Below are 268,767 nucleotides of genomic sequence, written 5' to 3' on the forward strand. Positions count from 1 at the left end.
TCCTAATGAGAAAGTGATGTCATTTCGCTTTTTACAAGCAGGAAAAAGCATAACAGAATTTTACATTTCAAAATAATTGATGCGCACCAATGATGTGTGTAGGCTATGTGCAGCATCAGCATCTGTAGCCCATTAAAGAAGAAGAAGACGGCCTGTTCAATTACTACATTACATCACATGAAATACTGTAGTTAAGGCTGAGCAATCCATGACACCACTTGTTGTCTGCAGCCAGATAGCCTCGTTCCAAAAAGTGAGATTTTTCCTAAATTATGCACCCATGGTAAATATCTTCAGTAGCTTTGATTGGACTGATCATTTAAACGTCATACTTTCAAAATCTTCGCTAGCAGTCATCATCATGAATCAAGTCAACATTCTACTGGCAAATCCTTTTTCATTCCTTGTCATATGAAGAGAAATAATGAAGAGAAATTATACATCAAACGTATCGGTGCTCATCGGCCATTGAACATAAACATTACACAACAAGTTGGAAATCACAAATTCAACAATGAGTAGTTTGGAAGGAATCAGTGGCTAACTGCAAGCATTGCAAAGAAATCACAAGCCTGCTATTCAGTGGAGTAGGTGTGTGGTCCCAAGTATGGGTTTAAGAGCTTAAAAGGATAAACATTAAACATTGGCCATGCTGTCAATCCAGCATGACTTCTGCCTCGCTCAAAACAACTGTAAACTCAGAACTGGGAAATCTGATTTTAGTGACTTCAAAACAACTGGGAACTTGAAAAAAATGAGCTCCAACTGGGAAAATAGGTTTTGAAGGTCATCCAACTGGAATTGCAAGTAGGGAACTCGGGCCTCTTTCTAGAGCTCCGACCTGATGATCACTGACGTCATCATGATTCGACCTTGTTTTTTCAGAGTTCCCAGTAGTCTTGAAAGCACCATAAATCCAGAGAATGCCAGACTTTGATGACATAGTTTAGTGACGAAATTTGCCCCCGAAGGACTGCTGCGTCACCTTCCTGCTCAAGTGAGCATAGCACAACAAGATGAGTCCAAAAATGTATTGTATGCTGTTGCATAAATGATGTAATATGCCAGGGAGACTGTAGCTAAGAAAGTAATACTAAGTGTATATTGTGTAGTAAGCTGTTAGTAGCCAATGTGCCTCACCCTAATCATTTGGACCCTTTTCCGCTAATAACAGATACTGCGTTTTGGAAGTGTCAATGCGGGAATGATATTTGGTTTTCATTTGGTACTAATCGGTCAGCAGGTGTCGCTATTTTAAAAGGCAACTTTAAGGGTCATATATAGAGTCATGAAGCAGATAATACAGGGAGATGGATTACACTATTGGTAGATTCAATTCATTGTTGTAAATACTTATGCTACCAATAACAAGTCAAGTAACTGTATTTTATTTAGAGACATTGAGAGGAAAATAATTATGTCTAAATTTCCATTGGCCAAAGTAATATGGGGTGGAGATTTTAATACAGTATTACATGATAATGTAGATAGATGGCCTCCTAAGGATAGCAATTATGTTTGTGAGATAAGGAATATATGTCTAAGGTTAGGTGTTCTAGATATTTGGAGACATAAGAACCCAGATAAGATTATGTTTACATGGAGTACCAAAGATTTATGTATACAATCCCGTATTGATTTCTGGCTGAAGATATGGCTGACAAGGTTGATACAGTCTCAATTGAACCATCGATTTTAACAGACCACAAAGGGTACTCAATAAAGATAAATATGCATGGTTTGTCAACAAAAAAAGTTAGTAAAGGTTACTGGAAAATGAATAAGACTTTACTAGAGAATTAAGTATTTAAGAAGGAAGTAGCAGGAATTATTGATAAATACTGGAATTGTGCCTGTGTTATGAATACGTTTGGAAGTTACTGGGAGCTAATGAAATTTGATATAAGGCTTTTGGCTATTTCAATGGGGAAAGAAATTGCTTGTGCCAAGAGAGAGAAAGAATATGACATCATAAAGAGAATAATGGATTATACTAAAAAAACTGAACTAACTAATCAGGAATTACTGGAGCTATCATCATTGCAAATGCAGTTAGACTGTATCTACGAGGAAAAGGCCCGGGGAGCGTTTGTAAGATCAAGACGAAAATGGATGGAAGAGGGAGAGAAAAATACAAAATATTTCTTTAATTTAGAAAAAAGGGCAGGCGAAAAGACTTCCATATGTAAATTAATGATCAGTAATACTCCCAATGAAAATCCAAAAGAAATCTCTCAGCCTGTTGCCCAGTTTTATCAGAATCTGTATACATCACCCCAGTCAACTTCCAATATGGATCTTTTCTTAGACAATGTAGCAAACATTGCTAAGAAGATAGATAATGATTTCAGGGATTTTTGTGATGATGAGTTTTCTGAAATTGAGATAAAAGACTGTATTAAAAGCCTTAAGGACAATAGGTCCCCTGGAAATGATGGTTTAATAAGCGAGTTTTATAAAGCATTCAATGATAAATTGATTCCTTTCATTCTTGCTAGGTTCCAAGAATCAATAGAAAAAGGGGAGTTACCGGCTTCCTTAAAGCAAGGTGTAACTACTTTGATTCCCAAACCTAATAAGGATAGTTTTTATATTGACAACTGGAGACCCATTAGCCTGTTGAATAATTATGGGAAATTATTTGCCCTTGTATTTGCTAAGAGGTTGAAACAAGGCTTGCATCATATAATTGATGAAGAACAATCTGGTTTTATGCATGGTCGACACATTAGTAATAACATCAGGTTGATCTTACATATGATTGACTATAATGACCTCATCCTTGATGATAGTTTTCTTATGTTTGTTGATTTTTATAAAGCTTTTGGCACTGTAGAACATGGGTTTATGTTCAAAGCAATACGTTTTTTGATATAAAGCCTTTTTTTTAATAAAGCAGTCCAAACTTTATATAGTGGTTGTACTAGCTCTGTAAAATGACCTCAAGGGACATCCCAAAAATGTGATATTGGGCGTGGAATTAGGCAGGGCTTCCCAATTAGTCAATTTTATTTTTTATTGGTTACTCAAATTATGTCTCTTCATATCAAGAAAGGAAATTTTCAAGGTGTTTGCACTTGGCAATGAATTTAAACTATGTCAAGTGGCTGATGATACCACCATATTTTTGAGAGACAGGAATGAGGTTTCTAAAGCAGTTTCCTGTATTGAAGACTTCCTTAGTTTCAGGTTTGAACATTAATATCAATAAGTCAGTCTTATTTCCACTGAAGGATTGTGTTTTACAGGAAGTATATGGTATCCCAGTTAAAGATACGGTTACTTATCTTGGAATTGTTATTTGCAAGGACGAAAAACAAAGGAGTGAATTAAACTTTAACCCCATTATTGAGAAAACAAAGAAGAAATTTAACCTCTGGTTGCTGAGAGATATCTCGTTATATGGTTGGGTTTTATTGTCCAAAGCTGAAGGGTTATCCAGATCGGTTTATGTCTTGTTATCACTTGAATTATCCCTAAAATTGTAAAGGACTTAGATAAGATTCTTTATAATTTTATTTGGAGGTACAAGCCTCACTATCTATGGAAAGATATTCTCACTAATACCCATGAACAAGGAGGTCTTGAGGTTTTAGATTTCAATACTCTAAATAATACTTGGAATGTCTTCCCTAAGTATTTATTTGACTCTGTTGGTGGTTTAGAATTTTTGCTTCTGTCACGTTCCTGACCTGTTTTCCCTTGTGAGTTGGGGTGGGCATTCTATGTTGTGTGTCTAGTTTGTCTGTTTCTGTGTTCAGCCTAATATGGTTCTCAATCAGAGGCAGCTGTCAATCGTTGTCCCTGATTGAGAATCATATATAGGTGGCTTGTTTTGTGTTGGGGATTGTGGGTGGTTGTTTCCTGTCTCTGTGTTTGTGGTCTGCACCAGATAGGACTGTTTTCGGTTTTCACATTTATTGTTTTTGTTGTTTGTAGTGTTCACACATTCTTTATTAAATATGTTGAACACTAGCTGCGCTGCATTTTGGTCCTCTCCTTCACCAATGGAAGAAAACCGTTACAGCTTCTATGTAATTTTGATGTTGATAAAATCCCAGTAAAATTGGCCAAATTCCATAAGCAGGCAATTTTAGCTTGGATGTTAGCGTATAAACACACTTTTCCCCCCTCACAGATACTTTCTATGGAACAACAAAATTATACGATTTAAAAATAAGTCTCATTTTTTTCGTAACTGGCTTGAAAATAAAATTATTTTGGTTGGTCAGTTACTGAATGAGGATGGATATCTACTCTCATATGGGGAATTTCTAGATAAGTTAAGAATTCCAATAACCGGTCAAATATCTATGGTGATATACAATGAGGGAAAGCATGGAAAATTGCTAACAAATATTGTATCAGTAACAAGGTAAAGGAAGTTTAATTTTAAATGTTACATAGAATTTATCCTGTGAAACATGTTTTGGAAAGATTCAAGCAATATGGACTACAATTGTGATTTCTGTGGAATGGAGAAGGAGACCATTTAGCATATTTTTTTGGCCTGTATTTATAGTAGAATTTTTGGGATTGACATAGAGAATTTTGTTACAAAAAAAAATAGGACCGGTTGTACAATTTAATTGTTTTGATATAATGATTTATTTCAGAAATTCTGACATTGAAGATGTACCTAGTGTACCTAATAATACATTTCATATTCACAAATGCAAATGGTCTAATTCAAAACCTAACTTTTTTCACTTTATTAATTAATTTAGAACAATATGGCACTACTTTAACTAAAATGAAAAACAAAAAGGCAATTAAAACTTGTTGTATTATTAAATGAATATGATTTGTTTGTTTAGGATTCCTGGCAATGTAAATAGTTTGTATGTATGCTTGTTTGCATGTGACTATTCCTCTTTTGTTTATTGATATTTGTTAATTAAAAAAAAGATTTAAAAAAAGAGAGTAAGAACAGCCCTTAGCCTTGGTATATTGGCCATATACCACACCTCCTCGGGCCTTATTGCTTAAATATACCACGGCTTTCAGCCGATCTGCGTTCAGGGCTCAAACCACACAGTTTGTAAAGGGAAATAATGCACGCTCTAAAATGTGAGTGGAACAACTGACCTTCCACAGAGTTATTTTCCAGAGAACGCATAGAGCCACGAGTTGATTATCCGTTATATACCATGGCTATAATTTAACAAATTTTCTTCTAGTAATGTGTTCATTTGCTGCTAAAAATATGTTCAACATCCACTGAAGTAGCTAGCAGAAGTTGTGACAGAAGTTGCCTTGGTAACCAAACAAACAGACTTTCTAGTTTAGCTAACCAAATGATCAGTCCTAACTTGCTATTATGAAAATCGAATTCAACAATGGCAACAACAAAAAATCGTCGTTTCCTTTCAAAGGTAGCTCAAACATATAATGAACTATAGCCATTGAATTGTACCATGCAAATAATACTATGCGTTATAGGGAAATAATGCACGGTCTAGAATGCCTAATGCCTAAGAAAAGTTTGCTTTCTGATCAGGACACTCCACACTGTTCATTACGAGGAGATCGCATTGAATATCAAACACCAAGCTAGCTAAATAGGCTGTTGCTAGCAAACCTGCCAATATTACAACCGAATTAAAAAATACCAGTTGCTGAAAACAGCTGGTCAACCTAGAAACATGTGGGAGGATTTGACAACATAGCGACACTTGCGTCATAACTGCAACATGGGGACCAGAGAAATTCATATTCGTCACTTACCACATTAGGTCATCAGATGCTCCCAAAAAATAAGTATCCGTTGGACCTGCATTTAAAATGAATCCAATTTAGGTTGGTGTGGTTGGTTTAGCTTTCTCTAACTTTGTAGTAAGTATGGTCTGCATGTGTAGGCACATATTGCAAGGTGCCCAGATATCTTTACTAACTGTCCCATTATCTGGTTTTAATGTCCATTCTAGAATGCACTTCTAACCAATGAGAAATGAATATTCAACAACGCTGTGGTATAATGTGTGATAACTTCTGACTAAGGGCTGTTGTTAACTGTTGACCCAGTTGTTAATTCTAATAATATTCATTCGATGTTGCTATGCTAAACAAATTTGCATGTAGCTAGCTAGCAGAGATTCGACGATGATGATGCGAGACAATCATTTCAATATATAATGATTGAATAAATATCCAATAAGCCTACAGTACATAGGCAACAACTATGGTTGGCGAGTCCGAGCTTACCAACTAGCTTGGTTATGTTAATGGTGACGTTTTCGTTGATGGCACACAAGTGGAAGAACTATCCGTGCATGGTCCAGACGCTGGTTGGTGACAGACAGTCAGTGCTTGTCTCTTCTTTGGCGGAAAATGAGACGTCCCACTCATGACGTCCCACTCATATCGTTGCCAGCTAAAATGGCACTCCAGCGCTTTCTGTTCAGCCAATAACTAACTATTGAGTGAGCTCTCACACGGATGGCCACTCACAGCCGTAATTTCCCTTACCTCAATAGGCCCGCATCGAATAATTGTTGCATTCTGAAGTTGTTACCGTTAGTTATTTTCTCATGTTTTGACCCAGTCGTTCATTCGAATCATTATTTTCATTCAACAATGCAATGCTAAACAAATCATCAGCATGCTGCTAGTTAGCAGAAATTCAATGATGATGAGAGACCAGAACGTCAATAAGTCATGATTTTAAAATATTCTAGTCGATATTGGATATAACGTCACAGCCTCGCCTGACTGTGGAAAAACAACCTGTGGTTACCTAGGTTACCCATTGGCTCAAACGCAATTTTCTTGTCTGTTTTAGTCAATTACACAAATGCATTCAAGAAAAGTACATGTTAAAAGATTACATTTCAAAATGTCCTGCTCTTTTCTCACTACTTAGAAAAACAATATTGTAAGGCTTCCCTCATGCCCCCTTTCATGATGGTGCTAGCAGCAATGTAAGTGCTAGCTACCAACATAACATTAAGCAAGCCAAGACTGTTTGATTTGTTATTCTGTTTCGAGCTATGGGGACTGCTGAAGAACCCTTTTGGAACACTTTTTTCTAAAAGTGTATAGATTAGGGGGAAGTGATCAACTCAATCCATAAATAGTTAGTAGAAAGTTTAAGGGCTCTTTAAGGGCCACAGAATTAGCAGTGATGCTCCTCTTTGTGTAAACGGTGGATTTGGAAACCAGAAGTGCTACTGAGTAGAATGGATCCCCCTAGTACTGCAAAATTGTGTATGGTGCAATATGTATGTCCAGTATGAAAAAAATATTGTATTTAAACTGATTGGCCACTCTTTAAGGGCCGCAAAATAAGAAGCTACACTCCTCTGTGTGTAAACCTTGTGGATTGGAAACTAAAAGTGCAAAATGCAAATAAAATAAAATAAATCACATATCTCATATTAATACTTTTAATTATTCTTTGTATGAGAAATATTATAAAATATATAGATAATTGTGCACATTTTTCATAATTCTCACCCTAATTATTCATTTACAAAGTATACAGGACAGGACTCTTATTCTGAAGGATTCCAAAAATCCGTGATCAGGAAGTACTTAGTTATTCCTGCCTGCTTGACAGCAGTCAAGCAAAGCGCCTTACAATTATGAACATGATCAGTAGGTTTTCAATGTACTGTCTGTGTTTGTTGGCTGCTGGATCAGTGCCTGTAATTTACAATGTTCTAGACCAGCTAGCTACAATATTTTTTTATTTAATTAGGCAAGTCAGTTAAGAACAAGTTCTTATTTACGATGACGGCCTAACCCGGTTGTGATACAGCCTGGATTCAAACCAGGGTCTGTAGTGACCAGTGGCGTGCCGTGGGCCTGGGGCCTGGGCCTTCAGTGAGGTACTACACAGTCCCACCCGAATTAATCCACCTCATTATGATGCCATGGCTCTAGAAACTATACATTTAGACAGAAACGCAGTATAACCAGGCGTTGCGTCACCTTGAAATTGACAAATTGACATTTTTGGGTAAACAGTGTTTACCCAAAAACATGACACAATCAATGAGTCTTTTCAATATTTCCCTTCACCTTTTCATTGTGCAGCTCCGTTGCCCTGCGCGTTTGTTCTTTGAGCTGTCGATCCACTCCGGTGTCCCCAAAAGTTTTCAAAAGCACCATTGCTTGTTAGTGCCCAGCCGTACTTTGGTGTCTCGTTGCTGCCTTGGTTAGACAACTCAAGTTTGCAAAGCCAGTGTGGCTCCAAACACCAAATCGATCACTTGCAAATAATAGGCATTCCCAGCAGTACAGTTTGCAGTGCTTCTCGGAGCCAAGGAGCCTGTGAGCCATTGACAGCGCTCGTAGTTGAAACTTTGAAAGTGGCGAGCGAACGAAGCACTTTCCCGCCTGTGACAGGCTTTGTGGCGTCGGGCGACCTCTCCTTACAATGTCTAACTTTTCTTGAAAAGTTCGTCTTGAGAATGGCGTTATAATTATATCCTCGACCAAATCGATATCTTCTCCTCCTTCCGCCATTGTGGGTTGAAAAAACAGCTTAGTAGTACGCGAATTAATTCGTTTATCAAATTCAGTTTCCTAGATCTCCATAGGACCTGCCTCTCAATATTGGTAATCCAATCAAAAGATGTGCACGCACTACGCCTGCTAGCTGGCTCCTGTGTAACACTGGAGCCAGCCAGAAGGCGTACAATAGCCAACTCTAAAGCTGATTGGTTGACACTAAATTTTCATTTCCATTCACTATAAGCTACAAGCGCCCGCACTGTTGATTCTGAAGGCCTGAGGGCAGATTTTAGACCCCTGACAACACATGATGGCTGAATATGATTGGATAAAAGATCTAACATAAAAACCAGCCCTCAAAATCTCAACCTGGGGCTGGAAGCAGTGCAACCAAGAGGAAAGCTATGAAATGAAGAGTATAACTCTTACTCTGGGGAATAATTTAATACATATTTGTGGGAAAATATATTTAAAAAAAAATTATATTCTGATGATGTTTAGGCCAGCAGAGAAGGCCTTGCAGGCCCTGACGGCCCACCACTGGTAGTGACACCTTTAGCACTGAGATGCAGTGCCTTAGACCGCTGCGCCACTCGGTCAAATGGCAGGACAGGACAGGACTTGATATGCTGTAACTTAGGTGAGAGGCAAGGAGAATGTAATTGGCTTAGTTAAAATATAATTTTCTGGTGTGCTATGATATCACAACCCTGTACGTAAACATAATAATAAGTAGCCATATAACGTATTGTGTGATATCCTATTATGTCTACAGACAGTCAATTCCTTTTGCCTAACATGTTCCTTTATCTGTAGGGGGATGATACGGCGTCCCAAGCCCACTGACTCTGAGGCTGACCTACGAGAGCAGGAGAAGTTTCTTGCCTCTGGGACCCAGTCCACAGTCAATGTGGTCTGACGGCCAGACAAAAGAACAGGAGACTCAGGGGGCTCAAGGAGAACAGAGAGATGTGGTCACAATCTAAGGTTCATAGTAACTAAGTTCATTATCATACACCTCTCTGCAAGACAGTTGATTGTGTGTAGCTTCAAGCCTAAAGAAAATCTTTGGTATTTTGATTGTTAATAATATGATGCTGTACATCTTTCTTTATATCAGTCAGATGAGCTCTCCACTCTGACTCCTGCACCTCCCAAAAAGTCTTGCTTCAAAGCCGAGCGTGTTGGCTTCGAGGATGAGGACTCAGAGTAGAGGCTGGACAGACATGACATGCACACCAGTGCTGTTCTCACCAAGAACATTGTGAGTGATACTCTCACCATCTGTCTCCTGCTCAGTAGAGCCACACAGTTCTGTTTGTCTCAACAACTACCTCTATTTTTACACTCTTCTCTTCCCCTAGGAGAGGGACACTAGCACTACACCAGTGTCCTTACCAACATTAATTCTCCTAAAGTATTACATCGGCCGGAGAAGGAGAGCCCGGTAGGAGCTCAATTTAGTAATGCGGATCAATGAGTTGGTAAAATACAAAAATTACATGCTGTAGTTAACTGCTCAAAAAAATTGAAGTTTATACCAGATGTAATGTAATTCATCCAAAAGGGTGCTTCACAAGTTCTGGATGCAAACTTAAACTATGCCATTAAACTATGGAAAGAGGAGCATTTGCCCGACAGATTGCAGCATAGAGAATAAGAGGAGAAGACCACTTTGTGCTGTGTACCAGAATCCAAGGAGCTGAACCTCTTTCCAGAATCCTCCATGGATAAGGATCAACCTCATTCTAGACTTGACAGTAAGTACCATAATTCAAATTCTTAATTTCATTAAGTTGATAAGAATATATTGCTGGCAGGCAATAATAATGTACTTGGATGTCTATTCTGTAGGCCTAAATTGGCTTGCACTGAATGTGATGTCCTGTTTGTTTTTGTACTGTCTCACTTGCAAGACAAGCCTGGCAATGCTAAATTGTTCAGTTGTTCACCTGCTCATGTCTCTCTTTCTCTTCCAGGATTCAGTGCGATGGTGGTCCAGGTGCTGGGTGGGTCAGACAGTACAGTAGAAACTGAAGATCCACCAGGAGAACCAGGCCAAATTACATGCCATGTCTAAGGGCGAGATCCTGGAGGAGCAGAAAAGGCTGCTGGGTCAGCTAGGTAGGCCCAAGTTACTGTTTGGGGACTCTTGTGCTGTGTTTAAAAAAGGATATGATGTGAGCCTTTTAAATGTTTCATATTGTGTACCTCTACCTCTCAGATCCCAGACTGGTTGACTTTGGAAGGGACTCGTAAGGCACTGTCTCAGTCAGGTGATCCAGCAGTGGAGCCCTCAACACTCTGGCCCACATTCTCACCAAGGTAGTCAGGTAGCCTAGTGGTTAAGAGTGTTAGGCCAGTAACCAAAAGGTCATTGGTTCGAACCTGAACCGATTAGGTGAAAAGTCTGTCTGTGCCCTTGACCCAGGCACTTAACCCTTACTGCTCCACTGTCGCGCTGAAGAGAGTCTGATAAATTACTTAAATGTAAATGTACTGCCTGTCAATCAGTTTGATCATGTAGAGCCCTTCAGCTGATATATGTATGCAGATGTTGTAGTTATCAAAAAGTACTTGAATCCACTTTAACATTGCAGATCTTTGTGTTTCTGTAGGCAGAGGGCTGGCAAGTTTACAGCTGCTCTCAGGGGTAGGGTGGTGTCAACTCTTCTGGCCTTCTCTTCATGCTGCACTTCTCACTGGACGATAATGTGGAGGGAGTGATGTCTGCCGCTGTGCAGGGGCTCGGTGTCCTCAGACGATGAAGTAAGGTAACTTACAGTATGTGATTGCATCATCATCAGCAATATACCATGGCTTGCTATGTGTGTATAAACTCATGGTTAAAACCCAATCATTGTGTCCCTGTCTTGTGTCTGGACAGCACACTCTCATGATTCCATGGGCTGGCCTCCTTTCCTCTGTTCAGGAAGAGGTGGAAGACGAAGGGCTCTGAGGTCATGAGAGAGACTGCTTCAGAGAAAGAAGAAAAAAAGACTGATGACTTTTCCAGGGATGATGTCATTAAGGTTGACTAGAGACCAGACTGGTTAATCAAACCAACACTCCACAATCGCTCTCTCTGTAATTATGCAGTGCATTGTCTTGGCACCCTGTGGAGAAGTACTAGTGATACAGTTGAAGTCAGAAGTTTACATACACCTTAGCCAAATACATTTAAACTCAGTTTTTCACAATTCTTGACATTTAATCTGAGTAAATATTCCCTGTTTTAGGTCAGTTAGGATCACCACTTTATTTTAAGAATGTGAAATGTCAGAATAATAGTAGAGAGAATGATTTATTTCAGTTTTTATTTCTTTCATCACATTCCCAGTGGGTCAGAAGTTTTCATACACTCAATTAGTATTTGGTAGCATTGCCTTTAAATTGTTGAACTTGGGTCAAATGTTTCAGATAATCTTCCACAAGCTTCCCACAATAAGTTGGATGAATGTTGGCCCATTCCTCCTGACAGATCTGGTGTAACTCAGTCAGGTTTGTAGGCCTCCTTGCTCGCACACGCTTTTTCAGTTCTGCCAACACATTTTCTATAGGATTGAGGTCAGGGCTTTGTGATGGCCATTCCAATACCTTGACTTTGTTGTCTTTAAGCCATTTTGACATAACTTTGGAAGTATTCTTGGGGTCATTGTCCATTTGGAAGACCCATTTGCGACCAAGCTTTAACTTCCTGACTGATGTCTTGAGATGTTGCTTTAATATATCCACATAATTTTCCTTCCACATGTTACCATCTATTTTGAGAAGTGCACCAGTCCCTCCTGCAGCAAAGCACCCCCACAACATGATGCTGCCACCCCCGTTCTTCACGGTTGGGATGGTGTTCTTCGGCTTGCAAGCCTCCCCCTTTTTCCTCCAAACATAACGATGGTCATTATGGCCAAACAGTTCTATTTTTGTTTCATCAGACATAGCTCCAAAAAGTATGATCTTTGTCCCCATGTGCAGTTGCAAACAGTAGTCTGGCTTTTTTATGACGGTTTTGGAGCAGTGGCTTCTTCCTTGCTGAGCGGCCTTTCAGGTTATGTCGATATAGGACTCGTTTTACTGTGGATATAGAAACCTTTGTACCTGTTTCCTCCAGCATCTTCACAAGGTCCTTTGCTGGGATTGATTTGCACTTTTCGCACCAAAGTACGTTCATCTCTAGGAGACAGAACGCGTCTCCTTCCTGAGCGGTATGACGGCTGCGTGGTCCCATGGTGTTTATACTTGCGTATTATTGTTTGTACAGATGAACGTGGTACCTTCAGGCGTTTGAAAATTGCTCCCAAGGATGAACCAGACTTGTGGAGGTCTACAATTTTTTTTCTGAGGTCTTGGCTGATTTCTTTTGATTTTCCCATGATGTCAAGCAAAGAGGTACTGGGTTTGAAGGTAGGCCTTGAAATACATCCACAGGTACATCTCCAATTGACTCAAATTATGTAAATTAGCCCATCAGAAGCTTCTAAAGCCATGACATAATTTTCTGGAATTTTAAAGGCACAGTCAATTTAGTTTATGTAAACTTCTGACCCACTTGAATTGTGCTACACTGAATTATAAGTGAAATAATCTGTCTGTAAACAATTGTTGGAAAAATGACTTGTGTCATGCACAAAGTAGATGTCCTAACCGACTTTCCAAAACTATAGTTTGTTAACAAGAAATTTGTGGAGTGGTTGAAAAACGAGACTCCAACCTAAGTGTATGTAAACTTCCGACTTCAACTGTAAATGCATTGTGTAAAGCTGTTGGCTGTGTTGGTTTTCTGTCTCAGGGTTTACTGAGGATGAAGCTGCTTCCTAGGCTCCCCTACATCCTAGAGGGGATCCGCCCGTCACCCAGGGTGGTCCAGGATGTGATGGAAGTCCTGATCCGCATCTTCAAACACTCCTCCTCAGCAGCCACTCAGGTAACATCAACTACACCTCCCACAATGCCCTCTGGCATATCTCTGCCTCTCTCTTGTTTTATTAGCTGTAAGCACCTTCACATGAGTTACCATTTGTAGTATGAATAGTATCTGTACTGTCACTATAGGTCTTGGACTGCCTTCGTTTGAAGGAGACTGTGATGTCAGAGTTCCTGCCCTGCTCCTGGGCAGTGCCCACCTCACCGACCCCCAGTCTGTATGCGTGGCCAACGCCATGAAGCTCCTACATGTCCTGTACACCACTGACAGACACGCCTGTGCCAGGCTGGTAAGTGTGGAGAGAGGAATTTTCAAACCCAACTACCAGCTTACCTGATGTATTAATACCACACTTAACCTTCCTCTGTTGGCTCTTGTATGTATCCATAGTAACTTCAATGTATAAGGGAGTGACCAATAAGTGTTTTATGATCTGGGTCGGATGTATGATCTGATAGACTAGTACATCCATAATAAAGTCACCCTGACTGTGTGTTCCCCAGGTGAACTCTCTGGGTGTGCGGGAGCGTCTGTCTCGTCTGCTGGCCCCGGAGCCCAGTGATCTGCAGCTGGAGCCAGGGGAGGCCCTGAGGGTCAGCTCTGAGTCCTACCGGCTGTGGGCTGTGGCAGCCAGCTACGAGAGTAACTGGTCGTAACTGGGTTGGCTGACAACGTCACGAAAATGATGCAGATCATAAAACACTTATTAGTCACTCCTGGACTAGGGTCCTATTAGAATGTGTTTTTAGTTAGTAATACATGTCTGGACTAGGGTCCTATTAGAATGTGTTTTTAGTTAGTAATACTTCTGGACTAGGATCCTATTAGAATGTGTTTTTAGTTAGTAATACTTCTGGACTAGGATCCTATTAGGATGTGTTTTTAGTAGTAATACTTCTGGACTAGGATCCTATTAGAATGTGTTTTTAGTTAGTAATACTTCTGGACTAGGATCCTATTAGAATGTGTTTTTAGTTAGTAATACTTCTGGACTAGGATCCTATTAGGATGTGTTTTTAGTAGTAATACTTCTGGACTAGGATCCTATTAGAATGTGTTTTTAGTTAGTAATACTTCTGGACTAGGATCCTATTAGAATGTGTTTTTAGTTAGTAATATGTGTCCATGCCTGCCCTTTCAGAGCTTGTTCAATCCAGTGGAGTGTGCAGGAGCTGGGGATGCTGACCTCAGAGGTTCTTCTCCCTCTGCTGTCCCATGACGCTGTTCACAGCCTGATTTAACAACCTCAAGTGAGTCCCATCTACTTGGCAGCATAGAGCAATATCTATGGTGATTTACTCACACTCTGCAGAGCTTAATGGAAGGAATGTTGGTCTCTGTGTGGTTGTAACAGATAGAAATATTTATTTTTCTGTCTCTGTGTGGTTGTAACCCCCAGTTCTACTGCCCCGGCCCTGAGTTCATCCCCAGTCTGCCTGGCTTGTGCTTCTCCGGGTGGACGTCTGGTGGGGGTCTGGCTGGACTCAGCTCCCCCTTCCCCCTCATCACCTCCCTGTGCTTCCTCCTGGACAACCTCCTCAGCATCCACAGAAGCCTGGTCTGCAAAGTAGGTCCTTATGGAGCTGTAGTTACTCTCTGATTTTGTTAGGCGTAAACCACAAACAGTGCAACAAACAATTCACATGCATTTGTTTGACTCGTTACCTTGCAGCTGGCTAGTGGGAGTAGGACTAATCTCTCTCCTATGGTTTCTATCTCTCCCTCTCTGTCCAGTTCAGCTCCCTCCTCCTCTTTGAGGCTGTGCTAGGATACCTGCTAAGACTGGCCCACAGACTGGTAGTGTTTTGAGCCCAACATCCCTCCCATCACTCAGTCTTAGGCTAGTCTCTGTATCAGTCTGTTTAGCTATCACGCCACTCCTGTCATGCTGAACGCCACCTTTCACATATAACATGGAGTACAAGGAGTGGAATGTTAGCAAAACAGACTGGTACCTAGGGCTGTTGCGGTGACCACATTATTGCCACACCGATAGTCATAAGTCAAATTCCACGTGACCATTGAGTCACGGTAATCTCCTTTTATGCACTCTGGACATGCGTTGGTAGTACCCAACTCACTAATGACCATCAAGTCCTAATGGCCTGGTACTCAGGGCTCTATTGTCCCTCTAACCCACTCTGACATCAATGCAGATGCAAATCAAACAGACATCAAACACTTATCATCAAAACAGTATCATGCTTTTAAAACTCACCTCACTGTGATCTATCAATTTGAAGAAAGAAGTTTAACAGGTTGAAACTGAGCGGAAAACATGGTCATTGTGGATGTTGTTTCAAAGCCAAACCCAACAAAGAACTGTTACTCAGTTAAGCCCAAAAGATAATTCTGTCTTATGGTTAACAACTCCTCGATTAAAACCTGTTGTAGGTTAGTTGAACAAGAAGCCATGTCTGTATATACGAGAAAAACAAACCAGATTCAGAAGAACCTCACCAGGACAGAAGAACAGGCACTTAATTAACTACTGAAAGACTAATCTTTGGTTATCAAACCTGCAGGCAAGGGGGGTGCTGATGGAGTTTTAGACTATGACAAATACAAAAGAGAGGTTCAGAAACAACTCAGTAATGAAGGCTTCTATAGAAAACTGAGTGTTGATCCCACACAGGTGTTCTAAAGGGATATTAGCTCACATCTTGAGCAAGCCCTATTTAACAACCTTCTCAAAACCTGAATATGAATACCTTTTCTGCAAATGTGCCATATGTCCATGCCTGTACATTTTGCCTAAGTTACATGAACCTAAAACACAAGGGAATTGTCCAGGCAGACCAGTGGTTGCAGACTATTTCATTAAAACTCATGTGCAAGCATTGCCATCATATGAGAAAGAATCTATAGACTTTATAAATAAGATTTCAGAAATAACGGGATTAACATAAGACTGTAGTTTGGTCACATTAGATGTCGAGTCTACATACCAGCATTCCCCACAAGGGGGGCGGGCAGCCCTAGCTCACTACTTGAGAGACCGAGATACTAACAAATACCCACCAACAAACTTTATTCTATTCTATGTTTTGAAGTATAACTACTTCAAGTTTGATGATGAATACTACATCCAAACGAATGGAACATCGATCCAAGCTATTCTAACCTTTATGTGGGTCAATTTGAAGAACGTTTTGTTAACAATGAAAATTAATTATTGAATAAAACCCTGAAGTGGTATCGATATATTGAATTTTTTTGTATATGGGGAGGAACGGAAGAAGAGCTGTCAGATTTTATGATATTACTCAATGACATTGACCCTAATCTCAAATTCACTATTGAATGTGACAACGTGTTCTTTACCTCGATATGTGGATTGAGAAAACAAATGTAACCCTGTTTACAACTGTGTACAACTGTGTACAGAAAAAGTATATTACAGGGAGACAGCTTCCACCCTGAGCCATTTAAAAAGACGATTTCCAAGAAGCCAGTTTTTCCAACAGCGCGGTATATGCCACTCCACAAAGGACTATCTAGAAAAAGAAGCGAAGATCCGCAATAGGTTCCTAAGAGGCTACTCTCCACAATGTGTGGATGAAGCTCTTAAATTGGCATATGTGAAAACAAGAGATGAACTACTACAAAAATGAACCACTAGAGCTAAAGAACACTCCCTAATGTTCATCACCACATATACTTTTAACTCGCGCAAAGTGGGAGATGCTGTCAAGAAACACTGGCGTGTTTTATCATCGGACCCAGCTATTCCAGATGAATATAAGAACCTACCACACTTGTTGTATACAGGAGCGGTCCCAATTTCGCAACAAATTGGTCCATGCCAACTGCCAGGCACAAAAGAAAATGAGCCAGGCCCTTTTACGCCCTCTTCCGAATAAAGCCATTGGATGCGCACAGTGCAACAATATGATGAAGTGTGAATATTTCTGCCACCCACATACAGGAAAACGGTTCCAAATAAATTAAATGATTACGTGCTCCTCCACCCATGTTATCTACATGATTACATGTTCATGTGGGCTGTGTTATGTAGGCAAAACCTATCGTTCTCTCAAACAGAGAATTAATGAACATACAAGTTAAGGGGAGGTGATATAAATAATACTGTGAGCAAAACATTATGTTATTGGTTTTTCACCCTCCAGACATTATTCCCAAAAGGTCTAATGCCCGTGCATGTTATGTTGTAAATGTGAACATAAACTAATGCCACCACTTCAGCCTAATTTGACGTTTTTTCTTGCACTGTACCCAATGATTTATGAAAACTTACTTGATAGGTCGATGTCCTCATTGTGGTTTTACAGACGTATTTAATACGTTTTTTGTACACACTTTATTAGAATACTTATGAAATGCACATTGTTATATTTGGTAACATGTTTATTTTCCCTCGACTCCAACCACATTCGATGCATTGAACGGATGTGGATGGAGCAATGTCGACATAGAAACACAAAAGCTCTGACGATGGTACGTAAGCTTAACAAAGAGCAGTGATACTGGCAAGAGCAGTGTACGGGTTTCTTCTTTTATTCTCATGTTAGTCAATTGTTACCATTAACCAGGCTGTATCACATCCGGCCGTGATTGGGAGTCCCATAGGGCGGCGCACAATTGGCCCAGCGTCGTCTGGGCTTGGCCGTCATTGTAAATAAGAATTTGTTCTTAACTGACTTGCCTAGTTAAATAAAATAAATAAATACAAAAAACCTGCAACAAAGTTAGCTCGGATGTGCGAGTCCCTTTTGAATTTTCAGGCCAAACACAACGAAATGGACAGCACTTTCTAAGGTGATGATTAGTTCAAAACACCTATACACATATTAGAGCTGATGCTTACGCATAGGCCTATATATGAGCCCAAGTTCGAAACAATTACCTGAGTTAAAATGATTGCGCCATTATACAATACATAGCCTAATAGCCCACCGCATATTACGCACGGCAGAAAACATGAACAGATTTAAGATGTCTGGGGTACATAATTGGTCTATCTAGCTAGCCTATACTCCAAAACTTATATTAATAACCTTTACGTCTGGATTGTATTATTATACATACTGGATGTACTGGTTACCTTATGCTACGCTCCAAACATTCTATCCATGAGTCTGGGAGAGAACATATAGGCAGGCCTAGGCGATGCTGTTGGTTCATTGATTTTGCGGGGCGGCTTACCGAGTGAGCCTACAGTTATAGTGCATTTGATTTTGAGTAGCCTAGTAATAGGGCATGCGTTATATTTTCATAATAGGTTGACATTACCTTTAGCTATAGAATATCTCACCACCTTGCGTTTCCATCGTCTCCTCTCAATTACATTTCAATTCAAATTAAAGGGCTTTATTGGCATGGGGAAAATATGTTTACATTGAAAAAGCAAGTGAAGTAGAAAATAAACAAAAGTGAAATAAACAATACAAATTAACAGTACACATTCACAAAAGTTTTCAAATGTCAAATGTGCAAATAGTACAAAAGGGAAAATAAATAAGCATAAAAATAGGTTCTATTTACAATGGTGTTTGTTCTTCACTGGTTGCCCTTTTCTTGTGGCAACAGGTCACATCTTGCTGCTGTGATGGCACACTGTGGTATTTCACCCAGTAGAAATGGGAGTTTATCAAAATTGGATTTGTTTATGAATTCTTCCTGGATCTGTGTAATCCGAGGGAAATATGTGATATGGTCATACATCTGGCAGGAGGTTAGGAAGTGCAGCTCAGTTTCCACCTCATTTTGTGGGCAGTGTGCACATAGCCTGTCTTGTCTTGAGAGCCATGTCTGCCTACGGCGGCCTTTCTCAATAGCAAGGCTATGCTCACTGAGTCTGTACATAGTCAAAGCTTTCCTTAAGTTTGGGTCAGTCAAGGTGGTCAGTTATTCTCTCTGTTTAGGGCCAAATAGCATTCTAGTTTGCAAACAGTTTCTGTTACTTCTTTCTAATGTGTCAAGTAATTATATTTTTGTTTTCTCTTGATTTGGATGGGCCTAGTTGTGTTGCTGTCCTGGGGCTCTGTGGAGTGGGTTTGTGTTTGTGAACAGAGCCCCAGGACCAGCTTGCTTAGGGGACTCTTGTTCAAGTTCATCTCTCTGTAGGTGTTGGCTTTGTTATGGTTGGTTTGGGAATTGCTTCCTTTTAGGTGGTTGTAGAATTGAACGGCTCTTTTCTGGATTGTGATAATTAGTGAGTGTCGGCCTAATTCTGCTCTGCATGCATTATTTTGTGTTTTACGTTGTACACAGAGGATATTTTTGCAGAATTCTGCATGTAGTCTCTCAATTTGGTGTTCGTCCCATTTTGTGAATTCTTGGTTGGTGAGCAGACCCCAGACCTCACAACCATTAAGGGCAATGGGTTCTATAACTGAGCCAAGTATTTTTAGCCAGATCCTAATTTGTTTGTCGAATTTATGTTCCTTTTGATTGCATAGAAGGCCCTTCTTGCCTTGTCTCTTGTCTCTCGGTGCTGATGTTTAGGCCGAGGTACAGTTGGAAGTTTACATACACTTAGGTTGGAGTCATTAAAACTCGTTTTTCAACCTCTCCACAAATTTCTTGTTAACAAACTATAGTTTTGGCAAGTCGGTTCGGACATCTACTTTGTGCACGACACAAGTAATATTTCCAACAATTATTTACAGACAGATTATTTCACTTATAATTCACTGTATCACAATTCCAGTGGGTCAGAAGTTTACATACACTAAGTTGACTGTGCCTTTTAAACAGTTTGGAAAATTCCAGATAATGATGTCACGTAGATTAGGCCAGAAGGCTAAACTGAAAAACCTAACCTCTATCAAATAAAAAGATGGCGGAGTACTTCTGTGCAAGGGTGTTTATTTACATTGTGAATCCAAAAGAAAAACAACAGTACTGCCATCCAAAGTATCTATTATGGGACAGCTAAAAACAATGCTGCCCCATCAACCGCTCAATCCAAAATGGTCCACCCTTGAACTGAAAGAGAGGCTCCTTTTGTAGGGGAAGCCCCACCCATCAGAACATACCCAGCACTAATTAATTAAGCAATTACCTTCATCAAAGCCTACATTTTCCACTCAGCTAAACATACTGAATTGTATACATTGCAACACGTTTCTCATGATACAATATACCAATATAACACATTTACAAAATCCCATCCCTACTGACATGGAGTCTTCCAATATGCCCATTCACATGAACGCGCCATCCGGGACAGGCACTACAAAGCCAGCCCGATTACAGTAGCTCGGGTCCTTATCCCAGCCCGATTACAGTAGCTCTGTTCCTTATCCCAGCCTGATTACAGTAGCTCGGGTCCTTATCCCAGCCCGATTACAGTAGCTCTGGTCCTTATCCCAGCCCGATTACAATAGCTCTGGTCCTTATCCCAGCCCGATTACAGTAGCTCTGGTCCATATCCCAGCCCGATTGCAGTAGCTCTGGTCCTTATCCCAGCCCGATTACAGTAGCTCTGGTTTTTATCCCAGCCCGATTACAGTAGCTCTGGTTTTTATCCCAGCCCGATTACAGTAGCTCGGGTCCTTATCCCAGCTCGATTGCAATAGCTCTGGTCCTTATCCCAGCCCGATTACAGTAGCTCTGGTCCATATCCCAGCCCGATTGCAATAGCTCTGGTCCTTATCCCAGCCCGATTACAGTAGCTCGGGTCCTTATCCCAGCCCACATTAGCTCTGGTTTTTATCCCAGCCCGATTACAGTAGCTCGGGTCCTTATCCCAGCCCGATTACAGTAGCTCGGGTCCTTATCCCAGCCCGATTATAGTAGCTCGGGTCCTTATCCCAGCACACCCGGAAGCTACAGAGATGGAGAGAGGAACAGAACCAAACAAACAACGCGCTCATCCATAACATTGATAAGTACAATAAACGTTGCTTAAATTCAACATGAACACTTGTCTGTATAATCTTTATACCATAAACTGTTACTGACGGGAGGTAAGAATAAAGTGTGAAATGTATGTACTAAGATAGAGAAGTTAACTTGTGTGTCGACCCACATTGTTAACGTAGCTGATAACGGAGTAGGGAGGCGCGATGAATGTTTGTGTATTAGTGTACCAAACGCTGCCCGCGGCCAGTGACGGACTTCTCCGTCACATTACCTTCCTCCTCTCCTGAAGCAACCAGGTTCGGGAGCCGGGATAGGTAGTCTGCTGTGACGTTTTCTTTTCCTGCCTTGTGACGGACACAGAACCTGAAGGGCTGGAGCTCCAGATACCACCTGGTCACATGAGAATTCCGGTCCTTCATGGTCTAGATCCAGGTCAGGGCTCTGGTCTGTGTGCAGGTCAAATTCCCACCCAAGAAGGTAGTAACGGAGGCTATCTAGTGCCCACTTTATAGCCTGGTACTCCTTCTCGATTGTCGAATACCTGGTTTCCCTGGGCAACATCTTCCGACTCAGGTACAGCACAGGTAGCTCTTCTCCTGGCTCCCCTTGGGCCAGTACAGCTCCAATTCCCACAGCCGAAGCATCCACCTGTACGAGAAACCGCTTATGCAAATCAGGGGTCTGGAGAACAGGGAATGAGCACAGGTGTTTTTTCAGCATCATGAAAGCTTCCTCACACTCCTCAGTCCACTTCACAGGGTTGCTGGCCACCTTTGAAGTGAGGTTGGTCAGAGGGACAGCGATGGTCGAAAACTGCGGAATGAATCTCCGGTACCACCCTGCCAGACCTAGGAAGGACTTCACCTGTGTCTTGGTTCTGGGTTGAGGGCTGTTCCTGATGGACTCCACTTTGTCCACACGAGGCCGAACTTCAGCCTTACCCAGCTGGTAACCCAGGTACTTTGTCTCCTGTTTTGCCCACTCACACTTCAGGAGGTTAAGCGTGAGGCCTGCATCATGGATCTTCCCCAGGACTCTGCTAAGATGCGGTATGTGCTCCTCCCAGGAGTGGCTGTAGATCACCACATCGTCCAAGTAAGCAGCACAGCAATCGTCACAGTCCTGGAGGACCTTGTCTATCAGCCTCTGGAAAGTCGCAGGGGCCCCATGAAGGCCAAACGGCATAACCTTGAACTGGAACAGGCCCATCGGCATCTGGAAGGCAGTGTAGGCCTTGGATTGTTCGTCCAGGGGAACCTGCCAGTACCCTTTGCAGAGATACAATGTGGTGATGTATGAGCTCTACCTATTCTCTCCAGTAAGTTGTCAATTCAGGGCATGGGGTAGGCATAAAACTGGGAGATGGTATTCACCTTACGGAAGTCCATACAGACCTGCAGAGAGCCAGCCTTCTTTGGGACAATGACAATGGGGCTGCTCCATTCACTTGAAGATGGCTCGACAACATCCATCTCTATCATGGTGTGGAGCTCTTCCTTGAGGGCTACCACCAGCCTCTCAGGCACACGGTAAGGATGCTGGCGGACAGGGTTCTGGTCAGGCTTCAAACGGATGATGTGTTCCAGGACTTTGGTTCTCCCTGGCCTCTGACTGAAGAGGGCCGGATACTTGCCAAACAGCTGCTTCAGCCCATCTTGCTTGTCTTCTTCCAGGTGAGCCAGTATTACCTCTGCTCATCTTTTCCATGCCTCTGTGACCCCCCTCCAACTCATCCTCTTCTTCTACTCTGCGGACCAGAAAGGACTTCCCCTTGGAGAGTTCTTCTCTCTCCTCCCAGGCCTTGAGGAGGTTAACATGATAGGCTTGCATCTCCTTACCCTTGTCCAGGTGCAGCACCTCATAGGTCACCGGGCCCATCTTCCTCCCGATTAGGTACGGCCCTTGCCACTGCCAAGGAGCTTGCTGGTAGACGAGGGAAGGAGGAGCAGGACTTTCTATCCTGGCTCAAACTCTCTGTGGCGAGCGTGCTGGTCATACCCTCTCTTCTGGGCTTGCTGAAGGTTTGGCCTAGCTTCCTCTCGGTACCACTCCAGCCTGTCTCGCATCTGGAGGACGTACTGGACAATCCCCTGTCCCGAGGTAGCTACTGGGGGACCTTCGCATCACTTCTTCAGCAGGTCCAGTGGTCCCTGCACTGGCCACACATAGAGGAGTTCAAATGGTGAAAAACCTGTCAATGCCCGAGGCACCTCCCTGTAAGCAAAAAGCAGAAAGGGTAACCACTTATCCCAGTCTTTACCAGTGTCGGCCACAAACTTCCTCAGCATGTTCTTGAGCGTTTAATTGAACCTCTCTACTAGCCCATCCATTTGGCGATGGTAGGGAGTGGTACTCAAGCCTTTAATGCCCAGCTGTTGGTGGAGTTGAACCATCAGTCGCAAGGTGAAGTTTGTCCCTTGGTCCATCAGGATTCCATCTGGGATTCCTACATGAGAGAAGAGCTGAACAAGAGCACTGATTATTTTTGGAGTGGATATGGAACGGAGTGGGAAGGCTTCTGGGAACCGGGTGGCATAGTCACAGATCACCAGTATATACTCGTAACCTGCGCTACTCTTCTCCAAGGGTCCAACAATGTCCATTGCAATTCTCATGAATGGGGTAGAGATCACTGGCAGTGAACAGAGAGGAGCCCAGTCAGACCTACGGACAGCACTGGTTTTCTGGCATGTGGTGCATGTTTTTCAGTATGTTTGTACATCAGTATACATGGAGGGCCAAAAGAAACAGGAGCCTAGCCTAAGATAGGTCATATGTTGCCCTAGATGGCCTGCCCATGGAACTGTATGTGCAAGGTTGAGAACAAGTGGTCTACATGTAGATGACACCACTAACTTCCTGCTATCTGCTTCTGACCCAAGGTAGAGTATGTGGTTGTCTACTGTGTAAATCCCCCCACATGAAGATTGGCTGTCCCCAGATAAGTCCTTGTCAAACAAACCTGTCAAGGTTGAGCCAGACTTCTACAGTGTAGCAACATTTTGTGGAACATCCCATTGCACCTCTAACCCAGACACATCAGCAACAGGTACAGGGGTCCCCACATACTTCTCAAGACGCCGTTGGCGGTGTGACTTTCTGTGCCCTTTGTTTCCCCCCTCGCACAGACTATCAGTCAGGCAGAGGTTGTAAACCAGCTTTGGCCTGGGCACGAGTGACAACTGAGTATGACACATGAACATCAGACTGGTAAACTGACTGGTCATATAGCTGACCCCCACACTTCCCAACAGATCAGAGAGTACACGCACATGCCTCCCCAAAATCATCTCAGAAAGGTAGCTTCTCCATTACCCCAACTTTGAGGAGGTATTTCAAACCCTGAACTTCAACTGTGAGCTCAGCTGTGGGCTGCTGCGACTGATCACCGTGGACGCATTGGATCAGTGTCTGGTGAACGTAATCAATGTCATTAACAGGTACATTAATTGTCTGATCAACGACAGGGGACTGCCGGTGTCAATCATTGAAGTAAGACTTTTACCATTCACTTTTACAGGTACCAAGACTGACCCTTCCCCACTCTGTCTATTCTGAACACCATCCCCCTCTCTGGTCACATAACAGTAACCTGAGAGCTTGGATTTACGTAGTGGACACATTGAAGCTTTGTGCTCCTGCTGCCGGCAGTAAAAACAGGTCAGACCCTTCCCATCAGAGCGAACTGCGTGATCCCTTATCTCCCTCCTCCCAGACGCATATCCCAGAGAGTTACCTCCACCATCTCTGTCTTCACTGATGTCCCTTGTGTCTCTGAAACTCCTTGGAGCGGGTGCTGCAGGTCGTGGTGGGCCCCCTTTACGTGCATTAAGTTACTGGAGTGAAAGCTTGGCCGCCATAAGCCCATCTTTGGGCTCGTGCTCTTAGACCCAGGTTCGAATGTCGTGTGGTAGAACTTGTAGAAGTTGCTCAAGGATGATAACCTCACCGATCTCGTCCTGTGTCTTCTCCTCCGGTCGAACCCATTGTCGGTAGAAGCCCTTGAGACGGTGGTACGTCTCTATTGGCAACTCACCCGATGGCATTGATGCAGCTCTGAAGCATTGACGGTAGGTCTCCGGGGAGATGTCGAACTTCACCAGCAACGCTTCCTTCAAGCCCTTGTAGACGTTGGACAACCCCTCATCCATTGCTGTGTACGCCTCTAAGACCTTGCCCGTGAGCAATGGGACAAGCCTGCAGGCCCACTCTACCTCTGGCCATCTTGGCCATTCACTCAAACCTAAGCAGGTAGTTTTCAATGTCCCCCCCCCCCCTGCTGGTATAAGGGCATCTTTGGCTCCTCCCTCAGGAATGCTGGACTGATCTCCTGATGCTGGGGCTGGCCTCATCACTGCTTGGGGATCCTGCTGTGGAGTTGAAGTCCCTGCTGCGTCGAGCATTTGTCGTCCTGGTGTTGGCAGACCCAATCTTGGGCTCTCACTTACGAGTTTCGCTTGATGAGGAGTTGTAAGGATAGATTGGCGTAGGACACGGAACTCCTGCTTGAGGTCTTCGTCCCTCCTCTCAAGGCAGGTGAAAATTCTGGTCCCCCAACTGCTCCTTCAGTCAGTTGGTCTTTTATGGCTGTATCTGCTGGTTCAACCGGTAGCTCAAGCGGTTCTGGTTGTGTTTGGCCCCTTGGTCGGGCTCCTAGTTTCTCATAATTGACCTCTTCTTCACCTGACGATTCCATGGTATTCCTTCCCGTTTCAATTTTAGGCACCTTTTCTGACAGTTGATGTTGCTGCTGAGAACACAATCAAAACACAAGTATAAACACCATGGGACCACACAGCCGTCATACCGCTCAGGAAGGAGACGCGTTCTGTCTCCTGGAGATTAATGTACTTTGGTGCTAAAAGTGCAAATCAATCCCAGAACAACAGCAAAGGACCTTGTGAAGTTGCTGGAGGAAACAGGTACAAAAGTATCTATATTGTTACGTTCCCCAGTTTCTGTGTTGTGGGTTTGTTTGTATGCGTATGTTTCAGGATGGCTTCCTGAAGTCCAAAGCAGCTGATTGGTCGGCCCCATTGATGATTAGAGCTCTGACCCTGCCCTCTCATCAGGAGAACAGCTGTTTTCAATTACCGACTCCTTCTGCAGCTTTAAAATCCAGAGTTCCTTTGTTATGAAGAGAGTGCTTCTTGGTATGTCCTGGGTTTCGTTGTTGGTTGGTCTGTATGAATTTTTGTAAAGTATTTTGTAGCCGGTCCTGCTGACGTTTGTGTATGCCATAGGACTGTGTTTTTGATTAGTGAAATTGTTCACTTTAAGTTTGTATTATTCTGTTTCATTTGTTTCCAGGGGGGAAGGCACCTTGGGAGTGCTTAGGCAAGAGGCCTGCGGGCAGACATATACCCGTAGTATGTACTATGTCTATGCACACTAGGTAAGACCTGGCCGGACCATCCCCTGTATTTTGGTTAGTGTGCCAGGTAGGTAAGTTGTGGGTAGGTAAGGTAGGAGCGGGGGCTCTTTAAATTTTACTTAATTTGCTTTGGTTCCGTCCAGCCCTTTTTCCCCAAATTACCGTGTGAAGGAAATAAATTCCCTGTAAACGGTAATATATTCTGCCTCTGTCATCCTTACCCGCACCTGCAGTCACATACCTCTTTCACTCCACGGGTAGTTGAGTGTAGCAGGGTGTTGCGTTCCCTCCTCCAAGAGGCGTGCGTAACGATACCCACAGTAAAACAAGTCCTATATCGACGTAACCTGAAAGGCTGCTCAGCAAGGAAGAAGCCACTGCTCCAAAACCGCCATTAAAAAAGCTAGACTATGGTTTGCAAATGGGGACAAAAATTGTACTTTTTGGAGAAATGTCCTCTGGTCTGATTAAACAAAAATAGAACTGTTTGGCCATAATGACCATCGTTATGTTTGGAGGAAAAAGGGGGAGACTTGCAAGCCGAAGAACACCATCCCAACTGTGAAGCACAGGGGTGGCAGCATCATGTTATGGGGGTGCTTTGCTGCAGAAGGGAATGGTGCACTTCACAAAATAGATGGCATTATGAGGCAGGAAAATTATGTGGATATATTGAGGCAACATCTCAAGACATCAGTCAGGAAGTGAAAGCTTGGTCGCAAATGGGTCTTCCAAATGGACAATGACCCCAAGCATACTTCCAAAGTTGTGGCAAAATGGCTTAAGGACAACAAAGTCAAGGTATTGGAGTGGCCATCACAAAGCCTTGACCTCAATCCCATAGAAAATTTGTGGGCAGCACTGAAAAAGCATGTGCAAGCAAGGTTGTGAAGACTGGCCTCAGACCAGTAAGTGTGAGCTGAGCATCTGGTACATGCCATTGACTTGGGCTAGTGTACTGTAAGAGTGGGGATTGGGCCTGTTTACCTCCTCACGGCCTAGGCGTATGTGTGACTTTCATGTTGAGGCCTTCTTTGCAGGAGTGGGGCATTTGTCTGATCTGAGGGGGCCTAAATGGAGTGTGGGCATGGTTGATTTTGGGAGGGGGGGTTGATTGGTTGCGGTGGGGGTGTGGTCTGGATGTAGGTCCTCTCGGTGTAAGTTCTGTAGGTCTGGGGGGGTCCCGCAGGTCTGGGAGAGTGTCTTGCTGGTCTGGGTGGGGTGTCTATTGATCTGTTGCTCCTGTGTGAAGTGTTGCATCAGCGGTTGAGGGCGGTGTCCTTTCGGGTCCGAGCAAAGGTGGGGCACTGCTACATTGTATAGGTGGACCTGGTCGTAAAGACTGTTCAAGTCCAGGGTGGAGTGGTGGGCCAGGTAAACATTTGGTTTTGAGGCACAGTCACGGGAAATACTTGCGTTTACCCACTGTATGGTAGCAGGCTGGAGATAACCACTTGTGTGTTGGGGAAAATAGAAGAAGCTTTTTCAATCACTCCCTTGAGTGCTGTGGTCACCCTTTCCTGCTGTGTTGTCAGGTTGTTTGTGACTGTGTATTATTATGTGGCTGGGTGACCCTAGTTGGTTCTAGGACAGAAGGTCTAAGGTGAGCTGAGTGTTTGGACACCAGAGTTTAGACATGTGTTTGGGAAAATGTTTATTTTCTTGTATATATTTCCTGTTTGAGTCCATAAGGAGTACAATCTGTGGATTGTATGTTCTCAGTGGGTGTGGGGGGGTTGTAGGAGGACTATCAGAGTGGCTGACAGGGGGGGGGTGCTCAGGGGGGGGGGGATCCCCTGGGCTTGGGGTTCTTCATTTGGCTGTCCTGCTGTGATGTTGAGGATAAGGTCAGGGTCTGGGGTGGACTGTTCTGCTGGCTTTTCTGAGGGGGTGACCAGCTCTCTAATGGGTTGTTCTCTGTCACACGCCACCCCCCTCACCCTCTCCTCCAGCACTCTGATCCTCTCCTCTAGTGCTGTTTTCTGCTCCTGCTCTTTCTCCTGATGTTGTCTCACCACAGTCCAGAGTGCAGATATGTCTCTCCAGCTCTCCAGGTCTGGTTGAGGGGCTGTTTTGTGCTATTTTTTGTGCTGACTGGAGTGTGTTCACCTGCTGTTCCAGCTCCACCTGCCGTACCTCCAGCTGGGGGAATGTGTCCTTCATTTCAATGAGGAAGTAGTATTTTGTGCTGGGATGTTGACTTTCCGCTTGGGGTTGTTCGTCTGTGGGGTTGTATAATGAAGAGGTCTGGTCTGACACACTCGGGGTGGGGGTATCTTTCTCAAGAGAGAGCTTATCCTGCTGAGGTATCTCTTTGATTATGTGAAAGTTGGGGGGTAGTGTGTTAATATAGTGCTGCACCTTGCCAGGGGATGGTCTGTGTGGAAGATTCATTTGCTAATGTTCCCACTTTTATAATAGTCAGCAAAGTTTCTCTTGATTTTCCATAAGGAGCTTCTTTTTGTACTCTTTTCGTGCCTTATCATTTTTTACATGCAGAGGGTACTGTATTGTAATTAATTGTAATTGTAATTCAAAGGCCTCTGCATTTTTGTGGGGTAGGCTTTGAGACTACCCTGCCATTGATGGGCTCAAGGGCTTTGACACCTCTCACTTCACATGTCAGTGCTAATTGAAGATGCTGTCAGATCTGTTCTGTTCTGTCCTTGCAAGCTTGGTAGCTTTAACTTAGCATTCAGTCCTTATCAAGTAAAATAATAGAATTGTAATATTTTTTCTTGGCTTTTAAAATAGCTTCAGACTAAACATGACTCACTCAGTTCGAGGTTGGAGGGTGTTTTCAGGTTTCTGTTTGTTTGCTAGAGCATTTGCTGTATAGCTTAGGTAGTAGGACTCCTTCCAGGTAATCTTGTCCAAAGTCAGGTTGGAGGTTTGGAGTTTAGATTTGGAGTGAAGATTTTGTTGTGTAAGGTAGTATCCTGTATATGTCCTTGCCAAAAAATCCAAGTTATCTAACTCAAAATCTATATTTTAAAAACATGCTGAAAAATGCAGGAGCTCATCTGCTCATGACCCCTCTCTCCTCCATTCCTTTCTCAAGCTCGCAGAGAAAGGGGCTGTCAACAGTTTAATTAAATCTGTTTCGTTGGGAAAATATGTTTCTATCTATGTTCTCAAACAGATTTCACTGGGTAGCTGCAGGAACAGGGTTGGAGAGCCCATGGCATACAGAGCTTGGAAGAAGTATCACCTGTTGCGCAGCGAGAGCATGCTCCTCAAACACTGGTTGACGCCTGGAGTGAAGATGTTCTTATAAACCCAGACATTTCTACTTGCAATCCCGTTTGAAAGCAGAGTTTTGATGCTTGTCACTAAGAAGAGGACCCCAGCTGCTACTATATTTATTCCTCAGCTGCTAGTATTAAGCACATGCTCCGCTATGAAAACCGGAGTAGCCTACCTGGCATGTTTAAAAAAACAAACCCAGTGAAAGCAGCCTCCATTCGTTATTCGAGTGCATACAGATTATGTATTTTCCCCCCTGCCCCTGTTCCTGCCCATTTGATAACGGGCCATTCTAAATCGATGCAAATTTGACATATTAGTACAGACAAGATTACTTTGAGAATTAACTTATGTGTGAAAAATATGATCACTTTGAGAGAACAGTGTGAGCAGCCTGAGTCAAGGAACAGAGCGCAAGCTTTTTTGTGACTTTCTCAAATCATTATTAGCATATATAGTTGCATTATGCTGCCCATATTTGTTTTCATTTCTAAGACATTCTAAGATTTGTATCATTAACTATAGTTGCCAATTAACTCTAAATCTAGCGTAAAGGACCTGTTTCAAATATCCACTTTTACGCTCAACATCGCCACTTCATGCCAATATCGCTCCGGAATGGAAAACATATCCTTTCTATTTTATTCAGCAAAGCTCAATTATATTCTTCTTACTATAAAATCATGTAATGGCACAGTACTTATAAGCATATCTTGTGTGCAAAATAATACGCCTACTACAGCCTACGGTGTGGCACATACAATAGGCCATTCATTCTGTTCTTCTGTGTAAGTGTACGTCAGGAAGCAGGTGCAAAAGGTGAGTTTAATAATGAACAGATACAGATGAAGAATACTGAGAAGAATACTGAACGTGAGATAAAATAATACTACCTAATGACTGATGTCAACTGAGGGCTAAATAAAGGTGGAGTAATCAAGGAGAAAATGATTATCAGGTGTGCTAATGATGGGGAACAAGTGTGCCTAATATAGTTGCCAGGGCCGGTGTTAGCAGACCAGTGATATCGAGCGCCAGAGGGAGCAGTAGTAGGCGTGACATTCTGAAATACATTTTCTTCACATAATGTTTCTTTTAGACCTGCATAAAATAAATCATGGATTTATTGTGATGGTGTAAATTAAATGGATTTCTTGGAGATGCTAAAGGTCTTTATGTTAATTAATGGACCGGCAGTCAGTTGCATGATAATAACCAGCTGACAGCCCTAGTCTTAGGCTATATAGCATCATCATATAGAGTTATTCAGGGCCAGGCTGTCTCATCTCCCTATACAGTAGGCTCATCTAGTCCTTCAGTCACTTTGTTCCTCAGACAGGTGGCTTTGTTAAGTAGTGAATCTGTACATGTATGTGCATCTGTGAAGTCTTCACTTGTTGGGATACTTGGCAATTTCCCTGTTAAATATATCAGATACAGATAGTGTACCATAATAATCTTCACAATATTTGACTGAGCTGTTTGTACTCAATGCTTCCAGGTTCTCACTGTTGAAAGAGAATTCTCTCACGGGCCTTGTCTATGTGATTTGGAATGCTCCTGGCTAAATGTACATGGTGTTCTTTCCCAAACCAACATGGCCAACCTAAAAGGAGTTCTCCTCCATTGAACTTTCATAAAACAGAATTTAAAACTCTGGAATTCCTGTGCTATGAAATATTGGATGTGTTGAGGTACAGGCCCAGAAGAGGAATTGTTGAGAGCCAGGGTGGTTTGAGATGCATTACCCCAAGCCAAAATGTGTAATGTTGGCACAACTCAGAATATATCATCTTGTTGGTTCATTGTTAATCTATGTAGTTTATTGCAGCAGTGTGCTGCCGTGGACATTGTGCACCACCAGATGCAAGCATGGTTTACATTTTATACAGCATCTGGTCTGTTAAGCACCACAATTGCTCTTCTCACATTCAGTTTTATTTGGTTTTTGCATTGCCGTTGTCTACATCTAGGCTTCATTAGAAATACATGTGAAGCAGGTTTTCAAAAGCTCATGGGCAAGGGCTGGGGGCTTTCATCTCAAGTCACACAAAGTTAATAGGTTTTTCTCAGGATGGGAAATGGGTGTGCCTATGCCCACCCATGCTGTGCCCCTGCCCAGTCATGTGAAATCTATAGATTAGGGCCTAATTTATTTCAATCAACGGATTTCCTTTTTTGAACTGTAACTCAGTAAAAGCTTTGAAATTGTTGCATGTTGTGTTTTATATTTTTGTTCAGTATAGTTTCTAACCTGATATTAAACATGTCATGCTAAGCCATTGTATATTATATCCAGGTTACACCGAATAGTATCCTCTGGATCTAACTCCTGTCCTTTTCACTTTCAGTTAGATCACTGCTCTATAGCTGGAATTCCTCTGATGCCACAGCCAACCAGCCTTAGTCTTCTTATAAAGGCTCTATTTTATGTGAACTCAGTGCTGTATAGCTCCTCCCCTCCCCCCAGACCCTGGGTCCTTTGCTAAGGGAAGCCTGTGTCCAGAAGCCCTCTGTCCGGGGCTGCTACCTCTCACCTGGCTCACATGAGCCTTCTGTCCTCTCCTCCAGGGACCACCACCTGGGCCGAACTCCCTGGCTCAATACCCAGCTCCTCCCAGAACTCTCCGCCCCCCCCCATCCTGTCCGATTGGTTCTTCCTGCCACTCGTCAGCCTGTACGAGCGGGCAGAGACACTGGACGGAGGGGTCCTGCAGGTGGAGTTGCTCCCCGCGGTGGAAGTGCAGTCGGTCACACACTGCCTACAGTGGCTACTGCTGCTGGAGGTCTGGAGGGAGGAGGTACTCAGGGTGGTGCTGCCTGTAGCCAAGCTGGCCTGTCTGGCTTGTATCTTCCTGTGCTCCATTAATTTCTTCCTGGAGAGGCCTGTCTAGAGGCTGACCTGGGCTCTGGACCTCAACTCCCCTCCTCCAGGCCTGGACTCCTTCAATGACCTCTATTCTGCCCTGGTTGGACAGTTTGAGTCGGGGTCAGTCGGGGTCCCCCTGTTTGACTACTTCAGCAGAGGCGCTTCAATGCCACCATGAAGTTGGCTGTGTTTAGGGAGCATGTGGGCCTGCTGCGCTCCCTGGGGGTAACACTGGAACAGGTGAGAGGGAGGCTGGTTAACATGCTGGATTGAAAGTTGTAATTGAGAGTACAGGGTACATTTCTGTGTAAACGGCCAGTAGATAGAGCACTGGGGTTCTTGTCACTTTCTGCAAAATTGTGCGATTTGACAGTATCTAAATCATGTGACATAAAGATAGGCTAAATGAACCCCTCTCTGTGTTCCTCCTAGCTGGCCATTCCTATGGAGAGGTTCACGTCGCCCCCGGTGGATTCTCTCCCACTGATACTCTACTTCCGTGCGCTGATGACGGCGACCTCAGACCCACGATGACAATTGACTGGACTGTGTTGCATTGCAGTTCCTAGAAATGTCATACTGCTCAACAGGGCTAGGCAATTTGAGGGTAATTGAGAATCGCTCTGTACTTTGGATATGAACTCTTTTGTACGCCCCTCTGAAAGGCTTTCTCCCCCCTTCTCCAGTGGGTTGAAACAGCACGTCGCCGCTTCCTGAGGAAGACTCACTACTACCTGACTGATGAGGTACACACTCGTACTCACTCTCCTTCCCCTGGGCCTTCCAGCTCTTCACTCCTCTCACCTTCCCCTGGGCCTTCTTATCCTCCTGCCACTCCTCCCCTCTCCGCTGAGGGTCTTTCCTAACATCTGTCCTGTCCAGATTAGGTGTTGAGGAGCCACCTGCTGCTGTTCAGTCTGCCCCAGAAAGTCTTTGAGCTGGGCTTCGTCACTGACGATCATCTGCCTCCCATCTGGCAATGCAGACTGGAGAGTGTTCTAGGGACCCAGGAGGTTAGTGAAAGCAAGGGGGAATGAGGACAGTGATTAGGGGGGCAAATCATGGTTTTCATTTGAGCTCTGTGGTCATGCCAAGGGTACAAGCTCCAGGAGGGTTTACTGAAAACACTGAGCGAGGATAAAGACATGCTGTAAAAGGGCCTGGATGTGTCTGTCAAAATAATCAGTTAAGCTCCTTTAGTATGTTTATGTAACTTCAGCACTGTTGGAGTATTACATTTGTCTTTAATCTTCGGTGTCATTCAGCATTTGATGAACACTTAAAATAAAAATGGATCTACTTACAGATGAATACGCAGTAATGGTTTTGGTCCGCTGCCACAGCAGAGCATGTCATGTTCAATGTGGCTTTTTGCAAATCAAAACTAGGTTCAAATGATGTAATTATGTCACTGAAAATGGGATGATAATTAAGCTGGCTCCTGTTCTACTTAAATGTCATATCAGCCCAAAAAACAATGAAACACTTACACTCCAATTTAAATAATGCTTAATGTAAAATCCCACAAACTTTTACCAGTGTGGCCCCTGTTACTTTTCCATTGAAGCTACTTAACTAGTGCCTGTCTAAAATCTAATTTGTAAAGTGCCCATAAGGAATGTCAGACAAAGTGATGTTAGTCTCTTCCCCGCTGTGCTAGTATAGATAAAAGTTTGGTTTCAAAGACCACTTGCCTGTTCCATAAGATATGAAAAGGTTTCCTTCTGTCCTTTTCTCTTATTTGTCTATCTTTTATTTAACCTTTATTGAACTAGGCATGCTGGGCCAATTGTGCGCTGCCCTATGGGACTCCCAATCACGTCCGGTTGTGATACAGCCTGGAATCTAACCAGGGTCTGTAGTGACGCCTCTAGCACTGAGATGCAGTGCCATAGACCGTGCGCCACTCGGGAGTCTACACGTGTCCGTGTGCCACTCTCACCCCTCACCTTGTGATTGGGAACATTGTTCTGTGTAGGGTGATGTCTTTCAGATGGGACGTTAAACGGGTGTCCTGACTCTGTGGTCACTAAAGATCTCATGCCACTTATCGTAAGAGTGGGGTTGTTAACCACGGTGGCCTGGCTAAATTCCCAATCTAAATTCTCATACCATCATGGCCACCTAATTATCCCCAGTTTCTAATTGGCTCATTCATCCCCCCTCTTCTCCCCTATAACTGTTCCCCAGGTCGTTGTTGTAAATGAGAATGTGTTTTCAGTCAACTTACCTGGTAAAATAAGGGTTCAATAAAAATAATAAATAAATAATAAATTCCTTCTTACCAAATGTTCCCAAAAGAGTAAAATGTTTCTGTGTTTTGTACACCACACAATGAACAGTCTATGAGATCTGTGTTTCTTTTCCAGTCTATTTTCTTTCAATTATGCATACAGTTTGATGTGGCCATGATTGTTTACAGTGCAGGTTTTCACACCCAACATGTACATGTAGAATGACAGGCTGGCGCCTTGGTGAATCGCATCCAATTCACTCTCTCTTTCGCTCTTTTTCACTCTCTGTTTGTAACTAACTCTTCCCTAAAGAACAGTTGTTGGTTGGTTGCTTTTCTTGTTAGCTTCCTCAGGAATGCTGTCTTTGTGGTTTGCCAGTATGGGATGACAATGGACCCTCCTGCGGGCTTGTCTAATACTGATCATATGGTTCCCTCCACATCTGGTATGCATTGTTACTCAAGCAGGGTTCCCTGAGGTTTCACACCAGTTCCCATATGAAAGCAGGCCATGTACAGTACATAAATATTAAATGGCGCCAGGTTCATCATGGCTATTTTATTGATGGCCGTTTAACGCTGTGGTACGAACATGTGGATGACATAGCTTCCAAAACCTAACTTTCCAAGATAAAATTTCACACCTGATTTGTTTCCCTGGTCAAATGCCTGGTATACTGTATGTGTTCTCCATGACCGTCACATCTATTTACCACGCACAATGGAGAGCTGATTATTATTACTTTTTTTTGTCTCTGGGGAAATCAATGTTGGGGCGGCAGGTAGCCTAGTGGTTAGAGCGTTGGACTAGTAACCGAAAGGTTGCAAGATTGAATCCCTGAGCTGACAAGGTAAAAATATGTCTTTCTGCCCCTGAACAAGGCAGTTAACCCACTGTTCCTAGGCCGTCATTGAAAATAAGAATTTGTTAACTGACTTGCCTAGTTAAATAAAGGTGTAATGTATTAGCAACAGTTATTAAAACACCTAAATAAGTCCAGAAGGTTGAATATCACAAGTCTCTCTCTCAAAGGATGTTATGATAATTAGGTTAAAGTAACATAACAGATGTTTTCTCTCTTAAACACTATTCCTTCTCTCCTTCCTGCTGCTATAACTTTGTTCAAGAGAGTTTGACAGAGTTTCCTGGGACAGATTACAGACAGGTCTCTGTAGACACAGAGCTTGAGCACACTGCTGTTGTAACATTCCTCCATAAAGGAGTCTCACCTGATTGATCTCCTCTGTTTCCTCCTGGAGCTTGAATATGATCCATTAAACTATCTGCAGCACTTGGTAAAATCTCACTCCAGATGGCCACTCATAAACTACTTTTATAGGAAGCTTAGTCTGTCAAGAATTTATACTGAAATCAGAAGTTGACAGATATGGGGTGGGAAGGTGTTAGGCCTATTTCTACAGGCAGATTTTTGTTCCCACTCTCCACACACCTTGCAATCTCAGTTCAGTTAGAATGCTCTTAAATGCTCAGCAACTTGTATGATTTTGTGCGCAGTTGCTATAGAGCAGAAACCAATTCTTAAGAGTTGCTGTAGCTTCTGTAGGAAAATAGGGCATACTTCATTGAATGAAGAGGGCTCCATGCAAATTGAAAACATGAATTCGTCCACTATAGTTGTAGACAGTATAATGATTATTTACGCGGAGTTGTCGTGCATCCGCCATTACTCAGCTGCAAACGTCAATGTAAAAACGTCTCATATCCTGTGAGTCATTTTGTGTGTTTCTGTCAAACAACCTCATATTCAACTCAGTTAACCTTTTTCAAAGAGTGTTGTGTTATGACTTACTGCGCCATAGTAGAATTATCTCTCAGAAGTTTAGGTCTCAGCCATCTTGATAAGCAAAATGTCTTAGGGAATAATCACACACTTCCTGGAGTGAAGTGTGGAAAGAAGACGGAATTAACCACGATGGGTTCTAAAGTCAAAACAACCGTACAGTAAAAATGCATCTCTTTGTGTCTGTCTCATTGTGATTAAGGCGATCATTCAGTTGTACTGCCTTGTTTTTCAATGTCCGAGATGAAGAGAACGCCCACCGGATAGGTTTACCTCAGAGTACAGACGTGATACCTGGGACTACTGAAACAAAAGCCTGATATATGTAACATATGTGATGGCTGGGTCATATTTCTCTCCTGTCATGGCTGGGTGCCATCTGGAATAGCTGCTGGGCATGTCGGCTGTTTCAAACAGCTAACTCTGTCAGTGGGATAATGCAGCCTTTGGCAAATGTGCAGCAGGCTGTGTTCCAACAGACATAATCTCTGGTCTAAGAGTGTATTTCGAACAGGAGGGGGTAAAATACGGTCTGTCTGTCTCTAGATAGTGCAACTGTAACAGCTTATGGCCGTTATGTATGGATCTTTGACCTCTGGATGATTGATATTCATGACGAACACAACATTGGTCTCATCCATCTCTCTGGTTTCCCCCCATTTTTTTTTTATAGATCCATCAGCCTAAACTGGGTCAATGGAGTGAAGATGCTTAAACCTGATTGTTATAGTGAATTATCTTCAAAGGGCGGCTGAATAGCATTTGAACCTCATGGCACGTTGTTGTAAAGTTCATGTTGTCCAGTAGGAGGTGCTGTTTGGTCATCTGAGAACTCCCTAAGGTGGCAGGCACACTGGGCCGATTGACCCGGTCCTACGAGAGAACTAGTAAGCCCCAGAATAAGTGGACTAAATTGCTATCACCAGGTCCTAATGTCATTATCCACAGTAGTAATTCAGTGGGACTGATTATATTAGTTTGAGGACATGATGCTCTGGCGATGGCGTGGTTTCTCAACACTGCCCACATTGAGTCCAAGTTGTTCTCGTTACAGACAAAAACAAAGACATTGTAAAATGCATACTTCCCTTTACTATGCTTTTGGCCAAATACAGGCAGGCTTCTGTCTGACTGGTATTCCTAAATAAACGGCATCTTACTACAGCAGGTATTGTCATACACCAACATGGTCTATAGAGCATTCCTGTCCACATATGGGAAGTTGAAGGGTGGATGTGTGTACATGCATGTTTAGTGCTGGGTTGAGGTCGACGTTGGCTGATGTTGTTCTTTCTTTTACTTTCAGGATGACGTGGTAGGAGAACTCAATAACTCGCCGTCTCCTTGTTGTTGAGGTAGATTACTCATTTACAGTGAATTAAATTGAAACAAGCACTGTGATTCAGTTAGTGGCCAGCAATAACTTGCCTTGTCATGCAACTGAGAGAGAGGCGGTGAGAGACAGTATACCACGCTTCTCTACCTCTGGCGTATGAGGAATATAGCACCTCTATAAAATTATTCTTAGAGAGCAACATCTATTACAGGTTGCGAACACCTGCTCTACCTTTAAGTCTCGTAAAATGCCTTTCCTTCACGTTATCATTATCACAGTCATTATCATTTTGCGGTCATTATCATTATTGTGGTCATTATCACAGTCATTATCATTATCGCGGTCAAGTCGTATCAAGTCATCATTATTATCTGCTAGCTGAGAAAAGAAGCAAGGCCTCCCTTTCCAGGGCTATTTAGTCCTTTGTCCCAGGCTGATAGAAATAGTCAAGGTCAGCAATGGAGGACTTCCAATTACCAGCTGAGCCACTAACCACACATAGACTTTAGAGGGTATTAGATATGTGAAATATTGATTGCCCAAGGAAAGGGCACTAAAACCACTTTAAACATTGCCACCAAGTGTCTCAAACATACAGAGAATATTTTTCATACACTAAACTCTATATAGTACACTACACAAGACTGTCTCTTTGACCACGGTGCGCTTTGTAACGCAGTCTGTATGATTTGATTGTGTCTCCCAAAATGCAGCAGCAAGGAATAGCTAAATTCATGTATTTCTCAGTAACATGTTGGATTAAATAATTATTGTCATGCTGTTCATAGGATTGGACTCTAGGAAACCGATTATTTAGAAACCACAGCTAAATGGAAAGTGCATTTACCTGTAAAGGATGTTAGATTCAGAAAATGCCCCATGCATTTGGTGGGCTTATTGAGTTTTTGAACTGTTTCACATTTACCATATTGCAGGCCTATTGATTCCTGCAATAAAAGGAAAAGGTGTTTAATAGTTCCTGTAATATTAGATTTTATCTATTGATTTTATACACAATCAGTGGTGGATATACTGAGGCAGAAACGCAAGAAAACAGAATTACTAGGGACATTGTTTTTTATTAGTTTAATGAGTTATAACTGTTCATTAAGGATGTATATACATGCTTTATTGTCTTATGCTTTAGAGATGTGGCGTTGTGCAAGTGATATTTGACCAACTGGTATTTCAAAAGAGTATGCTATGGTCAAATAACCGTCAATTTCGCAACTACGTCATCTGCACAACACGGGGTCATGTTTAAACGATTAATGACGCAAGTTTCCTGCCAGCATAGGTTGGGCTGGTGTGTGGATGAAAGCTTAGCTGACGTCTTTAAAGCCTCTGAACTAGCAAGACCCGGGACCCAAAGCAGGCAGACAGACAGAGACAGACAGACAGACAGAGCTAGCAGAATCCTAATGTCAGTCCGCAGAGTTCTCTCTCTGTAGTTTGGGGCTTGTTAATTATTTATCAGCCAGCTAACGAGGCACTATACTTTCCAAGTAGGGCTGAGCGAGAGGGAGTGGAGGGGCCCGAATGAAAGGCATGAAAGGGTTTTTAGTGTCAGATTACAACTTCAAACAACTGGGGGAGAATCTTGTCAATAATCAGAGATGGAATTTTAGTCTTTACCACCTCACTCCTCTATCAGATGAATGGTGGGAGCTACCTGCAGCACATACAGAGAGGCTAATCTTACCCTGCTGTTCTGTGTCTGTCGGCATTTAGTGATTCAGCCTATGGGTTCCCATTCTCCAACACTGGGGCCCTGTTGATGCCATCTCAAATTCTCTGAATTCTAGCATTGCCATTTCACTTGTATAAAGCTACTGCACAAAATAATGCCAAAACAAGGCATACTCTAGGTTACCTCGAGATACAATAGAGCTGTCCTCGTATACCCCTCAGGTATGCAGTGTCTGTTCTGAAGGAAGCCCAGTCATTCATCGGCACCAAGCCCTTTTGTTTCAATCCATAAATATCCTAATGTTTGGAAATGACAAGTTCTTCGGTGGCTTCCCACCCACAAAATTATTTAAAACCCTGACATTTCATGGTGGCGTTTTGATCGGGCTCTCACTGTGGAAATGAGTGTATCCCTTAATAAGCTTTTTAAGAAGACTTTGAGCTTTTTAAGAAGACCTCAGCCGTCTACAGATTATTTAACTTTGACAGTTGGGAGTTTTTACACTAAGATCTTTGAAATAGTTTAGTGTTCATGCATGTATTTCCTAGTTCTCTGCCTGTTCATAACACACATGGCTTGAAGTTACCGAGGAGAGACATGGAGCGTAATTTTTGTATTTAATTTATTTAGGCAAGCCAGTTCAGAAGAAATTCTTACATACAATGACGGCCTACCCCGGCCAAACCCGGACAATGGGCCGATTGTGCGCCGCCCTATGGGACTCCCAATCATGTCCGGATGTGATACAGCCTGGAGTCGAACCAGGGACTGTAGTGACGCCTCTTGCACTGAGATGCAGTGCCTTAGACCGCTGCGCCACTCAGGAGCCCATTATAAATAGGCCATAGCATTGATTTTATAAAAACACATCACACCACTAACCCTAGGCTAATGACTAATTAAAGCATTAATGCACATTAACAACCAGATACTAGATAACCTAGACTGACAACATTAGTATCTCACTTCCCCATCACAAGTGACAGAGGATGTATCAGGAAACTCCGATTAATTAATGAATCAGTGCCTGCATCGTTTTGCTCTGCGCAAGTATCAATATATCAAGCCATTAAGCCAGTCAATACCCAAGTGGTCATTTGGGACAAAAGATTGTTAATTGGATAATTGTTTAACCCCCCCAGGCAGGCAGATCATTTATGTTAATGAATGGGAAAAGTGCAGTGAGAGATGTAAAGAACAGCGTTTGTGCCAGCTGAAGGCTCCCTGGGCAACATACATTGATCCTCTGTGTGCTTTGTTTATCAGGGCTGCTGTGGGGAGATCATGCTTTTGGAATTAAAGGACTGAGGGCTCCAATTAGGTCTGCCGCCTGGCCTGACACACACAGACCCAAGTGTCTGTGGTAATCACTGACTGACCTGCCTCCTGTGTGTCTGTGGTAATCACCACTGACCTGGTCTGGAACAGAGCTGACTATGGAAATGTCCAGAAAGACAAATCATGTACTGTATATGACATACTACCCTAGGAAAAGTAAATACTATAATATGTGTATTCTGATAAACAGATGGGCCTTCAACTGATGTTCCTGAAAATCTTCCTTTTGCTACTGGTCATTGACTTGTTGGCTACCTTAGTTTGTTAATGCAGTCCCATCGCCTTCCTCTAGCGCTCTGTCAGATGTCCCATTTGCTCCAATGCCCTTTGCTCAAGATCTGAACTAACAGGACGACCCTTCGCTGGGTCATTACACCCAAGCTGAGCTGGGAGAGAGCAGTGCACACTGACATGACAGAATGGAGCACTGTGTGCTCCCTGGCGAACCACGCTGGAAGATGAGCAGCAACCTCTCCCTAGGTGCCAGCTCAAGCCACATTGTTTCTGGTTATTTATGTCTGCACCGTTTGAAATTCCACCTGTGCACCATCCCATGGGAACTGGGATTCTTTATATTCACAACGCATGATTGATTTCACTCTGATGTCCACCAGGAAATGAGATGGGCCAGTATAAATACCATTGTTTAATTGTACAGTAGGGGATTTTAGGGACAGAGATCAAAGGTGTTGGCATGATTTATTGTTTTATAGAGTTTGAGGTGCCAGTGCATTGTTAATTGGGAAGGCTGAGCAGCACATGCAATACTATGTGGTATTTTGTGTGAACTCTCGGTTTCTATGCTGTCCTCTGCGTACTCTTTTCAAATGTCCAATAGGATAGCTTAGATTGGGCTGAAGTTAGTGGATTGGACAATTTGAATGCTATGATACTATTCACAAACTAGCTAGTTTGATTCCACACAGTGAGCCAAGGACAAGAGGATAAGATGTACATATGGTCTTCTTGGCCAGAGATTCAATTAATGTCAAAGTTAAGCATTTGTTCTACATAGCATTCATTGTTTCAACTCCTGAGATGTCCATTACTGTCACGAACTGGCTTGTAGCCCGTAACAAAGAGGGAGATAACGTGGATATAACAAAAATATATTTATTAATTAAAGTAAAGTATATCCAAGTAACAATGGAGTGTGTAGTCAGTAGTGTAAGTGAGTGGATGCGTGCATAGATGGTGATAATGGGGAGTGTTGATTAGGACACATCATAAACCTCGAGGGTTATGGTCAGTGTAGACCACAATAGGTACTACACCCGACGTACACCTCGAAGTGTTGTAGCGCCCATATGAGTGCTAGCACTTCTTTTTCCACCATGGAGTAGTTCAACTTATAATGGTTAAACTTCTTGTAAAATAAACGAACATGCCTCTCAACACCGGACACATCTGCTTGCAGCAGGACTGCACCTGCCCCCACATGACTTACATCCACCTGCAAGGTGAATGACAAATCCATTGGTGGAGCAACCAGCACCGGAGTTGAGGTAAGCAACCTCTTTGCATCCTCAAAAGCCTGTTGACAGAGAGGAGACCAGATGTAAACCACCTTAGCTTTCAGCAAATCTGTCAGGGAGTGACTACGGTAGAGAAGTTCCTGCAGAAACTACAGTAATAACCAATCATTCCCAAGAAACGCATCAGTTCCTTTTTAGTAGTTGGTGGTGGAAAAACATCAATAGCTACCACTTTAGCCCAAACAGGATGCACTTCACCCTGCCCAACTATCTTACCAAGGTACTTATCAGTCGCCTGAGCAAACTCGCATTCAGCCATATTGATAGTGAGGAGACCCGCAGCTAGGAGGTCCTAACAAGGCTTGAATACAGGACAAATGCTCCTCCCAAGTATCTGCATAAACCCCTACATCGTCCAGATAAACAGCGCACCTGACCAGACTGGAGCCAACCCTATTCATAAGGTGCTGAAAAGTGCCAGGTGCATTACGCAGACTGAAACTCATAACCAAATACCAGTATAGACCGGCAGAGATTTCACCTGCCAATAGCCCTTTAACAGGTAAAAATTGCTCACAAACTTTGCTGCTCCGACCTGCTCAATGCAGTCCTCCATCCGAGTAAGAGGAGATGAATCTGGTTTAGTGACACTGTTTACCTTACGGTAGTCTGTACAAAATCTGTTTGTCCCATCCGGTTTATTGACCAAGATGCAGGGAGAAGCCCAGCTGGAGAAAGAAGGCTCTGCAATATCACTCCAGCATGTACCTGACCTCAGCATCCAGACAATGGATTTTCTCAGACGAAACTCTATAGAACCACTGACGGATGGGGTCAGCATCCCCAACATCAATATCGTGTTCTATTAAGTTTATACCTGTAGGTGTATTAGAAAACAAAACTGGAAAACGAATTAGACCAACAAACTTGTCTCGCCTATCAGCAGGTAGATGAGCGAGAAGGCAATCCAAAACATCGAGTGACTGAATTTTTCAATCTACCCTGCAGTACGCAATCGTCGGGACCAGGGACATCCTCACCATGCATGGACCTAGCATGACAAAAATAACCCAGTGATGTAGCAGTACCGGCCAAAAGAACAGGTTTACTGTCCTCTGCGGACTCCCACTATTCGGCCCCAGAGGAACGTGCATAATAGGGTTTTAGCAGATTTACATGGCACAGTTTGTGTGCTTTCTTCCGTTCCGGACTGGCAACTAGAAAGTTTTGTTTTTACCGTATATGGACCTTGAAACTTGGTTTGAAAAGGAGAACCAACAATTGGCAGCAAAGCAAGAACCTGGTCACCTGGACTAAAGTGACGAGGCTCAGCTCACCGATCAAATATTCTCACCAGTGGCGTATAGGCGTCGCCGGAAATCACACATAAGATAACAGGGACCGAGGTGGCTCGGGAGACTTCCATTTATCCTGGAGCACCGCTAGAAGCCCACGTACACTATGTCTGAACACTAGGTAATTTGGACTGAAACCTGTGCCCTCCTGTTAAAACTTCCCTGGCGGCGAACAGTAACCAAGGCAACCCCTCCTCCCAATCCTTATCCATCTCTGTACAATAAGCTCTCAGCAAAGACTTGTGTTTGATTGAAACGTTCCAGCGCTCCTTGACTGCGCGTGATTGGCGCTTGCCAAATTGTGTTTAATATGGAGCTGTTTGAGAACCTGACCAAACAGATTAGACGGGAAATTAGAACCTTGGTCACTCTGAATAACCTTAGGGATTCCAAACAGTGAGAAACTGAGTCAAAGCTTTTAGCACAGACTTAGTCGTGATAGACCGGAGAGGATAGGCAGCAGGAAACCTAGTGGTCCAACACATTACAGTGAACAGGTAACTACTACCATTCTTGGAGTGAGGCAGAGGGCCAACACAGTCAATAATCAAATAATCAAAAGGCTGGCTGAGTACGAGAATAGGAAACAGCGGTACCGGCTTATTTGCTAGATTTGGTTTACCTGTTAATTGACAGGTGTGACAGGTTTTGATGAACGCGGAGGAAACATCCCACTTTAACCTAGGCCAAAATAAATGTTTCGGTATGCGATTGTAGGTTTTCCTCATGCCCAGATGTCCAGCAACATTGTTGTGGGAAGTTTAACACCAACTCACAACTTAACTGGCACAACATCCTGACTAATAGACTCCCAACAAAACGACTATGAGGCACTAGGGCATCATAAGACCTACCTCAGGCTCCCGTTTCTTTTGACCCTCCATGTATACTCATGTGCAAACATACTCCGAAATATGCCAGAAAACCAGAGATGTCCATAGGTCTGACTGGGCTCCTCTCTGTTCACTGCTAGTGATCTCTACCCCATTCAAGAGAATTGCAATGGACATTGTTGGATCCTTGGAGAAGAGTAGTGCAGGTTACGAGTACACCCGGTTCCCGGAAGCCTTCCCACTCCATTCCTTAACCACTCCAAAAATAATCAGTGCTCCTGTTAAGCTCTTCTCTCGTGTAGGAATTCCAGATGAAATCCTGATGTACCAAGGGTCAAACTTCACCTCACGACATGGGGTTCAACTCCACCAACAGCTGGACATTAAATGCTTGAGAACCACTCCCTACTATTCCCAAACGGATGGGCTCGTAGAGAGATTCAATCAAACGCTCAAGAACAAGTTTGTGGCCGACACGGGCAAAGACTCAGATAAGTGGTTACCATTTCTGCTTTTTGCTTACAGGGAAGTGCCTCAGGCGTCGACAGGTTTCTCGCCATTCAAACTCCTCTGAGTGGCCAGTGCAGGGACCACTGGACCTGCTGAAGAAGTGGTGGGAGGGTCCCCCAGCATCTACCTCGGGACAGGGGATTGTCCAGTACATCCTCCAGATGCGGAACAGGCTGGAGAGGTACCGAAAGGAAGCTAGGGCAAACCTTCAGAAGGCCCAGAAGAGAGGGTATGACCAGCACGCTTGCCACAGAGAGTTTGAGCAAGGACAAGTCCTGCTCCTCCTTCCCTCGTCTACCTGCAAGCTCCTTGCACAGTGGCAAGGACCATACCTAATCGTGAGGAAGATGGGCCCGGTGACCTACGAGGTGCTGCACCCGGACAAGGGTAAGGAGAAGCAAACCTACCATGTGAACCTCCTGAAGGCCTGGGAGGAGAGAGAGGAACTCTCCAAGGGGACGTCCTTCCTAGTCCGCAGAGTAGAAGAAGAGGATGAGTTGGAGGGGGTCACAGAGGCATGGAAAGGACGAGCTGAGGTCATACTGGCTCACCTGGAAGAAGGCAAGCAAGATGTGTTGAATCAGCTGTTTGGCAAGTATCCAGCCCTCTTCAGTCAGAAGCCAGGAAGAACCAAGGTCCTGGAACACATCATCCGTTTGAATCCTGACCAGAAACCTGTGCGCCACTATCCTTACCGTGTGCCTGAGAGGCTGGTGGTAGCCCTCAAGGGAGAGGTCCACACCATGATAGAAATGTACACTGCTCAAAAAAATAAAGGGAACACTTAAACAACACAATGTAACTCCAAGTCAATCACACTTCTGTGAAATCAAACTGTCTACTTAGGAAGCAACACTGATTGACAATAAATTTCACATGCTGTTGTGCAAATGGAATAGACAAAAGGTGGAAATTATAGGCAATTAGCAAGCCACCCCCAATAAAGGAGTGATTCTGCAGGTGGTGACCACAGACCACTTCTCAGTTTCTATGCTTCCTGGCTGATGTTTTGGTCACTTTTGAATGCTGGCGGTGCTCTCACTCTAGTGGTAGCATGAGACGGAGTCTACAACCCACACAAGTGGCTCAGGTAGTGCAGCTCATCCAGGATGGCGCATCAATGCGAGCTGTGGCAAGAAGGTTTGCTGTGTCTGTCAGCGTAGTGTCCAGAGCATGGAGGCGCCTCCAGGAGACAGGCCAGTACATCAGGAGATGTGGAGGAGGCCGTAGGAGAGCAACAACCCAGCAGCAGGACCGCTACCTCCGCCTTTGAGCAGGAGGAGCACTGCCAGAGCCCTGCAAAATGACCTCCAGCAGGCCACAAATGTGCATGTGTCTGCTCAAACGGTCAGAAACAGACTCCATGAGGGTGGTATGAGGGCCCGACGTCCACAGGTGGGGGTTGTGCTTACAGCCCAACACCGTGCAGGACGTTTGGCATTTGCCAGAGAACACCAAGATTGGCAAATTCGCCACTGGCGCCCTGTGCTCTTCACAGATGAAAGCAGGTTCACACTGAGCACATGAGCACATGTGACAGAGTCTGGAGACGCCGTGGAGAACGTTCTGCTGCCTGCAACATCCTCCAGCATGACCGGTTTGGCGGTGGGTCAGTCATGGTGTGGGGTGGCATTTCTTTGTGGGGCCGCACAGCCCTCCATGTGCTCGCCAGAGGTAGCCTGACTGCCATTAGGTACCGAGATGAGATCCTCAGAGCCCTTGTGAGACCATATGCTGACACATGCACATTTGTGGCCTGCTGGAGGTCATTTTGCAGGGCTCTGGCAGTGCTCCTCCTGCTCAAAGGCAGAGGTAGCGGTCCTGCTGCTGGGTTGTTGCCCTCCTACGGCCTCCTCCACATCTCCTGATGTACTGGCCTGTCTCCTGGTAGCGCCTCCATGCTCTGGACACTACGCTGACAGACACAGCAAACCTTCTTGCCACAGCTCGCATTGATGCGCCATCCTGGATGAGCTGCACTACCTGAGCCACTTGTGTGGGTTGTAGACTCCGTCTCATGCTACCACTAGAGTGAGAGCACCGCCAGCATTCAAAAGTGACCAAAACATCAGCCAGGAACCATAGGAACTGAGAAGTGGTCTGTGGTCACCACCTGCAGAATCACTCCTTTATTGGGGGTGTCTTGCTAATTGCCTATAATTTCCACCTTTTGTCTATTCCATTTGCACAACAGCATGTGAAATTTATTGTCAATCAGTGTTGCTTCCTAAGTGGACAGTTTGATTTCACAGAAGTGTGATTGACTTGGAGTTACATTGTGTTGTTTAAGTGTTCCCTTTATTTTTTTGAGCAGTGTATGTTGTCGAGGCATTATCAAGTAAATGGAGCAGCCCCATTTTCCTTGTCACAAAGAAGGATGGGTCTTTGTGTGTCTACATGGACTTCCGTAAGTTTAATGCCATCTCCCAGTTTGATGCCTACCCCATGCCCCGCATTGACGACTTACTGGAGAGAATAGGCAGAGCTCATTACATCACCACATTGGATCTCTGCATCTTTGCTGCCAATTTAGACAATGTAGTGATCTACAGCCACTCCTGGTAGGAGTACATACAGCATCTTAGCTAAGTCCTTGGGAAGATCCATGATGCAGGCCTCACGCTTAACCTCCTGAAGTGTGAGTGTGCAAAACAGGAGACAAAGTACCTGGGTTACGAGCTGGGTAAGGGTGAAGTTTGGCCTCAGGTGGACAAAGTGGAGTTCATCAGGAACAGCCCTCAACCCAGGACCAAGACACAAGTGAAGTCCTTCCTAGGTCTGGCAGGGTGGTACCGGAGATTCATTCCCCATTTCTCAACTATCGCGGTTCCTCTGACAACCCTCACTTCAAAGGTGGCCAGCAACCCTGTGAAGTGGACTGAATGTGATGAAGCATTCATAATGCTGAAAAATTGCCTGTGATCATCCCGTTCTTCAGACCCCTGATTTTCAGAAGAGGTTCCTGTACAGGTGGACACTTCGGCTGTGGGAATTGGAGCTGTACTGGCCCAAGGGGAGCCAGGAGAAGAGCTCCCCGTGCTGTAACTGAGTCAGAAGCTCTTGTCCAGGCAAACCAAGTATTCGACCATTGAGAAGGAGTGGCTTGCTATAAATTGGGCACTAGATAGCCTCCGGTACTACCTTTTTGGGAGAGTATTTGACCTGCACACGGACCACAGAGCCCTGACCTGGATCCAGACCATGAAGGACTGGAATTCTCTCGTTACCAGGTGGTATCTGGAGCTTCAGCCCTTCCAGTTCTGTGTCCGTCACAAGGCAGGAAATAAAATGTCACAGCAGACTACCTATCCCGACTCCTGAACCTGGTCGCTTCAGGAGAGGAGGAAGGGAATGTGATGGAGAAGTCCATCACTGGCCGCGGGCAGCATTTGGTAAGCCAACACACTGTGTTGGCTTACCAAATGCAATGTGGGTCGACACACAAGTTAACTTATAAATCTCAGTTCATACATTACGCACATTATTCTTACCTCCTGTCAGTAACAGTTTGGTATGGTATAAAGAATACACAGACAAGCTTTCATGTTCAATTTATTGTACTTATCAATGTTATGGATGAGCGCTGTTTGTCTGTTTCTGTACCTCTCTCTCCGTCTCTGTAGCTTCCAGGGGGTGGCTTTGTAGGGCCTGTCCCGAATGGCACGTTAATGTGAATGGGTGTATTGGAAGACACCATGTTAGTAGTGATGGAATTTTGTAAATGTGCTATATTGTATTATGATAAACCGATTACAAAGGTTCAATGAATATAATTCATAATGTGTTTAGCTGAGTGGAAAATGTAGGCTTTGATGTTTGTAATGGCTTAATTCATGAGTTTGGTATGTTCTGATGGGAGGGGCTTTCCCTAAAAAACGAGCCTCTCTCTCAGTTCAAGGGGGGGGGACCATTTTCATTGAGCTATTGATGGCGCATCATTGTTTTAGCTGTTCAATAATGTATACTTTTGGGGGCAGTACTGTTTTTCTTCAGGAATCACTATGTAAATAAACACCCTTGCACATAAGTACTTTTGTGGCTCCGCCATCGTTTTATTTGATAGAGGTAGGTTTTTCAGTTTAGCCTTCTGGCCTACTTTACGCTACAGTCACATTACTTATACATTCTTACATTGGATTGTCAAAGGTGTTCAATGAAGTGGGGTTATTACATTATTCCAGAGAAAGTAATGTTCTTTATGCATTTATTTTCAACCTTCCCTTGACTTTGAGAAATACATTAGAGACATGTATGACCATAAATTTACACAGACTGTAACATTGGCATCTATCACGTTCTGCGGGAAGCCAAGGTTATGTATTTTTTCACTCAATTAAATCACTGCAAACACTTGCTTTTCTCCAGGAGGGCTACCACAGGAGTGCACTAACATGCCTGGGAGTTCAGTTTAAAACATTCCACCCTGCAACAGCACATATGGGGAGGTTTGGAATGTACCTCCACCATTATTAACTCATGAATTCCCATCACTGATATATTGCTTGTCAAATTTCACTAGTTTCCACTCTAAATGTTTAACTTTTAAAGTAGTCATTAAAACTACATTTACTGGCTCAGAGCTGAAACTTGATCCAGAAGACAAGTAATGGAGAAATATACATGTGATGGTTCTGTGTAAGTCCCAATTCTTATCAGATACTCCCTCTTCCTCCCTAGCTACCTCATTTATTGGAGCAGTATTAGAGGAAAATGACAAAGATGTCCTAGTATATTCTTCACCACATTTGTGTGGAAAAAGTAGATTCATCCCTCTCATTGGCATGTTTGAGAAAAAGGGAAGGCTCTGCCGACAAACATATTCCTGATGTTACAGAGGTTAACAGGGAAAACCACCTTCTGAATATTTGATGGTGTCACGCCCTGACCTTAGTTCCTTTTTTATGTCTATTTTGTTTTGGTCAGGGCGTGAGTTGGGGTGGGCATTCTATGTTTTGTTCTATGTTTTGTATTTCTAGGTGTTTGGCATGGTGTGGTTCTCAATCAGAGGATGCTGTCTATCGTTGTCTCTGATTGAGAACCATACTTAGGTAGCCTCATCCCACCTGTGTTGTTGTTTCCTGTTGTGTGTCTGCACCAGCCAGAACTGTTTCGGTCGTTATTCTTTGTTATTTCAGTGTTCATTTAATAAATATGGACACGTACCACGCTGCACCTTGGTCCTCTTCTCCTTCTCCCGACGACAATTGTTACAGATGGATGATATATAAAGCAGTGACGTAAGATCTCACACTTTCTGAAGCTTTGAAATGTACAGTTGAAGTCAGAAGTTTACATACACTTAGGTCCACTGTTTTAGGCCAGTTAGGATCACCACTTTCTTTTAAGAATGTGAAATGTCAGAATATTAGGAGAGAATTATTTATTTCAGCTTTTATTTATTTCATCACATTCCCAGTGGATCAGAAGTGTACATACACTCAATTAGTATTTGGTAGCATTGCCTTTAAATTGTTTAACTTGGGTCAAACGTTTCGGGTAGCCTTCCACAAGCTTCCCACAATAAGTTGGGTGAATTTTAGCCCATTCCTCCTGACAGATCTGGTGTAACTCAGTCAGGTTTGTAGGCCTCCTTGCTCGCACACGCTTTTTCAGTTCTGCCAACACATTTTTCTATAGGATTAAGGTCAGGGATTTGTGATGGCCACTCCAATACCTTGACTTTGTTGTCCTTAAGCCATTTTGCCACAAATTTGGAAGTATGCTTGGGGTCGTTGTCCATTTGGAAGACCCGTTTGTGACCAAGCTTTAACTTCCTGACTGATGTCTTGTGATGTTGCTTCAATATATCCACATAATTTTCCTCCTCATGATGGCATCTATTTTGTGAAGTGCACCAGTCCCTCCTGCAGCAAAGCACCCACACAACATGATGCTGCCAACCCCGTGTTTCACAGTTAGGGTGGTGTTCTTCGGCTTGCAAGCCTCTCCCTTTTTCCTCCAAACATAACAATGGTCATTATGGCCAAACAGTTCTATTTTGGTTTCATCAGACCAGAGGACATTGCTCCAAAATGTATGATCTTTGTCCCCATGTGCAGTTGCAAACCGTAGTCTGGCTTTTTTATTGCGGTATTGGAGCAGTGGCTTCGTCCTTGCTGAGCGGCCTTTCAGGTTATGTCGTTATAGGACTCGTTTGACTGTGGCTATAGATACTTTTGTACCTGTTTCCTCCAGCATCTTCACAAGGTCCTTTGCTGTTGTTCTGGGATTGATTTGCACTTTTTGCACCAAAGTACGTTAATCTCTAGGAGACAGAACGCGTCTCCTTACTGAGCGGTCTGACGGCTGCGTGTCCCATGGTGTTTATACTTGCGTACTATTGTTTGTACAGATGAATGTGGTACCTTCAGGCGTTTGGAAATTGCTCCCAAGGATGAACCAAACTTGTGGAAGTCTACAATTCTTTTTCTGAGGTCTTGGCTGATTTCTTTTGATTTTCACATGATGTCAAGCAAAGAGGCACTGAGTTTGAAGGTAGGCCTTGAAATACATCCACAGGTACACCTCCAATTGACTCAAATTATGTCAATTCGCCTATCAGAAGCTTCTAAAGCCATGTCATCATTTTCTGGAATTTTCCAAGCTGTTTAAAGGCACAGTCAACTTAGTGTATGTAAACTTCTGACCCACTGGAATTGTGATACATTGAATTATAAGTGAAATAATCTGTCTGTAAACAATTGTTGGAAAAATTACTTGTGTCATGCACAAAGTAGATGTCCTAACTGTCTTGCCAAAACTATAGTTTGTCAACAAGAAATTTGTGGAGTGGTTGAAAAACGAGTTTTAATGACTCCTTACTAGGATTAAATGTCAGGAATTGTGAAAAACTGAGTTTAAATGTATTTGGCTAAGGTGTATGTAAACTTCTGACTTCAACTGTAAATATTGTTGAAAAGGGCTTTAGCTAAGAAATTATTATTAAGAATATGATAAACTGGAAAAATCAATTACCATGCTAAACAAACAAACTGTCAATATAAATTCTAATCTAAGTTAAATCTTTACATCTAAAATCCTTATTTTGTGATGTCAAGCTTCTTCATTTTGGAAAGCATAGTATCCTACTTTTTTGGGGTTTATTTTATTTCATGTGAAGGCTACACCTTGTATGGATCCAACATCCTTGGGATTTGTCCAGTTGTCAATGGTGTGATTGTTCTATTTGTTCATAAATATCCAGCAACCTTGCACAGCCTTGTCTAGACGCTGTTCTTGTTTTGTTTATATGTCCGTTTATCCATTAAATCTTCACTCCATGTACTTGGTTCTCGTCTCCCAGCGTCTGTCCTAACAGAATGCTGGCACCAATATTGGAAGCATCAGGGAGCATTTTTGTTTTTTGTTGGGGTTGGTGATGTCAGGTGCCGCTGCCGAAGTAACCGGGGGATGCCTCAGCTGGCTCGTCGGGCTTCCATGCCTTAGCTGGCTCGAGGTTTTCTTGCCTCGGTTGGCTCGGCAGGTTCCCATCCCACGTCATGCCTCAGATGGCTTGTCGGGCTCCCACGCCTCAGCCGACTCATCAGGCTCCCACGCCTGATGGACTGTCATTTCTCTTTGCTTATTTGAGCTGTTCTTGCTGTGATATGGACTTGGTCTTTTAGCCCTATTTGGTATCTTCTGTATACCACCCCTACCTTTTCACAACACAACTGATTGGCTCAAACGCAAGGCACACCTGTTAATTGAAATGCATTCCAGGTGACTACCTCATGAAGCTGGTTGAGAGAATGCCAAGAGTGTGCAAAATTGTCATCAAGGCAAAGGGTGGCTACTTTTAAGAGTGTCAAATATAAAATATTTTGATTTGTCGGACACTTTTTTGGTTACTACATCATTCTATATGTGTTATTTCATAGTTTTAATGTATTCACTATTATTTTACAATGTAGAAAATACTAAAATAAAGAAAAACCTTGAATGAGTAGGTGTGTCCAAACTTTTGACTGGTACTGTAGGTCCTGGATGTCAGGAAGCTTGGGCCCATTGATGTACTGGGCCATATGCACTACCATCTGTAGCGCCTTCCGGTCAGATGCTGAGCAGTTTCCATACCAGGCGGTAATGCAACCGGTCAGGATGCTGTCGATGGAGCAGCTGTAGAACTGTTTGAGGATCTGGGGACCCTTGCAAAATCTTTTCAGTCTCCTGAGGGGGAAAATGTGATGTCATGCTCTCTTCACAACTGTCTTGGTGTGTTTGGACCATGATAGTCTGTTGGTGATGTGGACACCAAGGAACTTGAAACTCTCGACCTGCTCCACTACAGTCCTGTCGATGTTAATGCGGGCCTGTTCATCCCTCCTTTTCCTATAGTCCACAATCAGCTCCTTTGTCTTGCTCACATTGAGAGAGAGGTTGTTGTCCTGGCACCACACTGCCAGTTCTCTAACCTCCTCCCTATAGGCTGTCTCATTGTTGTCGGTGATCATCAGCAAACTTAATGATGGTGTTGGAGTTGTGCTTGGACACGCAGTTGTGGGTGAACAGAAAGTACAGGAGGGGACTAAGCACGCACCCCTGAGGGGCCCCAGTGTTGAGGATCAGGGTGGCAGATGTGTTGTCGCCTACCCTTACCACCTGGGGGCGGCCCGTCAGGAAGTCCAGGATCCAGTTGCAAAGGGAGGTGTTTAGTCCCAGGATCCTTAGCTTAGTGGTGAGCTTTGTGGGCACTATGGTGTTGGATGCAGAGATGTAGTCAATGAACAGCATTCTCACATAGGTCTTCCTTTTGTCCAGGTGGGAAAGGGCAGTGTGGAGTGCGATTGGGAATGCGTCATCTGTGGATCTAGGGTTTCTGGCATGATGGTGTTGATGACATGACCAGCCTTTCAAAGCACTTCATGGCTACCAACGTGAGTGCTACGGGGCGGTAATCATTCAGGCAGGTTACCTTCACTATCTTGGGCACAGGGACTATGGTGGTAGGTATTACAGACTTCGCCAGGGAGAGGTTGAAAATCTCAGTGAAGACAATTGCCAGTTGGTCTGCGCATGCTTTGAGTACACGTCCTGGAAATCCGTCTGGCCCCTCGGCTTTGTGAATGTTGACCTGCTTAAAGGTCTTGCTCATATCGGCTACGGAGAGCGTGATCACACAGTCATCCGGAACAGCTGGTGCTCTCATGCATGATTCAGTGTTTCTTGCCTCAAAGTGAGCATAAAAGGCATTTAGCTTGTCTGGTAGGCTCGCGTCACTGGGCAACTCACGTCTGGGTTTCCCTTTGTAGTCCGTAATAGTTTTCAAGCCCTACCACATCCAACGAGCATCAGAGCCAGTGTAGTAGGATTCAATCTTAGTCCTGTATTGATGCTTTGCCTGTTTGATGGTTCGTCTGAGTGCATAGCGGGATTTCTTCTAAGCTTCTGGATTAGTGTCATGCTCCTTGAAAGCAGAAGCTCTAGCCTTTAGCTCGGTGCGGATGTTGCCTGTAATCCATGGCTTCTGGTTGGGAAATGTACGTACTGTCACTGTGGGGACGATGTCGTCGATGCACTTATTGATGAAGCTGGTGACTGAGGTGGTATACTCCTCGATGCCATTGGATGTTTTGCTAGTCTGTGCTAGCAAAACAGTCCTGTAGCGTAGCATCCGTGTCATCTGACCACTTCTGTATTGAGCAAGTCACTGATATTTTCTGCTTTAGTTTTAGCTTGTAAGCAGGAATCAGGAGGATAACATTATGGTCAGATTTGCCAAATGGAGGGTCGAGGGAGAGCTTTGTATGCGTCTCTGTGTGTGGAGTAAAGGTGGTCCAGAGTAATGTTTTCCTCTGGTTGCACATGTGACATGCTGGTAGAAATTAGGTAAAAAGGATTTAAGTTTGCCTTCATTAACCTTTCTGAACCACCCATCCCGGTATCGGGATAATTGTCATCAGCAACGCTGAATAGCATAGCGCACCAGTCAAATAATATTACTAAAAAATATTCATATTTGGTAGAAATTAGGTAAAAAGGATTTAAGTTTGCCTTCATTAAAGTCCCCGGCCACTAGGATCGCCGCTTCTGGAAGATAATTTTCTTGTTTGCTTATGGCCTTGTACAGCTGGTTGAGTGCGGTCTTAGTGCCAGTGTCGGTTTGTGGTGGTAAATAGACAGCTACTAATAATATAGATGTGAACTCTCTTGGTAGATAGTGTGGTCTACAGCTTATCATGAGGTGTTCTACCTCAAGTGAGCAATACCTCGAGACTTCTTTAATATTAGACATTGCACACCAGCAGTTATTGACAAATAGACACACACCCCCGGCCCTCGTCTTACCAGGCGTAGCTGCTCTGTCTTGCCGAAGCGGAGAAGCCAGACAGCTCTATACAATCCATGTTGTCGTTCACCCAAGTCTCTGAAACATAGAATATTACAGTTTTGAATGTCCCCTTGGTAGGATATTCTTAATTGTAGATCGTCCCGTTTGTTTTCCAATGATTGCACGTTGGCCAATAATACCGATGGTAGTGGTGGTTTACTCACTCGCCGATTCTCACAAGGCATCCAGACCTCTGCCTCCTGTATTCCCATATTTTCTTCACGAGAATGACAGGGATGAGGGCCTCGTCTCCGGGAAGCAGTATATTCTTCGTCAGACTCATTAAAGAAAAGATCTTCGTCCAGCTCGACGTGAGTAATCGCTGTTCTGATGTCCAGAAGCTGTTTTCGGTCATAAGAGATGGTAGCAGCAACATTATGTACAAAATGAGTCACAATTTTATTTTTTTAAACAAACCCCTCCGGTGCCCCTCTGTCCTCCAAGACGTAAGACAAGTTACATCATCCAATTTGTATGCTATTGTACGTCCGGGTAAGACATATGAAACTATACGTCCTCTAATTCATATGATATTGTACATACTACTGATATTCCATTCATAATGTAACCTAACATATCATAGCAAATGAAGTGTCACAGATTTACATACCGAATAATACGAATTGCCCTGAGACCACATTGGTTACCGCCACAATGTGACAAAAACTCCCCTCTCTAATTGTATCAGTCAGAAATGTGGGCATTTGGTAGTAATTGTCCAAAACATGTCTCTTTGTAATGCCCATGCATCTGCGCCCACTTCTGGCCCATTTCCCAAGCCTTTGGATAGGATTCAGACTGCTCTAGCAGGGCTGGGGGACCCGTCATGTTTTATGGATGATGGTCCACCAAGTCTATGGCTGAGTGGGAGCAGCAAGTCTATGGCTGAGTGGGAACACCAAGTCTATGGCTGAGTGGGAACACCAAGTCTATGGCTGAGTGGGAACACCAAGTCTATGGCTGAGTGGGAACACCAAGTCTATGGCTGAGTGGGAACACCAAGTCTATGGCTGAGTGGGAACACCAAGTCTATGGCTGAGTGGGAACAGCAAGTCTATGGCTGAGTGGGAACAGCAAGTCTATGGCTGAGTGGGAACAGCAAGTCTATGGCTGAGTGGGAACAGCAAGTCTATGGCTGAGTGGGAACAGCAAGTCTATGGCTGAGTGGGAACAGCAAGTCTATGGCTGAGTGGGAACAGCAAGTCCATGGTGGAGTGGGAACATTACTTTAATGGGGAAGGGAAAAGAGACATGAGCAAATCTTTTTCCCTTTTTAGACAGTAGAACATTTTGTTCCAGTGATGTCTTTCAGGACTGTTGTTATTGATATCATTGGTACCGTATGGCTGTTGTGGTTATATTTATGTTATCTATTATATAGTGTTTTTAGATTTCTTACTGAGGAAGCTATGGTTAATGTATATGTACAGTAACCTTCAATGTTCATAATTATCTACATAATGATCTATGACTGCTCATGGAGTGTTTCTTAATATATTTATATAGTCTCTCTCGTGCACTATGTCCATATCTTATAATAGAGTAAGACCCAGAACACTTCAATTGTCTTTACAGTTTCTTTTACATTGACTACCTATTTTCTTTGTTCTTAAGTATGGACTTATCTAATGACTTTACTTGTTGACTTGAATTACAGTTGATAGATTTCGACAGTTGATAGAAGCACTCAAAGGTCAGAATGTCTCTACTGCAGGTAAATTGGCTTGGTGTTTGTATAGGAAATCTGCTTTTCTTCAATAGGATCTTTTCAATATTTCAAAAGTGACACAAAGAGCCTGTTTTCCAGTGTGATGTACCTTAAATGCTGAAACGCTTTCCAAGAATAATATCACTGGAAAGCAACATCTCGATGAGTGTTCCCTCATGCAGTAGAAATTATTGTCTGTCTGTCTGTCTGTCTGTCTGTCTGTCTGTCTGTCTGTCTGTCTGTCTGTCTGTCTGTCTGTCTGTCTGTCTGTCTGTCTGTCTGTCTGTCTGTCTGTCTGTCTGTCTGTCTGTCTGTCTGTGTGTCTGTGTGTCTGTGTGTCTGTGTGTCTGTGTGTCTGTGTGTCTGTGTGTCTGTGTGTGTGTATACCAACCTGTGTGTGGGCCCAGGGATATTTGACCTGAATAGGCTTTCTACTGTCATGATGACATTTCATCCTTCTCATGCTGATACGCTCTCCTCTCAGCCTTCTGGCTCGCTGCCCAGAGCAGGTAATATGCAGGCCTTTCACCCAACACTCTCCTGTTTCTCATTGATGGAGTATTTACCGTCTTTGTGAATGGCTTTGCCAAGCTGCCACTCAGTGTTCTATGGAAATGGAGACAAAGTGACATCAACCTTTGGCAGCTCTTTTAGTACTGCATAGCTTTGCTGTACTAGAAGCTAGTACAAGTGCATCACTCTTGATATAGAATTATTTAGGATGCAAAGCATAAATATAATCCTTTTATAACACAATTTGAAAGGTTTGTTAAACTTCTTATGGCTGCAAGCCCGACGTCGGTACACTTATGACAACAGCCAGCTCAAGTGCAGGGCGCGAAATTCAAAAGATATATTTTTTTAAATATTTAACTTTCACACATTAACAAGTCCAATACAGCAAATGAAAGGTACACATCTTGTGAATCCAGCCAACATGTCCGATTTTTTAAATGTTTTACAGCAAAAACAGCACGTATATTTATGTTAGCTCACCACCAAATATAAAAAAGGACAGACATTTTTCACAGCACAGGTAGCATGCACAAAGCCAACCTAACTAACCAAGAACCAACCAAACTAACCAACAAACAACTTCATCAGATGACAGTCTTATAACATGTTATTCAATAAATCTATGTTTTGTTCGAAAAATGTGCATATTTCAGGTATAAATCATAGTTTACATTGCAGCTACAATCAGAAATTGCACCGAAAGCAGCCATAATAATTACAGACACCAACGTCAAATACCTAATTACTCATCATAAAACATTTCTGAAAAATACATAGTGTACAGCATATGAAAGACAGGCATCTTGTGATTCCAGCCAATATTTCCGATTTATCAAGTGTTTTACAGCGAAAACACAATATAGCGTTATATTAGCTTACCACAATAGCCAAAAACACAAGCAATTTCCCAGTAGCAAAAGTAAGCGATCGTAACAAACAAGCAAAAGATATATAATTTTTGACTAACCTTGATTTTCTTCCTCAGATGACAGTCCTATAACATCAGGTTATACATACACTTATGTTTTGTTCGAAAATGTGCATATTTAGAGCTGAAATCAATGGTTATACATTCTGCTAACTTAGCTACTTTTTCCCACAACGCCCGGATTTTTTTCGGACACTTTTTCTGACACACATATTCTGACCAAATAGCTATTCATAAACATAACTAAAACATACATGTTGTATAGGAAATGATAGATCCATTAGTTCTTAATGAAATCGCAGTGTTAGAATTCTAAAAATAACTTCATTACGATATGCAGCTTCGGTATAGCTAGAGTACCCAAACGTTGGGCGTCGGCGACTAGTTCACATGTACGACAGATATATGAAATAGCATCATAAAATGTTTCTTACTTTTGCTGATCTTCCATCAGAATGTTGGACAAGGTGTCCTTTGTCCAGAACAATCGTTGTTTGGATTTAGAACGGCAACTTTCCCTCTTCAATTAGCAAGCACACTAGCCAAGTGGCACGACGCTCTCCATGTCAACAAACGGAAGAGAACGGAACACGGCAAAACTCCCGAAAAATGTTCAATAATCTGATGAAACTATATTGAAAAAACATACTTTACGATGATATGGTCACATGTATCAAATAAAATCAAAGCCAGAGATATTAGTCGACTATAACGGCAGCTAAACAGAAGGCAAATCCATGTCCCCCTGCGCGCTCTCCAGAAAACCGGAAATGAGGGACACGTCATACAAAGAGCTTGTATTCCACTTCAGACCAAGATAAACACGAAATTTCTTCTCTCACCGCCTCTTGACATCCAGGGGAAGGTGTATGAAGTGCACGTATACTCTTACATGCCCATGTATAGGCAGGAAGTAGAACAGAGCATCGATTTCAGACTTTCCACTTCCTGGTCAGGAAGTGTGTGCCAAATGAGTTCTGTTTGACTCACAGATATAATTCAAACGGTTTTAGAAACTAGAGAGTGTTTTCTATCCAATAGTAATAATAATATGCATATTGTACGAGCAAGAATTGCGTACGAGGACGTTTGAAATGGGCACCTTTAATCAGAGCTACTCAATACTGCCCCTGCAGCCATAAAAAGTTAAAGACACTTCAAATGATCACTGTGGCTAATTAATATAATAAGAGTAAATATTAAGGGATGGCTAAGACCCAGATGCAGACACAGGAGGCGGATAGTACAAGTCTCTGAGTTCATTATAGTAGACGGGGCAGGCAAAAGGTAAGTCAAGGTATGTATGTGGAGGGTGCAGGGCAACAGAAGACGAACAGCAGACGGGCTAAAGATTTTAGAGATGGGGAAAGGGCAGATGAAAGTTTACAGGACTCCACCCGGACGGGCAGGTCCCGAGTGGAAAGCCATACACTCTGTCTGAGCTGATAGCAGGGGTCCGGTGGCGATCTGCCTGTCGCCGACACCTGGATGTGGTATTCAGAAGAGCGGCTGGGGCTCTCTTCCAGGTACGGCAACAGTGGCGGACACATCTTGGCAGAGGGGGTGCTGACTTCTTCCTCAGGGAAGAGCAGGGGCTGATATCCCAAGGAACACTGGAAGGGTGAGAGACCAGTGGCCGAGCAGGGAAGTGGGTTACGGGCGTATTCCACCCACACAAGTTGCTGGCTTCAGGTGGTGGGGTTGGTGGAGACGAGGCAATGAATAGCCGTCTCTAGGTTCTGATTGGCTCGCTTCGACTGGCCGTTCGATTGGGGGCCAGTTTGTATTATCAAGGCTCAGGCTAAGACCCAGATGCAGACACAGGAGGCGCATAGTACGGATAGTACAGAAAACGCAGGTATAAATCCACGGGATAATGAGGGGAGATGGGAGACAGTTGGTGGGGGGTGGAGACAAGCACAAAGACAGGTGGAACAGGTCAGGGTGTGACAGTAGACAAATTCTAGGGATCAATATTCTTTCAAAGATCACAATGTGTTTTCGTCCAGAGGGATGGCATTTTGCATTAGCTATATGTACTGCGCTGTGGTTTGACATTTCTTTGCTCTCCATTGGCTTTTCTGCAGTAATATAGCTGGAGTTATATTTATATATATTCAATTACAGTGTCAAGATCTTATCTGCACCTCACAGCAAGCAGTTATATTGCCCTCTGGCTGGAAGCTGTGGCCAGAAGGAATATTCAGAATGATCGGTTGGCTCTGGTGGACTGTGTGGCCACAAAGGCTGTTTTTGCACACAAACACACCCACCCTTTATCTTACTGTCTGTCTCTCTAGTCTACCAGACTTAAATAACAAAGATAATTTGAGACGGGGTTTGGGGGGGCTGCTGTATGGACTTGCCTTAGGCACTGTGCACCCCTCCAAGCCCAAATAAGTGACACAGTACTTTCAATCACTGTCAAGAGACTCTCTGTCCTCCAAAACAACTTTCCCTCTAACTGCCCCAAGGCCTAGGCACCCTTACTCTCTCTTGTATGATCACACTACTTTTTGTTTGGAGGCGTGGTTTTTGGAAAAAGATATCCTACATTGGTGTTTTGTTCAAGGGTTCCGGATAAGAAGGGAAAATGAATCTTTACATCTAATAAGATTGGATTTAGCAGTACATTTTACTGAATTTACTTCAGGTTAGACGTTAGCGTGTAACCAAACAAGTTATGTGTGTAGCCAGAATGAAATTAAATCATTTGCCATATATTTCTAAATAATTGCCCCATCAAGAACACTATCACTATAAAAGTTGAAAAACTTTTCCTTCTTTTGGATTTAGATCATAATTGAGGGGTAATAGCTTGTCCTGATAAACCAAATCTTAACTTAATTTATTGCTGTTTGAAATAAGGCATATGAAGACCTCAACAATTTTTATTTTCATATATCTCTGCGTGTCTATATTATCAAACAATTTACAAACAAATCAAACAAAAAATTAAGAGCACCAGCAGCAATTGTAGAAGCAAAATCATCATCCCAACAACCCATTGAAATGTGCAGCTTTTCCATTTCTCTGAATCAATCCAACTTCTGAATTCGTAAACAGCATTTTAATGTGGCTTCTATCCAAGCCTGCTACAGATGTAGGATCTTAATTTGAGCCAGTTTGCTACAACAGGAAAATAATCCAGCAGCAACAGGAAATGTGAATTATGTGGATTATAATTAATGGACATTTTTGTGGCGATTGATACATTTTTCATAAGGGAAAATCAAGTCTGAAATTCCAAAGTGGAAAGTTCTCTTAAGCAACTAAATTGGACATGTCCTTTGAACTCCTCTGTTGTATAATCAGCTGGGAAATATGATAGGTCTAACTCTAACGTAGTCTAAGCACAGTCAGTTCAGATGCACCTTGTGAAGATGGGGAACCTGATCTCTTTGGCATTCACTGACCCATGAACAGATTCAACAATACAATCTGTTCACACTCCATCCCACAGCGAGAGAGAATTGACCAGCCAGCAAATAAACCATCTGTCCTTTGCATTCCATATGCATCTACTGAGTTGTTTTCATATACCACGTGCAATCACTGTACATATCAGTAAGGTCCTGTAACGGTGACACATGTTGAGCACTGTATCGTTGTAAGATGTCTTATCATGAAAACATAGCTAGAAAAAGAAACGTTAATACATTTATGCAAATTATTCTTTATTTATATAAGTATTCAGACCCTTTGCTATGAGACTCGAAATTGAGCTCTGGTGCATCCTGTTTCCATTGATCATCCTTGAGATGTTTCTACAACCTGATTGGAGTCCACCTGTGATAAATTCAATTGATTGGACATTATTTGGCACACACCTTATAGACAGGCACACACATGTCTATAAGTTTCCACAGTTGACATTGCATGTCATAGAAAAAATCAAGCCGGTCTCCCAAGTCGCAGTGCTAGCTGTGCTTCTAGAGATTCTGGGTTCGAGTCCAGGCTCTGTCGCAGCCTGCTGCGAATGGGAGACCCATGGGGCGGCGCACAATTGGCCCAGCGTCGTCCGGGTTAGGGGAGGGTTTGGCCGGCAGGGATGTCCTTGTCCCATCGCGCACTAGCGACTCCTGTAGCGGGCTGGGCACAGTGCACGCTGACACGGTCGCCAAGTGTACGGTGTTTCTTTCCTCCGCACATTGGTGTGGCTGGCTTCCGGGTTAAGTGGGCATTGTGTCAAGAAGCAGTGTGGCTTGATTGGGTTGTGTTTCGGAGAATGCATGGCTCTCGACCTTCGCCTCTCCCGAGTCCGTACGGGATTTGCAGCAATGAGACAAGACTGTAACTACCAATTGGATACCACGAAATTGGGGAGAAAGAGGGGTAAAAATAATATTGATAAAGAAAGAAAAGAACAAAGCCATGAGGTTGAAGGAATTGTATGTAGAGCTCTGAGACAGGATTGTGTTGAGCCACAGATCCCTTCATCATTCTTAAATGGAAGAAGTTTGGAACCACGAAGACTCTTCCTAGAGCTGGCCGCCCGGCCAAACTGAGCAATCGGTGGAGAAGGGCCTTGGTCAGTGAGGTGAACAAGAACCCAATGGTCACTCTGACAGAGCTCCAGAGTTCCTCTGTGAAGACGGTAGAACCTTCCAGAAGGACAACCATCTCTATAGCACTCCACCAATCAGGCCTTTATGGTGGAGAAGGCCCGCTTGAAGGCACATGTCAGCCCGCTTGAAGTTTGCCAATAGGCACCTAAAGACTCCCAGACCATGAGAAACAAGATTCTCTGGCCTGACAAACCAAAATGTAACACTTTGGTCTGAATGCCAAGGGTCATGTCCGGAGGAAACCTGGCACTATCCCTACTGTGAAGCATGGCAGTGGCAGCATCATGCTGTGGGGATGTTTTTCAGTGGCAGGGACTGGGAGACTAGTCAGGATCGAGGGAAAGATGAACGGAGCAAAGTACAGAGACATCCTTGATGAAAACCTGCTTCAGACCGCTCAGGACCTCAGACTGGGGTGAAGGTTCACCTTCCAACAGGACAACGACCCTAAGCACCCAGCCAAGACAACGCAGGAGTGGCTTCGGGACAAGTCTCTGAATGTCCTTGAGTGACCCAGCTAGAGACCGTACTTGAACCCAATCTAACATCTCTGGAGAAACCTGAAAATAGCTGTGCAGCAACCTGACAGACAACCCATCCAACCTGACAGAGCTTGAGAAGATCTGCAGAGAAGAATGAGAGAAACTCCCCAAATACAGGTGTGTCAAGCTTGTAGCGTCATAACCAATAAGACTCGAGGCTGTAATCACTGCCAAAGGTGTTTCAACAAAGTACTGGATAAAGGGTCTGAATACTTGTGTAGTTGTGCTATTTCCGTTTTTCTATTTTTAATACATTTGCAAAAATGTCTAAAAATATGTTTTTCCTTCTTCATTGTGAGGTCTTGTGTGTAGATCTATGAGGTAAAAAAAAACAATTTAATCAATTTTAGAATAAGGCTGTAATGTAACAAAATGTGGGAAAAGTAAAGGGGTCTTAATACTTTCCAAATGCACTGTACGTACTTGGCCAAAACAATTTTTACACACTATAACTGTATTGGCAACCAAAATGTGCCATCTTGAATTAGACTGCAGGCTAATTTATTCAGGAGAGCCTAGCATTGTTTGCTACAAAGATGGTTGTCAGGCCTCTTTACTCCAGATTCCACACTACTTGAGTGGAAAAATAGGCTGAATATAGCTTGGAGCCAGCACTTCCACTGGACCTTTACATTTTCTGTTGGACTTTATACTTGGGGTTCCATTGGGATTACTTTCTGTATTTTCTTGGATTACAAATATTTATTTGGACTTGGACTTCCTTTCAAAGGCTCAACCAAAGGTTCTGGTAGGACTAAATGTTTCTTGTCAATTTCTCACATGGAATAGCCTTCATTTCTCAGAACAAGAATAGACTGACGAGTTTCAGAAGAAAGTTATTTGTTTCTGGCCATTTTGAGCCTGTAATCGAACCCACAAATGCTGATGCTCCAGATACTCAACTAGTCAAAAGAAGGCCAGTTTTATTGCTTCTTTAATCAGGACAACAGTTTTCAGCTGTGCTAACATAATTGCAAAAGGGTTTTCCAATGATCAATTAGCCTTTTAAAATGATACACTTGGATTAGCTAACACAACATGCCATTGGAACACAGGAGAGATGGTTGCTGATAATGGGTCTCTGTACGCCTATGTAGATATTCCATAAAAAAATCTGCCGTTTCCAGCTACAATAGTCATTTACAACATTAACAATGTCAACACTGTATTTCGGATTAATTTGATGTTATTGTAATGGACAAAAAATGTGCTTTTCTTTCAAAAACAAGGACATTTCTAAGTGACCCCAAACTTTTGAATGGTAGCGTTTATGTGTGTGTGTGTATATATTGATTTAAAAATAAATACAATAAAAGCGTCATGGTAAAACATGTTTAGTGTCAACTTAAAAGACTAAATCCAGATGTAAAGCATATTGACAATATAATGGAGAAATATATTTTTTAATTAGATCATCTTTGAGAACTTAGAATAACCATAATAAAAACTACACAGTCAAGGAGAATAAAAAATGTAAAAAATGGCATGTGGGCCCCCATTGATTTTGTTATAATGTTTGAGTTACTCAATATGAAAACGTTAAAAAAATGTATGCACTCACTACTCAAGTCGCTCTGGATAAGAATCTCTGTCAAATGACAAAAAAATGTAAATAACATAAGAACACAACGTAAGCCATTGGAAAATGTGTAGAATTGGAGGAAATTAGCTTTGAAATTGCAGTTTTTCTCTCAGCACCATGGAAAATGTGTAGAATTGGAGGAAATTAGCTTTGAAACTGCAGTTTTTCTCTCAGCACCATGGAAAAATGTGTAGAATTGCAGGAAATGTGCTTTTAAACAGCAAAATTGTTGTCTCTGCGGTGAAGAGGGCCTCTAGAAGTTGGCAGGTTTTTAGGTAAAATGGGAATGTAGTTCCTCAACAGGTCAGATATGTTCAGGATGGTGTTTAAAATATCCACTGTGCAATATATTTAATGCTGAGTGCCTAACAGAGACTTATACAGTCACATTTTCTTAACTTGGTATGTCTTGGTCAGGATCGAACACCCAACCTTCTGACTTCAAAAAATAAACTCTTACCACAAGACTACGTGGTAGGCTCAATATATGGGAACAATACCAAAGTACAGGTTGATGACTGAGAGATGCACGCCGTCAACCGTTTTTGTTGGCTGTCTTCTCCTCGGTTTCATTATTCTCCTCCTGCATTTTTCTACTTTGTGTTCCACTGTCTGTTTCTTAGTGATCTGCCTTCCTTCATGTTAACACTACGGCTATAAGCCTCCTTCTGACCTGGGTATCTGTTGTGCTTACAGGGAGACAACGTAGGTGGAGGCAACATAGATGGACAAGGCAGGGACATCATGAATCTAATAGGAGGAAAGGAGGGGGGAGAAAAGGCTAAATCTATCCAAATGCAAAGATTACTAAAGATGAGTCTCTGCTGTCAATACTCTGCTCTAAGACATACAACCACCAAGATAGCTCTTAGTGATTTATTGGACATTATAGATCTCCTTTGTCCAGAAGGGACACACGGCTTTCACAACAGTCTCTACAGATTTATGGAGTATTTTGACTTTAATGACTCTTTTGAAATGCAGTATATTTGTCCAACATGCCAGTATTTCTTTGGCAGTGAAGTGCCAGATAATTGCACATCATGTTGTTGCCCCCCTGGGGATGTGCCATCTCTTGTCAAGAGTGGATCAGTGTTCATGAAATGATCAGTGAAAAAACAATGAGGAAAAGTTATCAGACCCCAAATTCTGTGACACAGAATATAAGTATTGTAGGTCCAAGAGCAGCCCAGATAGTATAGATGACATTTATGATGGTGCATTATACAAATTAATAGATGCCCTTAATGGCACTGACTTAATGAACATTTTACTCTCATGGAATGTAGATGGTGTTCCAATATTCAAGTCCTCTCCCTTTCACGTCTGGCCCCTACAAGTCACAGTTCATTTACTTCCCCCGAATCTAAGAGCGTAGCACATCATTCGAGTGGGGCTGTGCTTTGGGCCAAAGAGCACAGAAATTAATTCTTTCCTTTAGCCCTTTGTGTTTGAGTGTTCACATGAAGGTTGAGGACTTGACAAGCCAGTTGAGAGGGACACCCACAAATGTACCTGTGTGAAGTTTACTATGTATTTGTGATTCCCCCGCTGCCTGCAAAGGACAGAATATCAAGCAATTCAATGGTGAACTTGGATGCAACTGGTGCTATCACAAAGGAGAAGTGGTAGAAAAGGGAAATGGGTTCACTAGAGTGTATCCGCTTGAGAGTGAGCCAGAGCCACGCACAGACACTAAACACCGCAGAGAGGTTGCCTTGGTGATAGAGTGAGCCAGAGCCACACACAGACACTAAACACCGCAGAGAGGTTGCCTTGGTGATAGAGTGAGCCAGAGCCACGCACAGACACTAAACACCGCAGAGAGGTTGCCTTGGTGAGAGAGTGAGCCAGAGCCACGCACAGACACTAAACACCGCAGAGAGGTTGCCTTGGTGATAGAGTCAGGGGACATCGTACATGGTGTTAAGGGCCCATCTCCTTTAATGTTTTCTTTTGATGACATGCACAGCATCTTACTTGGCATGTGTCGGCGAATGACTACACTGTGGTTTGAGTCCAAATATCCCCGTAGGTCCTGGAATATTGGAAGAGAAATAACGACGGCTAATGTACTTTTGTACATCGCTCTGTTCCGTACATTTATCAAACCAAGCTAACAAAAGGTTTGTTGAAGAAATGTTAAGGGGCTACAAACTCACCAAACAAATGTGAAAAAAATAACTGCATTTTTACTAGGGTATCCTGTTGCACAGAACCCTACATCAAGGGAGACTTTTCTCCTTGACGAGTCAGGCATTACTTACAAAGAACCATGTACATTTCACCATAGAGTGATCGTTAATGGGAATCGCATTCATTCCAAAACAGCAAGTACCTTGTCGAAACGAGTGAACCATGTAATGGTCACCCAACATGGGTCAGTGAGGATGGTCAGGTCTTTTGTTGATGTTGGCAGTGAAGTGGACTACACTTTTATAGACCCAGTGATGACAACAAGATGCACAGTAAGAGACCTAGCGACAGGAGGCTCTGCCTCTGGGATTCTTAAATAGATTGGCATTTCAAATGAGGTTCAATTCATCAAATGCACAGACATCCGTACCACCTGTGTTTAGCTGAAAGACATCCCAGGTGTACAAGGGAACTACATCTGTTTACAGGCCAACAAATGGGAGGTAGACTCTTAACTGTACACAACTTTCTTTACATTGTATTTATTTATTTTGAGAATGTATGAATGAAGGTGTTTCTTAAACTGATAGCTGTAACGGCTGTCAATGTCGTTCTCCTCCTCGGACGAGGAGGAGCATGGATCGGACCAAGATGCGGAGGGATAAGTGTTCATTATTTAATGACAAAACAACAAAGCACTTCAACAAACGTGACAAACCCGAAACAGTCCTGTGTGGCCCAAACGCTGACACAGGAACAAACACCCACAAAACACAAGTGAAACCCAGGCTGCCTTAGTATGATTCTCAATCAGGGACAACGATAGACACCTGTCTCTGATTGAGAATCATACCAGGCCGAACACAAAATCCCAACATAGAAATAGAAAACATAGACTGCCCACCCAAAACTCACGCCCTGACCAATAAACACATACAAAACAAGAGAAAACAGGTCAGGAACGTGACATAACCCCCCCCTTAAGGTGCGAACTCCGGGCGCACCAGCACAAAGTCTAGGGGAGGGTCTGGGTGGGCATCTGACCACGGTGGTGGCTCAGGCTCTGGGCGAGGTCCCCACCCCACCATAGTCACTCCCCGCTTCCGTATCCCCCTCCCAATGACCACCCTCCAACTAAACCCACCTAAATGAAGGGGCAGCATCGGGATAAGGGGCAGCACCGGGATAAGGGGCAGCACCGGGATAAGGGGCAGCAGCTCCGGGCTGAGGGACTCTGGCAGGTCCTGGCTGAGGGACTCTGGCAGGTCCTGGCTGAGGGACTCTGGCAGGTCCTGGCTGAGGGACTCTGGCAGGTCCTGGCTGGCGGCTGGCTCTGGCGGGTCCTGGCTGGCGGCTGGCTCTGGCGGGTCCTGGCTGGCGGCTGGCTCTGGCGGGTCCTGGCTGGCGGCTGGCTCTGGCGGGTCCTGGCTGGCGGCTGGCTCTGGCGGGTCCTGGCTGGCGGCTGGCTCTGGCGGGTCCTGGCTGGCGGCTGGCTCTGGCGGGTCCTGGCTGGCGGCTGGCTCTGGCGGGTCCTGGCTGGCGGCTGGCTCTGGCGGATCCTGGCTGGCGGCTGGCTCTGGCGGATCCTGGCTGGCGGCTGGCTCTGGCGGATCCTGGCTGGCGGCTGGCTCTGGCGGATCCTGGCTGGCGGCTGGCTCTGGCGGATCCTGGCTGGCGGCTGGCTCTGGCGGATCCTGGCTGGCGGCTGGCTCTGGCGGATCCTGGCTGGCGGCTGGCTCTGGCGGATCCTGGCTGGCGGCTGGCTCTGGCGGATCCTGGCTGGCGGCTGGCTCTGGCGGATCCTGGCTGGCGGCTGGCTCTGGCGGATCCTGGCTGGCGGCTGGCTCTGGCGGATCCTGGCTGGCGGCTGGCTCTGGCGGATCCTGGCTGGCGGCTGGCTCTGGCGGATCCTGGCTGGCGGCTGGCTCTGGCGGATCCTGGCTGGCGGCTGGCTCTGGCGGATCCTGGCTGGCGGCTGGCTCTGGCGGATCCTGGCTGGCGGCTGGCTCTGGCGGATCCTGGCTGGCGGCTGGCTCTGGCGGATCCTGGCTGGCGGCTGGCTCTGGCGGATCCTGGCTGGCGGAAGGCTCTGGCGGATCCTGGCTGGCGGAAGGCTCTGGCGGATCCTGGCTGGCGGAAGGCTCTGGCGGATCCTGGCTGGCTGGCTCCGGCAGCTCCTGACTGGCTGGCTGGTCCTGGCTGGACGGCTCTGGCTGGTCCTGGCTGGACGGCTCTGGCTGGTCCTGGCTGGACGGCTCTGGCTGGTCCTGGCTGGACGGCTCTGGCTGGTCCTGGCTGGACGGCTCTGGCTGGTCCTGGCTGGACGGCTCTGAAGGCTCGGGACAGACGGGCAGCGCTGGGCAGGCAGACAGTTCAGACCACGCTGGGCAGGCAGGCAGTTCAGACAGCGCTGGGAAGGCAGACAGTTCGGGCAGCGCTGAGCAGGCAAGCAGCGCAGGCGGCGTTGGGCAGACCGCCGACTCTGACCTGCTGAGGCGCACAGTAGGCCTGGTGCGTGGTGCCGGAACTGGAGGCACTGGGCTGGAGACACGCACCACAGGGAGAGTGCGTGGAGGAGGAACAGGGCTCTGGAAACGCACTGGAAGCCTGGTGCGTGGTGTCGGCACTGATGGTACTGGGCTGGGGTGGGAAGGTGGCGCCGGATCTACCGGACCGTGAAGGAGGACACGCGCTCTTGAGCACCGAGCCTCCCCAACCTTACCAGGTTGAATGGTCCCCGTAGCCCTGCCAGTGCGGCGAGGTGGAATAGCCCGCACTGGGCTATGCAGGCGAACCGGGGACACCACCTGTAAGGCTGGTGCCATGTACGCCGGCCCGAGGAGACGTACTGGAGGCCAGATACGTTGGGCCGGCTTCATGACATCCGGCTCGATGCCCAACCTAGCCCTCCCAGTGCGGCAAGGTGGAATAGCCCGCACTGGGCTAAGCACGCGTACTGGGGACACCGTGCGCTTTACCGCATAACACGGTGTCTGACCAGTACGACGCCCTCTCACTCCACGGTAAGCCCGGGGAGTTGGCTCAGGTAACCAACCCGGCTTCGCCACACTCCCCTTTAGCCCCCCCCCAAGACATTTTTGGGTGAGCCTCTCGGGCTTCCAGCCGCTCTGCCTTGCTTTAGCCTCATACAACCTCCTCTCCGCTTTCGCTGCCTCCAGCTCCGCTTTGGGGCGGCGACACTCCACTGGCTCTGCCCAGGGTCCTTTACCGTCTAGGATCTCCTCCCATGTCCATTCCTCTTCTCTCCATTGCTTTTGTTCTTGCCGTCCTTCTCCAATCCGCTTGGTCCTGGTTTGGTGGGTGTTTCTGTAACGGCTGTCAATGTCGTTCTCCTCCTCGGACGAGGAGGAGCATGGATCGGACCAAGATGCGGAGGGATAAGTGTTCATTATTTAATGACAAAACAACAAAGCACTTCAACATACAAAACAACAAACGTGACAAACCCGAAACAGTCCTGTGTGGCCCAAACGCTGACACAGGAACAAACACCCACAAAACACAAGTGAAACCCAGGCTGCCTTAGTATGATTCTCAATCAGGGACAACGATAGACACCTGTCTCTGATTGAGAATCATACCAGGCCGAACACAAAATCCCAACATAGAAATAGAAAACATAGACTGCCCACCCAAAACTCACGCCCTGACCAATAAACACATACAAAACAAGAGAAAACAGGTCAGGAACGTGACAATAGCATGGTATATAAATCATTATTACATTCACTGAAGTGTGGGCCTACTGAAACCATTATCAATTGTGTTGGTATCTATCAAATATAAATTATTTATTGCACGTGGACATTGTCAATGATTACATTTCTCATATGCTGAGTTGAAATGTCTGATATTGCACTATTTAAAAAATAGTGTCTGTTGTCACAACATACTGTATCTCAAATGCTGTGCTTAACTTATCCTGTACTTAATAACAAAATCCTGCAGGTTTTGGTCCTGCATGATTCCTGCAGGAATGTACTTGGTCCTGCAGGTACTGTATTGCCATATCTATGCATAGTCACTTTCCCCCTATCTACATGCACAAAGTTACCATGACTAACCTGTTTTTATAATTTTTTACTTTATTTTATTTCGTAAATGTTTTCTTAACCCTTTCTTGAACTGCATTGCTGGTTAAGGACTTGTAAGTAAGCATTTCACGGTAATGTCTACACCTGTTGTATTTGGCGCATGTGACAAATAAAGTTTGATTTGAATTGCAATATCCTGTAGGAATAGCAAAATCTTGCAGGTTTTGGTCCTGCAGAATTCAACCTGGAATTACTTGGAATCCTGCAGGAATTGTCACATTTGAGCAGGATTTTCAACATTTCTGCAGGACAATTCATACTCCTGCAGGAGCATCAGGGACTTTTCCTGCAGGCTTTTATCAATCCTACAGTATTCCTGCAGGATACCTGCACAATTCCTTCACAAAAGGTTGAATTCCTGCAAGATTCCTGTAGGACTTTTTTGTAAGGGCACCCCTTATAACAGTGGAGCTGATATAGTTCTGGCTTTTAATCTTTGCTTGTCTCCATCAACACATCGAAGGTTCTTATTAGCAGGTTATTACGAGGTGACAGGCATATCAATAGCCTGTATTGAAAACACATGTCAGACACTGCACATGGATGCTCAACATAGTAAAATTTTTTGTTACAAGAGGAGGACTGGTGAATTATAAGAATCCCATGATTTCGCTGAAATATGACACAGTAAGAACCCAATGGCATAATGGGATCATGTAGACTAGAGCAGGTATTCCCAAACTGGGGTACGGCAAATAAAAATGTAATTCACATTTTACATTTAAAAAAAAAAAAAAATTTTTAACTTTATTTCTTCTTCACATTTTCTAACAGTACATTTATATTTTCCAATGGGGCTATACATTTGGGTGTGTTTTTGTTGTTGCCTGAGTAGCCTTGTTTCACTGCCAAAAATAAAATTAAACCATCTAGTGTTCAGTGAAATAACAACACAATGTCAAATACAGGTAGACTAGTCAAATAATTAACATCCAATCACACTAACCGTTACTCTCACGGGAAACCTTCACTCTTGCGCAGACATTTAGAAACGAAACATGACAATTAGAAAAATAAGCCACGGGAGTTTTTTGAGCAAGAATGAAGACAACTTTCGAGTAGTAAGACATATATAAAAGCAACAGATACCATTAATAAGAAGGGGCTAGAAACATCTTATACGGTGAGCTACCGAGTGGCTAGGACAGGCAAGACCCATATTATTGTGGAGGACTTCATTCTTCCTGCTGCCGCGGATATGGCTGGGACAATGCTGGGGGAAAAGACCCAAAAAACTACACAGACACAACCTTCATCAAACAACACTGTTTCACGACGCATCAGTGACATGGCAGGAGATATTTTGAAACAATTACTGCTTCGCATTTCTGACATCAAATGGACTTTGGTGGTCAAGATGTGTTGGTATCTGTACTGAATGCACCAAAGCCATGACAGGGAGACATAGTGGGGTGGTAAAGCGCGTGCAAGCAGTTGCTCCCGACGCCACTTGGGTACACTGCAGCATCCACCGAGAGGCTCTTGCTGCCAAGGGAATGCCTGATAGCTTGAAAGATGTTTTGGACAATACAGTGAAAATGGTTAACTTTGTTAAAGCAAGGCCCCTGAACTCTCGTGTATTTTCTGCATTATGCAATGATATGGGAAGCGACCATGTAATGATTTTACAACATACAGAAGTTCGCTGGTTATCAAGGGGCAAAGTATTGACACATTTGTTTTTAATTGAGAGACAACCTTAAAGTTTTCTTTACTGACCATAATTTTCCCTTGTCAGACCTCTTGCACGATGATGAGTTTCTCACACGACTGGCCTGTGCGGGACAAAATTGAGGCTATGATCAAAAAGTTGAGGCTCTTTTCTGTCTGCATTAACAAGGAAAACACACAGGTCTTTCCATCATTGTTAGATTTTTTTGTGTGCAATGTTTATATTGCTTTAAAGTAACTGTCCAGCGAAAATATCACATTTAAAAGTTAATATTGTGTTAACTCATACCCAAATAATGTTGTTGACTCGTTTCATACTCGTATTTGTGGCCAAAGCATACATTTGAGAAAACAACACTGGCTATTTCCACATAGAGAATGATATCATCTGGCCTCATTGGCTGAGCTGACCAATCAGTGGTCTACTTACATTAATATTTGTAATCACAGTATACTTCCACACCATTCTGTTTCTGGGCTATACCCACACAATTCCAAAACGGAGAAGCTGCTTGTAAAATACTTAATTACATTTTTTGGAAGGAAAAGTTTTTCACTCATATTGTAATTAATTATTGGTCCTATTTCATACAAATCTGAAAACATTGGAAGGTTACGATTTCTTAACGCAAACAGTACACCATGGCATGACCATACCAACCGCTACAGACAAGCCATCTGCAAGGCAGTGTACAGTATGGCGCAATAACTGCTCGGTAAAAAAAGAGCAGCAGGCGTTAGGACCAAGTGTCTGACTAGGCAGAGGTAGTAACCCAAAGAGAGAGAGAGAGAGTTTAAATCTGTCGCGAGTTCAGACCCATTCGCTGCGGCATCAGCATCAGAATGTATTATTCGACTACTGCAAGCGGGAGAAGAAACTGCACTTGTAAAGAGGCTGCGCGTCCTTTGGACTTGGTGATCTCTAAAACGTGTTTTTAGTTTAGCATTTGTTTACATTACTAAATAAAGTGGCAAAAGTGCAAAATAGAGACAACTCTTTCCAGGATCCTTCCAAAAAGAGCCATGGATGATATAGGAAGACACATTTGTATTAATATTGCGCTCAGTGTTTTGATAGGTAAGTAACCTACTAGCTAGTCATTCATTGATAATCTGCTAGGCTATATTTGGGCACTTATATTAAATCAATTTCAGTAATATTTTTTTCATCGCTTTAGTTTGGCGTAGTAGACTAAGTCAACTTTATTCGAAGTTTCAACATCAGTTCCCCTCACGGTCATGAGATTCGTCTACTCCTATGATACGCATATACATCAAGTAACTTTATTGGGCAATTGTTACACATTCCCGAACGAATTTCATTAAGGTAAACATAATTATTTAAGTTATTTAAGGTTCTATCAAATCTGTATAACTGAAGTGTAACAGATTGCGCGCTAGAAATGTAAAGATCATTTCCGATTGATCTGACATATGCAGCGTTTACGGTGAATGCAGCCTCCGTGGGAACATCGCCTTTCAATTTAAATGATGCTGTAACGCTGAATTTCCGAGACACGGATTGAATTGCTCCCTTAGAGTCATTTTCAACTGAGTTGCTTCTAGAACATTGCTATTTGACATACAACGTGATTCTTGAACGTTTGAAACCCTGCATGTTTGGAACGGTGCTGGATTATATCAAAACACGATATCCAAATGGATAGATGTCCATATGTTGTCAATATGTAGCCCACTTAACTGTGTCTCATACTTTTTTCCTACTGTAGGTTACGTCCTTGATTTACTTGTATAACTTTCTAAACTAGAATAAGCCTTTATTGGCCATACATTATACAAATCCTCTCAATCTCCACAATCAGTAATGTCTCAATCAGAGAGTTCCTGGGGATCCTGCTTGTACATGTCTGTTTTAACTGGAGTCTATATTTCTGCATATAGTGCTTCTTTAGAAAATGGGCACACTGTAAATGTACACACACAAACTCACTGACTGTCTCATGAGGAATTATGACTGCACTCCCACACACAACCACACACGCTGTGCCTTATGATTTAGCATTAGCAATAAATCTGCGTTTTCTCAATTAGTTTTATGTAAATATGACATGAAAACACTCATATAAGATTCATGAAGTTCAAATGTAAGTTTAATCAGAATAATTTTGTAAATGTTTTCATTTGGCAAAAAAATAAAGTACTTGCATAATTATCTCTCAACTTTTTAAGAAGAAAAATTATAAATTATATATAAAAAAGTGTCCAAATTACAGTAGGTGGTTTTTCTCTGTTTTATAGTGGCTTATTTCATTATAGTTTTATGAAATCGTTATTGCTATATATTGTGGCAGAAATTTCCCTAGATGAGGATCATTGAAGTATTTCACATCAAATCAAAATAAATTGTATTTGTCACATGCGCCGAATACAACAGGTGTAGTAGACCTTACAGTGAAATGCTTACTTACAAGCCCCTAACTGTCACGCCCTGACCATAGTTTGCTTTGTATGTTTCTATGTTTTTGTTTGGTCAGGGTGTGATGTGGGTGGGCATTCTATGTCTGGTGTTCTATGTTGTCCTTGTGTTGTATTTCTATGTCTGGCCTGATATGGTTCTCAATCAGAGGCAGCTGTCATTCATTGTCTCTGATTGAAAATCATATTTAGGTAGCCTGTTTTCCTTTGTGTTTTGTAGGTGGTTATTTTCTGTGTCTGTGCTTCACCATACGGAACTGTCTTGGTCGTTTGTCAGTTTATTGTTTTTTTGTTCTTTGTTCAAGTATTCTCATTAAAATGGATACTTACCACGCTGCGCATTGGTCCTCTTCTCATCACTACGACGATCGTTACACTAACTAACAATGCTTTAAGAAGTTTTGAGAAAAAATATAAACTACTAAGTGTTAAGTAAAAAATAGATAAGTAGAAAATAGAAAATAAAAGTAACAAAAAATTAAACAGCAGCAGTAAAATAACAATAGCGAGACTATATACAGGGGGTACCGGTACAGAGTCAATGTGTGGGGGCACCAGTTAGTCGAGGTAATTGAAGTGATATGTACATGTAGGTAGAGTTAAAGTGACTATGCATAGATTATAAACAGAGAGTAAGCAGCGTAGAAAGAGGGGTCTTAGTAGCCCTTTGATTAGATGTTCAGGAGTTTTATGGCTTGGGGGTAAAAGCTGTTTAGAAGCCTCTTGGACCTAGACTTGGTGCTCCGGTACCTCTTGCCATGCAGAAGCAGAGAGAACAGTCTATGACTAGGGTGGCTGGAGTCTTTGACAATTTTTAGGGCCTTCCTCTGACACCGCCTGGTATAGAGGTCCTGGATGGCAGGAAGCTTTGCCCCAGTGATGTACTGGGCCGTATGCACTACCCTCTGTTGTTCCTTGCGGTCGGAGGCCGAGCAGTTGACATACCAGGCAGTGATGCAACTAGTCAGGATGCTCTCGATGGTGCAGCTGTAGAACCTTTTGAGGATCTGAGGACCCATGCCAAATCTTTTCAGTCTCCTGAGGTTGAATAGGTTTTATTGTGCCTTCTTCACAACTGTCTTGGCGTGCTTGGACCCTGATAGTTTGTTGGTGATGTGAACACCAAGGAACTTGAAGCTCTCAACCTGCTCCACTACAGCCCTGTCGATGAGAATGGGGGCGTGCTCGGTCCTCCTTTCCCTGTAGTCCACAACAGCTCCTTTGTCTTGATCACGTTGATGGAGAGGTTGTTGTCCTGGTACCACGCGGCCAGGTCTCTGACCTCCTCCCTATAGGCTGTCTCGTTGTTGTCAGTGATCAGGACTCCCACTGTTGTGTCATCGGCAAACTTAATGATGGTGTTGGAGTCGTGCCTGGCCGTGCAGTCATGAGTGAACAGGGAGTACAGGAGGGGACTGAGGAGGCACCCCTGAGGGGCCCCTGTGTTGAGGATCAGCGTGGCGGATGTATTGTTACCTACAATTACCACCTGGAGGCAGCTCGTCAGGAAGTCCAGGATCCAGTTGCAGAGAGAGGTGGTTAGTCCCAGGGTCCTTAGCTTATTGATGAGCTTTGTGCACGCAGATGTTCAACGCTGAGCTGTAGTCAATGAATAGCATTCTCACATAGGTGTTCCTTTTGCCCAGGTGGGAAAGGGCAGTGTGGAGTGCAATAGAGATTGCATCATCTGTGGATCTGTTTGGGCGGTATGCAAATTGTAGTGGGTCTTGGGTTTCTGGGATAATGGTGTTGATGTGAACCATGACCAGCCTTTCAAAGCACTTCATGGCTATAGACGTGAGTGCTACGGGTCTGTAGTCATTTAGGCAGGATAACTTTGTGTTTTTGGGCACAAAGACTAAGGAGGAGGTCAGAGACCTGGCCGGGTGGTGCCAGATAAACAACCTATCCCTCAACGTAACCTAGACTAAGGAGATGATTGTGGACTACAGAAAAAGGAGGACCGAGCACGCCCCCATTCTCATCGAAGGGGCTGTAGTGGAGCAGGTTGAGAGCTTCAAGTTCCTTGGTGTCCACATCAACAACAAACTAGAATGGTCCAAACACACCAAGACAGTCGTGAAGAGTGCACGACAAAGCCTATTCCCCCTCAGGAAACTAAAAAGATTTGGCATGGGTCCTGAGATCCTCAAAAGGTTCTACAGCTGCGACATCGAGAGCATCCTGACTAGTTGCATCACTGCCTGGTACGGCAATTGCTTGGCCTCTGACCGCAAGGCACTACAGAGGGTAATGCGTACGGCCCAGTACATCACTGGGGCTAAGCTGCCTGCCATCCAGGACCTCTACACCAGGCGGTGTCAGAGGAAGGCCCGAGAAATTGTCAAAGACCCCAGCCACCCCCCAGTCATAGACTGTTCTCTCTACTACCGCATGGCAAGCGACACCGGAGTGCCAAGTTTAGGACAAAAAGGCTTCTCAACATTTTTTACCCCCAAGCCATAAGACTCCTGAACAGGTAATCAAATGGCTACCCGGACTATCTGCATTGTCCTGCCACCCACCACCCGCCAACCCCACTTTTACGCTACTGCTACTCTCTGTTCATCACATATGCATAGTCACTTTAACCATATTTTCATGTACATACTACCTCAATCAGCCTGACTAACCGGTGTCTGTATGTAGCCTCGCTACTGTTATAGCCTCGCTACTGTATATAGCCTGTCTTTTTACTGTTGTTTTATTTCTTTACCTACCTATTGTTCACCTAATACCTTTTTGCACTATTGGTTAGAGCCTGTAAGTAAGCATTTCACTGTCAGGTCTACACCTGTTGTATTCGGCGCATGTGACAAATAAACTTTGATTTGATTTGTTTAAGCAATGTTGTGCTGCTATTTTTATTGACTTGGCCAAAGCTTTTGATACGGTAGACCATTCCATTCTTGTAGGCCGGCTAATGAGTATTGGTGTCTCTGAGGGGTCTTTGGCACCTCCAAAACACCTCCAAAACAAAGGTCATGTGGTTTGGTAAGAAGAGTGCCCCACTCCACACTGGTGTGATTACTACCTCTGAGGGTTTAGAGCTTGAGGTAATCAACTCATACAAGTACTTGGGAGTATGGCTAGATGGAACACTGTCCTTATCTCAGCACATATCAAAGCTGCAGGCTAAGGTTAAATCTAGACTTGGTTTCCTCTATCGTAATCGCGCCTCTTTCACCCCAGCCGCCAAACTAACCCTGATTCAGATGACCATCCTACCTATGCTAGATTCGGTAGACGTAATTTATAGATCGGCAGGTAAGGGTGCTCTCGAGCAGCTAGAGGTTCTTTACCATTCGGCCATCAGATTTGCCACCAATGCTCTTTATAGGACACATCAATGCACTCTATACTCCTCTGTAAACTGGTCATCTCTGTACACACGTCGCAAGACCCACTGGTTTATGCTTATTTATAAAACCCGCTTTGGCCTCACTCCCCTCTACCTGAGATATCTACTGCAGCCCCCATCCTCGACATACAACACCCATTCTGCCAGTCACATTCTGTTAAAGGTCCCCAAAGCACACACATCCCTGGGTCGCTCCTCTTTTTAGTTCGCTGCAGCTAGCGACTGGAACGAGCTGCAAAAAACACTCAAACTCAATCATGAACACTAGCGTGATGTATTGTTGTCTCTACCTTCTTGCCCTTTGTGCTGTTATCTGTGCCCAATAATGTTTGTACCATGTTTTGTGCTGCTACCATGTTGTGTTGCTGCCATGTTGTGTTGCTACCATTTTGTTGTCATGTTGTGTTGCTACCATGCTGTGTTGTCATGTGTTGCTGCCATGCTATGTTGTTGTGTTAGGTCTCTCTTTTTGTAGTGTTGTGGTGTCTCTCTTGTCGTGATGTGTGTTTTGTCCTATATTATTATTATAATTTTTCTTTTATCCCAGCCCCCCGTCCCCGTAGGATGCCTTTTGCCTTTTGGTAGGCCATCATTGTAAATAAGAATTTGTTCTAAACTGACTTGCCTAGTTAAATAAAGGTAAAATAATAATAATAAACATGGGGAAAGGCAAAGAACTCACAAATGAAAAGAGATAAATGATTGTTGACTTTCATTAATCAGCCAATGAGACAAAAAAACTATGAAAAACCAAATATGCCACTTACCACTATTAGGGCAACAAATAACAAGTTTAAAACCACTGCAACAGTGGTAAACTTGCCTGGTAGAGGACAGGTGTATTTTGTCCCCACGCACAGCAAGGAAGATCGTTCGAGAGGCAAAGAGTGCAAGGGCCACAGTTGAAGAAATTACAGAACTTGGTCACATCTTGGGGTCACTAAGTCTCCAAATCTACAGTTAGATGCCAACTCCATGCCAATAGGCTATTTGGAAGGGTTGCCATAAAAAGCATTTATTGAGGTCAACCAACAAATGTAAATGACTGGAGTTTGCTAAATGGCATTGGCACTTGGATTGGAACCGGGTGCTATGGTCAGATGAGAAGAAAATAGAGGTCTTTGGCCACACACAGCAGTGGTGGGTTTGGCCTTGTAAGAAGGATGCATATGCAGAAAATAACCTCATACCTACTGTAAAATATTGTGGTAGATCTTTAGTGTTCTGGGGCTGTTTTGCTTCCACTAGTTCTGGGGCCCTTGTTAAAGTCAACAGCATCATGAACTACCAAGTACCAGGACATTTTAGCCAAAAATCTGGTTGCCTCTGGCAGGTGGATGAAACTTGGCCGCAAGTTGATCTTCCAAGACAATGACCACATGCACAAATCAAAATCTACAAAGAAATGGTTAATTGACCAAAAATCAACATTTTGCGATGGTCATCTCAGTCTCCGGACATGAACCCCATTGAAAACCTGTGGTTTGAATTGAAGAGGGCAGTCCATAAGTGCAGACTGAAGGATCTCAATGATCTGGAAAGATTCTGTATGGAGTAATGGTCTAAGACCCCTACCAATGTGTTCTCCAATATCATAAAACATTTTAGAAAAAGGCTGTGTTGTTTTCCTCGCAAGGGGAGGGTGCAGAAAGTATTACATTATAGCTCAGTATTTGTATTATTTATTTTATACATCATGTTTCGCTCATGTTCATCAAGGGTGCCAATCATTTTGGATGTGGCTGCACTTTACTCCTTAGCCTCAGAGAGAAGAGATCTGGTTTGTATTCAAGGTCAAACCCAACTGCTTTTCTCACTAATGTCTCAGGGTCAGATGATATTGTCAAGGTATTATACGGATGTTGAAGCTGTATTTTACAGTCACTATGGACGGACGCACAATGTATCAGAAAATTCACTATGTTATTTTTTAACAATAATAATAATAACTATTTCTAGAGTGCTTTTCAATAACAAATGATCAAAGTCAAATCATATAAATAAATAAAAGCACTACAAAGATACAGAGACAGAAAAATTGAGAAGTTAAACAAAATACCGAAATAAAATCACACATTAAAATCAGTTTGTATAAATGTGGGATTTAAAAAGAGGCACTCTCGGCCTCCCGATTGTTGTGGCGTCACTACAGCCTGGGGTTCGATCCCATAACCGGGAGTCCCATAGGGCGGCGCACAATTGGCCCAGCATCGTCCGGGCTAGAGGAGGGTTTGGCTGGGGGGACTTTACTTTACTCATCATGCTCTAGCGATTCCTTGTGGCGGGCCAGGCACCTGCAAGCTGACTACGGTCGTCAGTTGAACTGTGTTTCTTGCAACACTTTGGTGCGGCAGGCTTCCGGGTTAAGCGAGCGGGTGTTAAGAAGTGCGGCTTGGCACTTGAATCGACCTTCGCCTCTCCCGAGCCCATCTGGGAGTTGCCGTGATGAGACAAGGTTGTAATTGAATCGCAATTGGATATCACGAAATTGGGGAGAAAAAGAGAGTACATTTAAAAAAAAAAGAAAAAAAAAAAGAGGCACTTATTCTAAAATCCTGATCTCTGTTGACAAGGAGTTACTTCTATTTTAAGCTCATGGGAGTGTTATTCATCCATGTTTTCTTCAAATGGTGATAAAGTATACCCATGTGGTTAAATGTGTTTGAAGGTAGTGGGTTTGATCAGCACCAAGCTCATTTGTCAGGATAAATTGTCCAGGTCATATCACCACAAAACATTCCTTTGTGAATAAAGAATAATGATGATTCCTTTTGGCAGGTCTTGTTACATTCATCAAAGCATGTGTTGTTAACAGTAGTCATTGGTTAAATTAATTATACTACTTGGACCTTCAGCTAATAGGAAAAGGCTATAAAAGGTAATAACACTGGTGCTCTGAACATTTTGACATGATTCTGGGATCTTTCTGTAGACTGTCTTGAGAGTAAATTGACTGTCTTGAGAGTTTTTTTGTTGTGCTGCTTTCAGTTTCCAGTCTTATTCAGTTCCGGTTGTTTATAGTCAGTAAAGAACTTTATAGCTTTGTTTATTTTCTAATGACATATGAAAGATGGAAATGAGTTAGTTGTACAGGCATTTAATGGTGCATTGGAAGAACAGCACCATGGTCTAGGCCTTTTAGCTCCAGTAAATTGCCCATGCACTGTCAAAGCTCTATTATTAGTGTATCCCTCTGGACATCCCCTCTCAGTTGGCACAGCACCATTCTTTCTTGACATCCTGCAGAGCTTCTAACACCAACATGTGTGATATGTGTAGCATTTTCTGAATGAATAGACAGTGGATGACTCAAAAGTATAAACCCAGCAAACAGAGGATGTCCTGACGATGTTAGGCAACCATTCTGCGATGTCCCGGGGAGGTCTTACCAACTCATTATTGTTTGCAGTGTAAACTAGTGTCAGTTGGGAATTATGCAGACCACTGATTCTAGTTGATGTCTCTCTATAACGAATCATGCCTCAGGATTTGGATATGGTTTTCATTAAAACAAGATTGGAAATAAATGGCTCCCTTCCAAAGATCTTTTCTGTGAATGACTTAATTTTCTTGCAGATGAGATCAAGTATTATACATTTTGGGCACTCTTTTTATCAGAATACAGTTTGGAAATACCTGAAATAGCTCAGTATTGCTTTATTACCGAGCGTGTCGAGAACATCAAGTTCCTTGGTCTTCAAATGTCTAAAATGGTCCACACAGGCGCACAGTCATGAAGAAAGCACTACAACGCCTCTTTCCCCTCAGGAGGTTGAAAAGGTTTGGCATGGGCCCTCAAATCATCAAAAAGTTATACAGTTGTACCATTGAGAGCATCTTGACTGGCTGCATCACTGTTTGATATGGAAATAGCACTGCCCTCGATCGTAAGGCGCTACAGATGGTGGTGCAGACAGCCCAATGCATCACTGTGGCCGAGCTCCCTGCCATCCAGGACCTCTATATCAGGCGGTGGGAAAGGAAGGTCTGGAAAATCACAAAAGACTCCAGCCATCTAAGCCATAGACTCTTCTCTGCTTACGCATGGCAAGCAGTACCGGTGCATAAAGTCTGACACCAACAGGCTCCCAAACAGCTTCTATCCCCAAGCCATAAGACTGCTAAATAGCTAACAAAATGGCTACACAGACTGAGTTGACCATTGTATTTATATATATATTTTTTTACAAGTCTCTACGGGCACTCACAGGGCCCTACACACTCATGCACACTGACACTCCAACACACACACAAACGCTCACTTCAATGGTCGCACACATAATATGAAGATATATTTATACTGACTCTATACACACGCACACCCACTCACATACAATCATCATATATGCTGCTGCTATTCTGTTTATCATATATCCTGATGCCTAGTCACCTTACCCCTATACATATCTACAGTGCCGTCAGAAAGTTTTCATACCCCTTGACTTATTCCACATTTTGTTGTGTTATAGCCGGAATTCAAAATGGATTAATATATTTTTTACACACAACATCCCATAATCACAAAGTGAAAACATGTTTTGGAAATGTTTGCAAACTTGTAAGTGTTTACAGCCCTGAGTCAATGCTTTGTATAAAAGCACCTTTTGCAGCGTGCGTCTTTCCAGGTAAGTCTCTAAGAGTTTTCCACACCAGATTGTGCAACAATAGTCTGTTATTCTTTTCACAATTCTTCAAGCTCTGTCAAATTGTTTGTTGATCATTGCTAGACAACCATCTTCAGGTCTTGCCATTAATGTTCAAGTACATTTAAGCCAAAACCTCCCTGGTCTTTGTCAGGACCCGGTGCGAGAAACAGTCACTAATAATCGTCAGAACCCAGAAGATGAGGCAGACACAGCAGTACTAGAGATGGTGGTTTAATTAAAGAACAAAATCTTCAGGCAAAGAATCTAAATCCACAATGTCCAAACATAAAGCCAAGAAGCACAAAATGGATATCCTCCAAAATACAAAGAAACTCCACAAAGTGGTAAAAACAGCAGGGAAAAACAAACCTCAAAAGACTACTCAAAAATACACAAGAACTAAACCAGAGAACCTCTGGAAAATCCAATAAGAGAATCATATGTTCAGAACAAGGCTTGGGCTGGGGCTGGGTGCTAACATACAAACACTGAGCAAGGAACTGAGGAACACACAGGGTTTAAATACTAACAAGGGAACGACACACAGGTGCAAACAATAATTAGAGCAAGGAAAAACAAAAGGTACAAAAAAGGTGCAATGGGGACATCTAGTGACCAAAACCTGAACAGTCCTGGCCAAAACCTGACAATCCCCCTCCTAGGAACGGCTCCTGACGTTCCTACCAGCCTTCTCAGGGTGGAGGGTCCTGAACTGACGAATGAGGTCAGGGTCCAGTATGTCCTTGGCAGGAACCCAGGAGCGCTCCTCGGGACCGTAGCCTTCCCAGTCCACCAGATACTGCCAGGACCGCTGCACCCGGCGGGAATCCAGTATCCGGTGGACGGTATAAGCCGACTGGCCACCGATGACACGGGGCGGAGGGGGAGGTCTGCCTGCCGGGATAAGGGGAGAAAAAACAGGTTTTAATAAAGAAATGTGAAATGTTGGATTGATCTTAAGGGATCTGGGTAAGTGCAGGCGAAAAGTAACGGGATTGACTCTCCTGGCAATCTTAAAGGGACCGATGAATCTCTGGGACAGCTTGCGAGACTCCACCCGTAGCGGTAAGTTCTTTGTTGAGAGCCATACTCTCTGGCCGGGGTACAGGGTAGGACCGGGACGGCGACGTCTGTTGGCTTGTCGTTGGTACTGCTGTGAGGAACGCAGAAGATTAAGACGTGCCTTCTTCCACGTAAGCCGACAGCGTCTGATGAACCTCGAGGCTGAAGGCACTCTGACTTCTGCCTCCTGGTCCGGGAACAATAGAGGAGCATAGCCAAACTGACACTCATGCGGGGATATACCAGTGGAGGAGGAGCACAAGGTGTTGTGCGCGTACTCGGCCCAAACAATGAAGGATGACCATGTGGACGGGTTGTTGGAAACCATACATCTGAGGGTGGTTTCCAGCTCCTGATTCATCCTCTCAGTTTGGCCGTTGGACTCCGGATGGTACCCTGAAGATAAACTGGCCGTGGCCCCTATGAGTTGGCAGAAGGCCTTCCAAAACCTTGAGGCGAACTGGGGACCTCTGTCGGAAACCATATCTTGCGGAATGCCAAAGACTCGGAACACATGGTTAATCACCAACTCAGCTGTTTCCTTGGCAGAAGGTAATTTGGTCAAGGGAACAAACCTGGCCGCCTTAGAAAACCTGTCGATGATGACTAGGATCGTAGTATTACCATGGGACGGAGGAAGGCCAGTAATAAAGTCCAACGAGATATGGGACCAGGGTCGGTGGGGAATAGATAAAGGGTGAAGGAGTCCTTGAGGGCGGAGGTGAGAAGATTTGCCCTGGCAGCACACGGAACAGGCCTTGACGAAAGTGGCAACGTCTTCTTTTATGGTGGGCCACCAGAACTTACGCTGGATGAACTCCAAGGTGCGACCTACGCCCGGGTGACAGGTGAGGCGAGAGGAGTGCCCCCACAGAAGGACTTGGGACCTTGCTGCCTTGGGAACAAACAACCGATTGGCAGGACCTCCTCCAGGGCCCGGTTCAATGGCTTGAGCTTGTTTCACGGTATCCTCCACTTGCCACGAGATCGGAGCCACGATCTTAGCGGCAGGAAGGACAGTCATGTCAGTATCTTCTCGAATGGCAGGAGAGTAGATTCGTGACAAGGCGTCCGGTTTGAGATTCTTCGACCCGGGTCTATAGGTGAGGATAAACTGAAATCGGCTGAAGAAAAGAGACCATCGAGCTTGTCTGGAGTTCAACCGCTTCGCCTGCTGGATATACTCCAGATTTTTGTGGTCCGTAAGCACTTGAAACGGTTGAGAAGCCCCCTCGAGCCAGTGTCTCCATTCCTTCAATGCCATCTTAACCGCTAGGAGTTCACGATCCCCCACATCGTAATTCCTCTCGGCCGGGGTAAGCCGGTGAGAGAAGAAGGCGCAAGGATGAAGCTTCTTGTCTTCACCCCTCTGAGACAGGACAGCTCCAACACCAACCTCTGATGCGTCTACCTCCACCACAAAAGGTTCATCCGCCGTTGGTAGTGTCAGGATGGGAGCAGAGAGGATGCGCTGCTTGAGTCCTTGGAAGGCCGTCTCAGCTTCTCTTCCCCACAGAAACCTTGTGTTGCCACCCTTGGTTACAGCTGAGAGAGGGGCTGCCACCGAGCTGAAGTTCTTGATGAACTTGCGGTAAAAGTTGGTGAAGCCCAGGAAACGCTGAACTTCCTTAACGGACTTGGGGGTGGGCCAATCCGCTACCGCCCCTACCTTCTTGGGGTCCATCTGGACTCGACCGGGTTCCACTATAAATCCCAGGAATTGTACTCGAGAGGAATGGAATTCACACTTTTCCGGCTTAACGTACAAATGGCTGTCTAGGAGGCGTTTGAGCACTTGTCTGACATGCTTAGTGTGTTCTTGAAGGGAGCTCGAAAAGATGAGGATGTCATCCAAGTAAACAAACACGAAGATGTTAAGCATATCCCTAAGCACATCGTTTATGAGCGCTTGGAACACAGCCGGGGCGTTGGTCAGGCCGAAGGGCATCACCCTTCGGCCTGACCAGTAGGCGTGTTGAAAGCGGTCTTCCACTCGTCCCCGGGTTTGATCCGCACAAGATGGTATGCGTTCCGCAGGTCAAGCTTAGTGAAGACAACTGCTTCCTGGAGCAGCTCAAAGGCTGTGGCCATAAGGGGTAGCGGTTACGGACGGTTATGGCATTGAGTCCCCGGTAGTCGATGCAAGGTCGTAATCCACCGTCTTTCTTGGCCACAAAGAAAAACCCTGCTCCCGCCGGCGAGGTAGATGGACGCATGAGGCCTGCTGCCAGAGCGTCCTTGATGTAGGTATCCATAGCAGCTCGTTCGGGAGGAGAAAGGGAAAAGATCCGACCCCTGGGAGGGCAGGTCCCCGGAAACAGGTCGATGGTGCAATCGTAAGGTCTATGGGGTGGTAGTTTGGTGGCCCTCTGTTTGCTAAATACCGGTTTGAGGTCATGGTAACACTCGGGAACTCGGGACAGGTCGATGGATTCTAGAGACTCGGGAGGGGAACTCGGGAAGATACAAGTGGCTTGGCACGTAGGACCCCACTGCTTGATAGTGCCCACAGACCAGTCGATGTGAGGGTTATGGCTGTGAAGCCAGAGGTAACCAAGGACGAGAGGGAACTCGGAACAGGAGATCAGATGAAAGTTCATCACTTCCTGGTGTTGGGAAACTGAAAGTCGCAAGGGGGTAGTGGCACGAGTGACAAGTCCAGATCCCAAAGGGCTTCTATCCAACGTAGTAACCCTTATGGGGTCACTTAGAGGTTCAGAAGGAACGCCATTCTCCTTCGCCCAGACCCCATCCATGAAGTTACCTGCGGCTCCAGAGTCTACCAAGGCTTGAAGAGGAAACTCGTGGTCGTCCCAGGAAAGGGTAACTGGAATGAGCAGGCGGGAGTTGGATGGATGGGAGGAGGTTATGTTTCCCGTTACAGTCCTCCCAGGCCTGCACGGGAGAGTGCGTTTCCCTGGAGCCCGGGACACGTGGAGCGGAAATGGCCCGGTTTGCCGCAATATAGACAGCATCGCTCCCTCATCCGGCGGTCTCTCTCAGCCTGGGAGATGCGTCCAACCTGCATGGGTTCTGGTGGAGCCAGCGAGGATAAAGGTGGAGACTCGGAGCTGGAACCGATAGGAGCTAGGGTGAGAGGTCTACGGTTGAGTTCTCTCTCTCTCTCAGACGCTGGTCTATGCGCGAAGCCAACTTGATAAGGGACTCGAGGTTGTCCGGTGGTTCCCGAGTGGCCAGTTCATCTTGGATGGTGTCAGAAAGACCCTTCAAAAAACACTGTGAGCGCCTCGTCGTTCCAGCCACTTGCTGCTGCCACAGTGCGGAACTGGATGGCATAGTCCGTCACGCTGCGCCGACCTTGGCGGAGAGTCAGGAGCTGTTTGGCTGAGTCAGGGCCGTTGGTAGGACCTTGAAACACTCGCTTGAATTCTTCAGCAAAGGTAGAGTAGCTGGCACAGCAGGGACTTTGGGCATCCCACACAGCAGTAGCCCAGGCTAGGGCTTTTTCCGACAGCAGGGTGATGATATATGCTATCTTGGACCGGTCGGTGGGAAACGACGATGGTTGTAGCTCAAAGGAGAGAGAACATTGGGTGAAAAACCCCTTACAAACACTCGGATCACCTGAGAACCGTTGGGGAGGCGGCAGACGAGGTTCAGCCAGGGAGTTAACTGCCAGGGGCACTTGAATCTGATGAACTGGAGCAGAAGCGGTTGCCGGGGAAAGTCGATCAGAAATCTGCTTTATGGAAGTCAGCATCTCTGACAGAAGTTGAGAATGTCTAGCCACTAAGGCCTCTTGCTGAACCAGAGCAGCTTCGTGGCGTTGGACAGTCCCCTCGTGGTGGGACAGGATGGAACAAAAATCCTGGGTACTGGCTGCCTCTGGGTTCATTATAATGGCTCAGTGTTTCTGTCAGGACCCGGTGCGAGAAACAGTCACTAATAATCGTCAGAACCCAGAAGATGAGGCAGACACAGCAGTACTAGAGATGGTGGTTTAATTAAAGAACAAAATCTTCAGGCAAAGAATCTAAATCCACAATGTCCAAACATAAAGCCAAGAAGCACAAAATGGATATCCTCCAAAATACAAAGAAACTCCACAAAGTGGTAAAAACAGCAGGGAAAAACAAACCTCAAAAGACTACTCAAAAATACACAAGAACTAAACCAGAGAACCTCTGGAAAATCCAATAAGAGAATCATATGTTCAGAACAAGGCTTGGGCTGGGGCTGGGTGCTAACATACAAACACTAAGCAAGGAAATGAGGAACACACAGGGTTTAAATACTAACAAGGGAACGACACACAGGTGCAAACAATAATTAGAGCAAGGAAAAACAAAAGGTACAAAAAAGGTGCAATGGGGACATCTAGTGACCAAAACCTGAACAGTCCTGGCCAAAACCTGACAGTCTTTGTAGTTGAGTCTGTGTTTGAAATTCACTACTCGACTGAGGGACCTTACAGATAACTGTATGTGTGGGGTACAGACATGAGGTAGTCATTAAACACTATTATTGCACACAGATTGAGTCCATGCAACTTATTATGTGACTTGTAAAGCATATCTTTATTCCTGAACTCATTTAGGCTTGCCATCAGAATGGGGTTGAATACTTATAGACTCAAGACATTTCAGCTTTTCATTTTTAATTAATGAGTAAACATTTTGAAAAACGTAATTCCACTTAGACATTATGGGGTATTATGTGTAGGCGTAGTGACAAAAAAATCGAATCAATTTTAAATTCAGACTGTAACACAACAAGATGTGGAAAAAGTCAAGTGGTGTGAATACTTTCTGAAGGCACTGTACCTCTATCACTCCAGTATCCCTTCACGTTGTAAATATGGTACTGGAACTGACTGAGCCTGTATATAGAATACTTACTTACATTCTCGTGCTCTTCTTATTTCTTATTTTTATTTCTCGTTTGTTTTTGTTCTACCTTGTGTTATTTTTAGTACTACATTGATATTGATTACAGCATTGTTGGGTTTGGAGCTGGCAAGAAAGGCATTTCACTGTACTTGTGCACGTGACATTACAACTTGAAACTTGAAACTTGAAACTAACCCAGTATGTACTGTTACCCTTGGAAGAAAAATGGACTTTGAAAATATAATGAGGAGAACACTCCAGTGTGAGAACTGTGGGCTACAGTTTTCCCTGAAAATCTTTCAAGTCCATTTTGTGTGGCAATTTAAATGTTTTTTTTGTAGGTGTTTCTTCTGTTTATCAGACTTCGTCAGAGCATGGAAGTTGTGAAGTGAAATTTAAGTCATGCAAACAATTAAAATCACTCAATCGTACCCAAAAGGCTCTTATCGAGAGTAAACATTCCACATTGTTACCAAGTGGGGGGTTTTTGTAGTGTGTGCCTGGTACACCAGGAATAACCTTTGAAGTTTGACTAGATGTGCAGCATGGCAGGGGGGTTATGAACCCAGGCTTATGTGATGGAGCTGAAATACTGTCCAAATCAAATTTTGTCCGTAAACATACCAGCCAGCTGGTCTGCGCATGCTCTGCGACACGGCTAGGGATGCCGTCTGGGCCAGCAGCCTTGCGAGGGTTAACACGTTTAAATGTTTTACTCATGTAGGCCACGGAGAAGGAGAGCCCACAGTCTTTGGTAGCGGGCCGTGTCAGTGGCACTGTATTGTCCTCAAAGCGCGCAAAGAAGTTGTTTAATTTGTTTGGGAACAAGACGTCGATGTCTGCGACGGGGCTGGTTTTCTTTTTGTAATCCGTGATTGTCTGTAGACCCTGCCACATACGTCTCGTGTTTGAGCCGTTGAATTGCGACTCCTCTTTGTCTCTATACTGACGCTTTGCTTGTTTGATTGCCTTACGAAGGGAATAACTACACTGTTTGTATTCGGTCATGTTTCCAGTCGCCTTGCCATGATTAAATGTGGTGGTGCGTGCTTTCAATTTTGTGCAAAAGCTGCCATCAATCCACGGTTTCTGGTTAGGGAAGGTTTTAATTGTCACAGTGGGTACAACATCTCCTATACACTTCCTTATAAACTCACTCACAGAGTCAGCGTATACGTCATATCCCAGTCCACGTGATCGAAGCAATCTTGAAGCGTGGAATCTGATTGGTCAGACCAGCATTGGATAGACCTAAGCACAGGCGTTTCCTGTTTTAGTTTCTGCCTATAGAAGGGGACCAATAAGATGGAGTCATGGTCAGATTTGCCAAAAGGAAGGCGGGGGAGGGCCTTGTATGCATCACAGAAGTTAGAGTAGCAGTGGTTGAGTGTGTTACTCGCTTGTGTACTGCAATCGATATGCTGATAGAATTTAGGTAGCCTTGTTCTCAAATTAGCTTTGTTAAAATCCCCAGCTACAATAAAGGCAGCCTCAGGATATATGGTTTCCAATTTGCATAAAGTCCAGTGAATTTCCGTGATGGCCGTCTTGGTATCCGCTTGCTGGGGGATATACACGGCTGTGACGATAACCGAGGAGAGTTCTCTTGGGAGGTAATGTGGTCGGCATTTGATTGTGAGGAATTCTAGGTCAGGTGAACAAAAGGACTTGAGTTCTCGTATGTTGTTACAATTACACCATGAGTCGTTAATCATGAAACATACACCCCTGCCCTTCTTCTTACCAGAGAGATGTTTGTTCCTGTTGGCGCGATGCACTGAAAATCCCGTTGGCTGTACGGACTCTGACAGCATGTTCCCAGCTAGCCATGTCTCCGTGAAACAGAGTATGTTACAATCCCGGATATCTCTTTGGAAAGCAACTCTTGCCTTAATTTCGTCAACTTTGTTAACTAGGTACTGGACATTTAATGAGTACTATACTCGGAAGCGGTGGGTGGTGTGCGCACATCCGAAGCCTCACTAGAAGACCGCTCCAACACCCTCTCCTCCGACGGCGTTGTTTTGGGTCGGCCTCTGGAATCAGTTCAAATGCCCTGGGCGGTGCAGACAAAGGATCCGCTTTGGGAAAGTCATATTCCAGGTCGCAATGCTGGTTGTGCTGGTAAGTTGACGTCTCTCTGATATCCAATAGTTCTTCCCGGCTGTATGAAATAACACTTACGGTTTTCTGGGCTAACAATGTAAGAAATAATACATAAAAAACGAAATACTTCACAGTTTCTTAAGGACTTGAAGCAAAGCTGCCATCTATATCGGCGCCGTCTTGTCTAATTCTAATGTGGAGTACCATCTTTGGTTATGGGATTAAAAAAAGAAGACACCTGTACCATGTCAGATATAGAGTTGAAATGTATTCAATCTTAAGTTTGCATCCCAATATTACACTTTATATACATTACAGAAGACTGAAATATAACAAAACCATTTGACATAGAAACATCTGATTTTCGTCTGGTTTTTATACGTTTTGAAAAATATGAATACAATTCCACACATGAGGCCACAAGCTCAATTTACTGCAGGAAAGGGCTACACAGTCAAACAATTCCTTATGCTTTGCCATATTTGGTAGCCAGTAGCTAGCCAACAAGCCAACACACCCAAAGTAAACATACATTTATGAGTTTTAGTGTTTTCTTCAGCATGTTTTTGAACCCACAATTACTTTATTCTGAAGCCAAGGGCCTTTTTATAGCTTTTAAATCCCAAGCGGTCTCTGTGAAAAGGGCATATAAACTGAGAAAATATATTGGTGTTTGCAGTGAAACTGGCATCCTACTCTAAATACTGTATTTACAGTCTGACCTCATTTTGCGAACTGCTTTTAATAACAACATTTCTCAAGCATGGCCAATGTGACCTTGTCTCTTATGTTTTTATTGGGCATCTGGCAACTGTCCATTGTCATGTGAGCTTTTCATACAATACTAGTATTGTCTTATTTTAATTGTCTCTTTTGTCCAGTGTTGTTGAGTTATGCCGACCCACTATGAAACCCCCTGTCCCTGTTAGTGTGTATTGATCCTAACTGGACCGTGGGGTTGTGTCACATGATTGTTCCATTAACCCCCAGGGCTCTGATTGTTGGCCTTGTGTCCTGTTTCCGGCCCTCCACTCCATAGAGCTAAAACTGTCATGTCCAGTTTATTTTTGTGTGACTGTGTTGTAGTCACAATTTGGTGATGGTTGTTTCTAATTCGGCTTGCTTTCTATAATTAATCTGTTTATTCACATTTGATCTATTTCAATCCTTTCTGCTGAGTTCCTGTTTGGGGAGTCAGAGATGTAAAGCGTGTCGGTAGCCTGGAGCCTTCCCCTACAGAACAACCACATAATTGCACGTGGAAAATCACGTGATTTCACATGAAATTTCACGTGATCACATTTTCACATGTGTAATTTCATGTTATCACATTAAATCCATGTTTTTCATGTGATCACGTGAGATCCATGTGTTTTCTCCGTAATGGTTGAGTCAGAGGGATCAGGAAACATGAGTATTGTTTTATAGAGGTCTTTGTGTTAAAGCGAAGACCTTGGAAGTCGTCAGCCACTCAGCCTTGTTAAAATACTTCAAGCCAGAAGGTGGCAGTAGCTAGCTGTAATAACGTTGCTATTTTATAGAAATCTCTTGTTAATACTCGCCAGATGGCCGCAGCTAGATAACTACCTATCAAGATGATGAAGAAACAGTTTAATTCACTCTCCATAATCCCAGTGCCAGCCCATAGCCAAATGTTTAGCTAGCTAGCTAACTTTATCATATTCGCTAGCTAGCACAACATAGCTAATTAGCTAGCTAAGGACACTGAACTAACTCGGCTGCTAACACAGGCAGCTGTTTCATGGAAACTAGCTAATCCATTGTGATTTAATTATAATGTCAATACTAGCTACAGTGGTTAGCAAGCTTGGAGGAAGTATTTAGTGTTGTGTGAATTGCCTCTGTGCACTTGGCTAGCTACCATCCCATAGCCTACATTAGATATGACGTGTGACTGGCTCATCCGTGGATGTATGGAGAAAATGCCTTATTTTTTTTGTTGGCTCCCCCACGTGGGTGTTCGTGCTCTCTGATTGGCTCAAAGTCAAGTTGTAGGCCACCGACCACCATTGCGATTCTGCAAGTAGGAACGGTAGGTTTGTCGCTACCGGGTCAGCACGCAGCAGGTAATGCTTCTGTTCTAGCAAGAGAAGGAACGGCCTCTCAGTGCAGCCTGGTCTCATGGTTAGACGTAACATATTAAATGTAAAACCCGAGACACTCAAACTATTATGATATGTTACGTTTGGTATGGGTACATAAGACAGAAGGTTCCTTCCCTTTCCTGCAGTCAATGACCAAAAGCGCCCCCTTTGGCCTCATGGGTGGAATGTTATTAATATTTTTCATAATTTCATCATTAATAAAGATTGTTAAAAAAGATAGCCCTATTTGGTAAAATAGAAGAACACCTGAATCTCAGATATAAAATGTGTTTTTACTTGTTTCACACTTTTTTGGTTACTACATGATTCCATATGTGTTATTTCATAGTTTTGATGTCTTCACTATTATTCTACAATGTAGAAATGAGTAAATATAAAGAAAAACCCTTGAATGAGTAGGTGTGTCCAAACTTTTGACTGGGAAAGTGAAAGGGGAATACCTAGTCAGTTGTACAACTGAATGCATTCAACTGAAATGTGTCTTCCACACTTAACCCAACCCCTCTGACACTGTATATAAAGTGTAATATTGGGATGCAAACTCAAAATTGAATACATTTCAACTATATATCTGACATGGTGCAGGTGTCTTCATTTTTTTAAATTATTTTGTTTCCAAGTAGATTTGTTTAAGACTACTAAGAAGCAGTCTGTGTGACCCTGATTTAGCGTACTGTAGTAAAAGGTTAAGTCAAAACGTAAGAAGGGTGGTCGGTCACGCGTATAAAGCGAAGGTATAAGAATCCAAAGGTTGCATGTTCGAATCTCGTCACGGACAACTTTAGCATTTGAACTAATTAGCAGCTTTTTTACTACTTTGCACGTTAGATAACCCTTCCCCTAACTAACCATATCCATAACCCTTTTAGCTAACCCTTCCCCTAACCTTAACCATTTAACCTAACTCCTAACCTTAACCTCAAACCCTAACCCCTAGCCTAGCTAACCATAGCCAGCTAGCTAACATTAGCCACAGCAATTTGGAATTGTTAACACATCATTTGTTTTGCAAATTCATAACATATCGTACGTTTTGCAAATTCGTAATCTATCATACGAATTTTAATTCGGAACATATCATACGAAATGGATGATGGACATCCACAAACTAATACATACCATACGAAACGTAAAATACATTGCTTTCAGAAAGTATTTACACCACTGGAATTTTTCCACATTTTGTTGTGTTATAGCCTGAATTTAAACTGGATTAAATGTAGATTTTTTTTATCACCACGCCTACACACAATACTCCATAATGTCAAAGTGGAATTATGTTTTTTTATATATATAACAAATAAATTAAAAAAGAAAAGCTGAAATGTCTTGAGTCAGTAAGTATTCAAACCCTCGGTTATGGCAAGCCTAAATAAATTCAGGAGTAAAAAGTTGCTTAACAAGTCACTTAATAAGTTGCATGGACTCACTCTGTGTGTAAGGTCCGTCAGTCGAGTAGTGATTTCAACCACAGATTCAACCACAAAGACCAGGGAGGTTTTCCAATGCCTCGCAAAGAAGGGCACCTATTGGTATCACACATTTTTAAAAAGCAGACATTGAATATCCCTTTGAGCATATTAATTACACTTTGGATGGTGTATCAATACACTTAGTCACGACACAGATACAGGCATCCTTCCTAACTTAGTTGCTGGAGAGGAATGAAACTGCTCAGGGATTTCACTATGAGGCCAATGGTGACTTTAAAACAGTTACAGAGTGTAATGGCTGTGATAGGATAGAACTGATGATTGATCAACAACATTGTAGTTACTCCACAATACTAACCTAATTGACAGAGTGAAAAGAAGGAAGCGTGTACAGAATAAAAATATTCCAAAACATGCATCCTGTTTGCAACAAGGCACTAAAGTAATACTGTAAAAAAATGTGTCAAAGCAATGAACTTTTTGTCCTGAATACAGAGTGTTATTTTTGGGTCAAATCCAATACAACACATTTCTGAGTACCACTCAAGTGGTGGCTGCTACATGTTATGGGTATGCTTGTAATCGTTAAGAACTGGGGAGTTTTTCGGAATAAAAAAGACACTAAATGGAGCGAAGCACAGGCAAAATCCTATAGGAAAATCTGTTTCGGTCTGCTTTCCATCAGATACTGGAAGATGAATTCACCTTTCAGCAGGACAATAACCTAAAACACAAGGGCAAATCTACACTGGAGGTGCTTACCAAGAAGACAGTGAATGTTCCTGAGTGGCCGAGTTACAGTTTTGACTTAAATCTGCTTGAAAATCTATGGCAAGACTTCAAAATGGCTGTCTAGCCATGATCAACAACCAATTTGACAGAGCTTGAAGAATTCTTCAAATAATAATGTTCAAATGTTGTACAATCCAGGTGTGCAAAGCTCTTAGAGACTTTGCATTATAGGGTATGGCGTGTAGATGGGTGAGAAAAAACATATATTTAATCCATTCTTTATTCAGGCTGTAACATACCAAAATGAGGAATAAGTCAAGGGGTATGAATACTTTCTGAAGGCACTGTATCATACTAAATGGAGTGTCCCGGATTTACGTACAGATTTCCCACTGTGATAAGTACCAATCAGCAGTGAGATTCTAGATGTGTTTCATGCTTTAGAATCCCTAAGCCTCTGTTAAACAGAGCACTCACACTTGCAATATTCTCTGCTGTTTGGTCTTGTTTATGGCTCTTCTGTGAATACTTTATTTATATATATTTTTGTTAACACATTCTGAAAGCTGCCTTGAGATCCCAGATTACGTTGGATGCCTCCTGTGGTATAAAATAAACAGGCAGTGAAATATGATTTCCAGAATTTGTTTATCCAAGTGGTTTATTTTCATTTAAACTCACTGACCAGGATTACAGCATGATCCCCTCCACCCTCATTTAACTGAGTAAGTGTGGACAAGATGTAGCTAAAGGGTTTACTTAATAATTAAGTTCAGCTGATGCTATTGAAATGTAAGGACAGATTCAGGGAGGATGCATTCCTAACTACTACGAATAAGAGAAAGATCTTAATGTCCCATCCTCTATAAATAAGCTAAAGATGTTATTGCCAAGTCTAAAAGACAGGCCCAGCCTTTTGTGTTTGATCTGTGTTGTTAATTTATGTCAACAAGAGGACTTAATATGCTGTATGTCAATCCAGAGAGAAGGTTATGAGCTGTTGTGTTATGGTTACCTTGTATGGAACTTATTGTCCCTGTTTTTCATGAAAACTAAATTGGGATATTCAATAAATGGCTACCATGAAAATGACTTGTATTTAAAGGCCTCGTCAGGGAACATTGAGGAAGGGAACGGGGGATACCTAGTCAGTTGTACAACTGAGTGCCTTCATCTGAAATGTGTCTTCCACATTTAACCCAACCCCTCTGAATCAGAGGTGCGGTGGGCTGCCTAAATCAACATTCACAGCACCTGGGGAACAGTGGGTTAACTGCCTTGCTCAGGGGCAGAACAACAGATTTGTTGTTGGGGATTCAATCCAGCAACCTTTCGGTTACTGGCCCAACACTCTAACCACTAGTCTACCTGCCGCCCCTACACTCCAACCACTAGGCTACCTGCCATAAGCCAACTATACTTAAGTTTGATCTGTTTGTCGTTATATTATTTTGCGTCAGTGGCGTCTTCAGTAATCTACTTGTCTTGATTGAACTGGCTGTTCATGTAGCTGTGTTGATTTACAGGCCCCAGGGTAGGCAATATCTCTCATTTGAACTTTAAAATGGAAGGACAGCCTGGTGTCCCACTGTCTAAAAGTCCTCTGCTGTCAACCATGTTGTGTGTAAACACTAGGGACACAAAGTCAATAAAAACAATCATGTAACCACTTGTCTCTCTCTTTCGCTCTCTCGCTTTCAGTTGGCAGCTCCAGTCATGCTCTACTGGACAAGTCCCTGGAGGAGAGCTTCATGTTTCCCCATCACTTGAGTCCTGAGGACAAGAGCCAAAGTAAGAATCATCCACACCAAGCTGTTTGTCATTTGGAGACCTGGGGAAGAAGCATGATTTACTTATTAAATCAATCACATAGAACTCTCCCATATCATTCGTATGAAATATTCAGTGTCTAGAGATCTGAATTTAATCACCCTTTTGTTGCTGATCATTTTCCTGCACAGAAGGAAATGCAAACTTGTAGTGTATTTGAGTTTTAGAAATGCTTGCAAAGTTTGTAATTTCCACTTTGAAATTGTATCAACCCCTACAAAAATAGCCATGAATTATAATCCACATAATAATTCACATTTCCTGTTCGTGCAGGATTATTTTCCTGCTGTAGAAAACTGGCTCAAATTAAGTTCCTACATCTGTATGGAACACAACCTGTTTAGTTTCATTAATGATAATGTGTGTCAGGGACAATGGGGTTCCGGTTTCTGTTACTATTAAATGTGTTGCCTTATAGGGCTGCCCGTTTCTCTTATGTGTGGTCTGCAGAGAGTGAATCAATGTAATTTAAACTATAGAAAGCACTAATCTAATAGTGTTTGTCATAGCTGTTACAACATTGTAATGTGTTCAAAGCTCACGTTGGCAGTCGCGTTTGTTCTAAATGAGACTTTGCGCATTAAATGAAGACCCTGATGAAATTGAGCTTCACACAAAAATCCTCATCTGCATGTTTTATTTAGGACCAAAACAGGTCTTACATTTTTCACCTAACCACTTACATTCTAGTATTTCTGTTTCCCAGAGGAAAGAGATGTGGTTGTCTTATTAGTGGTTTCACTCCTTCAGGACACATCACATGACTCCCTCCACATTCACTTAGGTTAGATTAGGATTGTTAAACTCAACATGCCAATTATGGAGCCCTTAAAAATGTATATTTTCCTTTTCCAGAGTGACATTCCCTGGTCTTCTCTGATTATATTGGAGTTGTTTTTATGGTTGATCATTCACAAATCACTAGTTGGTAGGCTTCATCAGACACCAAGGAACGTTCTTAGTCTGCACTATTAAGCAATTTTGAATTGTCTTGTCGGTGTCTTGTTGGAGACTCATATCTCTTGCACTGTATTTTGGGAAAGTCAAAGCGCTCATGGAATCAGTCTGAAACAGCTCAGAACACTAAGCAGGGTTTCTAAGGTCATTTTAATCGAGCTTGGTTGATGAGAAGAAAGTGTACTGAATATGTACTGACATGAGTCATTTGTACGTGAGTGTGTGTGTCTAGTAGCATTATGTTAAATGATGGCTTTTTGTTAAGGCTCAGATATGCTTTATAATGGTTTTTCAATGTTAAACTAAAAAGACAATTTCAACTAATTATGCTGTATGCCTGTATCTGGTTTGGCGTCTGCTGTTCTTGGAGATAGTCAGAGTGGTCTACTTATTGCCACTGTCTGAGTTTGGTAAATATGCTCTCAGGTAATGGGGCAGCAGGTAGCCTAGTGGTTAGAGTGTTGGGCCAGTAACCGAAAGGTTGCTAGATTGAATCCCTAAACTGACAAGGTCAAATTCTGTCGTTCTGCCCCTGAACAAGGCAGTTAACCCACTGTTCCTAGGCCGTTATTGTAAATAAGAACTTGTTCTTAACTGACTTGCCTGGTTAAATTTAAAAAATATCCATGTCAGAAAGCTCCTTTGGTACAAGTGGAAAGTGTTGGTGACTGCTGTGAGGCTACCACTTATGTGGATCACTCTGCATCACTTGTTTGAATATGTTGACAATAGAAACAGTAAAGCCTTCTAACTGTGGTAACAGTACCAAGGACACTGTTTCTACTTTAGCCAATTTACTGTAACCATAATGGTTTCAAATGATAATTGCCCTGAGATTTGGTTCACTTCTACTAATTTCACCCATGGGCATTTGGAGTTTTTACTTCTGTTAGGAGCTGTTGGTGGAGTGGAGTATACAGTTATACTGTATATACTGCAGGCGTTGTGATGTCCACATTTCATCATATTTCTGAAGCAGGCTGCAATGTTGGCCTAATTTGGCATCAGATGAGGATCATTAGTTCCATGCGTTTCTGTCATTCATTTGTATAATTAATGACGTTAATTAATACAGTACTGAACACAGTACAATAGAAATGACATCATGCAGTGGCCAATGTTTAGCAAGAATGTGTGACGGGAACATAGAGTCAGTCTCAGACATAATGGATTTATTTTTCCTCACTCCTGCAGCTACCTCTTGTGATTTTGAATCGCCTTGCTCTTGGACCTTCTCCAATCACAGTGTCAGAAATGACTGGAGGGCCATGTCACCACAGCAACAAAGATCCAGCACACAGGCCATGAAGCCAGTCAGCGACCATTCGGAGGGGAGCTCTGAAGGTAAGGGAGGAAGCACAGTCACAAAGAGAATACTCCATGTGTGTTTCACTCACACCTTTAATGTGCTACTCCTTTCATCTCACTGAGAGCATAGTGTAGTATACTGTGTCGGGTCTTTGGCATCATTAAAAGTGAAGACTGTTATTTTATCAAATCAATTCTCTGTAATTATTATTACGTAATTAAACTAATCTTCAGATTACAAAGTTATAATAAAATAAAAAAATTGTACAAAGATATTTTAATATCTGATCAATTAGTCTTCTATTAATGAATTATTCTTTACCTCCTGTCAGTCTCATTCCAAACGTCGTAAATTGTTGGTTATCTGCACAAACCCAGCCTTTACTATGAATCATCCATACACCAATTTGCTTAATAATTTATTTACTAACTAACTAAATAATCACAGAAATGCATAAACAAACAAACAGTAGATATGTACTAACAAATGATAGGGAAGATTCCCTAGTGGGCTAAGCTGATATGACGGCTTGGTGGACAAAGGGAAGTGGGTGTGGACTGAGAGAGAGCGGGAAAGACAAAAGGGATCACTACACACAGTTGATAATTATATTAATTGAAATGCTAATCCTTTGCACATGAACGCTCACTCATTCGGGAATAATTGCAATCAATATATATTTACACCCATGTGTCGTGATCTTCTCTGTTGGAATCCGGTCCGTCTGCTGGAGAGTTCCGAGTCTCTCTCTCTCTTTCTGTTTCCCTGAAGATCAAATTATTTCGTGGTTAGATGGATACTTCAGAGTACCATTCAGAAATATTCTCATAGAATAGATGTTTCGGCAGTTGTCGGTATTCGCATCCCAGGTTTACATCATTTCTAGCTGCAGACTAGTAATTAGTATCTAAGATTTTCTCTTATTCGGTAGGGTTCGATAGTCTCAGAGTTGAACCATTTCCAGCCGTGTAGCCAATGCTCCACGTGGTATGGTCAGGAATTCGCAATCACAGCTCACGCTGTGGGTTTGCTTAGTCTAAACTATTCGCAATCACAGCTCACGCTGTTGGTTTACTCAGGCTTGGTACTCTAACCTGTGCCAGCTCAGCTGACACCGAGGTATGCGTGGTCTAAAGAGGATTTCCCGAGGAGGGGGTTTTATTCGTAACAATAGGAAAGGGCTGTTCCATGATGCCGGATCATGTCTGTGCTCACGGGGGCGGGCCAATGACTTAGTTAAACTTTAAAGGGAATGATGCAAACCTCATAACGGAGGCTCCTGTATAAACAGAGTTATGGTAATGTGGCTGTAGTGTCTTTCATTTGGTAACAAACATGGGGGGAAAAACGGACCGGGTCGTAGCTGGCTTCTCCACTGATCATTTACACATTCTCCAAAACATGGACATTGTTCAGTTCTCAAATTCTGTGATGTAGAAGAAGTTCCTTTGTTCTACTGTGAAACTCTCTCTCTCTATACTGCATGGCCGGGGGAGAGAGTCTCCACCAGGAATTTACAGCCTGAGATAACAGAACCTGGGTTTAGGAGAGAGTGAGAGAGAGGGGGAAGGCACACTCTATACCCAGAAAGGGCCACGTCATGACAACTGTATTCAGGGAGATGTAATGGAATTGTTAGAGAGATGGTGACGTGTGTTGAGCGCTGGGGGGGGACCCGGCCAAGAGAAACAGAGCTACGGTGTGTAACACTGTATGGAGGTCTATGTGCAGTAGGATAATGCAGCATTTCCCTCCTAATCATTTTGATGTGTTGTTTTGCTTTATAATTAACTGAAAATACTGCTTTCAGTCAGAACAATACAAATATTTTACTATGGGTTGGGTTTTTCGTCCAAACACTTCAGATGATGTGTGGAAATTATTGTCTGTCTCCCCCCATTCTAGGTCACTTCCTGCTTTTGAGTCCCTCCGCTTCCTCCAGGGCGTCTAGGAAGTGTGAATACTACATCACTAGTCCAGTGGTCTACAGTAGTGGCCCACTGTGCCATCTGCAGCTGGCCCGCTTTGAGCTGGGGCCCACCGCTGGAAACCTCTCAGTCTTAGTGAAACCAGTCGAATCAGCGTCTGTCATCAGCACAACAGCTCTCAGTGGCAGAGACCAAGATGGCACCAGGTTAGCATGTTTTGATTTTATGCTCATGTTTAGCCTCTTATGCTTTGATTTTATGCTTGTTCACTTTAACATTCCACACAACTTCTCAACAATCTCTCTTTTGTATTCTTACAGTAGTAGCATTTGCTCAACTAGATTTTTAGTGCGACCATGTGTATCTCACTTGCGGTACTCTACCTTGAATCTTGAGTAAGTTTGTAGTACTTATATCTCAAATCAAATCAAACTTTATTTGTCACATGCGCTGAATACAACAAGTGTAGACCTTACTGTGAAATGCTTACTTACAAGCCCTTTACCCACAGTGCAGTTCAAGAAGAGTTAAGAAAATATTTACCAAATAAACTAAATTAAAAAATAATAAAAAGTATCACAATAAAATAACAATAACGAGGCTATATACAAGGGGTACCGGTACCGAGTCAGTGTGCGGGGGTAGATATTAAACAGCGAGTAGCAGCAGTGTACAAAACAAATGGGGGGGGTTAATGTAAATAGTCCGGTGGCCATTTGATAAATATTTCAGCAGTCTTATGGCTTGGGGGTAGAAGCTGTTAAGGAGCCTTTTGGTCCTAGACTTGGCGCTCTGGTCCCGCTTACCGTGCGGTAGCAGAGAAAACCGACTATGACCTGGGTGACTGGATGTCTCTGACAATTTTATGGGATTTCCTCTGACACCGCCTATTATTGTAGATCCTGGATGGCAGGAAGCTTGGCCCCAGTGATGTACTGGTCCGTACGCACTACCCTCTGTAGCGCCTTACAGTCAGATGCCGAGCACTTGCCATACCAGGCTGTGATGCAACCGGTCAGGATGCTCTCGATGGTGCAGCTGTAGAACGTTTTGAGGATCTGGGGACCCATGCCCAATCTTTTAGTTTCCTGAGGGGGAATAGGCTTTGTCGTGCCCTCTTCACGACTGTCTTGGTGTGTTTAGACCATGATAGCGACTGGAACGAGCTGCAACAAACACTCAAACTGGACAGTTTTATCTCAATCTCTTCATTCAAAGACTCAAACATGGACACTCTTATTGACAGTTGTGACTGCTTTGTGTGATGTATTGTTGTCTCTACCTTCTTACCCTTTGTGCTGTTGTCTATGCCCAATAATGTTTGTACCATGTTTTGTGCTGCTACCATGTTGTGTTGCTACCATGTTGTTGTCATGTTGTGTTACTACCAGGCTGTGTTGTCATATGTTGCTGCCTTGCTATGTTGTTGTCTTAGGTCTTTCTTTATGTAGTGTTGTGTTGTCTCTCTTGTCGTGATGTGTGTTTTGTCCTTTATTTATATGTTATTTATTTTTTATTTTTAATCCCAGCTCCCGTCCCCGCAGGAAGTCTTTTGCCTTTTGGTAGGCCGTCATTGTAAATAAGAATTTGTTCTTAACTGACTTGCCTAGTTAAATAAAGGTTAAATATTTGAATTTTGATTTTTTTAATGATAGTTCGTTGGTGATGTGGACACCAAGGAACTTGAAACTCTCGACCTGCTCCACTACAGCCCTGTCGATGTTAATGCGGGCCTGTCCAGCCCGCCTTTTCCTGTAGTCCACGATCAGCTCCTTTGTCTTGCTCACATTGAGGGAAAGGTTGTTGTCCTGTGACCACACTGCCAGGTCTCTGACCTCCTCTCTATAGGCTGTCTCACCGTTGTCGGTGATCAGGCCTACCACTGTTGTGTAGTCAGCAAACTTATTGATGGTGTTGGAGTCGTGTTTGGCCACGCAGTCGTGGGTGAACAGGGAGTACAGGAGGGGACTAAGTACACACCCCTGAGGGGCCCCAGACGTGGCAGACGTGTTGTTGCCTACCCTTACCACCTGGGGGCAGCCCGTCAGGAAGTCCAGGATCCAGTTGCAAAGGGAGGTGTTTAGTCCCAGGATCCTTAGCTTAAGGATGAGCTTCGTGGGCACTACGGTGTTGAACGCTGAGCTGTAGTCAATGAACAGCATCCTCACATAGGTGTTCCTTTTGTCCAGGTGGGAAAGGGTAGTGTGGAGTGCGAGTGAGATTGTGTCATCTGTGGATCTGTTGGGGTGGTATGCAAATTGGAGTGGGTCAAGGGTATCCCGGAGGATGCTGTTGATGTGAGCCATGACCAGCCTTTCAAAGCACTTCATGGCTACCGACGTGAGTGCTTCGGGGCGGTAATCATTTAGGCAGGTTACCTTCACTTCCTTGGGACTCAGTCAGGGAGAGGTTGAAAATGTCAGTGAAGACACCTGCCAGTTGGTCCGGCATGCTTTGAGTACACGTCCTGGTAATCCGTCTGACCCCGTGGCTTTGTGAATGTTGACCTGTTTAAAGGTCTTGCTCACATCGGCTACCAAGAGCGTGTTCACACAGTCTTTACATACAGTAAGTTGTACATATGGCGTGGAAATACCACTACAAATTTGTCTACCTATTCTTAGGCCAATGTTAGACACAGCCATTATGGGACCAGATAAAAGCATTTTGGTTCCAAATGCAGACCATGAATATGAATTTGGACATAAATGGTCTGGACAGTAGCGGGGAGGGGTGGGCTGTGGCAAAGGAAACAACATTATACTCTGGCCTCTTTATTTGTAGAGTAATAGAGTGTTTGTCCATTATGAAAAAGGTTTTAACTCACAGACAGTAAGATGGTGAGTACTAGGGATGACAGGACACCTCAACCTGGAGGCAAAAGAAAAGCAGACCTGTTTAGGCGAGGTGCTGGCTAGCGTAGTAGAACACTTGAAAAAGTAAAGGAGAGTCGCACAGTCTAGGAGCTCAGATGCAATAATTTAATAACCTAATAACAAACATGTCGACAGACAAGTTGACAAGCTGACACCTCAATCACCACTGGAAGCAAGACATCCTGTATAAACAGGACTGGGAATAGAGAAGAAAATGTACAGTAGTGTAGGATGTAATTTGTTTTCTATGGTTTGGTATGAAACCTTGACTATATACAGGTACATTTGTACATAGTAGCTATGAACAGAGCTGAGGTATTAATAGAAGTGGGCAGTTAAGAGCATCTCTTGAATAAATAAAAAACAAAAAAATCAGGGTTTAATCTTGGATTTGAAAGGTGATGTACACGTATTTCATTTAGCTCTGAAGAAAACAACTTTGGCACATCTCACTTCTCTTCTCATATCTTAGTCAATCCACACGACCTAAATCGGTTTGGGAGTCCTCTTCTGACGTGAGCTAGCTAATCTATAAATATCCATTGGTAGGCCATATGCTGCTAGGTTCTCTGACAGGTCTCAGATAAAAGGATTAGAGAATTACTGGATTTCTCGGTTCCAAATGAAAGTGGTTTAAGATGCCATGCAGTGAGGTCTCATACCTCCTGTGCTGTCGTTGAGCTCAGGGAATCTCAGTTAGATGGTTATTGTATGGTACTGCAGGAGCAGAAACAGCATTAGAGCCAATGTGAAAACAGTATTCCCACTGGGAAAAGATGTCAATTCAATGTCTTTTCCACGTTGGTTCAACATAATTTCATTGAAATGACGTGGAAACAACATTAATTCAACTAGTGTGTGCCCAGTGGGCTTCAAGCACATATTCAACCGCAAAGACCAGGTTTTTTCCCCAATGGTTTGCAAAGAAGGACATTTATTGGTAGATGTGTAAAAAAAAGCAGAAATTGAATATCCCTTTGAGCATGGTGCATGGTGCACATAGTCACTACAAAGGTACAGGCGCCCTTCCTAACTAAGTTGCCGGAGAGGAAGGAAACAGTTGCAGGGTTTAATGGCTGTGATAAGAGATAACTGAGGATGGATCAACAACATTGTAGTTACGTCACAATACTGACAGAGTGAAAATAAATTGTTTACATTTTTAAAATTGTATTTATACATTTTTTTAGCCCCTTTTCTCCCCAATTGGTAGTTACAATCTTGTCTCATCACTGCAACTCCCGTACGGACTCGGAAGAGGTGAAGGTCGAGAGCTGTGCATCCTCCGAAACACAACCCAACTGCTTCTTGACACAATGCCCACTTAACCCGGAAGCCAGCTGCACCAATGTGTCAGAAGAAACACTGTACACCTGGTGACCGTGCACGGCCCGCCACAGGAGTCACTAGTACGCGATGGGACAAGAACATCCCTGCCGGCCAAACCCTCCCCTAACCAAGACAACACTGGGTCTATTGTACCCTGCACCATGGGTCTCCCGGTCACTGCAGGCTGCGACAGAGCCTGGACTCGAACCCAGATTCTCTAGTGGCACAGCTAGCATTGCAATGCAGTGCCTTAGACAGCTGCGCCACTCGGGAGGCCACAAATATTTTAAAACATGCATCCTGTTTGCAATAAGGCACAGAAGTAAAACTGTAAAAAATGTGGCAAAGAAATTAACTTTTTGTCCTGAATACAAAGCATTATGTTTGGGCAAGTCCAACAAATCACTGAGTAGCACTCTTCATATTTTCAAGTATGGTGGTGGCTGCATCATGTTATGGGTATGCTTGATATCGGCAAGGACTAGGGAGTTTTTTAGGATAAAAAGAAACAGAATAGAGCTAAACACAGGCAAAATCATAGAGGAAAACTTGGTTCAGACACTGTGTAACAAATTCACCTTTCACCAGGATTATTACGTAAAACATAAGGCCAAATATTCACTGGAGTTGCTTACCAAGGCGATAATGAATGTTCCTGAGTGGCCTAGTTACAGTTTTGACATAAATCGGCTTGAAAATCTACGGCAAGACTTGAAAGACTTCTAGCAATGATCAACAACCAACTTGACAGAGCTTGAAGAGTTTTTTAAAGAATAATGTGCGAATATTGTACTATCCAGGTGTGCAAAGCTCTTAGGGACTTAGAGTGTCTAGTTTTTGAAACAAATGACTCGCAAGTCCTCAACTGGCAGCTTCATTAAATTGTACACTAAAAACACCAGTCTCGACGTTAACAGTGAAGAGGCAACTCTGGGATGCTGGCCTTCTAGGCAGAGTTGCAAAGAAAAAGCCATATCTTAGACTGGCCAATAAAAAGAAAAGATTAAGATGGGCAATAGAACACAGACACTGGACAGAGGAACTCTGCTTAGAAGGCCAGCCTCCCGGAGTCACCTCTTCACTGTTGATGTTGAGGCTGGTGTTTTGCGGGTACTTTTAATGAAGCTGCCAGTTGAGGACTTGTAAGGCATCTGTTTCTCATACTAGACACTAATGTACTTGTCCTCTTGCTCAGTTGTGCACCGGGGCCTCCCACTCCTCTTTCTATTCTGGTTAGAGCCAGTTTGCGCTGTTCTGTGAAGGGAGTAGTACACAGTGTGGTACGATATCTTCAGTTTCTTGCCAATTTCTTGCATGGAATAGCCTTCATTTCTCAGAACAAGAATAGACTGACGAGTTTCAGAAGAAAGGACTTTGTTTCTGGCCATTTTGAGCCTATAATCGAACCCACAAATGCTGATGCTCCAGATACTCAACTAGTCTAAAGAAGGCCAGTGCCAACGTGCCATTGGAACACAGGAGTGATGGTTGCTGATAATGGGCCTCTGTACGGCTATGTAGATATTCCATAAAAAATCTGCCGTTTCCAGCTACAATAGTCATTTACAACATTAACAATGTCTACACAGTATTTCTGATCAATTTGATGTTATTTTAATGGACAAATGTTTTTATTTTCTTTAAAAAACAAGGACATTTCTAAGTGACCCCAAACTTTTGAACGGGAGTGTAGATGCAACACACTTCTCTCATTAAAGTAAAGTTGTTTATCCACTTACTGCACAGATGGCCAAAGACTGTTTGGGACAATAGACAAGGCTGTTTAGATACTTATTTGAACAGAAAGTCCTATCAACATTTTGCCGCCCAGACACACATACAAACACGCAGAAACACACACACATACACACACACACACACTTAACCCTCTGTTTGCTTGGAATAGGGCCCAGTGGGAGGTGCTGGAGGCGGTGATTGGAGAGGTTGGAGAGCCCTTCCAGGTGACCTTACTCTACTCCACCTGCCTGGGGAAGGATAGGGCTTCTCTGGCCCTCGACTCCCTGGACCTCAGAGACTGTGACATGGGTATGTTCTGAACTACAAATCCAAACATCAATAGAAACATCAAAATGCAATGCTATTTTTACTTTAGTGTATTATGGTGGACTAAACCATAAGTTAAATGAGCTCTTTCTTGTTCCAGGTCACCATGACTTAGAGCTAGGCACAGACTGTGACAAGAGCAAGTCTTTCCACTGTGACTTGGGCGGCTGCATTGACAAGACTAGTGTGTGTGACTTCCACGGTGACTGCCCCCTAGGGGAAGATGAGGGATTTATCTGTGGTGAGTCTGTGAGGGCTTCAACAGTGCAACAACATTACATTACATTACTCATGGGCCAGGAAAAACTCTGGGCCCTGTGTACTGTATGTGTACATAATCTTTCCAAGAAACATGTTGTCGAAGATGTGTTTATATTTTATCTAAACTTCATACTTTGAGAAATTGGATTAAGTTGTGTAATATTCTGACCTTTCAGATAGGTACGGAAGAGTATTAGGGCCAATTCAAGAGAGAAAACAAAAACTATGAGTTATTTTTATTTATTTTTGCACTGAGAATATTTTTTCTAAGTGCCAATATTTCGATAATAAAGTGACAATATTTCGACAATAAATTCAAAATAAAATTTTGTGAATAAAGTGGCAATATTTTGAGAATAAAGTGATAATATTACGAGGATAAAGTAGCAATATTTTGTGAATAAAGTGGCAATATTTCAAGAATAAAGTGGCAAAATTTTGAAAATAAAGTGGCAATATTTCAAGAATAAATTTGAAATACAATTTTGAAGAGAAAGTGACATTATTTTCCGAATAATGTGGCAGTTACATTTTAAGTTTAAAGTAGGAGATTTGGTTAATTGCATGATTCCTGGCTTCCTGTTGCTGTGCAAGCCACCATAGAAAGGCCGGAGTTAGATAACGTGGTAAAACTATAATTATCACATTCGAGGTAAGACCCAAATGCAGACAACATCAAATTAACAACAGTTTATTAATCCAACAGGAGCAGGCAAAAGACAGGTCAAGGGCAGGCAGGGGTCCATAATCCAGATAAGTGGGGCAAAGGTACAGGACGGCAGGCAGGATCAGGTTCAGGGCAGGCAGAAAAGGTCAAAAACCGTGAAAACTAGAAAACAGGAACAATCGAGAGACAGGAACAGAGGGAAAAACGCTTGACGAATCAAAACGAAACAAAACGAATTGGCAACAGACAAACAGAGAACACAGGTATAAATATACAGGGGATAATGGGGAAGATGGGCGACACCTGGAGGGGGGTGGACAGGTGAAACAGATCAGGGTGTGACAATAATTTAGAATTTACTTTATTATTATAAGTATTAGGACCTTAAAGAGTTTGTGCCGCAGATTGGGTCTTTTCAGAAGGAGGAACCACACGGACTTGGATGAGGTATTGGCCGTTGTACAGTGAAATCAACAGTAATGGGCAAATGCAAGACTACAGAGGGTTGCATCTTTGTGCAATTCAGAGAGGTTTTGTAGTAATGCAAGACACTATAAGATAGATAATCAAGATGATCGATCGTCGGGTCAAGGTGTGGAGCTTAGGCGCGCACAACGCATGAGATGATGGCAATACACAACCAAAGGTCCCAACGTGCTATGGCATATGGACGGATATGATCAAATGAAACCATATGGTATTGCAATACAGGGCTGCATAGATGGCTTTAGCCTTTATGTTTTGTGGGTGGAAGCTTACACCACAAACAACGACCCAAAGGCAATAGCAGATTACATGTGTTACGCGTTTTGGGAGCGTGCCCAGAGAGGGTCTGCGCTGACAAGAGGTACCGAAAATGGGCACGTAGAAAAAATGCAGGTGTTTCTACGCAGAAACCACAATGACAGTTTTGCCAAAGACCGAAGTTTCCTTTATGGACGTAGCACTGTAAACCTGTGAATTGAATCGTGGTGGGCGATATTAAGAAAACAAAGTGTGCAGTTCTGGATGAACCTCTTCCAAAACCTCTTCCTGGATAGAAGTCTGATACAGTTCTGCTTCCTTAAACGTGTGCAGGTAATAATCATGTTTATTATACCTTACTGATGAAACAATCACACACACCCCACCAGCAGCTATTCTTAACACTTGTTTTTATTATCTGCATTAAATTGGTGAAATTATATATTCTTGGTGAGTTTGTGCAGTGACCTTGGCCTAAATTTACCATGTTAATAAGTTCAGTTCAGGGTAATGCCGATCAGTGATGAAATGTTCAGCTCTGATGACTGGGTGGTTGAAGATGATGGGGATATCTGTGCTGACTGTGTAATCAGTGATGCTTGGCCCATGCTGACTGACCTCTGATACTTGGTATTCATCCTAGACAATGAACTCAGTGCTGTCATATTCATCATCATCGTCTAATCTCTGATGACTACTGGGTGGTTGAAGATGGGGATATCTGTGCTGGTTGGGTAATCAGAGATGCTTGGCCCATGCTGACTGACCTCTGATACTTGTTATTCATCCTAGACAATGAACTCAGTGCTGTCATATTCATCATCATCATCGTGAGACACATCACTCAAAGGCTCAGAGATGGAAGTGTCTTCAAGTCTCTTGCAATGGCTTAGTTACACTATAGAAACTCAACTTGGGTATCTTGACTGTCTCATATATTGTGCCAGTGGAAAAATCACCTGGAATTGTGTTTTGTTTGAAGTCCCACACCTCAAAGCCAGTCTCAAGGCCTTTGCTGGATTGTCCAGTGCGGAAGAAAATATCCTTTTCCTCTTTCAGTATCTCAGTAACTCCTGCACTACAGTCCATAACAACCTTGCTGGTGCCTCCTCCTTGCTTTGCTCTGACTTGTTTGGTGTCCTTGTTATCAGTGTGAATCCACTCTACTTCAGTACAGCGAGTCCTTGATCTTCCTCTGGTCTTCCTCTGGTCTGCTTCCTCTGATCTTCCTGGGGTGTGGGCTTTCTCTTCCACATTGCTTGATTGCTTTCTTAATTTCAGCTTTCCACAAGTTTTTCAAAAACACAACATTTCCATATGAGGAAATGAAGCTGGCCATATCTGCATCATCCATGATCAGGACAACATATTTGTCAATCTGTGGGGAAAGGAAATATGATATAAAATTCTAAGCATTGGAAATAGTGTACATTGTAATTTCATTATTTTATCCTCATTACATTGCCCTGACGTGGATAACTGCATAGAAAACAGCTTTTGAAAATAAAACTTGCTTAAATACTCACAAGACAGTAAAGGAAAGGAATAGGCCATTTCAGCACACAAGAAAAACTGACCAAAATTGACTGTCTTGCAATATTATCATACAGCAGGAGGTGACAATACAGTTTTTAGCATAACAGTAATTCATAATTAAGAATCCTTAGAGCAGCTATATCCCTCCAAATTGTTCAAAATGTGCAATGGTGGGTGTCCTTATCCCTAACACTTGTTTTTCAAATATAAGTTAAATATTCAACAACAACAAAAAAGTCTAGAACAATCCTATCAAGAAAATGCTGTGGCAAGAACACTCCACTAGGTGGCTTCATAACTATACATAGCTGTTCACAAATAAGATGCTTCATTATGATGAAATTCACTTAAGTACTTTATACAGTGGTACTTTATACAGTGGTGTAAAGTACTTAAATAGTACTTTTTAAAGCATTTTTACTTAAGTCATTTCTTGGGGTACCTGTACTTTACTATTTCTATTTTTGACAACTTTTAGTTTTACTCGAATACATTCCTAAAGAAAATATTAACTTTTTACACCCATACATTTTTCCTGACACCAAAAACTACTTGTTACATTTAGAATGCTCAGGCGGGACAGAATTATGGTCAAATTCACGCAGCAATCAATGTAACGCGTAATCATTCCTACTGCCTCTGATCTGGCAGACTCACTAAACACAAATCCTGCGTTTGTAAATTATCTCTGAGTGTTGATGTGTGATTCTGGAACAAGGAGCGCTCTCCTTCAAGGAGTGAATGGGAGTCTATTGGGCGCTAACACAAAAACCCAACATTAGCATGAATTTCGCAAACAAGAAGTACGACATTACACATATTTTCCGAGATGTAAGATAACTAACTTTCTATCTGTAATATCGAATATGCTTTGGAATCATGACATTACATACTTTCCAGAAAAATAGGTACGCTTCTCGACATATACATTGACTTTGAGAAGGGGTTGTGTGACGAGATGCTTGGCATCCGCGTGATGCAGCATGACAACCTGAACGTTATTGGTCGACAGTCTGCTGGGTGTGGCGTTATACTTTCCTTCATTCGTTGGATTCCTATACATTTTTCAGTTTAAGGGTCTTTATTGGCCTGGGAAACATATGTTTCCATTGTCAAAGAAAGTGAAATAGATAATAAACAAAAGTGAAATTAACAATAAAAAATGTACACTAAATATTACACTCACAAAAGTTCCAAAAGAATAAAGACATTTCAAATGTCAAATTATGTCTATATACAGTGTTGTAACGATGTGCAAATAGAGTACAAAAGGGAAAATAAATCAACAGAAATAGGGATTGTATTAACAGTGGTGTTTGTTCTTCACTGGTTGCCCTTTTATTGTGGTCACAAATATTGCTGCTGTGATGGCACACTGTGGTATTTTTAACCAAATAGATATGGTAGTTTATCAAAATTGGATTAGTTTTTGCGAATTCTTTGTGGGTCTGTGTAATCTGAGGGAAATTTGTGTCTCTAATATGGTCATTTGGCAGGAGGTTAGGAAGTGCAGCTCAGTTTCCACCTCATTTTTGTAGGCAGTTTGCACATAGGTTGTCTTCTCTTGAGAAGCAGGTCTGCCCTCGGCGGCTTTTCTCAATATCAAGGCTATGCTCACTGAGTCTGTACAAAGTCAAAGATTTCCTTATTTTTGGGTCAGTCACCTTGGTCAGGTATTCTGCCACTGTGTACTATCTGTTTAGGGCCAACTAGCATTCTAGTTTGTTCTGTTTTCTTGTAAATTCTTTCCAATGTGTCAAGTAATTATCTTTTTGTTTTCTCATGATTTGTTTGGGTCAAATTGTGTTGCTGTCCTGGACAGGACCAGCTTGCTTAGGGGACTCTTCTCCAGTTCATCTCTCTGTAGGTGATGGCTTTGCTATGGAAGATTTGGGATTCGCTTCCTTTTAGGTGGTTGTAGAATTGAATGGCTCTTTTTCTAGATTTTGATAATTAGCGGGTATCGGCCTAATTCTGTTCTGCATGCATTATTTGGTGTTTTACGTTGTACACAGAGGATAGTTATGCAGAATTCTGCATGCATACAGTAGTCTCAATTTGGTGTTTGTCCCATTTTGTGAATTCTTGGTTGGTGGGCGGACCTCAGACCTCACAACCATAAAGGGCAATGGGTTCTATAACTGATTCAAGCATTTTTAGCCAGATCCTAATTGGTATGTCAAATGTTATGTTCCTTTTGATGGCATAGAAGGCCCTTCTTGCCTTGTCTCTCAGATTGTTCACAGCTTTGTGGAAGTTACTTGTGGTGCTGATGTTAAGGCCGAGGTTTGTATAGTGTTTTGTGTGCTCTAGGGCAACGGTGTCTAGATGGAATTTGTATTCGTGGTCCTGGCAAATTAACTTTTTTTGGACACCATTATTTTTGTTTTACTGAGATTTACTGTCAGGGCCCAGGTCTGACAGAATCTGTGCAGAAGATCTAGGTGCTGCTGTAGGCCTTCCTACGTTTGGGACAGAAGGACCAGATCATCAGAAAACAGTAGACATTTGATGTCAGATTGTTCTAGTGCCCTCGTCAATTAATGTATATACAGTTGAAGTCGGAAGTTTACATACACTTAGGTTGGAGTCATTAAAACTCGTTTTTCAACCACTCCACACATTTCTTGTTAACAAACTATAGTATTGGCAAGTCGGTTAGGACATCTACTTTGTGCATGACACAAGTAATTTATCCATTAATTGTTTACAGACAGATTATTTCACTTATAATTCACTGTATCACAATTCCAGTGGGTCAGAAGTTTACATACACTAACTTGACTGTGCCTTTAAACAGCTTGGAGAATTCCAGAAAATGATGTCATGGCTTTAGAAGCTTCTGATAGGCTAATTGACATAATTTGAGTCATTTGGAGGTGTACCTGTGGATGTATTTCAAGGCCTACCTTCAAACTCAGTGCCTCTTTGCTTGACATCATGGGAAAATCTAAAGAAATCAGCCAAGACATCAGAAAAATAATTGTAGACCTCCACAAGTCTGCTTCATCCTTGGGAGCAATTTCCAAATGCCTGAAGGTACCACGTTCATCTGTACAAACAATAGTACGCAAGTATAAACACCATGGGACCACGCAGCCATCATACCGCTCAGGAAGGAGACGGAAGGAGATGAACATACTTTGGTGCAAAAAGTGCAAATCAATCCCAGAACAACAGCAAAGGACCTTGTGAAGATGCTGGAGGAAACGGGCACAAAGGTATCTATATCTACAGTAAAACGAGTCCTATATCGACATAACCTGAAAAGCCGCTCAGCAAGGAAGAAGCCACTCCTCCAAAACCGCCATAAAAAAGCCAGACTACGGTTTGCAACTGCATATGGGGACAAAGATGGTACTTTTTGGAGAAATGTCCTCTGATCTGATGAAACAAAAATAAAACTGTTTGGCCATAATGACCATCGTTATGTTTGGAGGAAAAAGGGGGAGGCTTGCAAGCCGAAGAACACCATCCGAACCGTGAAGCACGGGGGTGGCAGCATCATGTTGTGGGGGTGCTTTGCTGCAGGAGGGACTGGTGCACTTCACAAAATAGATGGCATCATGAGGCAGGAAAATGATGTGGATATATTGAAGCAGCATCTCACGACATCAGTCAGGAAGTTAAAGCTTGGTTGCAAATGGGTCTTCCAAATGGACAATGACCCCAAGCATACTTCCAAAGTTGGGGCAAAATGGCTTAAGAACAACAAAGTCAAGCTATTGGAGTGGCCATCACAAAGCCCTGACCTCAATTCTATAGAAAATATTTTGGCAGAACTGAAAAAGCGTGTGCGAGCAAGGAGGCCTATAAACCTGACTCAGTTACACCAGCTCTGTCAGGAGGAATGGGCCAACATTCTCCCAGCCTATTGTGGGAAGCTTGTGGAAGGCTACCCAAAAAATTTGACCCAAGTTAAACAATTTAAAGGCAATGCTACCAAATACTAATTGAGTGTATGTAAACTTCTGACCCACTGGGAATGTGATGAAAGAAATAAAAGCTGAAAGAAATCATTCTCTCTACTATTATTCTGACATTTCACATTCTTAAAATAAAGTGGTGATCCTAACTGACCTAAGACAGGGAATTTTTACTATTAAATGTCAGGAATTGTGAAAAACTGAGTTTAAATGTATTTGGCTTAGGTGTATGTAAACTTCCGACTTCAACTGTATATGTTGAGCTTAAGCTGCATCCCTGTCTCACCCCCGGCCTTGTGGAAAGATATGTGTTTTTTGCCAATTTTATTCGCACACTTGTTTGTGTACATGGATTTTATAATGTCGTATGTTTTTTCCCCAACACTACTTTCCATCAATTTGTATAGCAGACCCTCATGCCAAATTGAGTCAAAAGCTTTTTTGAAATCAACACAGCATGAGAGAACATTGCATTTGTTTTGTCTTTTTTGTTTGTCAATTATGGTATGCAGGGCAAATACGTGGTCTGTCCTAAGGTATTTGTTTAAAAGCCAATTTGACATTTGCTCAGTACATTGTTTTCACTGAGAGAATGTACGAGTCTGCTGTTAATGATAATGCAGAGGATTTTCCCAAGGTTGCTGTGGATGCATATCCCCTGGTAGTTATTGGGATCAAATTTGTCTCCACTTTTGTGGTGATCAGTCCTTGGTTCCAAATATCGGGGAAGATACCAGAGCTGAGGATGATGTTAAATAGTTTAAGTATAGCCAATTGGAATTTGTGCTCTTTATATTTTATCATTTCATTTAGGATACCATCAACCCCATTGGCCTTTTTGTGTTGGAGGGTTTGTATTTTGTCCTGTAGTTCATTCAATGTAATTGGAGAATCCAGTGGGTTCTGGTAGTCTATAATAGTTGCTTCTAAGATTTGTATTTGATCATATATATGTTTTTGCTGTTTGTTCTTTGTTATAGAGCCCAAGAAATTGGAGCAGTGGTTTATCCATAAATCTCAGTTTTGGATAGATAACTCTTCGTGTTGTTGTTTGTTTAGAGTTTTTCAATTTTCCCAGAAGTGGTTCGATTCTACGGATTCTTCAATTACATTGAGCTGATTTCTGACGTGCTGTTCCTTCTTTTTCTTTAGTGTATTTCTGTAGTGTATTTCTGTATTGTTTTAGTGATTCACCATAGTGAAGGCTCAGGTTTTCTTGGTCTCTATGTTTTTGGTTGGATAGGTTTTTCAATTTCTTTCTTAGGTTTTTGCGTTCTTCATCAAACCATTTGTCAATGTTGTTAATTTTCTTAGGTTGTCTGCTTGACATTTTTTTATTTGATTGGGAAGCTGAGAGGTCAAATATACTGTTTAGGTTTTCTACTGCCAAGTTTACACCTTCACTATTACAGTGAAACCTTATGTCCAGGAAGTTGTCTAGAAGGGATTGAATTTGTTGTTGCCTAATTGTTTTTTGGTAGATTTCCACACTATTTTTCTTCCATTTTTAGCATTTCTTAATATTATTCAGTTCATTTTAATTTGATGCCTCTTGATTGAGCATAGCTCTGTTCAAGTACAGTGTGATTTTGCTGTGATCTGATAGGGATGTCAGTGTACTAACTGTGAACGCTCTGAGAGACTCTGGGTTTAGGTCAGTGATAAAGTAGTCTACAGTACTACTGCCAAGATATGAGCTATAGGTGTACCTACCATAGGAGTCCCCTCGAAGCCTACCATTGACTATGTACATACCCAGCGTCCGACAGAACTGCAGGAGTTGTGACCCGTTTTTGTTGGTTATGTTGTCGTAGTTGTGTCTAGGGGGGCATATGGGGGAGGGAATGCTGTCACCTGCAGGTATGTGTTTGTCCCCCTGTGTGCTGCTGAGGGTGTTGGGTTCTTGTCCAGTTCTGGCATTTAGGTTACCACAGACGAGTACATGTCCCTGAGCCTGGAGAATGTTGATCTCCCCCTGTAGGATGGAGAAGCTGTGATCATTAAAGTTTGGGGATTCTATTGGGGGGATGTAGGTAGCACACATGAGGACATTTTTCTCTGAGATAATTTCCTTATTAACTTCTAGCCAGATGTAAAAAATTCCTGTTTTGACTAATTTAATAGAGTGGGTTAGGTCTGCTCTATACCCAAATAGCATACCCCCTGAGTCTCTTCCCTGTTTCACACCTGGTGGTTTGATGGATGGGACTACCAGCTCTCTGTAACCTAGAGGGCAACCAGTGGGTCCGTCTCCTTTATACCATGTTTCTTGTAAAATGACAATGTCTGTATTTCCAATTTCTTTGATGAAGTCTGGGTTCCTGCTCTTTCGGCCAAAGGCTGATGATCTCAGAGTTTGTATATTCCAGGATGAGATAGTAAAAGCTTTGTGTTCCATAGTGTCTAGTGTTGTTTTTGTGTGGTGTAGGCCCAGAACATTACAGTAGGTGTGAGCAGAACATGTTGAGCATCTGATACATACCTCTTAGGTCACAGGATTGGGCTTGCCCTGGAGCTGACAACAGCTCCAGGGCATGCCTAGTGTTTGGGCACCTGAGTCTAGCCACTTTGTGTTTGGGAAAAAGTTTATCCTATTGAATGTATTTGCCATTTGAGTCAATGAGGAGCACAATACCTGGCTTTTGTGTGTCTTCAGTGGATGTGGGGGGGTTGTCAGGAGGGCTATCGGGGGAGCTGACAGGAGGGCTGATAGGAGGGGGTCTGTTGGGTTGGTGGGTCCTGTGCTGTCTGCTTTACGTAACATAATTACCTAGAGATTGTCTTTTACTTTTTGGCTTCATACGTAGCTTCAGATTGAATATTACTCACTCAGTTTTGTGTTGGATGTTATTTCCAGGTTCAGGTGTGTTTCTTCTGCAGGTTTTGGTTTTTTCGAAGTTTTTTCTTGATACAGTAGTCCTTGGTAGTAATAGTACATTCAGGTAATTCTGTCAAAAATCAAGGTTTTAGGTATGGAATTTGGATTTGGATTGAAGGTTTTAATGTTGATCTTAGTATCCTGTATAAGTCCTTGTGAAAAAAAAATCAAGTTTATCTACATTTATCCAACTCTAATTCTATATTTTTTGCAGAAGAACTCAGGAGCCCATGAGATCACTCCTGTCTCCTTTCAGCAATATCTCTGGCAACGGCACCATGCAATGCACCCTGGACTAAAGAGGCAGACAAATAGGAAAAATGTGCTAGACTCTCTGTTAAATTACACATTTCCCGAGGTAGGAATATGACAAAAATATGATCAATGGCTCATTCAAGAGAAGACAGCCTCTTGAGTTATGACATCGACCATTATTGAAATCTGACATGCATGTTAGACGTTTTCGCAATCTAAAAGTCATATTCGTGTTAACCTCTAGTGTAGTGAGAGTGACTTTATCACAGTGCTACGTCATACCGGCCGGATTTCTGCCAAAAACTCAGATACACATGAAAACATGAAATTACCGTAGGATTCAATAGAACATCACTCAGAGATGCACAAAAACCAGGGGCACAACTTTCACTAGGGATTGGGGGACATGTGACACAAAAACCAAGCCACGGTGTGCTTTAGGACCATGCGGATGCCTCCGAGCAGTCGGGTAGGCTGTTTGGAGTGTTTATCTGACTGAAAAAAATAAATACAAATATGGTCCCCCCATATTTGTCAGGTCCACCCCTGACAAAAACAATAAAAATGGGTATTTAAAAACCCATACATGTAATACTTTTACTCAGGTAGTATTTTACTGGGGGACTTTTACTTTAGTCATTTTCTATTAAGGTATCATTACTTTTACTCAAGTATGACAATTTAATACTTTTTCCACCACTGTGTGTGTGTGTATGTTTGTGTGTATGTGTGTATATCAAATCAAATTTTATTGGTCACACACATATTTAGCATCTGTTGGCGGTGTAGCGAAATGCTTATATTAGACACAGAACAAAAATATAAAACACCACACAATTTCAACGATTTTACTGAGTTACAGTTCATATAAGGAAATCAGTCAATTTATATAAATTCATTAGGACCTAATCTATGGATTTCACATAGATTTCAAATGATAAAAAAAATTATTGAGTTAATAAAGCCGCATACAAACATGGTCAATTTTTTGCTTTCTTGAGTAAGGCAGCTCCAAAATGCAGGTGTTTCAGCCTAGCTCAATGCTTTCTGTGGTGGTGGGGCAGCCAGTGTAGATGTTGGTAATGTTCTCTTGTTGTGGTGTGATTGGCTTAGTGTTCTGTCACTCATGGGGACACTACGTCACCGACAAGTCTAAGGGTAGAGCTCAAACATTCAAAACCCTTGGGTGCTGCCTTAGAGTTACATTTCAAGTGCCCATCCAAGAAGGCGCATTGGCTACAGATCAAATCTACAGTAGCTTTGATTGGACTGATCATGTCAACATTATACTTTCTAAATCTTAGCTAGCAGTCATTATCATGAATCAAGTTGACTATCTACTGGCAAATCCTTTTTAATCCTTATCATATGAAGAGAAATAATGAAGAGAAATCATAGATAAAACATATCACTGCTCATCGGCCATTGGACATAAACATTACACAACAAGTTGGAAATTGCAAATTCAACAACGAGTGGTTTGGAAGGAATCAGTGGCTAACTGCAAGCATTGCAAAGCAATCACTGGCCTGCTATTCAGGCCTATTCAGATATGTATACTGTAGTTAAGAAAGTAATTATAAGTGTATGTTGTGCAGTAAGCTGTTAGTAGCCCATGTGCCTCACCCTAATAATTTGGTCTATTTTCCCCTCTTAATTTTGCCTACTGCTTTGATTTGGTGGTGCACATGTAGCCTATAACCTGTTTTAGAGAAATGTAATCATTGAATATTGTAAGAGCTTTCATTGTCTGCTTATATGCCCCCTTTATTTATGCTACGGTTCTGACTTGGTGTACAGGGAGAACACCATAAGAACGGCCCATGTTCTGAATTCTGTCGCTGTACATTTCAAAAGTGCTGAACAAATAGTCATATTGACTACGTCAGTCCTAGCTCGCTCATTAAAGTCTTAATCGAAATTACGGATTGCCTCTTATCCGCTTGTCGTCCCCTTATGCCATAGTTTGTACATCTCAATTGTCCATCTCAGTAGAAACAACATTTGTTTAAGCAAGTCAACCATATAAGCTATGTTTTTTTAAAAGGTAGTAAATGAGGCTGAATGTACTGTTTCGCTGCCAGACAAGGGTCCTCTGATAGCCAGGTGTAGCAGTGGTAAAGTGTCCTGTTGGGACTGCTGTTGGGACAGCTTTATGTAGGCCCTAACAGTTTGTGGGAACCATTTGTCACCATTTAGTGTTGTGTTGTGGCTTTGCTGGCATGCATCCCCCAATTATTTGTTTTGCCCCACCAAGATTTACATGCTATAATCGCCACTGGCCACCACCATGCCTCACTGTATGGATAGTGCCAGGTTTCTGCTCAGATGTGATGCTTGGCATTCAGGCCAAAGAGTTCAATCTTGGTTTCATCATATCAGAGAATCTTGTTTCTCATGGTCTGAGAGTCCTTTAGGTGCCTTTTGGCAAACTCCAAGCGGTCTGTCATGTGCCTTTTACTGAGGAGTGGCTTCTGTCTGGCCACTCTACCATAAAGGCCTGATTGGTGGAGTGCTGCAGAGATGGTTGTTCTTTTGGAAGGTTCTCCCATCTCCACAGAGGAACTCTGGAGCTCTGTCAGAGTGACCACTGGGTTCTTGGTCACCTCCCTGACCAAGGCCTTCTCCCGTGATTTAACCTTTATTTAACTAGGCAAGACAGTTAAGAACAAATTCTTATTTACAATGACGACCTACCCAGACAAAACCCTAACCCAGATGACGCGGGGGCAATTGTGCGCCGCCCTATGAGACTCCCAATCAGGGCCGGTTGTGACACAGCCTGTAATCGAACCAGGGTCTGTAGTGACGCCTCTAGCACTGAGATGCAGTGCCTTAGACTACTGCGCCACTCGGGAGCCCTTTTGCTAAGTTTGGCTGGGTGGCCAGCTCTAGGAGGAGTCTTGGTGGTTCCAAACTTCTTCCATTTAAGAATGATGTAAGCCACTGTGTTCTTGGGAACCTTGAATGCTGCAGACATTATTTTGTACCCTTCCCCAGTGGAAAAGGGAAGGGGTCTGAATACTTTCCGAATGCACTGTACTGTACATAGTCAATTTAAACCCTTACACAAGCACAGTAGGATGATTTCATTCATATTAGTGCTTGTCCAGCCCAGTCAGTGAACTGACACTTATCTACATGGTGCCTATTTGGCAGACACACATTTTGTGCTTAATATACTTTTTTGTTCACAACTGAATATAATGGCCCTTCAAATATGAAAGATCATGGTTGAGAAGCAGTGATGCATGTATGACTGTTTATCTTAAAAAGACCAAATAAATGTTCCTATGTAAGATGAGAATAAATATGAGTTGCATTTGGAGCATATAATAGAGGAAATGCAGAGGGTAAATAACAGCAGTAGAGTTTGCTAGTGGTGTCGACGAACAACTGCAGACATACTCTAGTAGCCAATTTGTTGGAATTATTGTTTAGAGAGTATGCCATGTCAATGCAAAAATACTACACCAATGTAACACCTAATCATTGACATGTGTGTCTTAAGTGTTAGCCTGTTACCTGATCCATAACCTGTAGACTAGTTATGAACCTGTAATCTGGTTCAAGAATTTTGCTGTCATCGGTGTGACATTGCATCAAGTCAGGATCAACATTCTTCATGCAGAGAGCAGAGCTCTGCGCGATTCTGCTACCCCTATGTATGGTTCTACGCCCCCTATTCACTCACTGCACCACCTCCAACAACCCCCCTATGGCGAACACACCTTTTGCTCCTCCAACTTTGAAAGGGATTCTTCTGCGACCCCCACGGTCGTGCAGGAAATGTTAATGATTGACATCTTCAAGAAGCTGGACCTCTAGCTACATTTGTCATGTAAATAGTTAGATGTTAGCATATCTAGAGGTGCCAAAAAAGTTGTCAAATTTACTTTAGATGTGACAATGTTTTCATTAGCAAACAAAGTTCATAAAAATAGCTAGCAATGCTAATGTTAGCTAGCTATCTATCATTCACTGATCTCTCAATCTAGCTAGCTAACATTATACTGCATCTAAAGTCAATCTGGCGACATAAAAATGACGACAAATGTATTCCTACTAATTATTTGCTTCCTTTTGTAATGTCATTTACCCAAGCCACTGTAATGAACAAACTAGATTTACATCTCACCTGTGTACCGGCTGGCTGGCTGCCAGTCTAGTGTACTGTGATCTGTGCTGATGCCAGCAGTCGCATGTGATTATGGCTTAGCCTAACGTTTTTACTTTATTCACAAAATGTCATTTTGACTTTATTCTCTAAATATTGTACTATCCGTGCAAAAATGTTGTTTTTACCAAGTGCCACCACACATTGCCGTTTATTACACTTGGCCCTACAATTCCGTAGATAGGCCTTCTCCATAATTCATTGTTAGCTTAGATAAATGTTTTTACTCACTAAAAACAATAGTATTTCAAAGTAAGTTTTATAACGTTGGATCAGATTATGTTTGAAACATCTTCGGGAAAAAGAATTTCCCCATCTTTAAATCACACTGTTTTTGTTGAGTGTGGTGCCGCTTGCATTAACTATATTCAAGTTTTAATGACCATGATAAATTGTTAATCCTTTCACTGGAAGCAGTGTATTAGCCAACAGTAAGTGCTCTCCTCCTCTCTGTCTCAGTCCCTTATGCTAAGAGCAACGTATAACAACCACTAGATAGACATTGCATTAAGAGACAGAAAAGTGCCAGCCAGAGTCCTCCCACTTAGGCTAATATGTTTCTTTGGACCATTCTCTGTGGGTTTGTTAAGATTACTGTTTCTCCGAGGCACCCCTTGAAACTGAAATACCATTATTCAACTGCAATTTGAATTGAAATGCTCTTTTAAACTGCAGCTTTGTGAAATGATACAGTGAATTTAGCAATTTGTGAAAACATGAAGGTACACTCAGTGCTTGCAGCCCTTGCATCAATGCTCACAACAACACCATTAGTCATACAAGCCTTCTCAACACTCACAGGTTGACATGTATTGTCATGAGTCTTGTCCTAGAGGCAGAACTGAGTGATTTGTTACATATTTAGTCAACATTTGCTATGTTGTACAAATTAATTTAAACAGAAATGTGCTTTTTTGGTCTTAATTTAAGGTTAGGCATTAGGATTAGCAGTGTGGTTAAAGTTAGGGTTAAGCACTCTGCAGAGCTGCCTCCAGAACAAGATTCATGACGAACAACACTAACCTGCTCAACACTCAATCAAAACATTCATCATTCAATGCAAAGAATAGTTCCCACATGGAGAATAAAACTGATCCCTCCAGTAAGTAATGACATGAATAATGTCTATTGAATAGTGGAACCCTGGAGAGATGACATGGCTTCAGCACAATAGGATAGCCTTTCTTTTGCACATTCAAAATCCACTACATTTTGAGAAGAAAATATAATGTGCTGGAGTGCTCAAATTAGTATACAAGGTGCTCTTTAAAAAGGGTAGTCAATAGATCTTGTCACCATGCCCTATTTGATCATTTCCTTATAAGTGTACAGGGCACTGAATGAGCCGGTGAAGTGAGTATGTTTTGGTCCACTGTGTCCCTATGGAGATGCTCTGCCCTATGGAGCCCACTGTTCCTTTGAGCCTGGGTCCTGTGGCTGGTCAACGTCCAATGAGCTGTCCTCTTGGAGGAGGGTCAGTGGGGAGGAACTGGAAGACAGTGAAGACATGCTGGGGACAGCTCTGCAAAATACACAAGGTAAATGGTGCAAAACACAACAGGTCAATCGAAAGTAAGCGGACCTAATATTGCTGGGTAACACTTTATTTGAAGGGGGTATACATGATGACATCTTTATGAGACCAGACATAAATAGCGGTTGGGTATTACATTGTGCTGTATAACATACCAATTTTACACTAGACTTGTCCTCATCCTGTAAATTACTCATTCACTAAACACTAGTGAACATACATTGTACTGATAATAGAGTTCAATCTTGCAACCCTCTTCGTATGTGTAATACAGTATAAGCTCCTTTTGCACCCAATAGACAATTGACTAGGAATTGTAAATGGAGATATGATGGTGTCAGTGGAGGCTGCTGAGGGGAGGACGGCTCATAATAGTGTCTGGAACGGAGCAAATTGAATGGCATCAAACAAAGGGAAACCATGTGTTTGATGTATTTGATACCATTCTACCAATTCCGCTTCAGCCATTACCTCGAGCCTGTCCTCCCCAATTAAGGTGCCACCAACCTCCTGTGGATGGTGTCCTACAGCTGTAGGGTTCGAATTGAGAATTGGTTTTCAGTTGCTGTTGAGTCTCCTCTCCATCAGGTCCTGGAGCTAAGAGAGGGGTACTACAGAATGAGAACACTGTATAGGCAAAGATGATCCTTCAGGTTTCTTTCCAAGTTTCTCATATTACACAAAGACTGGAAATCCATTTAGTTTTTTTATGACTCCAATTCAAATCACTCCGATTTTCAACCTCCCTCTGTCCGAGTCTGTAATACCAACATGTTTTAAGCAGACCACCATAGTCCCTGCACCATAGTCCCTGTGCCCAAGAACACTAAGGTAACCTGCCTAAATGACTACCGACCCGTAGCACTCAAGTCTGTAGATGGCGCCGGAGAAGAAGGCTGACATTTTACGTGTTCCTAACTAATTGTGTTTTTTTGTTTGTTTCTTTGCGATGTTTGTAACTTATTTTTCTACTTATTGTGTACATAATGTTGCTGCTACCGTCTCTTATGACCGAAAATAACTTCTGGACATCAGAACTGCGATTAATCACCACAGACTTCCAGAATCCTTTTTTTTCCTTTAACGAATCCGACGAGCACGACGTGAATGACAGATCCCCGTCATTTGCGTGAAGAGAAGGCGGAGAAAAAGGGTCTGGAGGGTGGGCTGCCTTCTGAGAGTTTGTAGGCGATCTAATAAACGCCCACTGCCTTCCATTCTGCTAGCAAACATGCCATCTTTGGGGGAAAAATTAGATGACCTACGCTGAAGATTAAACTACCAACAGGACATTCAAAGCTGTAACATCTTATGCTTCACAGAGTCTGAACGACAACATTATCAACACACAGCTGGCTGGTTATACGCTGTATCGGCAGGATGTGTATTTTTGTGAATAACAGCTGGTGCACGATATCTAAGGAAGTCTCGAAGGTTTTGCTCGCCTGAGGCAGAGTATCTCATGATAAGGTGTAGACCACACTATCTACCTAGAAAGTTTTCATTTGTATTTTTTGTAGCTGTCTACATACCACCACAGACTGATGCTGGCACTAAAACCGCACTCAATGAACTGTATTCCACCATAAGCAAACAGGAAAATGTTCACCCAGAGGTGGCGCTCCTAGTGGCCGGGGACTTGAATGCAGGGAAACTTTAATCCGTCTTACCAAATTTTTATCAGCATGTTAAATGTGCAACCAGAGGGAAAAAAACTCTAGACCAACTTTACTCCACACACAGAGACGCATACCAAGCTCTCCCTCGTCCTCCATTTGGGAAATCTGAGCATAATTCTATCCTCTGGATTCCTGCTTACAAGCTAAAATTAAAGCAGGAAGCACCAGTGACTCGATCAAGTTACAGTACTGTTTTGCTAGCACAGACTGAAATATGTTCCGGGATTCCTCAGAGGAATACACCACATCAGTCATTGGCTTCATCAATAAGTGCATCGATGATGTCGATCCCACAGTGGCCGTATGTACATACGCCAACCAGAAGCTATCGATTACAGGCAACATCCGCACTGAGCTAAAGGCTAGAGCTGCCTTTTTCAAGGAGCGGGACTCTAACCCGAAAGCTTATAAGAAATCATGCTATGCCCTCTGACAAACCATCAAACAGGCAAAGCATCAATACAGGACTAAGATCGAATCATACTACACCGGCTCTGACGCTCGTCGGATGTGGCAGGGCTTGCAAACCATTACAGACTACAAAGGGAAGCACAGTAGAGAGCTACCCAGTGACGTGAGCCTACCAGACAAGCTAAACTACTTCTATGCTCGCTTCGAGGCAAGCACCAACTGTTCCGGAAGACTGTGTGATCGCGCTCTCCGTAGACGATGTGAGTAAGACCTTTTAAACAGGTCAACATTCACAAGGCAGATTACCAGGACGTGTACTGCGAGCATGCACTGACTAACTGGCAAGTGTCTTCACTGATATTTTCAACCTCTCCCTGTCCGTGTCTGTAATACCAACATGTTGACACTCTTTACCATGGCACTTTGAGATTTATTTTAAACTGCAAAACCCTTACGCACCACTGCACTTTGTATACCAGGGTTGGCTGGCCTTCTCTAGTCACTCGTAGGCTCAGTCACTGGTATACTTTTATTTACAAAGCCATTTTGGGTTTACTACCTTTTTATTTGGGCATTTTTATTGTTCAGAAATGTGGTGGGTACTCTCTTCGTTCGCTAGACTTTATCCTGCTAACTGTTCCAAATGTCCGAACTGAATTTGGTAAAAGGTATTTTATGTACTCTGCGCCATCGTCTTGGAACACCTTACAAAATAATTTTAAACTGGAAGAACTTGTCCCGATTGGTGTTTTTAAATCACTGATGAAGGATTTTGAGGCTGATTCCCTGACCTGTCAATGTTTTTAATTTGCTGTTTTTGATATTGTTATACTCTTGTGAATTCAATAGTTTTTACTAGATTACTTGTAGTTTTTCATGTTGTCTGTAATTTTTGTAATGACTTGGTGCTGCCTATCTTGGCCAGGACGCTCTTGAAAAAGAGATTTTAAATCTCAATGAGCCCTTCCTGGTTAAATAAATAAATAAAAATGTTTTAAGCAGACCACAATAGTCTCTATGCCCAAGAACACTAAGGTAACCTGCCTAAATGACTACTGACCCGTAGCACTCACGTCTGTAGCCATGAAGTGCTTTGAAAGGCTGGTCATGCTGACATCAACACCATTATCCCAGAAACCCTAGACCCACTCCATTTTGCATACCGCCCTAACAGATCCACAGATGATGCAATCTCCATCGCACTCCACACTGCCCTTTCCCACCTGGACAAAAGGAACACCTATGTGAGAATGCTATTCATTGACTACAGCTCAGCGTTCAACACCATAGTGCCCTCAAAGCTCATCACTAAGCTAAGGACCCTGGGACTAAACACCTCCCTCTGCAACTGGATCCTGGACTCCCTGACGGGCCACCCCCAGGTGGTAACAACACATCCGCCATGCTGATCCTCAACACAAGGGTCCCTCAGGGGTACGTGCTCAGTCCCGTCCTGTACTCCCTGTTCACTCATGACTGCACAGCCAGGCACAACTCCAACACCATCATTAAGTTTTCCGATGACACAACAGTGGTAGGCCTGATCACCGACAACGACGAGACAGCCTATATGGAGGAGGTCAGAGACCTGGCCATGTGGTGTCAGGACAACAACCTCTCCCTCAACGTGATCAAGACAAAGGAGATGATTGTGGACTACAGGCGCATGTGACTAATACAATTTGATTTGATTTTCATTCCAAATCAAGTTTTCAAAACATTTGGAATCTAAAGGCTTTGTAGACCTAAAGGAGGAATTCCCTATTGGGTTATCACTGAATGGAATTACATTCCTTTGAACAGTTTGTCGATGATTTACAATCAGTTATAACACTTGAGTATCATGAAGCCCAGCAGCATGGTGTGTAATGTAAAACATGTTCTATTGCTGCTGAGATGATTTCCATTCATTTTCTGCATTTCAGTTTATAGCTCCAATTGGTTTCAGTCCAAATCGACTTGCACTGCGCCAAGGCAAAATGTATTGTTTTTGAGATGAGGACTGAAAGACTGTTTTCTTCAGAGCTCTATCAGTCATGCCCTGTTGACTGGTGCACTACATCAGTGTCAGCTCCACTCTGTGTTGTGGTTATTGTCTTTTCCCTCAGGGCACTTCCTGTTCCTGGCCCTGAGAAGGAGGAGTTCCAGTCATGAGGTGTCTGTCCGGAGTTACTCCTTCCCCCAACCAGTCTCTACGACAGCCTGTCAGGTGAGAGGCGTAAATGGACATATCTATCCAGCCACCCAATGGCTTCCTTACTGATGAGACAATCTCTCCTTCCAACAACATGTTCACTGATGAGTTCTAGACATCCTCATGAAGGGAGTTTTAGAAACACCCTCAAAAGATGCCAGAATCAACCAACCATAGCCAAGGCATGTCTATTGATTTGCATTTTTTGTAATTAATCCGATTTCCCCCCCAGACAGCTGGTCTATCATAACAGAGAGCAGTCATCTGGTACTACACACAGAATATCAAACGTCATATAGTTTTAAGTCATGTTAAAGTCTTCAAAAAATATGTCATGAAATTCACTAATTCACATCCTTTCTGGATGTCTCTGTCTGCAGTTGCATTTCTCCCTGTATCTCTATGGGGAGTTTAATGGCACCGTGCTGTTGTCACTAGAGGAAAATAGTACTACCACGTCCCGGTTGGTGTGGGAGAGGTCTGGACAGTGGAAAGATCACTGGCAGGACATCACTCTACAGCTACCTGCCCTCCTCAGTGGGTATGGTGCCCTAATGTACTGCGTAATTACTGACCTGAGGTGTCAACACATAACATTACAGTACATAAAGTTCAGAGTTAGAGTTTCTTGAGTGATTGTAGTTTGATAAATGATTACTGTGAAAGAATGTGAAAAAATTTAGGGTATTTTAATAAAACAAAAACTAATGTGAAATCTAGATTTAATGCCATACTGTGTTTCTTTCCATTCATTGTGATGTGTGTTCCCCCAGGTTCCACCTCAAGGTGAAGGCTCTGTGGGGACCAGGCTCCAATGCTGACATCGCCCTAGATGACATCACCCTGGGGGCAGCATGCTTTGACACAGGTAGCCCTCCATGCAACACAATCTGTACACAACACAAACAGTCAGGTCTCAATGTAGATACTATAACATACTGTATGGCTCGAGTACAGTGAGCGACTATATGGAGGGCTCCAAACACATCATTAAATAATTTCTCAGGTAAAACTCCCTAAATATTTTAAGGTTACATTTACTGATTGAGAGGGGCCTCTTTTGGCCTCCTGAGTAGCACAGCAGTCTAAGGCATCACTACAGCCTGGGGTAGCATCACTACAGCCTGGGGTTCGATCCCTGACTCTGTCAAAGCCGGCTGTGATCGGGAGCCCCGAAGGATGGTGCACAATTGGCACAGCACCGTTTGGGTTAGGGGAGGGTTTGGCTGGCAGGGCTTTCCTTGGCTCATTGCGCTCTAGCGTTGTCAGTCAGATGGTGTTTCCTCCAACACATTGATATGGCTGACTTCTGGGTTTGTGTTTAAGTATTTTATTAGGATCCCCATTAGCTGTTGCCAAGGCAGCAGCTACTCTTCCTGGTCCAAACAGACATAAAACATTGTGTCATACAAAACATTGTGCATTTTACAAATGTACATTGCTCTGTTATTACATTACAATACTACATTACATTACTAAGAATAATGTGTGGGTGTGTGTAGAGTTTATGTTTTAGACTGCGTGTCTCTTCACAGTCCGCGTTGTGCCTTGAGTTGTTGTATTATCTGTTTTTTTATCTGATTTTACGGCTAGCTTGAGTTACCAGAGGTGGACGAGTTCCATGTACTTATGGCTCTAAATAGTACTGTGTGTTTCCTAGCCTTTATTCTGGACTTGGGGACTGTGTAGAGACCTTTCTGGTGGCTTGTCTTGTTGGGTATATATGAGTGTCTGAGCTGTGTGTTAACCGGTTAAACAGACAGCTCAGTACTTTTTTTCAATACCTCTCAAATAGACCAGTAGAGATGCAGTCAATATTTCCTATACTTTGAGCCAAGAGAGATTGATAAGCATGTTGTTGATATTAGCCCTCCGTGTACATTTAAGGGTCAGACGTTCTGCTCTGTTCTGGGCCAACTGTAATTTGCCTATGTTAACCAAGCAGTGTGTTAAGAAGCAGCATGGCTTGGCGGGTCATGTTTTAAGGATGCATGTCTCGACCTTCCCCTCTCCCGAGACCGTTGGGGAGTTGCAGCAATGAGACAAGATCATAACTACAAATTTGATATCACAAAATTGGGGAGAAAATGGGGAAAAATGAAAAATGTACAGTATATAAATAAAATTAGAAAGGGGTCTCTTTCATAGAGATCAAGACTAAGGAGATGATATTAGAATACAGGAAAAGGAGGACCGAGCACGCCCCCATTCTCATCGACGGGGCTGTAGTGGAGCAGGTTGAGAGCTTCAAGTTCCTTGGTGTCCACATCACCAACAAACTAACATGGCCCGAGCACACCAAGACAGTAGTGAAGAGGGCACGACAAAACCTATTCCCCCTCAGGAGACTGAAAAGATTTGGCACGGGTCCTCAGATCCTTAAAAGGTTCTACAGCTGCACAATCGAGAGCATCCTGACTGGTTGCATCACTGCCTGGTATGGCAACTGCTCGGCCTCCGACCGCAAGGCACTGCAGAGGGTAGTGTGTATGGCCCAGTACATCACTGGGGCCAAGCTTCCTGCCATCCAGGATCTCTATACCAGGCGGTGTCAGAGGAAGGCCCAAAAAATTGTCAAAGACTCCAGCCACCCTAGTCATAGCCTGCTCTCTCTGCTACCGCACGGCAAGCGGTACCAGAGCACCAAGTCTAGGTCCAAGAGGCTTCTAACAGCTTCTACCCCCAAGCCGTAAGACTCCTGAACATTTAATCAAATGGCTACCTAGACTACTTGCCCCCCCCTCTTTTATGCTGCTGCTACTGTCTGTTATTATCTATGCTTAAGTCACTTTAATAACTCTACTATATGTATATATTACCTCAATTACCTCGACTAACCGACTAACCGGTGCCCCCTGCACGTTGACTCTGTACCGGTTTACCCTGTATATAGCCCGGCTATTGTTATTTTACTGCTGCTCTTTAATTATTTGTTACTTTATTTATTTTCTTTTTTGTATTGTATGTCTGTCTGTCTGTCACCCTGCAGCTCATACATGCTTAGAAAAGGTTTTTCGACTGTCCCCATAGGAGAACCCTTTTTGGTTCCAGGTAGAAACATTTTTGGTCCCAGGCAGAACCATTTTTGGTTCCAGGCAGAACCCTTTGGAAAGGGTTCTACCTGGAACCAAAAGGGTTCTACCTGGAACCAAACGGGTTCTACCTGGAACCAAAAAGGGTTCTTCAAAGGTTTCTCCTATGTGGACAGCCAAAGAGCCCTTTTAGCCTCTAGATATAACCTTTTTTTCTTAGTGTATGTATTTTTATCTACTAAGTTGTGGACCTTAAGCTGCTTCCAAAACCAAATCTACACTCTAAATTCTATCTCTGTCTGTCTTTGAATTGACCATGATTAATGGAAAATGTATGAAAGAGAATGTTTTGTAGCGATGAATGTGTCTGTCTCCCTCCTCTCAGATCTCAACTCCCTGCTGCTCGGACACAGATTCTTCCATGAAATGGACTCCATCAGTGAGCTAGATTTCCTCAGCCCCCTCCCAGAGCCCTCTGCCTCAGGTACACTACCAGCTGTTCCAATGGAATATATTTAGCATTTCTATCACCAATGGCCTTTGCAGTTCGATTTTCCATTTTTCATAATAAACAAGGTGCTTCCATTAATGCAATTTCCTTTGATTTCCTCAGCAGCTGTTCTACCATATGTCTGTTTGTCTTCTTTCTGTGCAACACAGGGAGTTTGTTTGTTGACTGACGTGTCTATCTCCTCTCTTCAGAGGTGTCCCTGATGACCTGGTGGTTCACATCCTGTGGGGCCAGTGGCCCCCGAGGCCCCACCCAGGCCCAGTGTGACAGCGCGTACCGCAACACCAACTTCAATGTCACTGTTGGTAAGGACGGCCCGTTCAAAGGAGTGCAGACCTGGAGGGTACCAGCCACCAACAGATACATGTGGGTGCAAGTTTTGATATGTTCTTCTAATGTTGTAGAAACATGAACGCTACAGGCAACAACTGTTTTTGCAATCAGAGCACTTTTGCACTAGACTAAACCATATCAAATCAAATTGTATTGTTCACATACACATGGTTAGCAGATGTTAATGCGAGTGTAGCGAAATGCTTGTGCTTCTAGTTCCGACCGTGCAGTAATATCTAACAAGTAATCTAACAATTTCACAACAACTGCCTTATACACACAATTGTAAAGGAATTAATAAGAATATGTACATAAAAATATATGGATGAGCGATGGCCGTGCGACATAGTAGATGGTATAGAGTACAGTATATACATATGAGATGAGTAATGTAGGGTATGTAAAGATTATATAAAATGGCATTGTTTAAAGTGACTAGTGATACATTTATTACATCCAATTTTTAATTATTAAAGTGGCTAGAGATTGAGTCAGTATGTTGGCAGCAGCCACTCAATGTTAGTGATGGCTGTTTAACAGTCTGATGGCTTTGAGATAGAAGCTGTTTTTCAGTCTCTCGGTCCCAGCTTTGATGCATCTGTACTGACCTCACCTTCTGGATGCTAGCGGGGTGAACAGGCAGTGGCTCGGGTGGTTGTTTTTGGCCTTCCTGTGACATCGTGTGCTGTAGGTGTCCTGGAGGGCAGGTAGTTTGCCCCCGGTGATGCGTTGTGCAGACCTCACTACCCTCTGGAGAGCCTTACGATTGTGGGCAGAGCAGTTGCCGTACCAGGCGGTGATACAGCCCGACAGGATGCTCTCGATTGTGCATCTGTAAAAGTTTGTGTGTTTTGGTGACAAGTCAAATTTCTTCAGTCTCCACCCGAGCGCTGCTGCGCCTGCTGCGCCTTCTTCACCACGTTGTCTGTGTGGGTGGACCATTTCAGTTTGTCTGTGATGTGTACGCCGAGGAACTTAAACTTTCCACCTTCTCCACTACTGTCCCATCAATGTGGATAGGGGGGTGCTCCCTCTGCTATTTCCTGAAGTCCACGATCATCTGCTTTGTTTTGTTGACGTTGAGTGTGAGTGTGAGGTTATTATCCTGACACCACACTCCGATGGCACTCACCTCCTCCCTGTAGGCCGTCTCGTCGTTGTTGGTAATCAAGCCTACCACTGTATTGTTGTCTGCAAACTTGATGATTGAGTTGGAGGGGTGCATGGCCACGCAGTCATGGGTGAACAGGGAGTACAGGAGAGGGCTGAGAACGCACCCTTGTGGAACCCCAGTGTTGAGGATCAGCGGGGTGGAGATGTTGTTTCCTACCCTCACCACCTGGGGGCGGCCCGTCAGAAAGTACAAGACCCAGTTGCACAGGGCAGGGTTGAGACCCAGGGTCTTGAGCTTAATGATGAGTTTGGAGGGTACTATGGTGTTAAATGCTGAGCTGTAATCGATGTACAGCTTTCTTACATAGGTATTCCTCTTGTCCAGATGGGTTAGGGCAGTGTGCGGTGTGATTGTGATTGCGTCATCTGTGGACCTATTGGGGAGGTAAGCAAATTGGAGTGGGTCTAGGGCGTCAGGTAGGGTGGAGGTGATATGATCCTTGACTAGTCTCTCAAAGCACTTCATGATGATGGAAGTGAGTGCTACGGAGCAATAATTGTTTAGCTCAGTTACCTTAGCAACAGGAACAATGGTGGCTCTCTTGAAGCATGTGGGAACAGCAGACTGGGATAGGGATTGATTGAATATATCCGTAAACACACCAGCCAGCTGGTCTGCGCATGCTCTGAGGACGCGGCTGGGGATGCCATCTGGGCCGCAGCCTTGCGAGGGTTAACACGTTTAAATGTTTTACTCACGTTGGCCGCGGTGAACGAGAGCCCGCAGGTTTTAGTTGCGAGCCGTGTCAGTGGCACTGTATTTTCCTCAAAGCGAGCAAAGAAGTTGTATAATTTTTCTGGGAGCAAGACTTCCGTGTCTGCGACGGGGCTTGTTTTCTTTTTGTAATCCATGATTGACTGTAGACCCTGCCACATACGTCTTGTGTCTTGAGCTGTTGAATTGCGACTCCAGTTTGTCTCTATACTGACGCTTAGCTTGTTTGATCGCCTTGCAGAGGGAATAGCTACACTGTTTGTATTCGGTCATGTTTCCGGTCGCCTTGCCATGATTAAAAGCAGTCGTTCGCACTTTCAGTTTTGCGCGAATGCTGCCATCAACCCATGGTTTCTGGTTGGGGAAGGTTTTAATAGATACTGTGGGTACAACATCACCAATGCACTTGCTAATAAACTCGCTCACCGAATCAGCGTATACATCAATGTTGTTGTCTGAGGCTATCTGGAACATATCCCAGTCCACATGATCAAAGCAATCTTGAAACGTGGAATCCGATTTGTCGGACCAGCGTTGAAAAGACCTGAGCCCGGGCGTTTTCTGTTTTAGTTTCTGTCTATAGGCTGGGAGCAACAACATGGAATTGTGGTCAGATTTGCCGAAAGGAGTGCGAGGGAGGGCTTTGTATGCGTCACGGACGTTAGAGTAGCAATGATCCAGAATGCTGCCAGCCCGGGTCACGCATTCGATATGCTGATAAAATTTAGGGAGCCTTTTTTTCAGATTAGCTTTGTTAAAATCCCCAGCTAAAATAAATGCAGCCTCAGGATAAATGGTTTCCAGTTTACATAGAGTCCAATGAAGTTCTTTCAGGGCCATTGAGGTGTCTGCTTGGGGGGGGGGGGGGGGGGGGGTTTACACGGCTGTGATTATAATCTAAGATAATTATCTTGGTAGATAATGAGGTTGGCATTTGATTGTAAGGAATTCTAGGTCAGGTGAACAAAATGACTTGAGTTCCTGTATGTTGTAATGATCACACCACAACTCGTTAATCATAAGGCATACACCCCCGCCCTTCTTCTTACCAGAGAGATGTTTGTTTCTGTCGCTGCGATGCGTGAAGAAATTGGTAAACTATGGTTTGCCAGTCAAGTGATAAGATATTGTGTTAAATAATTAATTTGAAGAATTTATCTGCTCTGTATGTTTGTTAGCTAGCTAGCGAGACAGTTTTAGGGGAATGATTGCATAAATGTTCATTCATGCTCTGTTTACATATATTTATTTAATTTTTTATTTAACCTTTATTTAACTAGGAAGCCAGTTAAGAACAAATTCTTATTTACAATGACAGCCTACTCAGGCCAAACCCCAACGATGCTGGGCCAATTGTGCGCCGCCCTATGGGACTCCCAATCACGGCAGGATGTGATACCTGGATTCAAACCAGGTACTATAGTGACGCCTCTTGCACTGAGATGCAGTGTGCCTGTGCCGCTCGGGATCCAGGCTATTTATACAGAAAATTGGTATAAAACCTGTATAAACAGTATTTATGATTATATTACAATATTTAAGGTTGGTAATAATTATATTACAACATTTCTGATATTTCCCATGCCTTTGTCTTATTTATCTGCATAAGTAAAATCAGGATTATGCCCCTACTGCTATTAATTCCAATTAGTCTGGTTATGGCTGCCATTAATTCCAGTTAGACACCAATGCTAATAAAGAAGCTCCCCATATCTTCTCATTGCCTATCCTTGCCCCTTTTAACCAGTGGTGTACCACAGTTTCTGAGAGGCTGAGAGAATTTGCATTTTTAAAGAACATTTCCTGCTATTCCACACAGAGAAAATGTAGCAATTTTACAGCTAATTTCCTGTAATTTTTTAGATGGTTTATGACGTGTTCATATCCTGTCTGGGGAGGGGGGGGGGCACCAGAGAGATCTTAAATTATTAGAGTGGCTTAGTCATAAACCCTCAAAGTTCCAGAAAGGGGTGAAAATGGCAGTCAGGGTGTGATAGTACCCCCCTTCCCCCCTAGGGACGCCCAGCTTGCGTCCTACCTGGACGCATACCTGGCTGCCCGGGGTGTCGGCGGTGGAAATCGGCGATGAGGGCTGGGTTCAAGATATCTTTAGCAGGAACCCAGCACCTCTCCTCCGGGCCATAACCCTCCCAGTCAACCAGGTACTGGAAACCCCTGCCCCGTGGTCGAACCTTCAGGAGTCATCTCACCGTATACACTGGCCATCAATTACCCGGGGGGATGGGCCTGGAAACAGAAGACAAAGGACAGGAGACACAGGTTTAATTCTGGACACATGGAAAGTAGGGTGGATACGAAGGGTACGGGGTAACACAAGATGGACAGCAGGAGATGGAGATGGGAAAAGGACCAATGAACCGGGGAGACAGTTCGCGGGACTCTACCCGCAGGGGCAGGTCCCGAGTGGAAAGCCATACCCTCTGCCCAGTGCGGTAGCGGGGAGCTGGAGTCCGGCCACGGTCCGCTTGTTGACGATACCTGGAGTTGGTCATGAGAATAGCCGCCCTGGCTCTTCTCCTGGTACGTCGACAGTGGCGGACAAACATCTGGGCCGAGGGTACGCTGACCTCCTGCTCTTGTTCTGGGAAGAGTGGAGGCTGATACCCCATGGAGCACTCCAAAGGGGAGAGTCCCTTGGCCGAACAGGGAAGGGTGTTCCGGGCATACTCCACCCAGACCAGTTGACAGCTCCAGGTAGTGAGTTTGGTTGAGACCAGGCATCTCAAGGTTGTTTCCAGATCTTGGTTGGCTCGCTCCGACTGACCGTTGGTTTGAGGTTGGAATCCCAATGACAGGCTGGTCGACGACCCAATAAGGGTGCAGAATGCCTTCCAGAACTGAGACAAAAACTGAGGACCCCGATTGTAGACCATGTCTACCAGGAGTCCATGGATCCGGAAGACATGCCGCACCCTAAGCTGGGCCGTCTCCTTGGCAGAAGGTAGTTTGGGGAGAGGGATGAAATGGGCGGCCTTGGAGAACCGATCGACTACCGCCAGAATGACAGTGTTGCCATCAGACGGAAGGAGCCCAGTGACAAAGTCCAGAGATATATGAGACCAGGGACGATGAGGGACCGGTAGTGGCCAGAAGGAGGCCAGAAGGAGCTTGCCGTGGAGTCTTATTCTGAGAACACACTGTGCACGAAGGCAGAGACGTCAGAAACTATTGTGGGCCACCAGAACCGTTGTCGGAGGAAGGCTAGTGTACGACAGGACTCTTGATGACAGGTCAGCCTTTAGGAATGAGCCCATTCCAGGACCCGGGACCGGACTGGGTTAGGGACAAGCAGCCGGTTAGCCGGGCCCCCTTTAGGTCCAGGCTGGGAGCGTTGCGCCTCGCGAACCAGGTTCTCAATACCCTAATCCACAGTGGCAGCAAGGCATGAGGTAGGGAGAACGGTTTCGGAGGTCGAGGGTGTGGCAGAGGAACTGTATAGGCGGGAGAGAGCGTCAGGCTTCACATTCTTTGACCCTGGGCGGCAGGAAATGGTGAAGTTGAATCTGGTAAACAAGAGCACCCACCGGGCCTGCCTGGAGTTGAGGCGCTTGGCTGTACGGAGGTATTCCAAGTTTTTATGGTCGGTCCAGACCAAGAATGGCTGTTCTGCTCCTTCCAGCCAGTGCCTTCACTCTTCCAACGCCATTTTAACCGCCAGGAGTTCTCGATTGTGTACATTGTAGTTCCTCTCTGCAGGATTGAGACAATGGGACAGGAAGGCACAGGGATGAAGCTTTTGATCCTGGGCAGATCGCTGGGACAGGATGGCCCCCACTCCAACATCCGAAGCATCAACTTCCACCACAAATTGACGCGAGGGATCCGGATGAATGAGGATGGGAGCTGATGTGAACCGGTGCTTCAGGTCCACAAAGGCTTTGTCGACAGCTGGAGACCATTTGAACGGTACCTTGGGAGAGGTGAGTGCCGAGAGGGGTGCTGTGATCCTGAATGAAACGGCGGTAGAAGTTAGCAAAACCAAGAAACCGTTGCAACTGCACCCTGGATGTTGGTTGAGGCCAATCCACCACTGCTTTCACCTTTCTAGGATCCATCTGAACATTGCCCTCAACAATGACATATCCCCGAAAGGTGATAGTAGAGTGGTGGAACTCACACTTCTCGGCTTTCACAAACAATTGCTTCTCCAGGAGGCGCTGAAGAACCTGTCTGACATGAAGTACATGTTCTTGGGCAGATCGGGAAAAAAACAGGATGTCGTCAAGGTAAACGAACACAAAACGGTTTAGCATGTCCCGGAGCACATCATTGACCAAAGCCTGGAAAACAGCGGGGGCATTTGTGAGTCCAAATGGCATGACCTGGTACTCATAATGTCCACTGGCTGTGTTGAAGGCTGTCTTCCACTCATCCCCCTCATGTATCTGAACCAGTTGGTAGGCATTCCGAAGGTCCAACGTGGAAAATATGGTGGCTCCCTGGAGAGGTTCAAATGTCGAGGAGAGGAGAGGTAGGGGATAACGATTTTTTTACCGTAATGTCATTAAGTCCCTGATAGTCAATGCACGGACGCAGGGTCTTGTCCTTCTTTTCCACAAAGAAAAACCTGCGCCAGCCGGAGATGCAGACGGACGGACGGCCCCAGTGGCCAGAAACTCCTAGGTACTCCTCCATTAGCTTTGGTCTCTGGTCCGGACAGAGAATACAACCGACCCCGAGGTGGTGTAGTGCCTGGGAGAAGATCAATGGCACAGTCATAAGGACAGTGCGGGGGAAGGGAAGTAGCCTGTGCCTTACTGAACACTTCTAGGAGATCATGGTATTCAGTGGGAATAGCAGAGACATCCACAGTCTTGCTAACTTCCTGATGAAGTTGACTTGGGGAAGGCTGTGCTGCTTGAAGGAAGTGGGAATGGCAAAATGGGCTCCACCTCAGGATGGAGCTTGTGGTCCAGTCAATCACCGGATTGTGCTTTTGTAGCCAGGAAAATCCCAAAACGACTGAAACGTGGGGAGATGCAATGAGGAGGAACTGTATGGTCTCACTGTGGTTACCAGAAACCCGTAATTGAACGGGCACAGTACTATGAGTGACTTCCCCTATAGAGCGGCCATCCAGTGCCCTAGCATCCATGGTAACAGAGAGAGGCTGAGTGGGAATACCAAGCTCCGAAGCAATAGCGGCATCCATAAAACTTTCATCAGCCCCAGAGTCAATGAGCACTCGGAGAGACTTAGATTGGTCTCCCCACAGCACAAGCACAAAAAAGGGGGGCTTCGAATCCTCTCAGAAAAGCTGCCTTTAGAAACTTCCGGATTGCCTCAAAGGTGAACGAGCCATAGCGGGTGCACGAGTGTGCCCGAGACCAGACCTCTTCTCACTCCTACGTTCCCTTAGGCGTCCATTGATTTTGATGGTTAGGGCGATAAGAGAGTCGAGGTCCATCGGCAATTCCCGAGCAGATAGCTCATCCTTTACATCCTCAGATAATCCATGCAGAAAAGTATCGACAAGAGACTCCGGATTCCAGGCACTCTCGGCCGCCAACGTGTGAAAATCAACCGCGTAGTCTGCCACACTACGGGAGTTTTTACGTAAGTCAAGCAGTTTACTGGCCGCCTTTCTCCCAGATACCGGAGACTCAAATACCTTTCTCACCTCTGCCATAAATTCCTCCAGATGACCACAAATGGCATATTGTTGCTCCCAAACTGCCGTAGCCAGGGGAGAGCGCCCTCTCCGACATTAGCGTAATGATATACGCTATCTTCGATTGGTCTGAAGTAAACGAAGACGGCTGTAACTCAAAAATAAGTGAGCACTGAGAAAGAAAACCCCGGCAGGCACCAGGATTCCCCGATTATCGCTCCGGAGGTAAGCGGGGTTCTCGGGGAGCCGGGATAGGCTGTACAAACTCACCACAGAGGGAAAAAATTACTGGGTGATTGTTTTTTTTCAGAGGTGGCAGGCAGCCGCTGAGCTAACTCCCTGATTTGCTCCATAATAGCCTTTAACCTCTCTGGGATATGTGGGACGCTAGCGTCCCAACTGGCCAACATCCAGTGAAAATGCAGAGCGCCAAATTCAAATATATTACAACAAAAAAAATACTTTCATGAAATCACACATTCAATATACCAAATTAAAGCTACACTTGTTGTGAATCCAGCCAACGTGTCAGATTTCAAAAATGCTTTATGGTGAAAGCAAACAATGCTATTATCTGAGGATAGCACCCAAGCAAACAAACATAGACCATCATATTTCAACCCTCCAGGCGCGACACAAAACGCAGAAATAAAGATGTAATTCATGCCTTTGACGAGCTTCTTCTGTTGGCACTCCAATATGTCCCATAAACATCACAAATGGTCCTTTTGTTCGATTAATTCCGTCGATATATATCCAAAATGTCCATTTATTTGGCGCGTTTGATCCAGAAAAACACTGGTTCCAACTCGCGCAACATGACTACAAAAGTTACCTGTAAGCTTTGTCCAAACATTTCAAACTACTTTTGTAATACAACTTTAGGTATTTTTTTTACGTAAATAATCGATAAAATTAAAGACGGGATGATCTGTGTTCAATACCGGAGGAAAACAAAGTGTAGCTAGCTTTCAGGTCACGCGCCTCTAACAAAGAGAACACTTCCCTCGAGCATCATTCTGAACATGGCTACTTCTTAATTTCTCAAAGGAAAAACCTCAACCAATTTCTAAAGACTGTTGACATCCAGTGGAAGCGATAGGAACTGCAAGAAGGTCCCTTAGAAATCAGGATTCCCAATGAAATCCCATTGAAAAGAGAGTGACCTCAAAAAAAAAGTGTTTTCTATCCAAATCTACTAATAATATGCATATCTTAGCTTCTGGGCATGAGTAGCAGGCAGTTTAATTTGGGCACGCTTTTCATCTAAAATTCCGAATGCTGCCCCCTATCCTCGAGAAGTTAATTAACCCATGGTCGTGGCGTTCCGTCAAGGATCTGAGCCCTTCCAAAAGGCCCTGTAACAACTCCTCATGTCTCCCAATGGTGGCTCCCTGCAGGGAGACAGCGTGGCAGAGCTGGTCCAAGTCTGCTGGGTCTGTCATGACCAGTTCGTACTATCATGACACAAGGCGAGACCCAAATGCAGACACAGGAGGCAGATAGTTGGTCTTACAGTGTATATAAATCCAGAAGGAGTAGGCAAGAGAATGGTCGTGGACAGGCAAAAGGACAAAACCAGATCAGAGTCCAGGAGGTACAGAGTAGCAGGCTCGTGGTCAAGGCAGGCAGAAGGGTCAGGCAGGCGGGTACAGAAACAGGCAAGGGTCAAAACCGGGAGGACTAGAAAAAGGAGAATAGCAAAAAGCAGGAGAATGGGGAAAAATGCTGGTTGACTTGGAAAACGTACAAGACGAACTGGCACAGGGTTAAATACACTGGGGGAAATCAGTGACACCTGGAGGGGGTGGAGACAATCTCAAGGACAGGTGAAACAGAACAGGGCGTGACACCAAACATGGCCTTCAGTGGTCTCCTCATGTGTTTTTGTCGTGGAAATTCTAATCAAAAGGAAGAGAGACGGCAGATTTTTCAAAACAACAACTTTTTATTAGATGATTTGCAAATCTGGAGCTGGTTAACTTCTTATGGCTGCAAGCCCGAAGCCGGACACAATATGACAACAGCCACTTCAAGTGCAGGGCGCGAAATTCAAAATATATTTTTTAGAAATATTTAACTTTCACACATTAACAAGTCCAATACAGAATTTGAAAGATACACATCTTGTGAATCCAGCCAACATGTCCGATTTTTAAAATGTTTTACAGCGAAAACACCACGTATATTTATGTTAGCTCACCACCAAATACAAAAAAGGACAGACATTTTTCACAGCACAGGTAGCATGCACAAAGCCAACCTAACTAACCAAGAACCAACCAAACTAACCAAGAAACAACTTCATCAGATGACAGTCTTATAACATGTTATTCAATAAATCTATGTTTTGTTCGAAAAATGTGCATATTTGAGCTATAAATCAGTTTTACATTGTAGCTACCATCACAGCTACCGTCAGAAATGGCACCGAAGCAGCCAGAGTAATTACAGACACCAACGTCAAATACCTAAATACTCATCATAAAACATTTCTGAAAAATACATGGTGTACAGCAAATGAAAGACAGGCATCTTGTGGTTCCAGCCAATATTTCCGATTTCTTAAGTGTTTTACAGCGAAAACACAATATAGCATTATATTAGCTTACCACAATAGCCAGAAACACAAGCCATTCCCCAGCAGCAAAGGTTAGCGATCGTAACAAACCAGCAAAAGATATATAATTTTTGACTAACCTTGATAAGCTTCATCAGATGACAGTCCTATAACATCAGGTTATACATCCACTTATGTTTTGTTCGAAAATGTGCATATTTAGAGCTGAAATCAGTGGTTATACATTGTGCTAACGTAGCATCTTTTTCCCACAACGTCCGGATATTTTTCTGGCACTCACATATTCTGACCAAATAACTATTCATAAACATAACTAAAAAATAAATGTTGTATAGGAAATGATAGATACACTAGTTCTTAATGCAATCGCCGTGTTAGAATTCTAAAAATAACTTCATTACGATATGCAGTTTACGTTATGGCGAGAGCGTGCCCAAATGTTCGACAGATATATGAAATAACATCATAAAATGGGTCCTACTTTTGATGATCTTTCATCAGAATGTTGTACAAGGGGTCCTTTGTCGGGAACAATCGTTGTTTGGATTTAGAATGTCCTCTTCTCCAGTCAATTAGCACGGAAAGCTAGCAAAGTGGCGCTAAGCTCTCCTTCGTGAACAAACGCAGACAACGCAACACGCCTAACGTCCCGAAAAAATTTCAATAATCTAATAAAACTATATTGAAAAAACATACTTTACGATGATATTGTCACATGTATCAAATAAAATCAAAGCCGGAGATATTAGTCGTCTATAACGACAGCTGTACAGAAGGCAAAACCAGGTCCCTTCACGCGCTCTCCAGAAAACAGGAAACTGGTGACACGTCATACAAAGAGCATTTATTCGAGGCCAGATCAAGTTATACACTCAATTTCTTCTCTCACTGCCTGTCGACATCTAGTGGAAGACGTATGAAGTGCATGTATTCTAATAAATATCAAGGACCTTTATAGGCAGGCCCTAGAAGAGAGCATCGATTTCAGATTTTCCACTTCCTGTCAGGAAGTTTGCTGCAAAATGAGTTCTGTTTTACTCACAGATATAATTCAAACGGTTTTAGAAACTAGAGAGTGTTTTCTATCCAATAGTAATAATAATATGCATATTGTACGAGCAAGAATTGAGTACGAGGCCGTTTGAAATGGGCACCTTTTATCCGGCTACTCAATACTGCCCCTGCAGCCCAAACAGGTTAACAATCCACTCAACAACAGCGCAGATTTAAGAGCCCAACTCACAAGAGTTGGGTCTCAGCCTTTATAGGAAATTACAACCTCTGTCTACGTGGCAGTTTAGCAGGTGTGTGAGAGCATGGTGGGAACATTGCGCACAAACAAGTGATAACGCCAGTTTTGTCACTCCTTTCAGCTGATAGAATTGTCGCTGATGCTCAAGCTAGCATCTGTTCTCGTCATTTCTCCACACAGCTGTGCCTTTGAAAGATACGAAAAGAACAGGATGTGGATCAAACAATGGAATGTATTTTTTGTAATGTCCTTTGAGTAGTTGATTCAACAAATCACAACACAGATTGAAGGGTACACTTCCTGCTTTTACTTCCTGGCATGGGTGCACTCAAAACGGCTGCCAGTCCACCCATTATGCCATCATTGACTTGAATGAAGACACATTTTCTATTCATTCCATTTCTATGGTTTACTGTGCAATCCTTAGGATCTCAGCCTATGGAGCCGCAGGTGGCAAAGGAGCAAAGAACCACAACAAGCGCTCCCACGGGGTCTTCATCTCAGCCATCTTCCCTCTGGAGAAGGGAGACATCATGTATATACTGGTGGGACATCAGGGGGAGGATGCCTGTCCAGGGGTGAGTCGTAGAGGGGAGAGTTAGGTTACCTCGGGTGAGTTTATGGGTGGATAAACAGTCACACTTTATTTGGATAGTCCGGATTTTCCATCTGTAGAGCAGTAGATAGTAGATAGTTAGTCGACATGTTACTGAGTCTGTAAATAGTCTATAGAGCGTCTACAGGTGGACTATTCAAATAAAGTGTTACCGGATAACCTGCTGTTCAAATATGTCCGATTCATTTTAGTGAGCATTTACTTTCCTTTCAACTTTCTGCTATCTTGGGTGCCATCCTGAAGTATTTATCTCCTGATGGTATGAAAAGAAAATCTCAAACTTGCAGCCACTCTCTCTCTGATCTAACCACATTCAAATGTTCTCTGTAGAGAAATCCCCTGACACAGAAGATCTGCCTGGGGGAATCCTCGGTGATAGAAGATGAGTTCACTGGTGAAGAGTGGGCAGGAGGAGGAGGGGGAGGCGGAGGAGCCACCTATATCTACAAGGTAAGAGACCCTCCTCTTAACCTAACTTGAGTCAACTGTTCTCTGCCTTTATCTCATCTCCACAAAATGAAAGCCATGATGGTGTCCATCGGAAGCACATGTAGCTGTTAGATATGAACCGATGGATGAGCTTAGAAGATCTTCCGAAGCCATTCTAAAATATTATTTATCATGGTATTTATCTACAGATGTAGTGTTACAAGCAGTAGAGGTCAGAGTTTATGTTAACTGGTTTGTATGACAAGAACCCTTTAATCTAGAAGTTTTATCTCTTTGAAACGCTGGACTATGACAGAGGGTAGACTGATTTTCCTGTGTTTTATATATATTTCCACACTAGGAGGTTGGAACAATACTGTGAAATTGTGAAAATTATGACAATGCCCTTTTAGGATTCTATTTTTGGCTGGTGTTAAGGCGGTGCTGGTGTCAAATGCACGTTAGTTTGCAATTTCATAATTTAAAAACTGGCGCACTGGCATGTTCCAGCCCTAACGCCAGGTTCAGCTATTTACATGTCTAATATCATTTCGCTTGCACTCAGATGGGTGGCTGGAAATATTTAAGGTGTGTCCTTAAAAGCATAATCCAAAGTGCTAATTTCCGAAAGCCCTCCCTCAGGCCTACAATAACGAAGGCTGGTTCAACAGCAATGTGTCTTTTTATCCTGGAGATTTTATGATGTCATTACATTTGACATTTTATTTATTATTGTTGTTGTTAAAAAAACGGATTGCTTGTTTTTCATACAATTTTATTACAACCAAACTTATTAGAATGATTGACCTTCCTGGTTTTATGGTGACAATGTACATGGGGCGCTTGTAATGCTACTTGTGGAGATGTGTGAAGGCGATCTGATCTGTAAGATGGTTCTGACTATGTTCATAAAACATAGGCCTATTTGGGAGCAGTATAACGGTGAGTGGACATTCTCCCTTTATATTTATTCAGGATCTTTGTCCAGCTACTGAGAAAAGATTTGAATGTGCGTAAAACCCTCCATGGTCTGCTTTGTTTTAATATTAAAATAAGTTGTTGTTTTGTTTAGAATTTGATTCGAATTATTCATTATCTTTTTAGGCCTTATCAATAATAAATGTAATCTTGCTTATTGACAATGTTTGACATGTCAATGCTAAGCCATAATGCAATTTACAGTAGGCCTAGCCCCTATATCAGTGTGAATGCTATTGAAGCCGTGCAATTACTTAGAACAATATGGACTGCAAATGGGTTGAAGTGAATGTATTTATCAAAAATAGGTCTACATTTTTTTATTTTGTTTCTGTAAGCCATTTAACAAACTATAATGGACTAACATTGGAACTGGAGTTGATACAAAGGCAGTACATAAAAGACCATAAATACACAACTTGAAGCAACCACATACAATATTTCACCATGGAGCACGTTCTGATTGGCCAGTGAGGGGCCAAGCCTAGACACACCCACAACTTGTTTATTCATCAAAACCCAGCCCTTTCACACCAACGCCAGCAAATGTGCTGATAATTGTGATGGTGACAATAGCAAAAATATTTTTGCTGAGACCCTCCTGAAACTATAGCTCTACCGCCTGCGCTTAGATTTACCATTGTGTTAAGTTTGTTAAAATAAAGCCCCCTAGTGTAAGAGCTTTCTGAAAAGACTGCCTGAAATTTCAGCCTGTTTTGGTGGGATGGAGTTTTTGCCTACCTAGTGACATCACCAAGCGATAAATTACAGTTCCAATCCTCTCTGCCAATAACCCACTCAGACCACTCCAGACAGTCCTAGCAAAATTATTGCTTGAGAAATTGCTCTTTGCTAAGAAGCTATTTTTGTTTCTTTTTGACCATTTTAATTGAAAACAATCACAGTAAGATACTTAATTGTTACGCAGAAATAACTTGACATTGAGATAAAAATGGCTGCATTGGACCTTTTAAGCTGCTATTGTGTTTGACTGTGACCCCTGCCAGATGGAGGGTGGGGTGCTGGTGCCTCTACTGATTGCGGCTGGTGGTGGAGGGAAGGCCTACCTGGAGGACCCAGAGAGCAGCCTGAATCAGATCCCTCTGGAGCAGTATGAGAACGACACAGTGGCCTCCAGCTCCAATGGCAAGACTGGAGCAGCAGGTTGGTTGGGTTTCCACCCTCACTTCACCCCCTCCACTTTTCCCTTCCCTCTGAGATTCACTTCACAGAGCTAGCTATCTGCTCCTTGAAAACACGTGGCTTTCATTTCTCTGACTGCTAAAGCTCCTACTTGAGCGTCTTCAGTAGAAGGTGTCAGAGAAAGGGCAGGAGTGCATGTGTTTGTATCAAGAAGCTGGCCCTGACCCCTGGTTATCCTATGGGTCTGCTTATAATCTTGGTTGCAGCCTTTTGACTTATGCAACCATTGAAAAGGAAGAAAAGACATAGTGTATATGGCAGTACTGTATTAATGTACTTGGAAAAGACTCATGGAACATTCCCTGTAAATCCTCCTTGACCAGCAAGTTCTTATGGAGCATTTATCGACACATCTTATGCAAACATCAATGGAAGAAGTGTTTAGAGAGAGTGATGGCTAAATGAGGTGTGTGTGTGCTTCAGGGGGAGGTGGAGGCTGGAAGGACTCCTCCAGCCACCTGTGGGCAGGGAAGTCTCTCCTGGAGGGAGCAGAGGGGGGTTCTTCCTGCCCCCAAGCCTTATCCAAACTGTCCTGGGCCACCTTCGGAGGGTTTGGAGGGGGAGGGGGAGCCTGCACTGCTGGAGGAGGAGGAGGCGGATACAGAGGTAATCTAACACACACTCATAATAATATTTACTGCTTTCCTATGTGCCATACTGTACTGCTAGGGGTGTTATTATTGGATTTAAGATCCTCCCTCTGTAGCCTCCAGCTCTTTTCTAGCTGTGATGAATCTGACAAATACATTTATGCTGGAGAATTTCCATTGGCCCCAAGGAAAGGGGAAGGCTGATAACATTCCCTGCTTTTCTGCCTTTATCTGGTATGATTTACTAATCATGGATTGGTGACAGAATAAACATCCCTCTCTGAATGTTGTGATATTATGAGACAGGTTGAACTCATACTGAGATCATGAAAGACCCTGCTTTTTGTTTTGTCTGGGGAAGAAAGTTCTACTTAATTGACTGATAAGATTGGAGGTCCTTTAGCTCCTCTGAAAAACATGGCACACACTGAGAGGAGATATGTACAGACTGATAAAAATTTGATTTCTTTCAACATTGTTAACATACCACACATACTCCCTCTACCCAGACCGTCTTTGATCAAAATAAAGATTTATAATGTGAGCATATGTTATGCAAGCAATAATATACCATTGTTATTATTAACTCAAACATAGACTTTTACAATCTCTCTGCATTCACTTATCTTTGATATCGTGTTTCATCTAAATCAAGGTGGCGATGCTGCGCTGATTGATGACATCACAGCGGGTGGTCAGGATGGCATCTCCTTTGTTAATCCCATGGGGGAAATATTTCTCCATCCGCTGGCAGGTAAGGATTTCTCCTCCTTCATCAGTGTCACTGGGGGCCAGAAGAGAGGGGGGGGGGAGAGCAGAGAGCGAGCCCAGGCCGTAACACAGAGGTCTGTGTGTCTCTACCACCTGATTCTGATTCAGTGGGAGAAGAAGGGATGGGCTCCTCATCCCTCAGACACTAGTTAACTAATTCAGGGCCTCACGCATCCTGTTGATCCTGGCGCCATGCAACCTTCTCTTTTTTCAATGATGTAGAGGAACAGACAGCCCCTCAATTCTTTACGGCACGACAATGTCATTTGAGTCCAATGCATGTGCTGCCAATGCAGGACAGAATACAAAGCAGTCCTCTGTGTAGTGACAGACATGAAAAAGACACAAACTAAAACAGATCAACTGACCCATGGCCATGCAGTACCGACTTTACAGTGAAACCACGATTTGTTTTCGTTGACCATAGTTAAGAATTAAAGTCCAGTGTTTGACAACGTTATGAAGAAGAGAAAGAACACTGATTGCGAAACAGCTTATCTTTTTAGCCATAGATATGGCTAAGTTGACCAGTGCTTCTGCTACAGCATTCTTCTTGTGAGATTCATGTGGTGAACTTCCCATGTCATCCTCCCCACTCAGCCATGGAGAGCCATGGAGAATGTGAGATCAAGGTGCAGCTTAGCTGCGGTCACTGCCAGACCCAGAGCTGCAAATGGGACGAGGACACTCAACTCATCATTTGCCTCTGTCACAACGAGGAGGTGCTGGCCAGTGACAACGTCACCTGCACAGGTAACAGTCAAGTAAAAACCCTCATTTACGAGAAGTGGTTTGGGATCATATAAGCTCAATTTAAAATTCTGTCCTTGAGAATTTCACAGATCTACCACTGTGTTTCTCTTGAAATGGTACACTCATAAAAGGAGAGAAATTGAGAAATGGAATGGAAGGAACTACCTCTCGAGTAATCACATTGTCTTTGATGCATTGTTATGATCTGAGTGGTTCTCCATCTTTCCCTGTTAACCCTGACCTCTGACCCCCCAGCAGCCCATCAGGGCCTCGCTCCAGAAGGCCAGCTGTCCTTGTCCCTCATCCTAGCTGTGGTGGCAACCATTGTGGTGACGGTCATCGTCCTGACCTGCGCCAGCCTCACCCTCAGTAAGAGACTCTTCCAATTCTGTGTTGATTCTGTGCCCTCCACCTTTCACCGTCTGTGAGCTGTAAGTTTCTTTACATGCCAACGATACTGTATTTAACTTTCTGACAATGAAAGCATCATGAAAAGGCAGGAGCTTGGCATTTTAAACCAAGCTGTGGTTTAATGTATTCTCTTTGAGGGAAATGTGACGTTGGATGTGAGTGAATGGTGGAAGTCCATGATTCAACACTGCATTTAACAGTCAGGAAGATACTTGTAGAAAATAGTACAAAAGGTGGCCTTTTAGGAATTGTTGCTTATAATCCTCTTTTGGGAAATCCACATTGACAAAAATGGGTTTGTCTTGTCAGCCCTTGGGCATTATATTTCTTCCAGATATCAAGCCTGGTAGAGACAAAACTGATTTGAACTGTGATACACATACTTTAGGAGGGGCTGAAGGGATTACTGTCTAGCCACCTTTCACTCTTGCACTTTACTTCCACAAAATCTAAGATGTTTCTAACAGAGTGAAGGGGTTGGCTAAGTATTCATTTAGTTGTCTGGCACATTGGGATTGATGGTCCCAAGTATGTGCAATAACATACATATACTGTTTATCTAGTCATGCTTAAAAGTGCACATTGGACAAATCTCCACACCAGTAACAATTCTTACCCTCTATACTTGTTTTATAATCACATGGGTTTATTTTAATTCAAGGTGAAACATGGTTTAATCGCTTAATGCTAATGATTGCACAATAAGCCTGCTAAAAGGAATAATTAGGGAAATGACTGCTATTAACTTTAAAATTGTACCTATGATTATTCTACTTTGGAAACATTGAGGAGTGAAAGAAAGAATAATAATCTATTATACTAATATTAGTGTCTAACCTCGTCTTGCCAATGAGCGATCAATGATTAATATCATAATGAATGCTGCTACTGTGTTATATGTGTACTTTATGTGTGCTCATGCTCCAAAAATGGACTGATTGTCTTATTCATTTTTGGGACAGAAATGTTTGACAGTGAGGATTATTTTAAGTTCCTCTTTGACTGTTCCCTTTTTGACGAGCGTGTGCTGCGGTAAGAGGGGAGGGTGATTCTGGCAGTGTAGGACTCTTACTTTCCTGCCAGTGCTGATTAAGGAGTGTCTAACCATGGAGTGTCTTACCATGACAGAATGTCAACATCTATTCCACATTGGTTCAACCAGTGTGTGCCCAGTGGGATGGTATAATTTTTTCTTGATGATGTCAGACAAACTGATATCACCAAATATCAACATTCCCTCTATGTCGGTATGAGATCCTCATATTTAGAGTTTGACTTGTGCACTAACTGTAACACACTGTGCTATGACTGAAGTGTAACTGTACTTTTTTCCAATGCTAAATAATTAAAACCTGTCATTAACACAAAGCTTCACTGTGGAGTGAAAGTCCCTTTGCGTAAGACCACAGAACTTTCCCATAAGCCTCAGAGGAAGTGATATCAGAGCTGCTTCCTGTCTCTAGCACTGTCAATTCAAAAGGCATACTGTACAGTATCAATATATAGTTTCTCTATATCCTAACACACAACATGCATAACACACACAACATACACACACTCAACTCAACACAACACACACACAACACAATACAACACACACCCAACTCAACCCAAAAGCCAGATGGTCAAGCAGCCCCACTGTGGCCCATGGTGAGGGCCCATCCAGGTAGAGACAGACCTCAGACAGTTAACATTGTCTCTTCACCTGAGCTCTCCCCCAAGTAGGTTGGTAGTCTGTCCACGGCCCCCCCACTCCTCCCCCCCGAGCGTCGCGTCTGTCTGCACCTGCAGCTCGACGTCACGGCAGAGGGCACCTCTCACCACCACGCATCGCCCCCCAGGGCCCCCACCCAGCCCCCCAGGCAGACTACCAACCTGCATCGGGGCCGCGGGCCGCCTCCACGGAGGGTGAGTCCTCGGTCCTCAACTCACAGACTCACAGCTAGTCACTGACTGGACCAGGGCCAGAGGTCAGAGGCCAGAGGTTAGAGGACAGACAGACATTAGGGTAGTGTCTGATGCAGGGATAGTGTGTTATGTCTCTGATAGGTACAGTATAGCAACAGTTTGAAGCCGAGAACTGTATGACAGTAACCAACACTGTCTTCCTGGTCTCTCTCTCCTACAGTATACTACCGTAAGAAGAACCAGCTGCACGCAGTTAGGCTGCGTCTCCAGAGCCCAGAATACAAGCTGAGTAAGATCCGGTCATCCACCATCATGACAGATTACAACCCAAACTACTGCTTTGCTGGCAAGGCTGCTTCGCTGAGTGAGCTGAATGAAGTACCACGCAAGAACATCACCCTCCTCAGGTAGTCCACACACACAGTACAGCTGACTGAGCACAGAACTATAAGCTACAACGTGCATTACATGATGGACTGAAGCTCTTTGTCACCTGTCTGGCTTGGTGTGTGTTTGCAGGGCATTGGGCCATGGAGCATTTGGGGAGGTGTATGAAGGCCAGGTTCTGGGGATGAATGGAGAGAACACAGCCATGCAAGTGGCCATAAAGGTCAGTTCCCTCTTCTTTCGGCTCCATAGCTCCTCCATGACTAAGAATATATCAGCACAGAACAGTTGAAATTATATAATTCCTCTTGGGCATTGCATATGCATGAATAGCCAAAAACAAAGAGTAGAAGATGATGTTTACAGTTTTTCCAAGTTAACACACGTTTGCTGAAACTACATCTCATGTACTCAAAATTCTAAGCACAAAACACAAAACAGTTAGCCAATTTCCCCAAACCCCACAGACATCTTGCAAAATGAAACACATCAATCAAAATCATGTACTCCCTGCTCAAAATTAAACTCTGCATACAAATGAGACACACACACAAATCAAATGAATAAAACTTAGTGACAACCGAGATCACACCAATGTGACAAATTCAAAACACTACTATCAGAACCTATTTCAGTGTAAAGACTAAGATTTTGTTGTTATACTGTATATTGTTTGTGTGTACTCAAACAAGAAAGGAACACAAATGCAAAAAATTGTTTTATATTTCAACATGACTCAATACATGTCAAACAGCATACTGTAAGCACACATACAGTTGAAGTCGGGAAGTTTACATATACCTGAGCCAAATACATTTAAACTCAGTTTTTCACAATTCCTGACATTTAATCCTAGTAAAAAATTCCTGTTTTAGGTCAGTTAGGATCACCACTTTATTTTAAGAATGTGACATGTCAGAATAATAGTAGAGATTATTTATTTCAGTTTTTATTTCTTTCATCACATTCCCAGTGGGTCAGAAGTTACAGTTTTTTCCAACTGCTTACACACGTTTTCAAAACTGTCTCCTTTTTTCAAAACTCTACACACAATTCCCAAAACTGCACACACAAAATGCAAAATGCCTCACATCTTCAAAATGTAACACTGCATTCAAAATGCCATAAACACATGTCAGAATGAAGCATTTGCATCAAATGGCAAACACTGCTTTCATAATAGTACATTTTTGGATATACCATGTAAACACTGTTGTTCTAAATCTAAAGCTCTTTCATAGGCTTATATCTACATTTCAATACAATGTTCTACAGTGAAAGTAATCTGCTGAGAGAAATACATCCACAGATACACCTCCAATTGACTCAAATGATGTCAACTAGCCTATCAGAAGCTTCTAAAGCCATGACATAATTTTCTGGAATTTTCCAAGCTGTTTAAAGGCACAGTCAATTTAGTGTATGTCAACTTCTGACCCACTGGAATTGTGATACAGTGAATTATAAGTGAAATAATCTGTCTGTAAACAATTGTTGGACAAATTACTTGTGTCATGCACAAAGTAGATGTCCTAACCGACTTGCCAAAACTATAGTTTGCTAACAAGACATTTGTGGAGTGGTTGAAAAACTAGTTTTAATGACTCCAACCTAAATGTATGTAAACTTCCGACTGCAACTGTACAGTAAAAATGCAAACATACAGTAAATATATTTTTGCATATGCAAAGGAATAAAAATAGGCCTATTTGTACTGCTGTACTGTATGTTAGCTCAATTGTACGAAATAGATAAAGAAACCGTCAAAATACAGTCAAATCTAAATCATAAGTCAAGAAACAAATACTCCATTGCGGAAACAAAATCAGTCATATATGTTGTTTTTGTCCGGGCACAGATTTTCATCAACATCACAGGCGATATTCACCTTGGTCAGACAGCGGAGAAATATCTTCTGGCATGACGCATCCACCCCTGAAAAGACTGGAATGTCACCATATGCCTCCTCCATTGCCTGGATTACGGCCATACGTTCATGGGGTTTGCGATCATACACCTTCCACCCCCATGCTGAAAACAACTCCTCAATAGGGTTGAGAAATAGAGAATTGTAAACCAGGGATGGTCATGGAAGCAGTTGCGGACCTGAGCAGCCTGATGGAAACTCACGTTGTCCCAAATTAGAACATTTGCTGTTCAGGATCGCCTGGGCTTCTCTGCTCTGGCTAAAAAAGACTGATGTGTACGGTGTTCAGAAATTAAGGAAATGAGCAGTGCTGTATGGTCCAAGGGTGGCATAACGGTGGAGGACCCCACTGTGGCGCATAGCTACGCATATGGTGATATTTCCCCCACGCTGGCCAGGTACCTCAATGATGGCACGTTGACCGAGGATGTTCCTTCCTCTCCTCCTCGTCTTTGCTAAATTGAATCCAGCCTCATCTATGAATATGAGTTCCTGGGGGATGGGACTTGCATCCAACTCCATGATTCTCTGAAATGACAGTAAAGTTCACTGGCAACATCAATGAGTCTCTAATGTTTCAAGAGTGTAATACTACTTGCACATATTCATACCGTTTATCCTTCACTCTTTGGGAATTCCTTTCAAATGGGACTCTGTAGATTTGCTTCATCCAGAGATGGTGTTTCTTAATATGGTTGATAAACTCACTCTGATATTGAAGATGGCAGGGTTTTCAATCATCTGTTGTTGGATTTCCCGCAGTCTTATGGCATTATTTTCAACTACCATTTGCACAATGGCAGCCTCCTGTTTGTCTGTAAATAGATACGTTCTACCACCACGTACGTGGTGGTCGTCTTTTAGTTCTACAAAAACAAAATAGCATGTAGTACAGTAAACACTACAGTAATACAGTATACAAGATAAACATGTTGCAAAGCAATATAGCTCCCAATTTCATACAGTAATACATGAAACATTTACTTGTTTCGCCTTTGTAAAGTTCTAAATAAACAGAGAAAAACTCACGGATGCTTAGTAAAGCTCAAACGAAGTTTATTCACCCACTGGGTCATACAGCTGCATAAGACAAATAACATATTCCTCCACCTCTATCTCTACCTCTACCTCCACCTCCACCTCCACCTCTACCTCTACCTCTACCTCTACCTCTACCCCCACCTCAACCTCTACCTCTACCCCCACCTCTACCTCTACCTCTACCCCCACCTCAACCTCTACCTCCACCTCTCTCTACCAAGTTTGCTTCCATTGTTCTCCAAACACAGGAGTTCTCACCTGTGGGCTTTTTATCCATACCAAAGGTCTGATTGCAAAGTGAACATTTATGCAATTAGTGTTTGCACATGTGAAGAGAGAAGGTGATCAATTGGTAATTGAGCTTAGCTTGTTGAACTGAGTTGCTTTTCATTTGCACACAAGATATTTTAGTTGTGAAGGTTGTGCCAAAGGTAGAGAATTGTGTGTTGTGTTTTGCCAAATGTTTGTTACAAAATTGCAGTCTGAGTGTAAAGCAAAACATGTGCCAGTAGTATTGCAGATGTGGTGTCTGGCACAATGACCCAAACCTGTAAATTAGTTACAGGTTTGGGTCATTGTGCCTGATGGGCCAGTTTTAGTGTGTAAACAATTGGGAAAAACTGTAATATTGATAACCTTTTGACTAAAATGCTAAGAGTAACTAAGAGTGTTCCTCCTCTATGGCAGTTTCCCTCTGCATTTCCTTCATTATGTGTACTGCTGGTCTGGTGTATTTACACCTGCCTTAAGAAAGGCTCTAGCTCTGTGTTGTAAGTAACAGTGACGTACAGACCTATAACCTAACAAAGGAGATCATGCTGGTGACCTTTCAAAAGACTCCAACACTGATCTAAAGGCCCTTCTGTGTTTCGCTCTGACACGACATGTCCGTTTGTATCACTTCTGCTTGGAAAAATGCAGGATGCAACTCAAACAATGACTGATTACATTATAATCTAATAGTAGTTTAAAATGTAACATCATTGCATCATACATACTGTAGACATTAACATTGTACAGAACACAATTCATTTCTTTAGTCATTCTGCTGCATATATTAATTAATAGATTTCTCTAGAAAAATCTGCTATGAAAATCAACTGTAATTTCCTTGGGTGAATCAGCTGATGAGTGCATGCCATGGGGTGTCTCGCTCTCTGCATGTGTTCTGTTCTGAATAGGGCCTGACTGCCTGTTATTACCTTTCTGCTCCACAGACTCTTCCGGAGATCTGCTCCGAACAGGACGAAATGGATTTCCTGATGGAGGCGCTGATTATGAGGTGGACTAGGCTGGAACACACAGGGCCTCATCCACTTCCTCTCTCTCTCTCACACTCTCTCTCGCTTTCTCTCTCTCTCTCTCTCTCTCTCTCTCTCTCTCTCTCTCTCTCACTCACTCACTCACTCACTCACTCACTCACTCACTCACTCACTCACTCACTCACTCACTCACTCACTCACTCACTCACTCACTCACTCACTCACTCACTCACTCACACACAGAGTAACGTATGAGGGAGGCAGATGACACCCAGACACTGTCATACCATCACTTAGCGCTTGGCAGTCTAATCTGCTGCCATGTTTTGTGACTCTCCTCATTCACTGCTTATTTTGGTAAACAGCTCCCCAGCTGTTGTTTATCATAGAGAGTCAGGTAATTCATCGCCGTTGAGGTAACAGCAGCTGGTTGCCAGAAGAAATCTGTCTCGCCTCCAAATGGAGCTCTGCTGAAACCATTAAAAAGCATCTCTGTCGGGCAGACACTGTCCGTCTAAGGCAGGCACAACAGAGTATATAATGAGTAGCCTGGGGTAAATTGGGCCCTGGAGTGTTTCCTGGTGATTTAATAATACTAGACACAGCCTAGACATAAACACAGACACATTCATTAATATGTTGATGCCACCACACCACACCACACACAACTTGTAAAAAACAGTCCTGTACCCTAAAGCCATTACAGCTGGTGTCTGGCCAACTCTCCTAGCCTGAGGTACAGAAGTGTGTTCACCACCGCTGTTCTTGTGTGTCCACAGTAAGTTCAGCCACCAGAACATAGTGCGCTGCATCGGGGTGAGTCTGCAGATCCTGCCCCGCTGCATCCTCCTGGAGCTGATGACTGGAGGCGATATGAAGAGCTTCCTGAGACAGAACCGACCCAAAACGGTCAGTAGCTTCCTGAGACAGAACCGACCCAAAACGGTCAGTAGCAGAGTGCCTCTCAGCTGCCTGAAGTGTTCAACAGCCCTATGGGTCTGTAGCTGTATGTCAGTAGTAATGGTTTTGTGTGTGTGGTGTTTTTTCAGAGTCAGAGCTCCTCCCTCACCATGCTGGAGCTGCTACACGTGGCCAGAGACATCGCCTTCGGCTGCCGTTACCTAGAGGAGAACCACTTCATCCACAGGTTACCATGTCCTCCTACCAAACCATTAACCTTTTGTATACAGTATTCATACTACATAAAGAGGTATTCAATGTTGTTTGTTGTGTGTTTCAGAGATATAGCTGCCAGGAATTGTTTGCTGACCTGCCCTGGACCAGACCGAGTGGCTAAGATAGGAGACTTTGGAATGGCGCGTGATATATACAGGTATACTTAACCACCAGTTCTCTCTGTCCCAATACCATGCTGCTTGTTGCTTCAGTTCAGCATCCCCCAAACAGGATCTTAACACCTTGTGATGTTTCATTTCTCCATTCTGTGTTTTTCCCAGCTGATATCTCAACGTATCTGTTGGATCAGTCTAGTCTCCACGCAGTGAAGACTTGAGAGTACTATTCCCATTGAGTTATAGAGGAGTTTCAGACACTAACCATGACTCATTCTCCTCCACAGGGCCAGCTACTACAGAAAGGGTGGCCGTGCCATGCTGCCCGTCAAGTGGATGCCCCCAGAGGCCTTCATGGAGGGCATCTTCACCTGCAAGACTGACACCTGGTAACCTATTCACTCTATTACATGATGTATCCAAACTGTAGTTGAATGACTAGTAGCAGTACATACAGTGCCTTCAGAAAGTATTCATACCCCTTGACGTATTCCATATTTTGTTGTGTTACAGACAGAATTTGTTTCTCAGCCATATACACACAATGACAGTGAAAACAGGTTTTTAGACATTTTTGCTAATTTATTGAAAATGAAATACAGAAATATCTCATTGACATAAGTATTAACACCCATTTGCAATGACACTCCAAATTGATCTCAGGTGCATCCCGTTTCCTGTGGCCAACTCAATTGTTTGGACATAATTTAGAAAGAAACACACCTGTCTATATAAGGTCCCACAGTTGACAATGCATGTCAGGAGCAGAAACTATACCATGAAGTCCAAGGAACTGTCTGTAGATCTCAGAGATAGAATTGTGATGAGACATATATCTGGGAAAGGGTATAAAACAATGTCTATAGTGTTGAAAGTTTCCAAGAGAAGAGTGGTCTCCATCATTGGGAAATGGAAAAAATATGGAACTACCCAGACTCTGCCTAGAACTGGCTGTCCGACCAAACTGAGCAACCGGGCAAGAAGGACCTTGGTCATGGAGATGACCAAGAACCTAATGACCACTATGACAGAACTACAGAGTTCATTGACTGAGATGAGAGAACCTGCCAGAAGGACAACAGTCTCTACAGCACTTCGCCAATCTGGGCTTTATGGGAGACTGGCTAGACGGAAGCCACTCCTGAGAAATATGCACATGACAGCACGCCTGGAGTTTGCAAAAAGGCACATGAAAGACTCTGAGAGCGTAAGGCAAAAGATTCTGGGGTCTGATGAGACAAAAATTGAACTCTTTGGCCTGAATGCAAATCGCTTTGTCTGGCGAAAACAAGGCACGGCTTATTACCGGTCTAACACCGTCCCTACCGTGAAGCATGGGGGTGGCAGCATCATGCTATGGGGATGCTTTTCAGAGGCAGGGACCGGGAGACTGGTAAGGATAGAGGGAACAATGCATGGAGACAAATACAGGCAAATACAGAGTGAAAACGATGATTTAGGTTCCATCAGGATAATGACCCCAAGCATACATCCAAAGCAACACTGGAATGGCTTCAGAACAAGAATGTGAAAGACCTTGAGTGGCTCAGCCAAAGGCCAGACTTCAATGCCATTGAAAATCTGTGAAAGACTCCCCGCTCCCTTCAAAAAAATCCCGAAATCCAGATGTGCAAAGCTGATACAGACATACCCAAGACGACTCAAAGTTGTAATTGCCGCCAAAGGTGCTTCTACAAAGTATTGACTCGGGGTGTGAATACTTATATAAATGAGATATTTCTGTATTTCATTTTCAATAGATTTGGAAAAATGTCTAAAAATATGTTTTCACTTTGTCATTATGGGTAATCCATATTTTATTCAGGCTGTAACATAACAATATGTGTAATAAGTCGAGGGGTGTCTACTTTCTGAAGCAGCTGATTTCTCATATCTACTCTTTTATCTGACCTCTGCTCTCCCTCTGCAGGTCGTTTGGTGTACTGCTCTGGGAGATTTTCTCTCTAGGCTACATGCCTTATCCCTGCAAAACCAACCAGGAGGTTCTGGAGTTTGTGACAAGTGGGGGGAGGATGGACCCCCCTAAGAGCTGTCCCGGGCCTGTGTGAGTAGATCAGATTGAGCTGATGGAGAGTTAACTCTCTTGACGGGAGTTTATAATGCATTTAGGTCCGTTGCAAGGCCAATATGCAGTTTTAGACTTAAATCCATGATTCAGTTTGCTTTTCTCCAACTCTCTTCTGTAGGTACAGGATCATGACTCAGTGCTGGCAGCACTGCCCTGAACACAGACCCAATTTCTCCACCATTCTGGAGAGGATCAACTACTGCACTCAGGTACTGACCCACTCGCAGCCAGGGATGCATTTTCTTCACAACACTCACCATACATATTCACCGTTTTCTATTCTCTCTCTTTTCTTTTGCCCAGGACCCTGATGTGATCAACACGCCCCTGCCTGTGGAGTACGGTCCTACAGTGGAGGAGGAGTTGAGCACTGTGATCCGCCCTGACACCCCAGGCAGTCTGACCCCTCTGCTGCTGGCCCACACTGCCTCCCAGGAGGTCTCTCCCCAGATCAGCAGTCTGTGTCTGGGCCTGGGCATGGGTCACATGTCGCTGCCCCAGCCCCACAAGCCCTGTCTGCTGCGGCCCCAGCAGCTGCCTCAGGAGGTGGCCTCCTACCGCGAGGCCCTGGAGCCCTGCTGGGCCGAGCCTGTTCCTGCTCCGGGTCCAGGTGTCTGCCCTGGGGCCTGGCTCCACCCCGAGCCCCTCAACTGGCCCTGCTCCAGGGACAGTTCCTTCTCAGGCAGCCAGAGGCTAAAAAACAAGACAAAGAACCTGTGGAACCCAACCTATGGCTCCTGGGTGCTGGAGAGCTTTGGTCGGGGGAAGGCAGCCCTATCTCATACCAAGTCCATGCCCCTGTCCAGCAGCTACTCCGCCCCCCAGGCAGGTACCCCTACCTCTGACTGCACTGACTCTGGGTGCGATGGCAGCAGCGGCCTCCCTGTCCCGAGCAGTCTGTGCTCCCCGTCCCCCTTTCCAGCCTGCCAGGCCCTCTCTGCTCCCCAGCCCCAGGGTGCACCCAGCCTCAGCCTGGCGTCCTCCCGGAAGGGCCAAGCAGGGGGAGCCAGTGGGGGCCAGGCCCTGGGCATGGACTTGGCTAAGCTGCAGAGCTTCCCCTGTGGCAATGTCAATTATGCCTACGATGAGCACAGCTATGAGGCAGAGAGCCTGCCCCTGGTGGTGCCCAAAGGCCCAGAGCCCTGCCCCAGCACCAGTGCCAGCACCAGCTGTGCCCCCAGCACCTTTTTCTCCTCCTCCTTCTCCACCTGCTCAGGGGCAGGCCTGGGTGCGGCCTCTTCCTGTATGCCCAAACTGCTACTGAAGCGCCACGCCAGCTACGGACACGAGGATGTGAGGAGACACACCAAGCCTGAGAAACCCACCCGGGACAGAGACTCAGGCTTCTCTCTGTCTGAGGACCTCAGTGTCACCCCTGTCTAACCCTGGCCCATGGGGAAGCGGAGCAGAACACTGGAACAGACCCTACACCTCACTGGCCATGCACAGGAACACACTATTGTGTAGTTTTGGTATTACTGATGATGCTTTGTAGTTAGTATAGACGGTGAGAGCTTTATATGAAAGCCCACAGTAGCAAGAAAACACAACAGGTTAAAGACAGAAGGAGATGCTGCTTTGCCAGGAGACAGGTAGCATGTTCTCTTCCTGAGGTGGAAGGTGACACAGCCCAAGAAGGCCGTCACTGGCACAGAAGCACATCCAAGCCTCAGAGGATTTCTAGGCCCTAGCTGGAGCCATCTGCAATGTCTGGCATCCATTCAAATGTACAGTGTCTCCTCTGGTTCGGGGCTTTTTTGTTAATCCATTCCTTTCTTCTTTGTTTATAACATTACCTTGTTAGGTTTACACTGGAATGAATGACTGGTATTGACTGCTAAATCAATACTGTGAAAACATATAGGAAGCTATGGTTGCCTATACAGGTGATGGAAAAAGCAGAAAGGAGATTTTCAGTATGTGTGAAAGTGCTGTGATGGGTACTGAGTAGACCAGAGAGAGTGTATGAACTTGTGATCACAATTATAATTACTTGTGCTATCTACTGTTCCCTATCTGGCTCATAAGCAAAAGTTAATATCTTGTTTAGAATTGTCATAGTTATTTTTTAGATAGCAATTACATTTTATTTAGTCATTCCAGACTTATTTTCTTAATACTTTAGTCTGTTTTACCGTATTATACGCATTGTCTACTAATACTTCACCCTCTCTAAATGCATTTCGTCTTATAGTGACTGTTCTCACTCTTTACTGAAGAGGGTTTTAGAGACACCAAGAGCAGAGAATGTGATAGTAGGAGCCCCTCTGTAATTTATCCATCTTGTTCCAACACGGAACATTTTAATACTACTAACTTTCACCTTGGCTACACCAAAAGATGAAATGTTATTATTTGACATTGGAATTTAAACTGTACTAACTCATTACATTTGTAGCAGTTATACTTAATTTATAACGTGTTTTTGTATAAGTTTAAGTGTCTTGTAGTTGATCACTGCCATTGGGTCTGCCAGAGCACTAGTTAGTGTTTGTGATGTAGTACTCTACAGTACATCTTACACTCAACAGGGGGCAGCACGCTCATGAAATACCTAACAGTTTGTGTGTGTATTTCAGTAGAGGGCTTGCTTGCCGTTTACTTTTTTATTTCTCAGTATTTATGACACAAGATAACATTTACTATTGTTATGAGCTGTTGTTAAAGCTGTACGGTTGCTGATATACATGTAAGCTTATTACACTGAAATAAAGCATACTGGTTACAATAGTGGTAGGTCACGATAATGTTCCATGGCTCCATGATGCACTTTGTAGCCACCTCAAAGTCTGACGATATTTCTGACTGTAGCCTAAAGGTGGACAAGTCTTGTCAAGCTCTTGACAACTTCACTATTACTCATGATTTGTAAATCTGCTGAGACCTTGAGGGATTGTGTTTCTTTTAGGATCCATAGGAGCCTATATATTACGGTGAAAACCCCCTATTCTGATTCTACCTGGTAAGGTACAATCTCCTAAAAAATGTTTGTCTGTGAAAATAATTGCATTTTAGTTCACATGTTTTCCTTTGAATATTGTGTCAAGGCTTAAATTCCACAGATCTAAAGTTGAGTGCCTCTACACAGAAGAACAAAGACTAGAAACTATGCAATATACTTGTTCTTGTATACTTCTACCCCAAATAAATGAAGAAATATTTCTCCCCTTTGTGTTTTATAATACAGCAAGACATATTTTTACCTGTACATATGAAAGAAATCCCAATACACAACCATTTCTAACTCATTGGGACAAGGCAATAGTGTTTTACTGAGGTTAGTCTCATGGACTGTCATAATGTAATACTTGCTACAATACTTGCGTGATTCATTTTTCATTCATCCTTCGTCATGATAATGAGATGATCCTAAAGACGCACTGGTGTATGTAACTGTATTAGAATACAGTATGCCTAATGTCTTCAATAAAGTTTGAAAAAATAAAATAGAACATGCTTGATTATCAAAAACTGAAATCAATCAAATCTAATGACACCTTGGAATATGGAATGGGTTGGATTTCGATGCAATACTGTCCCTTACATCGATAGTATTGTATGGCTTTCTAGAATATACATGCACTACAATCACAGGTTTGTGTCTGTTTATCAATTTGCATTCATTAAAATTCCCCTAAAATGTATAGTTTGTTCACAAGGCACAGACATACTTTAAAAAACGCAATCCCTTATCTCCATGCTACAATAGCTTCAACAATACGCTGAGATACAATTTGTGGTGCTGAATACAGTACATAGGTAAGCTGTAAGTTTGATTTGCACAGTATGTATACTTTGTGATTGAGGGGACCCTTGAGACTGTATATTACTGCCAGGGTCCTCTAACTACTGGAATGGGGTAGTCCATCCCTCCCAGGTGGCCATAGCTTAAAGGCACTCATTACTTCCTTCACTAGTTCCTTTGTTAGTCAAAGAGCCCAGTGTCCTCATCAGGTTGTCCAGTCCCCACATGTATCCGTCCTCTCGGTTGCCCTCCTGCCAGGGTATGGAGTGGTCCAGAGTCTGTCCCTCTGGTAAAGCTGTAGTCTTGCCGAAGTCAATGAGCCAAACCTCAGCTCGCTCAGTGTGGTCATGAATGAAGAGGAGGGAGCTCCCAATCACCTTGGAGAGAGAAGACTTGTACTCATTACAATAACCACTGGGCATACACTGGTTGAATCAACAGTGTTTCCACATCATTTCAATGAAATTACATTGAACAGACGTGCAATAGACGTTGAATTGACATTTTTGCCCAGTGGGTATTATAATTTATATTATTTACCGGTAAACCTCATAAAAGCTCTTAGATGTGTTTAATATATCTAGTGGGATGAACAAATGTCAACAGAAAACAGGTGCAGATGAACTAAAGCTTCTGTATTCACCTCGTGTCTCTTGAAGAACTCAGATGACATCAGGGCTTGTTGAATTTTTGCTAGTTTACTCAGGTAGGAATTCTGTATTAGAGAGGCAATACGATTATTCTGGCTGTAGAGTTGAGACTTGGGAACCTCCCTTGATAAATTCATTAAATCAATAGAGGTTATATGTCGAGGTCGTTCAATTCTATTTGCTATCTGTCATTCCAACAGGATCTACTGTAGTGCATATTGCCATTTGGGTTGCTCATCATATCCAAATATTTACCAATGTGTATCACTTTTCATGAGATCTTACAAAAGACAGGTAAAGTCAAACCAATTTGTTTGATTGTTCAAGTATTCACTTTACATGAGACAGGTATGTACTGTATGTCTCTACTTGTCAAAAATCAGCAGACCATGCAAATGAATGCGGATGCAACATGATAACAGGTAAGACTAGTAGCTGTCCACCTACTAGTATGTTTGTGTTGTTTGTGGCAAAGTCCCTGAAGATCTGAGTGATATCCTCCTTAGACCGGGTCTTCTTGAAATCCGTATGACACGTCCCGTCAGCTTTCTGAGAGAAGGAACGGTCAATATGTTGATAAGCAGCACTGTCCACGTGCAACAAGTTCAAGGCTCCGACATTACTTTATTGCATACAGTCTGTAATGAACTTCACATGAAAAACTGTGTAAAATGAACCATAAAAAAAGTTTTTAGTCCAGGAATAAGCCTTTTGTATATGTTCTGGTTTAAATAAAAAGGGATCTCTGTGGTTGCGTTTTGAGTGAACACTGACTGAATTGCTTCCTTTATGTTGACACTCAGGTTGATACATGGGTACTTGCTTTGATGCCTTCGATGCGGAAGCCCAGTGTGTGTGTGGAGCTGAGGGTCTCTCTCCACTGCATGTAGCGGGGTTTGGTGACGGCCCTCTGGAGGTGCTCCTGGGGGCTGGGGGCCTCGCTGTCCACCTCCAGCATCTTGTCAAACAGGTCCCTACGGAGCTTAGGCCGCTCTCGGGCTCGCACCAGCTCCTCCTCCAGATACGTCCTGGGGAGAGGACAACAGGGAGACACGCTGAGGGGCCATGACACTATTTAGCACCATCACGGCTAAGTGACTTTTCATTTGGTCTTGTTGTTTATGATGATAGCTGAGTGGCATTACAGACAATGGCATGTTATACTTAAGCAATAAGGCCCAAGGGGGTGTGGTATATGGCCAATATACCACGGCTAAGAGTGGTTCTTCTGCATGACACAAAGAGGAGTGCCTGGATACAGCCCTTAGCCGTGGTATATTGGCCATATTCCACAAACCCGTAAGGTGCCTTATTGCTGTTATAAACTGCTTACTGACGTAATTAGAGCAGTAAAAATAAATGTTTTGTCATACCAGTGGTATACCACGGCTGTCAGCCAATCAGCATTCAGGGCTCGAACCACCCAGTTTATAATGTGACCTTTGTATGCTTTAGATGGTAGAATTGACTTTCTAAGGTTTCTATTCAACCTGTATCACTGAAGTGTTACAGATTACACAATAGAAATGTAAAGGTAATGTAGGATTGATCTGACATATGCAGCGTTTACCGTAATGGAAGTCTCCGCTAACGCGGGAACATTGTCTTTACATTTAAATCACGCTGAAACGCTGAACTTCCGCAATGCGGATTGAATAGAGCCCTAAGTCTTACTTGGTAGAGTCCTATGTTCAGTGAATTTCAGTTTCATTCTGAACTTCCTCTGTATAAAAGAAGGAAGCAAGGAGGAGATTCCAAAGTACACAGCATGACTGTTAGTTTAACCAGTTGACAGTATGAGTGTTTGTTAGCAGTAGGTGAGAGAGCTTGGGTGGTTGTGTGTGTTTGTCAAAAGGGAGTCACCAGGGACACCCTGTGCCTGCACCCCATCTCTCCACTGTGTGTGTGTGTGTGTGTGTGTGTGTGTGTGTGTGTGTGTGTGTGTGTGTGTGTGTGTGTGTGTGTGTGTGTGTGTGTGTGTGTGTGTGTGTGTGTGTGTGTGTGTGTGTGTGTGTGTGTGTGTGCGCGTGTGTGTGTGTGTGTGTGGTTCTTTCTGGCTGTGTACAGGAAACATGTGGTACAGTAGTGACGGCCTCGCTGTGTGCCTTGACGCCCCACCGGCTGTGTGTGGCAGGAAATCCTCAGAGAACCAGTAACAACAGGTGTTTTATCAAGAGCAAACAGAACAGGTTGACAGTCTGTATGTTCTACTATCAGGAGCACTGACGTGTAAGAGGGATATAGATAAATTACAGTAGTCCAACAATGATTTGTTAGTATTTCCTCAAAATTGCTTAATCCTCCTATAGGGCCAGACATATGTAGTATTCTACACCTTATTATAGAACAGACATACTGCTGCTCCCTACTCACTACTGCTTCTCCCTACTCACTACTGCTGCTCCGTACTCACCTAGCTGCTCCCTACTCACTACTGCTGCACCGTACTCACCTAGCTGCTCCCTACTCACTACTGCTGCACCGTACTCACCTAGCTGCTCCCTACTCACTACTGCTGCTCCGTACTCACCTAGCTGCTCCCTACTCACTACTGCTGCTCCGTACTCACCTAGCTGCTCCCTACTCACTACTGCTGCTCCGTACTCACCTAGCTGCTCCCTACTCACTACTGCTGCACCGTACTCACCTAGCTGCTCCCTACTCACTACTGCTGCTCCGTACTCACCTAGCTGCTCCCTACTCACTACTGCTGCTCCGTACTCACCTAGCTGCTCCCTACTCACTACTGCTGCACCGTACTCACCTAGCTGCTCCCTACTCACTACTGCTGCTCCCTACTCACCTAGCTGCTCCCTGCTCACCTAGCTGCTCCCTGCTCACCTAGCTGCTCCCTGCTCACCTAGCTGCTCCCTACTCACCTAGCTGCTCCCTGCTCACCTAGCTGCTCCCTACTCACCTAGCTGCTCCCTGCTCACCTAGCTGCTCCCTACTCACCTAGCTGCTCCCTGCTCACCTAGCTGCTCCCTGCTCACCTAGCTGCTCCCTGCTCACCTAGCTGCTCCCTACTCATTACTGCTGCTCCCTGCTCACCTAGCTGCTCCCTGTTCACCTAGCTGCTCCCTACTCACCTAGCTGCTCCCTACTCATTACTGCTGCTCCCTACTCACCTAGCTGCTCCCTGCTCACCTAGCTGCTCCCTACTCACCTAGCTGCTCCCTGCTCACCTAGCTGCTCCCTGCTCACCTAGCTGCTCCCTACTCATTACTGCTGCTCCGTACTCACCTAGCTGCTCCCTGCTCACCTAGCTGCTCCCTGCTCACCTAGCTGCTCCCTGCTCACCTAGCTGCTCCCTACTCATTACTGCTGCTCCCTGCTCACCTAGCTGCTCCCTACTCACTACTGCTGCTCCGTACTCACCTAGCTGCTCCCTGCTCACCTAGCTGCTCCCTGCTCACTACTGCTGCTCCATACCCACCTAGCTGCTCCCTACTCACTACTGCTGCTCTGTACTCACCTAGCTGCTCCCTGCTCACCTAGCTGCTCCCTACTCACTACTGCTGCTCCCTACTCACTACTGCTGCTCCGTACTCACCTAGCTGCTCCCTACTCACTACTGCTGCTCCCTACTCACTACTGCTGCTCCGTGCTCACCTAGCTGCTCCGTACTCACTACTGCTGCTCCCTACTCACTACTGCTGCTCCCTACTCACTACTGCTGCTCCCTACTCACTACTGCTGCTCCCTACTCACTATTGCTGCTCCCTACTCACCTAACTGCTCCCTGCTCACCTAGCTGCTCCCTGCTCACCTAGCTGCTCCCTGCTCACCTAGCTGCTCCCTGCTCACTACTGCTGCGCCGTACTCACCTAGCTGCTCCCTACTCACTACTGCTGCTCCCTACTCACTACTGCTGCTCCCTACTCACTACTGCTGCTCCCTTACCTCACTCCCATCTTGCAGTCCATGACACTGGGTCTATCAAAGTTGACTAGTAGATCAGTCATATGTAGGAAGGGATCCCCATCCCTCTCCACCACACCATAATATCCTGGTACAAAGTCCTGGAGCACATCTCCCTGCAGCCTCTCAAAACACAGCTTCTCATTCTCAGAGAACTTCTTCAGAATGGTGCCTTCGCCGCCAGCTTTGAAATTACCTGGAAAAGATAAGCACTGACATTCCACAGCAAACCACTAACGACTGACATTTTCAGATGGAATCTGACATTGTGTGTAATGGGTTAGTATTGTATCAAAGTGGCCAGTAGTATACAGTACTGTCTGTGTCGTGTGCTTTATTTTGTGTGGAAGATGTACAGTACACATCATCTTACATTAGCGCTTGGTTCTTGGTATGCTGCTGTGATAGGTGAGGGATCACGTCCATGGTGACTGTGTTTTACCTTTGTGTCCCGCTAGTTGAACCCAAGACAGGTTTCTTCTTTGTGGGGAAACAAAAGGCCAGTTGACGATAGTCTTTATCTTCCACCAGGGTTTGCTCTGCTGAAGAAGGACCAAGCACAGGAACAGTCAGCTTTACCTCTATGGAGTATCTGTCTCATTATTAACCAGGCAGAGACACTGTCTTCAAGCCAGCGCTCAACAGTAGGGTGTATGTAAATGAAGTTGTACAACGATAATGATCTTGGATAATAATCATGTTTTGAATTCAGTTGATGACGGACAGCTGTCTAAATCACTTGGCCACTGTTACTTGGGTCATTTGCTACTGTACGTCACTAACCCTAGCTTCATGTCCTCATCCAGGCTCAACTCTAATCCTAGCCTCAAATCTAACCCTGACCCTTAACCCGCAAACATATTAGTCTCTTTGCTACATGTTGTCATTTCTATGGAACTCACATTTCCCTACCAGCTGCTGTGTATAGTCGCACTTGACTGACTTGCTGTTGCCATGTGATTTGCATTAAGACACAGTCATGGAGATCTTGTTCAACGAGATCTGGATGATTCAGGCATAGAAATTATGACATTGTTTCCCTATGTGTGATGAGATGTTGAGTGAGTCACACATCATGTTCACAGCAGACATGCTTCACAGACAGAAAAGTACTTAGCACGTGCTTGATGACACAGAGATGACACATAATGTTATTTTTGAGATAGATTTCACCATAGCTAGATGTACAGTGATTCAGGGTTATGACTAAGACAGAGGTCAGAGGTCACTATTCAGTATGCTGAGGTTGCAGTAAAAGGAAGTAAAGCCCTGGTCATTGGATTCAGTGAAGAAACGACTCATTCTGTTGAGTGTACACACTCAAAACCAATAACAGCCACCAACCCACAGCCACTCTGAAATGTCACGTGGAATGCTCCACTCACTGGTGTTGTTGATGTGGTGTATAAAGTTGAATTGTTGTTGTAATAATAGTCGGCTGTGTGGGTGTCATATTTCCACACAGGCCTTCAACCCTCTCTCAAACACATAACCAATAGTAATTGTGACAACCTATTAATCAACATGTATTTTTTAAAAGCCCTGTGCTCTGTCAAGATAAAGAAATATGAACATATAGTCCTTCCATTTGTGGCTACACAGTTATTCTAAAAAAAGAAGTGTAAAAGCTGAAGTAGAATTTCAACATTGTGGAACGTGTTTCAATTCCTGAAAATTAATGCTACATTTTAACTGTATGAGGTTTGTTCTCTCACAAACTACAATACAACGCAATGTTTGTAAAAAAAAATATTTCTATAACCCTCTAGATAATACATTCCTGGTTAGTTCTGGGACACACCTTACTTTGTAAAGCCGGGCCTAATGTGGTTGACAGACTGACAGCAAATAAGGCGTCTACAATCAGCTGCAAATAGAACCTACTACATAATGAACTCGACCAATTACAATGTCATAACAGTAACAAGAACAGGAACAAGGGAGTAACAATACTGTATGATTCACTCAATACTGTATGATTCACTCAATACTGTATGATTCACTCAATACTGTATGATTCACTCAATACTGTATGATTCACTCAATACTGTATGATTCACTCAAGCTGTTGATTCACTCAATACTGTATGATTCACTCAATACTGTATGATTCACTCAAGCTGTTGATTCACTCAATACTGTATGATTCACTCAAGCTGTTGATTCACTCAATACTGTATGATTCACTCAAGCTGTTGATTCACTCAATACTGTATGATTCACTCAAGCTGTTGATTCACTCAATACTGTATGATTCACTCAAGCTGTTGATTCACTCAATACTGTATGATTCACTCGGTTTCTCAACCTGGCACATTCTAATATGATCATGCATTAGCATACGTGTATTTGACAAATTGCTAGCATCAATAAATGTGATGTCATAAAAATTCAATTCTCTTTTTCACTACAAGTCACTGTCATACTAGAAATACAGAGAACGAGTAACCTAGTGTACAAAGTAGGAGTTTTCTTTCTGTGTTGAAAGGTCAATACCTAAATGTCAATGTGGCTGAAATTGGCACACAACCATTTGTCATAGACTCATAGGACTATGGGGGTGGCTTGTACTGCAAGTGTGGGGGCTGACTGGACACTCTATCTGCTATAAACAAAGGGTATAGAGAGTTAATGCAATCCCTGTTTTCAGAACAGGGAGCCACTTTTTTCCATTAGCATTGTTAATTTGAATGACTAGAAAGATCAATAAAAGGGTTGGGTATGAGAGCTTTTCAAGTGGCCTGTCATACTGACCTGCCCCTGTTGAAACACTGAACACTGAGCAGTGAGCACCACAATGTACACAGCCTTCCCTTCCAGCAGGGCCAGGCCATGTGTATTCAGTGTGTTTAAAGGAAGTTGACAGCTAAGAGCCTTCTATGGAGATGGCTGAGCATAGCTCTGAAGAGTTACACAGAGGTACAAAGACACTGATGTCGGAGACAAAGTCAAATATGGCTTCTGACAACAAGCAGATACAGAGGCCTTAGAAGTCGTACATGTTTTTACCGTTCACAAGTGACATTATTTGAAAACTTTGTTGGATCATCATATACACAGCAAAATCTTCAGTGTTAAAAAAAAAAACACTGAAAGTGTTGAGTCTGTGGAACCCTATAGTTATCGGAAACAATGTTAAATTAACACACTTCTTAGTGTAAAGCCAAATATTTCCCAGAGTGCCTTACCTTTCGAGTCCTGACATATGGTCTGAGGTATGAACTTTTATGCACTCATAACTGACCTTTGTACCACTACAGTGAAAAGTGTTTGTACACCTTTAGGAAAAAATCTAAACCTTTTTTCTGAGCGTGAAATACAATGACCTGAAATGCATGGTTTATAAGCCACATCAGGCCTGCAAGTCACATTATGCTGGTTTAGGGAAAGGGGATACCTAGTCAGTTGCACAACTGAATGCATTCAACTGAAATGTGTCTTCCACATTTAACCCAACCCCTCTGAATCAGAGATTGCAAGGTGCAACGTGATGTGAAAATCCTATAGGAATCCAGCCAGTGTGGGGATATCCAACTTTTTGAATTTTGTATCATACACAACCTGTATTCAAAATGACTGCCTTGGGAGAAGGCTAAGCTATGAGACTACCTAAAGCATCTAAACTGGGACAACCATTTCAGTACTGGGTGCAGCAATAATTCTAAGTAACATATTTGATTAGTTTAGAAAATGTTGTAATTTATATTTGAGTAGCATAAGATTAATTGATTAATAAATCAATGTACATGCAAAAACATAGATATTGATACAAACAATTCAAAAAATCTATCTGCAATAGAGCATGCCGGGAAATATGATAATGATGTCAAGGTTTTGGTTCAAAGTAATGTATGAGTTCCAGGCCCCTGTATTAGGATAAAACTAGGCCCTCAAAATAAGGCCTTACGAAATACGTATGGTACTGTGTTAAAAAATATGTTTTTTTATGACAACATATTTGCTTAGGATCTCACTTGGTGAAGTCCATAGTACTGAAAGTGGATGAATGCAACAACCATGTCCCTCTCTTGCCTAGTTAAATAAAGGTTAAATAAATACAAAAAATAAAATAAATGTTCCGGTGTCTCAACACTTACACTGTTGATTTAACACTCACATTTTCGTTTTTTTAACACGGGAGAATTTGCTGTGTTGGTATTCACAGCTACTTTTAAGTTCTAGGGTTTAAAACTACTGTATTGTCCTGAAATCACAACTGTATCACTACTTTATCAATGCAAGTCATCAGTCAAGTGTTGAAGTCAAATACAGCACCACCCTCAGTCCTCCTGAATCATAGGTCAGGTGTACAGCAGCGCCTGTATTCTGTGCTATAAGACAATGCTAAAACAAGATGGCCGCCTCAGACGAGAGACCAGGGTGATTTCAAACTTTTTGAAGACCATCATACATGAAGGGAGTATACTCAATTAAAGGAAAATTCCACTCAAAAACTAACTTTTGGCATTTGTTTCATTAGTCCATTGTTGACATAGTCCCAAAATGTTTTGCTTGTTAGCACTCAAGTTTTCAAGATATGTAACTTTCAAAATAAAGAAATCATTTTGCATCATATAATGCTGAGTTTTGCATCACATGATGCAAAATCCATCATACAGGGATGATTTCTGTATTTTGAAAGTTACATATCTTGAAAACTTGAGTACTGACAAGCAAAACATTTTGGGACTATGTCAACAATGGACTAATGGAACAAATTCCAAAATATTGTTTTTGGGTGGAGTTTTCCTTTAAGATGGGGGGTAATCTAATTCCTTTCCACTTCTGTGTTGTATCACAGACAACTCGATTCATGTCTGAAGATTACCTTTAAGATAGGCCAATAGTTAGCTATCTGACATGATCACAAACAAGTCAAAATAAACCATTATAGTACAGTGTCTGTAATTACCCAAGTGATCAGCGCTAACTTATGACTTGGCTGTTGATTAGCTTTGAAAAATCCTTTCACGTTTCTAAATGTGCCGTTTTTCACTTAGGGTGAGTGTTTGCAATATAAAGATGAAAACGTTACTGAGATCCTAAAAACAACTGATTATACCAGTATCACATGTACTGTATGTGGCTTAATGTCTTGTGTATGAAAGGGTTGTAGACTAATACATTAAGGAAAGGATGTTTAATACAGTCATCAGAAGGCTTACTCCCATTAAAGAATGAAGAAGCACTTCATAAAATTCAGAGAAGAGACATGTGTTTACAGTTATCTTACAACACAGTGCTGAACTATAACCTAGCCCTTCCTCTCCTTTAGGCTCCTTGGCTAATTTAACCTAATAAACACTCAAGATAGTACTTGTGGAGCTCTTTGAAAGCATGCAGGTCTATACATATAATACATGTGATCAAATATCCACCTCAATGTTATTACTTTAGACTTTAGAGAATTACACCCTGCTTTAAGATATGTTCTATATATTGGCTGCACTGTGATTTGAAGTTAAGAACAAATCTAGAAGCTTTTCAACAACCTTTAAAATTATTTTTCATCCAAACATGGTAGTGTACTTGGAAAATATTGTAGATCGATTATTACTTTACACAGAAAAGTTGACTCAGTCATAATAACCAAACAACTTTAGACCAGATCTGATGTATGCTAGTAGACAATAATTCCTTATCTCTATACATGTAATGCTCTCAGATAATCACAGATCAGACATTTCAGCAACTGAAAAAGACCACCACCAACTGGTGGTGGTATCCAAAGAGGTGCATAGGTACAACTCTCCCAGAAGAGGACGTTAGGAACACCAGTTAGGAAGTCCAGGGTGGAGGCTTGTCCATATGAAAAGATCCAAATGTGAGTTGATGTGGAGGACAGGAGTTCACATAGCTTGTCTCAACCTGCGCTCCTACTGGAAACATCTAAAGAGTTCAGGGGCAGATGTAGCAGGCGTAAAAGAAACGCCTGAAACTAGATCCCCTACATTCTGGTTTTGACGAGAAGAAAAACAACTGTCGGGGGAGGTTCTCTTCTGCACTGTTCAACCAATCCAGTAAATGTGGAGGAGTTAAGATGGAGTATCGCTGGTTTTCCTTTTGTAGTCTGTGATTGTCTGTAGACCCTGCCACATTCGTCTCGTGTCTGAGCCGTTGAATTGCGACTCCACTTTGTCTCTATACTGACATTTTGCTTGTTTGACTGCCTTGCGGAGGGAATAACTACACTGTTTGTATTCGGTCATATTCCCGGTGACCTTCCCATGGTTAAATGCGGTGGTTCGCGCTTTCAGTTTGCATCTTTCCACGGTTTCTGGTTAGGGTAGGTTTCAATAGTCGTGGTCAGATTTGCCGAAAGGAGGGCGGGGGAGGGCCTTGTATGCATGGAGGAAGTTAGAGTAGCAGTAATCCAGTGTTTTTCCAGCGCGAGTGCTACAGTCGATGTGCTGATAGAATTTAGGTAGCCTTGTTCTCAAATTAGCTTTGTTAAAAACCCCAGCTACAATAAATGCAGCCTCAGGATATATGGTTTCCAGTTTGCATAAAGTCCAGTGAAGTTCCTTGAGGGCCGTCGTGGTATCGGCTTGAGGGGGGATATACACGGCTGTGACGATAACCGAGGAGAGTTCTCTTGGGAGATAATACGGTCGGCATTTGATTGTGAGGAATTCTAGGTCAGGTGAACAAAAGGACTTGAGTTCCTGTATGTTGTTACAATTACACCATGAGTCGTTACAAATACACCCCCACCAAAACCAGTTTCTCCAAAACCAGGCGAGTTCCAACAGGCTCCCTAGGAACCTCCCTAGCAATGGAGCTGTGAATTACCCTCTACTGCAGGACAATAGTCACTCTCTTGTCAGGAGATGGTAACCTACTTGATGCAGCCTGAGATCACAAAGTTTTTGTCTTCAAAACAGGCTGAAGGGTAGGAGAAGGGTTTTCAACAGCCACTCCAGATGTATGTAGTACATTTTTAATGCAGCAAAACCCTCCAGTTGCTGCCCCGTGAAGGCCCTAATCTGGTCCGGGAAGTGGAACCTGGTGCTGAATCTGGAACGTAAGCTTGGGCGGTATCCAGATTGCCATAACTTCATAACGACATAGTGCCATACTGGGATTTGCGGTAATACCGGCACTGAACACAAGGGGAGCTATTTTCAAACCCCACTCTGCCTCTGTAATCCAAAGGTTAGCAATGCTAACAAGTACATGTAAAATCCCATAGAGAATGCTAACTAAATGCTAATGAGCGCATTGCGGACATTTTACACAGTATCTGACCTAAACTATTTTCAGGATAGACATCCCAGCTCATAAAGTTATATAAGTAACTCAAAAATGCTACTCAGTTGGCAGCACGCACAAAATAAATATTAGACAGCAATGCACTTGATCCAGGAGGGTGTTCTCTGCTGTTACCAAGTGAAGCTAGATTTTGGAAGAAGCTAACAATTTAGCTAGATAGCTAGCTACTAAATTAGCAAACCAAATGCACAACTTCAAAGCATTGCGCACATTCTAGACAGTTAACTTAATAGTTATAAGATATGTAGCTGGGAAACATTTAGTGTCACGTCTGCTCCCGCTCCCCCCTCCCCCCTGGCAATTGAGGGCGCCAGGCTGCCCTGCATCACGCACTCCTGCCATCTATTACGCACACCTGCCTTTCCTTGTCACGTACATCAGCGATATTGGACTCACCTGGACTCACTCATCACCTGCTTATTACCTCCCCTATATTTGTCAGTTCCCTTGCTGTTCCCCGCTGCTGCAAAAACTGTTATTTGTCTGTGTTACTCGTTTGCTGACTCTGTTCCTGTCTCGTTCCATGTCCATTCCTTATTAAATGTCTGACTCCCCGTACCTGCTTCGTCTCTCCAGCGTCATCCTTGTGACATTAGTTGTGAATTCCATACCATAACTAGATCACCTGGGGCGTGCTGAACAACAGTGAGTGACTCACAAGCCGGTCTCTCATCTTTGTGTGCTTGTAAACAAACACCACGTGACTCATAATGAATCTTCATAATGAAAAATAATGTGACAGGTGAAATGAAGAACGCAATCTTCTTTATCTCCTAATGTCTTGCACAAGATGACTTTAGCTATTTACTTAAAAGGTAGCTACAAATATTCAAATGTATGAAAAAACATTAAAATAGTTTAAACGGTATTTACGGTATTGAAAAACCATCCTTTGGCTATTTCCAAATACCCCGGTATACACGGTATACAATACCCCGGTATACAAGCCTAGTGAAATGGCTTGGGCCTCTGTGGCAGTCGCTGGTCTGGCTGCATCACTGTCATCAGGTTGGCTGACTGGAACGCTGTGGACGACGTGGCTGGGTGCAGCTCTGGCAAATGCTCGGCTGTCTCAAGGAATGGGAATGGGAGCCGTGGAGGCCGGGTTGGTTACAGCGCCAGCATAGGAGCGTGAATGGACGCCCGTCATGAGTTGACCCCCGGTGCGGCCGGGGGTCAACTCTGGCAGGCCTGGGGTCAACTCTGGCAGGCCTGGGGTCAACTCTGGCAGCTGCTGGGCGGACTGGCGCACTGGAGCACAGGGGGCTGCATGGCTGGTTGAAGCTCAGGGTTCTGCATTTCTGGCTGGACATGCTGGAGTCCTTGTGGCCATCTGATAGGCCAAGGCACTGGCGAAGGCACAGGCTGAAGAACCTCATGGGGAGCTGGTGACCACCTGACATGCTGGAGTGCGGGTGGCGGCTGAACTAGCTGGCGGGCCAAGCTGGGACCAAGCCATCTGAGGCTGCTGCACTGCCTGGTACACAGGATACAGTTTGTCGGCTCTGTAGTACTCGGGACCTGGGGTGCAGGCCAGGCATTGGGGTACTGCCAGTAACAAGGTGGAGGTAGTGGAGCTGGTGGCTGCTGGACAGGAGCGGGACTCTGGACGGGCCCTGCAGGGTTTCTGTGTCTGTGTCTTGCTTTCAGGGCCGTAGCTACATATAGTTGAAGTCGGAAGTTTACATACACCTTAGCTAAATACATTTAAACTCAGTTTTTCACAATTCCTGACATTTAATCTCAGTAAAAATTCCCTGTCTTAGGTCAGTTAGGATCACCACTTTATTTTAAGAATGTGAAATGTCAGAATAATATTAAAGATAATTATTTATTTCTGCTTTTATTTATTTCATCACAATCCCAGTGGGTCAGAAGTTTACATACACTCAATTAGTATTTGGTAGCATTGCCTTTAAAATGTTTAAATTGGGTCAAACGTTTCGGGTAGCCTTCCACAAGCTTCCCACAATAAGTTGGGTGAATTTTGGCCCATTCCTCTTGACAGAGCAGGTTTGTAAGCCTCCTTGCTCGCACACGCTTTTTCAGTTCTGCCCACAAATTCTCTATAGGATTGCGGTCAGGGTTTTGTGATGGCCACTCCAATACCTTGACGTTGTTGTCCTTAAGCCATTTTGCAACAACTTTGGAAGTATGCGTGGAGTCATTGTCCATTTGGAAGACCCATTTGCGACCAAGCTTTAACTTCCTGACTGATGTCTTGAGATGTTGCTTCAATATATCCACATAATTTTCCTCCTCATGATGCAATCTATTTTGTGAAGTGCTCCAGTCCCTCCTGCAGCAAAGCACCCCCACAACATGATGCTGCCACCCCAATGCTTCACGGTTGGGATGGTGTTCTTCGGCTTGGGATGGTGTTCTTCCCTTTTTCCTCCAAACAGTTCTATTTTTGTTTCATCAGACCAGAGGACATTTCTCCAAAAAGTACCATCTTTGTCCCCATGTGCAGTTGCAAACTGTAGTCTGGCTTTTTTATGGCGGTTTTGGAGCAGTGGCTTCTTCCTTGCTGAGCGGCCTTTCAGGTTATGTCGATATAGGACTCGTTTGACTGTGGATATAGATACTTTTGTACCTGTTTCCTCCAGCATCTTCACAGGGTCCTTTGCTGTTGTTCTGGGAATGATTTGCACGTTTCACACCAAAGTACGTTAATCTCTAGGAGACAGAACACATCTCCTTCCTGAGCGGTATGACGGCTGCAAGGTCCCATGGTGTTTATACTTGCGTAGTATTGTTTGTACAGATGAACGTGGTAACTTCAGGAGTTTGGAAATTGCTCCCAAGGATGAACCAGACTTGTGGAGGTCTACAATTTTCTTATTGAGGTCTTGGCTGATTTCTTTTGATTTTCCAATGACGTCAAGCAAAGAGGCACTGGGTTTGAAGGTAGGCCTTGAAATACATCCACAGGTACACTTCCAATTGAATCAAATGATGTCAATTAGCCTATCAGAACACTCTAAGCCATGACATCATTTTCTGGAACTTTCCAAGCTGTTTAAAGGCACAGTCAACTTAGTGTATGTAAACTTCTGACCCACTGGAATTGTGATACAGTGAATTATAAGTGAAATAAGCTGTCTGTAAACAATTAATGGATAAATTACTTGTGTCATGCACAAAGTAGATGTCCTAACCGACTTGCCAAAACTATAGTTTGTTAACAAGAAATGTGTGGAGTGGTTGAAAAACGAGTTTGAATGACTCCAACCTAAGTGTATGTAAACTTCCAACTTCAATTGTATGAGGACACCAAGGTCCGGACCTCTGTAATTATTTTAATTTATAAATATATATTTTGTATTTCGTTTTTTTTAAGAACTCAATCGGGTCTCAACTTACTGTTGAGAGTTAGAATAGTAGAATACACAAGATGCAACTTTGAAACTTGGTAGAGCATCAGCAGATTTCCTCTTGTTATGTCACCCAATGACAGTCACTCAATTAGCCCATGGCCATGTCAGTTAACATTTGTTGGATTGGTTAATTAGTCTACTGCGTCTAGCCAAACTTGTAGTAATCATGGCCGAATTACCAACTAGGCACCTGCCCCGTGGCCCTGACCTCCAGAGAGACACCATTCATTTTGTTAGTCACTCTCACTCAGATATCATATTAACATGGCATAAGTCATAGCAAAATGTGTAGAATTGCATAAAATTAGCTTGTAAAACCGCAAAAAAAAATCTCCCCACCCCATTGCAAAATGGGTCAAATTGCAGGAAGACCTAACTGTAAAACTGCACCAAAAATAGTTATGTAAAGCAAACATATTTGTTAACCTTTGGTTAATATTTTATTTTCTGCTAACAAATCTCTCTGTACTTAAATTAGAATTTTCAATCCCGGTGCTGAAATAACGTGAGTTAATGTGTAGCAACTAATTGCATAGCTAATAGGATATGTGTTTGTAGATGTACTGAGGTGAATGAACCTACATCAGCCAAGGTGATAATGGTGGGGGAAATCTTTCTTGTTTTTGCTGTTCTCCACATAGCTTCTGGGAGTTTTAAAATTTGTATAGAAATATAGTGAATGAACTTCAACTCCCGCCTCCCACTGGAATTTCCGGTCCGCCTCTTCTCGCACGGCATGTACGCCTGGGCTGGGGCATGGCATGCGGCATGAACTGCATCCTGTCACTATTGGTCATAACCCTGGACAATTGTTCCTATTCGGCTCGAAGGACCATGAGAAAGAGCGTTGGTGGTCTTGAAAGAGGGGCCGGTTCAAATCATAGGTACAACTGTCCCAGCATCCCGGTTAGAGGACATAGAATGACCAGTAGGAGACAGATACACAGTTCACACGTTTATTACCACACTCAACACAGACACACATGGCAAACAAAAAGGAGTAAAGGTGGAAGAGATAGTGGTTTATTGTCAGTGACACACTAAACACCAGTTAGGAAGTCAATGGTGGAGGAATGTCAATTTGAAAAGGTCCAGATATGAGTTCATATGGAGCAGTGCTACCCAACCCTGGTCTTTAATTCCCCCAACAGTACACATTTTTATTGTAACCCTTGGACAAGCACACCTCATTCTACTAATCATCAAGCCCTTAATGAATTGAATGAGGTGTGAATTTCCCCCTACTGCAGCACAACAGTCAGGCTCTGGTCGGGGGATGATAACCTACTTGATGCAGCTTGAGGTCACAAAGTTTCTGTCTCTGAAGACAGGCTGAGGGAGGAGGGTTTTCTACAGTAACTACACACAGTGATTGGTTGTTTTTACTACTACTAGTTACTACAATTATACAAAGTTTGTATAACATTCACCAGTAAATCTGGTTTTATAGTAGCCTCAGGCTGACAGGTAGATCATGGTCAGACTGGGACCAGAATTCCGTCTTGGCATTTCTAACACACTGGACCATTCTTTCATTGAGGCCCCCATTATTAGCCAGATCATGATAATTTTGCACAAAAAAATAACAGGTTAGACAGGCCCACTAGGCAAAAGATTGACCAGCCCAATTGACCAGCCAGTCTGCCCCCGGTTAGAATAGAATAGAATCCAATAGAATATAAGAGAATAGGCTAACTATTTCCCCCCAGAGTTACAGTGCTCTGTTGGGTGTAATTACAACGTAACAACAATATTACTGTATTTGAATGAATAATAGTCTATACTCACTTCACTCGTGTCCTCACACAAATGTTCTAAAGTGATATTTCCCTTGCTCTTTGTCTCGTTGTCACTCAGAATGTCATCCTCTGACTCTTCCAACATGATGGAGGAACCTGTTGAGGAGATCGAGGAGTTTGACATTTTCCGTCGCAGAGAGCCTTCCACATCAGCCCAGTCCTCCTGCTGGATCTCCCGCGAGCAGCCTCCATCTGGGGTTATTGTCACCTGCGGTACACGGAGCGCCTCCATCATACTTGTTTGCACTTGAGTGGAGTTAAACTCAGATAATCTTACTTCTTTCACCTGGCAGATTTCATCGCGAAGCTCAGATGCTCTGCGGCTTGTTCTGCGCTCTTTAACGAACCCATCACTAATACCAGCGCCAGACAGCCCTGCCTCCTTGGAGGACTTTCGCCTCTTCTCTCTCTCCTTCGGCATTCGACTGATGAACGTGAGCGAGTGTTCACAACCGACGCGGTGTTATCAAAATTGTACGGCGCTACGATTGAATTTAACCGCACTCAATCAAACGTGGCCATCTCAATACAGTAGGCCGACTATTTTTGAGTCCAAGTCTCAGTGTATTAAATATTGTGCAATACTGCAATAGGTTTTCATCTGTTTAGGTGTCCGATAAAAGCGAGACGTTTCAGGCGGTCCAATTTGCTGACTGGTGTTTTGGGGAACCCCTTTCCTTAGCTCACATCTCGTCGACAGTGTTAACCAAAGACACACACTTTTATCTTCCGCATTGATTTCGTCTCTCTTCCTGGCAGAAATATATAGTCAGTGCAATCCGGTATCCTTGGGACGCCCATAAACACGAAACCTTAACTCCCACCCTAACCCTTACCGTAACCAGTTGAAATATCAACTTCAATGGGGTAGGGACGTCCTAAGGATCCCGCATAGCAAACATTTTATTTTGAGTTTTCACGTTACTTCCTCATTCAGTCTTGCACTCTGCAAAACAGATATCACCACTGCGCACAAGCGGTAGAGGACCAAAACAGGCTACACCTGTTCCAGCTGTTGTAGTTGTCAACTGAACAAAATCAAGGGGGGTTCAAATCTCTCACTGAAAAACGATGACGTTGAATGAGACATATTTTCACTGTAGCTGCACAAACAAAGGCAAGACAAAGTTAATGTAACCCAAACTGAATTGATGTTCATTTTTCACTCAGCAGATTAATGAATCGCCATCACGAACTGTCTCAGGAACCTTACTGATTTATAATGGCATGATTTATATTCAACCTACTGGGCACACGCTGGTTGAATCAATGTTATTTCCACGTAATTTCAATCCAATTGCATTGAACCAACGTGGAATAGACGTTAAATTGACGTCTGTGCCCAGGGGAAAATATGAGATGAGGGAGGAAACTCTGTCTGCAATATCAAGTCTTTAACATGTTGTGGTATGGCTGCAGACAGTAGCGATATGGTACACTGTTGTTAGCTCACTGACTGTAGATAGTAATTCCTGTGTGTGTGTGTGTGTGTTCTGTGTATACATTAACTTCCAGTCAAATTCTATCCTATCAGAGTATTACTTTAGGACAGTGGTCACCATCTGGTCGCTCTCTAGTGCATTCTTAGTCGATCACCAAACATTTCTTTAAAAACTCCAAAGATAAAGCCTTGCGTTCCTATTTGTTATTCGTTTCGCGCGGTTGACGGTAGTTGCACTTGATTCAGAAGCCCTAGCGCCGTGAAGGAAAAGTGTTCCCATTTTGAACCATTTAATGTGTCTGAAAGTAGGATTCCGCCTCCCCGCCAGCCCCAGAGAGCAAATCAAGTGCACCTATACGACTACCGCTGGCCAATCAGATAGCTCAAAAGAAGGTGTCCGCACAGTTCTCTAGAGCCATCGACTGTAAAAAGAAGCTTCGAACGCGCAGCAAGATTGGAACTGAGATTTAAAAACTGTAAAACCATGACTAGAGACAACGAATACAGCACATAGCTTCTGTTTTTATGTGTACGTTAATGTCTAAGTTGTTATTTAGCACTGTCAACACTTTGTTCAACACCCACCTTTATAAGCCATACAATATCTAAACTTTATAAGCCACAAGCACTGCAGCCGCATGAATGAGTAGGCCTATTTCAAGTGTTCCAATAAGCTTGCGATATTATTAGCGCCTTGTGTATTTTTTAGTATCGATTAATATTTCACTTTCTCTGGTCATAGGAGTAACAACATGTATTTGTGGGTGAGGCAGAAATAATGCAGTACGACTTGAGTTTCGCCATCAACTGGAGGGATGGAAGGCGGATGGACGGTGAGTCAGGTGAGAGGAAGCCTCACCGCTGCTCTCTCCCTTCCCTGAGACTGACCATCAGATGCATGCCATCAACCCAGAAAAAAAGCAAATTATTATGCCCATTTAGCTGTGCCTCACAAGTATTGCAACAAATTATCTATTGCCAGTGTGATCACATACCTACGTTTTAAATATATAATATAACAACATTGGCAGGGTAATTCAAGCATAGCCAATATGCAGTGATAATGTAAACCTAATGGCTACAGAACCTCATGGCTACAGAACTGTTTTTAACTGGTTAATGTTACATAGGCGTATGTTTTGGAAGACATCTAAAAAAAATCTGAGCGACAAATCTCGTCTTGACTCAGGGAGGAGGTGAGGGCCCTCGGAGTGTGGTGTCAGGAAAATAACCTCACACTCAACGTCAACAAAACAAAGGAGATGATTGTGGACTTCAGGAAACAGCAGAGGGAGCACCCCCCTATCCACATCGACGGGACAGTAGTGGAGAAGGTGGAAAGTTTTAAGTTCCTCGGTGTACACATCACGGACAAACTGAATTGGTCCACCCACACAGACAGCGTTGTGAAGAAGGCGCAGCAGCGCCTCTTCAACCTCAGGAGGCTGAAGAAATTTGGCTTGTCACCAAAAGCACTCACAAACTTCTACAGATGCACAATCGAGAGCATCCTGTCGGGCTGTATCACCGCCTGGTACGGCAACTGCTCCGCCCACAACCGTAAGGCTCTCCAGAGGGTAGTGAGGTCTGCACAACGCATCACTGGGGGCAAACTACCTGCCCTCCAGGACATCTACACCACCCGATGTCACAGGAAGGCCATAAAGATCATCAAGGACAACAACCACCCGAGCCACTGCCTGTTCACCCCGCTATCATCCAGAAGGCGAGGTCAGTACAGGTGCATCAAAGCAGGGACCGAGAGACTGAAAAACAGCTTCTATCTCAAGGCCATCAGACTGTTAAACAGCCACCACTAACATTTAGTGGCCGCTGCCAACATACTGACTCAACTCCAGCCACTTTAATAATGGGAATTGATGGAAATTATGTAAAAATGTATCACTAGCCACTTTAAAAAATGACATTAAATATAATGTTTACATACTCTACATTACTCATCTCATATGTATATGTATATACTGTACTCTATATCATCTACTGCATCTTGCCATCTTTATGTAATACATGTATCACTAGCCACTTTAAACTATGCCACTTTATGTTTACATACCCTACATTACTCATCTCATATATATAGACTGTACACTATACCATCTACTGCATCTTGCCTATGCCGTTCTGTACCATCACTCATTCATATATCTTTATGTACATATTCTTTATCCCTTTACACTTGTGTGTATAAGGTAGTAGTTGTGGAATTGTTAGGTTAGATTACTTGTTGGTTATTACTGCATTGTCGGAACTAGAAGCACAAGCATTTCGCTACACTCGCATTAACATCTGCTAACCATGTGTATTTGACAAATAAAATTTGATTTGATTTGACTCAGAAAAGGTCGGTGACCACTGTTTAGAATATCAATTGTGATTTTAGCTACCACAGAACGAGGGTTCTTCATTGTATCCTATGCCAGCTACATATGAGTATTCCGATATCTGAGGGATCCTAACTTGTTAAAATACATAATTCTGCGTCCTAACTTTAAGACAGCTCCAGCTCAGGAGAGCCCCCCATTTGTTTCATCCATTTTCTTCAGAGAATTCTGCCAGCAGAGGGCACTCATCTAGTAGTTGCTAAATTAATGGAGACCAATGGAGAGGCTCCATTCTCAGGGCTCCTGAGCTCTGCTGACATCCAGCGGCAGCATCCAGAACTGCGTAAGAATAACATGACGGCTGCCATTCTGGGGCAGAGTGGGGAGAACTGCTCCAGCATTCATCAGCAGCGTGTCCCCCCCAAGCAACTGCGACTAAGGCCAAAGCCACAGGAGACCAATCCTTGGAACCAGTCCTGAGCCTGAATTCAGCATGAAGAGGAATAATTTACATGCTGTTGAGATGACTCACCTATTGCTGCTCTTCTGACCCTATGATCACTCGGCTACATAGCTGATGCCCCCTGGACGGTTTCAATAACATGGTACCTCATTTTGTTTCTGTCAGCCCCAGCCTCGAACACAGGTCCTGTATGTACCTAACTGACCCGCTCTGCCCATTCATCGCCATTTACCCTTGCTGTCTTAGCTCTCCGATCAGCACCTGTGATTGCTTTATGCCTCTCTCTAATGTCAATATGCCTTGTTTACTGCTGTCTTGTCTAGTTTTTACTGTTTTATTTCAATGTAGAGCCTTCAGTCCCGCTCAAAATGCCTTAGATAGCTCTTTTGTCCCACCCCACACACATGCGGAGACCTCACCTGGCTTAACTTGTCCCTCCAGAGACGAAACCACTCTCATCGTCACTCAACGCCTAGGTTTACCTCCACTGCACTCACATCCTACCATAACATTGTCTGTACATTATGCCTTCAATCTATTCTACCACGCCCAGAAATCTGCTCCTTTTATTCTGTGTCCCCAACGCACTAGACGACCAGTTCTTATAGTCTTTAGCCGTAACTTTATCCTACTCCTCCTCTGTTCCTCTGGCGATGTAGAGGTTAACCCAGGCCCTGTAGCCCCTAGTTCCACTCCTATTCTTCAGGCGCTATCATTTGTTGACTTCTGTAACCGCAAAAGCCTTGGTTCCATGCATGTTAATATCAGAAGCCTCCTCCCTAAGTTTGTTTTATTCACTGCTTTAGCACACTCTGCCAACCCTGATGTCCTAGCCGTGTCTGAATCCTGGTTTAGGAAGGCCACCAAAAATTCTGAAAATTCCATCCCCAACTACAACATTTCCAACCAAGATAGAACTGGGGGTGGAATTGGGGGTGGAATTGCAATCTACTGCAGAGATAGCCTGCAAAGTTCTGTCATGTTATCCAGGTCTGTACCTAAACAGTTTGAGCTTCTACTTTTAAAAATCCACCTTTCCATAAATAAGTATCTCACTGTTTCCGCTTGTTATAGACCCCCCTCAGCCCCAGCTGTGCCCTGGACACCATATGTGAATTAATTGCCCCCCATTTATCTTCAGAGTTTGTACTGTTAGGTGTCCTAAACTGGGATATGCTTAACACCCCGGCCGTCCTACAATCTAAGCTAGATGCCCTCAATCTCACACAAATTATCATAGAATCCACGAGATACAACCCTAAATCTGTTAACACCGGCACCCTCATAGATATCATCCTGACCAACCTGCCCTCTAAATACACCTCTGCTGTCTTCAACCAGGATCTCAGTGATCACTGCCTCATGGCCTGCGCTTGTAATGGGTTCGCGGTCAAACGACCACGACTCATCACTGTCAAACGCTCTCTAAAACACTTCAGCGAGCAGGCCTTTCTAATCGACCTGGCCAGGGTATCCTGGAAGGATATTGACCTAAGAACATATATAAGAACATATATAGTCCTTGGTTCACTCCAGACCTGACTGCCATTGACCAGCACAAAAACATCCTGTGGCATACTGCACTAGCATCGAATAACCCCCGCGATATGTAACTTTTCAGGGAAGTTAGAAACCAATATAGATAGGCAGTTAGGAAAGCAAAGGCTAGCTTTTTCATACAGACATTTTCATCCAGTAGCACAAACTCCAAAAGGTTCTGGGACACTGTAAAGTCCATGGAGAATAAGAGCACCTCCTCCCAGCTGCCCACTGCACAGAGGCTTGGAAACACTGTCACCACCGATAAATCTACGATAATCAAGAATTTCATTAAGCATTTTTCCAAGGCTGGCCATGTCTTCCACCTGGCTACCCCTACCCCGGTCAACAGCTCTGCACCCCCCACAGCAACTTGCCCAAGCCTCCCCATTTCTCCTTCACCCAAATCCAGATAGCTGATGTTCTGAAAGAGCTGCAAAATCTGGACCCCTACAAATCAGCTGGGCTAGACAATCTGGACCCTCTCTTTCTAAAATTATCCACCGCAATTGTTGCAACCCCTATTACTAGCCTGTTCAACATCTCTTTCGTATCGTCTGAGATGCCTAAAGATTGGAAAGCTGCCGCGGTCATCCCCCTCTTCAAAAGGGGTGACACTCTAGACCCAAACTGTTACAGACCTATATCTATCCTACCCTGCCTTTCTATAGTCTTTGAAAAGCCAAGTTAACAAACAGATCACCGACCATTTCGAATCCCACCGTACCTTCTCCGCTATGCAATCTGGTTTCAGAGCTGATCATGGGTGCACCTCAGCCACGCTCAAGGTCCTAAACGATATCATAACCGCCATCGATAAAAGACAATACTGTGCAGCCGTATTCATCGACCTGGCCAAGGCTTTCGACTCTGTCAATTACCGCATTCTTATAGTCAGACTCAACAGCCTTGGTTTCTCAAATCACTGCCTCGCCTGGTTCACCAACTACTTCTCTGATAGAGTTCAGTGTGTCAAATCGGAGGGCCTGTTGTCCGGACCTCTGGCAATCTCTATGGGGGTGCCACAGGGTTCAATTCTCAGGCTGACTCTTTTCTCTGTAAACATCAATGATGTCGCTCTTGCTGCTGGTGATTCTCTGATCCACCTCTACGCAGACGACACCGTTCTGTATACTTCTGGCCCATCTTTGGACACTGTGTTAACAGACCTTCAGATGAGCTTCAATGCCATACAACACTCCTTCCGTGGCCTCCAACTGCTCCTAAATGCAAGCAAAACTAAATGCATGTTCTTCAACCGATCGCTGCCCGCATCCCCCCGCCCATCTAGCATCACTACTCTGGACGGTTCTGACTTAGAATATGTGGACAACTACAAATACCTAGGTGTCTGGTTAGACTGTAAACTCTCCTTCCAGACTCACATTGAAACCTGTTTGGGATAGGGGGCAGCATTTTCACGTTCGGATGAAAAGCGTGCCCAGAGTAAACTGCCTGCTACTCAGGCCCAGAAGCTAATATATGCATATTATTAGTTGATGTGGATAGAAAACACTCTGAAGTTTCTAAAACTGTTTGAATGATGTCTGTGAGTATAACAGAACTCATATGGCAGGCGGAAACCTGAGAAAAATCCAACCAGGAAGGTTTTGTAGGTTTTCAAGTAATTGCCTTTCGAATATACAGTGTCTATGGGGTCATATTACACTTCCTAAGGCTTCCACTAGATGTCAACAGTCTTTAGAACCTTGTTTCAGGCTTCTACTATGAAGGGGGAGCGAATAAGAGCTGTTTGAACCAGGTGTCTGGCAGAATGCCATGAGCTAAGTCAGGCACGCGGCCATGAGAGCAAGCTGCGTTCCTTTTCATTTCTAAAGACAAAGGAATTATCCGGTTGAAACATTATTGAAGATTTATGATAAACACATCCTAAAGATTGATTCTATAGATCGTTTGACATGTTTCTACGAACTGTAATAGAACTTTTTTGACTTTTCATCTGGACTTTCGTCTGGACTTGGCCTTGTGAATTTCGATTGGGGAACTAAACGCGCTAACAAAAAGATGGTATTTGGACATAAAGATGAACTTTATCGAACAAAACAAACATTTATTGTGGAACTGGGATTCCTGGGAGTGCATTCTGATGAAGATCATCAAAGGTAAGTGAATATTTATAACGCTATTTCTGACTTTTACTGACTCCACAACATGGCGGGTATCTGTATGGCTTGTTTTTGTGGCTTAGCGCTGTACTCAGATTATTGCATGGTGTGCTTTTTCCGAAAAAGCTTTTTTGAAATCTGACACAGCGGTTGCATTAAGGAGAAGTATATCTTTAATTCTATGCATAACACTTCTATCTTTTATCAAAATTTCTGATGAGTATTTCTGTGAATTGATGTGGCTCTCTGCAAATTCGCCGGATGTTTTCGAGGCACAACATTACTGAACATAACGCGCCAATGTAAACTGAGATTTTTGGATATAAATATGATCTTTATTGAACAAAACAAACATGTATTGTGTAACATGAAGTCCTATGAGTGCCATCTGATGAAGATCATCAAAGGTTAGGTTTTGTGACTCCTCTCTTTGGCTGGAAAATGGTTGTATGTTTTTTGTGACTTGGTGTTTTGCACTTGTGAATGTATGAAAGTTAAATATTTATAAAAAATATTTTTGAATTTCGCGCTCTGCCATTTCAGCGGATGTTGTCGAGGGGTTCGCCTTAAGATGAACATATGTTTCCCATGCCAATAAAGCCCTTAAATTGAATTGAAATTGAGTGAAGCATCTCACTTCGCTTCTTTCTCCCAAGCCCCTCCCCCTACCACTCACAACAACAAAGATGAGAGAGCACGTCTTCCTCTCTGACAAACTGTTTCAACTTGCTACTTGCATTAGACGTTTGGTCCAACAGAATGGGTCATATGGACACCGGAACACATGGAGACATTATTTTACTGTAATAGAGGAGAAGTTAAACTTTCAAACCATACCCTGTTTTCTCCAGGTCATCTATAAGTCTTTGCTAGGTAAAGCCCCGCCTTATCTCAGCTCACTGATCACCATAGCAGCACCCACCCGTAGCACGCGCTCCAGCAGTATGTTTCACTGGTCACCCCCAAAGCCAACTCCTCCTTTGGCCGCCTTTCGTTCCAGTTCTCTGCTGCCAATGACTGGAACGAATTGCAAAAATCATTGAAGCTGGAGACTTATATCTCCCTCACTAACTTTAAGCATCAGCTGTCAGAGCAGCTTACTGATCATTGCACCTGTACATAGCCCATCTGTAAATAGCACACCCAACTACCTAACTCCTTTGCACCCCATTATCTCTACTTGCACATTCATCTTCTGCACATCTATCACTCCAGTGTTTAATTGTTAAATTGTAATTATTTTGCCACTATGGCCTATTTATTGCCTTACCTCCCTAATCTTACTACATTTGCACACACTGTATATAGACATTTATGTTGTGTTATTGACTGTATGTTTGTTTATTCCATGTGTAACTCTGTGTTGTTTGTGTCGCACTGCTTTGCTCTATCTTGGCCAGGTCGCAGTTGTAAATGAGAACTTGTTCTCAACTGGCCTACCTGGTTAAATAAAGGTGAAATAAAATAAATACAAAATTAATGATTTGGTGGTTAAAGTAATGTGTACATGTTCTCTCATACCAGGTGAACTTAATTGAAATACCATGTGGGTACCATATGAATGCAGTTGATGAAAAAACAACAGAAACTGCCCATATAAAATAATATAACTTTATTTAGATGAAGATAAAAAGTAGAAGAATGAACAGGAAAAAACCATGCCCATCTAATGCACTTCTCTTCTAGGTACCCAATGGTTTCCAGCCAGTAGGAGTGCTGGTACGAGACGAAAGACCCAGGGGGCCAAGTGGCATGCGGGCCGAGGTCAGTGCAAAGCAGGACAGGGACAAACTCCTGCAGCAAATCACCAGCCAGGAAGAGGAATTGAAACTGCTCAGGACCAAAGGGAGCACAGAGATTTGATGCCAACCGTGGTTGACAACATGAGTTGTGACAGTTACTTGATTCAGGGAGTACAACCTGCCACCCAGCCATCCAGCGGACAAACACCTAAAGCCTAAAGGCTGTTATCTCGTGCCAGAGCACAGGGCACTCATGCCAGTAAGCAGCAAATGAGATCGTACTGTACAGTGTGGTATGGATCTATAATGATCTGTCTATATCGGTAATGATTTAATGTGCAGTGAATGCACTGTGGCCCCTCTCTCTGTGTCTCTCTAAGTCTCTCTCTCTCTCTCTCTTTGAATTGTGTTTTCTGGAAGTATGGGTGTGAAAATAACCAGTAATCAATTGGTAATTAATGTGTAGGTCAATTGCTGATAGCTGTTACATTTTTTATATGTTTTCCTGTAGAGTACATATCTATCTGTGAGTGCTGCCTGCATGTGTGTTTTCTTTATTGATCCTGTCTTTGATTACAGGGTTCAATGAGGGTTGCTACGGCCCTGGGTATCGTTAACGTTTTATAAACCACTCTGTGGGATCCTACAGTACATCATGTGTTCTCTACAAGTATTGACGGATCGCCACGGTACAACATAGAATATCCTCACATGACCTTTAGGAACGCCGCCGTCAGAGATAGTATGCCCAATCAGGGGCTAGTGTATGTGAAATTCCTAAAGGTAGCAAAATGGTGGTGGAGGGTTTTGTAACAACATTTTGTATGGTATGGGGTCACCTAATCAAGACCCAGAACCTATATCATATGATGCAAAAGGCAGCATCATATGATGCAAAATGCATCTTACCGGCTGTATTTCTGTATTCGGAAAGTTATATACCTTAAAAAAAAAAGATTGCTGACATGAAAAATATTTTGGGACTATATCAACAATGGACTAATGAAACAAATGCCAAATGATAGTTTTTGGGTGGAGTGTTCCTTTAAGCAAAACACTATTATACACAATTCTACTAGGAAGGCCCATATCCTATGTGTGAGTACAAAAGTTGCAGTAGGGAGATTGTAAGTACAAAAGAGGTCTATTGCAGTAACTTAATAGGGGCAGAGATTTAAGAGGTAATTAGCTTAATATATTGAGTGGCACTAACAGGTGTTAGTGTGAATGTTCTTCCTGAGTGTTCCCACTAAGTATTTGATGTCAGGCTATGTCTTTTGGACAACTTTTTTGGGTCCTACTCCTTTTTTGGGGTCCTTTTTTGGTGCGGTCCGGACTTGATTTCAGCGTCCATGGACGTAGAGTTTTCGTCCGGTCTGGACACAATCTGAACCAATCATAGACGTCCACAGACATCTGGTCAGGACTGGCCTTCATTTAGCCCAAACATAGATGTTTATAATCATAGACATCTCTGTTTCACAAGTTTGTACAGCACAGTAGAGCGCAGCAGAGTACAGTACATTACAGTACACAGTGCAGTAAAGAAAAGTAGAGAATAGTACAGTACAATACAGTAGAGCCCACTACAGTACAGTAAATTATAGTGTACTGTATTGTACCCTACTTTACTCTAATGTACTTTACTGAACTAAACTGTACTGTACTCTACTGAATAAAACTCTACTGTCCTGTACCATATTGTACTTTGCTGTACTCTGTGCTCTACTGTACTAAACTGTGTCATACTCTACTGTGATTTTCAAACTTGTGTAAAATAGCCTAAATTCCTATGATTTGTTCAGATTTGTATCTGGTCCGCACCGACCAAATTTGTTTGGGAGCGGAGCTCATTCAAATAATACCCAGCATGCTTTGCAAGTGTTTGTTTTCACATTTACATTTTGGTCATTCAGCAGATGCTCTTATGCAGAGTGACTTACAGTCAGTGCATTCAACTAATGTAGATAAACAACAACATATCACAGTCATAACAAGAAAAAAAATCTATAACTGTTACTTAGTATGTTATTGTAGTTGAAGTGGTCTGTTGGTTTATTCTGTATGTTGGACTACTTTGAACATCGTTGCTGCCAGTTTTAAGGCTTTTGAAAAGCTAACATAAGTGCATTTGACGGATGGGACCAATAATACATCTTTTGTTGTAATCTCCAGTTGACTCCTCTTTCCTATGAAGAGGCATGGACATTTATTATTGTGATATAATACTTACTTCATTGAAATACATAGTAGCTGAAATTTGGCCATAGAATCAATGACCGAAAAATATGTATTTTCAATGTCTGTAAATTACAATTTTTCAACGCCGGAAAACATGTATTTTCGAAGTCCGGAAAATACCTATTTTTACCTTTCATTCATCACCTCAAATGCATGTGATGTCAACGTCTGAAAAATACTTATAGAATCCGTATTTTCAATGTAATTTTGATTACTGGGTAATCACTACAATGTGCTTAAAGGGCCAACCAACAGTTGAAACAATAACAGAGCAACTCCCCACCACTGTTTTGGTAAAAAGCTGAGGGATGGGGCTGGAGAAATGTAATCACTCTCAAATTCATAGACAGCTATGGATGTAAGGGCAGACCATACATGATATTAAAAGTATAGTTTTAACCATGTTTTGAGGCTATACAGTGTTTGTTTACTTTGTTTACAAAACATTGGAGGTAAACAAGCTCATATTTTGGGTTCTGATGGGGTACGACAGTTAAACTAAGTAAATTAGGCATTTAAAAGTTATATTCTTCAAGAATCAATATTATTAATATTATATTATTAAGTCCAAAAATGGATGTAGCAACTGCTGATTGCCTCTCTAAGGCAAGTGTAGGATGTAATATATTGTATGTCACCATCCAAATGTATCACCTTGTTGAAGTTTAAAGGTCAACCTGTACCCGTGAACTGCAACAATCATATCATGAACTCAATAGTCAAATACCCTTGTCTAATAACTTTCTGACCAATCTGAAAATTAATGATGAACACACGTTATTGACATCTATGTTGGGTCAATAACATTAACAGTGAACAATAGAACAAATGTCTAAACGCATGTCGTTCCATCAGTCTCCCCCCAATCACGGAGAAGAGGCTAATCAGATCAAAACATATGAGCGCAGGTCTGGGCATCGGCAACACAGATAGACAACAACAGATCCACTATGGATCGCTAGTTAAGCACTGGATAAACCCGTTATGTAATGCAAGGTCCCTGATGTGACATCTGGCATTTGCTGTTGAAGCTTCTGTGAGGTAAAAACCAAATCAATCCACCATTGACTCTGTCAGCGTGCGATGGAAAGCTAATTAAAGCCTTGAGGCTTGGCTGGTCTTTTTATGCAGTAGCAGTAGCAGCAGTAGCAGTAGCAGTAGCAGCAGCAGCAGCAGTAGTAGCAGTAGTAGTAGTAGCAGCAGTAGTAGCAGTAGTAGCAGTAGCAGCAGCAGTAGTATCAGCAGCAGCAGCAGCAGCAGCAGTAGCAGCAGCAGCAGTAGTAGTAGTAGCAGCAGCAGTAGTAGCAGTAGCAGCAGTAGTAGTAGCAGTAGCAGCAGTAGTAGTAGCAGTAGCAGCAGCAGTAGTAGCAGCAGCAGCAGCAGTAGTAGCAGCAGCAGCAGCAGCAGCAGTAGCAACAGCAGCAGTAGTAGTAGTAGCAGCAGCAGTAGTAGCAGTAGCAGCAGTAGTAGTAGCAGTAGCAGCAGCAGCAGCAGTAGCATTAGCAGCAACTCAACTACTATTGTGTAGCCTACTGTTACTTAGCATGGGTATGGCTTGGTATTCAGAACCACACAGTTCAACTCCAGAACAAGGGTATGTGATCCTCTGCTTGTCTTCATGGTTATGCTGTGTGGTATAGAACACCATTAGTCCCAAAAAGATAGAAGGGGAGTAAAATATATTTACAATACCGTTCAAAAGTTTGGGGTCACTTAGAAATGTCCTTGCTTTTGAAAGAAAAGCAATTTTTTTGCCCATTACAATAACATCAAATTGATCAGAAATACAGTGTAGACATTGTTAATGTTGTAAATGACTATTGTAGCTGGAAATGGCTGATTTTGAATGGAATATCTACATAGGCTAATTGATCATTAGAAAACCCTTTTGCAATTATGGTATCATAGCTGAAAACTGTTGTCCTGATTAAAGAAGCAATTAAACTGGCCTTCTTTAGACTAGTTGAGTACCTGGAGCATCAACATCTGTGGGTTTGATTACAGGCTCAAAATGGCCAGAAACAAAAACCTTTACATTTACATTTTTAGTCATTTAGCAGACGCTCTTATCCAGAGCGACTTACAGTAGAGTGCATACATTTTACATACTGAGACAAGGATATCCCTACCGGCCAAACCCTCCCTAACCCGGACGACGCTATGCCAATTGTGCGTCGCCCCACGGACCTCCCGGTTGCGGCCGGCTGCGACAGAGCCTGGGCGTGAACCCAGAGACTCTGGTGGCGCAGCTAGCATTGCGATGCAGTGCCCTAGACCACTGCGCCACCCGGGAGGCCACCTTTCTTCTGAAACTCATCAGTATATTCTTGTTTTGACAAATTAAGGCTATTCCATGCGAGAAATTTCCAAGAAACTGAAGATCTCTTACAACGCTGTGTACTACTCCATTCACAGAACAGCGCAAACTGGCTCTAACCAGAATAGAAAGAGGAGTGGGAGGCCCCGGTGCACAACTGAGCAAGAGGACAAGTACATTAGAGTGTCTAGTTTGAGAAACAGACGCCTCACAAGTCCTCAACTGGCAGCTTCATTAAATAGTATCCGCAAAACACCAGTCTCAACGTCAAAAGTGAGGAGGCTGGCCTTCTTTTGAACGGTAGTGTATTTTCAGTGGATAAAACCAGTTTAGAAATATTGCTCTGCAACCCAAAATATGTATACAACTCAGTTTGCATGGTGTGTTGTTTTTGGTAGACAATACTTCAACGGCACATAACCAATACTTTGAAATGCAGAGCAAAATAGAGATCACACCAACCAACTCAGAACAAATTCCACTAACTCATTATAATATAACCTAAGCCTACAAAAGTACTCAGTAGTTGGATTGGATAGATTGAGTATATGTTGCACCATGCTGTTCTCTGTCGACATACAAACCATCAAGGGGGGTTGAACACACACATTCCAAAAACAATAACTCCCCAAGCAGCTAACTAGAATGAAAAAAAAGTTTAAACGCAACATGCAACAATTTCAAAGATTTCCATGAGCTACAGTTCATATCAGGAAATCAGTCATTATAAATGCATTCATTAGGCCCTAATCTATGGATATCACATGACTGGGAATACAGATATGCATTTGTTGGTCACAGATACCTTAAAAAAAGGTATGGGCGTGGATCAGAAAACCAGTCAGTATCTGGTGTGACCACCATTTGCCTCATGCAGCGTGACATCTCCTTCACACAGAGTTGATCAGGCTGTTGATTGTGGCCTGTGGACTGTTGTCCCACTCCACTTAAATGGCTGTGCGAAGTTGCAGGATATTGGCGGGAACTGGAACACGCTGCCGTACACGTCAATTCAGAGCATCCCAAACATGCTCAATAGGTGACATGTCTGGTAAGTATGCAGGCCATGGAAGAACTGGGACATTTTCAGCTTCCAGGAATTGTGTACAGAATTGTGTCCTTGCGTCATGGTGCAGTGCATGATCATGCTGAAACATGAGGTGATGGCAGAGGATGAATGGCCCGACAATGGTCCTCAGGATGTTGTCACAGTATCTCTGTGCATTCAAATTGACATTGATAAAATTGTATTTTGTTGTCTGTAGCTTATGCCTGCCCATACCATGACCCCACTGCCACCACATTGTTGACATCAGAAAACCTCTCACCGACACCGTACACGTGGTCAAATTCTCTAAAATGACTTTGGAGGCTGCATATTGTAGATCAATTTACATTCAATTCTCTGGCAACAGCTCTGGAGGACATTCCTGCAGTTTGCATCCCAATTGCACACCCCCTCAAAACATGAGACATCTGTGGCATTGTGTTGTGTGACAAAACTGCACGTTTTAGAGTGGCATTTAATTGTCCCCCTAACAAGGTGCACCTGTGTAATGATCATGCTGTTTATTAATCTGCTTCTTGAAATACCACACCTGTCAGGTGGATGGATTATCTTGACAAAGGAGAAATGCTCACTAACAGGGATGTAAACAAATTTGTGCACAAAAATTGAGAGAAATACGCTTTTTGTGCGTATGAAAAAATTCTGGGATCTTTTATTTCAGTTTATGAAACATGGGACCAACACTTTACATGTAGCATTTATATTGTTGTTCAGTATATGAAACCAGACATGAATAATTTAACCAGTGTGTCTGGCGTTAAAGATTATTCTAGATTATGATATATTATACATCCCTCATAATCAGATATGAGGGATAGCTGCTCTTACATAACTTTGGCTCAAAAATGCAATACCTGAAGCTCCTAATTAGGAGGGTTGCTGTTATACCTAAAGTGCCGAAGTGGGAAAGAAAAACTATTCACAAATATACCATCTCTGCCAGCGAGCGGGGTATTGTTTATGGTTAGAGGGCACTAGCTGGGTTGGCACTGTTGGTTGGTGTGCGAGCTGGCGGGGGAGGGGGATGGCGGTGCAGGCAACGCTTTACAATTGCCTGGCAAGATATGCTATGGGGCATTGTCCCTCCCATCGTTGGCGGATCAATCCTCACATCCTGTGAACCCTGTGTGCAACTGCAGCTGACTGACTGACAGAGAGAGATGTGCTTTTGGGACCGGTGCAAAGGACTCAAACTCCATAGTTAAACTCCATAGTTTAACCATACCAATTGGGAAACATGATTCGCATCGAGAGGCAAAGAAAGTACTCATACCATTAATATGTAAGTGCTTGTTTTTCTTTGCTTTGAAATTGTAAAAAATATATATATACATTGGCAAGAAAAAGTATGTGAACCCTTTGGAAATACCTGGATTTCTGCATAAATTAGTCATCTTCATCTAGGTCACAACAATAGACAAACACAGTCTGCTTAAACTAATAACACAAACAATTATACGTTTTCATGTCTTTATTGAACACGCTGTGTAAACATTCACACTGCAGGGTGGAAAAAGTATGCGAACCCTTGGATTTAATAACTGGTTGACCAGCAATAACTTTGGCAGCAATAACCTCAACCAAACGTTTTCTGTAGTTGCGTATCAGACCTGCACAATGGTCAGGAGTAATTTTGGACCATTCTTTACAAAACTGTTTCAGTTCAGCAATATTCTTGGGATGTCTGGTGTGAACTGCTCTCTTGAGGTCATGCCACAGCGTCTCAGTCTGGTGGAGGTCAGGACTCCAGAAGGCTTATTTTCTTCTGTTGTAGCCATTCTGTTGTTGATTTACTTCTGGGTTTTGGGTCGTTGTCCTGTTGCATCACCCAATTTCTGTTGAGCTTCAATTGGCGGACAGATAGCCTAACATTCTCCTGCAAAATGTCTTGATAAATTTGGTAATTCATTTTTCCGTTGATGATAGCAAGCTGTCCAGGCCCTGAGGCAGCAAAGCAGCCCCTAACAATGATGCTCCCTCCACCATACTTTACAGTTGGGATAAGGTGTTTATGTTGGTGTGCTGTGCCTTTTTTTCTCTCCACACATAGTGTTGTGTGTTCGTTCCAAACAACTCAACTGTAGTTTAATCTATCCACAGAATATTTTGCCAGTAGCGCTGTGGAACATCTAGGTGCACTTTTGCAAACTTCAGACATGCAGCAATGCTTTTTTTGGACAGCAGTGGCTTCTTCCGTGGTGTACTCCCATGAACACCATTCTTGTTTAGTATTTTACGCATCGTAGACTCGTCAACAGAGATGTTAGCATGTTCCAGAGATGTCTGTAAGTCTTTAGCTGACACTCTAGGATTCTTCTTAACCTCGTTGAGCATTCTGCGCTGCTCTTGCAGTCATCTTTGCAGGACAGCTATTCCTAGGGAGAGTAGCAACAGTGCTGAACTTTCTCCATTCATAGACAATCTGTCTTACTGTGGACTGATGAACATCAAGGCTTTTAGAGATACTTTTGTAACCCTTTCCAGCTTTATGCAAGTCAACAATTCTTAATCGTAGGTCTTCTGAGATTTCTTTTGTTCAAGGCATGGTTCACATCAGACAATGATTCTTGTGAATAGCAAACTCAAAATTGTGTGAGTGCTTTTTACAGGGCAAGGCAGCTCTAATCAACATCTCCAATCTCGTCTCATTGATTGGACTCCAGGTTAGCTGACTCCTGACTCCAATTATCTTTTGGAGAAGTCATTAGCCTCGGGGTTCACATATTTTTTCCAACCTACACTGTGAATGTTTAAATGATGTATTCAATATAGACAAGAAAAATACAATAAGTTCTGTGTTATTAGTTTAAGCACACTGTGTTTGTCTATTGTTGTGACTTAGATGAAGATCAGATAAAAATTTGATGACCAATTTATGCAGAAATCCAGTTAATTCCAAAGGGTTCGCATACTTTTTCTTGCCACTGTATATATTTATATATATACTGCTCTTACTGGCTGCATCATGATGCTGATTTCTAATGCAGTTGTCTTATCAAAATAAAAGATGTGAAATTTTTCATTCTGATTATGTAAACAAGAAAGAAAAAAAGTAGGCAGCCAGTACGATGTAGAAAACTGCCCACCACCCTGACCTTTCACTGCCCCCAACTTCCACTGCTCTGACCTTCCACTGCTCTGACCTTCCACCGCCTTGACCTTCCACTGCCCTGACATTCCACTGCCCCCATCTTCCACTGCCTTGACCTTCCACTGCTCTGACCTTCCACTGCCATGATTTTCCACTTCCCTGACCTTCCACTGCTCTGACCTTCCACTGCTCTGACCTTCCACCGCCTTGACCTTCCACTGCCCTGACATTCCACTGCCCCCATCTTCCACTGCCTTGACCTTCCACTGCCCCCACCTTCCACTGCCATGATTTTCCACTTCCCTGACCTTCCACTGCTCTGACCTTCCACTGCCCCGACCTTCCACTGCCCCGTTCTTCCACTGCCCTGACCTTCCACTGCCCTATCCTTCCACTGCCCCGACCTTCCACTGCCCTATCCTTCCACTGCCCCGACCTTCCACTGCCTGTCCTTCCACTGCCCCGACCTTCCACTGCCCTGTCCTTCCACTGCCCTGATCTTCCACTGCCCCTACCTTCCACTGCCCTGATCTTCCACAGCCATGACCTTCCACTGCCCCGACCTTCCACTGCCCTGACCTTCCACTGTCCTCAACTTCCACTGCCCCCACCTTCCACTGCCCTGACCTTCCACTGCCTTGATGTTCCACGGTCCTCACCTTCAACTGCCCCCTCTTCCACTTCCTTGACCTTCCACTGTCCTGACCTTCCACTGCCCTGACCTTCCACTGCCCCACCTTCCACTGCCTTGACCTTCCACTGTCCCTGACTTCAACTGCCCCCACCTTCCACTGCCCTGACCTTCCACTGCCCCACCTTCCAAAGCCCCACCGTCCACTGCCCCCACCTTCCACTGCCCTGACCTTGAACTGCCCCCACCTTCCACTGCCACCACCTTCCACTGCCCTGATTTTACACTGCCCCCACCTTCCACTGCCCTGACCTACTGCCCTGACCTTCAACTGCCATGACCTTCAACTTCCCCTACCTTCCACTGCCCTGACCTTCCACTGCCCTGACCTTCCACTGCCCTGACCTTCCACTGCCCCCATCTTCCACTGACCTGACCTTCCACTGTCCTGACCTTCCACTGCCACCACCTTCCACTGCCCTGACCTTGCACTGCCCCCACCTTCCACTGCCCCCACCTTCCACTTCCCTGACTTTCCACTGCCCTTACTTTCCACTGCCCCAATTTTCCACTGCCCCCACCTTCCACTGCACTGACCTTCCACTTCCCTAACCTTCCACTGCCCCTCACCTTCCACTGCCCCACCTTCCATTGCCCTGACATTCCACTGCCCCGAACCTCCACTGCCCGACCTTCCATGGCTGACATTCCACTGCCCACCTTCCACTGTCCTTACCTTCCACTGTCCTTACCTTCCACTGTCCTAAACTTCCACTGCCCCTACCTTACACTTTCCTGACCTTCCACTGCCCTGATCTTCCAATGCCCACTACCCTGACATTCCACTGACCCCCACCTTCCACTGCCCTATCATTCCACTGCCCTGACCTTCCACTGCCCTATCCTTCCACTGCCCTGACCTTCCACTGCCCTATCCTTCCACTGCCCTAACCTTCCACTGCCCTATCCTTCCACTGCCCTATCCTTCCACTGCCCCCACCTTCCACTGCCCTGACCTTCCACTGCCCTGACCTTCCACTGTCCTCAACTTCCACTGCCCCTACCTTACACTGCCATGACCTTCCACTGCCCTGATCTTCCAATGCCCACTACCCTGACATTCCACTGTTCTCACCTTCCACTGACCCCCACCTTCCACTGCCCTATCATTCCACTGCCCTGACCTTCCACTGCCCTATCCTTCCACTGCCCTATCCTTCCACTGCCCTATCCTTCCACTGCCCTGACCTTCCACTGCCCTATACTTCCACTGCCCTCCATTCATTGCATGATGATTATTAACATGGTATGTTTTCAATTGTAGTTATAAACTAACTGTTAACAGAAAATATATGCATAATAAATCCCTCTGGTCTCTCTCTCTCCAGTGTGAGGACATGTTGCAGTAAAGACCAGTGAGCTGTGAGACCATGGGTGACTGGAACCTGCTGGGCAGCATCTTGGAGGAAGTACATGTCCACTCCACCATCGTAGGAAAGATCTGGCTCACCATCCTCCTCATCTTCCGCATGCTGGTGCTGGGCGTGGCGGCCGAGGATGTGTGGAACGATGAACAGAGCGAGTTCATCTGCAACACGGACCAGCCGGGCTGCAAGACCGTCTGTTACGACCAGGCCTTCCCCATCTCCCTCATCCGCTTCTGGGTCCTGCAGGTCATCTTCGTGTCCTCACCCTCCCTCGTCTACATGGGCCACGCGCTCTACCGCCTGCGCGCCCTGGAGAAGGAGAGGCACCGGCGGAGGGTCCAGCTGAAGGCAGAGCTGGGGGAGATGGAGGTGCTGGTGGAGGAGCACAAGCGCATTGAGAAGGAGTTGAAGAGGCTGGAGGAGCAGAGGAAGGTGAAGAAGGCTCCACTGAGAGGGTCCCTGCTGCGGACGTATGTCATCCATATCCTAACGCGCTCCGTGGTGGAGGTGGGCTTCATCATGGGCCAGTATATCCTGTATGGCATCGGACTGGAGCCTTTGTATAAATGCGAGAGGATGCCTTGCCCCAACAGTGTGGACTGTTACGTGTCCAGGCCCACGGAGAAAACAGTGTTCATGGTGTTCATGATCGTCATCGCCGGGGTGTCTCTCTTCCTGAACCTAATGGAGATTTCCCACCTGGGCATCAGGAAAATCAAACAGACTCTGAAGGGGGACAAGTACCCAGCAGACAATGACAATTTGATTTACAAGCTGAAGAAGAACGCGACGATACAGCATCTGTGTGTGATGAGGAACCTGTCTCCTCACAACGGGCCGCTGACTCAGACCATCTTCAAAGTAATTCCTGAGAAGGACCTGGACCCAATGGACCCACCTCCCCACTACATACCTAACCATGAGGTGCCCAGGCACAACAGCATGGCTCCTGGCCATTATTTTGCGAACTGCACTGGCCTCCAGCCCCATCAGCAATACCAGCAGCAGCAGCTTCAGCAATGTGAGCCCAGCCAGAGGATGATCCAGACCCTGCACCTCCAGGGAGCCCCAGAGAAACAAACCACTGCCATGGTGGACCAGCTCCCTCGAGCCTATAGAGGAGCTGTCTTGAATGGGGATAGTGGGCCCAGGAACCTGCAGGGCCAGACGATCAATGAGGACCCCAACTTACACCCCCAAGACCACTACCAGCCCAGCCACATGGAAGTAGTGTCTATGGCAACGCACAGACCCAGCATCACGACAACACACAGACCCAGCTTGGCTCTGAGGGACACAGACCTGGAGGAGGAGAGGAGGGACTCCATGGGTAGCGACTTCCTCTTCCCCAACCCAGGAAGGAAGCAAAGCTTCAAATCTCGTATGCCCTCTGAGAGCATGTCCACCATCAGTGATTACAGTAGCAACTCTCCACGGAGCTCAGATTCCGAGCTGGGCGACATGGTGGACATGCCAATGATGCCACCCCCTGGAAGGAGAATGTCAATGGCAAGTAGAGCCAAGAGACAGGCAGCATCTGACCTGGTGGTTTAGAGAGCCATTACTACTGTGTAAAATGAGGTTATAACAACATTGCATAGCAAAGCATGAGATGGGAAGGTAGAGAGAGAGAGAGAGAGAGAGAGAGAGAGAGAGAGAGAGAGAGAGAGAGAGAGAGAGAGAGAGAGAGAGAGAGAGAGAGAGAGAGAGAGAGAGAGAGAGAGAGAGAGAGAGAGAGAGAGAGAGAGAGAGAGAGAGAGAGAGAGAGAGAGAGAGAGAGAGAGAGAGAGAGAGATCTTTCATCACTCCACCTCCACTCGGCACGAACCAGGGGGGAAGATTTCACCACTGTAACTAGGAGAAACAGTGAAAGAGAGAGGGAGAGCGAGGGAAAAAGAGAATGCTAAAGTTGTGAATATTTTGTCTAGATTTGCCCAGTAAAGCTGCAATAGATACCATTTAGAGACTGCATACACATTCTTGAAATCTTGCAGATAGAAAGTCATGATGACTAGTGTCAATGTGTTATCTATAGCCTCTCTCAATCCCACATGTTCTCTCTCTTTCAGAGTGTATTCTTGGACATTTCCTCTATCATGAAAAAGTGAAGAGGGACGAGAGCAAAAATAGACCCCATGAGTTGCCTACGAGTGAAACAACACACAGGAGATATCAATAGCACTGCGCCCATCATTGATTGGTTCTCCAGATTAAATTGGGCCAAAAACAGCCACCAACCCATGCCAAGTCAAATGTGGTCATAGGCAGTGCTGTTTCCCCAGTGTATTTTAAATTCAAAGCACCTCATTAAAATGCCTACAATCTCCAAATGAGTGACATTGTATGTGGTTGATTGTGGCAGAAAGGGAAAATGATTGTGCACATCAAGAGGAACGTGTGAAGTGTGAGCACTTAAAATGATTGTGATAAATGAATGTTGGTGAGTATGCAAACCATGGAAAATGTCATCTTGTCCCTGGAAAAACTTTTATATGCTTATATAGAGCATTCACTTTTATAAACCTATTATTTAGTTTGACATTTTTTAAGTTAAACATTCAACAATAGATTCTTATGAGTGTGTAGTTGTTTGATACACAATCTTAATTCATGACATTAAATGCTTATTTACTAAAACTGAAAATCACTTTTTGTCATCGTCTTTGATGGGTTATTTTTGAGATATATCATAATTTTACAGTAAAAAATATACAAAGAATTGGCGCATGCTATTTGTTTTAATCTGTAAACAGAAATTGCGTCTTGACAAAAAGTTTTCCTCCAAAACATTTGCATGTCAAATTAACAAAAACAACAGTTACATAATATTTACAATATAACGAACTCAGGCAATTTGAACATTAAAAGCTAAAAAGGGAAAAGTGAAACAGCTGATATCTTTCGTCTTGCAGTTTACTCAAATTACACATAAAAAATATCTCACCAAAAATCTACAAATACAATAATAACCATAGAAACAAAACCACACACAACGTATTCCAACTGTACAGTCCTTGACCAAAAATGAGAGGTATGCAGAATTGCAGGTAGATAAGTGTAAGAGTCCATAAAGTTCATGAGGCATAACCTCTGCATACACACAGGCTGGGATTCAATCAAACCTGCACCGTGGAAAAATAACATTGTTAATGCACATTAAGAGAAAATGCGACTACGTTTTCCCCCAACAAGTAAACATTGTGGTTGAACTGAAATCAGTCATTTCTTTCATGGTATGGACAGAATGTTATTTTTCCACAGTATGGTTTTAAATTGACACCTTCCCTTCCCTTTCACGTGAGTTTGGCCTTTGAAACCTCTAAGGCAAGACTTGGAGCTGCATTTGTCAAACATACGTTTAAAATCTTGTGTGAACACATCATCCACTTACAATTGTATGTTCCATTTTAAAAACAGTTCAAAACCCAAACTTATCAATCCAATGATGCAAAGTCTCTTGTCATGGAAAAATCCTTAAAAAACACAAACATGTTACACAGACTTTTGTAAACACTTTTACCTCTTTAAACGTTTGCTTAATTTGTACTAAATAAGGACATTGTGAATCATAAAACACAGAAAAGATTTGTCTTTCATCCAAATTGTCAGTAAAAACAACAACCATTAAAAATCACAAGAATCAATGTTAGGAAATGTACAGGCCTACATTTTGTGCCAACAAATCATCCCCACAGAAACATTGTCAAAATAAATAACTGAACATGTTTTTATTTCTTTTTCAAATTCAAAAATATCAAAATGGGGTGATCGGTATATTCAGTGTACTCAGAGTAACAGTACATTCTGTGGAGCTCTGTCATTGGTACTTTATACTGTGAGGAAAACTAAAGGATGTCAATTGAAATTCCCAGAATATGACATTGGAAAGTTCCTAGAGAAAACAACAAAGAAACCACTAATCTAACCATGACACATGCTACAGAACGATCTTCCACAATGGAATAATTTGGCATTACCATGGACCAACAACTATCTAAGCATCTCTTTGAATTAGTATTCAACATTTCACTTGATAATACACCATTAGGAATACTGGACAAGTTTAGAGGATAAATTGCACTCTTATATTTAAGGATTATCAAACCAGGAATATGTGGTGACTTCCACTTCCACCCCAATTCTTTAATACATCTGATTCACACTAAATGTAATGGAAAATACCTCAGAACAAAATATTACATTTTCACCACGTGGGACAATACATTTCTACCCCTAAAAGAGCAATATGGTTTAGATAAGAATGATAGTCTTTGACACCATTTATATTTGTTGAATATAATTTAAGTAAGTACTTGGCTTGGGAGTTTTTCATTTCTAAGTGCCAATGTCAATGCATTTGCTAGTGTAAATGCATAGTTAGTATAAATTAGATAGATTACCTCTGAACGGTGCAAACGGTACCTCTACCGCTGAACGGTGCAAACGGTACCTCTACCGCTGAACGGTGCAAACGGTACCTCTACCGCTGAACGGTGCAAACGGTGCCTCTACCGCTGAACGGTGCAAACGGTACCTCTACCGCTGAACGGTGCAAACGGTACCTCTACCGCTGAACGGTGCAAACGGTACCTCTACCGCTGAACGGTGCAAACGGTACCTCTACCGCTGAACGGTGCAAACGGTGCCTCTACCGCTGAACGGTGCAAACGGTACCTCTACCGCTGAACGGTGCAAACGGTACCTCTACCGCTGAACGGTGCAAACGGTACCTCTACCGCTGAACGGTGCAAACGGTACCTCTACCGCTGCAAACGGTACCTCTACCGCTGAACGGTGCAAACGGTACCTCTACCGCTGAACGGTGCAAATGGTGCCTCTACCGCTGAACGGTGCAAACGGTGCCTCTACCGCTGAACGGTGCAAACGGTACCTCTACCGCTGAACGGTGCAAACGGTGCCTCTACCGCTGAACGGTGCAAACGGTACCTCTACCGCTGAACGGTGCAAACGGTACCTCTACCGCTGAACGGTGCAAACGGTACCTCTACCGCTGAACGGTGCAAACGGTACCTCTACCGCTGAACGGTGCAAACGGTACCTCTACCGCTGAACGGTGCAAACGGTGCCTCTACCGCTGAACGGTGCAAACGGTGCCTCTACCGCTGAACGGTGCAAACGGTACCTCTACCGCTGAACGGTGCAAACGGTACCTCTACCGCTGAACGGTGCAAACGGTACCTCTACCGCTGAACGGTGCAATACGTTTTTGTTTTTCTTCTATTTCCACTTTAGCTACAATGTGTTGATTCCTTTCTTTCACCATAGATGTTACTGTGTGTTGATTCCTTTCTTTCACCATAGATGTTACTGTGTGTTGATTCCTTTCTTTCTTTCACCATAGATGTTACTGTGTGTTGATTCCTTTCTTTCACCATAGATGCTACTGTGTGTTGATTCCTTTCTTTCTTTCACCATAGATGCTACTGTGTGTTAAAGGCAAAAGAGGAATGTACATAAACAATGCAGGAAAAAGAAAGTGAGAAATTAGAACTGAAGGAAACTTTGCATATGAGAGTTCATTCTACTCGCAGCTGTATAGAAGAACTCTTCAGATGTACAATTTGAAATGAAATAGCTTTTTACATAGACATTATTGAACATTATTAAACATTCAGAGGAATTCCTGAGTTTACTCCCATGATGGGAGAGAGGGAGGGAGGGAGGGAGGGAGAGACAGAAATAGAGAGAGAGAGAGAGAGAGGGGGGAAGCTGCCAGAGCAATGTTGTATGGAGTTTGATATCTCCAAAATACCTGTTTAAAAGTATTGCTGATAAGACAACTGTAGTGTCATCCTTTAAAAAACACAGAGAACAAATGTACTTCAAACTTTATACATCAAGGTAGAGATGTGTGTCATAATAACAATAAAAACACACCGTTACTAGCTATTCATTTTCCGTTGCTAGCTAGATACAGTCCTGTCTGGGCTGTTCTTCTGTTGTACATTTCTCAGTCATCTCCTGAGAGAAATCCACCGAAACAGTGGGGCTACACACACCCGTAGACGCTCCAGGCTCCAGGGAAGACTCAGGGTCCTCCTGCCCTAGGACAGACACATCTATCTCCCCACTGCCCTGCCGCCTCTGCCCAGCGCCAACGGCTCTCTCCATGAGGCTTTCAGAGGGGCAGGGGGACTTGACCTGACTGCCCTCTGAGGTGGGGGAGCCTGGGTTGGAGGTGAGGTCGATGCTGGCCGTGATGGAGATGCTGTTGGTGGTGGCAGTAGGATCTCTGGACCTGTGTGTAGGGAGCAGAGCGTGGGTCTTCTCGTGGTTCCCCTGTACCTCCCTGCACACCTCCTGGGACACAGCCTGGGACAGGTAGGAGAGGTTCTGCCACAGCTCACCCATACACACCTTCAGCTGGTTCCTCTCACTCAGCAGCTTGTCCTTGTCATGCACCTGCAAGGACACACATACAGTACATGACTGTTATGGGTACACTGAGAATACACACACACCTTACACACATTGAATACACACATAGCTTACACACATTGAATACACACATAGTTTGCATACACTGAATACACACACAGCTTACATACATTGAATACACACACAGCTTACACACACATCTTACACACATTGAATACACACACAGTTTGCATACATTGAATACACACACAGCTTACACACATTGAATACACACACAGCTTACACACATTGAATACACACACAGCTTACACACATTGAATATACACACAGCTTACACACATTGAATACACACACAGCTTACACACATTGAATACACACACAGCTTACACACATTGAATACACACCTAGAGAATCCATATGTACACAGTACATAACCACAAACACACAGACAACCACATGCATAAGGAAACACAAATTAAACCATTTTTAAAAGTGACAGTACTACAAATGCTAACAGTAGAGATTAAACTTTTCATTGTATAATAAGTAGACCTGAGTCTTAACATAGACATTTTAGTCATTTAGCAGCCTTATCTAGAGTGCATACATTTTCATACTAGTCCCCCGTAGGAGTGGAACCCACAACCCTGGCATTGCAAGCGCCATGCTACCAACTGAGCCACACAGGACCATTACAACAGTGTATGTACCAGTCTGTGTATCTCCACCTCCAGGTTCTGGATGCAGTCCAGCTTTCTCTTGCGGCAGCGCTGGGCGGCGATGCGGTTCTTACTGCGCCGCCGGAGGTCGTGGATGAACTCCAGCTGCTCTGAGGTCAGTTTGTGCATCTTTATCATGATCTGGAAGTCATTACGCGGAAGATTGGTGATCTGATCCACCGGGAAGGGAAGTTTGACCTTAACAAACACAGAGGAATGCATTAGAGATATACAGTAGTTTCTACCTGGTGTACAATACAATTCAAAACAACTTTCTTGTCCATGATACAGCAAGCAATGGACATTTGTCCTCTGCTCTCATTACTCAACTCCCCCAGATAGCATCCATCTCACACAGTTGTACCCACCCAGCCCACTAGGTGGCACTGTTATTCTACCTCTAATAGATGGTCATATCCTGTGCATGGTACTCCACTTATTTGAAATCAATCGCTTACAGTGTAATAGACAATAACTGTAGGACAAAATAATTAATTTACTTACAATTGACACAAACTATTGTAAAAAATACAGATTAACTGATGTTCTCAAATTGATGTTTGAGATACAATAAAGTTCTCAGTTTACGTCATAAGGAACTCCTCCATCGTCTGAATGATGTTCCCATTTGAAAGTGCTATCATTCAGTGTTTAATAATGGGTCAGTATATGCTGTGTGACGTTCTGCCATGTGTCTCACAGAGAGTTGGGTAGAGGCAGGGGACTGAGGGAGTGCTCCATTTCAGCTGTGATCTTGGGGGGCCTTTTCTGTCTCTGTCTCTCTGTGTCTCTGTCTCTCTCTGTCTCTCTGAGTCTCTCTCTCTCTGTCTGTGTCTCTCTCTTTCTTCTCTCTCTCTATTGTTCTGGTTTCTCTTTTTAACTCTACATCCCTCCAGTCAGTTCATTACTCTGCTCTGTGAGTGGGCCAGCACTGACATGATGGCCTCATCTGTGTCAACTGGTGTGTATGTGTGTGTGTGTGTGTGTGTGAGATGGTGGAGGGTACAGGGACACCTGTCCGTTTTGTCTGAACCAAGTGTCAGCGCTGAGAACTGCTATGAGCATATGGAGACACACAAACACACATGCACGCACACACACATTTCAGCTCCTTTTCCGACTTGAGAGAGAAAAATCGGGAAAGCATTAACCCTCATTATGAACGAAATGTAATTCAATAAAAAATTGACACCTCTACGGAACTCTACCTACCCGAGCATTATATCCATTGCTTTCCATTCATCTAAAAACAGCTGTGATAAAAAGCTCAATGATTCTGTCCATCACTGTTTGTGTATTTTCAGCAGTCATTCATTGTATTACATCAATCTCTTTCCCACTCACACCGTTCCACCAGCCTGTCTCTCACTGACTCACCATTGGTTCTGAAATAAAGTTGATATAGATTAGCTAATAGAAGACGCTGCTGATTGTGTGTGAGTCTCTCAGAGCGGCTGAACGACAGACTTCAGCCCACAGTGGAGCACAAGAAGAATCGTCTAATTTCTCTCCACACAGCAACATGAGAGATGGAGTGGGCGCTTAAGCATTGCCATGGCAATCCCTGCGGTTCTCTTAAAGTAAACAAAGAGTTTGAAATCAAGGTCTTATCCTTAGAGGCTTTAGGCTGTGAATAGGGGAGATTGGTTTGTATGGACGGATGGCGTGTGCATGGATGGGCCATGACTATAGCTTTAGAGGTGAATAGCATCCAGACATTTTGTCAAACAGAAATCTCACAGATGACTAAGACTATTACTGTTCTAAGCTCTCTAGGCTCTTCTTCCCCAGAACAACAGTTGTCATATACTGTACAGTTAACTAGTCTATTCAATTTCCTGTCGCTCTCTCTCTTTCTGTCTTAAGTCTTCACCACTGCTTTGTTAGCAGTTCATAAAGAGGACTGGTCCTAGCTATTTGTTCAGATATTTATCCCTTTTGGTTTTAAGAAGTAACTCTGACAACCATCAAAACATAATTATTACAACACAGTTCATCTTCCCAGCCATAACACTAACCGTGTGGTATCTCTCTGACTCAGTAACATTTTGTCAGAGCAATTTTAGTTGTTGGCAAAACGCATTTTGAATAGCACAGATCACAATTTCAATATGTAGTATAGATAGATAAATTATACTGACTTCGGGACCTGGCTCTCTGGCAGGGCCAGACTCACTGTCTCCCTCTGAGAAGGACCCGGATTCATCAGTGGAGTTGGCCCCATACAACCGTTCACACTTGATCTTGGTGCGGCCCTGAGAGAAGATGGCTTCCCCTACCACCATCCCACTGTGCTCCCTCTGCTCCCCCACCAGGCAGCGAGCCAAGCCTGAGCCCGACACAGAGCATGGGGAAGAGGAGAACTCAAACTGAGGCAGGCTGGAGGGCGAGTCCCCACTGCCCCCGTCCTCCAGGTAGGAGAAAGATGAGCAGGAGCTGGAGGTGCGTGTGCGTGGCTCGCAGGCGGGGGAGCAGGGGGAGATCTTTATGGGCAGAGGGCAGCTGGTGGTGGGCCGCGGTCGGCAGGCCATAGTCGGCAGGGGGTCCTGGAGGGCCGTGGGGGGGGTGGTGGAGGAGGGTAGGGGAGAGTATGTCTGGTGGAAGGGGAGAGACTGACTAACCCCTGTCCACAGGGATTTCGAGGTGATCTCCAACAGATCTTTTTCCAGAGACTTCCGGTCAGAGTAGGATTGAGATGGTGTTCCCAGTTGGTCACATGCCCCGGGGGAGAAAATGACGCTGCTGCGGCGATCCAACTCTACTTCCTGTTTGCTGACTCCGTCTGAGACAAGGGGCTTCATTGCCATGCCCTCTACTACCCCCTCTATGTCTCCAACAGAAGATCCCACTGTCTCTGCAGACACCGCCCTGAGGTCCCTTCCACCCTCCCCCTGAGATGCCTCCCTGTCTCTGTCCCTGTTATGGGCTAGTGAGAGTCTGTTGGTCAGTAGCTGCTGGGTGAGAGGAGTGGAAGGTAGGGTGCTGGCTCGGTTGTTGAGATCCAGGAGGCCCCTCTGGAGGTAGGAGTGCAGGCAAGATGGAGAACCTCTGCTGGGGGGATGCGCTGAGGGCTCCGGCCTCCCCTCCCACTCCAGCTCCAGGACATTCTGGCTATCCTCTGACAGTCCTGGGGGGCCCTCCTCTCCCTCGCCCCCGGAGCGGGGCTCCTCTTTGATTCTGGAGGGGGAGAGGGGGTGTATCCCTTGGTGGGTGCTGCTGGTCTCTGAGCGGCCTGGGGAGGCTGAGGCATGGCATAGTGACGAGGCGGCCGAGGTGACGCTATCATCGTCCTTGTTCTCTCCGTTGTGCTTGGCGCAGGCCTGCTGGTACTTCCTGTATTTGGGGCATTGTGGGAGGTCAGAGGTCAGGCTGCTGGTGAGGGGCATGAGGGTAGAGTGATTGGGTCGCCACCTCGTCGCAGAGGATGACGTCACTCTGGGGGTCTCGGACGACACAGAACCACCACCGTCATCGTCCTCCTCCGTGATGAGGTCATCTGTGTGCGCCGACGGCGGCAGCTCCTTGCGACAAAGGCCATTGTTGTGATCAGTCGTGTCGCTATGCAGCTGGGCCTGTAGAAAGCGGAAGCAGGAGTCTTCTAGGTTGTGAACGCCCAGGAAGTCAGCACAACGGATCACCTCATGGATGTTCTCTCTGCTCAGAACCAGTTTGGCTGTGTAGGCAAACTGTAGCAGCGGGGCAAACCCCCTGGCTGTAATCTGATGAGAGGAGGAAACACAGTGTTATCTGTTGTGTTGTTACTCGTCCTGGGGATTTTGTGTGGAGAGTGAGAGTTGGGGAAAATCTGCTGCTAACACACACAGTTAAACAAACCCTGAATTGTGTAGACTACACATTCATGTTTTATTTTGACACATTTTTACAAAAAATTGAGATGGGGGGAGAGAGCAAACTAACTGGAGCACATCCCCTCTCCCTCCCACCATCATCCCAATGAGTGCCTATCATCCCTCTCTGAAGGTGAAAGTCACCCATCCTTAAAATATGTCTCTCACTTGTTGTCATCTCCCCCTTCAGCTCACCTACTCCCCCTCCTTTTACCCTCCTAGCCCCCTCTATCCTCTCCTCTCCCCATCCTCTCTAGCCCCCCATCCCCCCATCCTCTCCCCCTTCATCTCTCTCCTGTTCTCTCTCTTAGTAGCTGATAGCCAGCAGGCCTGGTGTATGTGTGTGTGTGTGCCCGTTTCTGTGTGTGTGTGTTTGTGTGCAGTGCGTGCTTGCCTGTGTGTGTGTGCGTGTGAGCGCAGTGTGTGCGTGTGTGAGCGCAGTGTGTGCATGTCTGTGTGTGTGTGTTTGTGTGCACAGTGCGTGCTTGCCTGTGTGTGTTTGTGCGTGTGTATGTGTGTGTGTGTGTGTGTGAGCGCAGTGTGTGCGTGTCTGTGTGTGTGTGTCAGGGGCTGGGGGGGAGGTAGAGTGCCGTTAGAGTGCTGAGTGTTCTGGGGGTCTATTTTCAGCTAGCGTCAGCAGCTGCCTCATGTGCCTGCAGAAGCATGTCTTTATGAACACACAGAAGCATGTCTTTATGAACACACAGAAGCATGTCTTTATGAACACACAGAAGCATGTCTTTATGAACACAGAGAAGCATGTCTTTATGAACACACAGAAGCATGTCTTTATGAACACACACAAGCATGTCTTTATGAACACACAGAAGCATGTCTTTATGAGCACACAGAAGCATGTCTTTATGAACACACAGAAGCATGTCTTTATGAACACACAGAAGCATGTCTTTATGAACACACAGAAGCATGTCTTTATGAACACACAGAAGATTGTCTTTATGAACACACAGAAACCAGACAAGCCTTTTTTAATGTTACTACTGTACCAGCCCTTCTAATGAGGACAGGGAGAGAAAGGGAAAACAGAATGAGAGAGAAAACGGAGAGAGAGAGAGAGAGGAAGAGATTGCGAGAGATACTACAAAGCAAAAAGGAGGCAAGTGAAAGGATGGATAGACAGAGTGAGAAAGAGAAAATCCACACTACAAAGAGACCGGTAGAAGGAGAGAGGGGATGTCTGTAGAGAAAGAGAAGAGAGAAAATAAGCAATGCTTTCTAGTCATTAGAGGATGGATTTTGACGTGTAAAGTCGTTGATAGTGATTACTGTATGAGGTAGAGTCAAAGAGACATACAGTATTAATCAAATTGACAGATCTAGGACATTACATGCTAATGGAAGCAGTGGAATGTGGGCCGGGGCTGTTCTGCCCACGATTAGTTACAGAGGCAGAAATATAATGTATCACTGATTCTAAAAATTCCCACAGGGTTTTCAGGAATCCTGCCAACACTACGTACACAAGCAAAGGAGTGCTAAAGTGTGACAACTGAGCAAGCTACCCGGCCGCCTCCCTCCCTCTTACCCCCTCTTTCTCCCTTTCTCTCCCTCTCTCTCTTTTTCTCTCTCACTCTCTCAATTTCAATTCAATTCAAATTGCTTTCAATTCAAATTGCTTTATTGACATGACATAACACTGTACATATAGCAAAAGAGTACTTTGGAAATTTCATGTAAGTTATTAATTGACAGTATTAACATAATTAAAATAATAATAATAATAAAGATTTTCAACGGGGCAATCATTAACAATAATAATCAAGAGTAAAAATAACCATAAAATGGACAATAATAATGGCATAGAGAGCATGCGGGTTGGTTGGTCTGTCCGACACTGTCACTCATCTTATGGCAGACTGTCACGTTCCTGACCTATTTCTGTTAGTTTGTTGTATGTGTTAGTTGGTCAGGACGTGAGTTTGGGTGGGCATTCTATGTTTTCTGTTTCTATGTTGGTTTAAGGGTTGCCTGGTATGGCTCTTAATTAGAGGCAGGTGTTTTGTGTTGTCCTCTAATTGAGAGTCATATTTAGGTAGGTTGTTTCACAGTGTTCGTTGTGGGTGGTTGTCTCCTGTGTCAGTGTTTGTCGCACCATACGGGACTGTTCGGTTTGTTTGTGAGTTCGGTCTTTTGTGTAGTCATTTTCCTGTTCGTGAGTTCTGCGTTTTATGTAAGTTCGCATGTCCAGGTTTGTCTACACATTCGTTTTGTTATTTTGTTAGTTAATTCAAGTCTAGTTCGTTTTCTGTCTTAGTTGTTTTGTCGTGTCTTTATTAAATCATGTCATTCCAAAACGCTGCGCCTTGGTTCAATCACTACTCCTCCTCTTCGGTTGAAGAGGAGGAGGAATACCGTTACAAAACCACCCACCAAATAACCAGAACCAAGCAGCGGTGTAACGGGAGGAACGGACAGCGCACGAAGCAGGATTTATGGTCTTGGGAGGAGATCATGGAAGGAAAAGGACCATGGGCTAAAGTGGAGGTGAATCGCCGCCCATGGGAACAGCTGGAGGCAGCTCGGAGAGCGGAGGAAACGGGAGAGAGGAACCGGCATTATGAGGGGACGCGTCTGGCACGGAAGCCCGAAAAGCCCGTGAGTACTACCCAAAAATTTCTTGGGGGGGGGCTAAGAGGTAGTGGGCCAAGGGCAGGTAGGAGACCTGCGCCCACTTCCCAGGCTAACCGTGGAGAGCGGGAGTACGGGCAGACACCGTGTTACGCAGTAGAGCGCACGGTGTCTCCTGTACGTGTGCATAGCCCAGTGCGGGTTATTCCACCTCCCCGCACTGGTAGGGCTAGATTGGGCATTGAGCCAAATGTCATGAAGCCGGCCCTTCATATCTGGCCACCAGTACGTCTCCTCGGGCCGGCTTACATGGCACCAGCCTTATGCATGGTGTCCCCGGTTCGCCTACATAGCCCGGTGCGGGTTATTCCACCTCCCCGCACTGGTCGGGCGACGGGGAGCATTCAACCAGGTAAGGTTGGGCAGGCTCAATGCTCAAGGGAGCCAGTACGCTTGCATGGTCCGGTATTTCCGGCACTACCTCCCCGCCCCAGCCCAGTACCACCAGTGCCTACACTACGCACCAGGCTTCCAGTGCGTCTCCAGAGCCCTGTTCCTCCTCCACGCACTCTCCCTATGGTGCGTGTCTCCAGCCCAGTGCCTCCAGTTCGGGCACCACGCACTAAGCCACCTGTGCGTCTCCAGAGCCCTGTACACACTGTTCCTTCTCCCCGTACTCGTCCTGATGTGCGTGCCCTCAGCCCGGTGCCACCAGTGCCGGTACCACGCACCAGGCAAATAGTACGTTTTGAGAGTCCAGTGTGCCCTGTCCCTGCTCCCCGCACTAGGCTTGAAGTGCGTGTCTCCAGTCCGGTGCCTCCAGTTCCGGCACCACGCACCAGGCCTACAGTGCGTCTCAGCCGGCCAGAGTCTGCCGTCTGCCCAATGGCGCCTGAACTGTCCGTCTGCCAAGCGCCGCATGAACTGCTCGTCTGTATTGAGCCTGCAAAGCCGCCCGTCTGCCATGAGCCTACAGAGCCTTCCGTCAGACAGGAGCCGCTAGAGCCTTCCACCAGACAGGAGCAGCCAAAGCCTTCCGCTAGACAGGATCAGTCTGAGCCATCCGTCTCCGCAGCGCCATCTGAGCCATCCGTCTCCTCTGAGCCATCCGTCTCCTCAGCGCCGTCTGAGCCATCCGTCTCCCCAGCGCCGTCTGAGCCATCCGTCTCCCCAGCGCCGTCTGAGCCATCCGTCTGTCCCGAGCCATTAGAGCCGCCCGTCTGTCCCGAGCCATCAGAGCCGATAGTCAGTCAGGAGCCGCTAGAGCCAGTCGTCAGTCAGGATCTGCCAGAGCCGCCAACCAGACAGGATCTGCCAGAGCCGCCAACCAGACAGGATCTGCCAGAGCCGCCAACCAGACAGGATCTGCCAGAGCCGCCAACCAGACAAGATCTGCCAGAGCCGTCAGACAGTCATGAGCTGCCCTCCAGTCATGAGCTGCCCTCCAGTCATGAGCTGCCCTCTAGTCATGAGCTGCCTCCCAGTCATGAGCTGCCCTCTAGTCATGAGCTGCCTCCCAGTCATGAGCTGCCTCCCAGTCATGAGCTGCCTCCCAGTCATGAGCTGCCCTCCAGTCATGAGCTGCCCTCCAGTCATGAGCTGCCCTACAGCCATGAGCGTCCAGAGCCGTCAGCCAGCCATGAGCGTCCAGAGCCGTCAGCCAGTCCGGAGCTGCCAGTAATCCAGAACTGCCCCTCAGTCCAGAGCTGTCTCTCTGTCCGGAGCTGCCTTTCAGTCCGGAGTTGCCCCTCTATCCTGAGCTACCTCTCTATCCTGAGCTACCTCTCTATCTACCTCTCTATTCTCACCTACCTCTATGTCCTGAGCTACCTTGTCCCGGAGCTGTCCCTTTATTTTGTGTTGCATATATTAGGTGGGTGGAATAGAGGGGTGGTCATTCTGAGGGGGATTAGCGAGCTGGGATTGACTATGGTGGGGTGGGGACCTCGTCCTGAGCCTGAGCCACCACCGTGGTCAGATGCCCACCCAGACCCTCCCCTAAACTTGGTGCTGGTGCGCCCGGAGTTCGCACCTTAAGGGGGGGGGTTATGTCACGTTCCTGACCTATTTCTGTTAGTTTGTTGTATGTGTTAGTTGGTCAGGACGTGAGTTTGGGTGGGCATTCTATGTTTTCTGTTTCTATGTTGGTTTAAGGGTTGCCTGGTATGGCTCTTAATTAGAGGCAGGTGTTTTGCGTTGTCCTCTAATTGAGAGTCATATTTAGGTAGGTTGTTTCACAGTGTTCGTTGTGGGAGGTTGTCTCCTGTGTCAGTGTTTGTCGCACCATACGGGACTGTTCGGTTTGTTTGTGAGTTCGGTCTTTTGTGTAGTCATTTTCCTGTTCGTGAGTTCTGCGTTTTATGTAAGTTCGCATGTCCAGGTTTGTCTACACATTCGTTTTGTTATTTTGTTAGTTAATTCAAGTCTAGTTCGTTTTCTGTCTTAGTTGTTTTGTCGTGTCTTTATTAAATCATGTCATTCCAAAACGCTGCGCCTTGGTTCAATCACTACTCCTCCTCTTCGGTTGAAGAGGAGGAGGAATACCGTTACACAGACAGCAATCTAGTGCACTGCCAACCCACAGCTCTCTGATTCCTCCCCCAACAGGATGGGTAGCCTATTCTCATCAGAAGTCTGAAACCTTGAATTAGGGTTTTGTCACGACTTCCACGGTCCCTCTCCTTGTTCGGGCGGCGTTCGGCGGTCGACGTCACCGGCCTTCTAGCCATGTGGCCGTAGAGGGCACACTGCTGGCCGGTGGTGGGGGGGGTTCCTCAGGGAGTCGAGGCAGCAGGCAGGGCACTATCGTGTCACCCCAGGTGAGTTGGCACCAGGCTCACCCAGAGCCCCCTGTTGCTCACATGTATGTGTTTATTAAATTTCCTGAGTTTTCCCCGCATTCCCAGCATAAGGCGCTTGTAGATTCAGGCGCAGCTGGGAATTTTATTGACCGTTCATTTGCCCTCTATCTCGGGTTCTGCTGTGGTGCAGTGGTTGCACAACCTTTCCTCTATAGGGAGACAGGTTTTCCTGTGTCTACCCTTCTCAATGGCAAGACTTTGCTAACTAAGCCTGTACTTTGTCAAGGCTTTTCTAATGTTTTGTACAGAAACCCAGGTCAAATAGTTTGCCATGGTGTACTGTCCATTTAGGGCCAGATAGCACTGTATTTTGCTTTGTGCTTGTGTTTCCCAATAGGTAGTGTAGTTTTGTTTGACTGTGTTGTAATTTGGTTGTTATTCTGATTGATTGGGCTTCAGTGTGTTCAGTGTGTTAGAAGAACAGGTTTGTGAACTCAGCCCCAGGACCAGCTGGATGACGGGACATTTTTTTTTTGCTCAGCTCTCAATATTGCAGGGCTTGGATGTCACTGTATTTTAGATGTTTCCAAAACTGAATTGCTCTTTTTTTCTGTTTTTATTATGAATGGACATTGACCTAATTCTGTCCTGCATACATTGTTTGTAGTTTTCCTCTAGACATGTAGGAGAACCTCTGTCTGTGTCTGTCTGTGTCTGTCTGTGTCTGTCTGTGTCTGTCTGTGTCTGTCTGTGTCTGTCTGTGTCTGTCTCTGTCTGTCTCTGTCTGTCTCTGTCTGTCTCTGTCTGTCTCTGTCTGTCTCTGTCTGTCTCTGTCTGTCTCTGTCTGTCTCTGTCTGTCTCTGTCTGTCTCTGTCTGTGTCTGTCTGTCTCTGTCTGTCTGTCTCTGTCTGTCTGTCTCTGTCTGTCTCTGTCTGTCTCTGTCTGTCTCTGTCTGTCTCTGTCTGTCTCTGTCTGTCTCTGTCTGTCTGTCTCTCTCTGTCTGTCTCTGTCTGTCTCTCTCTGTCTGTCTCTGTCTGTCTGTCTCTGTCTGTCTCTGTCTGTCTCTGTCTGTCTCTGTCTGTCTCTGTCTGTCTCTGTCTGTCTCTGTCTGTCTCTGTCTGTCTCTGTCTGTCTCTGTCTGTCTGTCTCTCTCTGTCTGTCTCTGTCTGTCTCTCTCTGTCTGTCTCTGTCTGTCTGTCTCTGTCTGTCTCTGTCTGTCTGTCTCTGTCTGTCTCTGTCTGTCTCTGTCTCTGTCTCTGTCTCTGTCTCTGTCTCTGTCTCTGTCTCTGTCTCTGTCTGTCTCTGTCTGTCTCTGTCTGTCACATGAACACAAAAGAGAGTGAATTTTGAGACTCAATAAAAGTCTAGATTCTCTCTCCTTCTCCCTCTGACTGACACGCCCGTTTTACCACACTAGTACAGGTCTCTGAATGTAATGGAAGGGCTGTTATAATATAGCAGCATAACAGTATAAAAATGGCTACGCCGAGGGGAGCCTAAAGTCTGTCAAGTCAAGTCAGGTAATTAATGCTTTCTCAGGGTGTTACCGTTGACATACATATACATGTGCATCATTGGTCGTTACTCACCTTGTCAGACAGGCTGATGATTGGCTCCTGCTCGGGTTGTGTGTGTCCCAGCAGCACCTGTAGGAAGTATCTGCTGCTGGCTGCCAGGACGGCCCTGTGGGCCCTGATCTCTGTCCCCTCCACCACCACCGTCACATCACACAAGATGTTCAGCCGCCGCTGGTCCTCCAAACTCAGCAGCACGTTGGCACAGTGCACCGTCGACTCATACACATACATGGGCGTCTCCCTAGACCCGGCGTGGGCCCCCTCATCCAGAGACATCCCGCTCACACCCTGCAGAACAAACACACACACACACACACAGAGACAAGACATTGGTTGGATGCACAGTCAATGGGCGCCAAGGATGAAAAGGACCCAATTACTTGGAGGTTGTAGAAATGCAATTTTTTTATATGGAGAAAATAAAACGTTCTCTCTCTCCTCCATACACGTACATACATGTCCATGTGCATGCACTCGCACACAAAATTGACAGGGGACATACCACAGGAATGACAAACCTCAAACATCTTTCTATCACCTCTCCGCCAATAGCTTCAACAGAGAATCCAAGATTCAACACCTCTTCAAGGCAGCCTGACACACATCCTCTGGTACTTCCTAATAGGATACAGATGTAGTCTCTGTACCAGTCTCTCTTGACCCACATTCATAGCTCAGACGCTCATGGAGATTTGTAAGCAGGCTTGTGAGATTACTAGCCTACTGCACAAACAGCATTATCTTATTGTGTGCTGATACCTAGGAAAGGACAACGATGACATTAGAGATAAGGGCTGTAACGAGCTGTTTGTTTAGAACACATTGGAAATCATTCAATGTGACAAAAGTATTGAAAATAAATATATTAAGTATGTGCAGGAAATCTTAGTCGGTGCAACTCAAAATGGTTCCACATTGACTTAAAGAGGTGCAAGAGGTGTGTGTGTGTGTGTGTGTGTGTGTGTGTGTGTGTGTGTGTGTGTGTGTGTGTGTGTGTGTGTGTGTGTGTGGACTCATCAGGCTTGGAGGGCTTTCTTTCTGCTGAGTCATAGTGTTGTAATGTGCAGAGCGTGGAGCCAGGGGCCTGCAGCAGAGGAACAGACTCCAGGTGGGAATCATCTCAGAATTATAAATCTGCTATTCGCCATCAGGTTTCCTTTATAACTAAAAGAGACCCTAACACAATGCAAATCAAAGGACTATGGGAGAGAAGGCTCACATCATCATAAGAGGAGGAGGATCAGACTGTAGGCCTCTTTGTATCTCAATAAAGAAACGGTGATGCTTGCAAATATTATTCATAAGGCACGTTGGTGTTCCTCTCCTCATAATAGTTTAGTTATTGCAGAAGATACATTTTAGCACTGATGTGTTTTCTCCTGGTCAACATTTAACATCTAGTGTATTTCTCTAGTGCAGTGTTGTTCAGTATGACTACAGTAATACACCTTATTCCATTCATCAGAATCTTGATTGAAAAGAATCAGAACTTGATTGAATAGATTGACTGCTCTAGTCTCGAGTTTCTCTCTGTGAGCTAAACAGGCCAGCAGCAGAACATAACTAATGTCGCTGTATCAGTTTGAAATGTGGAGGACAAACCACAAATCAGCCACAGGCAAAGAACTTGCAACACACCGATATGTCAATGGAAATTTGCCATCACTGCGACCCAGTGACAATGCCTTCACAATACCTTTGTAAATTAGACTAACAAACTCCATGCCATACCTTTGTTAATTAGACTAACAAACTCCCATGCCATACCTTTTGTCACGCCCTGACCTTAGATATCTCTGTTTTTCTATATATTTTGGTTAGGTCAGGGTGTGACTAGGGTGGGTACGCTAGTTTTGTATGTCTAAGGTTTTTGTATGTCTAGGGTGTTGTATGTCTAGGGGTTTTGTATGTCTATGTTGGCCTGATATGGTTCCCAATCAGAGACAGCTGTTTATCGTTGTCTCTGATTGGGGATCATATTTAGGTAGCCATTTTCCTCGTTTGTGTTGTAGGATCTTGTCTACATTGAGTTGCCTGAGTGCACACCTGTAGCTTCGCGGTTCGTTTGGTTGTTTGTTGTTTTGTTAGGTGAGTTTCAGTTGATTAAAATGATGTGGAACTCTACTCATGCTGTGCCTTGGTCTCATCTTTACGACGAACGTGACACCTTTGTAAATTAGTCTAACAAACTCCCATGCCATACCTTTGTTAATTAGACTAACAAACTCCATGCCATACCTTTGTTAATTAGACTAACAAACTCCATGCCATACCTTTGTTAATTAGACTAACAAACTCCATGCCATACCTTTGTAAATTAGACTAGCTATCATTGTTATTCATGACACTTGCTCTTGGCTGTCAAATTCCTTAACTCACCACAAACACCGGATACATTTGTTAAAATAGTCTGTTTCTGTAAACAAGCGGTTGCAGATTGTTTCATCATGTTGCCTGCTGTGTGTGGGTGATATATTTCAACATCATGTTTGTCTGCCAGACAGACAGCTTATAGACAGACAGGCAGCTATAATCTCACAAGCTGTAAACTGTATAATCATTACTCCAGGCTTCTGGGAGTCCAACTGTTAATACTTGATGAGAGCCAGGGGACTAGAGTGTATCCTCCTCCTCACCCCCTCCTCCTCACCCCCTCCTTCTTACCCCCTCCTCCTCACCCACTTCTTCTTATAGGGTGTGAACTGAGGATGGGTATTCACAGTATAAATTAGGACTTTGCCTTGGTTTGTCTGTAGGCGACTATACTGCAATAGGATACAGTGTACCAAGACATTGTATAGGCAAAAGCAGACATAAACTCAGTGATATACACCAGTCGTCATTTTAGAGCACAGTAGGCTGATATAGAGGACGAGAGAATCAGTCTCTCAGATGATGAGAGAGATAATCAACTGATGATAGGCTACACTATTATATGAGCAACGACTATCAGCCAAGTGAGGAACTGTGTGTGTGGGGGGGGTGACATTACAAAGGCAATAAACAAACATATTAACAAAGCCCCCCCCCCCCCCAATTCCCCTTTGTAGATGACTTATGAATCTGTATTAGTGACAACAATTAAATATTGAACAGCTCTTCTGGGCCACACTGTCTCTGCCTGCGGTGCAAATGAACAAGATCAGCACTAGATAGCAAAGCTGTGATAAAACCTCAGAAGCTCAACTCAAAGGAAAGCAGCGGTGTAAAGTACTTAAGTAAAAATACTTTAAAGTACTACTTAAGTAGTTTTTTGGGGTATCTGTACTTATTTATATTTTTGACTACTTTTACTTTTACGTCACTACATTGCTGAATAAAATATTGTACTTTTTACTCCATACATTTTCCTTGACACCCAAAAGTACTCATTACATTTTGAATGCTTAGCAGGACAGGAAAATAGTCAAATTCACACGCTTATCAACCGAACATCCCTGGTCATTCCTACTGCCTCTGATCTGGTGGACTAACTAAACACACATGCTTTGTTTGTAAATGATGTCTGAGTGTTGGAGTGTGCCCCTGGCTTTCTGTAAATAAAAAAAAACAAGAAAATGGTGCCATCTGATTTGCTTAATATAAGGAATTTGAAATGATTTAACTTTTACTGTTGATACTTACTTTTACTTGAGTCATTTTCTATGAAGGTATCTTTACTTTTACTCAAGTATGACAGTTGGGTACTTTTTCCACCACTGAAGGAAAGTCACGTAGACCCACATCAACTCCCATAGTAACAATTCCAAAAGAAATCGATACAAAAAAAGAATAATCACAATGTAAAAAAATTATCCAGTCGTGTCACTGAAAATAAATGCTCTATTATACATTTTTCAACCTGGAATTTCCACATGGAATGCACGGAAACGTAGAGTAATTTAGTGAGCAATATTATAACGATATTAGAACATGATAGTTAAAAGTGAGGCTAGCCTATATTCAACCTATCTGCATCCATAAAACAGCCACACATCTAAGGCTGCCCCCTGAGTGAGAGGGAGAAAGAAAACACACCCCTCGTGGCCATCGGCAGATCTGATAGAGATTATCAGCAAACAAACGTAAATTATTTATCACAGAGCACAGAGAGCGGGGCCACAGTCTTCCTCTGGGCTGGCAGAGAAATATTAATTAACAAACAGTAATAATTCAGGGCTCCCCACTCGAGGGCCGATAGTGGTGGTACACTATACACCACTGACAACTTTTATGCCCTACTTCCCTCTCTCCTGTCTTCTCCCTGCCCTGATTATGTCTTATTTTCAACTCACGAAAATGTGTGTCTGCATGTGTTTGTGTGTGTGTGTGTGCGCTCATTGGGGGTGTGTGAGAGAGAGAATAAGAAAAGGAGGGTTTGAGAGTGGGTTTTATGTGATACCCAGCTCGACGGCTACATCTGAAATCAATAACACAATGTTTGACTTATTTTCTTCCAAGACATAATCAGTAAACAATAGGGCCATTAGGTTGCATGAGACATTAAAAGAGTGACATTAAGAACGCAAAAGGATCTGGGAAACAGAGTACATTACCAGGGCCCTTGCCCAGAGCTGCTGGGCCGGAAATGCACCAGTCACATCATCTGTGTTTAACAATACCTCTTTGTTCCAGAATCAGGGTTAGGATGTCTCACTTTCAGAAGGTCAGTGTGGTATGATATATGTCTTCTGAGGTCATTCCTAACACTGTTTGTGCAACTCTCAATCTTCTTTATTGCTATAAGTCACCCTGGCATTGTCAAGTATCTTGCCCTGCAGACAAGATAATGGCATATTTAAGGGTTACTCGAGAGGCAACTGAAGGGCGAGACGACCTGTGCATGGCCAGCCTGTTCAATTTAAGGGACTGATTCATTTAAAATGGACTATGTAAGAGCATATGTCATGTGAAATGTATACATCATGAAGAATAGAGATCATCCTTTATGAGTAGTTCATGATTTAACTACAGAGTGGAGAGAAAGAGCCAGCGAGAGATAAGGAAAAAGTGTGCGTGTGTGTGTGTGTGTGTGTGTGTGTGTGTGTGTGTGTGTGTGTGTGTGTGTGTGTGTGTGTGTGTGTGTGTGTGTGTGTGTGTGTGAGTGAGTGAGTGCACAGTAGTAGTAGTAGTGGTGTAAGTTACAATCTACTCCCATCTAGACGCTGACATGATACAGTGGCTCCCATCCCTGGCCACTCACTATCAATACTCAATTTCACCTTGTTCGCTACTTCAGCATCCACCACAACCATGACTCATGCAATGCATACCTCAGACAACTTTACAGAGAAGTATCATGTCTCTCTCTAGTCCACGGCAAGGTCAGTGACTCCAGTTAAATGTGCCGTAGTAAACCCTCTCCCTCAGAGGGCCTGGGCAGGTATTTCTCATGGCTAACAGCAGGAAAGCATCCATGCTAGCCAGCCAATCAGTGGGGAGCGCGGTCACGGTGTAATAGGCTGTAAAGAACTTTTGCCGTATGGTGATGACTAAACTAAAGTGAACTAAACGGAGGGTGCAGGAGGAGTGAATCATGACCTACCACAGCTAAGTGTTATGTTGGTCAGAGCCCAGCCAACCCAGGGTGATTCACAACCACAGCCCAGTTTAAAATGGTAACAGACAGCTCAGCAAGCCGACCGGCCATGTGATAGAAACACACACTGCTGCGCTGCCCTTGCAAGGAATAACCCCAGCAGTCAGTGAGTGTAGAGAACTATTCATTCATGGTCAAACATGGACCGGCTACTGAATGGGTGTGTGTTTGTGTGTGTCTGCATGGCTGCTTCATGACTGACAAAAGCCAAGTCAGTACAAACAACAGATATTTTTTCTGAATGCATCAGTTTTGCCTCGCAAAATGCAAGAACCTTACAAATTGAAGATTTATACATTGAGAACGATTCCACAAATACAGTCCACACCTACGTATTGGATAAAAGCGAATGGAAAAATAAATAATCTCAGATTCAATGGTGCATAAAACCTCAAAGTTTTCACCCTCGGCCCCCTGGGAAGTGTGTGTGGTCCCTGGCTGGCGCTGGCAGCACACCAGGAGATCTGTGGCTGATCATGTTTCACCCCAGAGCTGGGTGACGACCTCACAACAGCCGGTGTGTGTGTATGTACCAGAGAGAGTGAGAGGGAGAAAGGGAGAGAGAGAGAGAGAGAGACTTCACTTGCTTTGGCAATGTTAACATATGTTTCCCATGCCAATGAAGCCCCTTGAATTGAACTGAATTGAGAGCGAGAGAGAGAGAGAGAGAAAGGAGTGAGGAGAGAGTGAGTGGAATGTGACTTCAAAACATGAAAACATCAAATATCTGTAAATTGCAACAACAAAAAATGAAATGCCATCAGGGGTCCACTCATATTTGCCCTGTGGTTAACAAGTTAAAAACAGTACAGGTCAGGAACAACAACGACATGCCTTCACAGTTTATCGCGCCTCCATTAGTATAGCATCCGTTGTCAGATCAAGTGGAAATAGTCTGGGGGAGGAAAGGAGGTTTGGGCTGTGACAGAAAGCACATCCTTAATGTCAATGTGAGGGAGGACCTGGTGAAATATCACAGCAGGGAAAGTCAAGAGGACATTAAGGGCCAAAAACGTGAAGGAAGTGAGAGAAAGTCTGTGAGACAAAACCACAGGGTGACTTTCTGTTAAATACATTCTGGTTTTGGGGTACTTTCAGAGGGAGAAGAAATACAGGGAACTGGGTCTTTGGCAGCTCTGAGCGTCAGGTCAACAGCCACCGTTTCCACTTCCTCTAAAACATACATGGAAAACAGAACATCACTCAAATAATCATCTTGAATCAATATCATAATCCATAGGGACAATTAATTGGGGTGGCAGGTAGCATAGTGGTTAGAGCGTTGAACTAGTAACAGAAAGGTTGCAAGCTCAAATCCCCAAGCTGACAAGGTAAAAATCTGTCGTTCTGCCCCTGAACAAGGCGGTTAACCCACTGTTCCTAGGCCGTCATTGAAAATAAAAATTTGTTCTTAACTGACTTGCCTAGTTAAATAAAGGCTAAATGTATCTGGATATTTTATAATTTTACTCATGTGGAAATGATCAGAACTAATATTGATGTATGGGGACAAAATAAATGTAAAAATAGTAAATGTAAAAATAGTTTGAGTGAATACCATGAGGGTGTAAAACCTCTCTGTTGACAAATGGTCACAAAGAGAGGAATGCTGTGCCAAATCGCTTTCATGTAGGATATTTCATTGACTGGTTAACACTATCATTCTCTGCAGCTGAAAGCGAAAGTACAGGTGTGGGTCGTTCCACACCCACAGTGTTTCCATAAAGGGAAATATACCTGTTTAATGTGTTAAAGAAAGATAATACAGTACACAATGATGTGATTTGTTATAGTTATCAGGATCTGTAAATGTATTCTGTAAGGGCCAAATCCTAACTCAGATAACTCAGGTTTAGGTTACACGTTTAGGTTACACGTGCGTTTAGGTTACACGTGCGTTTAGGTTACACGTGCGTTTAGGTTACACGTGCGTTTAGGTTACACGTGCGTTTAGGTTACACGTGCGTTTAGGTTACACGTGCGTTTAGGTTACACGTGCGTTTAGGTTACACGTTTGTTTAGGTTACACGTGCGTTTAGGTTACACGTGCGTTTAGGTTACACGTGCGTTTAGGTTACACGTGAGTTTAGGTTACACGTTTGTTTAGGTTACACGTGCGTTTAGGTTACACGTGCGTTTAGGTTACACGTGCGTTTAGGTTACACGTGCGTTTAGGTTACACGTGCGTTTAGGTTACACGTTTAGGTTACACGTTTGTTTAGGTTACACGTTTGTTTAGGTTACACGTGCGTTTAGGTTACACGTGCGTTTAGGTTACACGTGCGTTTAGCTTACACGTGCGTTTAGCTTACACGTTTGTTTAGGTTACACGTTTGTTTAGGTTACACGTTTGTTTAGGTTACACGTGCGTTTAGGTTACACGTGCGTTTAGGTTACACGTGCGTTTAGGTTACACGTTTGTTTAGGTTACACGTGCGTTTAGGTTACACGTGCGTTTAGGTTACACGTGCGTTTAGGTTACACGTGCGTTTAGGTTACACGTTTGTTTAGGTTACACGTGCGTTTAGGTTACACGTGCGTTTAGGTTACACGTGCGTTTAGGTTACACGTGCGTTTAGGTTACACGTGCGTTTAGGTTACACGTTTGTTTAGGTTACACGTTTGTTTAGGTTACACGTGCGTTTAGGTTACACGTGCGTTTAGGTTACACGTGCGTTTAGGTTACACGTGCGTTTAGGTTACACGTTTGTTTAGGTTACACGTGCGTTTAGGTTACACGTTTAGGTTACACGTTTGTTTAGGTTACACGTGCGTTTAGGTTACACGTTTAGGTTACACGTTTGTTTAGGTTACACGTTTAGGTTACACGTGCGTTTAGGTTACACGTGCGTTTAGGTTACACGTGCGTTTAGGTTACACGTGCGTTTAGGTTACACGTGCGTTTAGGTTACACGTTTAGGTTACACGTTTGTTTAGGTTACACGTTTGTTTAGGTTACACGTGCGTTTAGGTTACACGTGCGTTTAGGTTACACGTGCGTTTAGGTTACACGTGCGTTTAGGTTACACGTTTGTTTAGGTTACACGTGCGTTTAGGTTACACGTGCGTTTAGGTTACACGTGCGTTTAGGTTACACGTGCGTTTAGGTTACACGTGCGTTTAGGTTACACGTGCGTTTAGGTTACATGTGCATTTCAGCCCTAAAAAAAGAAGACATAGACTTTTCATCTATGAAATCAGAGCGTAGTCAATTGGTGTATTTCATCCAGGGACTGAGTCACTGTGAACTGGTTACTGGATCCTAGGATATTGCTAAGAAGAGATATTCTTAAGAAGAGACATCTCACCCCCCCCTCTCTCTCTGTCTAATCCTCCCTTCTCACATGAAGACAGTGATTATGACAACTACTGACCCTAATAAAAGCTGCAGGCCTTGATGATCAAGTCCCAACCAACAAGGTGAGTGTATACATTACACATGTCCTAACCCAAACAGGGGAGTTTCCATCTGTAGGGACCTACTCTTCAATGGCTATCAGTGCATTTCCTGACTGAAGTCATCCATTCTCCTCTTCTTTCAGCTCTGCGGCTGACATAATTTATGGCCTGGGGCTTTTGCTTCTGTCTCCATGTCGTGCACACTAGGGTTTCAGGTAAACTCAGGTGTTCCTCGAATATGATTGGATGTCTCACATCTGTGGATTAACGCGATGGGAGAATTCTAGAGCATCTAGTGCCAACACAAAAGTTATCGGCTGGGAACCCACCCAAAATGAGTTATGGGTGATATTCAAACAAGTAAGAAAGAAAGGTTACGGATCACACGGTATCAATGTACTTCCCCAACAATCCTCAACATCCTCCCGACTAACTGTACCTTTTCGATCTCTCTCCTTCTAGCCTAGGGGTGTCAAAACGTATTTTGACCAGCGGGCCGCATTCGGTCTTCACCATGGTCTGGGGGGGCCATACTTAAAATGCATAATATTTCCTCGCCGGGAGAAATTTGCATGTTTTTACTCAAACCTCCCGCAGATCGGATTGATGTTTGACACCCCTGCTCTAGCATATGCATCAAAATATGGTATTTTCTCTATAATCGCTGTCCCTACCAAAGTCATTAGATTACGCCCAAAGAAGCGCCTCTTAGGGCCTTCACAGCTCCATCAATGTTAATGGAACATGATGAGGAACATTAACACGAGCCCCAAAGACCAACTAACTGCCTTGTGTCATCGCAAAATGATCAGATTATGCACCACACATCGCAATTAACATGACACAGCAGCCATTTCTGCATCATTATCTGTAATATATTCACAGCTGGCCAAAAGATTCCAGGCTATTTCATAGAGAGACATGAATAATGTCAATCTCTAAAGGACCTCTCAAATGTGATTATATGTCATATATTGGATGTGTATGACAGTGCTGTGGGGGCTTGTGAGACCTCTTACCAAGAAACTAGAAAAGAGACAATGTTTGGCGGCAGGTAGCCTAGCGGTTAGAGGTTGGGCCAGTAAACAAAAGGTCGCTGTTCGAATACCTGAGCTGACAACAGTCTGTCGATGTGCACTTGAGCAAGGCATTTAACCCTCATTTGCTCCAGGGGCGCCGTACTACGACGGCTGACCCTGTAAAACAACACATTTCACTGCACCTATCCAGTGTATGAGACAATTAAAAAAAAAATGTGAGCATTCCAAGTAAAAGGTTAAAAAAAATACTTGTAGGAGGATGTTGTAGGAGGATATAGCATGTTGTAGGAGGATATAGCATGTTGTAGGAGGATATAGCATGTTGTAGGAGGATATAGCATGTTGTAGGAGGATATAGCATGTTGTAGGAGGATATAGCATGTTGTAGGAGGATATAGCATTTTGTAGGAGGATATAGCATGTTGTAGGAGGATATAGCATGTTGTAGGAGGATATAGCATGTTGTAGGAGGATATAGCATGTTGTAGGAGGATATAGCATGTTGTAGGAGGATATAGCATTTTTAACCTAAGCTTGTTTTCATATTGGAGGGTGAAAGCATGGTGGTGTATGACTGCATGCGAGTATGACCAAGTGGTTGTTAATTTACCTCCTACTGTACTATATAATCTGTCCCAGGGCTGTCGAGGCTCACAAACACTAATCCCCTCACATCAAAGACCAAACCATGTCTTGTTACAGTCACAAACATGAAAATGAATGTGGGAGCATAATAATGTGAGAAGACAGGTGTAACCTCCACCACATAGGGCACAGTCTCACATCCTTCAGTATTGGCACATTATTCTCCACGGTTACATCAAACATTGCTATGTTCCGTAGTCTTATTTCAAACAGAGGGGAGAGAGAGAGGGAGAGTGAGCGAGAGCGAGAGAGACCGAGAGAGAGAGAGAGAGAGAGAGATAGAGAGAGACAGAGAGAGAGAGAGAGAGAGAGAGAGACAGAGAGAGAGAGAGAGAGAGAGAGAGAGAGAGGAGAGACAGAGGAGAGAGAGAGAGGTCATGATCAGATGAGCTCCTGCATTTTTCAGCATTTTCTTTAAAAAATATAGATTTAGAGTTAGTTAAACTTGGATTTTTTGTCAGGAACACATACAGGATGCTACCCTCTACAACATAACCCTAAATTCAAATCAAAACTCAAAACCTACAACCTGATTTTGGACGGAATTACGGAATCACCTGAAAGATTCACAACTACCAAGGATTATTACACAGCAAATTCTCTGGAAAACAACAGTAACCTGAAAACACCACCCAACCTGGAACTGAGTGAGTAATGTTTAGTCTGAAACTATATTCTATTGCCAAAAGCCAAGAAGAAAAATACATGACATTACTTTATAAGCATTGAATGAAACATAATTGCCAAGCTTGATACAGCTTCAACTAGCACTGACGTGTCAAGTGAGAGGTGTCAAAGACCATTAGCCCAACAATGGCAGGAGAGTCGAATAGTCTACCCCAACCAAATGGAGAGGCCTTAGAAGCTCCCTCCTGCTGTTCAGAGGTAATTAAAATACAGTACCCTGGGAGTGTAAAGAATGACAAGGCAAGAAAAGAGCACAAAATGAAGCTCCTTATGGAAAATCAAGAGACACTTTTTGCTGACTATTACAAAAATGGGAACATCAGCAACCTTATCTTCCACACAAACCATCCCCTGGCATGGCACAGTGCTATATTAGCACACTACCCCTCTGTTAAGAGAGGGGGGGTTAACGAGGGGTGGAAACTCAGGATACTTGACAACGAGGACTCTGAGTCAGCTAACATAAATCTATATAAGTCTGGAACAGTATTGGTACAGGGCAACCCCAAACAGTTTCAGCTGGACTTTCACCTAATCAAAGAATTAGCCCAGCAGGAGAAGCTCTCCCTTGATAAAGATACCCCCACCCCAAGTGGGTCAGACCAAAACTCTTCATCATATAACCCCACAGACGAGCAACCCTCAGCAGACAGTCAACCTCCCAGTACAGAGCACTTCTCCCTCATTGAAATGAAGGATAAATTCACCCAGCTGGAGGTAAGGCAGGTTGAGCTGGAACAGCAGGTGATTACACTCCAGTCAGCACAGACCCAGACAACAGCCCAGCACAACAACACCCCCTTAACCAGACCAGGAGAGCTGGAGGTGGAGAGAGACACATCTGGACTCTGGACAGTTAAGAGACAACTTCAACTGGAGAAAGAGCAGAAGCAGGAGCAGGAGCAGAACAGAGCACTAGAGGAGAGGATCAGACTGCTGGAGGAGAGGGAGAGGGGGATGGAGGAGAGGATCAGACTGCTGGAGGAGAGGTTGAGGGGGATGGCATGTGACAGAGAACAACCCACTAGGGAGGTGGCCATCCCCACAGAGAAGCCAGCAGAACAGCCCACCTCATCACCCGACAAAAGTCTCGACACCACAGCAGAACAGTCCACACCAGACCCTGACCATAGAGTCAACATCACAGCAGAACAGACAAAAGAAAAACCCCAAGCCCAGCAGCTCTCACCCCCCCTGAGCACCCCCCCTGTCAGCCACCCTGATAGCCCTCCTGACAACCCCCCCACACCCACTGAGGACAAACACAAGACACAGATTTTTCTCCTTATGGACTCAAATGGGAAATTTATAGAAGAAAAAAAACTTTTTCCCAAACACAGTGTGTCTAAACTCTGGTGTCCAAACACCCAGTGCGCCCTAGACCTTCTGTCTGAGGACAAACTAGGCTCACCTAGCCACATAATAATACACACAGGCACAAACGACCTGAGAGCACAGCAGGAAAGGGTGGCCACAGCACTGAAGGGAGTGATTGAAAAAGCTTCTTCTACTTTCCCCAATGCACAAGTGGTTATCTCCACCCTGCTACCACGAAAAGACTTCCACCCTGCTACAATACAGCGGGTAAACGCAAGCATCTCCCGTGACTGTGCCTCAAAACCAAATGTTTTCCTGGCCCACCACTCCACCCTGGACTTGAACAGCCTCTATGACCAGGTCCACCTCTACAAGGCAGCAGTGCCCACCTTTGCCCGGACTCTAAAGGACATCGCTCTCAAACGCAGCCCCAACACTTCACACAGGAGCAACAGATCAATAGACACCTCACCCAGACCAGCGAGACACCCTCCAAGACCTTCAGCACCCCACCCTGGACCTACACATAGAGGACCCACGCCAAGAGGACCTACATCCAGACCACAGCACCCCCAGACACACCCCCACCCCAACCAATCAACACCCCCCCACATCAACCATGCCCACACCCAATTTAGGCCCCCTCAGATCAGACCTATGCCACTCCTGCCCACCCCATGCACCCCACCCCCGCAGAGAGGGCATCAACATGGAAGTCACACATACGCCCAGGTAGTGAGCGGGCAAACAGGCCCAACCCCCACTCTTACACTCGCCCAAGCCAACGGCATGTACCAGATGCTCAGCAGGCTCTGCTCACACTTACTGGCCTGAGGCCAAACCACGACCAACAACATTGGACACTTTATGGAACAAAAAGCCTTCACTATATCATCCTGGAATATCCAAGGCCTGAGGTCATCTGCCTTTGGCCTAAAGAGCAGGAACCCGGACTTCACCAAAGAAATCGGTAATGCAGACATTGTCATCCTGCAAGAAACCTGGTACAGAGGAGACGGACCCACTGGTTGCCCTCTAGGTTACAGAGAGCTGGTAGTCCCATCCACCAAACTACCAGGTGTGAAACAGGGAAGGGACTCAGGGGGAATGCTAATTTGGTATAGAGCAGACCTAACTCACTCCATTAAATTAATCAAAACAGGAACATTTTACATTTGGCTAGAAATTCAAAAGGAAATTATCTTAACAGAGAAAAATGTCCTCCTGTGTGCTACCTATATCCCCCCACTAGAATCCCCATACTTTAATGAAGACAGCTTCTCCATCCTGAAGGAGGAAATCAATCATTTCCAGGCCCAGGGACATGTATTAGTCTGTGGCGACCTAAATGCCAGAACTGGACAAGAACCTGACACCCTCAGCACACAGGGGGACAAACACCTGCCTGCAGGTGACAGCATTCCCTCCCCCATATGCCCCCCTAGGCACAACTATGACAACATAACCAACAAAAACGGGTCACAACTCCTGCAGCTCTGTCGCACGCTGGGTATGTACATAGTCAATGGTAGGCTTCGAGGGGACTCCTATGGTAGGTTCACCTATAGCTCATCTCTTGGCAGTAGCACTGTAGACTACTTTATCACTGACCTCAACCCAGAGTCTCTCAGAGCGTTCACAGTCAGCCCACTGACACCCCTATCAGACCACAGCAAAATCACAGTCTACTTGAACAGAGCAATACTCAATCATGAGGCATCAAAGCCAAAGGAACTGAGTAACATTAAGAAATGCTATAGATGGAAGGAATGCAGTTTGGAAACCTACCAAAACACAATTAGACAACAGCAAATTCAATCCCTTTTAGACAACTTCCTGGGTAAAACGTTCCACTGCAATAGTGAAGGTGTAAACTTGGCAGTAGAAAATCTTAACAGTATATTTGACCTCTCAGCTTCCCTGTCAAATCTAAAAATCTCAAATAGAAAACCAAAGAAAATGAACAACAATGACAAATGGTTTGATGAAGAATGCAAAAATCTAAGAAATAAATTGAGAAACCTGTCCAACCAAAAACATAGAGACCCGGAAAACCTGAGTCTACGCCTTCACTATGGTGAATCACTAAAACAATACAGAAATACACTACGGAAAAAGAAGGAACAGCACGTCAGAAATCAGCTCAATGTAATTGAAGAATCCATAGACTCTAACCACTTCTGGGAAAATTGGAAAACACTAAACAAACAACAACACGAAGAATTATCTATCCAAAATGGAGATGTATGGGTAAACCACTTCTCCAATCTTTTTGGCTCTATAACAAAGAATAAAGAGCAAAAACATATACATGATCAAATACAAATCCTAGAATCAACTATTAAAGACTACCAGAACCCACTGGATTCTCCAATTACCTTGAACGAGTTACAGGACAAAATAAAAACCCTCCAACCCAAAAAGGCCTGTGGTGTTGATGGTATCCTTAATGAAATGATCAAATATACAGACAACAAATTCCAATTGGCTATACTAAAACTCTTTAACATCGTCCTTAGCTCTGGCATCTTCCCCAATATTTGGAACCAAGGACTGATCACCCCAATCCACAAAAGTGGAGACAAATTTGACCCCAATAACTACCGTGGAATATGCGTCAACAGTAACCTTGGGAAAATACTCTGCATTATCATTAACAGCAGACTCGTACATTTCCTCAATGAAAACAATGTACTGAGCAAATGTCAAATTGGCTTTTTACCAAATTACCGTACAACAGACCATGTATTCACCCTACACACCCTAATTGACAACCAAACAAACCAAAACAAAGGCAAAGTCTTCTCATGCTTTGTTGACTTCAAAAAAGCCTTCGACTCAATTTGGCATGAGGGTCTGCTATACAAATTGATGGAAAGTGGTGTTGGGGGTAAAACATACGACATTATAAAATCCATGTACACAAACAACAAGTGTGCGGTTAAAATTGGCAAAAAACACACACATTTCTTCACACAGGGTCGTGGGGTGAGACAGGGATGCAGCTTAAGCCCCACCCTCTTCAACATATATATCAACGAATTGGCGCGGGCACTAGAACAGTCTGCAGCACCCGGCCTCACCCTACTAGACTCTGAAGTCAAATGTCTACTGTTTGCTGATGATCTGGTGCTTCTGTCACCAACCAAGGAGGGCCTACAGCAGCACCTAGATCTTCTGCACAGATTCTGTCAGACCTGGGCCCTGACAGTAAATCTCAGTAAGACCAAAATAATGGTGTTCCAAAAAAGGTCCAGTCGCCAGGACCACAAATTCCATCTAGACACTGTTGCCCTAGAGCACACAAAAAACTATACATACCTCGGCCTAAACATCAGCGCCACAGGTAACTTCCACAAAGCTGTGAACGATCTGAGAGACAAGGCAAGAAGGGCATTCTATGCCATCAAAAGGAACATAAATTTCAACATACCAATTAGGATCTGGCTAAAAATACTTGAATCAGTCATAGAGCCCATTGCCCTTTATGGTTGTGAGGTCTGGGGTCCGCTCACCAACCAAGATTTCACAAAATGGGACAAACACCAAATTGAGACTCTGCATGCAGAATTCTGCAAAAATATCCTCCGTGTACAACGTAGAACACCAAATAATGTATGCAGAGCAGAATTAGGCCGATACCCACTAATTATCAAAATCCAGAAAAGAGCCGTTAAATTCTACAACCACCTAAAAGGAAGCGATTCCCAAACCTTCCATAACAAAGCCATCACCTACAGAGAGATGAACCTGGAGAAGAGTCCCCTAAGCAAGCTGGTCCTAGGGCTCTGTTCACAAACACAAACACACCCCACAGAGCCCCAGGACAACAGCACAATTAGACCCAACCAAATCATGAGAAAACAAAAAGATAATTACTTGACACATTGGAAAGAATTAACAAAAAAACAGAGCAAACTAGAATGCTATTTGGCCCTAAACAGAGAGTACACAGTGGCAGAATACCTGACCACTGTGACTGACCCAAACTTAAGGAAAGCTTTGACTATGTACAGACTCAGTGAGCATAGCCTTGCTATTGAGAAAGGCCGCCGTAGGCAGACATGGCTCTCAAGAGAAGACAGGCTATGTGCTCACTGCCCACAAAATGAGGTGGAAACTGAGCTGCACTTCCTAACCTCCTGCCCAATGTATGACCATATTAGAGAGACATATTTCCCACAGATTACACAGATCCACAAAGAATTTGAAAACAAATCCAATTTTGATAAACTCCCATATCTACTGGGAGAAATTCCACAGTGTGCCATCACAGCAGCAAGATTTGTGACCTGTTGCCACAAGAAAAGGGCAACCAGTGAAGAACAAACACCATTGTAAATACAACCCATATTTATGCTTATTTATTTTAACTTGTGTGCTTTAACCATTTGTACATTGTTACAACACTGTATATATATAATATAACATTTGTAATGTCTTTATTGTTTTGAAACTTCTGTATGTGTAATGTTTACTGTTAATTTGTATTGTTTGTTTCACTTTTGTGTATTGCTACCTCACTTGCTTTGGCAATGTTAACACATGTTTCCCATGCCAATAAAGCCCCTTGAATTGAATTGAATTGAATTGAGAGAGAGAGAGAGAGAGAGAGATCTTTCATCACTCCACCTCCACTCGGCACGAACCAGGGGGGAGGATTTCACCACTGTGACTGCAACTAGGAGAAACAGTGAAAAGAGTGACATCACATCATGGATTCAGAAAAACTAGCTGAATGAAAAATCTAAATCATTTAGCAAAGTATTTTTAAGTTTAGTTTAGTTTATTAGGATCCTCTTTAGTTACTGCACATGCAGAATCTACTCTTCCTGGGTCCACATAAAACATACAAATACATGACAAAGTACAGAACAGTTATAGACAAGAACATCATAAGATATTACATTACATTACATTCAATAAAATTAAAATAAAAGTTATATTAGAAAGACACCAAGAGACAATTAAAATACTATTTACACACTATTCATATAATCATTTTCAGATTCTTATATATAGTCAAGTTAAATTAGGCACTGTGAGAAAATGTGTTTTTCTATCTGTTTTTTAAAGCTAAACTTGCTTTTTGCCTGAGTAACCTCTGGTGGCAGAGCATTCCATGATGGCATAGCTCTATACATAACTGCACAACGCATGAAATCTGTTTTTGGTTTGGGTACAGTGAAGAAACCCATAGTGGCGTGTCTGCTGGAGTATGTATGTCTGTTTGAAGTGTATGCAAATAGATTATACAAGAGGTTAGGCATTTTCAACACACAAATGTTTTTTAAAAAGACTAGAAGGGAAGAATTCAATTTCTTCTCAACCCTTAACCATGCATGTTGTTGATGTTAGTTCTGTGTGTGTAGTTAAGGGCAAGACGTGCTGCTTTGTTTTGAGCCAGCTGCAACTTTGCCAGGTCTTTCTTTGCTGCACCTGACCATATTACCGAACAGTAATCAAGATGGGACAAGAGCAGAACCATCTTTTTTGTAACAGACATTATAAGGGCACAAGGCGAGACCCAGATGCAGACACGGGAGGCAGATGATTTGAGTCTTTGATATTTATTAATCAATCCAAAAGGGGTAGGCAAGAGAATGGCCGTGGACAGGCAAAAGGTCAAAACCAGTTCAGAGTCCAGGAGGTACAGAGTGGCAGGCAGGCTCGAGGTCAGGGCAGGCAGAATGGTCAGGCAGGCGGGTACAGAGCCCAGAAACAGGCAAGGGTCAAAACTGGGAGGACTAGCAAAAAGAGAATAGAAGCAGGAGTACGGGAAAACACCCTGGTTGACTTGAAAAACATACAAGACGAACTGGCACAGAGAGACAGGAAACACAGGGATAAATACACCAGCGAAAATAAGCGACATCTGGAGGGGGTGGAGACAATCACAAGGACAGGTGAAACAGATCAGGGTGTGACAGACATACTTCTCCCCATCTTCACAACTTTGTCAGTATGACTTGACCATGATAACTGACCATCCAATGTTACTCCTAGGAGTTCAGCTTCTTCCAACTTGTTCAATGGTCACACCCTTTATGCACAACTCCAGTTGAGGTTTAGGTCTAAGAGAATGCTTTGAACCAGATACAATGCTTTTGGTTTTAGATGTATTTAAGACCAATTTATTGTTAATTACCCATTCTGACACTGACTAACTACTTGGTAAGATTCTCAGTGAACTCCCTGGCTTCAGGTGCTGATGTGCAATCATCAGCATACATAGTCATTTTAGCTTCTTGTATGACAAGTGGCAAATAATTTGTAAGAATAGAGAAGAGTAACGGCCCAAGACAACTGCCCTGAGGGATACCACACTGTACATATCTGATGTTAGAGAAGCTTCTATTGAAGAACACTCTCTGGGTTCTATTCGATAAGTTACTCTCCAACCATGTGATGACAGGTGATATAAAGCCATAGCAAGTGAGTTTTTACAATAACAAATTATAATCAATAACATAAAAAGCTGCACTGAAATCTAACAATACATCTTAAACTATCATCTTATTATCCATTTATTTTTGCCAATCATCAGTCATCTGAGTCAGTGCAGTACAACTTGAGCGCCGTTCCATATATGCATGCTGAAAATCAGTGGTTATCTTGTTCTTTGAAAAATAGCATTATATTTGTTCAAACACAATTTTCTCCATCAGTTTACTAAAAACAGGCAGCAAACTGATTGGTCGGTTGTTAGAGCCAGCAAAGGGTGCTTTACTATTTTTAGACAGTGGAATTACTTTAGCTTCCTTCCACATCTCTTGACACACACTCCTTTTTGCTTTCGTTAAAAACATGGCAAATAGGGGTGGCAATACAGTCTGCTACCATTCTCAATAGTTTCCCATATAGGTTGACTATACCTGGTGTATTATCATTACTGATGGATACAAATGGTTTTTCCATCTCTTCCACACAAACTTGACCAAATTCAAAACAGCAATCCTTCTCTTTCATTATTAGATCTTCAATACACAAATATGATGGTTCACTCTACAATGTTGTCATTTCACTTCTCAGTTTGTCCACTTTACCAGTGAAATAGTCATTGAAATGATTGGCTATATCAAAAGGTTTTGTTATAAATGACCCATCAACTTCAATGAACGATGAAGAGGAATTGGGTTTTCTGACCATAATATCATTTGAGGTGCTAAAAGGTATTTTTTCCATCGTTTTTTATATGATTTATCTTATTTATGTAATATCATTTCTTATTAAAAAAAATATTTATTCACAACATTTCTCAATTGACAGTATGTCAACCAATCAGCTGAACAGCCTGACTTGTTTGCAACCTCTTTTGTATAATTTCTTCCAACTATACAATTGGGCAATTCATCATCGATTTAACAGTTCTCTGCATGTTTGTCAACAATTGGCAAAAATAATTTTACAAATACTCCAAGTGCTGCATCTGGATTCTCCTCATAAACATCAGACCAACATACAGTACCAGTCAAAAGTTTGGACACACTTACTCATTCAGGGGTTTTTCTATTTTTCTATTTTTTACATTGTAGAATAATAGTGAAGACATCAAAACTATGAAACAACACACATGGAATCATGTAGTAACCAAAAAAGTGTAAAACAAATCATAATATTTTTTGTTTGAGATTCTTCAAAGTAGCCACCCTTTGCCTTGATGACAGCTTTGCACACTCTTGTCCAAACGTTTGACAGGTACTGTACATTTTTTACATCTTCAACAAAATAGTCCTGAAAAAACATTTTGAATGATCTCTTATGAATAACTTTAGGCCCTGTCTTTGGTACTTTGGCTTTCCTTGTTATTGCCACACTTGTTATGGTCACTACAGCCAATGGGAACTGATATTGCTTTGGAGCAAAGCTCTGCAGCATTAGTGACGATATGATCTATACAAGTGGATGTCACAGATCCAACACTATTGGTATACACTAGTTGGTTGTGTGATAACCTGGGTCCTGTTAACGGCATTAGTTACAGTAAGAAATGATAGTGCAATTTTGTATTGTATTGCATTGTATTAACATGAGGTTATTAATCGATAACTTATCAACAGTTACCACAACTCCTGTAAAACAAAATATTTTTAGAATAAGAACCTGTGAAGAGAAGTGGAGCAGGACAACCATGTTCTTTCCACATTCAAATAAAAGAGGTGGAAAAGCTGACTAAGTGATCAAACATAACAAAGATGACCTGTGTTTGTTTACTTGATTGGACTGGTTTTCCTTCTCAATTATTTTTTTATTTTTTTACCTTTATTTAACTAGACAAGTCAGTTAAGAACAAATTCTTATTTTTAATGACGGCCAGTGGGTTATAACTGCCTTGTTCAGGGGCAGAACGACAGATTTTTACCTTGTCAGCTCAGGGATTCAGATCTTGCAACCTTTCGGTTACTAGTCCAACACTCTAACCACGAGGCTACCTGCCGCCCCTCAATGACCCCTCGGTGTTCGTAGAGCACATGACTCTACGTCACAGAGTCTGACTGGTCGGCTGGCTCACAGGAGGAACCTCACAGCCCTACTCAGGTTGGTTAATGACTGACAGCATGTACCACGTAGCCACAGTTAAAGTGCATTCCAAGGACCCAGCTCATTCTCTCAAGCTCTGCCTGTGTTCCTTCCCGTGGTTCTGTAGGGTTTCCATGCCTGCCTGCCTAACTCCTCTCTCTGCATGAAGCTTCTCAAGGTTTCATCTCTCACTCTCTTCGTTCACACACTCGCAAAGAGCTTGATGAGTTCTACAGGCCTTTTTCCTAGAGACATGTTCTCTGGCTTCATGCTGGCTCTTCGACTGCAAGGCCTTTGTCGCTGTTTTGCCCAGTAGTGCCGAGACTCATTCTCATATCAAATACAGCCTATCTGTAACTGGAGGTCCCATAGAGAATGATAGAGGATGGGGATAAACAACATGGGATTTGGCTTATCTGGAGGCCCACCCATGAAATGCATGGATTAATGCACCCCCCAAAACAACAATGACCCAGGGTATGATCATCTTACCATCTGATCCCCGGCTATACTAATCATGCCCTGGCATGCCAGATGGGTTTCCAGATCTATGGAAAAGTTATTCAACCCCAACCCAGTAGCCATGAGCTGTGCGAATACTGGGCCAGAATGCCCAGACTTGGGACATAATCGGTAAGCCTGGTGCAGTCAATGGCAGAAAGTAGCTACAATGGGGTGGAAGCCTGGTGTAAATCAGTGACGCGGCGCACAATTGGCCCAGCGTTGTCCGGGTTTGGCCAGGGTAGGCCGTCATTGTAAATAAGAATTTGTTCTTAATTAACTGACTTGCCTCGTTAAATAAAGGAGCTCCAACAGGGATGGCAGGGAAATCGCAGATTCTCAATTTCAATAAATCACAGACTGTCGGCCACACTTGATACAGTAAACGTTTACCATAGCCTGTAGGTAGACATGCCATAATGTCTAAATACACCACCATTCAAAAGTTTTGGGTCACTTAGAAGTGTCCTTGTTTTTGAAAGAAAAGCTAATTTTTTGTCCATTAAAATAACATCAAATTGATCAGAAATACAGTGTAGACACTGTTAATGTTGTAAATGACTATTGTAGCTGGAAACTGATGATTTTTTATGGAATATCTACATAGGCGTACAGACACCCATTATCAGCAACCATCACTCCTGTGTTCCAATGGCACGTTGTGTTAGCTAATCCAAGTTTATCATTTTAAAAAGCTAATTGATCATTAGAAAACCCCTTTTCAATTATGTTAGTACAGTTGAAAATTGTTCTACTTTAGACTAGTTGAGTATCTGCAGCATCGGCATTTGTGGGTTCGATTACAGGCTCAAAATGGCCAGAAACAAAAACCTTTCTTCTGAAACTCAGTATATTCTTGTTCTGAGAAATGAAAGCTATTCCATGCGAGAAATTGCCAAGAAACTCAAGATTTTGTACAACGCTGTGTACTACTCCCTTCACAGAACAGTGCAAACTGGCTCTAACCAGAATAGAAAGAGGAGTGGGAGGCCCCGGTGCACAACTGAGCAAGAGGACAAATACATTAGAGTGTCTAGTTTGAGAAACAGACGCCTCACAAGTCCTCAACTGGCAGCTTCATTAAATAGTACCCACAAAACACCAGTCTCAACGTCAACAGTGAAGAGGCAACTCTGGGATGCTGGCCTTCTAGGCAGAGTTGCAAAGAAAAAGGCATATCTCAGACTGGCCAATAAAAAGAAAAGATTAAGATGGGCAAAAGAACACAGACACTGGACAGAGGATGGTTGCTGATAATGGGCCTCTGTACGCCTATGTAGATTTTCCATAAAAAAATCGGCCGTTTCCAGCTACAATAGTCATTTACAACATTAACAATGTCTACACTGTATTTCTGATCAATTTTAATGGACAAAGAAATGTGCTTTTCTTTCAAAAACAAGGATATTTCTAAGTGACCCCAAACTTTTGAACGGTAGTGTATAATTCAAGAGGATTGAAACAGAGGAGTTGTAATGCCTTTATCGACTTGATTGGTCAAAAAACAGAGACGAACATTAGACTTGACGCAGCACCCATTCTACGGGCATGTGGGGGGAGGGTTCTCATGTGCCAAGAAGCCCAAATATTCAACCACAATGTCAAAACAACTGTCATGCTGTGAACATGAATCGTCAATAGTTGATGACTCAACCAAAAACAACGCCTATTGAATATGATGTACTGTACTTGCAGCACAGATACGAGTGCATGGAACAGCATGCATCAGGACTTAGGAGGTGCTTTAATGTCAGGAACTCATACTTTCAACACATTTCTTCTGTGCAAGTGACACATTTTCCTTGTTGCAAGGTGCAAACAGATGTATTCATCAAATATTGAATGAGCAACAGTAGAAAAGGCCAACACGTTTTATCAATGTGTGCACTTTTATCAATCTTGCAATAAAATGCATAAATGTTTATGTCATATAGGAATTTGAAGGAATATAGGTTTAGATGTAGGTTTGCGGACAGTCATGATGAAAAATCTAAGGATATAGGTGTGAAAGACAGAATAACATGACAGACCACTGCTAGAGCACCACAGAAAGATTGTTAATGGAGGAGAGAGAAAGAGAGCGAGAGTGAGAGATAGAGAGAGAAAGAGAGCGAGAAAGAGAGCGAGAAAGAGAGCGAGTGGAAGAACGAGTGTGAGAGCGAGAGAGCAAGAGAAAGAGTGAGAGAAAGAGAAAAAGAGAGAGAGAAAGAGAGAGAGAGAGTCTGTCCTTATCACCTTGGACGGGCTGATGGGAGTAGTAAAGGGGAGAGGAGAGGAGGCGAGGATTCGCTCCAATCGCTTTTCCTGCACCTCAGCAAATCTTTCAGACAAAAGGGAATCCTGATACACCCTCAGTCACACCCTACGCTTGACTTTCACTACACTGTACACTGTAAATTATACATGCACCTCACAGTACTGTCTGCACTCTGTACATACTAAAGGGATGTGCTTCAAGACTGCCTGCCAGACAGTGTGTGGAAAAATAACATATGAGGTGATGTCTCGTATTGATAGATTCTGTACTAAATGGGTAGATTCTGTAGTAAAATGCCAGATGTCTTTCTCTGGTTGGGTTGAATCCAATGCATTGGTTTCACTGTCTGCATCTCCCCCTCTGTGTGGCAGCACTGAGAAATACCTCACAGTGCTTCACCACACATAATGTAAGAAATTAGATATGCAGGATGCCCTCAGAAAGATAGAGTTCTGAGGACGTTTTTTCCACACTATAGATATACAGTGCATTCGGAAAGTGTTCAGACCCCTTCCCTTTTCCACATTTTGTTATGTATTAAATAAACAAATCCTCATCAATCTACACACAATACCCCATAATGACGAAGCAAAACAGTTTTTTATATAAACAGAAATACCTTACTTACATAAGTATTCAGACCTTTTGCTATGGGACTCGAAATTCAGCTCAGGTGCATTCTGTTTCCATTGATCATCCTTGAAATGTTTCTACAACTTGATTGGAGTCCACCTGTAGTAAATTCAATTGATTGGACATGATTTGGAAAGGCACACACCTGTCTACATAAGATCCCACAGTTGACAGTGCATGTCTGAGCAATAAACCAAGTCACGAGGTCAAAGGAACTGTCTGTAGAGCTCCGAGACAGGATTGTGTCGAGGCACAGATCTGTCTGCAGCATTGAAGGTCCCCAAGAACACATTGGCCTCCATCATTCTTAAATGAAAGAAGTTTGGAACCACCAAGACTCTTCCTAGAGCTGGCCACCCGGCCAAACTGAGCAATCAGGAGAGAAGGGCCTTGGTCAGGGAGGTGACCAAGAACCCGATGCTCACTCTGACAGAGCTCCAGAGTTCCTCTGTGAAGATGGGAGAACCTTCCAGAATGGCAACCATCTCTGCAGCACTCCACCAATCAAGCCTTTATGGTAAAGTGGTCAGACGGAAGCCACTCCTCAATAAAACGCACATGACAGCATGCTTGGACTTTGCCAAAAGGCACCTAAAGGACTCTCAGACCATGACAAACAAGATGTTCTGGTCTGATGAAACCAAGATTGAACTCTTTAGCCTGAATGCCAAGCATCACATCTGGAGGAAACCTGGCATCATCCCTACGGTGAAGCATGGTGGCGGCAGGGACTGGGAGTCTAGTCAGGATGGAGGGAAAGATGAACGGAGCAAAGTACAGAGAGCTCCTTGATGAAAACCTGCTCCAGAGCACTCAGGACCTCAGACTGGGGCAAAAGTTCACCTTCCAACAGGACAACGACTCTAAGCACACAGCCAAGACAATGCAGGAGTGGCTTGGGGAGAAATCTCTGAGTGTCTTTGAGTGGCTCAGCCAGAGCCCGGACTTGAACCCAATCTAACATTTCTGGAGAGACCTCATTCATCACTAAACCGACTGATGTTACTTTAATGAATGTTACTGAACTACTTTCATGATTTTTTCATTGGCAAGATTAAACAAGAATTGCAATTTTAAATTCGGTAAAGTTAGTGTGGAAGAGCTGAAAAAAATATTGTTGTCTATCAACAATGACAAGCCACCGGGGTCTGACAACTTGGATGGAAAATGACTGAGGATAATAGCGGACGATATTGCCACTCCTATTGGCCATATATTCAACTTAAGCCTACTAGAAAGTGTGTGCCCTCAGACCTGTAGGGAAGAAAAATCCATTCAGCTACATAAGAATAGTAAAGCCCCCTATACTGGCTCAAATAGTCGACCAATCAGCCCGTTACCAACCCTGAGTAAAGTTTGGGGGAAAATTGTATTGACCAGATACAATGCTATTTTACAGTAAACAAATTGACAACAGACTTTCCGCACGCTTATAGGGAAAGACATTCAACAAGCACAGCATTTGACTGATGATTGGCTGAGAGAAATTGATGATAAAAAGACTGCGGGGGCTGTTTTGTTAGACTTCAGTGCGGCTTTTGACATGATCGACCTTAGTCTGTTGCTGGAAAAACGCATGTGTTATGGCTTTACACTCCCTGCTGTATTGTGGATAACAGAGTTACCTGTCTCACAGAACAAATAGGGTGTCTTTAATGGAAGCCTCTACAATATAATCAATGTAGAATCAGGAATTCTCCCGGGCATCTGTTTAGGCCCCTTACTTTTTTCAATCTTTACTAACGACATGCCAATGGCTTTGAGTAAAGCCAGTTTGTCTATGTATGCGGATGACCTAACACTATACACATCAGCTGCTACAGTGACTGAAATGACTGCAACACTTAACAAAGAGCTCAAGTTAGTTTCAGAATGCTTTGTCCCAAATAAAAGCATTGTATTTGGGACAAAATCATTCACTAAACCCTAAACCTCAACTAAAACGTGTAATAAATAATGTGGAAATTGAGCAAGTTGAGGTGACTAAACTGCTTGGAGTAACCCTGGATTGTAAACTGTCATGGTCAAAACATTTTGATACAACAGTAGCTAAGATGAGGAGAAGTCTGTCCATAATAAAGCGCTGCTCTGCCTTCTTAATAGCACTATCAACAAGGTAGATCCTACAGGCCCTAGTTTTGTCACACCTGGAATAATGTTCAGTCATGTAGTCAGGTGCCACAAAGAGACTTAGGAAAATTGCAATTGGCTCACAATTGGCTTGGATGTACACAGATAGAAAACATTAATAATATGCATGTCAATCTCTCCTGGCTCAAAGTGGAGAAGAGATTCATCAATACTTGTATTTGTGAGAGGTATTGACATGTTGAAAGCACCCAGCTGTCTGTTTAAATGACTAGCACACAGCTCAGACACCCATGCATACCCCACAAGACATGCCACCAGAGGTCTCTTCACAGTCCCCAAGTCCAGAACAGACTATGGGAGGTGCACAGTACTACATAGAGCCATGACTACATGGAACTCTTTTTCACATCAGGTAACTGATGTAGGCAGTAGAATCAGATTTTAAAAAACTGATAAAAATATGGAACAACGGGGACTGTGAAGCAACACAAACATAGGCACAGACACATGCATACACACACATGATAACATACACACTATACACACACATACACATGTATTTTGTGTTGTAGATATGTGGTAGCGGAGTAGGGGACTGAGGGAACACACTTAGTGTGTTGTGAAATTTGTTATGAATGTATTGTAATGTTTTTAAAATTGTATAACTGCCTTAATTTTGCCGGACCCCAGGAAGTGTAGCTAATGCGGATCCACAATAAATACAAATACAAAATAGCTGTGCAGCAACGCACCCCATCCAACCTGACAGAGCTTGAGAGGATCTGCAGAGAAGAATGGGAGAAACTCCCAAAATACAGGTGTGCCAGCTTATAGCCTCATACCCAAGAAGACTCAAGGCTTTAATTGCTGCCAAAGGTGCTTCAACAAAGTATATATATTTTTTATTTATTTCACCTTTATTTAACCAGGTAGGCCAGTTGAGAACAAGTTCTCATTTACAACTGCGACCTGGCCAAGATAAAGCATAGCAGTGCGACACAAACAACAACACAGAGTTACACATTAACAAACATACAGTCAATAACACAAAATAAAATAAAAATAGAAAGATCTATGTACAGTGTGTGCAAGTACTGAGTAAAGGGTCTGAATACTTATGTAAATGTGATAAATAAATATATTTTTATATATAAATTACAAAAAATGTCCACAAACCTGTTTTTGCTTCATCATTATGGGGTATTGTGTGTCGATTGATGAGGGGAAAAAACTATGTAATAAATTTTAGACCAAGGCTGTAACGTAACAAAATGTGGGAAAAGTCAAGGGGTCTGAAAACTTTCCAAATGCACTGTAGATATATCTGTATGCTGTATCTCTATTTTGGAGTTGAAACTAGGGCGATATGGCCTAAAACTTATATCTCAATATTTTCAAATTTATGGGCAATTCACAATATACATTACCAGTCATATGTTTGGATACACCTACTCATTTTCTTTATTTTTACTATTTTATACATTGTAGAATAATCAAAGACATCAAAACTGTGTAATAACACATATAGAATCAGGTAGTAACCAAAAAATTGTTAAACAAATCAAAATATATTTGAGATTTGAGATTCTTCAAAGTAGCCACCCTTTGCCTTGATGACAGCTTTGCACACTCTTGGCATTCGCTCAACCAGCTTAATAAGGTAGTCACCTGGAATGCATTTAAATTAACAGGTGTGCCTTGTTAAACATTAATATGTGGAATTTATTTTAGTCTTCAGCCAATCAGTTGTGTTGTGACAAGGTAGGGGTGGTATACAGAAGATAGCCCTATTCGGTAAAAGACCAAGTCCATATTATGGAAAAAACAGCTCAAATAAGCAAAGAGAAACAAAGAGTCCATCATTACTTTAAGACATGAAGGTCAGTCAATACAGAAAAGTTTCTTCAAGTGCAGATGCAAAAACCATCAAGCGCTATAATAAAACTGGCTCTCATGAAGACCACTACAGGAAAGGGAGACCCAGAGTTACCACTGCTGCAGAGGGTAAGTTCATTAGAGTTAACTGCACCTCAGATTGCAGCCCAAATAAATGCTTCACCGATTTCAAGTAACAGATATCTCAACATCAACTGTTCAGAGGAGACTGCGTGAATCAGGCCTTCATGGTCAATTTGCTGCAAGGAAACCACTACTAAATGACACCAATAAGAAGAAGAGACTTGCTTGAGCCAAGAAACACGAGCAATGGACATTAAACCGGTGGAAAGTCCAAATTTGAGATTTTTGGATCCAAATGCCGTGTCTTTGTGATATGCAGAGTAGGTGAACGGATGATCTCCGCATGTGTGGTTCCCACCGTGAAGCATGGAGGAGGAGGAGGTGTGATGTTGTGGGAGTGCTTTGCTGGTGACACTGTCTGTGATTTATTTAGAATTCAAGGCACACTGCATTCTGGAGCGAAAAGCCATCCCATTTGGTTTGCGCTTAGTGGGACTATCATTTGTTTTTCAACAGGACAATGACCCAGCACACCTCCAGGCTGTGTACGGGCTATTTGACCAAGAAGGAGAGTATTGGAGTGCTGCATAAGATGACATGGCCTCCACAATCACCCAACCTCAACCCAATTGAGATGGTTTGGGATGAGTTGGACCGCAGAGTGAAGGAAAAGCAGCCAACAAGTACTCAGCATATATGGGAACTCCTTCAAGACTGTTGGAAAAATCATTCCAGGTGAAGCTGGTTAAGATAATGCTAATAGTGTGCAAAGCTGTCATCAAGGCAAAGTGTGGCTACTATGAAGAATCTAAAACGTACAATATATTTTGATTTGTTTAACACTTTTTTGGTTACTACATGATTCCATATGTGTTATTTCATAGTTTTGATGTCTTCACTATTATTCTACAATGTAGAATATAGTAAAAATAAAGAAAAACCCTTGAATGAGTAGGTGTGTCCAAACTTTTGACTGGTACTGTATATCTCCATTTTTTTACGTTTTCTCTAAATAAGCGTTGTTGTACAATTACAGGTAAAATACACTGCATTTCAAACAGTCAGCAATAATTTAATGAATTCAGAGCTTATACCTAGGCTGGATATATGCCTTCCACAACCATAAGATCCACTAATAATTCAATTATTTTAACAAAATAGTTGTATCTGGCTTTCAGGTCTGTCTATAAAAATGCCATTTTTGTTACAAATGTAACCAGAACCATGCATAATGCACATTCACAAAAAATGTAGCAGGCATTATAGAAAATGAACACCAGTCTCATAAACATTCTCTCAAGCACAAGCCTTTTATATTTCAAGTTTAGACAATTTGGATATAGGTGTAATTTCACAACCTCTGAATTCAGCTAATAAGGCAAAATAGTTGAATTGTTATGACCTGTCTCCAACTGTTTGAACAGCATGCTTGCCTGTCCACTTTGTTCAGGTATTGAAATCAAGTGGCCTACCTTATTTCTCAGAATGAGAACTAGTTGCCAATTACTTATATAATTGTCTTACACTTATAAAACACAGTCATCCAAGCAGCTAGTATAACAATCTTTATTTGACTAAAATGCTGATAGCTTTACGTGGTACCGTAAAGCACGTGCGACAAAACTGACCATACATTTTCCAGAATGAATGATCATTGACACATCCGTTTTAGTAGTGTCTGCTCTGCTCGGAATTTGAGGAGTTGAAACAAACAGGGTATGGTTTGAAAGGTTAACTTCTCCTCTATTACAGTAAAATAATGTCTCCATGTGTTCCGGTGTCCATATGACTGATTCTGTTGGACCAAACGTCTAATGCAAGTAGCAAGTTGAAACAGTTTGTCGGAGAGGAAGACGTGCTCTCTCATCTTTGTTGTTGTGAGTGGTAGGGGGAGGGGCTTGGGAGAAAGAAGCGAAGTGAGATGCTTCACTCAATTTCAATTCAATTTAAGGGCTTTATTGGCATGGGAAACATATGTTCATCTTAAGGCGAACCCCTCGACAACATCCGCTGAAATGGCAGAGCGCGAAATTCAAAAATATTTTTGGGAAATATTTAACTTTCATACATTCACAAGTGCAATACACCAAATTAAAGTTTAATCTAGCCATCGTGTCCGATTTCAAAAAGGCTTTACAGCGAAAGCACACCATACGATTATGTTAGGTCAGCGCCTAGTCACAAAAAAACATACAGCCATTTTTCAGCCAAAGAGAGGAGTCACAAAAAGCAGAAATAGAGATAAGATTAATCACTAACCTTTGATGATCTTCATCAGATGGCACTCATTGGACTTCATGTTCCACAATAAATGTTTTTTCCCGATAAAGTTAATCTTTATGTCCAAATACCTCCTTTTTGTTAGCGCGTTTAGTTCACCAATCGAAATTCACAAGGCAAGTCAAGACGAAAGTCCAGACGAAAAGTCAAAAAAGTTATATTACAGTTCATAGAAACATGTCAAACGATGTATAGAATCAATCTTTTGGATGTTTTTATCATAAATCTTCAATAATGTTTCAACCGGACAATTCCTTTGTATTTAGAAATGAAAGAGAATGCAGCTCGCTCTCATGGCTGCGCGCATAACTTAGCTCATGGCATTCTGCCAGACCCCTTAGTCAAACAGCTTTTAATCACTCCCCCTTCATAGTAGAAGCCAGAAAAAAGGTTCTAAAGACTGGTGACATCTAGTGGAAGCCTTAGGAAGTGCAATATGACCCCATAGACGCTGTATATTGGATAGGCAAACCTACAAACCTCAGATTTCCCACTTCCTGGTTGGATTTTTCTCAGGTTTTCGCCTGCCATATGAGTTCTGTTATACTCACAGACATCATTCAAACAGTTTTAGAAACTTCAGAGTGTTTTCTATCCAAATCTACTAATGATATGCATATATTATCTTCTGGGCCTGAGTAGCAGGCAGTTTACTCTGGGCACGCTTTTCATCCAAACGTGAAAATACTGCCCCCTATCCCAATCAGGTTAAAGAACAAATTCTTATTTACAACGACGGCCTACCAAAAGGCAAAGGCCTCCTGCAGGGACCGGGACTAGGATAAAAAATTACAAATAAATTAAATAAAAATATAGGACAAAACACACATCATGACAAGAGAGACAACACAACACTACATAAAGAGAGACCTAAGACAACAACATAGCATGGCAGCAACACATGACAACACAGCATGGTAGCAACACAACATGACAACAACATGGTAGAAACAACATGGCAGCAGCACATGGTAGCAGCACAAAACGTGGTACAAACTAGGGTTGCACATTTTGGGGAATATTCAGAGATGGAAACTTTCTGTGGGAATTAACGGGAATATATGGGAATTAATGGAAATATATGCAAATTCATGTAGATATTTTTGCATTGGATATATTCACCATATCATATGAAGACAGAAACATAAACCTTTTACCTTATCATAAGTAGACATAATTGCACATTTTTAAATCCTTCCAATAGAAACTTTAATTAAATGAGTTGACTCTTCACATGGGATTATTTCACTGAACAACAAAAGAAAGGGAATATTGAATGATCCCCAATGATCCATCGCATCTCCCAAAAACGTTTTCAACATACATCTGTAAAATGATAGTCTAGAAACTAAAGCTTTGGTTGTCTTCCTCTCAGGCTTCCATGTCTTCTCCCTGGACATCTATGTCCACCTCTTGAACATCAGACTCTGAGGCCTCATCTTCACTGTCACTTTCCAACCTTGTTGAGGATGGCTCATTGTCAGGCTCCAAAAGCCTCAAATTTGCCTGGATGGCCACCAATTCTTCAACCCTTGAATTGGTCAGCCTGTTGTGTGCTTTGTGTGTTCCAAAACAAGGACCAGTTGCGCTCTGAGGCGGCTGATGTTGGTGGGATTTGGAGGATGATGGAGGCAACAGGGGAAAGAGCTTCAGATCCACAAAGTCCCTTCCACCAGGTGGCTGATGAGATATGTTGGCACGACTGCCATATCGCATCTCCATCCCAAAGCCCTTGCTTGGAAGTGTACTTCGCCAGAATGCCAAGAACCTTGTCCTCATCCAGGCCAAGGTGGCGAGACACGGTAGTGATGACACCTTAGGCCTTGTTGATATCTGCACCAGACAGGATGCTCTTGCCAGCGTACTTGGGGTCCAACATGTACACTGCGGCGTGTATGAGCTTCAGGCAGAAGTCTTCACGCTTTTTGATGTATTTCAGAACTGCAGTTTCCTCTGCTTGGAACAACAGTGAAGTGGGCAGGGCAGTACGGATTTATTGTTGGCATTGTCTCCCTCAATCCGTGCAATGGCTACTGCTATTGGTTTCAGGAGTTTCAGGCTGCTTACCACTCTCTCCCAAAATACAACATCCAGGAGGATCCTCTTGATGGGGCTGTCCATATCGACAGACTGTGATATGGCCATTTCTTGGAGAGACTCCTTCCCCTCCTGGAGACTGTCAAACATGATGACCACCCCAACGGGTGTTGCTGGGCAGCTTCAATGTGGTGCTCTTATTCTTCCCACTTTGCTTGGTGAGGTAGATTGCTGCTATAACTTGATGGCCCTTCACATACCTAACCATTTCCTTGGCATTCTTGTAGAGTGTATCCATTGTTTTCAGTGCCATTATGTCCTTGAGGAGCAGATTCAATGCATAAGCAGCACGGCCAATGGGTGTGATGTGAGGGTAGGACTCCTCCACTTTAGACCAAGCAGCCTTCATGTTCACAGCATTGTCTGTCACCAGTGCAAATACAGTTGAAGTCGGAAGTTTACATACAATTAGGTTGGAGTCATTAAAACTAGTTTTTCAACCGCTACACAAATGTCTTGTTAACAAACTATAGTTTTGGCAAGTCGGTTAGGACATCTACTTTGTGCATGACACAAGTCCTTTTTCCAACAATTGTTTACAGACAGATTATTTCACTTATAATTCACAGTATCACAATTCCAGTGGGTCAGAAGTTTACATACACTAAGTTGACTGTGCTTTTAAACAGCTTAGAAAATTCGAGAAAATTATGTCATGGCTTTAGAAGCTTCGGGCCATCCCAGTGGGGATAGGGTGTATATGTGGTGCGGAGAGGGGATCTGTAGCTTCAACCTCATTCTGAACGGACCTGGCCTGGGTCAAGAAATGTATGCACAAGGCAGACATGGTGCTTTATTTGTTTGATTAACCAGGACTGTGGGAAAACAAACAGACTAAAAAAAGAAAAAGATTTGTACAGAAGTTGTGTATGGTTTTCTCTGTGCGGTATAGAAAATCCCTGCTGGCACAGGACCAGTAGCTCCTGCCCGGTCTATAATGAGCCGTGTCCTGGCACTGAGATTTTCTTTCAGCCATAACTAGCCGTTTTCCCATGTCTGACTGCATATGTGTGTTTGTGTTTGTGTGGTGGTTCCAGACAGGCATCTGGCTCTCATCTAGGCTCTTACACACTGGGTTGCAACCATTGGTGGCAGGCACGCTGACAAGGTGATAAGGTATTCTGAGCCACACACACCCACATACACAAATACGGACACACACACACACACACACACACACACACACACACACACACACACACACACACACACACACACACACACACACACACACACACACACACACACACACACACACACACACACACACACACACACACAAACACCCTCTGGCAATGTTCTCACATGATGGAGCTAAGATGAAAATAGACCTGCATTCAGTTCAGCCAGTTCTAGTTATTCAGTTTACCATCAGTGACTCAATATGCTGCCACCAAATATACAGACGCAATCCACAGCCTACACTCTGTATACCAGGGGTCTCCAACCCTGTTCCTGGTGAGCTACCCTCGTGTAGGTTTTCGCTCCAACCCCAGTTGTAACTAACCTGGTTCAGCTTATCAACCAGCTAATTATTACAATCAGGTGTGCTAGATTAGGGTTAGAGTGAAAACCTACAGGAACGTAGCTCTCCAGGAACAGAGTTGAAGAGCCCTGCTATACAGTATGTGATTTTCAAAATGTTTCTGTGAGATGTATTTTGCTTTTCTGTAAGCTGTCCACAAATCTACAGTGTGTTGCTGATATGACAAAAAACTAAACCTTGCACTTGACTTTTCCTACAAGCACTGACTTTGCCGATAACTTCATTATTGAGGAAAAATGTGCTTACGACGACTGTGATATGTGGTTGTATCACCTAGCTATCTTAAGATGCATGCACTAACTGTAAGTTGATCTTGATAAGAGCGTCTGCTTAATGTCTGAAATGTAAATGACAAGGCAGTGAGAAGTTACAAGTGAATCCTGTTATTTTACTGAGAGACAGTGACAATACGCCTCCGTACATACACAGCGTTTTAATGAGTTTTAATGAACAGGCTTTCTTTCATGATACAGCCACATATCACAGTCTCTGTAAGCACATTTTTCCTCAATAAAGAAGTTATCAGCAAAGTCGGTGCTTGGGCTGTTACGATGATCGTATTACCGCCACACTGGCAGTCAAGAGACATGACCACAGTAAAATTCTACATGACCGTTGAGTCACGGTAATCTCCGCTAATGCACTCTGGACATGCCTTAGTAGTAGCCTACCCAACTTGCTAACAATCATCAGGTCCTAATGGTCTGGTACTCAGGGCTCTACTGTCCCTCCATCAGATCCTAATGGTCTGGTAAGCAGGGCTCTACTCTCCCTCCATCAGGTCCTAATGGTCTGGTATTCAGGGCTCTATTGTCCCTCCATCAGGTCCCAATGGCCTGGTATTCAGGGATCTATTGTCCCTCCATCAGGTCCTAATGGCCTGGTACTCAGGGCTCTATTGTCCCTCCATCAGGTCCTAATGGCCTGGTACTCAGGGCTCTATTGTCCCTCCATCAGGTCCTAATGGCCTGGTACTCAGGGCTCTATTGTCCCTCTAACCACTCTGACATCAATGCAAATGCAAATGCAATGGAAAATCACATCAAACACTGGTCATCAAAACAGTATGTGCTTTTAAAACTCACCTCACTGTGATCTATCAATTTGAAAAAAGAAGTTTAACCGGTTCAAACTGAGTGGAAAACATGGTTCTTGTGGAGGTTGTTTCAAAGCCTAACAACTAAATGGACAGTGCTTTCTAAGGTAATGATTAATTCAAAACACCCATATGCAAATTAGAGCTTGTGCATAAGCATAGGCCCATACCGTATATGAGCCCAAGTCCGAAAAAAACCCTGAATTAAAATAATGATTGTGCCTTTATACAATACATAGCCAACAGCATATTACACAAGTCAGAAAAACATAATACTGATTTAAGATATCTTTGGTACATAATTGGTCTAGCCTAAATTAATCTAATTCAAATAAAGCCTACAATTATAGTGAATTTGTTTTAGATTTTGAATAGCCTAGTAATATGGATTTTTCTCAAATGTAATAATTAATAGACTGACACATTACCTTTAGCTGCAGAATATCTCACCACCATGAGTTTCCATCTCTTCACCTCTCTCCTTCATTCCTTTCTCCAGCACGCAGAGGGGCTGTCAACAGTTTAATTAAATATGCTTCGTTGTGAAAACATGTTACTATCGATGTTCCCGAACATATTTCACTTGGTTTCACAAATTAAGCACGGGGTAGTTGCAAGAACAGAGCCCATTGGGAGAATACAGAGTTTGGGCGGAATATCACCTGTGGTGCAGCGAAATTACTGGAGTAGCCTACCCAACATAAGTGAAAAACTTATCGGCGAGAAAGTGGCCTCCATTCGCTATTCCAGTGCATATGTATAACATGTATTTTTCGTATTGCCCCTGTTCTTGCCCATTTGATAATGGACCATTCTATACTGAACAAAAATATACGATTTCAACGATTTTACTGAGTTACAGTTCATATAAGTAAATCAGTTAATTGAAATAAATTCAATCGGCCTTAATCTATGGATTTCACATGACGCAGCCGTGGGTGGGGAGTCAGGCCCAGCCAATCAGAGTGAGTTTTTCCCCACAAAAGGGCTTTATTAGACAGAAATACTCCTCAGTTTCATCAGCTGTCTGGGAGGCTGGTCTCAGACGATCCCGCAGGTGAAGACGCCAGATTTGGAGGTCCTGGTCTGCTGTGGTTACACGTGGTCTGCGGTTGTGAGGTCAGTTGGACATACTGCCAAATTCTCTAAAACGATGTTGGAGGCAGCTTATGGTAGAGAAATTAACATTCAATTCTCTGGCAACAGCTCTGGTGATCATTTCTGCAGTCAGCATGCCAATTGCACACTCCGCAAAACTTGAGACATCTGTGGCATTGTGTTGTGTGACTAAACTGCACATTTTAGAGTGGCCTTTTATTGTCCCCAGCACAAGGTGCACCTGTGTAATGATTATTCTGTTTAATCAGCTTCTTGATATGCCACACCTGTCAGGTGGCTGGATTATCTTGGCGAAGGAGAAATGCTCACCAACAGGGATGTAAACAAATTTGTGCACAACATTTGAGAGAAATATGCTTTTTGTGATTATGGAACATTTCTTTTATTTCAGCTCATGAAACATGGGAACAACACTTTACATGTTCTGTTTATACTTTTCTTCAGTATAAATCTAAACTAATTTTACATATTAGTAAAGACAAGATTAAATTGAGAATAGTCTGATAGGTGAAAATATGATCTGTAGTCACATCATGCAGCCCATACAGTATATATTTTGATTTCTAATGCATTCTAAGGTTTGTATCATTCACAGCTAAAGATGACAAATAACTCTAAATCTAGCGTATAGGACCTGTTCCAAATGATCCCTTTTACGCTCAACATCGCCACTTCATATGCACACACTCTCACTCCGGAATGGGAAATATATTCTTCTTACTATAAAATTATATAATATAAAATAATGGCACGGGACTTATAAGCATATCCTGTCTGCTAAATGAACAAGCCTACAGCCTATGGCATGGTACATAACCAGATAACATACAGTAGGCCAACTCATATTCTATTCTTCTGAAATACATTTTCTTAATATCATAATGTTTCTTTAGACCTGACGAAAATAAATAATGAATTTATTGTGATGGTGCATATTCAATTGACTTATTAGACTTTTTTTTAAATGTAGATGTTCCAATGGCGTGCATCAGAGGATTGTATGAGTGGAGCCTTGAGATGCTAAACATGTTTATGTTAATTGATGGTCAATTACCTTGAGACCGGCAGTCTTTTGCATGACAATAACCAGCTGACAGAATTTCATGACCGCCACAGCCCTAGTTGGTCCTTGTTGGAAAACTCAAGTCAATGTTTAGTTTTTTTGTCATATCAGCAACACACCATAGATTTGTGGAGCAAGATTGAGCTTTGACAATACGCCTTAAGGAGGATATTATTGTGTCAAGTATGGCGTGTGTTCTACTTCCGTGACTTTGAGTGAGTGAGTACGTGTGTGTGTGTGTGTGAGGTGGGCAGGTTCAGGTTGGTGGTTTGCATCCTGTGACCGGCATACAGGTGGTTGGGAGGAGAGTGAAGGTGTGAAACACACTTCCTGCGCTGTGTATGTACGGAGGCGTATTGTCACTGTCACTCAGTAAAATAACAGGATTCACTTGTAACTTCTCACTGCCTTGTCATTTACATTTCAGACATTAAGCAGACGCTCTTATCAAGATCAACTTACAGTTAGTGCATGCATCTTAAGATAGCTAGGTGATACAACCACATATCACAGTCGTCGTAAGCACATTTTTCCTCAATAATGAAGTTATCGGCAAAGTCAGTGCTTGTAGGAAAAGTCAAGTGCAAGGTTTAGTTTTTTGTCATATCAGCAACACACTGTAGATTTGTGGACAGCTTACAGAAAAGCAAAATACATCTCACAGAAACATTTTGAAAATCACATACTGTATAGCAGGGCTCTTCAACTCTGTTCCTGGAGAGCTACGGTCCTGTAGGTTTTCACTCCAACCCTAATCTAGCACACCTGATTGTAATAATTAGCTGGTTGATAAGCTGAACCAGGTTAGTTACAATTGGGGTTGGAGCGAAAACCTACACGAGGGTAGCTCACCAGGAACAGGGTTGGAGACCCCTGGTATACAGAGTGTAGGCTGTGGATTGCGTCTGTATATTTTGTGGCAGCATATTGAGTCACTGATGGTAAACTGAATAACTAGGACTGGCTGAACTGAATGCAGGTCTATTTTCATTTTAGCTCCGTCATGTGAGGAAATTGCCAGAGGGTGTTTTGTGTGTGTTCGTCCGCCTGTGTGTCTATGTCCGTCTGTGTGTGCAAGTGTGTGTGTGTTTGTATGTGGACCTGTCACGATCGTCAAAGGGAGAGAGAGAGGACCAAGGCGCAGCGCGTGAAAAATACATCTTCTCTTTATTATAAGAAGGAAAACGAAACAAAACAACAAACAGACGACCGTGAAGCTATAAATACAGATAGTGCTGACACAAACACTACACATAGACAATTACCCACAAAACAGCTAAAGCCTATGGTTGCCTTAAATATGGCTCCCAATCAGAGACAACAATAACCAGCTGTCTCTAATTGAGACCCAATTCAGGCAACCATAGACTTTCCTAGACACCTACACTGAACACTAAACCATCTACTCTACTAAACCCCCTAAACCATACAACACCCTAGACAATACAAAAACACACAAACTTCCCCATGTCACTCCCTGACCTAACTAAAATAATAATGAAAACAAAGATAACTAAGGCCAGGGTGTGACATAACCCCCCCCTTAAGGTGCGAACTCCGGGCGCACCAGCATAAAGTCTAGGGGAGGGTCTGGGTGGGCGTCTGTCCACGGTGGCGGCTCTGGCACTGGTCGTGGTCCCCACCCCACCATAATCACTACCCGCTTTCTTAACCCCACTGGAATAAGGGGCAGCACCGGACTAAGTGGCAGCACCGGACTAAGGGGCAGCACCAGGATAAGGGGCAGCACCAGGATAAGGGGCAGCACCGGACTAAGGGGCAGCACCAGGATAAGGGGCAGCACCAGGATAAGGGGCAGCACCAGGATAAGGGGCAGCTCCGGACTGAGGAACGGCAGCTCCGGACTGAGGGACAGCACCGGACTGAAGGGCAGCACCGGACTGAAGGGCAGCACCGGACTGAATGGCGGATCCTGGCTGGCTGGCTCTGGCGGATCCTGGCTGGCTGGCGGATCCTGGCTGGACGGCTCTGGCGGATCCTGGCTGGACGGCTCATGGCTGGCTGACGGATCTGGCTGCTCATGGCTGGCTGACGGATCTGGCTGCTCATGGCTGGCTGACGGATCTGGCTGCTCATGGCTGGCTGACGGATCTGGCTGCTCATGGCTGGCTGACGGATCTGTCTGCTCCTGGCTGGCTGACGGATCTGGCTGCTCCTGGCTGGCTGACGGATCTGGCTGCTCATGGCTGGCTGACGGATCTGGCTGCTCATGGCTGGCTGACGGATCTGGCTGCTCATGGCTGGCTGACGGATCTGGCTGCTCATGGCTGGCTGACGGATCTGGCTGCTCATGGCTGGCTGGCGGCTCTGGCTGCTCATGGCTGGCTGGCGGCTCTGGCTGCTCATGGCTGGCTGGCGGCTCTGGCAGATCCTGTCTGGTTGGCGGCTCTGGCAGATCCTGTCTGGTTGGCGGCTCTGGCAGATCCTGTCTGGTTGGCGGCTCTGGCAGATCCTGTCTGGTTGGCGGCTCTGGCAGATCCTGTCTGGTTGGCGGCTCTGGCAGATCCTGTCTGGTTGGCGGCTCTGGCAGATCCTGACTGACGAATGGCTCTAGCGGCTCCTGACAGACGGGCGGCTCTAATGGCACTGGGCAGACGGATGGCTCTGGCCGGATGAGGCGCACTGTAGGCCTGGTGCGTGGTGCCGGAACTGGAGTCACCGGGCTAAGGACACGCACCTTCAGGCTAGTGCGGGGAGAAGGAACAGGGCATACTGGACCCTGGGAGCGCACATTAGGCCTAGTGCGTGGTGCCGGAACTGGTGGTACCGGACTGGGGACACGCATCTCAGGGCTAGTGCGGGGAGCAGCAACAGGACGCACAGGACTCTGGGGACACACAGGAGGCTTGGTGCGTGGTTTAGGCACTGGTGGTAAAGGGCTGGAGACACGCACCATAGGGCTAGTGCGTGGAGGAGGCACTGGTGGTACTGGACTGGGGCGGGGAGGTGGCGCCGGAAATACCGGACCGTGCAGGCGTACTGGTTCCCTTGAACACCGAGCCTGCCCAACCTTACCTGGTTGAATGCTCCCCGTCGCCCGACCAGTGCGGGGAGGTGGAATAACCCGCACCGGGCTATGTAGGCGAACCGGGGACACCATGCGTAAGGCTGGTGCCATGTATGCCGGCCCGAGGAGACGCACTGGAGACCAGACGCGTTGAGCCGGCATCATGGCACCTGGCTCAATGCCCAATCTAGCCCTACCAGTGCGGGGAGGTGGAATAACCCGCACCGGGCTATGAACACGTACAGGAGACACCGTGCGCTCTATTGCGTAACACGGTGTCCGCCCGTACTCCCGCTCTCCACGGTTAGCCTGGGAAGTGGGCGCAGGTCTCCTACCTGCCCTCGGCCCACTACCTCTTAGCCCCCCCCCAAGAAATTTTTGGGTAGTACTCGCGGGCTTCCAGCCTTGCCTGCGTGCTGCCTCCTCATATCGCCTCCTCTCGGCTTTCGCTGCCTCCAGCTCTTCACGAGGGAGGCGATATTCTCCCGGTTGTGCCCAAGGTCCCTTTCCATCTAATATCTCCTCCCATGTCCATGAATCCTTGATGACTTGATCCTGTTGCCGCTTGTCACGCTGCTTGATCCGGGTTTGGTGGGTAATTCTGTCACGATCGTCAAAGGGAGAGAGAGAGGACCAAGGCGCAGCGAGTGAAAAATACATCTTCTCTTTATTATAAGAAGGAAAACGAAACAAAACAACAAACAGACGACCGTGAAGCTATAAATACAGATAGTGCTGACACAAACACTACACATAGACAATTACCCACAAAACAGCTAAAGCCTATGGTTGCCTTAAATATGGCTCCCAATCAGAGACAACAATAACCAGCTGTCTCTAATTGAGACCCAATTCAGGCAACCATAGACTTTCCTAGACACCTACACTGAACACTAAACCATCTACTCTACTAAACCCCCTAAACCATACAACACCCTAGACAATACAAAAACACACAAACTTCCCCATGTCACACCCTGACCTAACTAAAATAATAATGAAAACAAAGATAACTAAGGCCAGGGTGTGACAGGACCAGATTCCACTGGTGGCTCAGAATACCTCATCACCTTGTCAGTGTGCCTGCCACCACTGGTTGCACCCCAGTGTATAAGAGCCAAGATGGGAGCCACAACCACACACGCACACACACACACGCAATCAGACAGGGATTTTCTATACCGCACAGAGAAAACATATACACAACTTCTGTACAAATCAATTTTTTTGTCTGTTTGTTTTCACACAACACTTCTTGGGTAGCTCAAGTATTGCCTGTTAATGAGAGAACAGTCCTGGTTCAACAACCAACTAAAGCATATATTTATTGACCCAGGCCAGGTCCGTTCAGAATGAGGTTGAAGCTACAGATCCCTTCTCCGCACCACATAAACACCCTATCCCCACTGGGACGGCCTTAAAGTTAGCATCCCTCCAAATACACTGTCCCCGAGTCATCCAAGCTCAAGTACAGAGATACAGAGTACAGAGACACTGTACATCACAAGGGAAAGGTACAACCAAAGGGGAATTGAATGGGGCTAGGCAGTACAGTCCGTGAGGGGGTGATGGGAACTGACTGGGAATGGGGATTGGCAGTACAGTCCGTGAGGGGGTGATGGGAACTGACTGGGAATGGGGATTGGCAGTACAGTACGCGAGGGGGTGATGGGAACTGACTGGGAATGGGGATTGGCAGTACAGTACGCGAGGGGGTGATGGGAACTGACTGGGAATGGGGATTGGCAGTACAGTACGCGAGGGGGTGATGGGAACTGACTGGGAATGGGGATTGGCAGTACAGTACGCGAGGGGGTGATGGGATCTGACTGGGAATGGGGCTAGGCAGTACAGTACGTGAGGGGGTGATGGGAACTGACTGGGAATGGGGCTAGGCAGTACAGTACGTGATGGGAACTGACTGGGAATGGGGATTGGCAGTACAGTACATGAGGGGGTGATGGGAACTGACTGGGAATGGGGATTGGCAGTACAGTCCATGAGGGGGTGATGGGAACTGACTGGGAATGGGGATTGGCAGTACAGTACGTGAGGGGGTGATGGGAACTGACTGGGAATGGGGATTGGCAGTACAGTACGTGAGGGGGTGATGGGAACTGACTGGGAATGGGGATTGGCAGTACAGTATGTGAGGGGGTGATGGGAACTGACTGGGAATGGGGATTGGCAGTACAGTACGCGAGGGGGTGATGGGAACTGACTGGGAATGGGGATTGGCAGTACAGTACGCGAGGGGGTGATGGGAACTGACTGGGAATGGGGCTAGGCAGTACAGTACGTGAGGGGGTGATGGGAACTGACTGGGAATGGGGATTGGCAGTACAGTATGAGAGGGGGTGATGGGAACTGACTGGGAATGGGGATTGGCAGTACAGTACGCGAGGGGGTGATGGGAACTGACTGGGAATGGGGATTGGCAGTACAGTACGTGAGGGGGTGATGGGAACTGACTGGGAATGGGGATTGGCAGTACAGTACGCGAGGGGGTGATGGGAACTGACTGGGAATGGGGATTGGCAGTACAGTACGCGAGGGGGTGATGGGAACTGACTGGGAATGGGGATTGGCAGTACAGTACGCGAGGGGGTGATGGGAACTGACTGGGAATGGGTTTTGGCAGTACAGTACGTGAGGGGGTGATGGGAACTGACTGGGAATGGGGATTGGCAGTACAGTACGCGAGGGGGTGATGGGAACTGACTGGGTATGGGGATTGGCAGTACAGTATGTGAGGGGGTGATGGGAACTGACTGGGAATGGGGATTGGCAGTACAGTATGTGAGGGGTGATGGGAACTGACTGGGAATGGGGATTGGCAGTACAGTACGTGAGGAGGTGATGGGAACTGACTGGGAATGGGGATTGGCAGAGGAAGATCCACTGGTTGTTGTGGTCCTTTGTCGGGTCATCCAGTTTCAACTCCAAAATAGAGATACAGTATACTGATAAATCTATATCTACAGTGGGGAAAAAAACGTCCTCAGAACTCTATCTTTCTGAGGGCATCCTGCATATCTAATGTCTTACATTATGTGTGGTGAAGCACTGTGAGGTATTTCTCAGTGCTGCCACACAGAGGGGGAGATGCAGACAGTGAAACCAATGCATTGGATTCAACCCAACCAGAGAAAGACATCTGGCATTTTACTACAGAATCTACCCATTTAGTACAGAATCTATCAATACGAGACATCACCTCATATGTTATTTTTCCACACACTGTCTGGCAGGCAGTCTTGAAGCACATCCCTTTAGTATGTACAGAGTGCAGACAGTACTGTGAGGTGCATGTATAATTTACAGTGTACAGTGTAGTGAAAGTCAAGCGTAGGGTGTGACTGAGGGTGTATCAGGATTCCCTTTTGTCTGAAAGATTTGCTGAGGTGCAGGAAAAGCGATTGGAGTGACGCCTCCTCTCCCCTTTACTACTCCCATCAACCCGTCCAAGGTGATAAGGACAGACTGTCTCTGGGGACGCCTTAGCGCCAGACCAAACTGTGTAGAGAAGGATGAATGTCCCTGTCTCTCCATCTATTGCTTTCATTTTCTCTCTCTTTCTGTACTCTCGCTATCTTTAGCTTTCCCTCCTTTATGCACGTTGATGCGTTCTCTCTCTCTCCCTCTCTCCTGTGTTCTCTCTCTCATTATGTTCTCTCTCTCTCTCATTATGTTCTCTCTTCATCGCTCTCTCTCTCTCTCTCAATTCAATTCAATAGCTTTATTGGCATGGGAAACATATGTTAACATTGCCAAAGCAAGTGAACTAGATAATAAACAATAAAAATGAACAGTAAACATTACACTCACAGAAGTTCCAAAATAATAAAGACATTTCAAATGTCATAGTATGTCTATTTACAGTTTAGTAGCTGTAAGTACAAAAGGGAAAACAAATAAACTTAAATATGGGTTGTATTCTCTCTCTCTCATTATGTTCTCTCTCTCTCTCTCTCATTATGTTCTCTCTCTCTCATTATGTTCTCTCTCTCATTATGTTCTCTCTCTCATGTTCTCTCTCTCATTATGTTCTCTCTCTCATTATGTTCTCTCTCTCTCATGTTCTCTCTCTCATTATGTTCTCTCTCTCATTATGTTCTCTCTCTCTTTCCTCCTGTCTCTTTTCTCTGATTTTTTATGCCTGCTGTATTTACAACATTACATTTTATAGTAGTATTTGTGGTTTAATAGTTAAGTTGCTGAGAATATTGTTTAGAATAGTGAGGTAATATGAAACAGGTAGGTTAATTTGAGGCAAATTCCTTTCAAAACAATGATGTAAGTCTGCTTCCCGGGAATCCAGTAACTCAAGTATTTGAGTTAATATTCTCAAGTATTTGAGTTACTGGTGCACCCAGTCACCCTTTCTCCATCATGTGAGACCTTAAACAGGGAAAGATAAGGGAAAGCAAATGACCTTATTAAGATCAGATGCAAAAAACATGGCAGGAAGTGACACCACATTTCAGATTGAAAGATTACAATATTATTAGATGGCCAGAAGGGGTAGACCAAGAGGAACATTGAGGTTCATGCATGGCACTGAAACTAAATCCATTATATTCAATACAATTTGAATCAATCCATAAAAACATTAGGTCATTCAATCGGTGATTCAAAAAAGTATAACTAGAATTAGGCATTCATCTGCATTTGTTAAGATTTATTGTCAGCTGTAATTGGTGTTTGTAGCCTAACACGTGGGGAGCAGAGCGACATCTAGCCGTGACACAGTTCTCTATGGAAATTCTTATAGTAGCCTATTTCAATAGCTGAGCATATCACGGCGGTTTACTGGCATCTAGCAAGCATAAAACATGTCCATGTGCAATCTATTTACCGTTTTCGTTCGTTAAAATCAACACTGCATTATTCCAGGTCACTAATTCGTTGAAAACAAATAATTAAATGTCTTTCTATAGCGGCCAATGGCGGGAATACGAGCTACTCGATGAGATCCTTTGTCCCGCTCTGCTCCCGCTTTCCGCAAAATGACAGTGCCCTATCATGTCATATTGACCATGTAGCGACCACAGCCTCGTTCGAAAACATTCCCTGCACAACAAAGCGCACTGTCACCGCTCTGCGCAATAGGAAGACCACCTCAATGTATTAATAGCAAAACAAAAGGCTATTGGTGCGCTAAACTGATAATTAAACAACAAAAAACAAGCGTCTCCATGCATAATTATGTTATGCATGCATATTTATGATTTTATATCAACAAATGTATAAGAAATGTAATGCACTAGCAGAAAAAAATCACTGCAAATGGGAAAATGCAATAAAGGGGAAAGGACGCACTCTAAACCAAAGCCATCGTGTAATTGGATATAGGCCTAGGTAACAAAACAGTAATAAGCTCACCTTAACTTTCCTGTTTTCTTGCACGTCAGCGCTCCGTCCGTCTCTTACAAATTAGATTGATTCCACATGGTGACTTCAGCAGCACCCACTCCAAACTGCTGAAAGCGCGTGTTTAGCAATAGTCATCAATATTTCGTATTATAACGTATAACGTGTGGTTAGGCCTAATATGTGTTACGACTGCTCTTAAGTGAATGTTGTCGTTTTTGTCTCTTTGAAAAACAGCGTGCAGCTTCCTCCTCTGCTGTTTGTATCCCTCGTATGAAATGCTTTCGCCCAGCTCTACATTGTTGACATCCGAGCGCTGACGTCACCCTGTCCCTCATTCACAACATTGCGCTGTGCAGAAATTACACCACAGCCCCCGTAGATTTTAAATTTTACTCCAAATCGTGGGCGCATTTGGGATTGGTGAATTGCCTTTACAACCATGTCACCGTAAATTCCGTTATTATTGTAGATGTGTGTGATTCACCGCGGAGCAAGGAACGGGAGAATGGCTAGGGATAATGAAGCGCCTACAAATGATGATCCTTTGAACCACCATCAACAGGCTAAAATAACATCCTTTGGATGCATATCATCATGCCAACCCGAAGATATACATAAAAAAAATAAACACTACATTTTGACAGCATAATTTAAGAATAATACATCTCACTTATGACATTTATTACCAACCCATTAACTGATTATAACCACTCAGAGAAAAACAATCTCATAGTGCACATCATCAGCTTCCCCTTGAGTAGATGCTCTTCAGACTCATTCACACCCCTGTTAGCCTACACCTAGGACACATAAAGCATCATCTCATCCTGCTATAGATCCTTGACTGACTGAAAAGTCTCCAGCCTTTTTACATTTTATTTTTTAACCTTTATTTAACTAGGCAAGTCAGTTAAAAACAAATTCTTATTTACAATGACGGCTTACCCCGGCCAAACCCTAACCCAGACAACGCTGGTCCAATTGTGCGCCGCCCTATGGGACTCCCAATCCCGGACGGTTGTGATACAGCCTGGAATCGAACCAGGGTGTGTAGTGATGCCTCTAGCACTGAGATGCAGTGCCTTAGACCACTGCGCCACTCCGGCGCCTACTCTGAGTCAATATTCACATCATAAAAATGAATTCCCTTCGACCACACCCACAAATTGGGGAAAACAGACATTCTTTCCCATTGAGCCCCATTGTAAAATAGCCAACTTTGTCGTCGATTTTATGTTATACAGAGCTAACCAAACATTCAGAAAAGCTGCTGTGTTATTCAATGTACATGTAACCTGGTAAAAAATCCAAACCTATGGTTCGCAATGCTCGTCAGTAGAGAAACAGAGCCTGCAAGATGAGCCCTGTAGCTTCAGGCTATTCGGTGTGGGAGAGTGGGAAATGTGGGGATCCGGTAGGCCACACTTAGCTATGTGTGAAAACGTTTCATCACAGGTAAGACATTTACAGTGTCTTCAGAAAGTTTTCATACCCCTTGATTTATTCCACATTTTGTTGTGTTACACCCGGAATTCAAAATGGATTAAATATCTGTTTTTTCTCACCCATCTACACACAATACTCCATAATGACAAAGTGAAAACATGTTTTTAGAAATGTTTGCAAATGTATTAAAAATGAAATACAGAAATATCGAATTTATATAAGTATTCACACCCCTGAGTCAATACATTGTAGAAGCGGCAATTACACCTTTGCGGCGATTACAGCTTTGAATCGTCTTGGGTATGTCTGTATCAGCTTTGCACATCTGGTTGTTTTAGGAATTTTCTTCTATTCATCCTTGCAGATTATCTCAAGCTCTGTTAAATTAGATGGGAAGCAGCAGTGAACAGCAATGATCATGTCTTTCCACAGATTTTCTATGGGATTAAATCTGGGCTTTGGCTTGGCCACTCAAGGACTTTCACATTCTTGTTCTGAAGCCATTCGAGCATTGCTTTGGCTGTATGCTTGGGGTCATTGTCCTGTTGGAACGTAAATCTTTGCCCCCAGTCTAAAGTCGTTTGCACTCTGAAGCAGCTTCTCATCAAGCAGTTCCCTGTATTTAAATCCCTTCATTGTTCCCTCTATCCTTGCCATTCTCCGAGTATCCCCATAGTATGATGCTGCCACCACCATGCTTCACGGTAGGGATGGTGTTAGACAGGTGATGAGCTGTGCCTGGTTTTCTCCAGACATAGCGCTTTTCATTCAGGCCAAATAGTAAATGTTTGGTCTCAGACCACAGAATCTTTTGCCTTATGATCTCAGAGTCTTTCAGGTGCCTTTTTGCAAACTCCAGGTGTGCTGTCATGTGCCTTTTTATCAGGAGTGGCTTCCATCTGGCCACTCTCCCACAAAGCCCAGATTGGTGAAGTTCTGTGGAGACTGTTGTCCTTCTGGCAGGTTCTCCCATCTTAGCCAAGGAACTCGGTAGTTCTGTCCAAAAATCATCCTCAGTGACAATTATTTGGATGTTATGTGCACAAATTGTTTTTCATATCCAATTCAAATCTGTTCTGCTTCCTGCAGTCTGAACAGCCAAAAAGCACAAGGAATCAGATATTTCAAACCACATTTCAAACCTCCTTAAGTGGTTTGAAATCAGATTATAAATCAGATTCCTGGCCATGCAACTGATTTATTTGCTCTCAAGTGGTTTTTAGACTGCTATTTGGCATATCTTGTTGCTTGCTAGCTACTCTGTTCACAGTTTGACAAGAACATGTGGTAGCTAGCTAACTAACTTGTTAATTATTTACAGACAAATTAGTGAATGCTAGAGAGCTAAACAGCTGCCTAGCTAGCTAGTTGACTGCTGTGGCTTGTTTTAAAAGTTGGATCAATGTATCCTTTGAGGCTTTAAAAGTGTTCTTACATTGTGATTTTGAACACCTAAAGCAACTGGGAAACATCCATGGCAGGCATTGTTGTCAACATATTAGCTTGCTAGCTACCTCACTTCTGAGCTATGGGAAGCATGAGCACCACAACCAATCATCCTACACCACTGTGCACACACCCGCCATGACAATTAGCGTAGCCATGTAAACAAATGACTGCTGGCTGAACTCACACCAACCAGATTTAGTCACTTGTAACTTGCAGTTTGGGCAGTCAGTATTCCAAAACGGATTTCAAAAACAAAACTGAGAATTTGAGCATTAAGCCTTTGAGCATTAAGGCCTGTGAACAAGGCTTTAGTCACCCACAGTGAAACATCCAGACAACCTATTTCAAGATAATTGTTCCAGGCTGTAAGACATAATGTGTGAGTCTCCACCAGAACAAGAATCTCACCTGGACAAACAACAGAGCTACATTTCATATGAATGATCAATTATAGACAATCATAATTTCAGTCATCATTTATGGCCATATGTTACATAATTAGACAGATATGATTCAGAGGTTGAGAGAGTGTCCTCTCCTCTGCATTATGCAGAAACGTAGGACTATTGGTTCAGTACGGAGGCTGCATTAGTCAGGCAGAGAGAGCGTGATTTATAATATAGAGACAGCAGATCCCCAAGGAGCTGGCAAGCTATTACGTTTTATCAGGTTGCCACAGACTTGCTGCTCCTGGAGCCCATTTATTTTCCCTGGGTGGTATTCAGATCAGCCCACATTCTCAATGTCAAGTGGTATAAATAATCAAAGCTGATTCAATCTGCTCAACAGCAGGAAATGATGTACAAAGTGGTAATGCAAGGAGCCAGTGATGGGGATAATCACACAATTTACCTATGCTTCAAATACAGTGTAAAATTGACAAGGAAGAAACACAGATTTTGCTTTGCTAGTCATGTCCCATATACGCTACTGCCAACAATGCATTTCTA

General features: G+C 43.7%; 4 protein-coding genes across 5 annotated transcripts; 2 read left to right on the plus strand and 2 right to left on the minus strand.

The window, feature by feature from the left end:
* Positions 1-42,483: 42,483 nt before the first annotated feature.
* Positions 42,484-162,723, plus strand: LOC120059768 (ALK tyrosine kinase receptor-like). Its single transcript, XM_039008821.1, has 34 exons — positions 42,484-42,559; positions 45,288-46,006; positions 47,928-48,032; positions 48,211-48,313; positions 97,822-97,911; positions 100,102-100,251; positions 102,122-102,350; positions 108,256-108,395; positions 108,514-108,795; positions 124,246-124,395; positions 128,590-128,690; positions 129,056-129,216; positions 129,449-129,543; positions 132,093-132,191; positions 132,410-132,584; positions 144,332-144,482; positions 144,851-144,970; positions 146,935-147,091; positions 147,554-147,736; positions 148,376-148,474; positions 149,092-149,244; positions 149,500-149,664; positions 150,677-150,687; positions 151,389-151,563; positions 151,784-151,970; positions 152,083-152,173; positions 156,136-156,200; positions 156,960-157,089; positions 157,230-157,327; positions 157,421-157,513; positions 157,760-157,861; positions 159,403-159,537; positions 159,680-159,770; positions 159,865-162,723. The coding sequence occupies exons 1-34, from the start codon at positions 42,484-42,486 to the stop codon at positions 160,942-160,944; spliced, it is 5,961 nt and encodes a 1,986-aa protein (XP_038864749.1). The 3' UTR covers positions 160,945-162,723.
* LOC120060203 (inositol-trisphosphate 3-kinase A-like) lies at positions 161,824-181,242 on the minus strand. Of its 2 annotated transcripts, none has more exons than XM_039009346.1 (7): positions 180,318-180,749; positions 168,320-168,416; positions 167,860-168,073; positions 164,780-164,984; positions 164,404-164,505; positions 163,950-164,021; positions 161,824-163,683 (listed from the first exon to the last, which is right to left on the minus strand). In XM_039009346.1, the coding sequence occupies exons 1-7, from the start codon at positions 180,747-180,749 to the stop codon at positions 163,450-163,452; spliced, it is 1,356 nt and encodes a 451-aa protein (XP_038865274.1). In that variant the 3' UTR covers positions 161,824-163,449. The 2 variants fall into 2 exon arrangements, with proteins under 2 accessions (XP_038865274.1, XP_038865273.1); XM_039009345.1 differs by having other exon boundaries at positions 161,826-163,683; positions 168,320-168,419; positions 180,318-181,242.
* A 19,518-nt stretch (positions 181,243-200,760) lies between these two features.
* Positions 200,761-202,311, plus strand: LOC120059769 (gap junction alpha-10 protein-like). The gene has a single exon (XM_039008822.1). The coding sequence runs from the start codon at positions 200,761-200,763 to the stop codon at positions 202,309-202,311; it is 1,551 nt and encodes a 516-aa protein (XP_038864750.1).
* Positions 202,312-206,685: 4,374 nt separating this feature from the next.
* Positions 206,686-218,972, minus strand: LOC120059770 (transcription regulator protein BACH2-like). The gene is made up of 4 exons (XM_039008823.1): positions 218,703-218,972; positions 210,017-211,594; positions 207,867-208,073; positions 206,686-207,180 (listed from the first exon to the last, which is right to left on the minus strand). The coding sequence occupies exons 1-4, from the start codon at positions 218,964-218,966 to the stop codon at positions 206,686-206,688; spliced, it is 2,544 nt and encodes an 847-aa protein (XP_038864751.1). The 5' UTR covers positions 218,967-218,972.
* Between the last annotated feature and the right edge of the window lie 49,795 nt (positions 218,973-268,767).

This window comes from Salvelinus namaycush, chromosome 15, assembly GCF_016432855.1.
Source record: "Salvelinus namaycush isolate Seneca chromosome 15, SaNama_1.0, whole genome shotgun sequence".
In the NCBI taxonomy this organism is placed as follows: domain Eukaryota; kingdom Metazoa; phylum Chordata; class Actinopteri; order Salmoniformes; family Salmonidae; genus Salvelinus; species Salvelinus namaycush.

Excerpts from the sequence above, each read along its gene's own strand:
- LOC120059768 (XM_039008821.1), top strand. The coding sequence starts at position 42,484 with ATGCCTCTCAACACCGGACACATCTGCTTGCAGCAGGACTGCACCTGC. Across the intron at positions 156,201-156,959 it reads ATGGAGGCGCTGATTATGAG|TAAGTTCAGCCACCAGAACA; the intron begins GTGGACTAGGCT and ends GTGTGTCCACAG. Across the intron at positions 157,090-157,229 it reads GACAGAACCGACCCAAAACG|AGTCAGAGCTCCTCCCTCAC; the intron begins GTCAGTAGCTTC and ends GTGTTTTTTCAG.
- LOC120060203 (XM_039009345.1), bottom strand. The coding sequence starts at position 180,749 with ATGCCGAAGGAGAGAGAGAAGAGGCGAAAGTCCTCCAAGGAGGCAGGG. Across the intron at positions 168,420-180,317 it reads TGTGTGAGGACACGAGTGAA|CAGAGCAAACCCTGGTGGAA; the intron begins GTGAGTATAGAC and ends GTCCTTCTTCAG. Across the intron at positions 164,022-164,403 it reads CAAACAACACAAACATACTA|AATTCCTACCTGAGTAAACT; the intron begins GTAGGTGGACAG and ends TCTCTAATACAG.
- LOC120059769 (XM_039008822.1), top strand. The coding sequence starts at position 200,761 with ATGGGTGACTGGAACCTGCTGGGCAGCATCTTGGAGGAAGTACATGTC.
- LOC120059770 (XM_039008823.1), bottom strand. The coding sequence starts at position 218,966 with ATGTCTCTGGATGAGGGGGCCCACGCCGGGTCTAGGGAGACGCCCATG. Across the intron at positions 208,074-210,016 it reads CCAGAGAGCCAGGTCCCGAA|GTCAAACTTCCCTTCCCGGT; the intron begins GTCAGTATAATT and ends GTGTTTGTTAAG. Across the intron at positions 207,181-207,866 it reads AGGTGGAGATACACAGACTG|GTGCATGACAAGGACAAGCT; the intron begins GTACATACACTG and ends GTGTCCTTGCAG.